We start from the raw sequence: 288,358 nt of genomic DNA, 5'->3' as shown, positions 1-288,358 counted from the left end.
GTGCTGAGTCAGGACCAACTAAACCTAAACCATCCCTGATGGGTATTTGTCCAATCTGCTTTTTAAAACTCCCAGTGACGGGGTTTCCACAGCCTCCATTAGAAGCCTGTTTCAGAGCATAACAACCTTTATAGTTCGAAAGTTTTTTCTATTACGTTTCTCTTGCTGCAGATTAAGCTAATTTTGAATTCTACTCCTGCCCTCCAGAATCGTAGCCTCTGCTCCCAGCTGAGCATCCTCTGCAAATTTCATAAGCACAATTTCCCTCCAGCTTGAGCACTGCAGAGACTCTGCAGAAAAGCCACGGGAATTTCAGCCCTGCAGTAGAATTGTCTGAATTATGATGGGGGCTGTTGCAGCTCTTGAAAATAAAAAGAATTGAAAGGACAGAAGGGTGTCTAAAAGCTTGGGGGGGGGGGGGGGGAGCTTATACCTAGCCCCTTGATGCACACTCTAGCCCAAATGTTGACTTCTGTCCTGAAAGAATAACATGAATGCTAAACAAGATGGGACATCCTTCCCCTTTCACTGTTTGTTAACTAGTAGAATTCACTTATTTGAGAATTCACTCATTTCAGATTTACATCAGTCAACAAAAAAGGACCTTGAATTCTTCAAGTCTCTCCTCTGGCTAAGGGTCTTGCCTCTTATTCTGGAATCCTTATTCCCCATATTAGCTTAGCTTTTAGCTTTACAAATCATTATCTTTATGAAGGAATCCATTGGCTTATCTGGACCATGTCATTTTCCCCGCCACGAGACAATAAACACTGCTACTACATTTATTTCAGGGCACATCTACATGACAAGTGCTACAGGGGCATAGATGTGTCACTGTAGCGCACCTGGTGAAGACATGCTATGCCAACAGAAGAGTATCTTTCCTCTGGCATAATTACTCCCCCTCAGCAAGAAAGGTCTCCTGCCAACATAGTGTGAGTGTGGCCAGCAGGAAACTTGTGTCGCTCAAGGAGCGGGCATTTTCACACCCCCAAGCAATGCAAACTCCATTGACGTAAGAGGTAGGATAGACCTGCCCTCAGTTTTTGAGGTTTGTTTAAAGTGTAGGCTTTCATCTGCACCCTGCATTATGTGGAGACTGTTTATGGTACCAGGAAACACAAATGATGAAGCTAAAGAATGTGATTAATGGCAGATGTGCCTCTATCCTTCTTATTCTTTTCCAATAGATGAAATTTATAATACTAAGTGTAGTGTTCTCATTCATATATCCCTATTTTTTAATCACGATTTGGCGGCATTTGGTGGAGGAGCTATGGACAGACAAAGATGTTGTCTAACCCCCCTTGACAACAGGGAGAGAAACAAGGTGACTGGGCATCCCAAAAGACCATTACAATTAACATAAAAAACAAATAATAAGTCCAGTCCCTGCAGACTAGTGCAAAGCAAGAAAGAGAGGAATGTATCTTCATGTGCAACCCTTAGTCTACACATCGGGTCAAAGAGTCAGTAAGGCCTCAGAGAGAAGTGTGCCATCTAAGGAGTCACCAGTACCACGTCCCATGGTGCCTCAGTTTCCTTTGGGGATGGTCTCATCTAAGCACTGACCAAACTGACTTTTGAAATCTTACCTCACCACAGACTGAGATAACGTAAGTATTGGCCAGCTGTGTGTGCTACATTCCAGAATGGGTCACAGATGTCACTAGGTTTTGAGCACTGAAACTTCAGAATGACACGGTGATTAGGAATCATCTTGAAAGATTCAAGTGAAAGCTTCTCAATTTAAAAACTCCCTTACAAAGTAAGATTTCTAATAGGAAGCCTTTATTAATAAAAGAGACTGACAGATTTTTGACAGACAAGCAGAAACTGCTGTCATGTTGTGATGTCTGAATTGTTTCATGACTACACGGTTTGCAATTTCAGGATCATTCAATAGTCAGAAAATGTATAAACTTATAAGTATAGTTTTTACACACCTGGTTTCCTAAACCAACAAATTTCCAATTTTCAGAAGGTTTATTAACCACAGCGCTTTTCTGGCTCACTGAATAATGTTTTGTTATGTACAATCAGACGTATTGCAGACCATGCAGAAAAATGCCCAAATATGCTTCATAATTTTTTGGAATCATCTTGCTATGTCTCTAATTATAATAAATATTTTAGTGAGTGTTGTGTCTCTGTCACACTGGTGCTGTGCTCTAGCATTCTTGAAAATGAAACAGACAGCAACAACGTACAGGATTACAACCTACTAAAGGAAGTAAAAATAATTTGGAACAGCAGCGACAGCTCTGGTGACAGCCATGTGTTTTCACAGCTAATCTAGTGGTCAGAGTAATGTTATTTAAGTCTTTTATGCAGCTTTTAATATAGATTCCCGTGGCGCAGTATGTGTCAGCTATAGTCCTGCACACTTCCTTGAAAACTTAGCCTTCTGTTTCACCCTGTGCTGGGCAGTTATCAAAAGAAAGGCAGGGAGTATCAGAATAGCTAGTTTCTTTGCTGTATGGTCATTAACAAGTTAGTTGCAAGCTACTCCAGCCAGGCACACCTCGTCACCCACACTGACCTCAGCTGAAATCAATGGGCTGTTTGCTTGCAGCAGCTTGGGGGGAATTATACTTGTTTAGACTGTAAATTCTTTGTGATGGGGAGAGCATCGCAAAAAGAAATGGATGTTCCTTATGTGGCAGAGCTCTGGCTGTGCCTGTGGGCCCTGTGCTTCTGGTGGATACTGTCAGCCTCAGAGGCTGGCTGTGTGCCACCACACGGCCTCTTTCTCTTTACTAGAGGCAGAGGTCACAGCCTATGGAGCCGTACTCGATACAGGATAGTCCATAATATGGGTGTAAAATCCCTCTATAGTCATAGTCTCCCTATCCAGGGACAGACTGTAGTGGCATGGAAGGGTTGGGAGGAACCCAGGCCCACCCACTACTCCAGGGATCTTAAGGCAGTGGCAACAGATGGGGTTCTACTCCCCGCCTGGCAACTACTTCCCTGGGCCACTTTCCAAAATGATCCCTCCCAGAACCTTTCCTCCACTACCTGAGCAAGTCCATCCTGCTCCTCCATGCAGCTCCCAGCTCTCAGACACCTCTCACCCGCAGCGCGTTAGCTCCTTTCTTCCTCCTTGCGCTCCTCTTAACTAACAGATGTGGTCGCCTCATCTCAAAAAAGATATCCTGGCATTGGAAAAGGTTCAGAAAAGGGCAACAAAAATGATGAGGGGTTTGGAATGGGTCCCACGTGAGGAGAGATTAAAAAGATTTGGACTTTTCAGCTTGGAAAAGAGGAGATTGAGGGGGGATATGATAGAGGTCTATAAAATCATGGCCGGTGTAGAAAAAGTGAATAAGGAAAAGTTATTTACTTATTCCCACAATATTAGAACTAGGAGTCACCAAATAAAATGAATAGGCAGCAGGTTTAAAACAAACAAAAGGAAGTTTTTCTTCACTCAGCGCTCAGTCAACCTGTGGAACTCCCTGCCACAGGATGTGGTGTAGGCTAGGACTTTAACAGGGTTCAAGAAAGAGCTAGATGGATTAATAGAGTTTAGGTCCATCAATGGCTATTAGCCAGGATGGATAGGAATGGTGTCCCTAGCCTCTGTTTCTCTGGAAGTGTGTGACAGAGGACAGATCACGTGAGGATTACCTGTTGTGTTCTCTCCCTCTGGGGCATCTGGTAATGGCCACTGTTGGCAGACAGGCCACTGGGCTGGCTGGACGGTTGGTCTGACCCAGTATGGCTGTTCTTATGTTAACAGAAGAGAAGCCCTTTTAAACCAGTCTCACCTGGTTCTTGATTGGCCCTAGGTGTTCTGGTTATCCTGGCTTCCTGGGCTCTAGAAGGATCCTAATTGGCCCCAAATGTTCTAATGGGCCTGATGGTCCACACTGATTCTGGAAAGTTCCTGCTGGTTCTAGGCCAACCCCTACCAGTTTATCTAGGGAACAGAGACCTACTTAATCTAGGGCTAATATACTTTCCTTCTAGCACTCTTCTCTAGGCCTACAGCCTGACCATGTTACACTTACTTAGTTATATCTGTTAGTATACAGGCCTATTGCCTTTTTCCTTGCATTGAGACTGAGTTTCTGCAGAAAACTGGTGTCCACCAGTTAGCATGGTCCTTTGGAATACGACTGGATCAGCGTGCTGAGGTATTGCAAGGCTGCAGGGCCCTTCAAGCCATATCTTCTTATCTGTCCTCTTTCTCTGACACTTGCAAGAAGCTTGCTCCAACATCCCACCTGGGCACTTTCTGAATGAAGGCAGCACCACCCCCTGATCTTGCTCTGAAAGTCTCAGACACAAAGCTGTCACCGCCGTGATGGGGAAGTCTTCAGGGGTTTTGTAATGGGAAATCAGGTCTCCCTAATCTAGCAGAATCCTTTGAGTGTACCAGATGGGGTGTTCATTGCACACTAACTTGGAAAGGGTTAAATGGCTGAGAAGAGGCCAATTAACCAGATAAGCCATATCGGAGGAGAATTAAGTGGCCTTAAGCCACTGGCTTTTCAAACTCGGGTCGGGACCCAGATGCCTAGTCTTGGTGCTGCAGGGGGATCAGGTGACCAGTACGGTTGCTATGGCAGCGACCTGCCGTCCCGGCACTGCAGACTGCACAGCAGGCCGGGCTCCTAGGTAGTGGGAGGGGACAGTGCACAGGGCTCCGCCCACTGCCCCTGTCCTGAGCACTCCCATTGGCTGGGGACTTGTGTGGATAAATCTCTGTAACATTTCCATATAACCATGTGTCATTCTCATATAACTTTGTATTAAGAGAAACTTTGTAAGTCCTTTTATTTATTTATTTAGATAGATCGATAGATAGATCGATCGATAGATAGATAGATAGATAGATCTTGTCCTTTTATATATATATATTTTTGTGTTAAGCCTTCTTATAGAATCCCCAGAGAAACCTTGCATCCATTCTTTTCAATAGAAACTTTGTCTTAAGCCCTTTATGTTATAGGCCAGTGGTCCCCAACCTTTAGAGGCTGCAGGGTGCCAGGGAGCGTGGCCGTTCGCCTGTCGGGCGCCAGAGGGTGGGGACACATGCACGCCCGGGGGCGGCCCCCCCATAGCCGCGTGCTCGGGGGCGGGGGACCCCCCGCAAGCGCCGCACTCCCGGGGCCAGCGCCCCCTCCAAATGCCGCACGCCCGGGGCCAGCGCCCTCCCCCAAGCGCCGCGCGCCCGGGCCCCCCTCTGCAAGCGCCGCGCTCCCAGGGCCGGCGCTCTTCCCAAGCGCCGCGCACCGGAGGCCGGTGCCCCCTCCAAATGTCGCGTGCCCGGGGCCGGCGCCCCCCCAAGTGCCGCGTGTACCCGGGGTGCGAGCGGCCAATTCGCGGCGCTCCCGGGCCGGCGCTTACCATGCGCCCGGGCCGGCTCCGGCACCATGCATGCACCACGTGCCCCGGGCCAGACCAGCCCCGAGCACTTGGCGGGCGCACACAAATGGCCCCGCGGGCGCCATAGCACCCGCAGGCGCCGTGTGCCGGACATGACGCAGGGGGCGGGGCTTGAGGGGCACGCAGGGGTGACGTCATGGGGAGGGCTGTTCTCAACCCATTTCCCGGGCCTATTTTGATTGCCAGTATGCTCCTGGGCACAGGTCTGGCCCTTGCACTGGATGACTCCCTGAGACGTTTCCATAGAGAGACTTCGGCACCAACGAGCGGGGACCCAGCAAGAATGGAGTTTGGGAGGGGAGCGCTGGAGCTGGAAGGAACTAAGTGCCAGAGCAGCAGGAGAAGGAGTACCAGTGGTGAGTGTTCTGCATTACAAGGTGCCAGCAAGCATGTGGACAGGCTATTAACAACACAGACAAGGACTTGGGTTTTCACAAAGCTTTTAGCAAGGTCCATCTCCAAAGGCTGATAAGCAAATTAAGCAGTCCTAAGGCAAGAGGGAACGTCCCCTCATGACTCGGTATCTAGATAAGAGACAAGGGACAAAGGCAGGACTAAATGGCCAGCCTTCACAATGGAAAGAGGCAAACAATAGGATGCTCTGAAGGATCTGTACTGGGACTGCTGCTGTTCACCAGACACAAATAATCAGGACAAAAATGTAAACAGGGAGGTGGCCAAATTTGCAGCTGTTACAAAATTACTCAGGATGGTTACATCTGAAGCAGACTGTGAAGAGTTACTAAGGGATCTCACAAAATTGGGAGACCGGGCAATAATATGGCAAATGAAATTCAGTGCTGATAAATGTAAAGTAATGTACATTAGAAAACTTAATCCCAACTGTACATATAAAATGATAGGGTCTAAATTAGCTGTTATCGCTGGAGAAAGAGATGTTGGAGTCCTTGTGTACAGTTCTTTGGAGACATGGTATCGCTATGCCTTTAATACCGTGTGCCATTCTGGTCACTCTGTCTTAAAAAAGAGACATTAAAATTGGACCAAGTACAGAGAAAGGCAAGAAAAGCGAGGAGGGGTATGGAACAGCTTCCACATGAGCAGAGAAAAAGAAAACAATGAATGCGATCACTAAGAGAGGATACAGTAGAGTTCTAGGAAATCATTTTTTCCTTGAAAAAAAAAGTTCTGCCAAACCTACTGATAGGTATTTTTTGAGGCAATTTTGTTTATTTACCAAGACCGTACAAAGTCCTGTCTCTCTGAATGCAGAAGGAAACAAAAAGCAAGAAAGGGCATTATTGCTTGCAGCATCAAAAATATCCTGGTCTCCTGACTCAAACATTTCTTCCCAAGTTTCTTCCACGTCAGCCACCATACTTTCAAGTTGTTCCTGCAGACCCTCTCTCTTTTTGAACTCTCTTCTCCTCCACGCCCACACCTTGCCCGTAACAATGCTTACCCCAAAGATCCTGGGCCACTTTACACACACCTTAAGGGTTACGTCTACACTGGCAGTTTCTTGCACAAGAACTGTTTTGGGGAAGAGTTCTTGCGCAAAAAGTCTTCCACAAGAGCACATCTACACTGGCATGTGCTTTTGCGCCACAGCGTCTATGGCAGTGCGGATGCTCTCTTGCGCAAGAAAGCTCTGATGGCCATTTTAGCCATAGGGCTTTCTTGCACAAGAAATTCATGTTGCCTGTCTACACTGCCCTCTTGCATAAGAGCTCTTGCGCAAGAGGGCTTCTTCCTCATGGGGAGAGGAATAACTCTTCCGGAAGAAGCCCTGTTTTCCGACGCTATACTGTAAATTGCACAAGAAGCCGCCAGTGTAGACATAGCTTGTGTTTTAGGTGGGGCTTATTCCTTGCAGTTCTGTGAATGGAAGGGTAAAAATCACTCCTATCGATTTCAACTTGATGCTGCAAGCAAATAAACACACCTATTTTCAAGTCTTCAATGCTGTCACACTGTTTTGTATTGTGCCATAGTTCAAAACATAATAGAGATTTGTAAATGCCCATCAATAATATTTGCATTACTCTTTTCATTACCAAATGTTCTTCAGACAATATCTCCTACTTTGTCCCTTCCCTAATCAAAACAGAAGTTATGTCTCTCTCCTTCTGAGATGTTAAAAGCCAATTTCTGTTTAATCAGGATACACAGCTGAAGCACACACAGAATTCTTCTCGATTATACTGTCCTAGCTTCATGGGAATTGGTGGTTCTATGCTGATTTACTCCAAGTGGGCATCTGGTCCTGCAAGTAACTCCTGTGGCAGCATTCTGGCTTTACAATGAAACATTTAGAAAGATTATTTTAAAAATAAATAAAGGCAAACAGAAGCTGGAAGTGCAATTTTTGTTCAGATGAGTAAAGAATCAACGGGACTGCTGTTAAATGAACTATGTTTGGCTGAGTGACAAGGGAACTGGGAATTTTACTCAAGTCAACAGTCAACAGTCAACAGTCACAACAAAGTCAGGTGATGGGAAGAAAAAAACATGGTTCCAATCTTCTATGGGATGTATCACCAAGATGTTTCTGCATGCTCCAGTTTTAAGCCAAAGCTTTCCCCAGAATGCCTCTTGCATCTAAAGTGGGACAGAGATGTCTTCATGCTGGGTACCGGCTTCACCTGTGCTGTCAGAGTTCCCCAGGAGGCTAATGTGTGTCCTGCACCTCTTTACAGCAGCCTAGACAGTGCAAACGGCCAAAAGAAACAGTTTGTAGTAAGAGACAGTCCCTTGAAGAGACCTCGACTTCTCTTCCACTCCATTACATCCCCTTCAACTCTTTCTCTTCTGATTCTTCTCTTTCTTTCCTGCCATTTTCTTCTGTGCTTTTTTTTTTTTTTTTTACTGCACCCATCTCTGTCTCTGCATCTCCCTCCTCATTGCCTTGTGGCTCCCATCAGACAGCTTGGAAGATTAACTAGCCTCTTGGCTCATTACAGAAATTTTGATCCAAAGATGCCTCTTGCTGAGTGAGCTCACACAAGCCTTGTCACAGAGCACTTGCCTCCAGGAGCGCACAGCCATCTGCTGCCAGATGGTTTCAAAGATGCTAGCAGGGGGAAAGGAAGAAGCAAGGCACCTTCACTATGTCATTTTTCACTGAGTCACATACTTAAAGAATACAGAGAGCGCTGGTGGCAAATGCTTTTCTGGATGGGCATTACCTTCGCTGACATTTTTAAGTTGAGTGATGCTGGGCTGTAGATAGGCATCCTTGAATGTGAGCAGGGGATAAAGTGTCCCAGAGGTGAACAGAAAAGTAGCCTGTGTCTACTGAGAACTGAGGGATAAGAAATTCCATCAAGCCAGTGGATGTCCTGGGGTGGACCATTCAATGAGGCCTTGTCTACACTACCAAGTTTTGTCACCAAAACCTGCCTTTTTGGCAACAAAACAGTGAGAGCATCCACACTGCAATGGGACTTTTGTAGGGAAAAACACCCAGTTTCAGCAACCAAAAACTTCCACCCTTCTGAGAGGTTTTTTTTTTCTCTCCCTTTATTGTCAAGAAAGAGCCAGTGCAGACACTGCTGTTTGTTTTGTTAACAGAACTGACTTCCACCTGTATCCCACAACACCTGCCCTGATCACTCTCCTCAGTGATTTGATCTCTGCTGCCCTGCCAGCATGCACCTCTCCCTTTTCAAAACTCCGAGAAGTGTCTGACAGCTAAGTGAGCTGCTCCCTTTGGGGAACAAGCAAAGACCCAATCATTGGAATGATCCTGTTCTGCTCAGCACTAGGAACACAGCAGTAGACAGACTGCTGCTGCAAGGGAGGGGGACAGGCCTGGAGAGCTCACAGAGCTACTCATGATGCTGCTTCTGGCAGCTGAAGAGGCTGTGGAGAACTCTGAGGGAATCCCAACATGCACAGGGATCAGCTCCACCTTCACACAACACAGCATTGTGGGAGAGTTACCCATAGTGCATTGGTCACACGGTCGGTGATGGTGCCCCACAGTGTGGTCATGATCTGTCAACAGAGGGAGCAAGAGTGAACAGCAATTTTTGTTTTGTTGACTTCTGGGTGTGGACATAAGTTTTATTGACAAAACTTGGTAGTATAGACAAAGCCTGATTATCTGTTCTGTTTATTCCCTCTGGCATTGGCCACTGTCAGAAAACAGCCAGATACGGGGCTAGATGGACCTTTGGTCTAACCCAGTATGACTGTTTTTATGCAGAAACTTATCCTCATCCAAGAAACCAGCTCCCAGATGGAAGAACCCTTGCAAAACCAGAGAAGTAGGTCAGAATCATGCTCCTCCGCACAGATCTGCATCCAGACGACCATGAGTCCAAAAAGGTGGGGTGATAAAGGGCCATAAGGCACTTATTGGAAGTTTGATTTTTTTTCCTCAGCAGAGAGAAGATTTTTCAGATGATATTTAGTCTTCAGGCCCCCACAAAGAACCAGTCAAAATAACTAGCTGAGAGTCACTTTGGAGATGTTCACAAGGTGCTATGAAAATGAAAGGAACTGACAATCTCCAGTATTAACTTGGGAGACCTGTCACTGACAACTTCTATTTTGTCAGCACTCTCAGGACCCTGGCGGAGTGTTACTTTGCAGAAGATGAACCGTTGAAGAATGGGATTTAATTATGAGCAATTATCTTACAAGGAAGAAAAGAGCTGTCTAAAAACCTAGCGAGAGAGTAGCATTGTATCTAGTGAGAGTATCAAACATCTGCAATAAAAGTATCGCTCAAAATAATGAGACATAATGACATCTTCATATAAGAGGGAAACGGTTACTGACACCTGTGAATATCTTTGTCTCGTCTATTCAGAGTTAATTGGACATTAAGAATGCATCAGTTAGAACTAGGCCTACACCTGTGGGCATTGGGAGGGGGAGTGTAAAGACAGGGAACATACTTCAGCATAGTGAGGCAACTTGTGCCCTCCTTTACAATGATTTAATAAATCCAGAGTAAGTGAAAGCAGAATTTTAACTTCCTCTTTAACACCACAGTAAAATATTTACATAGAAATGAGGCCTTCTTCGTTGATTAAGAAATAACATCTTTTGTAGCTCAGATATATCCAAGCTGCAAATCTCTGCACAGAAATAGGCTTCTGGAATGTTTACTGGTAACAGGCCATCCTCAGGCAGTATAAATTGCTGTGGCTCCATTGATTTTAATGAGGTTCTATTGATGTATTCTTGTAGAGGACCTGGCCTAAAAGATATTTAGTGGGATACTTGCAGAAAAGATACATGGGTTTGTGTCTCTGCTGCTCAGTTTGTATTTTAAATACCTGCTTCAGTCCATCCCTATTGCCTACAGTGGATACTTGAAATATGATTCAAGTATTCATGGCTAGTGTTCTTTTAGGGCTGGGCCTATTACCCTAAGGTCATGTCTTCATTGCAGGGAAGATCGACGCTGCCACGATCAATCTTTCAGAGTTCGATTTAGTGGTTCTAGGAAAAACCCATTAAATGGAACTCAGAAGGCGAGCCTGTGGGCAGCTGGTACTCCTGCTCTTCTGAGGAGTAAGGGAAGCTGACGGGAGTGTTTGCTCCCATTGATCTCCCGCTGTGGGGACAGCATGAAAACTCAAATCAAGATTAATCAAATCCAGCTATGTAATTAAGGTGCTGGAGTTGCATATTTTAATTCGACCTTCCCCTTTAATGTAGACTTGGCCTAAGATTCTACTAGACTATGTATCCAGATGGGGGCTACTGGTGTTTAGTGACTCACTGCCTCAATTTGTTCAGCTTTTGGAAATAGTTTCTTATTGTTTTCTGTGTCAACTGCCGAGAGCCATTCATGTGGCACTTGACAGAAGAGATCATAAGATAATAGCTATCAAGGCTTCGGACGAGGCAGCTGTAAAAGAATTTGCACTTCCACTGTGATGGGATGGTAGTGTTATGAAATGCAAGCCTCCATGTTATATGCTCTGGCAGAGGCTCTTTATTAATAAGCAAGAAATTCTGTGTGTGGTAAATTCTGCACTAAAATATGTGTAGACAACTGGACACATGTCCCCGCCTTCCCCCGCCAATGGAGTGTAGCTGGCTGGACACAAATGCCTGTTCCTCCCCTGTCTCTTGTATTTTTATCTCTCTCAGATCTCTCTCAGCCAGATGCTTGCTGAGATGGTCTAGACCACTTCAAATGCGATTTAAGCAGCTTCCTCATCTCCAAATCAGTAAGAACAGGTGCTTGCTTAGGAGCTATGTTGTTTAAATATCATTCTTATGGATATGTATGTAATCCATGAATGAGAGTGGAAGTGTGAATGAGAAACACCCGATGATAAAGCAGTCCAGCTTTCTGTGACCTTTTAAGACAAGGAAGAACCCTGCAAGTGTATACATTAATGTGACAAGTGGCCAGGTGGAAGTGTCTCTCTCAGACAAGATGTAACAAGACAGCAGAATCCTGGGACCGGCCCAGAGAAAGTAAAGCCTCCCACAGATCTGAAGGGATCTCTCAAGGAACCTCATGAATAATTAAAGGACTAGAGAACATGAGCTGTGAGGGAAGACTGAAAGAATTGGGCTGGGTCATGATAGCAGTTTTCAGGTATCTAAAAGGGTGTCACAAGGAGGAGGGAGAAAAATTGTTCTCCTTGGCCTCTGAGGATAGAACAAGAAGCAATGGGCTTAAACTGCAGCAAGGGAGGTTTAGATTGGATATTAGGAAAAACATCTTACCTGTCAGGGTAGTTAAACACTGGAATAAGTTACCTAGGAAGGTTGTGGAATCTCTATTTCTGGACATATTTAAGAGCAGGTTGGACAGGCACCTGTTAGGGATGGTCTAGATGGTGCTTGGTCCTGCTGTGAGGACAAGGAATTGGACTCGATGACCTCACAAGGTTCCTGTCAGTTCTCATGTTCTATAATTCACGTCATTAAATAATAAAGATGTTAAATAACACTGGGCCAAGAACAGATCCTTGTGGAACCTGACAGGAGACCTCCCTCCAAGCTGCCGTCAGTCCATTAACAGTTAGTCTTGGTTTGTGGTTGTTTAAATACTTACATAGCCATTTAAGGGTAGTTCATGGACTCACATTCCTCCAGCTTCTTCATCAGAATGTCACATGGGACTGCATCAAAAGCCTTGCTGAAATCCAGGTATATTATGTCCACTGCATTTTCCCCATCTGCCAAACCAGCTACCCTGCCAGAGAAGGAAATAAATCCGGTTTTGCATGATTTGTTCCTGGTGAAGACATGCTGGTTGCTAGGGATCATCCTTCATCCTGCAGGTATTCGCAAATGGAGGATTTTATACATTGATTTCTTACACACTCCCCTCGTTCTGTACTGCCGAAAGCAGGCACTGGAAAGTGCGTACCGTGCCCCCTCCATCCCAGCTCTGCCCTGCACTGCCTGCTTCTGTCTTGTGCATCTGTAAAGTCCCCTCCCACCACCCAGCAAATCCAGGCCCTCTCAACTTCCACTTTCCTTGGCAGTGGCTTTAAAAGCTATGTGAGTCCCCGTAAAGCACTACACAGCTTTTGTCAGCACGACCGGATTCCTTCCATGAGCGCATTAAAAGGCAGGACGCATCGTGAGTGGCGAGAGAGGCGAGCGCTTTCTTGCTGAACACAGCCCTTCCTCGCCCAGGCGTCCCTGGCACAATGCAAGCTTCCCGGGTGGACCACGTGCCAGTGAAAGCGGCTCTAAAAACAGCAACCCCCAGGCCATTATTCTTGAAGTGTTATTTAGAAAGGGACGAGGCTCCCCGGCAGTGGAGAGCAATGTGTGGGGCATCGCTCCCTTCTGCCCCCTTCACAGCTGGGGGGTGGGTGCGGATGGACAGGGAGAGGGCGGAGCCTGCTTGGGCAGAGGGGCAGTAATCTGTGTACGCATAGCAAGGTGGAGGAAGCAGAGATAGAATTCTCCTGGGGCGGTGGAGCATGCAGGGCAGATGGGGAAGTCACAAGCTAGTGGAAAAGGATGCAAATGGTACAGCAAGAACACTACCACAAAACACCGCAAGGCCCCTTTGGCTGTTAGGGCTAGAGACAATATTGATTAAGGCTCCAGGCTTTTAAAAGTAGTTTACAGCTTCCGCTGGTAGTTTCCACATCCCTGTGTGTGGTTCAGTGCATGAGTTCAAATGACTCTCTTCTGTCAGGCCCACGGACCGGGGTGGGAGGGCAAAGAAGGCAATTGCCTCAGGGCCTGGCAATTCACAAGAGCAGCGGCTGGAGCCCTGCACCCCTTTGAATTGCCGCCGGAGCTCCGCTCCACATGGCTCTGAGGGTTGGGGGGGGGGGCTCCCTGGTCTGAGTTGCACTGAGAGCTGGCCCCGCCCCTTCTGCGTGAAGCCCCGCCCCTTCCTGGGGTGCAGACCTGGCCCCTCCACACCTTGCCCTGGGGTCCGCACTGACGGTTGGCTCTGCTGCCGGATCTGGCTGGGAATGATGATGGTGAAGATGGAATGATTTATCTTGGCAGGAAGGAAGCGATATAGGCTGCCATCATTTCCAAGCCAAAGGCGGACATGAATCCTTCTCCAAGGTGCCTATGAGTGAAGAAGCCGAGTGTCTAGAGGGGAGGGAGGGAAGGGAGGCATGGCCATGTAGAAGACGTAGTGCAGAGTCATGTCTTCAAAAGGTGGAGTTCAGGGAAAAGATTGGCCATCCTGAAACTCTGCACTATATACATGTCCGGCACTTGGAGATAACTGATACACTACCCCCAACTAGCTAGGCAGGTGGGTGAATAGTTTCAATAGCCTGCCATTGATAGTACATTCCTTGTCTAATTAAGGACAAGCCAGGGAAACCATGTTAAGAGGAGCAAACTAAGTGGCGTTCCATGGGGGATCAGGGAATAGCCTCAGGGCAGGAACCGAAGCGTCATGATCTACAGGTTGTATAATGTTGCAAGCTGCAGCCCCTTCTCACGGTGCATTTCCAGCAGTAGGACAACGCTAGATTGCTTCAGATTGGGCAGAGTAGCCAAGTTCACGTGCATTGCCAATGAGAATTTTAACTGAAGCAATTCAACATAAGACACGCAAAGGCTCAAAGCAAGTGGGGGTATGTAAACACAAGCGAGCGAAGACTTTATTACTCTTAAGGATCCAACCGCTCAGTAAATGTTCCTGTAATTAAAACCTGTCGTTTCTTTTTAATCTCCCAAGAGTTGCTTGGATTTAGTGTACTGTGTACTAATTAAGTCTACAGAGCGAGCTAACGAAGTGCTTTGGTGTGGATTTACTATAGACTAGTATCTGGAGCAGTGAGCAAACTGCTTGGGAAGTAATTCCTTATGGGGGATTGTGACGGGGCATCTGCCCCGCACTGGCCTAAGAAATCCAGCCCGGGGAGAGGGCTGGGGCTATGGAGCCTTCAGCTGTGGCAGAGAGCAGTCCATTAGGACCCAGCTAAGGGATGTATAAATGAGGGCTCCTGGAGGGGAGGAGAGATTCACTCACTCTTGCTCCAGCTGTGGAGCAGGAGGGACCTGGTTGCCAGGGGAGCAAGAGGTTTCTTGACACACAGCAGGGCTGGGGAAAGGCAGGCAGGGCTGGGAAGCTCTGGCCAGGCAAACTCCCAGGCTGAGGCCTTGCTCTCATGGCCTGAGAGTCCCAGGGAGGCAGTCAGGGCAGGAGAAGGTGGCAGGTCCACCCCCGCTTGCCAATAACGAGTGGCCATTTCCAACTGCAGTTTGCCTCTGGGGCAGGGGCTAGATAAGGACCGGCGGTGGGTCATTGAGGCAAGGTGGGCACAGGGGGTTCCTTGGGACGGAGGACCCTGCAGCCAGGCAGTACCCAGAGAGCAGGATGTTGCAGTCTGGGAGGAGGGACCTAATGTAAAGTGGCAGAACCATTAACAGAGACACCAGCCAGAAGGGGGCGCTCCAGGGCTGAGCAGAGCTAAGTCTCAGGGACCAATAGGAGGTGCCGCAGCAGTGTGTCCCGCCTTGTCACAGCGATAACCTCCCACCCCCTGCGCGGAAACACAAAGACAAGATGCCACAAAGCAGAGCACAGCCAGCTACCACTAAGGAAAGGGCTGAAACTGAAGTGAAATGCCACCCGTTCATCGAAAGAGGCCGCAAAAAAAGAAGGAGGAGGAAGAGGGAGAAATGAGTAGCCGGCCACTATTTTAATACACATAAATAATAGTGTTTGGGTTCCATTCTGTAAACGCGTCTGCATGTAACTTTATGCATGCACTGCCCACTGAGCTCCATGACTATGCCCATACCCCAAAGTAGCCATGTTCAGAAGGCCTTGCAGGTTAGGCCCTGAGTACGTAGGCATTGCTGGGCTCACCATTGCAATGTTGTTCTTAGGAGCCTACGTGCCTTTTTCAAACATTGGGCCTTAGTCCTCTGCAGAGCAGTCCATGTTGTTTGCTCTTGTATGCCGGTAGCAGTGCATGCGTGTAGCCTTTGTCCAAGCCTTGTGCACACAAGGAAAAGGAAGTCCGTGTCCTTGATGTCGGTCTCCATTGTAATTCTTGGTGGGATTTTATGTAGCATGGTCCACATTGGCATCTATAGGGTCCACAACAGCACTGGAGAGCTCTACAGTTCGCACCCTCATACCCACAGGGCCACCCCTGGGGAAAATGGTGCCCTGGACAAACTTGTGTTTTGGTGCCTCTGACTCCTGGGGGCATAGCACAACCCATTTCCCCTGGCATCTGTGGGCTTCCCAACTCTTGCACCCCCATCTTTTGCCCCATTTACCCCTGCATTGTGCTTTTTGCCCCCAGCCTCTGCACAGTGCCCCCTGCAACCTAACCATTGCACTTTCCTGCCACCTGTGCCCCAAGCCCCAGACCTGCACTTTGTGGCTACGTCTACACTGTGGAACTATTTTGGGATACTGGAAGTATCCCAAAATAGCTATTCTGCATCTTTAAAGCAGCCAGTTATTTCAAAATAGATTTTGAAAGAACGGATACGCTATTCCAGCGTCCCTGTAAACCTCATTCCATGAGGAGTAAGGGACATTTTGGAACAGCGGGTTATTTCAAAATTTGGCACCGAGTAGACAGTGCCAAATTTCTAAAAAAGCTATTTTGAAATTAGCTTGAAATAAGCTATGCAATTTGTGTAGCTTATTTTGAGATAAGGGTGCAGAGTAGATGCGACTTGTATGTCCCGCCACACTTCCCCCAACCCAATACACTCCACCCAGCAATACCCATGCCCCTCACTTTCTGGCTACAGTGCCCTAGGCATGGGGCCAGTTTGCCAGCCCTAAGGGCATCCTTCTTGTGCACCGCCTCACCTAGCTTTTAAACAAGAGACAACATGTGGACAGCCCAAGCAGATGGTGGAGACAATTATGAATGCACAGTGCATTGATTACAGCACACCCACAGCCTAGCTCTTGCAGTGTTTTGTAGACATCATGACATAGCTCCTTAGGATCACCTATCTGAAGGAAATTAATGTAACTGTCTCTGGACTGTCAGTGCCTGTTTCATGGAAAAAGGAAGCAGGCAAGAAGGTGCTTCTTATTAGTCAGTTGACTTGTTTGCATACAATGTTGAAAATGTGAAGAGATAAATAAATGCTGGGGGAACTCTCTATATGCGTATTCTTTTCATTTTTGACTTGTGGAAGAGTTTAAATGCCCATTCTTTCTGGAGATGAAAAACAACTCCAGCTCCTCAGCTAGTTTGATTACAATGATGACTCTATTCAGAACACTGAGTGGAATAACAAAAAGACTCTTGACAGAAGCATCAGGTCAACTACATTAACCTCATTTATGTACTTATCTCTCTCAATTAACATGATCAGTTAACCTCTGCATGTTCTTCTTTATTAAGTGTGGCTACTAGCTGCAAATGGCAATATCATTCTTGTCAAAACAAAAACGAAACAAAAACACCCTGGAAGACTAATTGTAGACACTGACCATCAAGTTGGAAAGGTCACGTTAATTTCTTTATTACAATTAACTCTTTGTGCCTGCTATCTAAGTTTCACATCCATTCTGAGAGTGCTCTTAACATCAGTGTAATTTGACTTTCTCCTTAGTCATTGCTGGAAATAATGTTATGAATGGCACTCGAACAACCGCTAGTGCAACAAAATCCCAGCAGCACTAGGATAATGCCAACAGCAAATTAACCAGCCATCCACCTACAACGTACTCTTTTCTGCTCATTCAACAGTCTTGGAGGTTTTCCTTTAGCCCTTTCGCAAGCCTCTGTCAGACATGCTTGAAATGTTGCCAGTTTAGGGATCCTTCGGCCTGCAGGATGAACAAGTTCTAGGGCCTGAACCCTCTCTTCCCTCCGCTCTCCCTTCCTCCCCCAGAAAACCCACTTACAGCCAGATCTTCTCTTGTATAAGCAGGGAAACTGAATTTGGATGCGCCTTCTGACATTCCAAGGGGGGCGCGAGGCAACCCAGCCTTCCCCCTATCAAGTTTTGCTGCCCAGTTCAGTTCCTTTTTTTTTTTCTTTTGCTCAACAAATTTTGCTGCTATTTGGGGGGGCATGAGGGTTTTTTCAAAAATCAAAAAGGGAGGGCATGATGCTTTCAAATGGCAAGTTCGCAACCCCTAGATAGACTGCGATAATAAGAAACCAACTGGTTTACTGTTGTAATGTGAACTTCAGAGTAGCTGGCATCTACCCCTAAACTGCAAATGCCATTACAAATGTGTTTGAAGCCAATACTAAGTCTGCATGTCCATGTACTTGGGAGTTAGGAGATGTAAGAAATAAGGCTGCATGTGCAATGCTACAATGAGATGCCAAAAGTCTTTGAACCAAGCCTTTATGAGGAGAATTCTACCTGAGTAAAAGGACGGCCTCTGTTAGGTGGAAACTCCCCACTATCACATGTGTAACATGCTTGTTACATGTTTACCCACACCTATACCAACCCCTACCTCTGCCAATTTTCATCTTTTCATTCCAGCCATCTCAGGATTAAGACTTTTCCAGGGGAAAAAAAGGCAAGATTTTTTTTTTAAGTGGGAAAAGTATATTCCTCTCACCACCACTGCATTCTGATACTGAACAAGGGCCGACTCATTTTCAAACAAAACAGCCCCTCAGGCAAGAAACAAGCCTAGAAGATGTAGTTCTGACAGATAAATGTTTCAAGTGATGAGCAACTGAAACTGGGCTATAATGGAAATCCTCCTGCATCGCTGAGCTGTAGTGATAATTAGTGCCCCAGCTGTAACAGCCTACTTTTCACAGACAGCAGAAGAAGCAAGACTCTAAGATCTAACTTGAGCTATACCAAAAAAGACGGAAGTAAACATCCCACATGTCTTCATTGCAGTCAATAGATTTTGCAGGCTCACCAGGAAGAATAAGAACAACAAAACAGGTATGAAAGAGTAGTTTTTACTGCTTGCTGTTCTATAGATTTTCAGTCAGCATAAATGGGGCAGTTCTCTGCAGATAAAAAGCCATCTTTATATTTGGCATAAAATAATAGTAAAAAAAAAAATCTAGCAGCATTTTTTTTGTTATTCTTGGTTAAGTTTGTTGTTTGACAGTTAGGCTCTTGCTGTGGTTTTTTGTGATGGGGCATTTCATATTCTTTACAGGAATATGCTTATCAACATGAATATGTCATAACAGTTTTATGCAAGAAACATTGTAATCTCCTGAATATGAATGTCCCATTTGCATGCATGCATCATTCCTATATTCGAAGTTAGGAATATGAAGTATAAACTTTTGTGACTAATACAGTCATGATAAGTGAGGGCAAGTAGAAAAACTCAAGTAACTTAAAGGCACAACACTCAGGGCAAGGATCTGTCAATAGGCTTGATTTTCCTCTAAGCCTGAGAGGAAGAGTTGTGCTTGATCCTACCAAGACATGTGGCCATGTCGTGTGCTGCTGGGATCCATCTTGGATGTTGTATTTTTCCATAACAGAAAAGGAGAAGTTTATACTAAACAAAAAGGATTCCAGCCTTTTGCGAATCCTATTTATGGGTGAGGAGTGAAATTACCTTAGTCGTCAGTTCTCCCTGGCTACCCACTCAAGATGACTGCTGGAAACATCTAAGACTGAATGGGGGGGAAGGCTTTCCAGTGTGTGAAATCTTTATTAGAACAACCTTGAAGGTGAGATATTACATGTAACCAGTTTCTTAGTGTATTAAGCTTAGCTTGTGTGTTCTGTTTTATTTTACTTAGTAACCTACACTGTTCTCTTAAAGCCTACCTTTTACACTTAATAAAATCACTTTTGTGTAATAATAAACCCATTGTAAGTAATTGTTACCTAGGGGTGAGGCAAAGAGTCTGTGCCTCTCTCTTTCCGTTGAGAAGGAGGCTGAATTTTATAAAACGGATTAAGCTAGAGTTCAGCTTCCAGCGGGGCTGGGTATCCGAGTGCTGGAGAGAGGTATCTTGTGGTGCTGTTTTCAGTTAAAACCTGAGGATTTGGAGGCATGGCCCACATCCTGTGTCTGGGTTGCAGCAGGCTACTGTGTCTGACTCAAGGTGACAGGATACCGGGGAACCAAAGCTGGCAGGGAGAACAGGCTCAATGAGGTTGCTGCACACCAGGTAGCAGTTCCAAAAGGGTCCTGATCTGTCATACTCTTTTTTAAAATCAATTTAAGTTTCCTTTTCCTTGGTGTTGGCTCTCCTGGCAGCTAACAGAGAACAGGAAATGCCATGCAAACACAGCACCTCCATCCAGGGCCAGATTAAGGTCCTCGTGGGCCCTAAGCACTCTCCTAATTGTAGGCCTTTAGATATATTGATATAGATATAGGACATTTTCCCCATCTATATCTATCTCCTATATGCCCATTTCCATTTCATTCTTGAAAGCGGTGCATTGTGTGAGCAATTCATGGTCCTTCATGCTAACACAACAGACATTTTGATGTATATTATAATTATACTTAGGATGTACCTGATAGTTAATCAGCCGATAAGGGGAAGTAAGGCAATGTTACTGCTACAACTGTATAATTTGATTTAGCAGTTTTCTTTTCTTACTTTCGAGTCCATTATGGGTTTTTTTTTAGGCCCTAAACTTGTTCATAGGCCCCCAGCACTGTGCCTAATAGATAATCTGGCCCTGCCTCCATCTAGAACATGAAAATAATTCAAAAACATCTTAGATAATATGCTCAATATCCACATTTTAAACTCATCTTGCAGACAGAGTGGTTGTGTTTAAACAGAGTTTTAAGATGAGATGGGACCACCTGATCCTCTAGTGTTATCTCCTCTTCCAACTGGTAAATTTTTTATCACCTATGTGATAAAGCTCCTCCTCAACCCTGGTTGGTCCCATGCTTTCAGGAAGATTGCTTGCCCCAGAGGCTCATAGCAGCCCTCTTTTTAGGCACCCAGGCCTACCTGCCTGCCTCTCCACATTCCACCCTGTGAAAACAGCTACCTAAAATTTCTCCAATAAAAGCTGCATGGCAGCTATGATCCCCTGAGTCATTTCTCCTCAGCATCATCTTCCTCCTAATATTTGCTTGCACTTTTTCCTCCCAAACTCTCCACAACAACTTCTCTCCTCAGCTCCTTCCTCATGCTCTGAGCTAATAGAAGGGAAGCCTTTTTAAACCAGTCTCAGCTGGGTCTTAATTGGCCCCCAGGTGTTCTGATTGGTCTGACTCCCTTGAGTCTGGAAGCCTCCTAATTGGCCCCAGGTGTTTTAATTGCCCTGATTTCCCTGATTGATTCTAGCAGGTTCTTGCTAGTTCCGGATCAGTCTTTGTTGGTTTACCCTGGGAACAGGGACCTATTTATTCCTCTCCTGTAGGGCTGGATTACCTGATAGGCAGACTAAGCACGTGCTTAGGGCACCAGCAAAGCAGGGGCACCAAAAAAAAAAAAAGAGAGATTTTACGGTATAGTATTGTTTTTATTTTGAATTACGTATGGGGGGGGGCCGATAATGTTTTCAGTGCTTAGGGCCTCTAAAAGTCTTAATCTAGCCCTGCCTGTAGGCCTCTGGCCTGACTCTGTCACACCTGTTGTACTTACTATTTAACATTTCTGAGAGCAGCAGAGTCTCACAAACCTGAGTATGATCACTAAATTTCATGGAGATGAGGTTTACTCTATTCAATCCTTACAGAAATTATCATCAGAAAAAAAAAAAGAAGTTGCAATACAATAGGACGAAAACAACATTTTATGCAAAAACATTTCTATACAAACATCTCCATATTTTTCCAAAATTGGATGAACCTCCATTGATGCTCCAGGAAAGCTGCGCAGGTTTTTTCTACTGAGACATTTCCTGTGTCTTATGAACAATTACACATCTCCATTACATTGTTAAATACTAAGACTTGAGCTCCAAGAAGGCAGGAATTTCATTTATCTCTATTAAGACCTGAAGCAGTAGGAGCATGGAAAAAAAATCATTCTTAAAAGCTGTTTTTCAGAAGCTTTGAAAATAGAAAGCTTTATAGTGTAATTATTCCCCTCATAAATAATCCAAAGCTTTGTATGAATAAAATAGAGCCATTTGAGCACCTGTTTTTTATCAATAACTTTTTTAAAGACTTAAACTTCAGAGAGTGACTCCACAGGAGTTTTCCTAGAGTGATGATGATTATTCTCCTGTCATCTAATCATTAAGCTGAATTCCTGTGCACAGGGATGAGTGGGTTCAACACTATAGGCTGACTAAAGTGTGTGTCCCACTGGTTTAAGTATGTGTGACAAGACTGCCCTTAGCAACTGAGAGAGGCCATGCGCCCTAATATAGCTGCAGCTAAGAGAGAATCTCTTTCTCTTGGGGCTTGTTGCAGGGACTGTAAGGAAAGATGCTACATTTCTAGTATGGGAGTGACAATGCTAAGCAGCATGACCGGCATATCCCCAGAAACTTTAGCAGAACCCAAGTGAGCTGAGTCCTTCTGCTGTGAATAAAAATGGCCTTTTAGCAAATGTTACAGGTGCTGGTGTCTCTGTAGTTGAACACCCCAAATTCTGTCCTGACTGATGACACTACACCAGTGGCCCCCAACCTTTTGGGGCTGCCAGGCGCCCAGGGCCCAGGGTGCAAGACTGGCTCCGGCTGGCTCTGGTCACTAGGCGGGAGCACATAAATGCCCCGGCGGGCACCATGGCACCTGCAGGAACCACGTTGGGGACCACTACACTATAGCTAGGTTGTACCTCTGTTGGCAACGTGTGGTATATTTGATTACTTTGTTTGTTTCTATGAAACAGGCCCGCTGACAGAGAGTGGGAGAAACGGGGCAATTGCCCAGGGCCTAGCAATTCAAGGGAGTCTGGGGCCCCAGCCACACCACTGCTGCTACTACTGTCGCAGTGGCGATAGCCGGCGTCTTGGGCCCTTTCAGTTGTCACCAGAGCACTGCATGGCATGCTCTGGGTGACTCCGCGCTGCGGGGAGAGGACATGGTTTGGGGCAGTGCTGAGGGTCTGCTGCCCTTGGCTCCACCCCTTCTGCCCTCACTTTATAGGAGTGTGGAGCCGCCACCCCACCCCCCCACACATACACACATCTTGCCCTGAGGCCCAGTGTGGCTGTCAGCTCTCCTCTGAAATACTTACACTGAGTGTTAAGGGATTGTTTGCTTTTCTCCTCTCCATAGACAATGACTGGATGAGAGACGACGATGTTTGCTTTTGGCAATATAAACGCCAAGGGCAGGTCTACACTGGAAAATGCTTTTGAAATAGCTTCTTTTGAAATGGTAACTCCGAAAAGAACAATTTAGAAATAGCGTTATTCCTCGAGGAAAGCAGGAGGACGGCTTTCGAAATAACCAGCCCGTTATTTCAAAATAACAGGCGTCGTAGGGTGGACACACCGCATGCTATTTCGAAATAAGGGGAGTCATTTCAGAATAACTTCCTAGTGGAGACCAGGGCTGATATCCCTATTTTACAGAGGTCTGTGCTGAGGGACCATGTGCCATTCACATGGGCATGTATACAAAAGCAGAGCCTGGCTCCGTGTGACTTCTTTTCAGTGCTGAATAGAACAATAGAATCTGCACTTGTGGGAAGGGGGAGGGATAGCTCAGTGGTTTGAGCATTGGCTTGCTAAACCCAGGGTTGCGAGTTTAATCCTTGCAGAGGCCATTTGGGGCAAAAATTTGTCAGGGATGGTACTTGGACCTGCTGTGAAGGCAGGGGACTGGACTCAATGATCTTTCAAGGTCCCTTCCAGTTCTAGGAGATAGGCAATCTCCATTAATTTAATTTAACTTTTTCGCAAGAGCCTAAAAACACTTAAAATTACAGAAGATGTATTATCCTTGCTGTCTCAGAACACACTCAGCAGACTCCCCAACTTGGCCATCTCCTGTGCCAATCCAAACTCACATGGTAACATTTCACTACATTACTACGACTCAGTGCACTTTTTGGAGAGGAACATTGTGGCTTTCCTCCCTGCTAGGAACTAGTTCTGAGAGCTGAGATGTTTGTCATAAAACCAGCACACGCCTTTTTACAGCCGCACCTCCAGTTGTAAAGTGTGAGCTCTGCAGCTGGAGTTTGTAAAGGCAAAGTGGGGATCTCAAGTTTAATTCTGTCACCTGCTTGATTTGGTCACATAAAACAAACACACATTTACAATGTTCTGACACATCTAAAATAATCCGTCTAACTCTTTGCATAATCCGATTGTATTATTCATTAATTCAGTCTCATACGGTTTGGTTGCCGACACCAGCTGCTACAAAGCAATAAAGCATCCAGGCAGTTCCAGAGAGAAACCAACAATATGAAATAGAAAACATCTGTTCTGTTTAACTACTGCAGAGAAATACACAAAATGACAGGCTAAAAAGAGACCATGAAACAGTTATCAGGAAAGACCGCAAGACATCCACATTGCTACTTCTGTTTCCAGTGGACTTATTCACACACTGAGCTGCAATGTTGACTTTCGATATTAAGTTGCATACGATTACTAATGGGTTATATGCTACTAATGATGTGATGGAGGATGGCAGAATCCAGCTCTCTGGGTCGAGTAGTTCCTTATCCCCTACATAAATAATCTTATAGATCAATGTACCATGCTATTTAACGTGTGCAACAAGGGAGGCCCAAAGCTGTTTCAAAGGAAATGCTGTGAAGTACAGGTTGCACCTCTAAAATCCAGTATTCTCTGATCCGGCAACATCCGTGGTCCAGCATGACCATGGATGTTCCAGGATCAGTGCATCCTGGACTGCTGCAGGGGGGTTGGAGCTGGGAGCCGGCATGGCTCATCTGGGCTGTGGGGGAGAGGAGGGTGCCAGGAGCTGGCGTGTGGCTCAGTTGGGCTGGGGAGGGGCAGGAGCTGGTGTGCAGCCAGAAGCCCAGTGAGGGGACAACAGGGGAGGGAGCAGCAGCAGGGGGCCTGAAATGAATTCCCCTAGTCTAGCAAAATCCTGCATCTGGGACCAATCAGGTCCCAAAGGTGCCAGATCAGGGAGGTCCAACCTGTACTTGAAAGTTGTGCCACTTGTCTTCTGAATTTTACATTTTTTAAAAATCAGAACTAGTCCACAGCCAGCCCGTAATAAACACTGGAATACTATTCTGGAATTTCCACTACATGCATCTGACGAAGTGGGTCTTTGCCCACGAAAGCTTATGCTCCAACACTTCGGTTAGTCTATAAGGTGCCACAGGACTCCTCGCCGCTTTTGCAGATTCAGACTAACACGGCTACCCCTCTGACACTGGAATACTATTGTTATTGTGCTGTCTTTACAGGCATCCATTTCCTCTGATCTCTCCCACCGTGAACCAGGCCCAACTCTAGTATTCTGTAGGATTTCTTATTTGGGTTGCATCCCAGTGGCATATACACTAATGCACACAAGGTCCAGTACACAAAAGTCAATGTACACTGCCATATTCTACACAAGCCATGGATGTCTCTTATCTCTGGTCCATCCCAAAAGACACTGATTCCCCCACCTCTGCACTAATATCTGCTGTGGTCCTCTGTGTACACAGTGGGAAGTTAAGGTGGCCAGGCAGTAATAGCACACGCCTTGTCTACTTGCTTGTGAAGGAGAATTTTCTAATGAATCTGTCCTCCTTTTGGAAGGCCGTATCTTCAAATCTTGTTCCGAACAGACACATTCATGACAGAAGCATGGGGTGGATCTTCTACAATGTCTTGTCCCCCAGGACCATCAGAATAAGTGTATCTTACACCCTTTTCATCCATTGCCCACTGCAAGCCAGACAACAACCAGAACCCATGAGAATTCAAAAGCTCATCACCAAGCAATACAATACTGCTTTTTGCAGAGAGAAAGTTGTGTCAGCTTCTGTACTCGGTACCCCAGGAGTGCTTATGCCGGTCAGATTTTGGTCCGGAGTATGCTAATTCCTTTTCAGAGCAATCCTAATTAAAAGGAAGAAATAAATGACACCTTTTGGATACTGACAACTGCTTGAAAAATCTTTAGTTTAGACTGTAAGATCTTCTCAGCATCACTGTGTCTAAAATGTATTTGTTCAGTGCTTACACCAGGACTTGCTCCTGATTAAGGCTTCCTGGGGTGTCTTTAGTCTAAGTATATTATGCCACCTTCTTATTTTTTCCTTATTCAACCATTCAGAGTGGTAAGAAAGATTTTTTTTGCTGCTAGACTAGCATCATAAATCAAAGATTATGTTGCATATAATGTTGTTAAAACTGGAAATAATTAATAGCAGAGAAATGTATTATTTTCTTTCACTGCATCAAATATCTAATTTCTTTTGGAACAGAGTCTTACAAGGCAATTAAATGAAAAAGCTGCAGGGTATTGTCTTAACTGCTTTGTTCTCAACAACCATTTTTCAAGAGCATTATAGTACTTTAAACTGTGCCAACCTTGCTTGCTAGTTCATTTGTAAGTAGCCAGACTATTGATATGAGAGATAAATGATAGATGCTGCTATCTCTCCCATTGGTCAGGTGTTTACCACTTGATTTATGCTGAAAGATTTGCTTGTCAGATATTAAAATATACATCCTACTTCACCACCTTCTTTTTTACCTATAACCAAATCCCTACCAATCCCTCTCGAAGGGCCTAATCCCATTGCAGGCATGACCAATACTCCCTGATACAAGGTGGCTCTCACCCTTAATTCCAGAATGAGCCTCACCTGACAGAAATCAGCTGATTTCAGTATTAACGTACCGGTGGGCAAGAAGCTAGTACATTGTGGCTAATTGTTTCCATCTATGTGCAGAATAAATTTTCTTATGTGCACTAAGGCATGTGTGGATGCGCACCACCAGTAGAAACACCTGCTGCTGGCTGTGGGCACTCTGCTAATCATCTGGCTGGCATGTGAACCTTTCGTGGGAGACCGCCTCAATGGTCAGCTTACAGGGAGCACTGGTAAGAAGTGCTGGAATGCTGAAAAACTGACTCCCCAGGAGGAGAGACTGTTCTCCATGGAAGCCAGAACAAGGACTCTATGGCTGTGTCTAGACTGGCAAGTTTTTCTGCAAAATCATTTGATTTTGCGGAAAAACTTGCCAGCTGTCTACACTGGCTGCTTGAATTTCCACAAGAACACTGACGATCTTACATGAGATCGTCAGTGTTCTTGCGGAAATACTATGCTGCTCCCGTTCGGGCAAAAGTCTTTTTCCGAAAGACTTTTGCGCAAAAGGGCCAGTGTATACAGCACAGTACTGTTTTCCGCAAAAAAAGCCCCGATCGCAAAAATGGCGATTGGGGCTTTTTTGCGGAAAACCGCGTCTAGATTGGCCACGGATGCTTTTCCGCCAAAAGTGCTTTTGCGGAAAAGCATCCTGCCAATCTAGACGTGCTTTTCTGAAAATGCTTTTAACGGAAAACTTTTCTGTTAAAAGCATTTTCGGAAAATCATGCCAGTGTAGACGTAGCCTATGTGTTTGTGTTCTTATGGATTATTTGGCAGCAGACAGACATAGGAGGCCTGAAGGCCTACTGGACCAGAGGACTGAATGAACTGGACCCCAGGTGGGGAATGTTTAACTTCATTTGGACTGCTCTGAAGCTCTGATGAAGAGGAAAAGAGGGTACCTTAGAGTCACTCCTGCCCACAAAGGAGTGCTTTGGTACACTCGCCTTCTCTGCAATGGGGCAGGATCAGACCTTATTCAGTAACTTCTATATGGAAGTGTAACAAATATTTGTTCAACAAGTAAATGCTGTTCTGGATCACGCCAGCTACTTCTTGTCTATGCAGTCTCAAATCTCTTGGATTCCAACATGAAAATAGCACAGAGTTATTGCATTTGTTCAGTGCTTACATTAGGACCTGCATCTGATTAAGGCTTCCAGGGGTGACTGTAATGTAAATATACTATGCCACCTCTACTCTGCACTGACTAGGTGTCAACTAGAGTACCGTGCCCAATTCTGGTGCCACATTTCAGGAAAGATGTGGACAAATTGGAGAACGTCCAGAGAAGAACAACTAAAAGGTCTAGAAACATGACTTATGAGGGAAGATTGAAAAACTGGCTTTGTTTCTTCTGGAGAAGAGGTGACTGAGAGGAAATACGATAACAATTTTTAAGTACATAAAAGGTTGTTACAAGGAGGCAGAGGAAAAAATGTTCTCTTCAAACTGTGAGGTTAGCAAAAGAAGCAATAGGCTTAAAATGCAGAAAGGGCCAATTACCTTGGATATTAGGGAAAACATCTTGTTGGGATGGTTAAACACTAGAATGAATTGCTCAGGGAGGTTGTAGAACCTCTATCACTGAAAATGTTTTGTGGAACCTCCATCATTGAAGATGTTTAGATTACTCTTTAAAAAACACCTGACAAAGATGATCTAGACAATCTTAGTTCTGCCGCGAGTGCTGGGGACTGGATTAGATGACCTCTCATGGTCCCCTCCAGTCCTACAGTTCTATGATTCTATGTATATAAGCAACTAACATCCACATCAATAGCAGCACATGAGAAATCTCACTTTTTAAGGAACACAGGATGGGTGAGATAAGATATGTTATTGGATCAACTTCTGTCGGTGAGACATGAGACGTTTTCCAATAAAAGATCTTACCTCTCCCACCGGGTATTTCTAATATTTTGCGACCAAGATGTCTACAACAATAGAGCATACCTTTTTTTAAAAGGCATGACTATCTTGTTCTGCTAGTGGAATTGTGCAGAACACTAAAAGCAATGGCAGAACCCAGTGATGTGGAATGTATGTGCTGTTTATATCGCATATAACATATTTTGTGATGCTGTTAAAAAACATAAAACAGACATTCTTTCTTCTGCTTTTGTATATCTGTTTCCAGGAATAGTGCCCCGTGCTTTAGATTCTTTCTTTCTGCAATGAATACTGCCCAGTGTGCAAGGAAGGAAGGAAGGAAGGATGGATGGATGGATTATTCCTGGCTGCTAGAATGGGTTTATCAGAAAAGCCTCAGAGAATGCACCCAGATAATCAATAGTAGCATAGAAAGAACCACAGAGTTGAAAGGGGCAAAAATAAGTAATATTCCTAGTAAACAAAAAAGAAAGATTTTTTTCTAAGTCTGCTTTAAAGAGAAGCAGTAGAGAAATAAAATAAAATGTCTTCATTCAGACCCTGTCTTCATTCAGACAAAATCATAGCTCAACCAAAAAATGTTAGTTCTTTAGTAAAATCTAAGGCTTCTGTTATACCAAAACTGAACAAATTTAAAGCTCACTTACTTTTCATCATTTATGCCATTATTTTCTTTGTGTATTTCATTGAGCTAGTCTTTTATGCATAGTAGCCTGATATCATGTTGGGGATTCAAGCTCTGAAGGGGGAATTTTTAAAGAAATACCCCACTGTCTTCACAGACACAGAATATTGTGCACACTTCTAGTCACGCTAGTGAATCAGTGCAATCTAGTAATTAATGCAAATGACTCTGTGCTTCCACTTAACATCTATACAATAAATTAATCCTTACCTCTGAGGGTTATAAACACTAATTCAGAATAACACTCCTGGAGATTTGGGGATGGAAACTTCTCAGTAGTTGCAAACTACTTCCAAGATCCTCTTTTGTTTTTTTTTCTTTTCAACAAATGCTAATATTGGAACCTAAATTGCATGGTTTAAATGAAAGCATCTGTCATTTGGGCTTGGGGGATTTCTCCCACCCATTTTTCTGAGATTAAAAAACATTTTCCTCCTTTCCAAATTCTCCCGCTCTTGATCCTATGGAGCAGGTGCTCATCTGTGAGAGCCAGCCCACAAACAGGCATTATTGCAAATGTAAATTCACCCCCATGGCTGACAGCTCCCCTTTCTGCAGGGCTGAACACGTTTCCTTGGCTATAAGTACAGACCAGGTCCATTATGAAGAGCTGTTACTGTTGTTTGTCACAAAATGCGCACAATTACAGTGTGGATCAATGCTGCTTTTTTTCCTTGCCTTCCTGCTTTCAGGTTTTGTATTTCACGTTGAATCATCTAGTCTCAGGTGGATTTTACATGGGCATGAAGGGTTTTGTGGCTTCTCTAGGGGATGAGACACTGCTCATTCCAAACCTCCCGTGGTCTCTGTTCCTGGCACGACTGTCTGGCTCCTGATTGCTCCCTCTGGACCCAGCAGCAAAAAAGGCTGAGAGCAGGGAAAGGTCTGGCAAGAGCAGAACAGCCATGAGAACGGGATGGTTCCAGGCAGTTGTAGCTGAGAGGGGTGAGGAAGGAAGTCTCATGCTGTTTGCTGTCTGGGACTAGACAAAATTCAGAAAATATCAGACATGTGCAATGTCCGGTATTTTCTGGTTTTCTGGCGGGGCACCCGACGGAAGCCTGGCGGGGGCGGGGCGAGTGGCTGGGAAGGAGCGCGATCGGCGCTGGGAGACTCTGGTTGCGTCTGATGTAGGAGTGACGCCTTGGGGAGAAGGAGAAGCCTGGTCCGTACTCCTGAGTGCTGTTTAAGCGCGTTGTGGAGCCGTAGCAGGACTTGCTCGTGCTTTGCTGGGACCGTGCGCGGGACAGGCAATGCCCTCCGATCTACATGTCCTGCTCCCCGCCAGCCGATTCTCCCCCACCTGGTCCTCCTCCCCGGCCAGCCCTGCTCCTCCCAACCAAGCCCTCCCCGGCCAGCCCTGCTCCCCTCCTGGCTGGTCCCTTCCCTCCCCCCCCCCATCAAGTGTGTCCAGTGTTTTTTCTGAAGCTACCTGGTAACCCTAGCTACGCCTGCACTGGCTTGGGGATATGTGGGAGTCCTGGCTCTACCCCTTCCCTTCCTGCTCACTTAGGCAGGATGTAGCCAGTGCACCGCCAACAGCCTGTCTCTGGCTGTGCTCATGCACATGTGGGTCTCTTACTCCCCTATCTAGCTTCATTAGAGGTTGGACAGGCCCTCTCTTAGAGGGGAAGGGACAGGAAGAGGAGAAAGCAGAATTACTATTAGAGAGCTGAGGCACCGGGGAAGGGAGGAAGCATAATGGACAGTGTCTGATTTAAAGCCAGATTCTAGTGCCACTAAGCTGAAGTGGGAGTTCATTGGACTCCAAGCACTTCTTCCTGTCCAAAACCGGGGAGAATGCTGGTAATCACCTCAGGTGTGTCTTGACTGCAGAGTTTTTTTGAAAAAAGTGGCCTTTTTTCGAAAAAACTTCCCCTGCATCTAGCCTGCTGCCGCGTTCTTTCGAAAGTAAATCGAAAGACCACGGCAGCTTTTTCAACCGCGGAAAACCTCGTTTTACAAGGAAGAACGTCTTTTTTCAAAAGCGCTCTTTTGAAAAAAGGTGCTATGTAATGCAAACTGTGCTTTTTCGAAAGAGAGCATCCAGACTGCCTGGGTGCTCTCTTTCGAAAACGTGGTTTGCTTTTTCGAAAGTACTGGTTGTAGTCTAGACGCTCTTTTTCGAAAGAGGCTTGTAGTCTAGACGTAGCTGTCAAGTTAACCTGAGGATGACATATATTACATTGGTAGATATGCAGTAAGGATGACAGCTGCGATGGTAGCTGGCTAAGTAGAAAATGATGCACATTTGTTTTTGGATCTTTTGTTTTGGCAGATCCACATTTAAAAAATACATGGAGCATGTTCAATTACTGTGCTGCTCAGTGGTCACCTGTCATATTTTCCTCTGGGACTCAATCGTTCACTATCTTACATGTTTATAGAATCACAGAATCATAGAACTGGAAGAGACCTCAGAAGGTCATCAAGTCCAGCCCCCTGCTCTAGACAAGACCAATCCCAACTAAATCAACCCGGCCAGGGCTTTGTCAAGCCGACACTTAAACACCTCTAGGGATGGAGACTCCACTACTTCCCTAGGGAACCCATTCCAGTGCTTCACCACTCTCCTAGTGAAATAGTTTTTCCTAATATCCAACCTGGACCTCTTCCACCACAACTTGAGACCATTGCTCCTTGTTCTGCCATCTGTCACTACTGAGAACTGCCTCTCTCCATCCTCTTTGGAACCTCCCTTCAGGAAGTTGAAGGCTGCTCTCAAATCCCCCCTCGCTCTTTGCTTCTGCAGACTAAACAGACCCAAGTCCCTCAGCCTCTCCTCATAAGTCATATGCTCCAGCCCCCTAATCATTTTGGTTGCCCTCTGCTGGACCCTCTCCAATGCGTCCACATCCTTTTTGTAGTGGGGGAACTACATCATAGCCATATGGAAAGTTTTCCTTTGAAGCGAGTGGGAACAGCGCCAGCTAGGGATTGTGAGCCCCAGGTAAAACCTACAGTGAGGCCTTCATAATTGGTTTACAAATGTCCATTTCCTTGGCAAGTCAAACTCCTAGTAGAAGGCAAAGGAGCCATGGTATCACCCCCATCCCTGGTCAGAAGGTGAGGGATCACTACCGCCGTCTCCCCAGGAAAACGCGGGATGTCGTACAGAAGGAGCTAAACATGATGCCAGCCCTGGGCATAGGTGAAGAGACCCAAAATAAGTGGAGGAGCCCTATAGTACTAGTCCCCAAGCTTTGCACCTTTCTGTATTGACTTCAGGACTGTGAATGCCCTCTCACAGTTCGACACCTGGAGGGATGAACTACTCGAGCAGCTGAACCACACAAAGTTTATCTCTGCCCTAGACCTCACCAAAGGGTACTGGCAGATCCCTTTAACACAGGGGCCCTTGCCCCACAGAAAAATCAGTCAGGGGCTGCACACTAGGGAGAAGCCAAAAAGAAAAAAAAATCCCTCACGGATGTAACCCCTGACCAAGAAGGACACTCCCCGTATTCCTCTCCCACATCAGAGCCTAGGGGGCCCAGCCTAGGAGATGCTGTGTGCTCCAGCCCCATGGTAGAGCAGTGGAGGGGCTGGAATATTAGTGTGCGCTCCCCTATGCAGGAGAGAGGCTGTGAGCCTCGGGGGTTGGATCCAGACAACCAGCGGCCTGAGGTTCCCCACCCCTGCTTTAACGCCAGCCACTGAAGACAGCATTCCTTATGCCCTTCGGCCTCTACCAATTCTCCATGAAGCCTTGTGATTTGCATGGAGCCACGGCCACCTTTCAGCGGCTCATGAGCCAAATGCTGAGTCCCCACAATGTGTATTGTTATTTATAGCACAGGCTGGGCAGGACAACCCCAAGACGTCACCTCGGTGCTACGGGTCCTGGGGGATGTGGGTCTCACCACGAATCCTGCCAAGTGTTACTGAGACCAAGGAGATAACTTCCCAAGGCTATTCTATGGGGAAGGGGAAGCTGCAGGCCCCATAGAATTACTCCACCCCGCGACAATTCCTGCGACAGGCTGGATATTATCGCCAATTTGTACCTGACTTTGCCACACTTGCTGCCCCACTGAGAGGGAAGGAGTAGTCTTCTCTCCCTAGGGCAGTTGCATACTGACCCCTTCCTCCCCAGCCTCACCCCAGAGCAATGCTTTAAATGAAGAAAAACAAAAATGAATTGAATTAAGGACACGAGCAACACTGGGTAAATTTTTTAACAACAGCATAAAATAGATAAACACTGAACCATAATACCTGTTACCATGTGCTCCGATTACACCCCCTCATTAAGTAAACAAGATCCTTGGTATTTAGCGGAGGAAACTTTCCATTAAGCCATGCGTGTCTTGCTGCCCATTTGAACACAGGAGGCAGGGATAGCCACTGTATGCTGTATAATGGTATAGACCCTTATCTGCGAAAAGTGCATTATAAGGAGCCCAAGAAGCAGCAGATCGCAATGGAGAACTTCCTTTGTCTTTGTGGAAGGCTGTCCGCTTCGAATCCCAGTCCTCATACCTGCCCTGCAAACAGTGGAGGCTGATCCACGATTAAGGCCAACCAAATCCCTTTTCTATTGGCTATGCACACCTCTCCCAGCCCTTGGTAATGGTAGATGCAAGATCGAGTCTGACAGGGCTAGTTCAGATTTTTTTTTCCATAAAGGTGCAAAGCCCAGGTTAGAGAAGCACTCAGACTCACACCCTGCCCACAAGCCTTCTCCTCCCTCATCCCTGTGCTTGGAGAAGGCACATGGAAGCAGAGAAAGAAAAGGCTCCTCCATCAGTTGTGTAGCTGCAGCACCTAATGGGCCCATAATGGGTGGTGTTCCCTAATGGTTGGAGTCAGAGATCACACCAAGAGTCAAGCTGGAGTCAGCAACTAGAATCAGAGAAAGGAAGTAGGAAGCAGGCATGGAGATAGGGTGGCAGGAACCAGGGACTTGATTTCAGGGCAGCAGCAGAGCTAACAAACAGCATCGCAGACAGGTGTCCCCGTACCCAGTGGAGTCCAACCTGTCTGCCGCAGCCGCTCATCTGGCACTGCTGAGTCAGCAGGCGCAACCGCTGGCGGTGGGGCCGTAGCTGCAGTTCTCGCAGCTGACGTGGCGGGGTGCCGAGGGTGGGGCTCTCGCTTAGCAGACCTGAGTTTGAGATGCATGGCGCTGGACAGACCCACGCGGCAGGTGCATGCCCTCCGCTGTGAAGGTAAAGGCTGGTGGTTCCTACTTCTGCCTCTTCCTATCCCTCAGTGCACATCTTCCTGGCTCACACTGGGGTCCACCTGTCAATGGAATGAGCATTGGCTACTAATGTGCATGGGGGGGAGGTAGCTGTTTTCCCCTAGTATTAGAAGTGCATTCAATACGAGACACTATTAGGAACTCACCGCTTGATGCTCTGCTGTGGGTGTGGAACACACCGTGCCACTCATTCTAATGGTACATGAGGTGACTGAAGTTTCTAAGGGTATGTCTACAGTACAATGCTATTTTGGGATACCAGAGGTATCCCGAAATAGCTACCCTGAGGCTTTTGAACTCATCCGCTATTTCAAAATATAGCAGACCCACTATTTTGGCATCCCTGCTAACCTCGTTCCACGAGAAGTAAGGGATGTCTCAAAATAGCGCTTTATTTCCAAATTTGGCACCGTGTAGCTGCGCCAAATTTCAAAATAGCCTATTTCACAAAAGAATAGAAATAAGAGACGTAATCGGCGCTGAGCCCATTGCATATCTAATTTTGAGCTAAGGGTGCATTATAGATGCACCCTAAGTGCCCTGTATAAGAACAGTCCTTCGGAAAGGACGGTGAAATACAACAGTTTTGTGGTTGCTAAACAAACAAGCAAGCAAACAAACTGGGCAGTGTTAGCTGCACTTTACTAACTGTTCATGTATTTGCATAAAGACAAGAAGTGCTTGCCAGACACTGCTTGTTATTTTAATGAAGGAGTAAAGGTATTGGGAATGCAGAACGTAGTCACGCTTAACCTGCAGGGACTGGAGCACATATTTTACTGACAGACTTCAGCACTAATTCAGCTCTGCGGGGGATGCAAAACACGGTGGCATGGCTTTTTAAAGTCTTTGAACTGCACAGCCAAGCAGAACAGGAATTTACAAGCGCTGCACTTGCCATGTAGGAGGAAAGCAGTTGGCAGTGCAACAGCGGAGAAAAATGGAAGAGAGAAAACGAAAAACAAACAGTTCTCAAAAAGCATTCAGCAAATGAGTTTGAAGGTGATGGATAAGATCTGGAAAAGTAAAGTGATTAGCTTAGGAACAAAGCTAAGCATCTTGAAAACATGTGTATTTAGCAACATGTTGTACGGATGTGAGACATGGGTGATAAGGAAAGGTTCGAAAAAAACCAGCAAGCAAATGGTCTGGTAGTACTTTATAGACTAACAAAACATGTAGATGGTATCATGAGTTTTTGTGGGCACAGCCCACTTCTTCAGATGACCGGAGTTATGACTAAAGGATAAGAAAACTTGAAATAAATAGGAGAAGGGAGGGGGGAGGAGGAAGAAAGATGCTCTGTCTCTCACCCCTCTATCTCTATACATAAAGTATCAGGAGAAAGGGTGCTAAACCTGAGTAGATAAAGATCACAGTCAGGGGATGGAGAAGGATACTGGCGTTCGAGAGGAGTTGTTATAGAAAAATCCCGAGAATAGGCTGGATGCAGAAGGTCACCAATGAGGAATTATACAGGAAGATACAGCCGAAAGAGAACCCACTGCAGAAGGTTATACAATGGAAGTTACAGCTATTCGGGCATATCTGCAGAATGAATGACAAGCAAAAAGTTAAGACCCTGGTATTCGGCATAATGGATGGTCCGAATAGGAGAAGCAGACCCCACAGAGAATGGGTAGATGACATAGTAGATCGGTGTGGAGCTAGTCTACAGAAACACAGGTACGCCGCACTGGACAAGGAAACATGGAAGTTGATGTTGACGAATGGTCTAACAGCGCTGCCTGAGAAGTCACCGGTAACATGTCCCAGTGACGTCACTAGGAGCAGAGCTAGGCTCATGCTGAGGGGTTTGCTAAAATAGCAGGACTCAGGGTAAGAATCTGACCCAGCTCTTGCCAGGTCAATGGAAAAACTCCCCTGAGCTGAATGGGCACTGGAGCAGAGCTTGCCTGCTCTGTCGATTGACCTAGGCAGCTCAATCATTTTTATCTTTAAAATGGATTAGCAAGTGTCACTGACTTCTGATCACAGGGCTAAGCCATTCACAGGTGCCATGGGGGACTGGGCACCCAGTGGAGATACACCTCCCAGTCAAATTGCCCAAGATACTTGAGAATCTCACCCAATGCCAATACCCCACATCCAAAAGAGGAGGTGTGTGGTAAAGCACATGCTCACCCTCAGCTGTTTGGAAGGTTCTCTTTGATGGTGGCATGGCTGGCATACCATCATGACAAGCGGACATCTGTTCCTCTACAGGGCTGTGTCTCTCCGGGATCTGTAATGTTTTGCTTCCGAAAAGGGAATATTGGGTTGTTTTCCATCATTATAAATTCCTTTCTCTGAAGCCTCTGAGCTGAACAGAAGTGCTGTGGATTCAGTTCCCAGGGGATTTTTCTAACCCTCAGAGCTTCATCCAGCATAGGATGCAGCTGCTCAAACTCTTCTTTGTCAATAAGTCTTTGTGATACTGTTTTCTCTCTGTGGATCATTCAGGAACCAACCCTGAAATGTTTCCGTGCAGCATTTCAGAGACGGTCGATAACTAAGTTAACTCTTAGTAGAGCCCAAAACCTCAGAGCCTTGCAGGGTTTGGTTTTATTAACAAAGCAGCAAAATTCGGCTTCAGGCTTCCCCTCTCATGGCTGTGCCTACACTTCCAATCTCAAAAATGGTCACTTGACACTCTAGAGCCTCTCTTTCTAGAGAGCTGCCCCTTCCACCACATCCCTTATAGTCAGATGGGAAGATAAGTCACCTGGCTTAGGATGTGCCTGCTCTAGAGCCAGAAGGTGTAAATTCCAGCTTGAGGAGACATACCCAAACTAGTTGTATCAGCACGAGAAAACCGACATGTAGCTGAAGCACCCTGAGCAGCGGGAGGAGCTAGCTGCCCCAAATATGAGCCCATCGGAGACTACACGGATGTGCCTGGGGCACCTTGCCCATCCCACCACTTCCAAATTTCATTTCCTTTTTTAAAAACGTAAACATTTTTAAATGGCGGAAATAGAAGCAAAACTTTCTGACTAGGTCACAGTGGAAGTTTCCGCATGGCCCTGTAACGTTCTGCAGCTCCAGCCAGGGCGCCCCCTGTGGCAGCATTGGGGGGTCGCTATGCTTACGGGACAAAGCGGTCCAGCAGGCATGTGGGCGCTCATACCATTGTGCAAGTGGCAGTTCAAACCACCTGAGTGTGGGGTCAACAAGTAAAAACGGCAGCACCAATCACTTGGCGAAGGACTGTGCAGTCTAGCCATCTGTGCGCTGGCCTTCTAGGTGGGGGGCTGAGCGATTAAACGGTCTCTCTCTCTCTCAGGCCTACATAGTAAACAACTATGGCTCCAGCCTCCGGGTAGGGTGCTGCTCGGTTCAACAGTGCGGCTTAGGCCTCTCTAGGGAGGGAGCCCAGATTATGCAATGCTGAGGAGCACTGAAACAGTCTGTACCTCCGGCCTCCAGCTGGAACAACCAGCAAGTCTGTGTCTCAGAACTTCTAGCATGAAGCAGAGACGGAACAGTCAATGGCTTTGGTCACTTGGCTGAGGGCCAAGCAAATAAACAGTCAGTGTCTCTGGCCTAAATGTTTATGCATCCCCAGCCCTGCCTGTGGGGACCATGGCGAGGGGGAGCCAGGCCTACCTTGCTCCACTTGGTCCCAGAGCCCTTGAAGTGAGGGGCGGACCTGTCTGCAGGGGAATGATGGAGTCACAGTGTCATTTCCCTGGCCTGCTTCTTACTGGCTTTTGGGGGAGCTGCGTGGTCACCTCAGCCTGGCTTGAAGGCTGCTGTTGGGGGTCCTTCCTCCGCTCTCTCCACGATGTCATCCACCGCCTGGGGAGCGTCTTGCCTTTTCTCCCCACTGCTGATCGCAGTGCTGGTGGCTCAACTCCCCGAGAGGAATGTCGGCCTCCTTCCCTGGCCTGGCCCCAACTGAGCTGCAGGGCTCTGCTTTTATACTTACCGGCCCACCCCACTGCTTCCTGCGAAGGCGAGGACGAGAGATTGAGTTAACCCCTGGTGTACCGGAGTGAGGCCATGCTGCCTCTATAGAGATCCCAAATGAGTGTTTTGTTGACTTCTTGACTTGTCAAAAAAACTGTTTTCTATTTGACCATAAAAGCTGTTTTTGACAGAAAAAATTGTTATTTGCCAAGAAATAACCATGAGATTTTTAAAAGCTCTAAGGCTTTTAAAGTGTGGTCACTTCTCTACAACCGTTAGGGCTAGTAATGGTGATGCTTCCCAAGAGTTCTAAGGCTACATCTACATTGCGCTCTCTTGCTCAATAACATATGCAACTGAGGCACGGCGATGAATATTGGCGCATCTCATTTGCATCCCTAATAAGCCATTTTGTGCAAGGGGCTTTTGCACAAGAAGGAGCAGTCTACATGGCTCCTTTTTGCACAAAAAACCCCGTTCTTCCTGAAAATAAGCAGCAAAACGGCTCCTTCTTGTGCAAAACCCTCTTGTGCAAAAATGGCGGCTCATTCTGTATGCAAATGAGGGGCGGTGATATTCGTCACACGCCTCATTTGCATATCTTCTTGTGCAAGAATGCTCAGTGTAAACCTAGCCTAAGGGTTGTGAGGTATCTTAATACCCTCTGCTATTAGCTGAGGAAGCCTGTCACAAGTCAGCTCCCTAACTCCTCTGGCAACACAAGCATTCCCCTCTCAGAATATGCAGGCTTCACAGTCCCTCTGGAACTTAGAGAGAGGCATGTTCCCACCCCCAAACCCCTCAACATTTCCTTAGAGTGTCCAGCCCCAGAGTCACTGGATGCTCATTGTATTAACAGATTTACTACTCCCAAAGAAGCAATATATGCCAGCTTACCAGATTCACCTCCGATCACTGCTCTATTTATCACACAGCACTTAGATATATTTATAATAAAATCCAGTATATGTTGATTTAACAAAGACAATATACTCAAATAGTAGCAAGTAGACATGTTGGAAACAAATGGGTATGTGTAACATGAAATCATAACACTCATTCTGAAACCTAGACTTAACCACTTTCATTTCATATGTATAGGCCTTTGTCAGTTAAAGTTGGTAAATGGCAATATCACCATACACACACAAACTGATGAAAAAATATTGCATCACAATTTACAGATAGGCAAAGTAAGAAAAATGCTGCTTGAAAACTTAGTGTTTAAAGATATTTACTTTGAATATTTGGACATATGGGGTATAGCTAGACTACATACCTCTGTCGGCAGAGGCATGTAAAATAGGCTACCCGACATAATCAATGAAGCCGGGATTTAAATATCTCCAGCTTCATTAAAATAAAAATGGCAGCCACGCTGTGCTGGCTCAGCTGATTGTCGGCACAGTGCGGCAGTCAAAACGCAGATCGGTCGACAGGGGAAGCCTTTGTCGGCCGCTCCTGTAAACCTTGTTTCATGAGGCATAAGGGAGCGGTCAACAAAGGCTTCCCCTGTCGACCAATTTGTGTCTTGACTGCCGCACTGTGCCGACGATCAGCTGAGCCGGCACAGCTCGGTGGCCATTTTTATTTTAATGAAGCTGGGGATATTTAAATCCCCGCTTCATTGACTATGTTGGGTAGCCTATTTTACATGGCTCTGCCAACAGAGGCATGTAGTCTAGACATACCCATGGTGTTGACAGTGTGTGCTTTACTTGTTATGAAGAAACTTTAGCATCTCAGTATCTACTGTCATTCAAGAATTTATTATCTGACTCCCCCACCTCAGAATTTCCCACAACTTGACAAAAGATCCGATGAACATACAGCAAGAGGGTGTCCAGTTTATGGGTAAAGATGAAAGGGCTTCTATGAGGATGGAAAAAGACACAAAGTATTCTTCATCTAGTGTTCTTCATCATGCTGGCAGCATGTCTGGTCTTGTGCAAAAAGGATCACATCCAGGCTTGGCTGAAAAAATAAGGGAGGGACCCTAGGTGCACTTTGCTTTATATGTAGTCTTGGCAGAATTTGATTTAAAATTTTTTTGACATTTTAAGCATTGTTTTATCATTCTTATTGCTTTATATTTTAGTTGTGCAAATTTAAGGGTTTTAAACATTATATCTTTTTATTTGCATAGATTTCAATGTTCATATTTCATAGTCTTGATTAGATGGTTTTTCAGTATGAAAATACTGACACGGTGAGAAACACAATATGCAAAGACCAGACACAGAGGGGGGTGTCTAGACTACATGCCTCTGACGACAGAGGCATGTAGATTAGGCTACCTGGCATAGGAAAATGACAGCCGCGCTGTGCTGATCAGCTGTTTGTCGGCTCAGTGCAGTAGTCTGGACGCTCCGCGGTCGACATCAAAGGCATTTGCCGACCTCCCCGGTAAACCTCATCCCACGAGGCATAACGGGGAGGTTTACAAATGCCTTTGATATTGACCGCGGAGCGTCCAGACTACTGCGCTGAGCCGACAAACAGCTGATCGGCACAGCATGGCAGCCATTTTAATTTAAACGAAGCTGTGATTATTTAAATCTCCGCTTCATTTTCCTATGCTGGGTAGCCTAATCTACATGCCTCTGTCGCCCGAGGCATGTAGTCTAGACATACCCAGAGAGAAGCAGCTGCTACTTGCTGCCTGAACAAAACACAAGTCACCTCCTAGTGATCTGTCTTTAATTTCAGGGCTCGAAGAATATAAAGCACTGTGCCTCTCCTTCCCCCAACTCTGCATATTTCAGTTACCACCAAGATGTTCCTGGATCACAGAAATGCCCTTAAAAAAACCCTGAGCCTGGGATGACATGGTGTTTTTAGAAAAACACTAGAAATTCATAATATCAACAGTAAAAACTCAAGAGTTAGTAACACTTCAATAAGAAAAGAGAAGAGTGAGAGGGGGCATGATAATAGGTTTCAAATATCTAAAAGGGTGTTTCAAGGAGAAGGAAGAAAAATTGTTCTCCTTGGCCTCTAAGGATAGGACAAGAAGCAATGGGCTTAAGTTGCAACAAGGGAGGTTTAGGTTGGACATTAGGAAAAACTTCGTAACTGTCGGGGTGGTTAAACACTGGAATAAATTGCCTAGGGAGGTTGTGGAATCTCCATCACCGGAGATATTTAAGAGCAGGTTAGAGAAACATCTATCAGGGATGATCTAGATGGTGCTTGGTCCTGCCATGAGGGCAGGGGACTGGACTTGATGACCTCGCGAGGTTCCTTCCAGTTCTAGATGTTCTATGATTCCAAGAAAAGAGGCACAGGAAGATCAGGCAGCGTGTGCAGACAGCAGTAATGTCTACATCTATATTGCATTACAAATATAAAGCATGGAAATGACTGGTTAATATTTTTTAAATAAAACTTTATTCACCAATGAGTTCTGAAATTACTGCAAGTCTTAATAAATTGACTATGTAGAGACACTTCCTGGGATGTTTTGGAAGAATCGGAATGTTCAGTTTATTTAAAGAAATGTCTTAACTTGTGTTTCTCTGACTGCCAAGTTTTTCAAGATCTTCCCCCTTGACACAATAGCTATTACTGTCGCCACCCTATCCATACATGTTGTGATGAATACACATCTATAGCCTCAAGTCATCAAGTGTGTGTAAACTTAATGCAAGCACATTGGGAAGTGAGCTCCTTCTGAGCATTTTAACAGCTCCTTTGGAGAAATGAAAAACCCGGCATATATTTCCTCCTTTGAAGATAATAGCGTCCATTAGTTCAGCTAAATGTCTTTGAATTGCCTTCATCATCTCTATAAACCATGGTGAAAATGTCATAGGATTTTATCTAAGTGCTACAGTTTCAAGAACCAAGATTAAGTTACATTTGCTTATAGTTTAAAGAATATGCTTTCTCCTTAATATTCATTATATGCCAGGGCAATCTCTACCAGACATATCACATCTTTTCCGTACGGTCTTCATTTGCTTTGAATATAAAGTGAGACCAGACAATTTTTCATTCATTCATATTTTCCTTTCTTTATCTTTAAGGTAAATGGCTTGCTGTTTCTGTGTCGCTGTATTAACATGTCATTACAACAACCCCACCCTCACTTTGTCAAGTTCCCATCATTTATCCTCGCCAGTGAACTTTTCTACCAGACACCTTCATGCTTTCTTCCATGCCGCCCTCTGTGCATAGGCATCCACTCCGTGGCTGTGTCTACACTGGGCCACTTATTCTGGAAAATCAGCCGCTTTTCCGGAATAAGCTGCGAGCTGTCTACACTGGCCCTTGAATTTCCAGAAAAGCAACGACGCTCTACTGTACAAAATCAGCCGCTATTCTGGAAAAACTATTCTGCTCCCGCTCGGGCATAAGTCCTTATTCCGAAACACTGTTCCGGAAAAGGGCCAGTGTAGACAGCCCAGTAGCCTTTTCTGGAAAAAAAGCCCCGATCGCGAAAATGGCGATCGGGGCTCTTTTCTGGAAAACTGCGTCTACCTTGGCCACAGACACTTTTCCGGGAAAAGGGCTTTTCCGGAAAAGCAGCCTGCCAATGTAGACACTCCTTTTCCGGAAAAACTGAAAACGGAATAGTATTCCGTTTTAAGCAGTTCCGGAAATTCATGCCAGTGTAGACACAGCCCGTGGGTGCAGCCAAAGGGAGTATTAAAAAGTCAGCACTTCTGCCTCTGTGAATATGGAAAACTCATGGGAGCATGAGCAAATCAGTAAAGCCACTACTTTATCCTTTCTCAAATGTCTCCTAAGACTCCCCTCTAAGGCTTGGTTTTACATGACATAGGAAGGTCAATGTAAGATATGCAACTCCAACTACGTAAATTACATAGCTGGAGACAACTTATTTTAAATCCCCATCCACACAGTGGGAGGTCGATGGAAGAATTTGTTCCCATTGGCTTCCCTTACTCCTCAAGAGGAGTAGGAGTACCAGTGTCGACAGGGTGCCCTTTGAGTTCAATCTAACGGGTCTATACTATACCCACTAAATTGGTCCCTGGAAGATCGACTGCGGCAACATCGATCTTCCATGTAGTGTAGGCATGCCCAAAGATATCTACAAACCCTGCCAGCTGGCAGAAGGTGATATGAAAAATGTACTTTCACTGTTATCTTTCTTCTTTCCTCCTCTGTTTGTTTCATCCATCTGGTTAGAAACCAAGAGAGTAAGTGTCAAAGCATCTTTGTACTTGTACAGAATCATCTACTATAGGTCAGTGATCTCTGACAGGTGCCTTTACGGCCTACTGTAGTACAAAGAAACACAAATCAGTGGTTTGTTAATACATTTAATAAATATTTCATGAGTGGTGTAATGCCACCCGCTGTAAGGCTGCCCAAGAGGCTGGATTTTGAGAACTATTACAGTCTAAATATTTCCAGCAGGCACACCAAGAGCCGTAAAACATTATTTTTGTTAATACCAGCCTCACCCACCAATAAAATGACAAGGAGCAGCAAGATCTGAGAATTAGAATAGACGGTAGGTGTGAGAAAAGCTTATGTTTAATCGACCATGGTAAAGGAAACAACAAGTTCACTATTAGCAGCAATCTGAAATAAATGTAATAAACGTGTTTTCCAGAAAGACAGAGTCAAGCTAGTATAGAATTTATGTTCGATTCCCTGGAGCTTTTAAAAACTGAGGGAAACTGGGATATTTGTTGAATAAACCAGAGTCAATTCATGCTGTATTATTGTAGTAGCAGTGTTGCATGCTGGTGACAGTGCAATTATTGGGTTGCCAACCGTCCAGGATTGTCTCCAGCAGTTAAAAAATAACCTTTAATTAAAGATTATGTCATGAGATCAAATCTCCAGGAATACATCCAGCCAAAATTAGCAACCTTAGCTTGTCCATATGTGGAAGGGACCCTGCTATGTGGTCTGGAGGTGAATAGCAATCAACGTTGTTTGGAAATGAGTAGCTAGAAAATAGATGCTGAGAGACTTAACTAAACAAATGCCTTTTGTTCCAAAGGTATGCGCTGGGAATCCGAATGGAATTCACAGAGAATAACAGATTGTTGGAAGAATAAACACAGATGCTATTAAAGATGGTAAGCAGTTATATGAGGCACACACTTCGCTTATTCACACAAGTTCTGCATTGTTCCCTTTGGGTATGTCTAGACTACATCCCTCTGTCGCCAGAGGGATGTAAATTAGACATACCAAAATTGCTAATGAAGCGGGGATTTAAATATCCCGCGCTTCATTAGAATAAAAATGGCCGCCGCTTTTTGCTGATGCAGCACTTTGCCGGCAAAAAACAGCAGTCTAGACGGGGATTGGTTGACACAGAAAGCCTTTTCCGACTGATCCCTTATGCCTCACGCAATGACAAAAAAGCTCACTATACGTATATTTGTTAGTCTCTAAGGTGCCATAGTACTACTTGTATGTGTGTTTCCTGTTTTAACCTTGTAAATACATAATTTTCATAGGTAATGCATCTTACGTTTATTATAGGATTGGCTGCAGGCAGAATCTCTAGTTTGAGATCTGACTACAAATGGGCTAGGGGACTCGGAGTAGCCTAAATATTGTTGTGACTTTTGGTGTAAAGTGACCGTTTATCACCTAGTCCAGCTTGCCGCATGGCAAAAAAGATCGGAATTTCCAAGCGGACTCTGTCTGTGATTCCTTGGTAAGACTGCTATAGTGCTTTAGTGCACATGTTCCTGGGTTGGTGACATCTAATTGTACAACATACCTCCGAGTTAGGGTGTCTTCTCTGGTTTATTTGCAGTCTTCCCAGAGGTTGGCAATCATGATTATGAGCCACTCCAGACAGCATGACAATGACCCTGGAATATATCTCTTCATATTACTCTTGGGAAAACCAATGAGTTGCTAAAACCAAGATGGCCGTCACTGGTGTTTTTTGTATACTTTGTGGCACAATTATAAAGCCCTCCCTCTCATTTGTGAACACTTACCTCCTGTGTGTGGCAGTGGTGAGCGCTTGCTACTCACATGAGGGGGTACCCGTCAAAGAAAAGGAGGGTTCTACAGTCTGGCAGAGAAAGTTGGCTCTGGATGATTAATTGATGAATAAATAACAACTCCCTAAAAGGAGAAAAGCAAATGTTTTCTAATTACCTTGAGCAATTTTCTTTCAATGACCCTAAGAGAAGAGTTTTAATAAATATTCTACATTGGCTTTAAGGAGCAGTTGGGAGCCAAGAATTTTGTGTTTCCTAAATTGGAAGTGACTAAGCAAATATACAAAATTTTGCATCAGGCACAATTATGCATAAAAACAAAATCCAATCTTCTTAAAATCTCGGGTCATTTCTGTACATGTGGCTTCTCTATATTTCAATATGGCTGTACTCTATTAAAAAGAGAGCATCCAGAGAGCATAATCTGTGTGAAGTTTATCCATTGCATTTAATTAATGCCAAGACTGTGTCCCTTATCTGAATGCCGAGACTAGTTTTCATACATTCTGCCACAAATGCACTTTAAAATTCAACCACTGTACACAAATTCATTATCTCCAAAATGTCACTGCACAAAAGATTGCTGTGTTGCATCACTAATAGTACTAATAAGCCTTCAGCCATAATTCATGAGCACAACAAATATCTTAATATGATGCTGTGCCTGACCATTTCTTTTTAACCGTGTTTGTGGGGTCCAAGTGTTGGCAATACTCCTACTATGAATGGCCGTAGAATCATAGACTCATAGAATACTAGAGCTGGAAGGGCCCTCTAGAGATCATCAAGTCCAGTCTGCTGCCCTCACGGCAGGACCAAGGACAGTCTAGACCCTCACAGGAGGGCCAAACACCATCTAGATCCACTGAACTCCAAGGGACCTTTTCAACTCTACTCTGGCACTAACATCGAGGCTCACTTACATATGCCCATGGCGGAGGCTTCTTTTTGTCATTAAGTCGCTGTTTGTTAAACTCTGAAAGAGGGGCTGTCCCTTTAAGATATTGTATATTAAAAATAGTGAGCAAGGAGGAGACTGGGGAGCATGAGAGGAAGTGTAGCCAAAATAAGAGGCTGGCCCAGGCTCTGAGGTCACAATGAAAGGATGCACGCCCCCTGCTCTAGTCAAGGGACAGGCTCGCTACTGGAACTGGCCAAGTGTTGCCACTTTCCTATAGTTATTTCTCCCTCTCCTTGTTAGCCGAATCCTTCATACTACTTGACCCACTTTCATTGTCTCTGTCTCTGCTGTGTGTCATGGGGCCTGTTGTGCCCAGGCGATGTGGTTGGGGACCGTATTGTTTTATGTTTATAAAGGGCTTATGTGTCACTTGGGGCATGGGACTGTATGCTCAGGACCCAAAAACTGTGGGATGGGTAGAGGTGGGCATGATTAAGGCAAATAATATGAATTGTAAACACCTCCAGCGAGGTACCCCCCTTCCCCAGTGTTAACTGCGTTTTCCAGAGAGCAACTACGGGGCCTTCAATTGAGTCAGCAAATGGACAGGACATGCAGGCCTGGGACAGCTCCAACAATAGTGGCAGGATGCTTCCTAGGACCCCATACTAATGATAGGTGACCTCTAGTAAGTGCACCACATGCATCAGTAGGAATGTTAATAGGCTTTTTTCTTTCAGTAGCACTTTTTATCCTACCAATACATGTGTTTTGCTTTGCGGAGGCTGGCTGGTAACTGGTCTATACTGTTGTAGAAAGACTAACCACAGGTGCTGTCCCTCAGTCAGAACTGCCAGGAAAATTGCAATAAGGGACTGCCAGGCGCACCCTAGTCCTGAGTGGGACAGACAAAAGTCTCCACCTAAGGTCTCCCGGTTTTCTTCTCTCTTGTCAGAGCCCTGAAGGAAGAGAGGGGCGTCAAAGGTGCAGTTACCCCTAAATGGTGACAGGGACAAATCCCGAAGACTTCATACTGTTGTCACTTCAGAAGGACTTTCGGGAGGATGAATTTATGAAAGAGATGAGGACGGCACAAAATGTCCCCAAAACTTATTCTTTTCCAAGGGAAGGAATTATTTTCTGAGGACACATTTATCTTTTCCATTTCATGGCAATCTTTGTAAGAGCCAAAATCTTCTAAATCCCATCTATAGCCGGCCCTCCCCTTTATGTGAGCAATTTGCCTCAGGAAGCAAGAATCTTAGCGCTGGCACCAGACTTTACATCTGATTTTTCTCTCATGACAGCATGAACTCAAATCAATTTATTATGCTTTGGGGGGGAACAGCAATTTTCCATCTTCAGTAATATGCCCAGTTGCACAGACTGAGCACAACCTGTAACTGTGACTAAGGAAAGGAGATTAATAAAGAGCACTTTAAGAAACCATGGTCACTCTTCCACACCATTACTCTAAATGTAATGGAAGATGGGTGGCTAAGTTCTTTCAAGTCTTTCCAAAACTTCAGCCTGGCATCCAAAGTTAATTTTGTCATATTTAGAGGGGCTGTTTGTGTGATATGGATGAATTTTCCAGTTAGTGCTTTTGGGCAACATGTGAGTCAATAAAATGGAGCTTTCTATCATTAATATAATGGAGAGTGAGGCATAACCCGTCTTGGACTTAACCCACCTCTCTACTGCATTAGACAGCTCCTTAAATGTAAATATTTCTAATAATGCAAGTGATGAGCCTCACCAATAAAGCAATATGTATAATAAAACCACTTCATATGAGCGGCTACCCGTCTCCTTACCCAACACGGATCAGAGCGTTTATGTCAAGGGCAAGATCTCTAGCTTCCTTACAGAGGGTCCCTATTCCCAAAATGGAAACAACACCTTGGGAGGGGAACCAAAGAAACAATGAAAGATGAACTAAGGACACTTCACTGGAAATGACCGGATAGAAATCACTGACATTGCAAATGTACACAACACTGGACGGACATTATCGAGCAGTGGGAGGGACGAGACTGAAAAGGACACAGTTTGAAAAAAGCATCATTAAGAAGAGGTGGCTTCAATTCAATGATTTTTTCTTGCCTGTTCTGTGCTGCTGCTGCGTGGATATGTGGAGGCTACTACTGTAAATGAGGGCGGTTCCCGGCAGGCAGCAGCTTTCCCTCAGTAACTGGGTCCTCCAGCTAATCCATTAACAAAAGTCCACCCGTCCCAAGGTAGACAAGTCCAGAGGCAACCTCAGACACAGAGCCTTTGCCCCAATCTCAAACTGGGTCCAAGCCCCCCCTTCCCTCCTCTGATTCAAGTCCTCTTCTACACCCCTTCCCCCAGGCTTACCTCAAAATCTCTAGCATATTGCGCACCTACCTTTTAAATGTCAGAATCCCGGCATAAACTGAACTTTTATCTATAATGTGCACCCCCATTATACTCGCGATTTTACGGTGTATATATAGGAAGGAAGGGGCCGCTCCCACCTGCAGGCTCGCCCGGGAAACAGGCAGCGAGGCAGGGCGTTCCTCGTCTTGGTTGGGAGCCGGGCTGAGCTCGCGCCTGCCACGGGGGCCCCCGCCCAGCTGCCCACGCGCTGCACCTTGTCCAGGAGCCTGGCAGGGATGGTGAGTTAAAAACTTTACAGATGATCTCCTATGTATAATGTGCACCCCGGCTTTAATCCTTAAAAACCGGGGGGAAAAGTGCGCATTATATGCGCGATTTTAGTTTTTGTCTCTCCCAGACTCCTTTTTATTTCTCCCCTCAGTCCATCCTGAGCTCCTTTTGGTTGCTTGCCGTGCCTGCCTGGAGACTTTGACAGGCTTCTTCTCGTTTCGTGCTCTTCTCTGGCTCCTTACAGCGCTCCAGTCTCCTCTCCAATCAGTGGCTTCCCTCATCTGCAAACCAGCCCATACACAGGCCGTGGCTCACTGAACAGAGCTGACTGGACCAAGGCCTGTTGGTCCTTTAAAGGGCACTTCACCCTGCTGTGGGAGGTAATTGATATACCTGCCACTTCTCTGGATGCTAGTCAACACGTGAAGATGAACTTGTACTGTGTGATCAGTCACCTTGCCCCGCAGACCAGCAGCAATCCAGTAATCTCTTGAGAACTGCTGCTTATTTGGAAATACACACACACACACACACACACACACACACACACTTCCCCACCAATTAAAAAGACTTTCCCACTTTCTTCTAAGGCGTATAAAGCCATCTGTATATGCAAAGACAGACAAAGCAATGCAAAGGCATGTTATTTTAGGGCAAGTTTTGCAATGCATCAGCTCTAAAACACTATCAATCAAAAATACCTACTCAGCTTATACAAAATCCTAAAACTGAATGAAAAATGCTTGTCAAGGGCAAAGCTTGGGAGCTAAAAAGATTAATGCTACAAGGTAAAATGCACCTATGGGACAAAATACCAACGAAAGGTTTAGCATATAAGCCAAAACAACCTCAAAACCAGCACACATTTCTTTTCAACTGAAATACACTATGAATATAAAGAACTCATTCATTTTAAAACTTAGAATGCCTAAGATTAAGCACCCAAATAAATTAATGATTCTGAGCATTAACAGAAAAACTTAAAAAATAACGAATAGTCTAATAAAGACTAACAAAACATGTTGATGCTATCATGAACTTTCGTGTTGGGCACAACCCACTTCTTCGGATGACCGGAGTGTTAGAAGTCCAGATCCATTTATAAATAAGGGAAGGGGCGGGGGAAAGGAGGAAATCTACATGTTTTGTTAGTCTTTACTAGACTATTCATTGTTTTTTTAAGTTTTTCTAGTTACAGACTAACTCAGCTACTCCTCTGAAGCTTCTGAGCATTAACAGTTCACTGACTTTTATCGGAGTTGCAGATGTTCAGTGTCTCTGAAAAACATGCCACCTATTTAAATGTCTAAATATGGCGTTGAGTGCCTAACTTTAGGCCAGGGTTCTTATTTCTAGAGACGGGACCAGACTAAAACTCTTGATCTGAATATTCTGGAGTGCTAAGGAAGCCTGGATCTGAATCCAGACCTTGCAGCCCAAATCCATTCCTACATATCGCTAGAACGAGGACCGTATCCAGTGAGTGAATGTTACACAGCATTTTCCTGTGTCTATCACAGGAGTCCTCAAATCAGCATGGATGGGCCTGCCCGCTCCCTTTCGTTCCTCAAATATAGCTAAGAGGTATTGCATCCTGATTCAGAAGGCCGGCCTAAGGAATTGGGGGGCAGGCTAACAATGAATCTTTGAAAATTGTAATTCATTATGCAAATACCAGCCTCTTACTGTAGGCGTGGAGCTCAGTTGATTGTACTGATCATTTTGCACAGTTGCCTCCATGACAGCCCTGTCTGCATCCAGCATTTAAGATCATTCTAGCAAATGTTAGCATTAAGCTGTATACATGGCAATTAATTCATCACTACAACTCTATGTTATCCCCATAGCACTGAGAGGAAAATTAAATGAGAGGTTGTGACTTTACTAAGACCCAGCATTGCTTACTCTCATGATATTATCTCATGATGATTGTGTTTTCCTTAAAGACCCAGCTTCTGGATTCATGTGATTCTATGAAAATGAGAATTTTCTTTAAAAAAAGTTTATAATGCTGATGGTTGCAGCAAAAAAGGACCTAAGTGTGACCCTACAGACTCAAAACTCGCAGGGCATATAAAAAGCATCTATTATTTTTAAACACATGCCATGAGTTTTAAGCCATATTCATGATTTGTTGGGGTGTTATTTTTTTGTTGTTGGCTACTTGGGATTGGAGATACTCAAGACCACAGATGAAGTTGTTGTAGGAGGTGGGATTACCACACAAGAGTTGACAGAAGTGTTGGAGCATAAGCTTTCATGGGCAAAGACCTACCTCATCAGATGCATGACGAAGTGGGTCTTTGCCCACGAATGCTTATGCTCCAACACTTCTGCTAGTCTATAAGGTGCCACAGGACTCCTCGTCGCTTTTGCAGATTCAGACTAACACAGCTAAGAACATAAGAACATAAGAACGGCCGTACTGGGTCAGACCAAAGGTCCATCTAGCCCAGTAGCCTGTCTGCCGACAGTGGCCAGCGCCAGGTGCCTCAGAGAGCGTGGACCAAAGACAATGATCAAGCAATTTGTCTCGTGCCATTCATCTCCAGCCTCTAACAAACAGAGGCCAGGGACACCATTTCTATCCCCTGGCTAATAGCCTTTTATGGACCTAACCTCCATGAATTTATCTAGCTTCTCTTTAAACTCTGTTATAGTTCTAGCCTTCACAACCTCCTCTGGCAAGGAGTTCCAGCTACCCCTCTAATACTTCACACAAGAGGTACTTATTCTCTCTGTACAAATTTCGAGAGAGGAGAATTCCATGCTACCCAAAGTGAGCTTCCGTGGTGCACCTTGATGCTTGAAGAGGTGCTGTGCAGAATTCTCAGCCCAGGAAGAGGGAAATGAAGGTGTTTTTATACTAATTTTGTCCTCCCCTGATTCTGGGCTTCACCCAAGGCTAGAGACGCCTCCTAGCATAAGCTAGACAGCCCTGAAGGTGTCTACATTGATAGCACTGCAACTCCTCACGAAAGCAGCTATGTAGAATCTCTATTTTGCCTCCTCCCACTCACAACACATCACTCTTGCCCCCCAATCCTATGCTCCACAAGGCAACCTTGCAGCTATTTTTCACAGTGGCTGTGCTGGAGGAATCCTCCCCAGTTGGATATGGGGTTATTAGAGTCTCTGAGGTACTCTGGCCCCTTTCTCCAGTGCAAAGGGGCTGGAGTGTACATGAGGACCTACCCGGCTAGCCTGGATGCTTATCAGAGCCTGAGGAGGACCATGTTATGTCATGTGGCTCCCTGTCCTAACACACACATTCTCCACCCTCCCTGTTGCCTTGCTGAAGGGAGAAGAGGCAGCTGCTCTTCCCACGGCCATGGGTGGATGCAGGCCCTCCAACAGAAGGAGCAAAGGGGGCAATTGCCGTGGGGCCCAGCGATTCGAAAAGGCCCCGAGCCTGGGCCCTTTCAATTGCCACTGGAGCACCACACGGGTGGCTCTTCGAGGTGCCTGCAGAGGCAGAACGCCATGCTCCAGGCAGCGCTGAAGGCTGGGGGGGCACAGTCCTGGCCGTACCGAGGACTGGCTGCCCCACCCCCGCCCCTTCTGCCTGAGGCCCCGCCCTTTTCAGGAGCACAGAGGCAGCCCCCTTACCTTGCCCAGCTTTGCTTTGCTTTCTGATGTCCCCAGGGGGGGGGAAGAGGACAAGAGGATTGCTGGAGCTGCCCTCCTAGGCTTGGGAAAGGGGTGGGTAAGACCCCCTGGAACTGCCTGTCAGCGGGGTGCAAAGAGCCTCTGGAAATTCTCTCTGTTCCAGGGCTATGCATGGGGGGTGGGAAGCGCCTGGAAATGTCGCCCCCTTCAGTCTCCATGACAGGTAGTGAAAATCCTTGGAACTCTCTGTTCTGTGGGGGGCAAACACCTCTGGAACGCCCCTCCCCCCTTGGCCTGTGTTCGGGGGGGGGCGCTTGAAATTCCTTTCCCACAGGCCTGTGTGAGCAGAACTTCGACCTCTCTAGAACGGCCCCGAGTTGTGTGTGTGTGTGTGTATGTGTGAAATGACCCCCACCCCCAGGCCTGCAAGACTCTCCACAGCAAAGGTACATTGGCAGGCAAGGGCAGAATCCCTGTGTGGCTCAGGAGCACCAAATTAACTGATGTGAGGATGAGGGTGGCACGGGATTGACCTGGATCTGGCGGTGCTGAATTGGGCTGGTGGATGTGGGACTGCAGAGGCACAAAACCCATTAACCAGCATATTCTAGTTTGGGGAGAAGCCAGAAATTGTGTCATTTGATCCGAGTGAGATCCTCTAGCAGGGGCGAAAGCCTCTTTAATCTACACATGTGGAAAAACTGTTTCTGTCGCGCACACGCTGACCTGGGGTGGGGTGCCCCAAATCAGAAAACAGAACCAAATAACCCTTAAAAAAATCGGATGAGTTGTGGGTCTAGGTGTCTAACTCAGGACTTTTGCCTGCTGGCATTGACAGTACTGAATAGGCTCAGTACCTCGAGTTTTGGTGAGTTGTGACCACCAAGCTGGGAATTTAGTGCTGCCTGTTGAATTCAGGAAGAGAAAATATTGTGGAAAGTATTTGACCCCATCTTGCTAGGAGCACCACGTGGGCAGAGCATGGTGCCTGCAAAGAACTCCATTCACTTCGCTAGGGGCTCGGTGCAAATGGATTTTACTGCAGACTCCGGCACTTTGCCACAGACATTGCCACTAGTCCTTCACAACACGACACCTCTGACAACACAATATAAATGGGGACCATTTGAGGAGCTATAATTCAACTGTCCATACACACTGCCACATTATTGCTAAGCTATTGATTTAGGCTTTTTTTTTTTCTGAACCCGTGTGTGATGCTGTAATCCAGAGGCACTGAGACGATCAAGAAAGGGAGAGTGACATCTGCGTTACGGCCTCAGCTAAGAGCCGGTTGGCTTTTACCGCAGGCTGTAGAGGCACATGGCTTTAGCCCTAAGGTCCCAGGTTCAATCCCACCTTTCTTCACAATGGTGTCTGCTCCACACATTGACCCTGCAAAAGCTGAGCTGGCCCAGGTGGGCTCAATTCAGCTAATAGGCTGCAAGCAGCACAGCTGAGCAGAGAAGGGTCACTAGGAACCACTCAGGCCCTGGAAGGAGGATTTAGAGCTGTAACACTGAGAGGGGGAAGCAAGCAGTCTAGAGAAGGAGGCAGAACTGCTGAGTTGGGGAATCCCTGCACCGTAACCTGGAGTTAGGATGACCTGGTTTTCCCCTGCCAGATACTGAGGGAGCAGTGCTGTGGGGACTTTCTTTGCCTCCCTCCTCTTGGACTTGGGGGAGCCACTGAGTGACCCAGTTGGAAAGTAGGGTCACAAAGAGGACACTGCGGTTCCTGGGGCAAGAGAGGAGCTGCAGACCTGTGGAAGAGACAGAATGGCTGCATGCACACTGTGGAAAGGAGCACTGCCATGAAGAGCTATCCCTCCTCTCTCCCAGAGTGACCATGAGGTGGCACCAGGACAGAGGTGAGTGGTGCACCCATGACAGAGTAAAAATGCATCTTATTCTGAGTTTTATCTGATTTCTGTTCCTTTGGGATAGACTGCTGTAGTCTAAATTAGAAATTAAGATGCATGAATCTTTCATCTCTAATCCCACATTGGTTAGGGACACATACTTATTAAGAGATACAGGCAAAAAAAATCTTTATATTGGAAAACAGTCCTTCAGTAAATTACTCCAAGATATGAATTGATGCAGCAACTTTGATTAAGTCAATGCCAATATATACTAGCCATAAATGTGGCCCTGCTAACTTCTAATAGGAAGTGGAAAAAAGAAAACTAAAGAATGTGTTTTAATTCAGGCGTCTGTGTCATTTTACAACATATTGGAGGCTCTAAAAGGCATGAAGGGGGAGAATCAAAACCACCAGATTCTGAAATACTGATGGGGGGTGGGCAGGAAGGATTAGTACATCTTAGAATTCCAAGAGGCAAGAAAATAAGAATGATTAAAGGACCAAAAGACTGCAGTTCTTTTTCTGCATGCCTTAACCAACATACAGTTCCCACTCTGTGATAATGGAATAGTGATAGAAATGTAGCCGTGTTAGTCTGGGGTAGCTGAAGCAAAATGCAGGACAATGTAGCACTTTAAAGACTAACAAGATGGTTTATTAGATGATGAGCTTTCGTGGGCCAGACCCACTTCCTCAGATCAAAATCATGTGATAATGGAAAGTTTCCATAAACAAGAAATCTAGCATTCGGCTCTGTAGAATGGTAGTAAAAATACTGGTTTTTTATATTCTAATATGTCCAGAAATAATTGTTATAGGTCAAAGGAGGCGGCCTTGAAATGTAGCAAAGTACTTCAGCAAATGCACCAACTTTGCGGCTGCTCACCTTGCATGCTTAGTGGATATTGTTTCATAAAAGTATAGTGGCTCCTTATGGGATGGAAAGTTGTGACACTATAATACATTTCTACTGTTGATATTTTCAGAAGTCCTACCCAGAGCTTCAATGAACTTCATGGTCTTGGCTTACAAGGTTTTGCTTAGTGTTTGTTCATGTGAATTCACACTTCTTATCCTCAAGTGCCTTATTTTCTCTTGTGTGTTGGGTGCAAATGAAACACAAACTTCAAATTCCACTTACACTGGACAAAGCCCCTGGGTTTGGCATGATTTGCAGCTGAAGTCACCAGTCCAGGTTTGCTCAAAATTTGGCCCAGGTTTGCTTAAAGTTCATTGCAAACTCACTGAAATGTTCACAAAGCATGGCAAAGCAGACCCAAATTTCCAATTATTTCTCCAGTTTTAGACCCCATTTAAAAAAATGGCAAATCTCTGATCATCCATACCTTGGTTTAGAGTTCTCCACACCCATCAGCTCTCACATGTTGTTAATTGCATTTTGATGAGCTTGTCAATATTAATTCTTCCACACTCATGGAGCTTACTCATTTGATCTACTCTTGTATTTCCAAAGCTGCCTCTAAATCACATTGGGCTCTAAACTGCAAAAGACTCATCAGAAATCAAAAACAGGTTTTTCTGGTCCTATAACCAAACCAGAATAGAAATGGGAGGCAGTCAGCACTGCTTCCAGTCCCTGATACTGCTACTAACTTGCTGTTACTCTGGGTAAGTCATTTCACCTCCATGTGTTTTAATTTCTCCCTCTTACTGAAATGCAGATAATACTTATGAACATTTCTAACCAATTTGGAAAGTTTTTTTTTTTTTTTTAAATTGAACTTTGGAATCTTGTGGAGAGTGCTCCAAATTCAGTGACTATGATTAAAACATTGAGTGTGTGTGTGTGTGTGTGTGTGTGTGTGTGTGTGTGTGTGTGTGTATTTTATATATATATATATAAAATACACACACACACACACACACACTTAATGTTTTAATCTCTCACACACACATGCTTCATAGTACTATAAAATGCCAACATTTGCTGTACCTCAGGGTAAACAAACACCAGGGTTCATCACAACAGAAGTCAATATTTGCTCTGCACCTCTCCCATCTTGTAATGGAGGAAGAAAAAACAGGAGTTAATATTTTATTAGACCAAATTCTGATGGTGAGATGAACTTTTTTTTAGTTTACAAAGATCTGAAGAGTTCTGTGCAAACTCAAAAGTTGGTCTCTGTCCAACAGAAGCTGGTCCAATTAAAGTGATTACCTATCCCACCTTGTCTAATTCGAATATCCAGGAACCAACATGGTTACCACAACACTGCATACGGTATGGAGTGTCTGTTTTTTATAGAACAAATACATGTTTGTTAGCCTCATGCCAGTTTTATCAGAACTAAGTATTAATTAAAATGTTATACTTCTAGTTCTCCCTATGCTGTAATTTCAATTGGTTTTGATGCTTTTTGCTTTCCGAACCATTGTATTTGTTGCCGTGCATTGTTTAAAGGGTGCCAAGTTCCACCGTAAATGAGTTTATATTTCAGCAATGAAGTGATCTTTGTTTACAATATATAGCGTAGGTTGCACTCAGTTGATAAATTGAGAGAGACCGTGATGGAGGGGGTATGGTACAACACAAACTCAAGAGACATGAGCTGTGTTCTTAACTCTGCAAGTCTTTAACCTATCTCTGCTTCCATTTCCTGTACTGTAAAATGTAGGTAATACTTACCTTGCAGGATGCTGATATACTTTAAATCACTAATATTTGGCAGCTTTGCCAACTCCTGATTTTACTGAATTGTGCAATACTTAGTGATCTGTCTTAAAGCCTCAGCTCCTTGAATCATATTGTATCTTATTTATTCATATATATTTTTTATTTGCTTCCCCTGCATAATTGTAGAGAAGGTTTGAGGGTGGGAGCTCAGAGAACAGTTCTCAAACAGAATCACAGGTACAATTTTCAAGTCCACAATTTAAGTTAATCTAAAATGGTTGTGAGGTTGGGAAATGGAAAATGAGGCGGTGTGCTTTAGAGAGGTATTGCTGCCTCTCTTCAGCCCTAATAAGCAGGAGCATTTTCACATTGGGGTTCTGTCTACATTACAGTTTTGTTGGCTTTTGAACAATGTGGTTTCGCTTCATTAATTCAGAGACCTGCATTCTTTGAAATAATGAAACCTGTCGAAGAGTGGCTTAGAAGCTGGTGTGAGCTAAATGAAAGATCATGTTGTGGGAATTGTCTTATTAATGTTGAGTGGCAGCCGTGTGTGTGTGTGTGTGTGAGTATGAACAAAGGCTCTAGCTGTATATACACAAGCCAGTTATCTTCATTTTATTATTTATGGCTGGGTAAAAATGGCCTGGGTGACATTAGACAGACCGGACTGTGTTCTGAGCATCCCTGTTATGCATCCAATGATCACATTTACCCTTTATCCACAGTGTTGCACTGAGCGCTCGTGTTCAGCTGATCACTGCCTTCATCCACCCACTCAAATCTTTTTTCAGAGTCACTGCTTCCCAGGATAGAGTCCACTGGCATGGAAGTATGGTCTGCGGTCTTTGTTCCTACATATATTCGTCTGCATTTAGCTACCACTGAGGGGCTTTCGTTTTGGGGCTTTCGTTTGCAAGATCTTAAGTGTATTTTATTTTTAAAAGTTGCTTGCTTTTTTCGTGCCAGTGTGTATTGCTGTCAACATTAAAAAAAAACCTCAATTTGGATGCAAACACCTAAAAGCTAAACAACCATAGATGAACTTAAATATATGTATGCTGTATTGTACCAGAAGGTGCTTGGATCCTTTGGTGAGGAGAATCATGTAAGCAACAGGACACATATGTTTAGATAGAATTAGACAGAATTTGAATTATTTTAAAATCAAGATGAAGGTTTTATTCAAGCAAATATAAAATACAAGGCTGTGTGTGTGTGTGTGTGTGTGTGTGTTCACAGCAGCTCAAGCCAGGGTGATATAAAAGATCACAAGGCAACCATGGATCGGGGCGATACATGGGGCAAAAGTTGTCTAAAGTGAACTGTGACAGCATCTGTTGTTCATCAGATGCCTTTAAAATAACTCAGCCAGTGCTCAGTGCTGCCCGAACGGTTGCATGTGGCACCTCCACAGTTGCGATGGCGTGTGCTGCATAGCCATCTGGCGGTGATTTAAAGGGCCCAGGGCTCCAGCTGCCTCAGAAGCAGTAGCAGTGATTAGGAGCCCTGAGCCCCTTGGAATCGCTGGGTTCTGGGGCAATTGCCTTCCCCTCTTCCCCCCCCCCCCCCCCCATAGGTGGGCTGGGTTCTGGTATTTTCAGACTCGGATTATTCACCTCCTGCCGATTAATATTACACACAGCCAAAATTAACCGGTTACCTGACAGGCTGAGACGACAAATGTAAAGAACCAGGTACCAATAATTAATTAATCAATCATTAATTATTAATCATCTGAAATAACACTCGCATTTTTTTCCATCTCTGATGTGCCTAATTTGCTCCCTGAAGGAACTGGAGATAGACATGACATTCAGAAGAGACTGAGGGAAAGGGGAATTGTGTTTTGTTTTTGTTTTTGTTTTTTAATGGTGAATTAAAATAGGAAAGGAGAATGAGGGCGTGGGAGAGGGGCAACAATCTATAGGAACCTTGTCAATAAAACAAGCTTCAGACACGTAATATTGCCTCAGAGCTATTGCTCGTGACTGAGATCACATTGTTCCCCTCATGGGCAGGTAACTCCTTTAGAAGCAGCAGTAGACTCAGTAATATTGCCGCTACAGAAAGCAAAGTTCCTCTGGCAAAACTGGAAGGTCTCAGTGATATTTTGGCCAGACAAATACCCCCTCAACTCAGACCGTGTAATTGTGTCCTTGGCTGCATTAACAAATATCGCTTGTTACGTCCAGATTCACTAGTGCAGGTATCTACGTCCAACCAGAATATGGGGACCTGCAGAAGTGAATCACGTTGTAACATCAGGCCTGATTAAGGTATATAACCTCTCTCTGAACAAGTGAGGATTTTATTTTCCGTTTTATGCTACACGTGAGTTCTACTCTCCTATCGTAACTCTGTGCATGTGCCTCAGTTTCCCTGGGCACTGCACCAGTACTTAGATGGTGATGGGAATTTCAGTGTGACAGCCTCCCCAACGTCCCCAGTGGCTGATGCCCTTCATAACCTGAGCCTGGGAGGGTGTGAAACCAGGTGATACCTTTTGCCTGGGAAGCAGGACAAAGTCTGGAGGAGGGGCTTGGCTGCAGGGCTAAGACTGGGCTTCTGGTGTGTGAGTTAAGCCTCTGCTGGCTTGGAGTGCAAGGAGGGGATGAGAGGCCTGGCTCTAGCCCCTTCCCCCAAAATGAGTGGTACTGGCCGCTTCTGGTTCCTGTGCGGACACAATTCTGTGAATAATCTGAGTCTGGCTGTGGGTGGAGGGTGCAGGGCCTGGTGATTTCCCCCATACCTCGGTGACACTCACTCACTCAAGCTTTTTCTGTATTACCATGTTCGCTTGTGTTTTTGTACTCTAAGACCTCTCTCTGGAGGATCGGAATTGGGTCCTGGAGGGATGCAAAGAGGGGTAGACGCCATAGGAAAACAAGAGGAATTGGATTAATGTTTTCCTTCTGACTTGTGTCAGTGGTGAAAATGTGAAACTTGCGCTATAATCTGGCAGAGTGTCACGGCAGGGAGCCATGATTGAGGGTCGGAAAGTTGTGTGTTCGGTCTCCAGCGAGAAGCCGGACCTTGGGCAATGTGTATGGAGGAAGAAGCTGCAGAATTGAGAAGGAGCTAAGATGTCCAGGTCTAAAGAGAGGCTGGAGTGAAAGATGGCTCCCAGATCATACCTCACAAGTCAGAGGTCTCCGTTCTCTTCCCCCTCAGACCAGTTTCCACTGTATAACTCCACTGCCTTTAATGGGCTTACTCCTGATTCTCCCTGCTGTCAGTGAGAAGGGAATCTGGCCAAAAATATGTAGGAAAGGCCTTAAACTCTCCAATACTTTGAAGACTGAGTAATATAGGTACCCTCCAGCAGATTAAAAGTCGGTGGTGGTGCTGGTGGTGGTTGTGTCCAGTCCAGGTTTCTTGCAGAAACTCAGTGGTCAGCAGGATAGTGCCCGGTAGACTTAGATCTCTGCTTTCTGCAAAATGAGTTCTCGCCTAGATAAACACTCAGGGCTTGTCTATACTGTCTCTGATTTGCAGAAAAGGCAATGCAAATGAAGCTGAAGTGTGAGCTGCTCTATTTGGTCCTTATTTCTCTTCTTGTTCAAGCATCTAAGAGAGTAGTCTATTGTGGCGATCTACAGCGTTGTTTTCCAAAGTCAGAGGCGGGTGCATGAAAGACTAGCTTGGAAGTGAAAGGGACTGGATTCATGAGTACGTTTGGGGTGTAGGCCGTGCAGTTATCCTGAGGTAATATCAGGCCCATCAAAGGGAAGGTGGAGACGAAAGGGGGTATTTAGCTCCTGTGCATCGCTGGGACCTGGGGCCAGGACTCCTGGCGACCGCTGGAGTCCCAGGCCCTTTAAAAATCACATACATGCATTCCATGTGGCGCAGAGGCTTGGCTGTCCCATACCCAATAGGGAAAGTGAATCAAGTCTGTCCTGACACATTCTTGTTCTCTGAGGGTTTTTATTCTTTTCAGCTGAGAAAAGAGCGTTCTGCAGAGTTCTGATTTTTTTCCATGATGACTACTTAGATGCTTTTTTGAAATATCAAATGTCACATTTAAAAAAAAAATCCTTTTTTTGTGTGCCCCTGGTTTGCTGATGCCCTAAGCACATGCTTAGTCTGCTTATTGGGTAATCCAGCCTTGGTTCAACTTCTTTAAGCCCAGAGGGTTGTATGTACTTATTTCAGGTCTGATTTGTGGTACATAGGAGTGTCTTGGGGGTGAACATCCATGGTACACGAGAGATTTGTGAGCAGGCAGAAAATGGGATGGGAATGCAAACAGGAAAAACCGAAGCAATGGAAGAAGCAAAGCTGGCCACAAAAAGGAAGGCTAACATCCAAGCATGCCATTAGCAGCAGCTGTTACTAGTTATGTCAAATTAAAATTGGGTAACATTCCATATACTGCAGGTTGATACTTGATGCCAATGTTGCCTAAATCAAAAGTAGATTAATTGATACTGCTGCAGTCTTCACTGTGGCTATATCTACACTGAGTTTTCTCTGCAAAATATGCAGAGGGACTCATTTGCATGAGTCGCAATCTCATTTGCATATTTTCTACCAATCCATTTTTGCACTAGGGTTTCTGAACAAATTCCGGCGTGCGGGCCGGCAGGGACTGGAGCTTCAGGAGGAACTGGCTGAGATGGGGCTGAGGAGAACAGCAGTTTCGGGAGGGAGAGACTGGTAGGCAGAATTCAGGGCAACGGAGGCAAAGGCAGATCCTGGGGCAGCACTTGAGGGGTAGGGCCTCAAGGGGATCCACCATGTCCCCAGTGTGTCCCATTTGAGCCTCCATCCCCCCCCCCCCTAGTCTTTCATCCTCTGTTCCAGCAAAGCCCTCGGGCAGCTGCTCCGCCCCCCGCGTTCCTTGCAATTTCAAAGAAGGCAGGGCAGCCGCAGGGGGTGGGGTGAACCCTGACAGCAGACTGCCTCCTGCTCTCCGTGCCAGCCCCTCATGGCTGAGGGTATCTCTGCAATCCTGCTGAGTCCTTGGAGCTGGAACACGCACACGGGGAATCCACAGGAAACCCTGGCAACTACCCCACGCAGCCCAGGTGCTATAATCTGAGCGTGCTTGATGCGAGCCCTGTCCCTGATGATCTGCACAGGATGTGTCCTGATCTATGAGGGAGAATCCTCTGTAGTTGGACAACTACATAAGATGGACCGTGTGGTCCATCCAGCCCAGCATCCTGTCTTCCGACAGTGGTCAATGCCAGATGCCCCAAAGGGCGTGAACAGAAACAGGAAATCATGAAGCGATCCTTCCCCCGTCACCAATTTCCAGCCCCTGACAAACAGAGACTAGGGACACCATTCCTACCCACCCTGGCTAATAAGTGGCTAAATATCATGAATTTAATCTGTGGGGTTTTCTTGTTTTGGTTGGTTTAAGTCCTGGTCTTCACAACATCCTGTAGCAAGGAGTTCCACAGGTTGAATGTGTGCTACGTAAAGAAAAATTACCTTTTCTTTATTTTAAACCTGCTACCTATTAATTTTAATTTGGTGGCCCCTAGTTCTCGGGTTATGGGCCAACAGGCACTGCGGCCCCGGGGCAAGGTGTGGGGGGCCAGCTCTGTGCCCCAGGCAGAAGAGGTGGGGCTGGGCCAGCCAGCCCTCAGTGCCGGGGAGTGCAGAACTGTCCTCCCCCAAGCCCTTAGAGCTGGGATCTAGCAGTGACTTAAGGGCTTGGGGCTAGCAGCTGGGAGCTCTGGTCCCCTTTGAATTGCTCCTTTGCTCCCTGTCCCCCGTTGGCAAGCCTAACTACATCTGACCAGGTATAAGGATTAAGGTGCATTTTGTTGCATTATTTTTGCTTTTATTTAGTCTAATTACCAACAGTTTGGTAGCTTGTTGCTGTCCCAGTCAGTCTGAATATGCAGGATGACGCTGTGTGAGACATATCTCTTGTATCCAACATCATCACCCTGGAGTCTTTGTCCTCCAGTGGCTGCTCCACATAGAAAGTCAATGAACCAGCTGACTCCTCTGTTTTTTACTGGTGAAGTGTCTAGATTCACGTAGACCACACAGGGTCAGTTACGTTTGCTCTCTGCTTTTTTTCCCTCCCATGCTGATGCTTGTACTCCCTGTGATGAACTGACAGTAGCCTGTAATAGCCGGAATAAACATCATTAAATTACATCTTTGCAGATGAGGTGCTTCCTTTTGTTTTGTGTTAAACTGCCGTCTGCTAATTTCATTGGGAGAGCCTTAGCAGATTCTGTAACCTCTCTCTCCCCCAATCCTCTCTTTGCTAGGCTGAACAATCCCCCAGTCTCTTTAATCTTGCCTCCTATTGGAACTGTTCCATACCCTTAAGCATTTTGTTCCATGTTAGCACATCTTTTTAATATGGACTGAGCAGAACTGAACGCAGTATTAAAGGTGTGTGACTTTCTAGAGTGACTTTATGATATTTTCTGGGTTATCATCTAGCTCTTTCCTAATGGTTTCTACATTAGAATTTTTTGACTGCTGCAGCACATTGAGAAGATGTGTTCAGAGAATGGTCCGCAAGGATTCCAACATCTTTCGTGAGTGGTAACAGCTAATTTAGATCCTATGATTTTTATATGTACGGTTGGGATTATTTTTCCCAGTGTGCATTGTTTTTGCTATTAACATTGAATGTTACTGTCTTTTGTTGCTCAGTCACCCAGTTTAACAAATTCCCTGTGTAACACTTCACAGTCAGCTTTGGACTTAACTGTCTTGCATAGATTTGTAGTATCTGCAAATTTTTCTACCTCGTTCTTCGCCCCCACTTCCAAATCACTTGTGAAAATGTTGAATCATTCCACTCCCATTACTGATCCTTAGGGGACCTTGCTATTTATTTTCTCCATTGTGAAAACAATTTTATTCCTACCCTTTGTTTCCTAGCTGTTAGCCCATTACTTAGCCATGAGAAGACCTTCCCCATCCCCCCCATGACTGCTTACTTACAACTCTTTGCAAAGGGACCTTGTGAAAGTCTGTCTGAAAGTCTAAGTACACTGTGTTGCCTGGCTCACTCTTGTCCACATGCTTTCTGTTGCCCTCCAAGAATTCTATGATTGGTGATGCATGGTTTCCCTTGACAAAAGTTGTCTCAACTATTCCCCCAACGTATATTTGATCATTCTGTTCTTTACTATAATTCAACTAGCTTGCCTGGTTCTGAAGTTAGGTTTACTGACCTGGGGTTGCCTCTGAAACCTTTTTTAAAAGCAGCTACCCTCCAGTCACCTGGTCACTAGGCTGACTTGGTCAATAGGTACACACCATAGTTAATAGTAACGTAACTTTATATCAGAGTTCCCTTGGAGCTCTTGGATGAATACCATCTGGTCCCATTGATTTTGGAGTTTAATAAGGACAAATGTGAAGTACTCCACCGAGGAAGGAACAATCAGTATCACACATACAGAATGGGAAGTCATCGTCTAGGAAGGAGTACTGCAGAAAGCAATTGTGGCTCACAAGCTAAATATGAGTCAACAGTGTGACACTGTTGCAAAAAAAGTAAATGATTCTGGGATGCATTAACACAAGTGTAGTGAGCAAGACACGAGAAATCATTCTTCTGCTTTACTCTGTACTGATTAGGCTTCAATTAGAGTATTATGTCCAGTCTGGGCACCACATTTCAAGAAAGATGTGGAGAAACTGGAGAAGGTCCAGAGAAGAGCAACCAGAATGATTAAAGGTCTAGAGAACATGACCTATGAAGGAAGGCTGAAAGAATTGGGGTTGTTTAGTTTGGAAAGGAGAAGACTGAGGGGGGACATGATAGCAATTTTCAGGTGTCTAAAAGGGTGTGTCAAGGAGGAGGGAGAAAAATTGTTCTCCTTGGCCCCTGAGGATAGGACAAGAAGCAAGGGGCTTAAATTGAAGCACGGGAGGTTTAGGTTGGACATTAGGAAAAACTTCCTGTCGGGGTGGTTAAACACTGGAATAGGTTGCCTGGGGAGGTTGTGGAATCTCCATCTCTGGGGATATTTAAGAGCAGGTTAGATAGACACCGATCCGGGATGGTCTAGATGGTACTAGGTCCTGCTGTGAGTGCAGGGAACTGGACCTCTTGAGGCCCCTTCCAGTTCTAATGTTCTGTGATTCTATTACTGTTAAATGTAACAATTTTTTCCCAAAACATTCTCAACTGGTACCTGAGTCAGGCACAGTTCCTCACATTTGTCATCTGAAAAGAATGGCCCAGGAGTCAGAATTGTCCTCCCGTCCTCTGCAGTGAAGACCAATGCAAAGACTTCATTTAGCGTCTCCACAATGATCTTGTCTGCTTTTGAGTGCCCCATTAAAACCTTAATCATCCACTGCAGGGTGCCTGCTTGTGATACACTTAACATGAAAACTAACAGCAGACTTTTTTTATTTGCTTGGCAAATTCTTTCTTGGCTTGCCTTAATATACTCTTCCACTTGCATGAGTTTTCTGTGCCTTTCTATTTTTTTCAGAATGATTTGATTTCCATTTTTTTAAAAGAGGTCTTTGTCTCTACCCACCTCTTTTATCCTGAGCTGTGTCTACATTGGGCCACTTATTCCGGAAAATCAGCGGCTTTTCCGGAATAAGCTGAGAGCTGTCTACACTGGCCCTTGAATTTCCGGAAAAGCAACGACGCTCTACTGTACAAAATCAGCCGCTATTCTGGAAAAACTATTCTGCTCCCGCTTGGGCATAAGTCCTTATTCCAGAACACTGTTCCGGAAAAGGGCCAGTGTAGACAGCCCAGTAGTCTTTTCCGGAAAAAAGCCCAGATCGCGAAAATGGCGATCGGGGCTCTTTTCCGGAAAAGCGTGTCTACATTGGCCACAGACGCTTTTCCGGAAAAAGGGCTTTTCTGGAAAAGCAGCCTGCCAATGTAGACGCTCCTTTTCCGGAAAAACTGAAAACGGAATAGTATTCCGTTTTAAGCAGTTCCGGAAATTCATGCCAGTGTAGACACAGCCCTGCTGTTTAGCCCTGGTGGCATTTTTTGGGGTCCTCACAGGTTGGTTGGTTTGGTATATGCATTTAGTTTGAGCCTCTATTATGGCATGACTTGTGATAGGTATCCATATTTATTACTACGTTATTGGCTTGTAGAGGCTCCTTAGATGTGAGGGGATAATGAGGAAGATTAATGTTGAGAAAACAAAGATGTGGGAAACCAGGCCTATGATTTAACGTAAATACAAATGAAGTGTCGTCATTGTTTTGTCAGCTCTTTGGAGAGTGTCACTCAGCCAAATTATTCAATACATTCTCAAATTACAAATTAGAAACAGAATCCAGCCTTACTCTGGCTATTTGGTCTCTTGCTCCATTGATTTATTTTTAAACTAAAATAGCCTTCAGTAATTTCATTTTGTAGCTCCATTCTATTAAATCAGTGGGGGAGAATTGCCTCAAATGCTCAAGGTTCACTTACACCTGGCAGGTGTATTGACAAATTGAGAACCGTGATTAAAACTAGATATTAATTTCATCTGGCTCAGTAGTTACTGTCAACCTCGAGGCTGCTGCTATGTGGAAAACCAAAATAACATGTCTGAGGGAGCAAATGTTTCACTAAATTGAACATGACCCCCACACAAATCTGTGTGTTTTTTAATTAGAAAATCACCTAACTTTTCTTTCTTTTAAGAAGAGAACGCCCTACTCTTCCCTGGAGCTCTTTCTGCTTGTAGCTAGCATAACACATACCACTGGCACAATGCAAGGTGGGACGGGGTGTTGCTGGCACAGTCCAACTCCTTGGAGCAGATAGGGGCATATGTCTCAGCACAATACAGAGCGGCCTTGATTTTGAAATCAAACTGTATTAGTATTCCCAATGTAAAATACTTCCGAATTTACTAAATATCACAAATGCATACAGAATGCTAGAGTTTAGGATTGGTCGTGCTCATGGATTTGCAGCCCAGTCTGTAGGGGTACATCTACACAGCAGTGTTATTTCAGAATAACTGACCTTGTTCTGAAATAACAGTCCGCATCTACACTACGAGCAGTTATTTCAACATCATTTCATCGTAATGTCGAGCTGGAGGACTTCTTACTCTTTCTTCTCTAACCCTCACTGTACGAGGAGTAAGGGAAGTTGGAGGAAGAGTGCTCTACCTCAGACTTCCTGATGTGTAGACATACCCTAGCTGAGCAAGATCTAGAAGACATTTAATCGAGCTGACACACCTGATAGTAGCAGCCATGTGATAAAACAGGATTACACGTTGTGTGGATCAAGTCAAACTGATCCACTTCACTTCAGATGATGCAGTTATTGGTATGGTCTGTTCAAGTGGTGCACATGAGTGATCAGTATGTGGAGTATTTAGCAAAAGTTTTGGGTGCTTTTTTTAAGAAAGCCCCTTTCTTCCTCGGGTTAATGTTTTAGTTTCATATAAAGATGTGGAGGAAGTGGACAGAGTTAACATGGACTGAAGGAGGGCACCATGTGTGAGAGAGTTTAATCATCCTTAGGTATCTGGCAAGAAAAAGCAGTCGTCAAACACAGCCACGCAACCAATGTCTCCTGGAATGAACTGCTTCTTGTGGCACGGCTATATGACAACTTCCAGAGCTCAGGTGCTTCTTTCACTGCTGTGCAGTGATGGTTTTGGTGATTTCCAGCCCCTTTCTCCCCTGCACCCCCCCATACACTTACTGTTTTCTTTAGCACTGTCCCTAAGTCCCTTCCAAAATGAACCTGGGAGACCCATCAAACTTGACAAATTAGGGTCCTTTTAGGAGCTGAAATTATTCTGTTTAGCAATGATGCTCTCACGGCAGTGACAAATCTGCCACAATCCTCTTTCTTCTCTACCTTTGAAAAGTGTTATCTCCCCCTTGACACCAGCCATGATAGAGTTGTCATTAGGCTCTCGGATAAGTCAGACATTCAGAGCTCTTACTAACGTCCATAAGTTAACATTGGCTATCAAGATAGGGCTTGTTAAAAATGGTCGAAACATGTGAGCTCCAAACAGTCTCAGTAGATTCAAAGGACGGGCCTTGAAAAGAGAGGTGTCGGAGGTGCATTGAAGAGTCAACTCTCTCTTTAAAACTTGTATCCGCAATACAAAGGGTAGTAGATATTTCACCCATCCTCTTTGCCCATGAATTTATTTTTGAAAAGGGTGAATGAAAGTGGAGGCCTTGTCTTCCTGACATCCCGTGCCTTCTGTCTACATTGTATTCTTTCCTCTTCTGCCACATCTACTCTCTTGCTAAGAACAGTGAGTGACGCGGGCATAAGAGCTTCCCAACCCTTTACATGGCCTGCAGAAGCTCTACTTGATCTGTGGCAATTTTTCAGTATTCTGGACAGAAACGCTGCTCCATCTCAAGTGATTTCAGCTCCCAGGGATTTTAGCTCTCAGCAGGCAGAGCAGAAACAGCGCTACCATGACTGGTTTCAGCTCTGATTGAGCTTCAGTTAAAATAGCAAAGAGGCTCCTCGTGAAGTCTGTCTATTTTTTGGAAAGGAGGGGCAGCGAACGGGTCAAACCAGTCCAGGCAATACCCTCGGAGAGGGATTTGAAAGTTGAGCCCCTGCCTAACAAGGTCCTTTCTGCTAAATGTGGTCCCTGTTCCTTTGGAACAGAATAAACACAGCCCTGCTTTTCTGGGTACCCACAACATGGGTAACCAGATTTCACCACCCTCCGCATTCAGTACTAACCTAATTTGTGACCCAACACAAGATACGTTGATTACGATGAGCTAATTCAGGGGTGGGCAAAATCCGACTCAGCATTTCTCTCCGTCCCACCCAGCTGATGAGCAGCGTGTGCATACTTACAACCCGCAGCGTGTGTTCAGCTGCCCTTCCTCCCACCTTGCTCTGTCCTGAAGCCGAGCTGCTCCCAGGATTCTCCTGCTGCCTGTGCAGAGCGGTGGTGGAGGGGGGAGAGAAATGCTGAAGTCAGGGTGTCCCCTTCCCCCTTGTACCCCATCTCTGCAGAGCAGGGGTCGGGGAGAAGGAGGCACAAACTGCTCCAATCTGAAGTATGGATGGTGAGTGACTCAGAAGTGCCTGTCTTAACAGGCAGAGCCCTGTTACTAAGATTTCAATGCTCATGCTGGTGCACTCTCCCTCGCTCACACACATTTCCCCCTTATACTCCGTCTCTGCAGAGAAGGGAAGGGGGGAGAGAACCGAGCAGGACCGCTTTCCCTGTCTTAGACAGAGTGAGGCTTCTCTCAAGCAGTCAGAACAGACACTGTCACCCACACAGTCTGTGCTGCTGTCTCTGCCGTACACACAGTCACTGTCACACAAACTCTCCTCTGTCACACACTCAATCTGTGTCCACGTCTGTGTCTCAAGACAGGTTTACACAGCAGGGCTAAAGCTGAAGTGAGCAACGTAACTTGAGCTACGTCAATTGCGTCGCTGAAGTCAAAATAGCTTATTTTGGCTTTTGGCGCGATCTACACAGCAGGAAGTCAGAGAGAGCGCTGACTTCCCTTACTTCATTTCGTGAAATGAGGGTTACAGGCGTCAGAGTAAGAAGTCCTCCAGCTCGACATTGTCGAAATAACCGCTTGCTGTGTGGACACAGACTGTTATTCTGAAATAACGTTAGTGATGCTGAAATACCGCTGTTGGGTCTCTTTTGCACTCCCAACTCTCTTTCTCTCTCTCTCTCTCTCTGTAGCCCCTAGTCCTGTCCCTTCCAGGGGGCCTGGATCCAGCCCAGGACCATGTACCAAAATTATGAAGTGCCACCCCTGCAAAAATTATTGCCCATCTCTGACCTAAGTACTGCTCCATCTACTGAATATCTAGCAAGTCACCAGGGAAGCATTCCTTCAGACCCTACTTATTCGAACATAATCATTTTTTTTTAAAGGCAAAACTAACAAAGTACTGGTGCTTGACAGCCCCAATTTTCTTCTCACTTACACTAGTTTTATGCTGTGCGCTCTGATGACTTCACTGAAGTTGCTTATGATTTATACCAGAGTAGCCTGGGAAGGAGCTAGAGTAGAATGTAGGTGGGTAAGACTCGCCAATCTGATCAGACATTCTAAGTTTGCTCTCCCTATCCCAGTTTATCAAGAAAAAACAGGATAGGATAGGACAGAGAAAGCTTGGCAGGCTACACCAGTATAACCATGATCAAATTCAAGCCCATAGCTTTTGCATGTCCTGCCCCTTTCTCAGCAAAATCAATTGCTTTGAGTATTCTTTAGTGGCCAGTTTTATTGTGCTAGAGTCTCAGGTTTTATTTTTCTTGGGAAACAGCTTACTCATTAAGTCAGCGAAAGGACGATAGAAAATGTGCTAACGCAGAGAGACTTTTTAATGTAAAGATAAATGCTTTGAAAGCAGTGAATGATTGACTAAAGTTTTCTGAATAGCATTAAATAGTGCAACTCTTTCTAAAGTTTGAGCGGCAAATGGGTTACGAAGAGGAGTGGGGTTAAAAGCAATGTTATCTGATGGGTAAACACCTTCATCAGCTGCACAAATGTGACGTCGAGTGCCTTTAACGAGAACCGTCCATGAACATCCAAAAGCAATATGTAGGTAGCCCTTCTAGATGTTGCAGACCAATGTGGTACAACAGTGTATACTTTTTAAAGTAATTGTCTCCAAGAGCATGACCTTGCACAACTGGAATTGCTTGCAATTAGTACATCTGAGGGAAGTAGGGCAGACCAGACATTGAATTGTTAGCAATCAAGTTTTCCAAGGTGTTTGCTCAACATCCCGTCTTGGAAGAGCTGCCTCCGCTAGATGGGTTGCTTTCTCACATTTTTATTTTATGAAGTTTCTTGTCTCTCTTTGGCTATGTCTACACTATCAGGTTTTTGCGCAAAAACCCACGGAGCGTCCACATCTCAAGTGCGTTTTTATGCAAGAAAATTTACAGTAAAATGGCAGAACAGAGGGCTTTTTGTGGTGTAGGTATACCTCTTCCTATGAGGCATAACTCCTTTTTGCACAAGAGTTCTCGCACAAAAAGGCATGTGTGGATGCTCAACAGGGGTTTCTTGCAGAAAAAGAGCCTATCAGAAAAAGCACAGGTGCTCTGATGGCCATTCTGTGAACGGCCATCAGAGCTTTCTTGCACAAGAGCGTCCATGCAGTGTGGACGCTCTCTTGCACAAAAGCACATCACTTTTGTGATGTGCTTTGAGGTGTGGACGTGCTTTTGCTCAAGAAGTTTTTGCAGAAGATTTCTTCCGCAAAAAGCTTCTTGAGCAAAATCCCTGCAGTGTAGACAAAGCCTTTGTGTATTTCCTCACGCAAACAGGGCAACAGGACCCATTGCTGAGGACATACTTGCTCTGGTGGTTATAGATCAGTGTTTCTTAAACTTTTTAAAACAGAGGAACACCAAACAATTTTTTTTTTAAATGAAGAACACCAAGGATTTTTTGTTGAGCAAAAAAAGTCTGGGGAAAGTAATTGAGCAAAAAAAAGTGGCCATTTTGAACTGTTGTTTTCCACAGCACACCTCCGACTGCCTCACGGCACACTGGTGTTCCCGGGAAAGCAGTTGAAGAAACACTATTATAGATACAGACCTGCAAATCCACAAATTATTGTTGTGGCTCAAATGTGGGTGCAAATGTTGTGTCTGCACAGGACTAGCACAGAGAGACTTTTTAATGGCGAGAGAAAGTCCATGGTGGCAGGAGCTGCTGGGGAAGCAGAACACACTGGGGATTTGCCAGAGAGAGGATTGAGGAATGTATTTATCTGGCTTCTTATCTGCTACAAAAAATGCTTACTCATGAGCATCATCCAAAAAATGAACCTATCAAGGCTAAATCCCCAATCTGGCACGATGAATGCAGAAGTGGGGGCCTACAAAAGTACCCCAAAACCTTATCTTTCCAGGCTTTGGTATAAAGCTTCCCCCCCCCCAAAAAAAAGAATCTTAAAAACTTAGATTTTTGGGGATAAAAATCCGCTGCCACCACGCAAGTAATAGTAAGAAAACCAGGGAAGAGATCACTTGGAAAAATCTCAACCCCAAAGTAAAACCAGGACACACAAATTAACCAATACCAGGTTGTTAAAAAAGAAAGAACTTTTATCATCACCACAGTACTCCTGTTACAAGCATAGTTGGATTGGCTAGATAAGAGCCACCAATTAATGAACTCGTGTATTAGAGCTCGACCCAGGAGTGAATAAAGAAGATTGTGTGGGAGGAGCCCTGCACTTATATAGTTCGGAGAGTTGATCAAGTAGACAAGCAATGGTCTGACAGTCTGGTTCCTGGAGTATGCATGGAGAAGAAGGGATGAGCTCTGGGTGGTTTTGTTTCCTCATTGTCAAAGTGTGGGCAGTTGAAGTGAAGGAAGGTTTGCTTTCAGGTTGAAGGGGCTACAGCCAATGGCAGAGAGGCAAGTTGTGAATTTGTTTAAAACACTAGGGCTGTGTCTACACTGCACCCCTTTTCCGGAAAAGGGATGCAGATTAGACCAGTCGGAATTGCAAATCTGCGGGGGATTTAAATATCCCCCGCGGCATTTGCATTTACATGGCTGCCGCTTTTTTCCGGCTTGGGGATAAGCCGAAGTGTCTAATCTGCATCCCTTTTCCGGAAAAGGGGTGCAGTGTAGACACAGCCAAGAGGTGAGGATCTGTGGGCCATGGCTAGAGTCATGTGAACTGGAGTCTGGTTGGTATAAATGAAAGGGGGCTGGTGGCAGGGCCTTCCCTGTGAATGCCCATAACACTGAAATTTGCTCCTCTTGATCTGACCTAACCCAAATACGATGATCTTCAAGATCTGTACCCATCCTCATTTATCCTAAGGCAGTTACAAATCCAGGAGAAGGAATAATATGAGACAGCTGTTGAAGATGGAGAGAGATTGGGATTTCAGCTAGTAAGTTTTAAGAGACCCTAAAATATTTCTTAGAAACCTAACACTTTTTTTTCTTCCTAAGTGAAATAAATAGGGCCAGCACTGTAGCATAACAATATAGTCACTAGATGTCAAGAGATCACTATTAAAAATCATATCAAGAAACGGAAATGTTGAACTTTCAACAATGACTTTAATTTATCTGTGTCTGTACAAACGATTCCCCTTTAATGGCTCTATTTAGTTTGATGTATTAAGGTTTATTTCATAAGCTGCATACCATAAAACACAGAAGACAAACAAATGCCTAAAGTTTCTACTGTGTGTCTCAAATCTCAAGTGTGTCTGTGCAATTGTAATGTAAATACTCATCCTAGAAGGGAAAAGTGGACAGAATAGCTTGACACTCCAAATAGAAAACTGTCCGATTGCATTATCTTCCCCTGTACAGGCAGTCCCCGACTTACGCGGATCCGACTTATGTCGAACGGGGCTTTTCTTGCCCCGGAGGACACGGACTGCGGGACCTCGTGGCCCTGCCGCCCATTTACTCCGGGGCGAGAAAAGCTGCTCCGTGTCTCCCTGGTCTGCAGACCAGGAAGACGCGGAGCAAAGCCGCAGAGGGGCTCAGGCAGCCGGGCAGTCCAGGCGCGCCTGGGCTGTCCCACCGCCGGCTTCCCCCGAGGCTTTGCAAAGCCCCAGCCCCTCCGCGGCTTTGCAAAGCCGCAGGGGAAGCCAGCGGCAGGACAGCCCAGACGCGCCTGGGCTGTCCCGCTGCGGGCGTGCTCCAAGGCTTTGCTCCCTGTCTCCCTGGTCTGACCAGCAGACCAGGGAGATGGGGAGCAAAGCCTCGGCGCACGCCAGCAGTGGGACAGCGTGGCACGCCTGGACTGTGCCGCTGCCCACGTGCTCTGCGGCTTTGCTCCGCATCTCCCACGTCAGCAGACCAGGGAGACGGAGCAAAGCCGTCGAGGACTTGGGTGTCCCGCCACCCCCGTCTCCCTGGTCTGCTGGGGGGGGGGGGGTGCAGCTAGTGCCTCCTCCCCCAGCAGACCAGGCTTTTCTTGCCTACACCTGGGGTAGAGCAGCTGGGGGCTGCCGGGTTGGTCCCGCAGCGCCGCTCTGGACCAACCCGGCAGCACCCCAGCTGCTCTGCCCCAGGAGTCCCCAAGTCAGCCGCTGCTGAAACTGACCAGCGGCTGATTCCAGGAAGCCTGAGGCAGAGTTGCTCTGCCCCAGGCTTCCTGGAATCAGCCGCTGATCATTTTCAGCAGCAGCTGACTTGGGGACGCCTGGGTTTCTTAAGTTGAATCTGTATGTAAGTCAGAACTGGCGTCCAGATTCAGCCGCGGTTGAAACTGATCAGTTTCAGCATCGGCTGACGCCAGTTCCGACTTGCATACAGATTCAACTTTAAGAACAAACCTACAGTCCCTATCTTGTACGTAACCCGGGACTGCCTGTATTTCAACCACACATTCAAATACAACCTGCAATTGGACCGGGTATATGCAAGTATCAGTGTTAAGGCAATGTACCAGAAAAACCGGTTTTATTGCCTGCATTATTAACTTCTAGTGCACAAGCCCCATCCACCAGCGAGGCTGCATTGTATGAATAGTGCCTAGCCCCTGCTCCAAAGAGCTTACAGATAGACCAGACAGACATAGGAGGGGCGAAGAGATAGAACACGCAAGCAGCACGAACTATATGATGACAGCAAGCATCATGTTGGCCCAATACGTTTTTTGGTGGGGGGAGCTAGTTATAAGGGGATACGCTAAATAAATGGGGGAGATACTGATGGGAAAGGAGGGCAGGAGGTGTAGTGGATTAGAGGTTAAAACAGAGGCAGGTGTGCAGAAGCTGTGAAGAGGGAGAGGTTTGGAGCAATCCGAACATCAGAGGAAAAATTCTAGGAAGGCTAAAAATGAACGGCAGAGAGAAAAGGGCAATTACTTTCTCTGAAACCTGCCTCTTTTCAATAAGAGGCCCAGCACATTGTTTGCTTTGACTCTCCCAAAGGCATGAAATATTTTTAATCTCCGAGAACTCTGTTGCCATTCAGATTTGGCACAATAGAAATATGCAATATAAAAAGGAACAAAAAGACACTTAAGCTTTGAGAACAATTCATTTTTTCCTGTTAAGCATTTACTACCCCAGAGAGTGTAAAATTGCTCTTAGAAATGCAAAATAGCCGTTAATTCAGGCCGCTCCTCTTAGAATCCTGTATCCTCCAGTTCTAAAACTTTAACTGCAGAGAAAATAGTGTTCCGAAGGCCAAATTCATGCCTGGCAATAATGCTCCCGCCTTGGAGATCAAAGGATGAACTGAGTTGGCTTGAACCTCTGTTCATCCAAAGAAACATTTTGCTTTGGAAGAAACATCCGAGACTTTTCTATTCAAACTGAAGTGACTGATGTTAACTAGCAACACGCTGTTCATTTCTTTCAGGGCCATTACAGATTCACTCAGATACATGGCTACTTTTCTCATGGAGAGCACAAAGTTAGCCTGACCTTCAGAGTCTGTTACGTCACCAACTCCCTATGAAATCCTGAGCAATGTAGTCTACTGAATACTTCCAGATGCAAATGAATGCATATTAAAGTGTTGATTGCTGCCACTCGAATAGTACTTGGAAGTGAATTTAGTCTGAGCAGATTCAGTACAGCAGATCAGGACAGACAGACAGAGGAAAAACAGGACTTTGTCCCGGGGAAGAGAATATACAAACTCAGGACCTAAGCCAAAGCCCACTGCAGCCAACAGAATTGCACGTTGTCTTTGATGCACTTCGGATTGGGCCTGTAGCGGGCTCCCCGCTCCACCACAGCGCCCCTGCCGTCTGCTCGGGGAATTAGATCTGCCGGCAGGTGGCGCAGTCGTTCAGGACACTGCCCTCCGGCAATGCCCACTATAGCCTGAGCTTTTCCCCCCTTCCGGGGGCGGTTGTTAGTTGTAGGTCGGCAGGCCTTTCGGAGGCGGTTCCTCCGCCCTGGCCCAATGGGTGGATAGTGCTCCCTATGGCCCTACCGTGCCTTAAAACAGTCCGAGTCTGTGAGTCTATCTCCGGCCTTACTTCAGGTCGGGGTGAGAGACAATAGTTCAGGGGCCCGGCCTTGCTTCAGGCCCGGGCCATGGGGGAAGAAATTCAGCGTATACTCAAGTCCCTTAACTCAGTTAGGGCAGGGCAACAGTCCTAGTCCTGGCCTTTTAAAAAGGTCCGGTCCGGATCCTGGCCAGGTACCAAGACCACCATACGGAGGCCCAGGCCCTCGAGCAGGGCAACAAATGGCAGCAAACCACCGTAAGCTGAGCCGGCCCTAACCCAAGGCAGGGCCGCAGACAAACACCCAGGTTTGTAGACGCTCCTAGTTCAAGAGCTGGGCAGGTAGTGCACCTGCAGCAGTGGCAAAGGGGGGAGACTGCCACCCGGTTAGTGGGTGGCGGGGGGGGGCGCAGGCCCACCCACTCTCCTGCGCCCCGGCTCAGGGGCCCTGAATGCAGCAGTTCAGCTGCTACGGGCTCAGCAGAGGCTCCAGCCCGCAACTTGCTGGCCTAGGGCAGTTCTCAGCCCATGCTACCCCCTGGGCCGCTTCTTGTCTCCCCCTTCGCTGGTACCTGTGCCTCCAGCAGGTCTGAGCAGGGAGTCGAGGCGCTGTCGTCCCAGCAGGGTCCGGCTGGCCCAATCCAGGGGTCAAGGGGTTGGAACCCCGCAGCATCCCGCGGGCTCACCTGGCCCCAGCGTTCCAGTACCCATCGGGGTTCCAGCTGGCTGGCTTGGCCAGGCCTCAGTAGCCTTGGCAGGGAAGCCTTGGCTGGCTTCCGAGGAGGCCACTGAGGGCGGCCTAGCCCGGGTCTTAGTCTCCCCAGGCAGGAGCTCCAGACAGGCCACTGGCTCCTTCAGAGGCTAGGCCCTGACTGAGCTCCCTGGCAGCCTTCTTATAGTCCTAGCCCCGCCCTTTGACTTCCGGTCAGGTGAGGGGGCGGGGCTAGGCTGGGCCCAAAATGGCTCCCAGAGGGCTTCGCCCGCCCACCATCCCATATTTTCAAATAGACCCCACTACAGGGCCCCAGATCAGTTTGCACCAATAAACTTCTTCAAATTAAAAGTTTTATGCAAAAAATTTCCCTTTCAGGGGGGGGAAAAAAAGAGCTTTTCAATCATTGAAAACTCTTGTACTGCTATCGGATGAATTTGCAGCCCTCTCTGTCCCGTGACATTTGCCATAGGGAACATTTGTGCTAAGGCAGGCCTGCCAGGTGAGAGGAGAGGCAAAGGGGGTAATTGGTTTCCCGAGCACTGCTAAGAGATGGAGTGGGGGTACGCCACACTCCGAGGAGCACAGGGGGGTTGCTGACCCCCGAAGGTTGCTGACCCCCGGCATACAGTTAAATATAATACATATCTTAAATGAATCCAACTGTGCCACGAGTCTTTATGCATAGAAATTCAGTGCTCAAACAGTAAGAGTGCAGCTGTAGGAATTTACTGCCAGCTGCCTTTGTGATGGTGAGTGTGAAATGTTCAATTTGCTTAGAGAGGCTGCAAAAACAGAAAACAGTAATAATGGGGGAATGTCAGCTATCCTCATATGGACTGGGTACATGTTCCTCGGGAAGGGAGACAGATATACAATTTCTAGAACACCATTAATAGCCACTTCTCTGATCAGCTAGTTTTGGAATTCACAAGGAAGAGGCAATTCCTGATTTAGTCCTAAGTGGAACACAGATTCTGAGCCAAAAGGTGAATATAGTTGAACTGCTGGGTAGTAGCATCCATACTGCAATTAAATGTATCCTTCTTTAGTGTGTGTCTTTGGCATTTCCTCTCCTCCTCCCACCCCGTAGCATTTAACTTCAAAAGAGGAACTGCACAAAAACGAGGAAGCTAGTTAAACAGGAATTAAAAGGAACAATCAAAAAAATTATAAACACTGTAAGAGGCTCATACTAAACTTATATTCCATTTTTTTAAATGACCAAAAATGACATCATGGATGAACAAGAGAGTAAAGAGGCAGAAAAGGCATCCTTTAAATTGTGAAGTCAAATCCTATGGAGTAAAATAAAGAGGAGCAGGAACTGTGGAAAGTCAAGTATAAAAACTATAGCTATTCCATCCAAAAAATAATTTGGAGAGCGACTAGTAAAAACACACAACCTAAAAGTAAATTGTAAGGTACGGCTGGAACTGGAACCTTGGCAAATCCCAGACTACGGTAGAGAAGCTCAATGAATCTTTGTATCAGTCCTCATTGCTCAGGATGTGAGGGAGATTCCCAAACCTGAGCCATTATTTTTAAGTGGTAATCCCTTTTCACACTGGAGAGAGGTAAAGAGCAAGGTCCCCCAAGAATTTGTACAGTAGCAGTGGACACGGATCCTCTAGGTAAGCCGCTGGTGGGCTGTCAGGAATGTTATCTACCTTGTGTCCACAAGTATGGCTGCCCACAGCTCCCAATGGGCAAAGTTTGCTGGTTCCTGGCCAATGGGAAGTGGCAGCCAGCGAGTTCCTGTCTCATGAAATTAAAAATGAACTACCGTCAAAATGTTATCCGTAGTATTCTAAGGAATTGGTTCTTGGTTTCCTGATTTTTAAAAAAAAGCCAAAAAGATTGGTTCTGCAATTCAAAGGCCTTTGTAGTCCCAATGAATTATTGGTTTGAGTCACTGGAAGTTTTGGGGCTTTGGGGTAGGTAGAGCTAAAAAGCAATCTGCTCTGATTGCCCGTCTGGTTCTTGGCGGTGTGAAATGGCGGAAGCAGAGTCTCCCTGTTGGGGAGCAGAAAACCAAGTGTAACGAAGATGAAAGGAAGGCCGTAGAAATGAGAGGTCAGACCCTCAGCTGGTGATTTCGGTAGAGTTAGGCTGACTTACACCAGAGAAGAATCTGGCCCACTACAGCCCCCAGTATCCCCTTTCAAATGGACATGTTTATGTCCCAAGATGAAGAGGTAGCTGAGGAGCATTGTTCACTTCAGGTTAAATGTCTAGGTGTTGTCAATGGGCTCTTCCGTACTTGTTTAGGAATCACGGTCTAACATTTTCCCCGCATTCCTTGGCTTTCTGTTCTCCAGAGATGACAACAATATAACATTACTTTTTCTAAATGAGCCAAACAAGTTATTTTCTTTATCCCAGACCATCCATCAACCCAGCCTTATTCATTTAGTCCCTCTAATCCATCATACTGCTAATGCGCCTGTAACCTTGGCATTTAAAGTAGTGAGTGAGGTTTATATTTTATTCCAGGATCAAACACGCCATCCCTCATTAGAGCTGGCACAACCGATGTGCATTATGAACTTGAGCGTCCAAGTTAGAGAGAGACTTTGTGTCAAGGACAATTCTCCAAGTATGGAAGTTTTGTTCTGTAGTATGGGTTAAGCCCATGATCCAACACAGGAATTTAACAATAATCCTCTCTGCCCACGGTATGGTTCTCCCTAGCTCAGATATTTCCATTAAGTTAGAGCAGTTCTTGCTTGGAGTCTGGTCTTGCTTGAATGACACTGAGTGCTAGCATGGAAGAAAAATGACAGTGGTTAAATTGGCGATAAACGGTTGGAGATATATTGGCAGCAGTGTTGAAAAGTTTCTTTGTAAAACTTTAAACTTGGGAGGCAGTTTCTTAAACACGAATCACTAAAGCAACTAATGGGCCCTAAACAGTGCTATCAAAGAAATCGCTGCTTTGGAAATAGATTAACACTTTAGTCCTATAATGAAAGTAGAATACAATCTACTGAACATTAGCAGTATGATGGATTAGAGGGATTAGCTGAATAAGGCTGGGTTGATGGATGGACTGGGATAGAGAAAATAACTTGTTTGGATCATGTAGAAAAAGTAATGTTTTATTGTCAACTCTGGAGAACAGAAAGCCAAGGATTGTGGGGGAAAATGCTAAACTGCGATTCCTAAATGAGGTGCTGAAGACCATGATGAACACACAACCTCAAGTGAATGATATTCTCGATTAATGTAATTGATTTTATAATACTGTGTCAACACACAGCATGGGGGGGGGGGAGGAGAAATCTCCCGGTTAATATTCAAATGTAAAAGCAATGGCCCCCATTTGTAGTGATGAAATATTTGATCTCGCTTAACAAATCTGTTAGTTAATTTATTCTCTTTTGGGTCTTTTAATTATTGGAGGAGAACCTGTGAGCTTCTGCCAGTGGTCTGAAATTATTCTAAGTAAATATAAAATATGTTGGATAGTGCATTATTGTTCATTGTCTTTTATAGTGTAAGAACTCGTATACAAGAATATTGACATTGAACTGCAGCAAATTTAAAACCAAGGAAGTGCTTTTCAATGCCAAAATAATCAGCCCGTGAAACTCATTGCCACAAGATATTCTCGAAGCCAAATTGTTTAGCAGGGTTCTGAAACGAAACACATTTTATAGGTCGCGAGCTTCCAGATTTACACTAGCAAGGATTTTTTTTTAACTCCTTAAAGAACATTAAGGGGTGTTTGGCTCAAAATCTGGTTTTGTAACAACATTAAGTCTCATCTAAGGCCAATTCTGATTTATTTACTTACAGAATTTTCCACTGGAAAATTAATAAAATAAACCGAAGCAGTCCCTGCACCAATTATAATGCAAACGTTGTAGTATTTGTTGAGTATATAGAAACCCCAAAGTGACTGACTGGAAACTGACATGAAACTGCTGCAAAATACATTAGACTTCCTGGAAGGCAAGACAACTTTTAAAAATTAATGTGCACATAGAAGTTACTAGCTCTCTCAGGTGTTCTCTATAGAAGGTGTGTGTGTGTGTGGGAGGGGGGGTCCTCTTTTGTATTGGCAGTAAGGGAAAAGAAAACTGTATGGTGGGTACTGTTAAAATTTCTTTTGCTTTCTAACCAGTAGATAGGTTATAAGTAGTTCTCATGGATTTCTCCATTGTAAGAATAAGCAACAACTGACTGAACAAACATCTTTCTTACTGGTAAAAAGATAGAGGAAAACTTTTTCCACTGTACCCAGGTAGGCAAACCATATCTCTCACATCCTGCTAGCCCTTTTCCTTTTGCCTGCAGAAAACCCACTGGCTACGTCTACACTGGCATGATTTCCGGAAATGCTTTTAACAGAAAAGTTTTCTGTTAAAAGCATTTTCGGAAAAATCGCATCTAGATTGTCAGGACGCTTTTTCCGCGTAAGCACTATTTGCGGAAAAGCGTCCGTGGCCAATCTAGACGCGGTTTTGCGCAAAAAAGCCCTGATCGCCATTTTAGCCATCGGGGCTTTTTTGCACAAAACAGCACTGTGCTGTTTACACTGGACCTCTTGCGCAAATGATTTGTGCAAGAGGGCTTTTGCCCGAATGGGAGCAGCACAGTATTTCCGCAAGAACACTGACAATCTTACATGAGATCATCAGTGTTCTTGCGGAAATTCAAGCGGCTAGTGTAGACAGCTGGCAAGTTTTTCCGCAAAATCAGATGATTTTTGCAGGAAAAACTTGCCAGTCTAGACACAGCCGCTGTGTACACATTGCATGTTTGAGGGCTTTTTGAGATTGGGGGGACATGTCTATGAGGAAGCGCGTGGCAGGGACAGCTTCTCTATACACTATCCTCTCCTATCACGTTTGTGGAGAAATTCAGGTGGGATTAAGATATTGGCCATATCGGTTAGTATCACGAACTCCTGCAGATCCAGTTTTAAGTAATTTAGCCCACACTGAATGGGGCGGTAGGGAGGCAAGCAGTGATATCCTGGCACTGGAGGAAAAGGCTCTGGAAAAAGCGGTTTTCCTAAAACCATTACAATGTCCCCACCCCCAAATCTTGGCCCGTCTGCACAATGACGGGCTACACCCCACCCGACCACTGGCACATGCTGTTCTCCAGCTCACCCCTGTTCCAAGGAAATAAACATTTAATCAACTATCACTTCTATGTAATCTTTTCTCCGGAACGGCTGAGAAGGTTCCGGTGGGGCAGGTCTGGTTCTGCCTAGGTGTAATGGACAGGAGGAGTGCTGACGAGCACCCAGTGACTAAGGGGTTAAACTCAGGTAGCTAGCAAAGATATTGTCCAGGGGGCTGGAAGAACCAATCGAGAGAGAGTTTTGAAATGTGACTTGTGTGTAGATTCCTTGCCTACTTTCTGTGTGTGGGGGGGAGAAACCAGGAGTTGACACACAGAATGATTTAAACCCAGGCGGGACTACCATGTCTTCAAGGAAATTGGGGCATGGGAGTGGACTGAACAAAGAGGAGATTAGAAGTAAGTAAAAGGGAAAGAGAAGTGACTAATTGCGTTCAGAGTATTTTCTCTTTATTTTGTGGTTTAGTTTGAACTGCTCTGTGAACCTATGCCTCCCCTCCCCATTTACTATCTCTCATTGTGCCCAGAGACTTTTCTCTCTGTGTTAATTTGTTTTCCTTAGTTGCTCTGTAACCTCTAGCAACAAAGTAGGCTTTCTCCAGTTTCTCTCTTGTTTTGTAATAAAAACCCCCTTTTTAACATGATGATTTGATTCTGGTGTCCTGAAAGGTCTGTCAGTCTGTGTGTGTATCTGCAGGCCTCAGACTGAAGGGTCGGCTACTAAGGACTGCAGCTTGTTTCTCTCTTCTTTTTTCAAGCTCTTTTGTCTCAAAAGAGCTTGAGGTACCCCTGGGGGGGTCAAGTGTTCACCCCCGGTTTATAGGGATAAAATCACTTAATGTTGGAAGTGAACCCTCAAAATCTATGTGGTGTGATTCTGGAGGGAAGTTTTTTGTAACCAGTTCCTGTAGACTGTAGAGGCAAAGTTTTTAAGTGCTCTTGTAGGCCCTCCCCTTCTGTACTCAGAGTGGGGAACAGCCCTGACACTATGGGATCCAGGTTATCCTGATTCCTGCCAATGTGGTTGGAGAGGCAGCATTGTCTAGTGGGTAGGGGACTGCATCAGGACATTTGCCACTCACCTTATCTGTGATCTTGGACGAATCACTTCACTTCTTGGGACAGGGTGAACTTGTCTAGGCAGCACTCTAGGGTCCGGTAACACCCGTGATCCGGCATGATTTTAGTGAGCCGGATGCCCAATTCCCATGGGTGCGACCAAGTTTCCTGAAGTTCCATGAAGTTTGTTTACAGCCACCGGGCTTGGCTCTCAGTGTTCTGTGCTGTTTATTTAGCTCTAATTTACCCCTAAATGTCCTCTAACTGCCCAGCAAGCAGTGGAAGTGTTGGTAATGCTGCTGGACAATATTGACCTCCTATGGTTTGGCAAATTCTCTGGTTCAGCACCAGTCAGGCCCTGAGGGTGCTGGAATAGAGAGGTTCTACCTGTATCTATCTTTCTGCCTCTTATCTGTCTTGTCTATTTAAAGGTAGATGGTAAGTTCTTCCAGACAAGCATGGGTTCTTTCTATGTGTTTGTACAATCCCTGACACACAATGGGACCCTGATCTCAGCATGTGCTCCCACTGGAATAAAAATTAATGATCTTTATAATCACTAGCTTGCCCCTATGGAAAAAGAGGGGACAGTCTTTCATATTGTCTGGGCTAGAAATGGCAGCTTTCCACTGATGAATAAATCACCAGTGAATTTCTGAATAATCTAACGCATTGATTTGAATAGTTTATTTTTATTTGAAAAAATTATTCACCCAGCTCCAGTCCTGAGGCATTGGCCTGTTTGGACAGTGATCTTATTACAGACCTCTTTTAAGTCATGCTAATCTATTTTAAAGTCTTATTTATTGATCCCTTCCTTCATCATTTGGAGTAATCTGACCATTAAAACTCAGGCTAAAAATATTAGCCATGCCGTTATGTATCTTTATGCTACATTTTACACATCCACTACGTTAGATACGGACTTTAGTCATGGGGAATTTATAAGGCAATAAAAACTTAGTGAATATTGCAATTCAAATTGAAACTGAAACGAAATACGAGAGTATGAAGGGGGATGCTCCACTGTAGGTTGCCACCCTCACTGGGCAAGTGTCTTAAGCCTCCCGCCAAGTTGCACAATCAAAAATGTCCAACACTCTTCCAGGATGCAAGAGTTCAATATGCTGTCTGCCTTGCACTAGGGCTTCTAAACAAGTCTGGCCTCTTTATTGGAGCATAGGCCACTTCCCCATGGCTGGCAGGGGAACCCAGGCCCACCACTGCTTAAGGACCCCATAAACAATAACCATGTCCTACTGCCTCTGGTTCACTGCTGCTATTTTCTGGGCCTTTTCCCATGTAGCCCCGCTCTCCTCACCCTGACCTCAGGACTGAAGTTCTCCAGTGTTCTTCTTCCTTGCTGCTTGCCAATGCCACCAACACCCATTTTCTACTCGTCTCTTAGGCTCTTATGGCCTCCCTTCCTAGTTCCTCTGGTCCCAGCTGGGAACAGGCCTGCTCAAGGCCTGTAGCTCCTTTTATCCGAGCCTGCTGGGCCCTGGCTACCTCTGTGAATCTTTTCTAGGTAAGCTTGGAGGAGCCACCTTCACGGTTCCTTTCTGAGGAAGGTTGTCAGAACACTGTGGAGCCTTCACCAATGGGCCATGAAGGATCAGGTACATCCTGTCTCTCAAAGGGCTAGCCTATAAAACCAAAGCAAAACTTATTCCCTCCCCCGTTCCAAGATCACTAAGTCTGAATAAATATTTAATCTAAATGCCATTAAACTTTGTGAATGTTTTACTACTTTAATTAAAAAGCGAGAGGAAGGTTAAAACATAAAGGCTTCCAGTATTGTAGCTACTTTAGAAGGCTCTGATCCGCAAAGCGCTCACACATAACTTTCAGTATGTAAAGTGAGTATTAAAGTCAATGAGACTACTCAAGGACTTAAAAATATTCATGTGCTTTCTGGATGAGGGCCAAATTTCTTCATATGTAGATTAAGACGACCCATTTTACGAAGTGGGTTTTTTAGTGAAAAATTTAAGTTTGCAAAATTTGTAGAGAGGGGGGAAAAAAATCCAGATTGTTCCAAGTAAGCATGATTTGTGTTTATGCGCGTGCACACACACTATGTATGTATGTGTGTGTATAAAATTAGTGTGTGTCTCACACACACACGCGCTCTCGCTCTCTCTCTCTATTTGAGAGTGACTCTGTCTCCTTTCAATGAACCTGTCTGTTCAAGAACTCCTAACCAGTAAGAGCTTGGACCACCAAATTTGGTATACAGCTTCCACCTATCATAATGTAAAGCAAGGTGAAGGTTTGGTTAGGCCAGGAAAATGGGATGTGCCTGAAATGGGATTGCTTCTCATGAAATGGAAAGGGAAGACTTTGCTCTGTAATGGCCGCATGGGGGCAGCAGAGACTGAGATGCAAAACCGGGATAGTTGTACTGTGCAGTGACCACAGGGGGACAGCAAGGGGAAGCAAGTTAAGGGTTTGGTTGTGCCAGGAAAATGGGATGTGCCTGGAATGACATTGCTGCTCCATAAAGCCATGTGGAAAAGAGGGAGAATCATCAGGCAGGTGAAAGGGACTGGTGGAGGCACACCCCTTCCAGGACTGCCCCAGCCAAAAGCCTCCCGCCCTTTAGCGGGGACAGAAGGAGCTGAAGGTCGCCCCATTTGTATGGAAATATTTCTGGCTCTTCCCATTTTATTAGGGACTGAGGGCAAAGTGCACAGTTTGCTGCATTCCTCACTCTGGCTGGGGAATGTGTGTGGGGGGGGCAGATGAACTTGGATCTGCTCCACTCGGGGGGACATGCACCCCTCCCCCGGCTGTGCACCCTGGAGTTGCAGCAGCCGTGGAGAGGTGCTTATCACTAGGCTTCAAGTTTCTGCAGTCTGATGGGGTAGTCTTCTCTCCCCAGGGCACCTGCATCCCTCATCCCCCGCCCCACCTTAGAGTAATGATTGAAATGAAAAGAAAAATTGAATTAGGGAGCTTAGCAATGATGGGTAAATCTTCCAGTGTGTGACTATATAAAATACTAGAGGACTTACCCCGCATTGTGCAACCTGCAGTGGGAGGAGGGGATTGGCAGGCCACTCAGCAGCTGCTCAGGTAGGGGGCTCTTCTTAGGGGGCAGGGAGGTCATTGTGGCTGTGTCTAGACTGGCCACTTTTTCCGGAAAATCAGCCGCTTTTCCAGAAAAACTTGCCAGCTGTTTACACTGGCCACTTGAATTTCCGCAAAAGCACTGACTTCCTACTATAAGAAATCAGTGCTTCTTGCGGAAATACTATGCTGCTCCCGTTCAGGCAAAAGTCCCTTTTGCGAAAAGCTTTTGCGCAAAAGATCCAGAGTAGACAGCTCAGATTTGTTTTCTGCAAAAAAGCCCTGATCGCGAAAATGGCAATCGGGGCTTTTTTGAGGAAAAGTGCATCTAGATTGGCATGGATGCTTTTCCGCAAAAAGTGCTTTTGCGGAAAAGCGTCTGTGCCAATCTAGACACTCTGTTCCAAAAATGTTTTTAACTGAAATCTTTTCCGTTAAAAGCATTTCTGGAAAATCATGCCAATCGAGATGCAGCCTGTGAGTATAACTATTTCCTGCGCTTGCTGCCCCTCTGTGGTCATTCCTGAATTTAACTGTCCCTACTGTCTCACCCCTCCCTTTCCATTTGCTGTAAAACAATCCCATTCCAGGCACATCCTATTGTCTTAGCACAACTAAACCCTGACCTTGCTTTAAGTTAGAGGAAGCTGCCTACCCAATTTGGTGGCCTTAGCCATTTGAGGAGTTCTTGAACAGACGGACACACAGGCACACAAACTCTCTAAAATATGTATCCTGTAACATTGCATGAAAGATTTTAAAACTGGGTATGTCCGAGGGATTCATTCTCCAAATAAACCTAATACATCAATTGGTCCAAGATTGTGGATCAGTTGATGTATTAGGTTTATAAAGAAACCATTATTGTGGCCAGTGCTGCCGCCAAGTGTCTAATTGGATCCACAATGCATCTCCTTTCCGACTGCACGCAGATTGCAAGGGATAATAAATGGGCAGGACCCTGTAATATAACTCTGAGCAAAATGACCAAAGTAATTTAGAGCACAGTCCATTAACCATAAAACAGTTTATACCCAAGCGTGATGAAAAGATGAGAGAGGAGCTGAGAAGTGATACAGAGAGTGTCGTACATGCCACAGTTACATAGATTCAGCAGTTTCATGGTTTTTTTTCCCCTTCATAGACAGGGAGCGATTTGTCAGAAAATGTTACAAGTCCGAAAACAGTTATACTGAAAGATTTACCCCACATTGCTCAGGACCTTAACTCAAGTATGTTTTGGTTTTCTTCATTTAAATCATTGCTCTGCGGTGGTGGGGCTGAGGGTAAGAGGTGCAGGCTGCCATGGGGAGAAAGGATTACTCCAGTCCTTTCACCACAGCAGCTTGGAACCAGGTGAGAAGTGCCTCTCCATGGTCGCTGCAGTGAGCACAGCCAGGGGAGGGGTGCATGTCCCCCACCTGAAGGAGGGGGTAGCAGACACACAAACTCTCTGAAATATAGTAGATAGCTGTCCCTTTCTCTACCCTGTCCCCAATGTGATTATAGCTGTCTTGCTCCCTGCCACTGGTCCCTTGCTGCCTCCCTGTGGTCATTCTGCAGTGTAACTCCCTTCTACCAGATCCCTCCCTTTCTGTTTTGATGTGAAACAATCCACTTCCAGGCACATCCTGTTATTCTGGCACAACCAAACCAAGGCCTTGCTTTTTAGTTAGGAAATGTGTTGGGGAGGTGGCGAGTTTTTGGTGTGTCCTCCTGTCCTGCCTCTCACCTGGGCTGCAACTGCTCGTGCCTGCAACTCTGAGAGGCAGGATTCTACCCCAGTGGAAGCAGACTACATGGGGGTGGGGAAGTTCTGGGGCCTGTGCAGAGAAGTGGAGGTCAGTTTGGGGTGTCCTGACTCTCTCCCATCGGGGCTGCAGCAAGAGTCAGAGCCTCTCTGTTTGAGTACAGCAGTCCTACCTGGGCTGTGGACAGAGGGGACTCTCCTGGGCTGGGAGGGGAAGCAGGCTACACGAGGGATACCAAAGTTTCAGGAGGGTTATGCCAGGCTATGGGAGGCACATGGGTGGTGGGATGCTGCTATGGAAACTCCATTGTCTCACTAATGCCTCAGAGGGAGCTTAGTCCAAGTGTCTTCCCTTTTCTTGTTAAGGCTGGAATGAAGAAGAGTTGGTATTAATTACCAGCTGATAATTACAAGATCTGAAATATGTCAGGGAAGCTATGACTAAGGCAAAGAATAATGTAGCACTCTGCTGTTTTCCAGTTAGACTTGTAGAGCAAACACAAAACGGTGAGTCTTCTATAGTTCAGGACCAAAATATTTTCCACCTAGTATCAGGAGAGACAGATAAAGAGCTTGTTTTTAGCTCTGTTGTGTTTAACAGATGGCCATCTGCACAGAGATGTTGGAAAACCTGGGCTAAAATGTAATTTTTTGGAGGGAGACAGATCTAGATCAGAGACGTAAAAAGGGCTGAGAGTCTGCATTAGCAGATTTTAATGCAGGATCTGACTTCACTTGTATTGGTGTTTTTTCTATTGTGAAGCATGTAGGCTGCTTTTGTAGATAAGGATTCAGGCAGTGGACAGACCTAGGTCATGACATTTGCATGATTACATTTCAAACAAAAGTTTTATATAGGTGTTAATGGCTTAAGGTCTGAAATTCTTTTTAATAGAATTTTGGAGTGTTGTAAATATCTTTAAGATCCGAGTTAACACTTTGTGTTACTAATCAATACATAGTAAATTATTAAAACTGGAAGACCTTTATCATGGGTCCTGTTTGGCCTTCCATTTAGAGTTGGATTCTAGACAAGTGATTTCCATTAAGTTTTAGAATTTGTTTAGGAAGGGTTATTGGCATTAAGGCCAGATCTTGGTGCTCTGATATAGTTCTAGATCTTATGAGTCAATGGGAGTACTTACTAAGTGCGATGCGAGATGTTTTGTAGGACTTTATTTGCAAGGTCTTTGAAGAATGGATCTGTCTCCAAGCTCTGAAGCCACGTGTTAAAATGCTCTGGGGCTTCTACTATTTGCGATGGTGACGCATACAATGTGAAAGTTTTCAAACTAGAACTTTTTTCTGTTTTATAGGTCTCTGTTTCACTTGCATAGCATGAACCTAAACCTTCATTTAAAATACTCATAACCAACCACCTGATGTTTTATTCCCTTTACTATTTCAGTGGCTGTTTGTGACTGTTTGTTTGCTGTCTGTTACTTTATTACTTATTTTACTGTTCTGTTTGTGCACTATTAATGAAATGAAGAGTTGACACCCAAGAGAAACTATATAAGTCTGAGTGAATGCCTTTTACTCTTCATTCCAGCGTCAGTAAATATTGCATTAGTATTTGCAGAGAGAGCACAACTATCTCTAGCTTAGATTTGTTTGGCAGCTTACAGCTGAGCTATGTGTGGATAATTTTGTGTTCAAGAGGGATAGTTTGGAAAACACAAGAGTCGGTAGCACGCTAATGTTTTGGCATGTGCTTTGTTGTCTGAAAGCAGCTTTAGTAGAGATTCTGAAATTTAGTGGTCTATGGGAGTAGGCAGTTAAATTGGGGCTCTGGTGCATATTTTTTCTGCTTTTACTAAATGGCCATGTTTTGATTTATTTATATATCTGTTTTCAGTTGGGCCTCCTTTTGGTGTGTTTACTAGCTTGAATTATTAGGATGATAAAATACATGCAATCCAAGAGTGTTGTTAATTTTCTTTGTATTTGATATTAAACATCTTAAGCATTGCTTAGGTATCCCTTATTTTTTAATATTTTTTTTGTCTTCCATCCCAATGAACAGTTTAAAATACAGATTTATCTAGGTTTTTTGTTTGTACTGGTGGTGTACGTCCACACGTGGCCTCAATATCAACGAGAAGTCCTGTGGTACCTTATAGACTAACAGATTTATTGGATCATACGCTTTCATGGGCAAAGACCCACTTTGTCAGATGTATGTCATTTCGCCAGATGCATGTCTGACATGCATCTGATGAAGTGGGTCTTTGCCCACGAAAGCGTATGCTCCAATAAATCTGTTAGTCTATAAGGTGCCACAGGACTTCTTGTTGTTCTTGCAGATTCAGACTAACACGGCTACCCCTCTGATACTTGGCCTCAATATCGGTGCTGCACATAAAATTCAACCTACCCAAGGATGGAAAAGTAAAAATCAGTTGTTTTTAAACCCAGGAAGAGTCACTTGGGAACTTCTTCTGTGCAGTTCCCCAAGCTCTCTTACCACAAGAGCATTTGCAAAAAATAAAACTGCAATTTCTGATAGCTGACCTATCAGAGGAAGTGTAAGCCAAAAACCAAACCACAGTACTGAGTGGCATGTTATGTTAAAGTTTTTATTGCTACGTGCTCCCCAATACAACAAACAGTATCAGTAGTGTACACTTTAATGAAGGAGAAATTAGCTTGGTAGAAAAGAAAGCAAAAAGGTACAAGGAATATCTACATCCATATTGCATATATGTGAAAGATTGGGGGTGGAAGAGAGAGAATTTGAGTTGGGGGGCATTCCAAGGAAGCGAATACATATCCTATTGGTCTGTTTGAGGCTCAGGGATTGTCTGTACGCAATCTACATAACGATAATTTCTTTAGCCCTTCAAAAGCCTTGCATAGAAGTAGCAGCAATTCTTCAGAGGCATCGAATCAATACTTCCGTGGATTAGACTACAAACATCATAATGTAAGACAGACCTTCTTGTGAGGGTTAATTTGCTGATATTCTAGTTTTCATTAAGGTCTCCTGACTTGCATTCTATCATCATCATCTCAACAATCATGCCAAGTTACTATACACATTTCTTCATCCATTTCCAAAATGTGATCCATGGTGTCCTAATATATTTCATAGGGATTTTAGTGCTACAAATGCACTGTTTTATTAAACAGTTTGCTCAGACAGGACAAATCATTGTGTGTGTGCGCGTGTGCGTGCAGAAAAACAAAAATTGCACCTCAAACTTCAGTAAACTATTTAATAACCTAAAGATGCTTGGAATAGAAGAAAACATGGTCATAAGGCTTTTTTAGAAAAATTAAATCAATTCATCTACAGTAGTTTAGTTACTTTAAATTTCTGTTCTATGCATATAACCATAGCATGTACATGTGTCTAATTACATCTCCCAATTTTTTATCTTGGCAAAAATGTCACTGCTATTAGTGTAAATATTTAGTACATAAAATACGATTAAGAGTTCAACTTTAATAAATATCTTTAGTTCTCAATCCTATATACAAGTACTTTACAGCAACACACAGGAGAGAGCATTACTGGATGAACGGAGAGAGATGGTTATTGACATAAATTACTAGCAAATTATTGCAGTCAGATGCATTGTGGTTGTGGAGATTGAGGTGAAACATGCTGAAAAATAAATATCTCTCACCTTTAAAATCAATGATTTAAACAGGGAAAACATCCATTTTAAGTCTTGCTACAGCTACTTCTTGTTAGTGCCTAGTCTAGCTCTGTGATGCGCTTTCAGCTTCAGAAACCAACAGCTCCTCCAGAAAACACAACTCACATTTGTCTTGTGAACAATACAGTACTTATAACATATGCACAATTACTTTTCTCACGAGTCTGTTCCTCTTAGGCAAAAGGAGAATTCAGAGAAGGCACTGCTAGTTCTAGACCTAAGCAATGCCAGCTACGTATAGGCTAGGGGTGTTAAAAAGCCTGTTCAGCAGCATAACAATTTTAATCACAAATGGAAGAAACTGATCACGTGCGCTAGTAAAATCGATGTTAAGTGGTAGGTGACAAGCTGGGTTGGACCAGTAAGATAGCAGTCCCCCCGCACCCCAAAAAGACATCACATTGTTGATATTAAAAACAACCCTTCCTAAGGTCAGTAGCTGTAATGCATATTAAAATGGAGCTCCTCTTTTTTATTAAAATGCTGCTTTGAAAATCAATTCCTGGAATGTCAGGAAGGCAGTACTCAACGGCAGGCACCTATTACATGTCCAGAAATGTAACATAAGTAAACAATTGCTTGACAGCACAACACTCTTAAAAATAATACTGATTTTCTGCAATATACAGTATATATACACAACAGCTGAAATTTGCTCATACAATATTGGTTTATATAGATAAATTAGCAATACAAGTCTTATGGATTCTGTTGTTCCACTGCAAAAATGTTTTGTAGAAGTGTAAACTTTTGGTACCTGTGGTGGTGGTGGTGTCCCCCCCCCCCCACATGTGATTTTTAAAAAAATAAAAACAATTACCTGATGTGCAAAATAGACTCTGGCCACTTTTCTTATACTACAGAACGACCACCACACTTAGCAACTTTCTTTCATTGATGAGAATATTCTTTGGTGCTTTTTCTCCCATGCATTCAAGCTAACCAGATAATGAAGTGCAGGAGGATGGCAGCATCTAGAAAGTGAACCAGCACTTACTGTTTTTTATTTACAACTGTAATGAGCTGATGATCCATAGAGGGTCGTGCTTTTGGAGGGCAGCACGCACCAGGGTGTCCTGAACAAAAGATTTCGGTTACTATCCTCCTCTTCTCATTTGCTTTCATCTCTCTACTGGGGGACGTCTCAAAGCACGTCTCTTTTCAACATGCTTCTCATTTTTCCTTGAGGTTCTCACCGGAGACAGAGCACCTGCAGAAGTGTTGTTAACTGCTGCCAAGGGAACAATGGCTGCCAAAACGGATGCGTTACGGGGATTGAGAACACCAGTCTTAGCAGCTGACTGATAGGGCATCGTGACCAGCCTAGAAGTCTGACTTCCTGCTCGGTAAACTCTCTTCTGGGGTAACTCGGCACCTTTGGACTTGCTCGTTGATGTAGAAACAAGTACATCCACGTCCTCTTCTGTCAGAGGCCTCCTGCCTACAGAACTTCTGCTCTCCTCAGCGACCTCCGCGTGCTGAGGTACTAAAGATGTCGGCATCGGCCAGGCCACTTCCTCTTTGGTTTCAGCAGCTTCAGAAAGGTAAGGAGGCGGGAGAGTGCTGCTGCGCTTGCTACAAGATTCACAGCACAGCTTGTTGTAGCCGGGGATGGAGCAATAGCGAGCCAGCACCTCCATCTGACAGAAGATTGACTTGTCTCCTAGGCAGGGCTCATCTGCAAAACAAGCACAGCGGTGAGTGTAAACCGGGGAACGCACACTGGACGGCGTTTAAGACGTTCAGAGGCCAAAGCCTACATTTGGAGAAGGGATTGATGATGGGGTGCCCAGCCTGAGACGCTGGAATGGGACCTGTTGGACACTCACAAACTGAGGTGCACAAAATGACTGGACACCTTTGAAAGAGCTGGTGCCCTTGCACAGGAAACAGATCTTTCTGCCTGTAGGAAAGCATGAGCTGTGGAGGGGGAAGACCAGAGAGAGTTCATGAAGAATATGCTGGTGCATAATTTGGCAGCTTTTCCATGCTGTGGCAGATGCAGTCCTATGCATTGTCCCAATCAGACCCAAGATAATCCCTTCCAGTTTTGCCCTCAGTCAACAAGACCGAGGCCCAGAACGGACCTTCCCTTGAAGGGAAGGAAATTCGAGATAGTATCTCTGAAAAATTCTTCTCATGGGTGGTTTTTTTTTTTTTTTTTTTAAACATAAGACTCTTAACAATTATTTGAACAACCTTTTGGAGGTCTTGAGTGATACATAACTGATAATCCAAGTGTATGTTTTGTGACAGGCCGGCCTTACATTTCCTAGGATGGAATGTATGTTCTTTTGAGGATGATCTATTGGGAGGGCTCAGATCAGGTGCCAGTTGTCGCTGGAGCATGCATGAGAGCACTTAGCTACAGAACTGGATTATTTAGGCAAAAGTGCAGGAGCTGTAGCCATGCTGGACAAAATCAGCATGACTGATAGAAAGTACACTCACAAGCAGCCAAAACAACAATGAACTCCCATTTCAAACCGAAAATGTGCATGTGCTCTTTACTTTCAGAGTGTGAATCGTTCAACTCGATTCACAGAAAGGTAAAAGAGTGAGGAGCCCTGTGGCACCTTACAGACAAAGATTTACAAGGGCATAAGCTTTTGTGGGTAAAGCTGATGCCTAAATAAATGTTTCTCTAAGGGGTGCATCCACACTGCACTGTTATTTCAAAATAACAGTGCGAGCGTGTACACAGCCATTCCATTATTTTGAAATCACTGACGGCTCATTCTGAAATCTGTAAACCTCAGTCCACGAGGAATAACGCCTATTCTGAAATAGCTATTTCAAAACAAGACGCGTGTAGGCGTTCCACTGCTGCTATTTCAAAATTGGCCCTGGTCAAGGGGCTTTCTAAGTGATTCCTCCCCAGTGCCTCTTGGGGCTCTCAATCGAGATAGCACGTCTACGTAAGGGAAGCCTGCCTCCGACTAACTTTGAGGCTTCCCTGTAGTGCAGACATGCTATTTAGAAATAAGCTATTTCAGAAGAGCTATTCCGAAATAGCTTATTTCGAAATAGCAGTGCAGTGTAGAGGTGCCCTAAGGTGCCATAGGACTCCTCGCTGTTTTTGCAGATACAGACTAACCTCTCAAAGAAAGCTAAACATGTTCTTCAGTGTTTGCAGATCTGTGATTAATCCTGAGGGGCACTAAATGCTGCAGTCTGGCATAATCAACCATGGCATGCTACAAGCAGCTCAGTAATTGTGTTACACTGAGCTGAAATGTGAATATTGATTAACCGCTTAACATTTCTGTCCCATCTCAGGTCAGGAACACAATTTTTCCTTGGCTTATGCCTCTAGCAAGTCTGTGAACATAGGAGACAGAACGCAGGGCAGAATTTGGCCTAGAAATTGGAAATAAACAGTACGCCATATTCGATGAACATGTTGGTAAGTTCTACTGTATTGAATTTATATATATTAGTTCAGAATGTCCTATGTATTGATATGTGGCTTGCATATATAAGTGTGATGTGAAATTTCAGCCTTTCTACCAGGCTGACAACAGCTGGCTTGTAAATTAGCATTGGTTCCACCAACTCTGGAATAGGTCTGCATATTTTACAATAGCTCATTTATTTCCCCTGACTCCAGTACACCCTAATTTACAGCCGTTTGTTTTGTTCCACTGATTCTCCAGCACACCCACTTAAAACAAGAGAGGATTAAAACAGCCCATCATTTATTTTAAAAAAATATAAATTCATGTCATTGACAAATTGTGTCTATTAGCATTTTCATTATTCTGTAGGCCCAATCTGACATCCTTCCTTGACAAAAACTTGCTTGCTTCTAGGCAAACCTACTGCTAAATCTGCAACTCTAGCAGTGAACAGAACCCTGTCTATGAAGCATCATGCCTCTAAGTCTCTTGAGGAGGACTTCCACATAGGAAACTAAAGGACCTTTTTCAGAATTGAAACTAGAACACTAATGTCAAAACTCAAATCTTTGCATGAACACTAGTGTAGCGCACACACATCAATCATAACTTAACAGCCAGTGCTTCTGTGTTCTTTAAAAAGTATGTTTTGGAAAATGTAGCAACTTTTATGTGAAATACCTTAACTTGTGCATTTACTTGCATCTACTTCAGTGCAATTTCAAAGACACCACTGAAAGAAGTTACCAAATGTGTCAAAGTAATAAGCACTTAGTTTGGTTTTACCTGTAGATAACACACTTGATTTGTTCCAATTTTCTGACAGCTGATTTCACTGAAGTAGAGCTTTACAGGCTTGGATTTATCAAATCAATTGTATAGTGCAAAGATTTGATTTTGTACTTATCTACTTCCAGTAAAACAAATACAGTCTTTGAGCTGTGTACTCACGTAGTCCCTTTATTTTATTGTTTAGATTAATTCTGCACCAACTAGATAACCATTTCTTATTCAGTATATAGGTTGTTGTATCCTTCTGCTGGTTTTCACGGTAAAAATTCTCCTTTTCACATTTTATTTGTTTCATGGTCACTAGGGGAGGAATAAGTGAGAAAGCAACTGGCTCTTTAAATAAGGAAGCTTTATAGCTCCATGGAGATATTTTTAGCAGCACCTAACAATTACCAAAGACAACTTTAGGAAGTCTACAGATCAGTGAAAAGGCATCATCAGTGTCATAGTAAGTAATCTATAATATTCTAAGTTTTGTATAGTACTTGCAAACCATGTGCTCACAGGACACTAACTAAACGTAGAAATATACCACAGGGTATTTAAAGATCATGGAAGGAGAGAGTGGATGGCAGATTATGAAATATGGGAAGGGAGATGGCACTGAGATGTGGGAACAGAATGGTAAGTTTTCTATGGTGCATCCAAAATTCTTGTATCATCTGAAACTGCGTGGCAAGAGTTTAACGCTGGTAAAATGTTCCCATTTTAATCATGATGGATTGAGCTGATATTCTGTAAATATCAAACTGGCATAGCGTTTTAGGAAGCTCAAACTCTTGCAAACCATAATTAAATGAACAGCAATTGACTAGAAAATTGAAACAAATTAATTACACAGCAGACTGAGTAAAGAGTTTATATAGCCATCCTATAATAAAATAACCATAGTGCACAGAAACATAGCTATATAGTGATTTGCAAACCGTATTTAGAGCCATAGTGAAAAGCAGAGCTTTATTTGAATATTTGACCCAGAGACATGAGAACTATCTACTGTAACAGTTGAATGAAAATTAATGGAAACTGAGCACATAATCCCATTTTGACCCTTTGAAAGTTTTTGCTCTAGTAATCACGGCCCCACTCTCTGATCCTCATTCTTCTGCTATTGGTTACACTGCTGGTTGTATTTGAAACACAGGGCTAGGAAGTTCAAATTTTCCAGCCGCTGTTCTGCAGCGTAGCTAAAGCTCTGCCGTCCCCTAGTGGTTAAAGCAGGATTCGTTCTGCATTACTTGCAGGGCTAAAGATTCTGTAAACAGACCTTGGGTCATTTCAAACTCAGTATTTGGGCACCTGCAGAGAGAAGCCTGATTTTTCAGAGGTACTGAACCCCTGTACCTGCCTCTGAAGTTAACTGGAGATGAGTGGCCTCAGTTTCTACAAGGAGCAAACTTCGAGAAGCCTAAACATGGCCTTTAGACAGTGCTCAGTTTATGTACATTAGGTACATGATTGAAATGGGAGAAAATTCCAGTTTAAAGCACAGGATCTATTTTGTTGCATGCGACCGTTCAAAAGTTGTGTCCTTATAAAACTGTAGCATCGTCAAACTGTCTAAGCTCGATATGCACAAAATTATTAGCATCTACTTCTACTGCCTCATCGCTCAAAAGGCAACATGCACAAGAGCGCAGAAACAGAGTGGTTAAAGCTAAAATTGAAGCACTGTACCAGGGCCCCATGAACCCTTAAGCTAACAAAGCTGTAGCCTTAGGCCCTCCTCTTGTGTAAGCTCTCCTGGTTAGGCAGGCCTGGGGCTGGTGAGGGAGTGAGCTTGGTCATCCTAGCCCTGCTGGAGGCCAGAGTGCTCCTGCCAGCAGGAAAGACAAAGAAGCTCCTGGTGGTTTAGAAAGTCAGCTGTGCCACTGTCCCCCTCAGCTGATGCTGGCAGGATACTGCCTCCTGGTGCCTAGTGATGAAGGCAGGGCGAAGAGGCAGTATTACCAAAGCAGTAGGGCGTGAAGCTTTCACCGAACCTGCACACACTCTCCAGCCAAAACGACTGTTCCTCTACAAGGAACCAATTCCCACATATTAGGAAAAACCAGAATCCCAGCCTGGCCCCCAATACTTAACTTGTACAGTCCCTTCCAGCGAGGGTAACTTCTGCACTGAGATGCTCAGCCTAGTTCCACAGGCCACCACATCTTGCTTTGTACTTTTAAGTGGTTACAAGAGCACTAGAGTAAGTTTAGCAAAAACTTAAAGCTAAATAAACCTGAAGTTTGTCTTCGTTTTTCTGTCCTAACTCAACATAACATCTTTCCCAAGTCAAAATGTTGGGCAAGCCTGGAAAGAATATGATCCAAGAAGGAAATTAGAACAAACGCCAATTCCTGTTGATAGTTACACCTTTGTAGTCTTAGTGCCTTCAAGCCAGGGTCTGGGCAAACAGACTCCATCCCCTGCCCCGCTAAACACGGAGCCTTTTAAGGAAAAACAAGCGAGATCTGCAGTCTACTTGATCCTTCATTCTACACCAGCATAATAAACAGACAAGAGAGGTGTCACAACAGCAGCCTCAGTTGGGCTGTTCTTTTGAAAGGTCATTAAGGGCCCTTCTAAGATGCTGATTTTCAGTGAAGTCTTTGTTCAGGGAGGCAGAGAACACAACAGGGAATAGGCCTATGCTGTCAACTCTTCCTTGTTCAAAAGGTGAAAAGCTTCAAATTAAGTTTGTTTAATGTTTGTACACCGACTTTGAAGAGCTAATGTGGTACAAAAATGCTAAAAATAATGACCTGGCTAACCAGCTATAGCTGTTCCCTGTTTTCTTACCGAAAGTATAAAACAAAAGTATAAAACAATCGAAACCGTAGCTCGTGTACTGCACACAGAGTTCGTGTCAGGTCAGAGCTACTGAACACACAATCTAGAATATTCCTAGAGGGCAGGGGACCGGATTAGACAACCTCTCAAGGTCATTTCTAGTCCTAGGATTCTAAGTGTGGAAGAGTTTGGTGACAGAATGGCCGAAGGTTAATCACGGGAGATTAACTATACAAATTGGGCATCATCTCACTAATACTTGGGTTCAATATGAAAACAGTAATTCACTGTTCTCAATGAGTACAACAGTGGTAGTCCGCTTTCAGAGCAGGGCAGCCTAAAATACAATGCCACCCACTACCACTTCCTCTATTTCGATAGATTTTACATCCAGTTGGTTTTCTTTTACATAATAAAAGCTGGCATGTGTTGTAGAGTCCATAGCTTGGGAGAAAACACCTGCAGCCGAATGTGGCTTTGTGTGGTGGGCCACATGGAGAGCTGAGAGAAGCACAAAGTTGAAAGGGGAGTAGGATGGGGAATGTTTCAGCCTCACCAATGAGCACATTGCTACTGGGAGAAAGGAGGCCTAAGAGAGAGAGCAGAACATCCATTGCTCGTGACTTGGCCACAGCTAAACCTAGGGGAAATAAGTTATTTGCTTGAAGCACTGAGTGTGGTGGGAGTAGAATGAACTTGTTAATTTTACATAAATATGTAAATACACATATATAATGTCTGACTTCTTTTTTTTTTTTGGCGATATGTAATTTATACTTAGGCCCTCCCCTTTGTAGAATGTCAAAGATCATAATTTTCTTGTTTTTGTGTTAGCAGTAAATTCCAGGATCAAATCTCATACTCTTATTATGATTTCTGTCCCCCTGTCAACAGGAATTGGTCTTGATTTTCATTACCTTGTTGAATCTCAGTCATTCTAGGCTTACCCAACATTTTCTCTTGGGAAAGAAGTTAGGTTGCCTTGGGACAGAAAAATGAAGACTAACTTCAGATTTATTTGGCTTTGACGCTAGGCATCATACCCTGAAAGAGGAACTGTTGCTCCCATTTCCAGTGCCATCATTATTCAGGAAATTTACTTACCATTACAGGGAGCAAGCTTACACACTCTCACAGATTCAGGTTTTTCTCCATCACAGTGGTCACCAGCACGGCACGTGACCTGCCTGGACTCGGTTCCTTCCCCACAGGTCACAGAGCACTGCAGAACAGATACATGAATTTTACTATAGTAGCCATGCCTCCCGAAATGGGCGATATTGTACAAGTATGGTGTTACAGGCTGCATAGCCTGAGCGGGCTGACCTTAGCCGTATGCTGTAAATTCTCTCCTTTGATAGGAGGTTTTGTAGATTGCCTTGGGGGCATAAATTAGGAAGAGTGGGAGGGTTTCTCCTTTCCTGCAATGTTTAATTTTTTGTTGTCATATATTGTAGATTGGGCAAGTGTGACCTGAATATCTAAGCATTAAAGAATGGGACACTGAGTTACCCTAAGCCCAGCAGCGTATGGGGCACAGGCAAACTGCAAGTCAATTTGCTGTAAGGGGGAAACAAAAGACCAAAGAACCTGTACCAGACTTTAATTTCGCACATCTTTCTTCCCTGTGTGTGTCAGGAAGTGGGGGAGGAGACGCAATAGCCCTTGTTTCTCCAAAACATACAGTGCAGGGGGAGTAGCAGTCAGCTGGAGGTTGCTATATGTGTCTATGGTCCTTCTCTGAGCATCTCACAATCAGTAATGAATTTATCCATACAACACCCCTGTACGGTAGGACAGTGTTGGTAGCCCTATTATACAGAGGGGGAGCAGAGAGGCTAAGTGATTTGCCCAAGGTCATAAAGGAAATCTGTGCCAGAACAGGGACTTTAACCCAGAGCTCCTGCATTCCGTAGTGTTGTTCTTACTACTGGAACTCCTCCCCCTGTGTGAGTCTCAAAGCGACTAGCCCACAAACATCTAACTTCTGTCCTTAGAAAATATGGAGAGAACATTAGCACTGCGACACAAGTGCAGAAAGTCACAGATCGAGATTATTGCTTCATCCCTTAGCTAAGCAGCTCAGGTGTTCCTTTATAAAGCACCGAAACAAACCAAATACTCTGCAAAAACACCTCAAAGCTTTGCTACAGATAACACTTTAAAAAACAACACCACTTCTGCTAACTGAGAAGCAGCGCTAAGGAGCTGCTGAACTTTTTCCCATGAAACTTCATGTGTAACTTTTCAGAATTTGACACAGTAATTGTTTTCTTGTCGGTTAGCATGCTTTTTCCTTCCAGGGTTACAGAGACCTCAAGGCCCAGGGTTTCCAGGTCACTGTCTATCGGCGGTTAATTTAAGACCTAAATTGACTAAAGTTGCAGCAGGAGGCCCTTAATCCAAAGGCAGTGTTGAGGCTACGGGCAGGTGGCGCTGGCAAAGGTAAAGCTGTTACGGCTAAGAAAAGGTCTGCCAACTCCAAAGATACATGGTCCAGTGTAGAATACTGCTTGCCCACCTCAGCCCAGGGCCCGGCTTTCCACGGTGCAGGGCATGGTGTTCTGTTACACGGCCTGCGGCTCTCAGGGCGGTCCCCGCTACAGTACTTGATATGAGTCGAGCGGTTTGTGCCATCGTGAAGAGGTTGAATGCAGCGCACAGTACGGATCTGGTACCCAGAGCTCCCGCAGGTTTTTGTGCAGTATTCCCATTCATCGGCTATCCAACTGGGTGGATTAAAAATGAAAATGCCATCACACATTTAATCTATTTATCTACCACCCTCTAAACAACAGCTAGTTGGTTACTGTAAATTCTACTCTGCTTGACTTACACTTTGACTCCAGGGCATGCTTTGTAATACTAAGCATCCCTTACAGAAAAATCCAATTGAGTGTAATAGAGAATGAGACTCTTTATAGAGCATTGTTAAAACTAACCTTTACAATTCTATTGCAGGAGCACAATTCTCTTCCACATACAGCAGCTTTCTACTGGGCATTTCATTTTAGATTGGTTTCACTCCTGTTAAATTCGATGGGATTTTTCCATCGGGTTACACACTCCCATTATTGTACTTTGAGCTACAGAGAAATGAGTGCTGTGGAGATTAATTTCATTTTTTCCAAGTGCTCATGAAAGAAATAAAACTGGCAGCCATGGCGATTGCATGCGTCTGTCTGTACACAGAGGATGCAATCCATCCACTGAGGGTCACCCAGACCAAAACAATTTAAATCCCATTTTAGCCCCAGGCAGTCTTGACCCTCTTCACTGGCAGGGCAGGAGGGGAAAGCAGGAATTTCATCAAAAATAAAGAAGCTTCCCAAAGCTTTTCCATTAATATGTCTTAATCTTGACCCCCCCCAGGCAGCACCTCTCAGCGGAAGACATTTTCAATTCTGTTCCTATTCATCCTTTAGCCTCTGTCTTAACAGGCATGCCCCGTTAATGCCAGCTCTCCATTAAGAACTGAAATGACACAATCATCAAGTTCTTTTCAAACAGGCAGCAGAACTGCCATGAGATGGGAACACGCTGTACCATCAGCATTGAGCCAGGCTGGGTGTGGCTTTTAACTACCATTTTCTCCAACCCACAGAATCTCAACTGTAGGACTGGAAGGGACCTTGATGGGTCCAGTCCTCTGCACTAGGCAGAACAAGTATTATCTTCTAGCTCATCCCAAAAGATGTCTGTCCAACCTGTTCTAAAACCTCCATGATGAAAATTCCACAACCTCCCTAGGTAACGTGTCTCAGTGCTTACCTACCCTGACAGGAAATTTTCCTAATGGTTTACTTGCTGCAATTGAAGACCAATAACTTCTTGTTCTGACCTCAGGGGTTACAGAGAACCATTTATCACTCTTCTCTTTATAAGTCTAAGTCTCCCCTACCCTGCAATTCTTCTCTTCTCCAGACTAAAGCCATTTTTTAAATATCTTTCCTCATCAGTCTATTTTCTAGACCTTAATTTTTTTGGGGGGGAATCTCCTCTGGACTTTGTCCAATTTGTTTTCAACTTTCCCAAAGTGTAGTCCATAAAAATGGCCACACTACTCCAGCTGAGGCCTAATCAATGCTGAGTACCATGGAAGTAACATGTCTTGATTACAACAAATACGCCTGCTAATCATCCCCAAAAGGTGGGGGTGTGTGTGTCGGTCTGACATGGGTGACTCCATATATAGTTTATGATCCAGTTTAACTAGGGCCCTACCAAATTCATAACCATGAAAAACATGTCACAGACCATGAAATCTGGCCCTTTGCGTGCTTTTACTCTGTGCTATACAGATCTCACGGAGATCAGTGTTTCTCTAATTGGGGACCCTGACCCAAAAGGGAGTTGCAGGATCACAAGGTTATTTTAGGAGGGTCACGGTATTGCTGGCCTTACTTCTGTGCTGCCTTCAGAGCTGGGCAGCTGGAGAGCGGGGATTGGAACGTGGGCCTATTGCCCAGCTCTGAAGGCAGCACCCCACCAGCAGCAGGGCAGAATTAAGGGTGGCAACACCATACACGTGTTGCCCTGACTTCTGTGCTGCTGCTGGTGGTAGCTCTGTCTTCAGACTTGAATTCTTGGGCAGCAGCTGCTGCTCTCCAGTTGCCCAGCTCTGAAGGGAATGCTGTTGCCAACAGAAGTAAAGGTAGAAATACCCCCCCCCACACACACACACACTAGCCTTGCGACCCTCACACAACTCCTTTTTGGGTCCAGACCCCTACAATTACACCACCATACCATTTCTGATTTAAATAATGAAATTTACTATTTTAAAAATCTTATGACTATGACATTGAGCAAAATCGACCATGTATTTGTGAGGGACTTAAGTATAACCCCTCCCCCCAATATTTTTCTGTAGTATTTCTTCCTACACAGTCATTTCCCATTTTGTATTTGTTCATCTGATTACTCCTACCTAAGGGCGTGTCTAGACTACAGGGTTTTGTCGACAAAACTACACCTGCGTCTACACTGCCGCTGAAGTTCTGTCGACATAACGTCGACAGAACTCGGCAGTTTTGTTGACGGCTGTAAACCTCATTCTACAAGGAATAACCTCTTTTGTCGATAGAGTTCTGTCAACAGAAGGCGTTATTGCATGTACACTATCCTTTGCGTCTACACTTTCGGCTTGCTTTTTCGACAGAACTAGCTGTAGTCTAGATGCTCTTTGTCGACAGAAGCTTTGTCGACAGTATCTGTCGACAAAACTTCTGTCGACAAAAGCCTGTAGTCTAGAAGTACCCTTCGTGTAGTACTTTGCATTCACTCTTACTGGATTTCTTCCTATTTATTTCAGACCACTTCTCCCGCTGTCAAAATCATTTTACATTCTAATCCCATCCTCCAAAGCAAACTCTCCTAGCTTGGTATGATCTTCAAACTTTGTAAGTGTACTCCTAAAACATTATCTAAATCATTTGAGGATACTGAATAGAACTGGAGAGCTCTGTGTAACCTAACTCATTATGCTCTTCCAGCTTCACTGTGCACCACTGATAACCACTGTTTGAGTGTAGTTTCCCATTCGTTTGTTTACCCACAATTAAATGAGGTCTGCCTAGGCTAGATTGCTCATGAGAAGGTCATGAGAGAAAGTATCAAAAGGTTTTCTAAAGTCAAGATATATCACATCTACTCCCCCTCTCCAAGTAGGAGTTTTGATTAGTTTGACATTGCTCTTGACAAATCCATGTTGATGGTTACTTATCGCCTTATTTATTTTTTGCTTGCAAGTTGATTATCTTTCCAAATACTGAAGTTAAATAGACAGGCCTATAATTCCCTGGGTTGTCCTTATTCCCCTTTTAACAAATAGGTATTATATTTCCCTTTTATCTAGTCTGAGATCTCTTCCGTCCTACATGAGTTCTCAAAGATGATTGTTAGTGGCTCAGAGATCAGTTCCGTAAGTGTTCTAACATGTGTTTTGTCAGTCCCTGCTGAGCTGAAGCCATCAAAGTGATTTCTAATTTGTTCTTTCTCTGTTTTAGTCTGAGATTCTCAACACAATTGCCAACTCTCCTGAACCCTTTTCCCTTAAACTTGTGTCCCATGGGTTCTTACTGACCGATTTTCTGAGTTTGCTGAAATCTGCCTTCTTGAGGTCCATGAACTTTATTCTCTTCTTTTCCCTCCCACCATTCCTTACAAGCACGAACTCCATCATTTGAGACACACATCTCATTCGTCTGTACTTACAGTGGCTGTGTGCATTCCTGCAGATTGCACATCCTACGAATAGGCTTTGGTTTCTTGCTGGCTTCGCAGAAATTGCGGTGAACCATTTTGTTATCACTTTTCCTGCGGCACCCATATTTAGTATATTGGAAACCTTGAAAATATTTCAGAAAGTAACTTTGTGTGAAAATTAGTAAAAAAGTCCTGCCCCTTCTTAAACTCTTTTGTTGAAATGCAGCATTTGTGGACTATCTTATGATTATCCATCCAAAAGGCATTTATACTATATTTAAATATTGTGGTTCATTACGATGTCAAATACAAAATGCTCTCGGGATATAAAATTCAGAAGTATCTGCAGTAACTCTACGGTATATTATAAAATACTGTGATTTTAATAGCACTATTGTTGTTGTTAAATAGGTTTTAAGGCCCGAAGAACCGTAATAATAATCAAAACCTGACTTTCTGGATCACTCAGGCAATATTCTCCACAAGGGAAACAGGCACAGAAAGGAGAAGTGAGTCACCCAAGTTCACACAGTAAGTGAGTGGCTGAGCTGGGAACAGCATCTGGGTTTCTTGAGTCTCAGTTCAGGGATTTATCCATTAGGAAACACTGCCTACCCACAGTCTGTTTGTAGTAATTCAAGTTACTATAGCATTTGTGGTAATTTCCTTTGTAACTGTCAGGAACATGGCAAATGCTATAACGTTCATGCAGTGAAAAAGATCTACATTTCCAAAAGTGACAACTGCTGGTTTCCACAATCAGCTAAAGTGTCCAATTTAGACATCTTCACAGAATGGAAAGGCAACACTTTGCAAAAATCAGACAACTTGGACAACCAAAAAACCGAAGCACCGAAAATGCATAAACACTTCTGAAAATGTAGCCCCACGATTTCAAAGGCATTCACAGGACCCTGGTCTTTTACCCTTGTTCTTCCACCTAATTTACCATTAATCACTAGAAGCTGCTGCATCTCTCTTTACCTCCAGCACAAGGTTTGGAGCACTGGGACCAACTCTTCAAAGCCCACTCAAAGGTGTCTATTTCGTCCTGAAGAATGTTGTTACTGTTGATAGTGGGTACTGAGTCCTCATGAATGATGTATTTGTAAGTCAAGCTAGATCTTGTGTCGTTCTCCTGAGGAATGACCTATAAAAGATCCAATACAAATGGAATGCATATTTATTCTTTTCCCAGTTAACAAATCAATACCTGGACGGGTAAAGGGTCTTCGGGAAATGTGGGCAGTGCTTAAGAATTGAAAAACGAACTGAACTTTGCCTTCATATTTAGTACAAAAATTAGCAAGATCAATACAGAAAAATATGCCTCTGAGCAGGGCTGACCCAAGTGTTGTTGGCACCCCCGTCCTCCTCAGATTAAATAGAGAGAGAACTGAGGAGCTTAGAAAGAAATTTTACCTTTGTTCATTTTGAATGCCAAGTAAATAATGAAAAAAATAAGTATTTTTTTCTACTTGTTATTAACCTTAACACAATTAGATGGCATGGGATAAATCACCCAGTAGCTGATGCTTTAAAGTTTTAACCGTTTTGAATTGTACACAACGTTTCTGGTCAGCACTATAAACAGTTACATTTCAAGTCACAACTATCTTCCTTCCACAGGAACTGATTTGAGAAGCTGTGAAAATCTTTATTCCTGGATACTGAATGAGGTCTGTTTTTTGAGTTGTAGCCCGTTGATTTGTGTCACCATTTAGAACTTTGGTTTTCTTGCTTTCGCACATTGGGCAATGCATTGTTTGAGACAAAGTTTTGAAGCTATTTCATGTTCTATCAAGATGGTGGCCAGTCCAACAGGTCTCTCTTTCTGCATGGAAGAATGAAGATATGTCTCTATCAGCTGTAACTTGGAAAATCTATGCTCCTCACTAGCAACAAAAGCTGGAAGAGTCAAAACAGTTTGAAGAGCAATGACAATGTTGGGGAAAGCTGTCTGTCAGTCTGTGTTCAGAAATAAACTGCAGTACATCTTGAGGTATAAGATGTCTTGGAAGCTGTGAAACAGCCTGCAGTTCACTGCACAAATCTACTGCATCCATATCTTTTTGCATTTCTAGTCTGTCATGCTGACTAACTTCAAGCAGTGTTCTAATATCTGTTTTGAAGTCTTATTTTGCACCGCATCGAGGAAACCAAATATTGAATCAAGCCACAGGATCGGCTCAAATAGTTCTTTGACTGACTGGATTGCAGGATCTAGGACTGAAAAGTAGAAGTGGGCTTCAAATTTTTGATCTGGATCCTGAATCAATTAGTCTTTTGCCTCATATGTGAGGCCAAATCCTGACCCTTCCTAGCTCTTGGCTGCTGAACTACATGGAGCTGTGTAGACTGGCCATGATTCCTGCTCTGCGTGAGGGAGTGTCTAGTCACACACGTGGTTCTGACCAATCGGGTCCTGATCCAAGGGCTCTTAATATCAGCAGGTACTATACTAAGCCTTTAGTTAGCTTTTACTCTTGCATGAATAGATTGGTGCTTATGATGTAATAGTGTGGACACTGCATCCTGCCTCTGACAGTAAATGTTAGTAAAATTATCCTGAAAACTTCTCTCTCTTACTGCTAGAGTGGACTTCAGCTCATCAGCGCTCTCAAAAAAACCTTTATATGCGTGTTTTCCCACAGAGATTACAGATTTGTCCCGCTAATAAAAATAAGCTGTTTGGCCCCACAACCTGTTAAAAAAACCAACCTGTTAGCATAACTTACCAATACAACAACAGCATCATGCAAGGGCCCATCGGTATGAAGCGTTTCTATGTCATCTTCTATGTTGTACTCCCACTCGACACCAAGATCGATGAAGGACCGTGACTTGGCCTCCTCTCGTTTCCCATTCAGAATATAGTGTCCCGTAGCCTGATTCTTAATGGCTAAAAGGGAGCAAAACCAATGACAACTGTGCTTCTTGTCATGTAATCTACAGTCTTTGGGGTTCACCTGAAATTTGACAAGTAGCATTACCATTCAAAAATTCTCTTCTTGCTTACTATTTTAATGGTTGCATTTTGCAGAGTGTCCTCAGGAACTGAGGAGTTTTTGCTGTTCCTAATCGATGAAATACTCTAGTTCTCCCGTTTCTTCCATTCCGGATGCAATTTTCCCTTTAACACCCCTGAACCCATCCCTCTTTAGCATGCCTCCTCCTACAACCTAAAGACCTGGAGACATTGACAAAAACTCATAATTCTGTGCTTGGGGCATGGATGATAATCCATCTGAGGATCTAAAGCAGGCTGTCTTTGGCAAGTGCTGCATTTCCATCAGCTCAGAGACGGGTGGCTATTCCCAAAATTGCTTTTTCTACATGAAACCCATGCTGCCACCAAAATATAGTCTGAGGAAACATATTGATAACGTATATACTGCCAATATCTATTTCCACATGCATATGGCTCAGATGTAGATATACACATAGAAGTCATACATAGTTTTTTTTTGGCATAAGCTTAATTTAGATTCATAATCACCTCAAAGCCAAGAGAAACCTTTAAAATAGCCAATCCTGTTATTTAGGCAACCTGCAAAACGTTCTGTGACAACTGGGTATTGTAAGGCATGTTACCCTAGTGGAATGGTTACCACAATATTATACAGCTTTGTATTGCCAAAGGCATGAACCCCACAGGTTTTGCACCACAAAGTAATATTTACTTTTTGAAAAGGTTGCTTTCTTTTGTCTATCTACTGTACATGCTGACTTTACACTCTCCCTCTGATTGTGGGGCTCAAGGATTAGAAAACCAGTTCAACAAATGAACAACCATTACAATGTAAGAGAGAAGAGAAGACCCAATAACAAGCAGCTAAGATGTCCATGCACTTTGGGAGATGCATGTTGCTAGTTTATAGTAAGACATGAAAGAAAAAAAAACCACAATGTGGCTATTCCTGTTCTCCTGGAAGTGTATAATTTGCAAATAATTGTTTAGAGTTTAAAAAATGAGAGAGAGAGACCAATCATTTTTTCTAAATACACAATAAAAGTACAACAAAATGAGAGAGCAATCTTGTAAATTATCATGACTACAGTAAATAAAATGCAAAGGTGGTGCATCATGTATTTATTAGTGCTATGGAGCCTAGTTACTATGAAGGCAGAGTAGCTCTGTATTGAAAAGGTACACGGTCAGGTCACACTTGAGCCATTATTTAGGCTTTCTAGAAATAAGCTTTCTAAAAATAGGCTTTCTATAAATAAGCCCTAAAACCACCAGAAATCTTCCCCTATTTTTGCTTTATTCCAGTGTATTTGTTTTTATATACAAACTTCCCATACTAGGATCCAATCCAGAAACCACTGAAGTCAATGGTGAAACACTGGAATAAGTTGCCTAGGGAGGTTGTGGAATCTCCATCTCTGGAGATATTTAAGAGCGGGTTAGACAGACGCCTGTCAGGATGGTCTAGACAGTCCTGGGTCCTGCCATGAGGGCAGGGGACTAGACTCAATGACCTCGAAGTCCCTTCCTGTTCTAGTGTTCGATGATTCTATGAAAATTCTCCCATTGAAGTCACTGGGCCTTTGGAGCAGGTCCCTAGTGTAGGAGAAAAGGAGACGTGACTAGACAAACATGAAATGGGCATTGTCCAAGAGAAATGTAAATGTAACCAAACAGCAAAAATATTTACAAGTTAATAAGACTTTAACTTCTTTCCATGATAATGCTAAAAGGGGGTGTTGCTTAAGTGTAAGAAATGTAAGTATCTTAAATAATATTCATAGTGATATCCTATATACTTTTTGACCTGACAGTGTCCTTTTAAATTGACTAATAATCCACTTTCAGTGTGACCAGCAATAGCTCCTTGTTAGTAAAAGTGCTGATCAGAATCAGTTTGAGTTCCTAAAAAATTCAGATGAGAAACCAACATAGTTACTGAGTTTTTACAGTAGGGTTCGGCCTGTGAGTGCAATTGTACATATACAGTAAAACTCCAGTTGTCCGGCATCCAGTGGTCTGGCACTCCTGCTAGTCCGGCACCACCTGGAACCGTTCCAGGCAGCCGGACAATTGGAGCTGCTCTGCCCTGGGCTTCCCTGAGTCAGCTGCTAGTCAGTTTCAGCAGCAGCTGACTTGGGGACGCCTGGGGCAGAGCAGCTGGGGTGCTGCCGGGTTGGTCCCGCAGCGCTGCCTCTCCATCCCCCCCCACCCCAGACCCTCATAGCCCCCTCTTCCGATAGTCCAGCATATCTGATAATCCAGCACCCACTGGGTCCTAAAGGTGCCATATTATCGGAAGTTTAATCTACAAGGAAACCAGCAAAGCCTTTAGCTTGATGTTGTCTTACAGTGCAATAAAACACTATTTTGATGGTTCTCTCATTTTTCAGGTTCTCCGATGCATGTCTGATTTTTTGAGGTCAGCTTTCATGCATAAGGGCCAAGCCTGAGGCAAGAAACACTTACCAAGAATGTGAGGGGAAGCCTCGTCTTCTTGGATAAACACATGTCTAGCACCAGGGGGGATATCAAACATCTTAAGGTACCCTTTAGCATATGTAGTGGTCATAGGAGAAAGCAAAGAAGAAAACAAAAAGTAATAGCGATGGTTAGTAGAGCACTACATCATCCAGCTTATAGTTGCAGAAGAGGGCATCCATTAACGTGCACACAGTTTCAGATAGGCTTGTAACACATTTGATTAGACTGTTTTTCCCTTTTTCCCTCTTTTTTTGAGGGGGGAAAAAGAGACTGTTACAAACCTATTAACCACTTACTTTGTTATGTTCAGACCATAACAATTCAGGCAAAAAATTGTTTCCTATGTTTCTCAGAATTAAAACAGGTTTTTCTGATTGCTTTTCTTTATCAGTCACCTTTCAGCCTTACAATGTAATGGACTGTGAGGTGTTCACGCCTCATGTGTATTTGCTTAAATCTGTGAACTGTCAAAGGATTTGGCTACCTGGCACAGCAAAGTGCTCTACTGACACACTACAAAAGGTGTCAACTTCACATGAACGTAGCCTTGCTTCAAATGGGACTGCAGTTCAATGTGAGACTTTAAAATGCATAAGTTAAAGCACATTAATCTCAGTGTACCTGCCCCCCCCAAAACAGAAGCGGCCTTTATTCAGTTTAAGAATCACACCTTAAGTTATACTGGTCCAATTTCTCCCTTACTAGGATGATACCTGATACTTAAGAGTTAAAATTCTCCAGAATGATCATTCATGCTCTAAGGCCAGGTCTGCACTATGGGGAAGGTCGGCTTAACATATGCAATTCCAGCTATGTAAAAAACATAGCTGGAGTCAATGTACGTTAAGCCGAGCTCCAGTGGTGTCCTTACAGCGGGAGGTCGATGGGAGAAACACTCCCGTTGACTTCTCTTATTCCTCGTGCGGAGTAGGAGAACCAGCACTGAAGGGGGCGCTCTCAGAACTGGATTCAGTGGGTCTTTATTAGACCCGCTAAATTGACCGCTGGAAAAATTGACCATTGTGGCATCATTCTTCCCACAAGTGGAGATGTGGCTTAAGTTGTAACACCTAATTAACTCTATCCCCAAACAAATGGGGCAGAACAATGTTTCAGCTGAAAGAGTAATATTTTCAGCTTCCCACCAAGAGGAGAAAAAACAATAAGTTATGGAAAATTTTTCATTGGCCATGGCCAACAACTTATGTTGCATCAGGGATCAAATGAGAAAATGTTTATGAGAACTGAATGTAAACAAATTTTACCATGTGTAACAATGTTATCCTGGACATGTTTTAAGACAGAGTATTGTTATAATTTCTTTGCCTACAACTTAACTGAGGGCCTCGACAACTTTAAATTAGGCAGAATGGGTAGGAATGGTCCCTAGCCTCTGTTTCTCTAGAGGTGGGAGACAGGGGAGGGATAACGTGAGGATTATCTTTGTATTCCATCCCTCTGGGCATCTGATATTGGCCACTGTCAGCAGAGAGGATATTGGGCTGGATGGACCATTGGTCTGACCCAGTATGGCCGTTTATGTTCCTTAAATGTTCTTGATGTACGTAGTGGTCTTGATGTACGTACATTTAACCAAGAAAAATCTTAGCGTTAACAAAGCATATCCCTAAAACATGTCCATGTTTATAAAATATGCCATATAAATAAATATAATTTGCTCATTCTGAGATGCTTTGTTTCCCAATAAAGTATATAAGTTGCAGTCCTAATATAGAATCATTGTAAACAGATGGGGCAAGATTTGATTTTTTTTTTTGCACTGAGCAAATAAATGCTTAAACATTCAAATTTAACAATGGGGACTTTTGAACTGAAGTCCTGCCTGTGCTGTTGGTATCTGGATCTGCAGCATACCACTGCTTCCTGGAAAACTGCTGAAGAAAATGGAGAACTCTGAATAGATAAATGAATACTAAGGGCTGATGGGTGGCTGGTTTTATACTAATCTGCACGAGCAGGAAATACCAAGCCTTTTACTGCTCAGTGATCAAACATATGAAACAAACATTTTGCCTGTTCTTGCAATACCTGTAAGTGACCAGCTGGAAATTAGAAGTGTAGCAAGAACACTGCAGTTGTCATGGATGCCTGTCTTTCTGCAACCAGGTGAAACTTACCCAGAATATTTTTAGACTCCCTGGTTTCAGAGAGAGAAATATTACGAGCTCCTTTGGGCAAAGTGAATGCTCCTCTTGTCTTCCCTTAAATAGAATGTCTTTAATTAGTGTTCTGGGAACTGAGTCTTGCTGTTTCATTGACTATAATGTCAGCCAGGTGTATTTTACAAACGAAACATATAAATTATATGGTTACAGTATGCGCTGAAGTTCAAAATGCATTTAAAATACTGTTAGAAATATCCAGCAAATTTTAATAGTCAATGAAAGTGAGACTATGCATGAATGAAAAATCAGGTAGGTGATTTTAAGTCAGATACTTGCAGATTTCATTTTCCAGCAACTTGAATTCTCTTTGGCACCTCTTGCTTAAATGTTTTCCTGTTGGAAGAGTTTGGTTAGTCTTTTAATGACTATATTGCCACAGTTACTGTAAAGCAATAGATGTTATGCTAGCACCAAAACATCCCTTTGGAGCTGAATGATCAATTACTGTCTTTTACAAACAGCCTCGGAATGACCTTACTCACCCTCAAGACTTTTGAGTTTCAGACATTTGAAAGACAGTTATACAATCTTTCTTATACAATCATATCCACATCACAGACTGTTGTCTAATATCTATAGCATAGACAAATATACACCAACCTGAGTAGAGCCAGTCAAAAATGCTGTTTCTTTCACACACACACACAAATTTTTAAAATGAGAAAATTGGAAAATTCAGAACATTTTGATCATCTTTTGTTCTGATTACTAAGAACTTAACTGTCAGAAAGCATGAAGTCCTTCTGATTCAAGAAATATAGAGGGTTGTATATATGGCTCCAAAGTGTTGTCTTCCATCCAATTTCAATACATATGTGCATTCATTACATTCTGCACATAATTTGCCTTGGCTGGATTCATACCAACCAGCAAAATATGCAGCAAAAACAATCACATGTGTTCTGTAAGGACTTTATAAAGCGCCTCTTAAAAAAAAAAGTATCTTGTCTTTCCACTGGGCTGGAGAACAGCTAGCAGTGAGAATATTTTGCTGTGGAGTCCTTATCACATTTTACTGTAATAAATGCTACCTTATTTTAATCTAATTTTAATGGGGCTGTCTAGCTAGTGACTAAATTCTGCCATCATCGAGGTTGCAAATCTGGCATAGTTTCACCATCAACAGCAATGCAAGTTCAGACATAGATATACTCCTCCTCCTTCAGCTTCATCCCTGCTCCATCTCAGACCCCCTCAGAACAGACAGCCTTTGCATAGCTGTGCTCTATGGCATGTGTGGAAACCTTACAGGGATGGTGTTCCCTCTACAATCCCTGACAAGCGGGACCTGGGCAGGATTTGTCCTTAAAAGAAAGGTTTTACTTAATTTTTCTAAAATAAAAAGTTTGAAAAGTCTTTCAATGGCATAAGCCACAGGAATAAAACTGATATTCCCTTCATTTCCTTGTTACTTATATAATAGTTCCTCTTTTAACCGGTAATTTGATGGTTAGATCTTACAATTTCACTCCCAATTAGTTTAAAAAAAAAAAAAAAAAAAAAAAAAAAAAGCAGAACCCCCTAGAAACTGTCTTGATGTGCCTTTGTATAAGCTGAACACTTGATAATATGGTCTCAATTGTGTAGCTGTCCTTTCCATTTGCTATCATTGTGAGATCAAACATCTCAGTAAAGGGATGGTCTCATTTAAATGCACTGAGATACTTCTGCACTTACATAAGCACAGCTTTCACAAGCTTCAAGTAGCAGGCATGAATATCGGAGGACTGAATTTGGCACATCTTTATTAAGAGGAGTATATTAAGTATAATATTCCATTAGCTCAACAGTTAAACTGACATAGTTGAAATGTCCAAAGTAGGCCAGAGGATTTCAAGCTGTTATTAACACGAATGGAAAATGTGTGGCAAAATCCCCAAGCGTCTCTCAAAAAATATCTCAACTTTGACATTTTTTCCTTTCAGCCAACTGATCATTATCACGCACACCCTCCACTTCATCACAATCCACTGCCTTTAAGTAAAGTACAAAAAAGAAGATTCCACTGAAAAATACTTGCACATTCAATTCACAATTACGCTAAATACTCGACTTCATGCACAAAAATGTGTGTGGGAATTGTGGTTGTGTTCATTTTTTTCTTGGACATGGCCCTTGTACTTTGGGAGTTTATAGAAAGTCAACTTGACACCAAACACACTCGTATTAACAGACGCCTAGATTTCTATACATGTCTCTTTCCCATCAATTTAAATGTCAGTGGAGAAGCTTGTGAAAAAACACAATTCCTCCCAATTTTTAAATGGTTTTCGTTAGCAAGGCTAGAGGGAAAAGTGTGTAATACATAATGTTGCGAAAGAAAGAGAGAGGCAGGTGCAAAAGACACATTGAATAAAATAAATTAATCATTAAATGGTGTTTTTCATCCCTGAGTAAATGCTCAGATTTAGCAGGCTAAAAGGTAGGTCACATTAAGCTCCCAATCCGGTACTACTGAACTCAGGCCTGCCTCTCTCATACACAAACGAGGTGCTGGAATGATTTTATAGTTGGGGTGTTGCGAGCTACTGTACCAAACTGTAAAGCTTTTGTATGATGGAAACCACTTGAGGACTACCACTGGCCCTGTAGTTCCAGCATCTCTGACCCCTCAGAGGGTAAAGAGGTGCTAAAACATATACCCCCCCTTTAAGTCTCCTTTATGCAGCCAGAGCAGAGTAAATGGCTGCTACTGTAATTGAGAAACAGACCCAACTGGTGGCAATGATGCAGGATCTGGCCCTAAATCATCTCACCTGAAATGAAAAATAATAGGCCTGGAGATTTGATCTTGTTTCCATGTTTCACTATTAGCCTTACAGGTTATTTTTTTTGTTTAGCAAAGATCGTATTTTTACCACTGATCAGAGCCATCCCCTATTACTAACTGGAGAACTACATATGCTCTACACAGCGAGAGTCCAGTTTAGCCAACATGTCTTAACAGGTCCTTCAAAAACCAAAAAGAATCGCTAGTTAGTGTCTGGAAAATATATGCATTCTGCTAGCAAAGCAGTAAGTAGTTTGTATTCTGTCTTGCAACTTTGTGTAAGCAGGGGAGGACACCTTCTCCTGAGCAGTCCATTTTAATAAACATGACAACAGAGAATATAGCTGGGTGTATAAAAGTGCTCATCCTACCAGGCTTTTTGGGAGTCCGGGTAAAGGTCCCTTTGACAGTTCGGCAATGAGTGTTATCTCCACCGCAGACCCCACATTTATCTTCAACTTTGTTGGAACCAATTTCCTTGTCACAGCCCACTTTCTGCAGAGGAGAGCAAGAGGAGTGTTGGGTTTTCCCCGCCCCGATAAATAACACTGCGGAATGCAAAGTTCACCCGAGAACTGATGTAAAAATACTTGAAAGACTGTGACAGAACAGCATAATGAAAGCTACGAACTGATTCCTGTGATGAACCCATTACTAACTTTCCCTTAGGGAAAGAGTAGTTCTGTGGCACTTTGGAGATGAACAAGTTAGTTCCTAAGGCTATGTCTAGACTGCATCCCTCTGTCGGCAGAGGGATGCAGATTACGCAGGTCGCCATTGCAAATGAGGCAGGGATTTAAATATCCTGTGCCTAATTTGCATAAAAATGGCCGCCGCTTTTTGCCGGCTCAGCACTTTGTTGGCAAAAAGCAGCAGTCTAGAGGGGGATCCGTCGAGAAAGAAAGCCTTTTTCAAAAGATCCCTTATGGCTCCTGCAAGGAGGTTTACAGGATCTGTTGAAAAAGGCTTTCTTTCTCGACAGATCCCCCTCTAGACTGCTGCTTTTTGCCAACAAAGTGCTGAGTCGGCAAAATGCAGTGGTCATTTTTATGCAAATTAGGTGGATATTTAAATCCCTGACTCATTTGCAATGTCGACCTGATTAATCTGCATCCCTCTGCCGACAGAGGGATGCAGTCTAGACATACCCTAAGGTGCCACAGGGCTACTTGTTTTGAAAATTACAGACTAAAACGGCTTCACCTCTGAAACTTTTACCCTTAGGGACAGTAAATGAAGGAACAGGAAACCGAGAACTTCAAGTAGAATTTCTTTTCACTTAAATTCATAGAAACGCAGGTCTGGAAGGAACCTCAAGAGGTCATCGAGTCCAGCCCCCAGCACTATGGCAAGACACTTGACAGGTGTTTGTCCAACATGCTCTTAGAAACCTCCAGAGATGGGGATTCCACAACCTCCCTTAGAAGCCTGTTTCAGAGTTTAACTATCATCAGACTAAGAAAGGATTTCCTACTATCTAACCTAAACCTCCCTTGCTGCAGATAAAGCCCGTTACTTCTTGTCCTTCGGTCAGTGGACCTGGAGAACAATTAATTACCATCCTCCTCACAAGAGCCCTTAAGATATCTGAAGAGGATGATAATCAATTGAGCTGTTAATACATAGAAAAAAAAGGTTTAAAAGAAATCAGTAGAAGCAACTGGTTTAAAAAGAATTTAGACAATCACAGTATCTGTAAGAAATAAATCTGTAGTCTTGCTATGATTTGTATTAAAATTGGAGGAATTCTGGAAAATATTATCGGTGAACATTTCATATTCACAAATTCCATCTGATACTGTAGTACTCCACAAGCAGTGTATTTGACCAGCTCTCATTATGATTATCAAAAATGCTGCACGATCAGTAAAACAACCTTAAATACATTTCACTCACCACACACTCTCCCCGCACGCAAATGCTGTATGGATCTTTATAGGAACAGCGAGTCCCGTCATGTGCCAGTTGTTTCATATAAGCAACATTTCCAGTTTCTTTGGACTGGCAGTATAAGTGGCATCTTTTGTTGGCTGAATAACAGGAAGAGAGAGCTAACTGTATTTCAGCAACCCAAATATGCTTTAAAACACAAGCCACCACAAAGTTTTAATTCAGTAGCAAAAGGAATGCTGCAGGGTACTAATACAAATGTGTAATGTTTTAGTCCTGTAAGAGGCTACACATCTTCAGTTCTCATGGAATCAACTCCCTTTGAAAAGACTGCCCAGGACTGAGCCTTTAACCAAAAGCAGCTATCTACTTTGCTCCCCAATGAAAGCCAGGTTCAGTATGGGATACTGCAGAGTGGCGGAGTAATCTGGGATTTCCCAAAGAGCCTATAATAATTATGCACCCAAACCCACCAACATTAAGAACAAGGCACCTAAATCCCTTAGGCTCCCTTGAAAATCCCAGCCCTAACTATATTTCTAGATCATGCCATCTAATTTCACATTAAAAATACTGTAAAAAGTATATTCTATGAGATAAAGCCTACGAAACTCAGAACAAGAAAACCAGCAATGCCGGCAGCAACCCAGAGAGTTCAGTGCTGACAATCCAGCGCTTATATTTGCCTCACCCATATTTCAGTACAGTTAGCCTAAACAGAACGATTAACTGGAGTTAATAGTAGACAAGGCCTGCTAGCTGCCAGCTGGGGGCAAACGGGAGCATAGAAAAATGGAAAAAATACTAAGCAGGTCGTAAAGCAATGCCATCGGGACAGCACACTTGTTACTTTCCGCTGCAGTGGATGAGAGCGGCAACAATGATTAGATAACAGCGTGTCACTCTTGTGGATGTGGGGGAGGGAGGCATGCTGGCGCTCGGAGGAGCCTTTCTGCACCTGAGCGGAGTCTTGTCAAACACCCTAACTCAGCCAGAGTTACAATGTGCTGAGCGAAAGTGATACCCACAGCAGGAGCTCAGAACCTCTATTTTGTACCATTGCTTTTCCTGCTTTTTCTTCTCACCTACTTGCATGTTCACCCTTGTTATTTAGGGACATAGCAGCATCTCAACAATGCCTTCAAATCCCAATGTGCTGCAAGATTCCCGTAGGCAATGGGTTTGTTTGGTTTTGCGGAAACATAAAAGGGTAGCATACTTACAGTCAGGGTGCTCATATGGCAGCCAGTGGTGCTTGCTCTTCTGATACTCGAAATGGGAATTACGCTGCTGACATTGCTGCGCTCGGAAGTCCTCAAAGTGCTTTGGACATTCTTCTGTGTTGCAAAGCTGATACTCAAAATTCACACTGGCACAATCTTGACCACCATTGATAGGCCTAAGGAGGAAAGAAGTTTAGAAAGCTTTTGAAACCTTTGAACATCAGGAGTGGAGATTTTCTGATGGAATACACTAGGGAAAAATTCATTTGCAAATTCAACACTATCCATTTAGGATTGAATAAGGATCTCAACTGGTTAACACACTACAAAGGCAATTCCCCCTCTCTGGACTTTCAGATCTTCACATCAAATGCTGTGAGTGAGCCACTTTCACCGTGACTCGATTAGCCTCATTAACACGAGCAATTTATTTCTTTTATATATGTATACATACACACACACACACACACACGCGCGCGCGCGCCTCTGTTACTTTAAATCTTACTTATCTGATGAAGTGGGTTTTACCCACAAAAGCTTATACTCCAATAAATGTGTTTGTTTGTCTCGAAGATGCCACAGGACTCCTCATTGTTTCAGTGAAAAACAGTAAGAGGAAGAGCAAAGGGGTTTCCCACAACAAAGGGTTAAATATCACTTTTCAGGGCACGCTTCAAAAGCAGTGGTAGAACAAGTAAATTGCAAAGCGTCATGTGTGTGTGCTGGTCAGGTAATGAGACAGATAGATACTCCCTGAGCAGGCCTAGATGGGAGCAGTGGTGTGTGCACTGATAATGGTTGATATATAGTCAGATAATTACACTGAAACACAGATAAAGTTCTCGTGTTGTCATCTAACAGTCGGTTTTGCAGGCTGTAGTGTTCCTACCGCACCTTCTCTTCACCCCTTTAGTTCCCAGGATCTCGTAGGTGTTCTTCCAGAGAGACCTTTCTGGAAATTCTCCAGAGATGGGCCCATTCTCCCAGCTCCCTGCAAAGAGTCTGGCTGCAAGGAGGTTAGAGTGGACTAAAAAGTCCAGTTGTTGGGATGGAGTCCACTGCAGCTTTTTAGGTGCTCTATGGTGCCCACACAAACCACTGGAATAGCAGGAAAGCCTCTGTGCTATTTAAGTTTATGACTCTGGGTAATCTCAGACCCAGTAGCCACCATCTTGTCATTCTCTCTGCCTTCACCACAATGCTCAATCCACTGTCTTGTGTGAAGAAGTGGCAGAGAGCCCACCACCTCTGAGCTCGGCGTGCGGTGTCCCCGTGTCTCTAATCTGTAGGTGTGCACCACCCCACGTGCAGTAAAGCCATTGCCCTTGTGCTACACTGCCGGTGGGGGCAGTCCCTTTGCTCAGGTGTGAACGTCCTTCACGAACTCCAGACCCACGGGAACCGCCGGTTCGTTAGAACACGCCCAGACTTACATTGGATTGTTGCACTGGCGGGTTCTGAAGCGAACGCCAGTACCACAGGTCCGCGAACAGGAGCCAAACTTGGTCCAGGATCCCCAGTTGCCATCCTGTTTCAGCTGGTTAGCATTCTTCCACATGCAGTGACCTTTATAGCACCACTGAGGAGAACCAGGAGAGAAACAAAGACGTACAGTTACAATCACATGACACGCGATGCGGAGACGAGCCCAGGGCAGGATTTTACTGGAACCATCCCCCATAGTAAGGGACACTTGCAGATGCACTGCCCAAGGCGCACACTCACAACTCTCTAGCGGAGGAACAGCATCGAGGGGGAGGGGAGCAGCAGACCTGCGGAGGCTACTCGCTCTGTGCTGGGACCCACAATGCAATTAGGCAGTGCAGGGAAGTGAGAGTGACCTATACGCCTGCTTCCTCCCTGGCTCCGGCACATAAAGCTGGACACAAACCAGCCCCTAGTTAAATGGATAGGACTCTTTGTTTGTTCCTTTTGGGCTCTTTCCTGGTCTGACACCATTTAGCACCAGCATTTTTTTAAAAACTGTTGCACTATACAGTGCCCAGAAGCAGCACAGGGATTTTTGCTCTTACTGTACTCTTTCTAACGTCCATTTATACTGAGATAAAGGGTTAGTCATCCGGCAGCACCCTTTTTGCTGTTGGCTATGGCATAAGCAGCTTCTCTGTATCTCAAAGTACACAGAATTTGCTAAACAAACATTTAGAGAAGTGTAAGCTGCTAATTAAAAATGAGAGTTAAAAGCAGGGACCCACCGCTGGAGATATTAAAAGAGAAACAGTCAATCCCAGGCATATTAGTACTCTGGTAGCCACAGGATGTCTAGACCACAAGCACCAAGCGTAATGACTTTAATCCTAGAGTAAGAGCAAAGTCTGCTACTGTGGCTTCTCACCGCTGCTTTTTTGGCAGTTTTCAGATGAAACAAGAACCCAGAAATGACACTGAGGCTGAGCTTCAATCTTCCGGCTCCCAACACAATTTCATAAAGTACCTCGCACTCTAAGCAGATTGTACGATAAGCACTGAACAGGGCACATTGGGCAGCTTTTCCTTCTTTATGACCTTGGCTTTGTTCCTCCCACTGACATCAAGAACTTCTGGGATTAAGTCCCCAAGTGAGATCTGTCTTGATATTTTAAAATAAAAAATACGAAAAACATAATCAACTCACTTTCCCAGGGGCACACTCTGTGCCATCGAGCGGAGGTCCTTTCTTAGTCTTACAGAAGAATGGATTATCTGGATGGCTACACCACAGCTGCTTACATGGGTCAAAGGTTCGAAACTGAAATGTATTAAGAAATGCAATGCATGTATTAAATGAAATTAACACTCATGTTATTGATACTGTCCAAAGCAGCAAGTGCACATTTCGTTAAACCATTTCACTGGTTAAAACTAAGCTGGCTACGATAATTTAATTACACATTTAAACACATCACACAGACATCCATCCATGAGAATTACTGCCAATTTTGGTGAACCCATGCTTTGTAAGTTCCCACATTTTCATAAAACCTCTGGTGTGGTCAGAAAGGAGCCTGGAACCATATTTTACTGCACTTCACACCTTTGTGCTGTTTCAACAAGCTCTGCCTCTTGCATTGCTCAAAAAAAAATGATGGCTACTTTTCAGTACTTTTCAGGGTTAAAAGCAACTAGATGAAATGGTTTTAATCTTTAGAACAACCACTCTGGACATACCGCTGTGCACATTTTGTAGCCAACACCAAAATCAAAGCGGCATTGCTCATCCATAGAATAATTGATTCCTGGCAGTTCAGGAAGTTTGGGCCAATCGTGTTCGAAGGGGTCATCAAGGAGACAGTCATAGGAGCTGTGGGAAGAGAAAAATGGAAAGCCCATGACAACACTCAGTGATATTTTTCCATCAGTGTAATTATTTGTTTGTTCTCATCCCTTAGAATGTGTGTTCACCACAACATAGGACTCTAAGGCCTGGTCTACACTGGAGCAAAAGGTTGACCTAAGATATGCGGCTCTAGCTACATTAATTGTGAACGCTTCTGTCAGTTCCCTTACTCCTCACGAGGAGCAGGAGGATCAGCACTGATGGGGGCACCCTCGGAGTTCAATTTAGCATGTATTTACTAGACCCACTAAATCAAACCTTGGAAGATCGACCGCAGCAGCGTCGATCTTCCCCGTAGTGTAGGTGTGCCCTAACTGAGCAGGGGAAAATAATATGGTGGTGGTTCGTGGAGTATCCAGGACTGGGAGTTTTACTTGAGAATGACTTGCAGTTAGCTCCCTAATACTAGCAGCTTTTCAAGCCATCTCCTCTAAGCTGTAACAGCCCAGCCTTTGCATTGCAAGTTAACAAGAAGTACACCTAGTCCGCAAGTCCCTTTGCATTATTCCTCTGTGATATCCAGCCCCTGACACTTCTTACTAGGGTTGCCAGATGGTTGAAACAAAAATACCGAAACCCCCAACCACCCCCCAAAAAAACACAAAAAAATGGGGGGGGGGGGGGAGAGACCAAAGTTGTTAAGCAAAAAAAATAAAAACAAAAAAAATAAAACAGCATTAAAACAGCATGTCCCCTTTAAGAGTTAGTGCAGGGATTAGGAACAGTAGAGAAGTTGAGCACTAAGACCCAGGGGAAAGTGTTGCTTCCCCTAGGTCTTTTGGCTGGCAGCTATTTTGTGCCGGAAGCCTTGGGGAACCAGGTAAGCCATGGAGCTGGGGTTGGGGGCTGGGGGTGTTGGGATCTGGTGGGGGGGATTCGGGCGGGGGAGTGCGGGGAGGCCAGGTGCTGAGTGTTTGTAGGGTTGCCAGGTGCCCAGCATTTTTGTCTCCTAGCTGGGGAAAAAATTCAGAAAATACCGAGCATTTTAGGTGTCCAGTATTCTCTGAATTTTTTTTACTGGACAGGAGCCAAAAATACCAGACTGTCCGGGTGAATACCGGACACCTGGCAACCCTCCCTCTTACTCACAGAAATCCCAGATCTTTTGCCCCAAATGGAGCAGTGTATTCCAGTTTACCATAAAATTCTGCTCCTGTAAGCCACCCAGCACTGGTGAGCACTTACAAAAGCAGGTTTATTTAAGACGGGCTAAAGAAATCAGAGAAAAAGGTGGAAACCAATGGCTACAACATAAAACAAAATCGTAACATGAAAATCTGGGTCTGCACATTTCCTACCTCATAAAGAAAGCTTTTCCCCCCAAAGTTCAGTCTGTTGCAGAGTCAGCTGGCTTAAGAGTCAAACATTCATGAGAAACATCCCTGCTCCAGAATGGGTTTCCTCAGTGATAGCTTCATCTGCCTCTGTATTTACTAAAAGTCGCCTTTAGTATCTATTGATAGATAGTGCCAACCCCGGTCTTCCTAGTTCCTTTTTTATCACCAAATGATTCTGATTATTTGAAGTGGCCTCTGATGGTTTCTCATTGAAAGTCCTAATAAGGGTAAACAATTGAACCATGCACCGTATCCCTGGCTAAACAGGCTGGGAAGACAACTCTTTTCTGCCCAAATGGGCCATCAGCATGACACATTATCTCCTGGCGACTAATTTTTTACTCCAAGTCCGTATAAGCAGACACTCAGGGTGTGCTAGATTACAGGGTTTTTTAAGAAAAAAAGTGGCCTTTAAAAAAAAAAAAAAAAAAAAACCTTCCCCTGCGTCTAGACTGCTGCCACGTTCTTTCAAAAGTAAATTGAAAGAACGCGGGTTTTTTTCAACCGTGGAAAACCTCGTTTTACGAGGAAGAACGCCTATTTTCGAAAGTGCTCTTTCGAAAAAAGGCGCTATGTAATGCAAACTGTGCTTTTTCAAAAGAGAGCATCCAGACTGCCTAGGTGCTCTCTTTCAAAAAAGTGGCTTGCTGTTTTGAAAGTATTGGTTGTAGTCTAGATGCTCTTCTTCAAAAGCGGTTTTTCCGAAAGTATCTTTCAAAAAAGCCTCTTTCCAAAGAGACTTGCAGTCTAGACGTAGCCTGAGTATAAATACATTGTTCTGAAAATATTTCCCGTCCCTACAACTCATAATGATTATGACTCTTGACAAGTTATGAGCTTTGTGGAGATACTGTACATTAGGCGTCTCAAACTGTGGGCCGGGGTTGGGTTGTCTGTTACCCCATGTATGTGGTTTTGGGGATCACTGGCGGGGGGGGGGGGGTGTCCCTAGCATGGCATGGCAGCAGGATCCACAAGGAAGCGGAGTGCACTGGGTGAGTGTGCACTTGCTCCATTGCCCTCTGCCCTTACTCTCAGACCCCTCCCTTTCCGTCTTATGGAAAACAATCCTATTCCCGGCACAACCAAACCATGACCTTGCTTTAAGTTAGGATAAGAGGAAGCTGCCTACCAAATTTGGTGGTCCTAGCTCTTATCATTCAGGAAGAGTTCTTGAACAGACGGACTCAGACAGACACAGAAACTCTCTAATATATGTGTTCATGCATGCACGCATGCACACACAGACACACAAATGTAAAGATTTTCTTCTTTTTACAGACATTTTATAATTTCCCTTTAATACCTCAAGGGCTTCCTCTTGCCATCATTCCAAATATACAAACTCTCACTGAGTCAAAGGGAGTTTTTATTAAGAGTCTTCAAAGTCCTGATCCAAGCTCCGCTCAAGTGACAGGAAAGACTCCTAGGGTGTGTCTAAACTACATGGCTCCATCGATGGAGCCATGTAGATTAGGCTGATCAGCAAAGGGAAATGAAGCTGCGATTTAAATAATTGCGGCTTCATTTAAATTTAAATGGCTGCCGCGCTGAGCCGACAAACAGCTGATCAGCTGTTTGTTGGCTCAGTGTGCTAGTCTGGACACTCCCGCGCCGACCTGAAAGCACTTTATCGACCTCCCCGTTATGCCTCGCAGGATGAGGTTTACCGGGGAGGTCGATAAAGGGCTTTCATGTCGGCAGGGGAGCGTCCAGACTGCCCTGATCTGCCGACAAACAGCTGATCAGCAGAGCGGGGCAGCCATTTAAATTTAAATGAAGCCGTGATTATTTAAATCGCAGCTTCATTTCCCTTTGCCGAACAAACAAATCTACATGGCTCTGTCGATGGAGCCATGTAGTTTAGACGTACCCCTACTGATTTCAGTGGTTAGGTTAGGGATCGGACCCTGTGTGAAGAACCATTGCACTTGACTTAACACTTAAAAAAAAAAAAAAGTCAAGATGGATTTCCCCCTTTCTCTCCTCTGCCAAGTGCAGTGGAAGGAACCACATGAGTGGACACCACAAAGTGTTATTTCATGTGAAACTACACTTAGGCACTGACAGGTCCTTACTGGATGTATCTTTTGAGTTCTTGGCCACTGCACCGGGACCAATGGTAGCGATGAAATGCAGCCTGCACCAAAGGAGCCATAACACTCCCCATAGCAGTCTCATCCCCGCATCTGTTTCCTTGTCCATCATGCTCCATTCCCAACCTGAAACAAAGAGCGGCTGTTAGATGCAACAAAATCTGGGCTATTCTTACAAAAAAAGGGAGAAGGTAGACAATTCACATTTTGCATGCGGTTTTGTTAAAAAGGGATTTTGTGTTTACATCCTACAAATACCATTAAATGAGTCTATCAATGACAAAATACCCATGGATAGAAATTAAAGAGTTCCTGAAAGTTTGTTTCTTTAACGTGTCTCCTCATTGATTTTATTTTTTAATTAAATAAACAGAAACCCAAGTGTAGATACAATCCTGTTATCTACACTTGGAAGTTAATTCAGAAGGCTGTGAATTTAAAGCAAAATAAATATTCCTCAGTAACCCATGTGTGAACGCACTTATTCTGGAATAAGCGTATATTGTTCCAGTTTAGTTAATCTACAATGGAATAGCTAATCCTGAATAAATCTATGTGTTGACAAACCCTTCCTTTCGGATGATTATGGTTTATATTGTTATAAAAACAAAGAGGCAAAGAGATAACTCTTACTTTAACACAAATAGAGACCCCCCCCTCTTTTCACAAAGGAGTGTGTCCACTTTTGCACACTCATTTATCATGTAAGTGAGGAACACGGGCTACTAATTTAAAAAATCAGATCCTCAGTGGTATTAATTGATGAGATACTTTGCTGAATGAGATGTTCCAGACTTAGTTCTCCATTTTTTGAAAGATGCCACCTCTGATATATAGATAGATAGACACACACACACACACACACACACACACACACACACACACACACACACTTTAAGTGAAACAACAGGTAGAGGACCATGTAGCTTGACAAACTACTCTCACTGTTGAATGCAATGCATCAAATCAGCATGTCTTCCATTTCTGACTTAGCTATAAAAATCCACATGAATTTTGCAAGATCACATTTTCCCCCAGTAGCTACTTTTTCATTGATTCAAACTCCTGTGAATGCCAAAGGAGTAAGAAATATAAAGAGATTTGCAATACCGATAGCCTCTTGTGAAAATAAAAGTGTTCTGTGCAAGCAGTAGACTGAACCCTAAGCTTTCTGTTGCTCAGGTTGTAGTAGTAAGACTTACACATGACCAGTTTCATGGGCAACTACAAAAGCTGAAGAAAACCCATCCTCGTGGTTGAGTGTGCAGCTTCTTACAGGGTGACACATGCCAGTGACGGGAGCATATCCTGTTGACAGCAAAACAGTTTGGGTTTATTTCTTGTCAATTTTTTTATTAGGTATCCCATAAGATTTACTGGTTTTGACTATAAAAACCCATTGTGAAGGAGTAGTTAGCTATATGCTTCCCTGCTACAAGGAAAGTCTACAAATATCCGTCTCTCCCTGAGTGGGAAAGGAGGTTGACAAACTTTTTTTGGAATGCAATGGGTCTTGGATTCCTTCACAGTTATTGTTTTCATGCCCAATTTCTCTATTCACTTCAAAGAGGCTTTTTCCTCATTAAAATGGCTACTACGTAGATTAAAGGGTTGTGACAAACATAAAAGCTACTTCTGGTTTACTAGCGATCTACATTGTTTAGATCAAATTTTACCACCAAAATTAATGAAATGATGTTCTAGTCTCTCTTGGAGGAAAAGCGTTCAGCGATAGCTTTTTTTTTTTTTTTGTCATGCTGGTATTAGTTTTTCATTTTTAATCTAGATCCCTTTTTCTATTGTCTGAGTTTGTCAGCAACATCTGAAGACTTCTTCAAGGAAGAAAATCCCCACCTTCATCTATTAGGGCAGGTGTCCATACTTAGGCCAATTTTTTCAAAAGCACCTATTACAGTAGTTTGGAGTCTCCCAGTTTGTGGAGTCTGAGCTGAGATGCTTTTAGTCGCAGATGGGAGAACTGGTGGGCACCCAACCCCAACTAAGGAGAAGGGCAGATGTGCAACCCCTTTGAAAATAAAGCCCCAAGTGTCTCAAGTTGGGCATCCAAAACTTGGTGCATTTTTCCATGAGCAACTTTTGGTACTGGAAATGTATTTCAACTCTCTGGGGTTTGTGTTAGCCGATGATGTGACTTTTACAAAGGAATGTACAATTGACACCACAGCTGTCAGTCACTTAAATCACATGAAGTTGTCATGAAGACTTCTCGTTGTTTATGAAGTTGTCATCACTAGTTATCAAATGGAACTAAAACCTTGTCTATAAGAGAAACATGCACTGTTTAAAATCATTCCTCAGTTTAACAGATTTAGTTGAACTGATACAACCCTCCCTCCCCCCATGCATAATTGTATTTCTATTTAAGTGTAGTTCGTTATCATCACCCCCCTGAGACTTTACAGGGGTTTGCACTAGTTTAACTAAATGAGTTTAAAACCCAATTTAAGTTAAACCAATGCCAATTTCTCACATATAGAAGGCCTAAGAACATGGATCACATGTCCGATTGGGTATTTAACTGTAAAATTCCTGTTATTTACAATACAATACACCACTGAAAACTTGCTCAGTCAGTTATGTGAGTCAAATAACTGGGGAACAGAAACAGCCCCAGCAGCAGTCGCTCACTGAAGCACTGCAAACGGTGTTATCTGGTTGCAAAATGCACAATATTACCAGTCACACAGTCTGCGAAGCAAGAATCGTAGCTTGTTGGGGATTCTACAATGGAACATTCTTCTGTCAGACAACGCCAAACTGGCAAGAGGGAAACATTCTGTGGAGACAGCTCCGTGTCGATAAAATTGCGCCAAACCCAAGTATGGATCTGAGGCTGCCCTGCCTGAAAGTGCCTGATTTCTAGCCAGCTTGTCTGCCTGGCTCCTCTGCAGCCCCACCTAGGCTCCTGGTTCTTTGGGGAGACAGGAGCCCGGAAGCATCAGGGCAGCCCGACTCAGAGCCAAGTCTCCCTTCCCTTTTGTGGAGCATTTCAAAAAGTGAGAGTTTCATTCCAAATCTGCAGGAAGCCAAATCCTGAAACAGCAAAACCCTCCATGATATGGAATTGCCTGTCTTTATTCACTGAGAAAAAAATAACGAAATAGACCTAACAGGCAGCCTGCTTGAGAATTTCGAAATCTGTCAGCAGACAATTTTTTGAAAGGAAAAAGTTCGCTGTCAGCTACTTTGTGGCTTCTAAGCAACATGCCTGCACAGACTGTTGTGAGGAAATGCCCCATCCCACGAAAAGCACCAGAAAGACTGTACCCGTGGCATGCAGCTGATTGCTTTTCTCCTTTGCTGGTGTGCTACTCCACAAAAGCCAGTGTTACACACCGAATATGCCCCTGCCTTCTCCACACCCTTTTAAATTTTTTTTTAAAGCATTTGGCACCTGAGTGGAAATCAGGAACAAGCAGAACACGTGTGCCCCTGAGGAGGGGCGGATGAAAGTTTTGTGGGGCCCAGGGCGGAGGGCCTATTGAAGCGCAGGGTCCGGGGCAGCACAATTTCGCGCATGCGCCACGGCCACAGCCAACAGATAGTAGCGCGTGCACAGGGCCTATTGAAGCACGGGACCTGGGGCAGCCACCCCGCTCACCCTGCCCTATATCCGCCGCTGCTCCTGAGCACAGGAACGGCTACTGCGAATGGTCCTTGAGTAGCATGCATTGGGGACAAGGAACTTCTTGCTTGCCCCATGCAGCTTGCCCAGGGCCAGTCATATTCTGGCCCTGAAATCATTATCCTGCTACATATTCTTCACCCAGCTCTAGTGTTGACTACAAACACAACATTGCTTGGGCAGGATAGAAAGTTCTAGAAAACATACTGAGTTATAAATGCATGTGGACTGAGGGAAGGAGAGAGAAATGCATCACAATTATACAGAGTGGCACATTTTCAGGCCTTCTCATCAGGACTTGTAGTTGCTGGCAGTCCCGTGGATTAAATCCTATACTGCCATTTTACTGCCAATTATCCTGGCTGTTAGCTCCTAGACTAATAATGAAACCCAGCACAGGCATTAACTCATTGACGCGTAGTCTATAAAAAAGGCTTTCCCAGCAAATGATCTGACAACAAATATCAAAGCTAACCACAAAGTGAGTTAAGATTTACTCTCGTTTCACATCAAGCAAGTGGATTGATAGTTACTAGAAACTCATTGGAAAGTACTTTTACTGTGACCCAGTTTGGATAAAATGACAAGGGGCTATCGTTCCTCATTTGTCAGAAGACTAACAGATGAAGTCAGGAAATAAATTCCTACTAGGGCACAGTAGCGTACACCGGCAGTTTGAGGGGCTTACAGCTTCATCTGAAGAATCTGGCTTTGGCATTCTTGGAGACTAGGGGTACGTCTAGACTACAAAAACTTCTGTTGACAAAGAGCGTCTAGACAACATCCAGTTCTGTCGACAAAGCAAGCTGCTCTGTCGACATGACAGTGTAGATGCAATAACTCCTTCTGTCGACAGAATTCTGTCGACAAAAGGCGTTATTCCTTGTAAATTGAGGTTTACCACTGTTGACAAAACTGCTGAGTTCTGGCAATGTTATGTTGACAGAACTCAGCGACAGTGTAGGTATAGTTTTGTCGACAAAAGTCCACTTTTGTCGACAAAACCCTATAGTCTAGACACACCCTAGATGACTAACTGGCTGGCTCCACAACAGTGTATGCTCACACTTAGGAAAAACCTTTTCTGAGCAGGGATTGATTTAGGCACGTGCTAAAGTAGAACACTTGCTTAAGTGCTTTGCTGAATCATAAGCTATGATTTGTACAATTTTACCTTGATTCGTACAATTCTCCAATCTTTACCTTTTCTTTCAGGCATTATTAAAAACACAAATTATTCTGCTGCAGATTGGTTGCTGTACCTTGCATACCAGCAGGCCCAAAATCTTGCCTGGTTAAAAAAATGGCGTGATCGTGGTGCTCAGAATGGTTGGGATCCGACTTCTGTTGCTGGTACGCCCAGCGGCAAACATTCTCCAGGCTTCTTGACGGGTTTCCCCTTTCAATCAAGCTGATGGACTAGAAGAGAGCAATAAATTACTATCAAGAGCTTAGTTGTGTGTTCCCATGACTTGATCTCAGGGCATTTTAAGCAATTATTTTTACATAAGGTTTGTCTTCAAGGTGAGTTAGTGAACATCAAGTCAGGTTGTGACTCTACAGTGCATTAGCATGTTATGCACTAACTCACCATTTGCACCCTGCTATCGTGCACTAAAGGTTCTGTAGTGTATGGAACACACCTGGGTGCTTCTAGTGCACTGCAGCAGGGTCCAGCCACTGAACTAGTATGTGGCAAATGTGGGTACAGCAAATTCACAGCCTGGCTGTGCTTGGACAAGCACTCAGGAAGTTCCTCTCTCAGCGATGAGCAATCACCCTTTTCACTCCTCCACACTCATGCCAGCCTTTGACCTCATTAAGTTGTTCCCCAGCTCATGCCCAATATTCCCCATGGGTTTGATTCACCATTGTCTGCACTCATGTGCAGTCATTTACCCCAGAATAAAGGGGGTGCAGAAAGCCATCCCATCAGAACAATGCCACTTTACAAGGACTCAGCCCAAGTGTTAACAATTACACAAAAATGGCTAGGTCGTGGGGAACCAGGACAGCCAGAAAGAATCATTAACAAGGTGTTCCCTCCCAGCTGTTAGCATCCCTTGTTGGCTTGCAGGCAATCAGGCCTGTTTGTTGGCTTGCACATAAGGGGCTTTTCAGGAAACACCATAAGTGTTTATAGTCTCAATTACAATAATGGTCATTCCTATAAAACGTGCGATGGTGAGGGCAAACACATAACAAATGACACAGCTACTTAAGCAGGACAGTTTCAATGACACAGCTGGGAGCTGCTTACATTTTAAGCCGCGGGAAGAGAATGTGCCACTTGGTTAAGATAAATCAGAGGGCAGTGACACCCCCAGTCTAGGGTAATCTGCAAAGAAAGGCTGAAATGATAAAAACATACTGGACAGATGTTCAGCTGGGGGAAAACATTGGAGCACAAACCAGATGAGGATCTAGCGCCTCTGCATCCGGTCTGACTCCTGCTATGCTACATACACCAGCTCTGTATGTTCAGAGTTTTAATATTTAACCATCAAACACCAAAATGGCCTTTTCACCAACTTAACTTTAATGCCCCAATTCAATGGAAGGATGTGAGCTTTGGTGAACACGGAGGAAACCAGGATGCTTCCTTTCAACAATGGGAAAAGGATTGGTTGCAAAACCCTCTAATTGCTTTTTAAGACAAAATCAATGTAAAATATATTAAAATTACCCAGGGCAGAGCATGGGGGAGCCCAGCATGATCCTGGGGGGAGGGGCTAATATTGTTCATGTAGAAAGGAAATAACTTCCTAATTATCGGCATGGCAGGGATATGCCAGAATGCCAAAATTGACATTTTGTTTGCTTCCAAAAGCATTTGGCTTGGTTCCTCCAGGTCTTCTGCTGGCAGAAACTCAGGAGTGCCTCTTCTGGTGTAGTGGATGTCTGCAATCTTTAAACAATCCCAGCCTGGTATTTGGTCATCTCCCCAGGGCTTCCTCCTTGAAGGCAGCAGTTTTGCTCTCTTGAACGGTTCTGGCTGCAGGTCTGCAGCTGGGCCTCTTAGCAGTTCAGTTCTCTCTCTGGAGGTTTTATTGCTCTGATTATAGGCCACTTCCCCAGGGGACTCGGGCCTGCACACTACTCTAGAGTCCCAGCCAAGGGACCCTAAGAATAGTGGCCATGTGCCGCCACGTCCCTGTAAAGCAGGGCTACTCAACTTTGGAAGCCCTGGGGGCCACAGTGATACTCACAGCACATGCCGAGGGACACAACTTAAGTGTGGTTGCACGTACATACAAATATATATGCAAATAGTTTATTTCACACTGATGGGCATGAATACAAAGATGAAGGCAAGACTATACAACACACAGGCCCCATTTAAGTCAGGTCTGCTGATGTTAATAAAATGCAATATTTACACGATTTCCCACCCATATGACAGCACTTTTAATGAGCAGTGACAGTCCAGGAATTTAACTACTAAAACGCATATCAACAGAAGACCATTCTATTGACTCGCCATTATGGAGCATGTTCCCAGTGGAGGCCATATTCAAAGGATCCAACCAGTGGGCCGCGCACTGATCCCCATGTAAACCCGAACTGCACTGCGGGCCGCAAACAGGCCGCAGGCGGCCCATGGGCCGCGTGTTGAGTAGCCCTGCTGTAAAATGCTGCTGTTCCCTGTATTCAGTCGGGAACACTCCTCTGCACTCCTCTGGCTCCAGCAAGGAACTGCCTCTAGCTCTGCAGCTCCTTTAAATATGGCCCTCCTGGGTTTTAATTGGCTACTTCCTGAAACCTCTTTGATTGGCTAGCCCTTTATGCTTTCCCCTGTCTCTCTAGGTTGCCTGGAGGACTTCGCTCCCCTGCTCCTTTCCTGGGATGAGTGAGGCAGGTTTTGGCCTCCAGAAGGGGGCCTCTCTGGTCCTACTTCACAGAGGTCTCCAGTGGATGGGCTCTGGTCCTACTCCACCTCGTCACATTCAGGCCGTGGGCTCTGATGGAACAAAATCTGTCCAGAGAGGGGTTTGCAATGGCTTCTGTCAAGGGGGAATCTTGTGCCTTTCCCTAAAGTGGGTTGTACCAGCAAGGGAAGCGCATAGAACACATGGATTAGGAGAATCTCCCATGCTGCTGAGCTCCTGTGAAGACTGTTCTCTCCTGGGTGCGTATCCACTCAGTCACAACTGCCACCCACATCGTACGGAGAATACAGACTAACAGCCCCAGCACCATGTAGGCCTAATCAAGCCCCGCATATGGAGTATAAAGCAGAATGTAAAGAAAGCGAATTGTTGTAACATGGAAAGAGCCTTCATTGGCCTACGTTTTCCCAATTTGGCAGAGACCAAAATTTCAAACATCTTGTTGGAATTTGGTGAGAAATGAGTCAGGAAGGGGCAACAAGAAGAGCAGTGTCAGCATCACAAACAGGTGCTCTCGTATGCAGCCTCAGAGAAGATTCTTGGGGCGCAGGGAGGCTCTAGAAGGGCATTCACCAAATTTGTGCTAAGCCTGAGGTAAACGGGTGAAGCAGCTCTCAGCTATTGCCTTGCTATTGTGTGTGGGGCAGAACCTCAGTCCCCGCTGTAACCAGTCCAGCAGCACCCACCAGCACCAAATTAACTGACACTGAAATATAGCGGTTAAGAAGATTAAGATGCCGAACGCATTCAAATGCCTTTTTACCTTTGCATATCCCAGCATAATCATTCGCACCAGCACCACATTTATGTGGACCCCAAGGGATTCATCGTGGTAAATTTCGTTCACCTAAGAGTAACGGGAAAGTAAAAGATAGACTAGTAAAGTGCATACATAATTATATAACTTATTGCTTACATAGCCGTATTTTGTTCAGAAGGAAGCAGAACTGAAGTCTTAAAATGTTTCTGTGCACACTAGAATTCCAGTGGTAACAAACCTCCTCACAGAGGGCCTGATCACAGCCCAATGGAACGACAACGTTGATTTTAATGGACTTTGGATCAGACTCATAGTAGGGATGTAAGCAACGAGTTGGGTAGTCGAGTAGTCACTCGACTAGCTGTCCCCTTCTCTCTTCCGCCCTCCCCCTCCCCCCCCCCCCCCGCAGAGAGGCATGAAGAGGGAAAGCACCAGTGCTGGGGGGGAAGCAGGCAGACTTAAAATCCGGTTCCCCCCAGAACCATCTCTGTGGGAAGTAAGGGAGGCAGAGGCGTCCCTACTGCTGTGCTTCTCCCTCTGAAATGTATAAGAGCCTCCCGCAGCTCTTTTACATTTCAAAGAGAGAGGTGCAGCGAGAGCCCCCCCTTATCGACTAATCAAGTAGTTGATGGAAATTCTATCAACTACTCAGTTGATTAATCAAAATTTAACACCCCTAACCCGTTGTGAAATTGTTCTTTGAAAAAAATGGTGTCACTAAGCTCTGAAGTGTCAAACACTTCAGCACATACTTAACTTTACTCATGTGAGTAGTCCCATTGAAATAAATAAGAAGATTTATGTGAGAAAAGTTAGGTGTGTGCTTTAACGTTCGCAGGACCGGAGACTATCAGCGGGTATAATGGAGGGTATTTTTTTCTTTATTTTGATTTAAAACTGAGGAATTTCAAAAAGTAAAATTTGTTATAATATAAAAAAATTACAACCGACTGCCATAAAACCTGTTCATGTCACAACACCCGCCAGTCAAAAAAAAAATCCATCAGCTGTTTTTTATATCCCACAACCACTTTGTCCTCAAGCAGCTTGGGGAAGAGACTGTGTACAGTTTATATGGCACAAAACATCCCTACGTATATTGCCAGACTGGCTCTTCTGCTGCCTCAAGATTTCTTTCCCCTTCCAGTCCACATGGAGCTCTCAAGTGTGCCATCTGGACATGAATCATGCGGATGAGTTCCAGCGTATGTCCCCCACTGCTTTGTCTGGTGGCTGTCTAATATTAATTAGTTCAAATACTTAGGTTTATTACATGAATTGGGATAAAGCTTCCGCTTTTTTATTTTTTTTAAATGTGCATTATTAAAATCTAAGCCCAACAGACCAAACCTGCAAACTTCACTCAGCAAATGCTGTCGATAGCTGCATGGGTTTTTTTTCCCCTCCCTCAAGAAACACTTCTGGATTCAGCTTACTATCTACTTCTGTCTGGAGAAAGACATGAAAAACAAGGCAGCAATACTTGTGTGCATGTGCTTAGTTTCAAGGGCCTGAGTAGTCCCACTGACTTCAAACTAAGTTAACACTCAATGGGAAAAGGACTTCCAAATCCTCTACATGACTTTGAAATTGTCAGCTGGAAGTTTTAAAGTCAACAGCATTGTCATAAGAGAAAGGCATAAGTACTGCACACCAGCTGGCATGTCCCTGAAACTCTCAACTGTACTCCATTTCACCAAGTCAACTGTAATGAACAGGAGGAGTGCTGACCAGCACCCGGTGACTAAGGGGTTAAGCTGAGGTAGCTAGCAAACGTATTGGCCAGGGGGCCGGGAAAACCAATCAAGATGGAGTGTTGAAATTTGAATTGGCTATAGATTCCTTGCCTACTTCTTTGTGTGGGAGAGAGAAACCAGGCGTTGAAAGAAACAGAATGATTTAAACCCAGGCAGGACAGCCATGTTTCCAAGGAATTTGGGGCATGGGAGTGGACTGAACAAAGAGAAATCAGAAGTAAGTAAAAGGGAAAGAAGTGAATCTAGTCGCATTCAGGGTATTTTCTCTTTATTTTGTGGTTTGGTTTGAACTGCTCTGTGTGAATCTGTGCCTCCCCTCCCCATTTACCACCTAGCACTGTGCCCAGAGACTTTTCTGTGTTTTAATTTGTTTTCCTTGGTTGCTCTGTAACATCTGGAAACCACATAGGTTTTATCGAGTTTATCTTTTGTCTTGATGATTTGATCCTTATGTCCTGGAAGGTCTGTCAGTCTGTGTGTATCTGCATACCTCAAACTGAGGGGTCAGCTACCAGAGACTGCAGCTTGTTTTCCTGTTCTTTTTTCAACCTCTTTTGTGACAAAAGAGCTTGGGGTACCCTGGAGGTGGGTTCAAGTGTTCACCCCTAGTTTTAGGGATTAAATCACTTGATGGTGGCAGCTTGTCTGTTTGTTTATTTCTCAGAGCCAAGGAATCTGTGACTCTGGGAAGTTTTGGTAACCAGTTCCAGTATAGGCAAGATTTTGAAGCTCTCTTGCGAGCTCTCACCTTCTGCACTTGGAATGCCAGAGTAGGGAACAGCCATGACATCAACATGTACCATTTAAAAATCCTTTAACAGCGCAAAAACATACCACATCTAAACATTTGAGAAGAGGAGCTCTTATACAAAAAATAGCTTCTGTCAATTTACACAAACACCCACCCAAAAGTGAATCTCATGATACCACAAGACTCCAGTTACTCAGGGCAGTAGAAATCCAGTTAATCAGGGCAGGGAAGAAGTAGTTGCATTGTGTTTAAGTGCCCTTTGCAAAGCAATTTATGAATTGGCACAAAATGCCAATTTTTGCCCTTGGAGGACTCTAGTAGGAGTCAAAGGCAGAATTTTTCCTGAGATTTCTTTAGAAGAAACTGACACTCCTGTTCTGTGGTTAAACGTAAAAGAGGACAAAAATTTGGACACATGTCATGAAAGGGGTCGAGAATTATATAGATGGGTCAGAGTCTTTTTTTCTGAACCAATGGTATGTCTGGGATGATGATGGAAAGAAGTCAAAGTCTTCCCACACAGGTATAAAATTATGGGTTAGAACATCTGCAGATCATAAATAAAGTTACTCATCCTCCTTAAGTGAAATAAAAAAATGTTATGGACTAATTGATGCAAAATAAATAGTGCTCAGATAGAGATTGGCATACTTGTCCATAATTAAAGAGTTATTTTTTTTTTAGTCAGGCTAAAAAGAGACATTCCTTGCTTGGGGGGAAAAGAGTGCCATTCAGTGTTGTCTAGTCTGTAGGACCTGGCTAAAATATACAATATATGGTTCTAAAAAGCAAGACCTTTTAGCATCAGCTGAGCATGAATTGTTGGCAACGCGCACACATCTCAAAAAAGAGCTAGAGAGATTCATGGAGGTTAGGTCTCTCAATGGCTATTAGCCAGGATGGGTCAGAATGGTGTCCCTAGCCTCTGCTTGTCAGAGACTGGAAATGGGTGACAAGGGAGGGATCACGTGAGGATTCAGTGTTGTGTTCTCTCCCTCTGGGGCACCTGGTGCTGGCCACTGTCGGCAGACAGGACACTGGGCTAGATGGACCGTTGGTCTGACCCAGAATGGCCGTTCTTATGTTCTAACTCACACCGCCTGCCTTGAGAAGCGGTTACCGAGTTCAGTGATTTATTTCTCACGTTCTCTCTCCTGACAATGTGCATTCTCACCCCCCACAATGGATTTTTATAATGAAATGAAGAAAGTGCCCTAGCTTCACAATCACTGATAAATGCAGTAGCTGATGAATACTCAAGGAACTAACTAACAAAAAGCGACACGTGCCCTTATGGCAGGAAGTAGCAGGCCTCTCTTCAGTGGCTCTAATACCAACGAAAGGTTCTGGATTGATGGAGATGCAAGACCTGTGTCAATCTACAAAATAGATTTAGCACAGCCTGTGGCAGTGCAAGGTCTCCTCTTCATATCCCATCAATGTACATTAAATTTACCTGAAGACACATTTGAAAGGCTGAGAGATCAGTCTGAGTGCCTGATCTTTCTGCAGAGACCTCTGAAAAGCATAGTAATTAGTGCCAAGCATAGCTCTGATCTTGATCATGTAAAACCAGCTCCTTAGAAAATGTGTTTTTTCCACAGGCCATCCAACACCCACGAGACACTAATCTCTTTCTAACATCTCGGCCAGGGGTGAGAGAACCCAGAAATGCCGCTAGACCTCTAAAATGTATGCGGTGCTGTAGAGCAGTTGGCTGGTGGATGAGGTTGTACTTTTTTTGGGGGGGGGGGAGGGACCCAATTAGTGCTGGTGAGAAAGACAAGCCTTCAAGCTTGCCACAGAGCTCTTCAGGTCCGAGAAATGTACTGATTTTAAAATGTGGCACTCTACCCTGTGGGGAAGCCCGGCCAAAAATGCCATATCTAGGTCTCTTCACGCTGATTTTCCTGGTTTCCCCCCTCAGTTATTTTCTCTGAAAGTTCAGATTTTGCAGAAAGTTGTTGCTTTATTTTAATTCAAAACATCTTTCCTACCCTGTGCAGTAGGATAGAGTCTGTGCTTAATTTAGATTGGTCTCATTTGTATACTACTCCTTGAGGGCAAACTCTCTTACTCCTGTGGAGCAGTCTCTTAGTCCACCACCTGTCTCACTGAAATGACTGGGTGGATTACTACTCCACACAAGCCTGAATGACAGAATCTGGGTCTTAGAAGCACAATAATAAAGAGCCGGGCTGAACCTTCAAAAAGTATGCTCAGCAAGTGGCAGCGGTAGCGCTCTGCCCAGGGGCAGAGCAGGAAGGGAGCTGTGATTCGCTACACCAATTGCTGATTGCTTTTCCCTCAGTGTTTCTTCAGATATTTACACAGGTTATGGACTGTAGCAGCATTACAAAGGGTCCTGGGCCCTGTCCCAGGCTGAGGACCGCCAGTGGATGACCCATGCCCCTCCAAAGACAAAGAACAGTAGCATTTACTCTCTCTCACTTGTTGGATAATCCGGGCCCTGCTATGTTACTTCCCCAACAGATGTCTGGATAATTGAAGTCCCCCATCAGCACCCAGTCCTGTGCTTTGATAAATTTGTTAGTTCTTTAAAAAAAAGCCTCATCCACCTCTTTTTCCTGGTGAGATGGTCTTTAGTAGACTCCTATCATGACACCATCCTTTGTTTTTACCCCTTTTATCCTTATCCAGAGGTTCTCAGCAAGTCTGTTTCCTACATCCACCTCAACCTCAGTCCAAGTGCATTCATTTTTAATAAGTAAGGCAACACCTCCTCCCTTTTTTCCTGTCTGTTCTTCATGAGCAAGCTGTACTCTACCACATCAATCAACATTTCAATCGTGTATTATCCCACCAAATCTCTGTGATACAACCATGTCATAGTTGTGCTTATTTACCAGCATTTCAAGTCCTTCCTGCTAATTGCTCATATTTCTTGCATTAATATACATACCAGTAAGTTACTGATTTGATTTTGCCCCCCTCGGTCTTGTCTCTACTTTATTCCTGCTATTATAGCCCATGTTCCCCTCAATTTCTGACCAATCTTCCAGGTCTCCATGTCTATGACTTACTTGGGGGCTTTGGTCACCTGCTCCCATCAAACCCATTTTAAATCCCTCCTCACTTTAAACTAGGCAGGGCAGGTCCATTTCTGTTCCCTTACAATCAATTTCTTTCTGGTTAAACCTCTTGTTCCTTTTGACAGCTTTTGTCTGAGGATTGGGTCTATTGGGAAAAGCCACAGGAAATGACTTTCAGTTCGTGAACTATTGAAGTTATTGGCATTTCCTCCATATCCTTAAATTCCTTTAAGATAACAGATTGCTGTTCTTACCCAGAAAGGTAGTTAATTAATAGGATTAACTAAAGGATAGCTGGTGATTCATAAACTGATTGCTATCATCATTTATCTGCCTGCGTACTAGCTCATGGCATTACGAAATTCTTAAGAGGTTTTGACCTAATGTTCCACTTCCCACGATCCCTACTTGACAGCTTTTAATCACTGAATTAATACAAAAGGCCAAGGTTGACCGTCAGTTATACCCATACTGTGCCACTGGCTTCCAGGAGCGTGAGTGGATGAAACTGACAGCACAACCAGGCCCACAGATATTTAACCCAAGAGTTTCCACAGTAGTGATAGATCATGCAGCGTACATGGGTGAAAAACACAGTGTGAAATTACTTTTGAATTCACACTCCCTTTATCATGCTGATCTTTTACTTGGTGGGTTTTTTTTTTTTTTTTTAAATAAGAAAAAAGGTGCCGGTACTCCAGGGCAAAGTTGTTGATCAAAAAAAAAAAAAGCAAGCCATGCTGGGGGCTGAAATGTGGCTGCAGCCCCTTTAAGAACCACATCTCCACGCTGGGAGCCAGAAAAAAAAAACCACCATGTGTCCCGAGCAGGCTTCCATCTGCACCAGGTGCTGGTACACACGGAGGAAATGCCATATTGTGTGTGAGTGTGAGTGTGAGTGAGTGAGTGAGTGAGAGTGTGTGTAATAGGTGATGGTACGCCGTTCCGGGTCGTACCGTCACAAAAAAAATCACTTCTTGTACTTGACTAGGACAACACTGCTCATTTTCAGAAAGCCAGCCCTGAATCTGGGAGAGCTGAACAATATAACCAAGTCCATTATCCACCCCTGTGCATCTTCGCAGTGGTTTGAAGGTTTGATTATGATTATCAGAAAAATTCTACATCTATCAGACATTCTACTTTCTTGGAATGCCTCTGTGTAGGATACCCTACAGTACTGATCAAGATGTGAAACTGAGAAAACCAAGAGCAGAGTTTTTTTCCCCCCTGAAATATTCCATAATATATATCCATCTCTTGCTTACAAAAAGCCAGGCTGAAACAGTATTTCAAGGACTTTTAGTTACTGAATACAAGGGTCTTCCTTTTCAAATTGTTTCATATATATAGCATTAATCAAAGACCATTAAAGGCCATGAAAAGCTCCCACTGAAATTTTACTTCAGTGAGGTTTCAATGAGTGCTGATCTTGCAAACACTTACACATGTGTGTTCAACTTTAAGATATAAGTAGATCCCACTGAAATCAGTTATGCACCTGCATAAGTATTCGCAGAAGTGGGCTTTAGTTTGGTGAAAATTTTTGCAGCCATAGCTAAATTTTGAGGAAAAAAGTCAATATCTCCCATAATAGAAGAACTAGAGGACACCAAATGAAATTAATGGTTATCAGGTTTAAAACTAATAAAATAAAGTTCTTCTTCATACAGCGTGTAGTCAACCTGTGGAACTCCTTGCCATAGGAGGCTGTGAAGGCTAGGAATATAACAGAGTTTAAAGAGAAGCTAGATAATTTAATGTAGGTTAGTTCCATAAAAGGCCAGGGGATAGAAATGGTGTCCCTGGCCTTTGTTTGTCAGAGGCTGGAGAAGGATGGCAGGAGACAAATCGCTTGATCATGGTCTTCGGTCCACCCTTTCTGGGGCACCTGGTATTGGCCACTGTCGGTAGACAGGATACTGGGCTAGATAGACCTTTGGTCTGACCCAGTATGGCCGTTCTTATGTTCTTATTTTACCTGGGAAATTAAAAGCTACACTGATGTCCATGTATGCATTATTTTCAACATTAGAATCTATCATAAGTGAAGTTTTACTGCAATTTTTAGTTTAATCGGCAAGTTGATTAAAAGGTTTTTATAACGCTTCTTGTATCTTAACCTATCAAACTCTTGACTCCAAAGACACTACTACTTAAAAACTATGTACTGTATTTAATACAGGAAGTCTCAATCATTTCTGTAATTTACGTAAAACTTTAAGGTAATGATACATATTTTAGTTTAGTTTAGAATATTTTGTATTAAAAGTGCATTACCAGCAGATGGAGCAATCTACATTTTAGAAAACAGGGAACGTGACTCTGTTTTTAGGGATGTTAAAATCTATTTACAAAAAAATTAAATGTGCTTGTTTTAAAACTAAAAAGCCAATGTTCTAAAGGCATCTCAAAATTAAGATTTATTAATGGAAAACAACAGAACAGAGATTATTTTCTGGAGTTCATCTGTGCCAATAATGCACTGCTATGATTGTTGTGGTGAGCAAAGAAAGAATAACATGAAGAGATTCCTCAGAACATTTCATATTTAATCATTAACTTTACAACATCATCTTATTAGCAGCTGAAATTAAGATGCAGAAGAGAAGCCAAGGCCTACACATGCAACATAGCAACACTGCTTATTTCAAGGATCCACATTTGATAACATAACCAGAATAAAACTGAGCCAACCATCAGGCAATTTCACATTAAGGTTACCTACATCACCTGATGGCAAAAAAAAAATGAACCCAGACAAGCATTATAGGCTATGCTATTGTTACTCACTGGACAAATGCACTACTGTTATATCTCAGGAGACCCAAATCCTAGCTGTGTGTCACAATTCCTAGTTCTTGTGTCACATTTCTCTTAATCACAAACTACTCAAGTACAGATGTGACATGCGGGAGGGCGGCATGAGGGGGCATGTGTTCCCAAACGCCATGGGTGGGAGAGGCAAGGGGCCAGCCAGTAGAGTCCCTGGGCATCCTGGAGAAGGAGCGGAAGGACCAGGTGCCTGCAGCAAGTGCCTGACCTTCTTCCTGCTCTCACTGGCAGCAACGGGGGAAGTCGAGCAACATAGCCCCAGCTCACTCTGCTCTCCCAGCGCATCTCTTGGAGGAGGGGCGGGACTGTCTCTGCATTCACAGTCAGGAAGTGGAGCGTCACGGCTGGAGGAGCTGAAGTCACGTTGCTCCACTTCCTCCACTGCTTCCCATGGCTCCTCATGACTGGAAACGGCGCACCGCAGTCAATGGGAGCCACGAAGTTCCGTGGCTACAGAGCCTTTAGGTAAACCAAGTGGCATAGGCCTGCTAGCGGCTTTCCCAAAGCGGTTCCACAGCCCACTGAGAAACACTGGTGTAGCCAATTGGTTACACAGCTAGTTCCATTTTTACATCCCTAATCTCATGCTGACCCGAGTTACCTTAATGCAGTGAAACTTGTCATAAGTACAGTATCTACCCACAGGAGTAGCAAGTATCAATGTCTAACCGAGGAAGATTCTCACTGCAGAGCAAACAACTGTATTGAAAACCTTAACCTACTTCAACGCACTTACTTAGGACAACTGCATTTGCCTCTCGCTGGAAGTGATCATTAATAAGTGTGTCGCTGTTCTGTATTTCATTAACTGCAAAACAAACTCTTACTCAGTTCAGAATCTAAAATGTACCTGCTGCCCCAAATATCTTTTCCCCCATACAGGGTTTTCCACTGTGGTGTGGGGGGAGAGTTCAGCTATGTAAATCAGAGCTTCCCCCTTCCAACCATTCATGAGCCATACTAAAACATCAAAGAAGAATTAATTATGAAGCATCCAGAGTACTGACCAAATCACAAAGTACTATCATAAAGCATTACACATACTAGAGCAGTGTTTTTTGAGACCGTGGAACAGCAAACAATTTATTTTTATGCAGAACACCAAGGTTTTTCGTTGAGAGAAAAAAGAAGAGCCAAGGGAAATGCTGTGTATCCCGTCAGCCACCAGGAAAACAAAAATGGAAGAAGAGGTCGTGGTACATCTCCGAATGGAGCGGAACACAGTTTAAGAAACACTGCACTAGAGTGAGTGAAACAGCTTATACAGAACATGTTTTTAGTTTTTCCATGAAGTAACAACGAGCAGTCAAACAACTGACTCGGCCACTTTCTACAGTGTATAATGTCGATGAAGTTAAATCAGTTGCAGTGCCGCTATTAAAGGCTGTCAAAACAACTCATCCTTCAGCACAGCTCCTAGTCAGCTTGCTCTCCATGTTCATCTCCCGTTTATATCCAGCAATAACTATTCAGGTGCCGTGCAGTGTCTGGACCCGATGGCCTGGGATCAGCCTCTTACTGCATGAGGCTGTAATTTAGACCAATTCTCCACAGGACAGTAGGGGTGGCCACTTCAATCCTGGCTGGACAGCACACGATGGGCCCAGGACAATGTGGTCTAGAGGTTAAAAGATGTGACCTCCATCCCAAGCAAGCAAGTCTATAAACTGCTCTCTGCAGTGCCAGGGTGAAAAATGCTGTTTCAAAAGAGCAGGAACAAGCATTTCATCATGTCGCTGAGCTGCCCTAATGCTATACCACTCTGCTCTACTCACTAGTCACTACCACCCACTAATTATGGAACTGATCTGTGAGGAATGGGGTTTGGGGGATTTTGCCAGTCAGAAGTATCGAAGACAATTATCCCAGTGAGATGAAAGTATTTTGCAGGTGTGTCCATGTCACTTCTGAACACTTTGTGAGGACCACACACACACACACACACACACACACACACACACACACACACACACACACACACACACACACACACCCCACCTGACTCTCCTGTCACTCCGTTTAAATATGTGCAATCCCATTGGCGTCCATATATCTGTACTTGTGTAAGAGAGAAGTCAGCCTACATGCCTTCAAAACAAAAAACTGAGTACCAAAGGTTTTGATGAGCACACTATCAGAAAGTACTGTATAAGAATGTTAAGAACTGTTCTTATTCACTGAGAGAGAATATCAATGCATTCAATGGGAGATTTGTGTGTTCACTGCCTTTAAAAAAATGGGCTATAAATTGTGCGCCACAGCTAACACAGTGAGTCCACGGCAGAGCCTGGATTAGAATTTGGAGACAAAGTTCTCTCCATTGACTTTACACCAGCAGATGATTTGATTATACACTCTCGGCTCTGTGCCCAATACCCAGGACACTTATTAAAACACATCTGTTCCTGAGAGATTTGCAATCTAGTTCTAAACAAAGAGGTTTGCATAAACTTCAGATAAACATCCAACTTTCTTGGCTGAACTGAACCTTTAGATCCTTGGGCATTATTGGTCATGGGACCCAATAAATAAATAAATAAAATAAATAAATAAATAAATAATGTGAAGGCTAATATTACATTTCAGAGGAAACAAGGAGGGTGTGTTCTAAATACTCACTATGTTCATAAGGGTGAGGAGGTAGTTCTGCACATGTTCTTTGCCGTGAAATCGGACGACGGAGTCGTCAACTCCTAGAAGCACTTCAATGTTGTAGTCATTGTCACCTGCATGTCTGCGTCGTCTCAGCGTTTCATTTACCTGCTGCTCTATGTTGCTGTACATGGAATCCAGACTATCCAGGCTGCTGAGAAGAGACCCTGCAGAGAAACAAACCATTGCTTTATAAGCTTCAGAGGGGTAGCCGTGTTAGTCTGTAAAACGGATGTACACAAATGCCATTTCCTTGGTTAGAATAAGTCCTGAGGAAGGTGAAATTTCCATGTCTGGTAGAGGTGTGCTATTTTTACTGCAGTAGCTTGATCTACCCTAGCATGGGTATGTCTGCATGCTGGAAATTACACCTCCAATTCCAGTGTCTTCTAACTCCCTGGGGAAATGGAGAAGTGTGCAGTGAATCAGTCAAGTGGTGAAAGGTACATGATACATTTCATCTGTCACCTGGTTCTGCAGTTTATCAAACAGATCTTACCTCCTCCCACCACCGTGGTATCTGAGTGTGGTGCAACTAACAGGAGATTTAGACCAAATGCATTTAAAAACTCTATAACTGGTAATATTTTTTCTGAAACAGGAAAGCAACCGATAGCACAGATGACGGGGGTGGGGTGACACAAGGGTTTGGCTGGCATTAGTCCAGGGCCTCTCTCAATTTACTTGTGGCTTCCTCAAAAATCAATCACTCCGTTGTGTATTTCCCTTCCACACGTACAGCCCAACATGCGAGACAGAACTTTCATCCCGCCACAGGAGCAGCATCGAACATCACCTGCCCTGAATTTCAGAGCTGTAAAACAAGAGGATGGGGGAAATAAGGAAGCATTTCTCTGACAAGCTTGTTGTTTCTCTTTGAAACTGCCCAAAAGCACAGAGCACCGAACGTGTTTTTGGAAGAGATGGACTAGTGGGCAGAGTTCAGGCAAAGACGACAAACTCATGAGTCTACCATATGGGCAGAACCGCCACATGTGCCGCTACACACATGGAGACAGATTATCAAAAGTGCTCAGCACCCATTAGCACTCCCTGGGAGAACTGTTTCCAGAACACTGAGCTCTTTAGAAAATCCAATCCAGCAAGAGTCCGAAGAAACACACAGAATATGAAGACTGTAAGAGCGCAAGACTTCTATAAATGCTGGGCACACAATACAGTATAAACCAATAGATGACTGGGACATTTCTGATGTTAAAAACATTAATCCTCCTATTTTTGCAGAGAGGTGATATTTGCCAAAGTTGAATGTTTTTAACTCTATTGTTTAAGCCACATACTTGTCTGACAGTTTTCTCAAAGAGAACAAAAGTGTCTACTGGATTTCTGAAGGAAGCCTCAGTCTGAGCCAAGGTTTACAGAATCCTACTGACTGAGGTTTTATAGAGGACATATTTTACAGTGTCTCAGGCTTGGAGGTGCGTCTGCTAATGTCTGCAATCACCACAAAGGTATTTCTGCCCCCTCTTTAGAGTAAAAAGAAACAAAATGGATTTTAGAAAGTTAAGGGAAGAACGTGTTGTGGCTGACAACATAAAAACATCAAGTTTTAGCCATATGGCTCCAACAAAATTAGCCTGAGCAAATCCCTAAATAAGAAACAGAATTATAGCAACTTATTGGCTCTCTCAGTGAGAATCACAAGCCAAATCTTGCAGCTCTTACTCCAGATGAGATGGTTTGTGGGTCTGGCAGGGTCTCTCTCCTGCCCCCATCCCTGCAAATATGCACTCCCAGCAGTCAGGGTCCCCATGCTCCGGAGATTGCTTCTTCTGTGAGTCCCCAGGAGTGCGACCACTCTAGAGTGAGTAGAGAGAAGGGAGGGATCATGTCCCCGCAACTCCGGCCTGAATGTGCCAGGGGAGGCAGAAGAGAACAAGCTGCACTCTCCAGCAAAAGCGGACAGCTAGCAAGACCTATCTGCGTGCAAAGGATCAATTGTGCTTCCCTCTTCCATTAGGCAAACAAGCTGGCCTTTCACATACTATGCAAGCAAGGCTTCCAATGAAGTCGATGGGAGTTTTGCCTGAGTAAGGATTGTGGGATTCAGGCCGTTATTGCTAATCGTGCTGGACAACTATACTGCCATTCATCTTGAGCAGAATCAGCCACTGGCTCTTTAGCTGGGAATTCTCTCCCTCCTAAGCATCCCCGTGGTCCAGACGACACGTATATATAACTTTCCCCACACCAAACAGCAAGGTCTCCCCTGGGCTGTTTTCAGAAGCCATAAACCAACTCTGTGGGTGAGAGACCAGACCCGCAAACAGCTTTACAATCCAACCTCGGGTCCTCTCCCCCTGAAGAATGCGAACACTGTGCTAGCACACAAGTGGGAAATTCATACGCCAGCTCCAGTTCTAAAAGTGGCCTCTGCTGGCAACGCTGCCAGTGAAACATCCAATGGAAATACACTTCTGGTGTCATCCCAGCACCATGCCGGCTGCATGAATGGAATAGTCTGAATAATCATTTCAGAAAGAAAGAACTTTCTGCTCTGTGCAGCACCTTTGGTTTGGCCGCCACTTCCCTCCTTAAATAGGTGGTTTTGTGGTTAAGAGAAGGAAGAGAATCCCGTTTTTGTGCGTCTGTGAGGAAAAGGGCTGTTTTCCCCTCCTCCCCCAATATGCAGCTACTGTCTGTACAGTGGACACACACTATCTACCATTATTCTCCCCATGGAGAATTTTCTCCCAACTTCCTACAAAGCACGAACAAACATCTCCCAGTCTAGAGAGATACACGGACATCGTCTTTGACAAGAAGAGCAAAAGTGACTCATGATTTTGGGTTCCCAACAGGGGCACTTGAACGAGCCTGATTTTCACAAAATGCTGAGCCTTCCCCTATGTCTAGGCTACATCCCGCTTTTGAAAGAGGGATGTAAATTAGGCAGATTGAAATTTGCAAATGAAGCCGGGATTTGAATTTCCCATGCTTCATTTGCATAATGGCAGCCACATGTTCTTTCGAAAAAGGGTATTTTGAAAGCAAAACCGCTGTCTAGACAAAGATCCTGTGCTCCTCAAAAAATTAGGGTTTTTTCCCCCCCGAAAGAACCATATCTAGATAGCGGTTTCACTTTTGAAATACCCCTTTTCAAAAGAACGTGCGTCCGCCATTATGCATTCAAGGGTAGGAAATTCAAATCCCAGCTTCATTTGCAATTTTGATCTGCCTAATTTACATCCCTCTTTCGAAAAAGGGATGTAGTCTAGACATGCCATTCGAAACAAAGCAGGGTACAATGTCTTTGTGCTTCTCTGTGCTTCTTTAGTTTTCTCTTGTGAATATAGTTTAATTGACCCATCTGCTTCATTCCTGTCTCCTGATCCTGTCTCAGGAGGAGACAGTGTTTTTCAGTCATAGCCCCCAGTTACTGCACTGCTGCTCACCGCAGGAAAACCCCCAAAGGAAAAACAGTAGTCGATATAAAGGCTGAATTCAGCCTCTCATCAGTCAGTAATGATGGAGCATGGCTAAAAAACTACTAAAAAACTTCACCCTCCAGCTCCGTGAAGCTTAAGACCTGCATCCCCAGCGATGTCCTTAAACGCAGCTCTGTCATTTGCTATATTAAGGACTGTTGATGAAGCATACATTGTTTACAGATTTTACTCATTTGTTTTCCATGACCCAGAGCATAACAACATTGCAGACAAGAAATGAAAGCAAACTCAGAGCTCCATGCATTAAGGGAAAACCCGTGTTTACTAGTCTGTGCACTGCATTCATTGCCAACCTTACAAAAGACCGTTAGAGCAAGTGTCACAGGAGTGTGATGTCTGAGCAGGGGGTCAGAGAGAAGGTGTCTAACTGGATATTCCATTCAATAATTCTGTTTCTTCATGCCACAGACGAGGATTCAGCAAAGCACTTGATCCTGTGCTTACTCCGGCGCATGTTCGGAGAGCCACTGAAATCAGCACATCAAGCTAAGCACATGCTTACACTCAGACATGTGCTTAGAGCAGCCAGGATCAAGGAAGACAATGAAAACTTCACCATCTTACTTCAGACTAATGTTTTCTCAATATTTTACTTCTGATCTTATCAACAGCAAATTCCGTTAAAAAAAAAAAACCCAAACTTTTGCTAATATATAAAAGCCCAAGAGCTCATTAGGCAAATCATGCCACAAGTACTGAATACTAGGCAACCATGATAAAAATGTGGAAGCCTAATTTACATAAAAACTTTTTTGCACAGCTGGGCAGAGCTAAGAAGCCTGAAAATGAGCATAAATGTTAAAGCAGCAAAGAGAGACAGGTTTGAAAATGGCTGTAAATGAGAATCAGCCAAAGATTATTTTAAGTATCCAATTATCTTAAAATATGATTTGTTTTATGCTGCTTTAAAGTAACACCAAACTTTACTATCAAAACTGTTAGAGACTTCCCCACCATCCTTTTAAACTGTGCAGTCCTGCAGATGTGGATATTCCTAGCTCAATTTTGTCGATATGGATGTGGATACAATTTTTTTTTATCTGGAACCCTGTAAATCCGCAGATATCTGCTTTGCATCCATAGATGTGGCTATCCATGGATTAATTTTGCAGATGTAGATGTGGATACTAATTTTGTATCTATGCAGGGCTCTACAGATAACACCAACCACTACAATGAAGTCCAGATGAAGCATACTAGAAGGATAAAATTTGGAGCTTTATGTCACCACATGATATAGACAGAAGAGAAAACATATTATAAACACATTTTTCCCAGTCCTCCTTCATTTTTACGTTAGAGCAAATCCATAGTTATAAAGTGAATGTCTAGCCTGATCAATTGCTCGTCTCTTAAAATGCGCATCACAGAGCATCCAGAATGTGCAATGCAGCCAAGCGAACACTGCTGATGGGCCTGTAATGGAAAGGTAGGCATTGGGATTTCAGCTGTGCACAAATGCAGGGTTTCATATTGAATAGGCTTTAGAGAAAGAGCAGGTGGTCACAGATAGGCCTGGCAGCCCCTGTACCGAAGGTCCCAAAAGCAGCGGAAACACTTGCTCTCCATAGTGCAGACAGCAGGAAGGCTGCTTGGAAGAAGCATGTATCTAAACACAGAGGAACATTTAGGGGGGAGACAAGGGAGCTGGCTGTGCATGTGCGGCTGGGTGGGTTTACTGCCTACGTCTTCCCACTGAAATGTTCTACTGGTGCTCAGAGCCTACGGGAGTCTCTGGAGCAGCCCTGCTCATGGCTCTCCCTCTGGTAACAGTGGGGTGAGCAGCGAATTTAATTTCCCTCCAGAACGGCAGCCAACCTCTCCAGAGCACAGTCCACATGCTTTAGACTCTGGCTGGAGGCAGGACTTGCCCCTTACATCACAACAGTCATCGCAATTTAGCTGAGAGGTGAAGTTTCTAAGTAGAGAAAACAAGGGAATCCCAGAGCAGCTTAATGAACAGTAAGTGCAATGTCATCGAATCATACAGTCATAGACACGAGAACTGGAAGGGGCCTCACGAGGCTGAGTCCAGTCCCCTGCCCTCACGGCAGGACCAAGCACCGTCTAGACCAGGGGTGGCCAATCCGTTCCAGATGAAGAGCCACAATAGCAGTGGAGACAGTGTGAAGAGCCAGGGCAAAGTTGTTGAGGGGGGGGGGGGGGAGGGGAAGGGCAGGGTGGCGAAGACCCAGGGAAAAGTTGTTGAGCAAAAAAACCCCACCGCACTAGGGGAAAACAGGGGCTGGTATACCGTGCCACGACTTCTTTTTTTGTTAACAACTTTACCCCGGGTCTTCACAGCCCTGCTCCCCCCCCCCTTTTTTTTTGGCTCAACAACTTTGCCCCGGCTCTTCACGCTGTCTCCGCTGCTATTGTGGCTCACAAAAGCAGCACGGGAAGGGGTGAGAGGTGCAAGCTCTGGGCGGGAATTTGGGTGCAGGAGGAGTAGAGAAGAGGATGCTGGCTCAGGGAGGGGGCTCCAGGCTGGAGAGTGTTGGGGTCAAGTGGAGGGTTGGGATGCTGAGCAAGCCACAGGCTTGTGGCTGTGAGGGTGCAGGAGTTTGGGCTGGGGTGCATGAGGGGCTCAGGGCAGGGAGCTGTGAGTATGATGGGCTCAGGATACAGGTTTGCAGTGTGTGGATGGTGCAGGAGTGTTGTGGCAGAAGACTGGGGATGTGGGGGGGCAGGAATTTGGGGATGTGAGGCTGAAGACAGGGGGTTCCAGTGTATGATAGGTTCAGGTTTGGGCCCTGGGGGGTACAGGAGTGTTATGATGCTGCAGCCAGATGGGGGCTTGTTGGCCAGGCTTCATTTTTATGTCAAACACAAAATGTTTCAGCATTGTCTTTATTTATGAGAGGGGCAGGGAACCTGTTTTGAGTCAGGGGTCACTGACCCACAGAAAAGTCAGTCAGGGCCACACAAGTGAGATGCATAAAAACAACCCCTCCAAAAAACCCCAAGCCTCACTAATGTGGCCCCAACTGTGCCGGTGGGGGCAGCAGACAGGGTGCTGGGGCAGGGTGCTGGTGGGTGGGGGGCTTGCCAGGGGGAGGGGATAGACACAGCTGGGGCCAGTACCTGGGGATCCCAGGTCTCAGGAAGTGTGCAGGCTGCTCTTCCCCTCCCCTAAACAGCTGTTGCACTTCTTGAAATGCCCAGTCTTTCGCTTCGCCAGGAACTTCCTTCCCCCCTGCTGCCTGCCTGCGCAGGTTGTGTGTGTATAGGAGTCCCAGGACTGCATGCCAGCTCCAACTTCTCAGGAAGCGCGCACTCTTCCTCTGCTCCCCACGACAGCCGCGTGCTTCCTGAGAAGTTGGAGCTGGCATGCAGTCACAGGATTCCTATCCCTCCCCCCTGAGCAGATAGGCAGCAGCGGGAAAAGTCCCAGATGGAGCGGCATTTCAGGAAGCGTGCCAGCTGTTTAGGGGAGGGGAAGAGCAGCCTGCTCTGACCCAGTCCCCCACCCCTTCCCCAGAGCCAGGCACACCCCCCAACCCAATCCTCTTTCCTCTGTTCTGTTCTAATTCTTGGGTCCTGGAGCCGCCGCCGCCGCTACAGCCATGCGTTTCCCTCCAGGGAACAAAGCAATCCCCCTTCCTTTCCCTTCCCCTCCCCTTAACCAGACACCTCCCCTCCTACTGTAACCCAATTCCCCTCTTTCCCAACCTATGCTCAGAGCCGCTGTGCCGCATCCGGGATGCCATGCGCACCCCTCTCTCCAATTCCCCTCCTCTCTCCTTCTCCAGAGCCAGGCATCCCCCCCCCCAACTTTATGCCCGAGTCCCGAAGCCACTGACTGTGCTCAGCAGCCGGCTGCTAGCATGTGCAGGTTGGGATGCTGTGTGTGACCCGGCCTGCATGTGCATATGACATGACACAGTGCGCTGGGGGCTGCGAGTGGAATGGCGCGGGCCGTGAGCGGCTCACAGCAGCCCGGCCCTGAGAGCGGCTGACCTGAGCGATTCCAGGCTCCGTCCCTGACAGGTGTCTGTCTAACCTGCTCTTGACTATCTCCAGTGATGGAGATTTCACAACCCCCCAAGGCAATGATGTGATACGGTTGTTGCCTGAGGGTCTTTTCTCACTTACCTGGAGAGAAGGCTGGTGTTTGTATGTGGATTTGCAGTAGACAGACTAATCCCATATAATAGCCGAGGGGAACCTAAGGCCTGGGGGGTCAGATGCAGCCCTCGGCTTGCCTGGATTCAGCCCCCAAGACTCAGAGCTCCTATCCCAGCACTGAGGAGCCCGCGCGGGCACTCCAGCCCCCGGCCTTATCCCCACAGGGCTGGAGCACACAAAATCTACTGGGCTGCCCCTCCTCGCTGCAGGCTCTGGTGGAGGAGGGGAATGGGAGGGAGTGTCTCTCTGCTTCTCAGTCAGGGTGCGTTTGTTTTTCGCTTCTTACTTGTGTGTGGCCCCCGATGGATTTTTCTGTGGGCCAGGGACCCCCGCTCCAAAAGAGGCTCCCCTCCCCTGCCACATAACCTCATTCATTATCCTTTGCTTTTTAGATTCATCTGTCAATCAGGTGCACCTGGGCTTCCCGGAACAACTGTCATCCTTAAACAAACTGGGCAGACTCACAGGGCCCCCTGCGCATAGACCAGCCTTACACATTCCAGCTCCCAGCCTTATTTACATAAAGAGTTCCCCGTTAGGGAAAGCTAGTTCCTGCTTTTTCATGTCTTCCAGCCTCTGAAACCGTTACAGAAGCATTTTGATAAAAAGGCAATATACGTGATGTGTGCATACAAATCCACCCATCAATAGGTACAGAGTAAAATACACGACATTCCATCTCCTTTGTACCATGCAACCATTTGGGGAGCATTTTATATGGGGGAAGGGAGATAATAGGAGGAGAAACCTTGCTCCTCAGCCCAAGAATTGTCAGAAGCAGTAGAGCCAGAAATCCCATCCCCCTCCAACTCAACTGAACCTTCTCTGGTGGAAAAAGGCAGTAGGGTGACTCCGAGTTTAGGAAGTGAGGGATGAAGGACAAACACTCTGTCCTATATAACATCATCCTGTCAAATGCTGTTGATCGTATTCAGAACCACACCAAAGGACCTGGAGCTAAGCAGCTGCAAAGTGATAGGCAAGCAAGCTTTCACAGGGATTTCAGGATTTCTGCAGCATTTCCCTGTGGATCTAGAAGCGTGACTTTAGAGAGCCATGATATCCATGTCTCCTCCAAAAGTCAATAAACTCTGCCTCTTCTTCATGAGATTTGTTGAAAACTCTGTCAGTTCCAGCCTACCCATCAAGTTTTGCTGCATAAATTCATCCCTCCTGTGGCTTTTTCTGTAGGAAGGCAGGCTTGGCGCTAAGCCTGCATCTATCCTATTTTCTCTAGAATGTTAATTAACATTTGACAAACTCTATTTCATTTTTTTCAACTATATAAAAAACATGGTTCTGATTGAACACTGCGTGACACTGTCAAGTTCTATAGGCGTAAAAGCCACCAAAACTTTCTGATGCCATTAATCTCAGGTTAACAAAAATGGAAAATTTTAAACGTCCAAATTTACATTTCCCAAGATATGGACACAAATCTGCAACCCTTATATCAAACCATCATTGATTTCAATAACGTTACAGATTGGACCTCCCTGGTCCAGCACCCTCAGGACGTAACTGGCCCTTAACCAGGGAATTTGCTGGACCACAGGAGGTCCCCTGCTACTGACCCTCCAGCCTGCTGCCCCTCCCTGCCACAGGCTCCACTTCTGGCCTGGCCGGCCCCCCTTTCTCTGACCCAGTGGGGCTGCTGGCCTTGGCCAGGTTGTCACCAGTTTCAGTCCCGGCCGGGCTGTGGCTACCAGTCCCCTTGCCACTAGATTCCCGGCCCTAGGGCTCTCTGGTCCAAGAGCATCCATGGTCCGGGAAGACTACAGATGTTGCCGGATCAGAGATCCCAATTTAGGAAACCTGTACATATGAGTATGGAATATTGAAAGGATTGTAAAATGTATTTTAATGTTGGGTTTTTGCTTTGGACATTTAATTCAGTAAAATTAAGCTGGTTAGTGTTGCTTTCTTTTTGCAGCCAGTTTCAATTTTTGGTTCTCCAAGCATTTCCATATTGCTATACATTTAAATCATCTGTGAATACTTACTAGAAGATTTACCTCAATTAATTTTTGTCTTTTTGGAAAATAAAATGAAAAAGTCCATGCTTCAGTTAAACCATTGCTCTGGGGTGGAGCTGGGGATGAGGGGCTCAGGATGCAGGCTGACCCGGGGAAAGAGGACAACCCTAACCCTCTTTCACTGCAGCAAGTTGGGGCCAGGCGAGAAGCACCTCTCCATGGCTACTGCAGCACCAGCTGACACAGACAAAGAAGGGCACATGTCCCCTTGCCGGGACAGGTCCAGGTTCATTTGCTCCCTGCACTCCCCAGCCAGCCTGAGGAATCCAGCAAACTGTGCACTTTCCCCTTGCTCCTTGACAAAGGGGAACAGCCAGCAATGGGCATTTGGGGAGTGGGAGGCTCGGGGCTGAGGCATTTCTGGATGGATGTGCACACCCCCAGACAGCTCCATTCACTGAGCTGATTCTGCCTGATTTTTGTATGGTTTTGAGACACAATCCCCTTCCAGGCACATCCCATTTTCCTGGCAGAACCAACCCTGACTTTGCTTTAAGTTATGATAAGAGGAAGCTACCTACCGAATTTGGTGGTCCAAGCTCTTCAACAAACAGTCTCACAGATAGACAAACTCTCTCAAACATATAGTAGCTAAAGGCATGCTCCTTGTCCAAAGACATTACAGTTCCTATCATGCTTGCTTCCTAACCTACAGTAAGAGTTCTGCTTCTCTTTTCCACTCTGTTGTATATTTTGAGCTATTCTCTCCTCAGCTATGTGCAGCTCAGAAGTTGGAATCCAACCATTAAACAGCCGGATAAGAATTTAACCAACTCCAGTGCCAACCATCTACCCTCTTCCTAGTATCACGGCATCTGGAGGCAGGAGCACTTCTGTTGGGGTAGGGCAGAGCCCACCTGAAATTCATTTATTTTGAACGGACATATGGTTTGTTGGAGGCCATAGCTATCTGGCACAGGGAAAGGCAGCCCCATGCGTGTTCAAACTTATGAGAAACTCTGGCAGTTTCAGAATCTGTCACAGTAGGCGCCCACTGAAAACCTCCCTGCTCTCTCTGTGACAACTGGATGATGGCACAGAAGAAAATCTTCTGTGCAGGGTCTGATTTATATTGTAAAAAGATAAGCAATGGACTAGTAAATTATGTGGCATCACTGCAGAAACACCAACTATTAATGTACCCATTCATTCGTGTTTGCACAGATGTAAAAGCCCATGTACTGAGTGAATTACAGATACACAAGCAGACATACTAAGAAGTCTTATGTTCCCTACAATGGCTACTAGGGAACCTGAGTCCCAGTGATTTCTCTGCATCTCGTATAGTGGCAGTTTTCTCTGCACTTACTTCTCTCATCCCAGCTAATGACGGAGGTGGGGTTCTATGGCAGAGGACGAGAGGGGAAAATGGTCCAAAAAGAATTACCCTGCAGTGGCAGAGAAAGGCCAGTGTGTTAGTTTGATTAAGGCTCAATTCCCATAAGGCTGATCACCTGCAGGAAAGAAACCTGTCCCCTTCTCCTTCCAACTCACCCCGCCCCCCGGCCCTTGCAAAGTTAGATTCTATCGGCAGTTTTAGCACCCAATGCTGAAAATTCAAAGGCTGTGTCTACACTGCACCCCATTTCCGGAAAAGGGATGCAGATGAGACAACTCGGAATTGCAAATGAAGCGGGGGATTTAAATATCCCCTGCTTCAGTTGTATAAACATGGCTGCCGCTTTTTTCCGGCTTGGGGCTTTGCCAGAGAAAAGCGCCAGTCTAGATGGGATCTTTCAGAAAATAAAGCCGAAAGGTCCCTTATTCCTCTTAAAATTCCTTCAAATTCATATTTCAGGCATGGGCATGAACAACTGAAAACCATGGAGGGCCAGTGTGTATGAACCTAGGGATGAGGGAAGGAGAGAGCGGAGGTGAATTTTCTGGTTGTAGCAGTGAGTGAGGCTGGAGCGCTGTGTTATGGAAAGTGTGAAGGAAGATGTGGCTGAACTGCAAATGGAGTGCAGACAGATATACGATGGAACTTATCCTGATCAGGGAATGTGACTGCTGAGCTGAGCGCTCGCTTGGACTCCAGCACTTGAACTGCAATTACAAACACATCTCATGTGTCGCACATTTGGCATCTTTCCTGCCCAGGAATGACTGCTGAACAGTAGACTGCCACAAATTTCAGACTTCCTAGCAGTGGGCTGAAGTCATAAGGTCAGCTGTAAACTCAGGATTCCTCCCGGGCAGCAGATTGTATTCCATTCCCAAATTTAAGAGAATGGAGTATCCTCTTGTTACATTACCCCTCTCCCCAATTCATCGTCTCTCTGAAAAAACAGCTAACTTTTTTGTCATCTGAATCTAAGAATGCTCCACAGTCTCACTATTTCATAAGAAAAGCAAGGATAATGCTATGTCAGTTTGGAACAGAGATAAATAAGTTATTAGCTAGTACTTTAGTACATAAAATGTTTCTGCGGATGGCATTATTCTGTACAAACTGAGAAACTCCATAACAACAGTTCAAAGGAAAGATCCTGGCCAATTCATGATGTCACTTCTAAATCTGCACTAAGTAACTGTTGTACTTCACTGTTACCGTTAAATGACTATGAGTTTCCATGATCACTTTCTGCCTGTTATGGTTCCGCGATGCTTTGGATTTTTTTTGAATTTCAATAGCCATGTTACTGGGGCGTTACATGGCATTTCCATTAAAGTTATCCTCTGCTTTCTTTGCAGTCTGAAGGCTAGAATGTTTAAAGCTGGCTGAGCACCTATTCAAGTAAATTCTTTTTTGTCAGCAGTTGAAGCGCCTGAGTCTGTTCTTTGGGAAAGGTGAAAGAGAGTACTTATTGCAGGCAGAAAATTGAGTTGCAAGCTGGTCCTGCAATCAAATGCTAGGAGAAAGGCAGTGGTGGGGAGATGACTCACTCAGGAAAGGTAGATATCAGTGCCAGTGGTTCTATTATATCCCGTAGATAATACGTTAACCGTCCTTGCAAACACACCAGACACTGGCATGCTTTGGGGATTCTGCAAAGTTCAAAGTCACTGGCCAAGTGTGTTGAACAGTGAAGGTCCTGGAGTAACTGTACTTTATTTTTTTTAATGTCATTGGCATATACTAGATACCCACACAATGGGAGCCATCATGGAAAGAGACACTTAAAATATCTATACAAGGCAATTCTGTAAGGCAAGACATTGGACTGGAGCAGCGACGGGCAACCTAGGCTAATGAGTGGGCTGCATGAATGGCCCTCCATTTCAGGGGGCTGAAAGTGTCATGACCAAGACGATCTCCTGGGATAGGGTAGTTTTGCTGTGTTTTCATACCTAGAATGTGCAGGATGTGTCAGCTGAACCTTAGCAACACTTTGATTGGATGCAGCGGAGTGCACAGCTCTTACAGAGATTGGCCCACTGGGTAGGGCGTGGTTGAAGCTTCAATTACCAAAAGGAAGTGTAACAATATGTTTTTTCTGTAACCATATTGGAAGGCCAAAAATCTGCTGCTGCAGCCAGATTGAAAACCAGCAGCCATTAGCTGTAAAGCTTGGAGTCACATACGCACTTTCCATCTAAAGTGCATTTCAATAGTGTCATACCAGGAATGTTAAGAAGGAGATTATATCCTAATGGCAACCAATGTCAACAGGTAAAGAAACAGATCTGAAGATGAGTAAAGAAAACTTAGTCTGACAGCATTTCATCTGGCAAGAAACTGTTTATCAATGGTTGAGGTTGTGGAATCCCCGTTCTGTGATTATGGTTCTCACTTTCCTATTGTTTATCTGGAGGATCTCTGTCTGGTTTTTAATTGTTTCGATCCGCTGTATAATTAATTTTGCTAAGTCTACATCAATCAAGGTGGAGAGGTATGATTGGTTACATATATTATGTTCCAGCACGTTACAACTCGTTAGTAAAATTTTAGTAAAATAATTGGTTATGGTAGAGCTAAACAGGACTTAGGTTTCACTACATAAATTGGGGCCCAAAAGGAAGTTCCTTGGGAACCAATTCTAGAACACAGCTCCAAGATCAGGGCTGCCAGACCTCAACCCTATGCCAATGACACCGAGCTAAAACTGCAGTCCCCCAGATGGACCTGATCCTGTCTGGAAAACAAGACAAGTGATGAGCACTGTGTGCTTACCCATGTGCATTCTGGTTTTGATGGTCATTAATAAATAGAAATTAAGTAGGATATTACTGCGTAAGGCTCTTTCGCTGGTGGAAGACCCTTGCAGAGTGTAATGTTACAGCAGAGCCTGCAGAAGGGTTAGGATGAGTGACTACAATGAAAAGCTTACACATGAGCCCTAGAAATAGGTGAGGGTGGGTGCCTATTTTGAGAGGCTTATGCCTGAGTCCTAGGAATGGGTATGGGTGGGCACCCCTAGAATGCATGAGAATTTTGTGCAGGTAACAGAAGAGATGTTAAAAGAATAAGGTGTGAATACACCATGAGATCTTACTACAAGCAAAAGGCATGAAAATGCAGGCTAAGAACCAAAGAGGCAACTGCAGGGGACTCTACATGATATGATTACCATACGTCAATCCTATCTATAAAACAGAGCTTGTTTAATATGTAAACAATAAGGAAAAATATATTGCTGTTACATCCAGTTCTTTCCTCTCTCAGAAGAGGGAGCAATTTACCTGACTACAGGTGGCTGACTCTCTCTACTCCCTAACAATGCCATGGACAGGTTCTGGGAGGACCACTGTAGGCATGGGAACAAAACAAGCTGTAGAGAGGTGTTGGGCAGGACTGCATTGTCTGGGCTTTTTATAAACCTGGTCCAAAGCCCCGTGAAGTCAATGGAAACACTGCTACTGGTTTCAATGGACTTTGGAGTCTGCTTGTGAAAATCCCATCTTTCTGGGATTTTCAGAAGTGCCTACACACTTGTTTTAGGAGTTGGGCACCTGACCCACCAAGGTGCTTTTGAAAACCCAGCCCCAAATACAAACATATTTCTTTCCTTTACGCAAAATGTTAAAAATTAATAGGAAGTCCTAGCATCCCACCAGTGCCAGAGACACCAAGGAGGAGGTTTCCAGAGTTTCCTAGTTTCCAGTTTTTTGTGGTATCTACTATAGCACTCTCAGCACTTCATAAATTGTGGGGGTTGTCTGTCATTTTTAAAAGGCTTTTAAAAAGAACAATTTTTCCCCCACCAGACACAGATTCAGTACTTCAGAGGCACAAAGAGGACAAACCACAAGCTAACACGAACTCAAAATGCTGTGGGGCCACATTTAAAAAACAAAACAAGCTCAACTGTTGTAGACACTTTTTCTCAGCCAAGTTTCTGCATTCAGAAGAACTTCACGTGTGTGCGCAAACTGCATTTTTCCTCAGAAACTGTGCTGTTAAGACAAATGAACTGCAGATTTTGCATAGGAATATGCAGAAAGTCCATAAAAACCTATGTTACTTTACAGGCACAACCGCCTCAAACCAACCAATGTACCAAACTATTACTTGCTATTAAAAGGCCTGGTAGAAGGCCCTTTGGAAATTTAGCTCTGGATGTTTAGCTTTCGACAGGTTTGAGCTCCCTGGTCTTACACCCTCATGACCTGATTGCTCCCATGTGAGGGATTTTGCCAGACCAGGGGAAGTAGTTTCTGGGGCCTCGCTATCAGCCCCAACCACTGCCCTGCTTCCTGCCCCACCGCATTTCCCGGCTCCAGGGCAGCCCAGTTGGGCCGCATGCCGGCTTTCTCAGCTCCCCCACCGCCCAGCTGAGCCGCATGCCAGCTCCTGCCCCTCCCCTCCCACTCCACAGCTGAGCTGCATGCCGGGCTGGCTTCACATCTCCTGTTCGCCCCCTTCCCCGGCAGCTTCACAACTCCTGCCTCCCCGGATAGTTCCCCACCACCCGATATCATGCCGACCTCGCCTCCCCTCCGCCTCTGTATCGTGTTGGGCTCCCAAGCACTCTACTCCCTGCAGCACACCAGGACACTCAGACCCTGGAACATTCATGGTCCTGCCAGACCACAGATGATGCCAGACCAGAGAGTCCCAGTTTATAGACATGCAACCTGTAATACTCCAGTTCTTTTAATTCATTTTCATTTAAATTACATTAAATTAATAGTAAAATCAAACCGCGGGAATCATGATGCAGGTCTTGCACAGAAGACTATCAGGAACCTTGCCTGAGTAAGGAATGTAGAATTTGGCACAGTACTTTTTTAAACAACAGTGAACAATAGTTTTGATTGAGGCACCTTAATTTGTCTGACAATGCAGACCAAAAACTTTTAAAAGCTAAACAGACTGCTACCTTTTCTCCGCGGCTTTTATTAAAAGAATGACATAGCTAAATGCTGTGCCTCTCAACACTGATAGAAGTACATTTTGTTTATTTAAGGAGAAGTATTAAAATTGTTTGTCTGCGTCCTTTAAGTACACAGTGCAACATGTGGCAGAGAGGAATTCAAGGTTAAATGATATTTGTTTACACATCAACATAAAATATATTTACATCTTTCTCATAAAAAAAATGTGAACTTATTGGAATGCCAAAGTTAACTGAGCCAAAAAGTAATGCAAATGTATTTACAGAAAGGAACCTTCACTCAAGAGCAGCCAAAAAAAGGAGGCATCTTGTCACATAGCACATACCTGGAAATAGTTCAAAAATATTTAAAACCTAGGCAAACATAGGTATCACTTTACTGTCTAAATAACACAGTGTTTAAACTATTAAATGAAACCATTTTGCAATTAAAATAAATTTAAAAACATAAAAAATTGAAATCAATAAAGTTCCTAAAAAGATACCCAAATAGGGGACAAAACAAGAACCACCAACGAAAAAGTTTCCATACTGAAGAATGATATTCATTTTGACATACATTGTAAAATAGCAAAACCCAACAATGCTTTTCATGTATTAGGAAGTTTTACTGAAGACATTTAGGATGAATTAAGGGAGATGTAGCAACTGTGGCTCTGAAATGCTTATTGAAGTTGATTTGAAGGATATTGCTTTAACAAAATGTTGTGATTGTTTTTCCTTTAAAACAAACAGGAAAAAAAACCCACCACATACCTTTCTGTGTGGGACTGGAACTGGATGAATCAGTCTCTCTCTCTGTGTCTCACTTCCTCATCTCTAAACTTCTGATAATAATCCTTCTTTTCTCGTAGTCTTTGACTGCCGAGACTGATAGTTACTCAGGGAAGGAAGGGTCTCGTCACTTACTGCGCACCTAGTGGTATTCTGAAACTCAGAGTCTAGTGATACCACACGTCTGGTACTTCCATTCTGATTCCAGAGGTAATGACAACAAACAATATTGGAGACATTATGGTTTGTGCACGCACAGACACACACACTGAAGAAATCAAAAGAAGGATGGATGGGACATGGAGTCACTTGGTTCTTGTGGGTGTTCGGTCTATGTGGTACAGAGCACACAGCTCCCTACTTAATCCTCTCTAGAAAAGGTGTAAGGAGTAAGATGGTGGAGAAGGGAGAAATGCAAACCGGTAAGGTTCGAGCTCACATTTGTACATCTAATCTTTCCAAATTTAGAGATTAGAGAAAAGGAACAGACAAAACCAGAGACTCTACAGTGCAATTTAGCTTCCTTTATAATGTACATACTGGAATGCTCATATATTAGACCAAAGTTGATAGGTCTGATGCAGGGGCAGTTATAAAACTTGGGACAACACAAAAGGTCAGATGACAGTGAGGAAAACACGTTGATCGAATTCTAGACTAAAGAAAAAATAGAGCAGTAGGAGTGAGCAAGCTCCTCGCAATGTACAGCAGCATACTTGAGTTTGCTATGTAGAATTTGCTAAGGGGGGGGGTTGTCTGACGGTATCTAGTAGTGTGAGAAATAAAAAAAAATGATGTTGACAGGATGGGATGCACAACTCCACTTTGGCAGTATAATAAGCACGGATTAGGAATTTAGGGGAAAGAGGAATTTTCCTGAAGGTAACTCCAGACACAATCTGATCTTAAATTTGTCTCTTTCACCTTCTCTGGAGGATTAGTTAATTACTGCTTAGCAACTTTTCTCTGTTGTAAGCCCTTCTCCTGTAGACCTGCTGCAATTGTCAGAATTCACTTATACATATGATAAAGAGGGTCTGAAGTGCTCTTTGTAGAAGAAAAAAGGCCAGTGAACTATCTAAAGAGAAGTATTATGTTACTTTACAACGGTGAGAATTAACTTGGAAAAGTAACAACAGCATGTGACTAGGGTTGTCAGGTATTTGCGGCCTCTGTCTAGTAAAAAACAAACAAAAAAAAAAACCAAACCAAAACAAAAAATATCAGACATGTAAAATGTCCAGTATTTTCTGTTTTTCTTAGCCAAAAGGCTGCTTGGGACATTTCTCCCCTGCTGCATCTGTCGGGGGCGAGGGGAGCAGTGCCTGGTTTTTTTTTTTTTTTTGTTCAACAACTTTGGTCCCCTGTTTGGGGGAGGAGGGGATTGGCTCAACCAATTTTTTTCCCCACCATGTTCAGTAATTTTTGCGAAAGCATCTGGCAGCCCTACATGTGACAATGGATCCTTCCTCCTCACTAGATAAGCTCCCAGTCTATGTTCAGAATCATCACCACAGTCTTTAGTGACAAGTAAGAGTTTACGATTTTATATTCTTAAATACGCCTGGAGAGTCAGTGCAGAACAAAAAAAATCAAGAAGGATGCTATTTTTCTGTGCCATCAGCAGAACTGTTTGCTAGATTTCATTACATAGCTAGTAGGTTAAACTGTGCAAATCCAATGAACACAATGTTGCCACAGGTATATAACTGAAGGCATAATATGGCCTAAACCTTTAATTACTAGTAATGATGGAAAGACAGCAGCTTGACTTTCAGGTCTCATGGTGCACTTGTAAGCCTGGCAGTTAGAAAAAAATAACTTGTGAACTTAATATATTTTATCATTAAATCAATGAAAAACAAGTGACATGGAACCTCCCAAAGCCACTTTCACAGAGTAGCTCTTCAGAAGAGAATGGTACTTTCAATTCTTAAACAGAAGCAATTTGATCATTTTGATAATCTGGGATGAATCTCTTTGGAATCACATGTAACTTTCTATCAAGAAAACGGAGGAATTATTCAAGAAATGAACGTTCTTAAGTTTGAGTCTAAGAAATGGTAGGAGGGGAAACAGCAAAATTAAGGACAATGGATTGCAGGAAGATAGACTTTAGCAAACTCAGGTAGTTGACAGGTAATATCCCATGGGAAGCAAGTCTAACAGAAAAAATAATTGAAGACAGCTGGCATTTTTTCATAGAAACATTAATAAAGATACTGCATAGGAAAGAGAGGCAGTATGGCAAGAGACCACCATGGCGTAAACAGGAGACCTTGAATGATCTAAAAATTTTAAAAAGGCCCTTACAAAAAGTGGAAGCTAGGTCAAATTACAAAGGATGAATTTAAACAAACACCACAAGTATGTAGGGGCAAAATTACTTAGGCGAAGGCACAAAACAAGCTCAATCTAGCTACAGATATAAAAGGTAACAAGAAAACATTCTATAAGTATGTTAGATGCAGGAGGAAGACCAAGGACAAAATAGGCCCATTACTCAATGAAGAGGGAGAAACAACAACAGATAATATGGAAATGTGCATACCGGAGATGTGCATGATGACTTGATTGTTTTGGTTTTCAGCAAGAAGGTGGGTGGTGATTGGATGCCTAACATAGCAAATACCAGTGAAAATGGGGTAGGTTCAGATGTCAAAATAGGGAAAGAACAAGTTAAAATTACTTAGATAAGTTAGATGTCTTCATGTCATCAGTGCCTGTTGAAATCCGTCCAAGAATACTCAAGTAACTGATTGCGGAGATATGCGAGCCATTAGCTGTCATCTTTGAAAAGTCATGGAAGACAGGAGAGATTCCAGAAGACTGGAAAAGGGCAAATCTAGTGCCCATCTATTAAAAGGAAAATAAGCACAACACAGGAAACTATAGACCAGTCAGCTTAACTTCAGTGCCAGTAAAGATAATGGAGCAAATAATTAAGTAATCTGTTTGCAAACATCTGGAAGATCATAAAGGGAGCATGGATTTTGTCAAGAACAGATCTGCTCAAACTAAGCTGATAAGCTTTTTTGTTGTTGTTGTTGACAGGGTAACAACACTTGTGGACGGGGGAAGCAGTAGATGTGGTTTACATAGACTTTAGTAAAGCTGTTGATACAGTCTTACATAACCTTCTCATTAAACTAGGGATTTGAAGGTGAACATTCAAAATGATTTGGACAAGCTGGATAAATAATAGGAGGTAAATGTGGATGAAATTCAATAAAGGACAAATACAAAGTACTCCACTTAGGAAGAAACCATCCATTACACACATACAAAATGGCAGGAGTGTTGTAAAGAAAACATGTGAAGTAATTCTTTCACTCTACTCTGCGCTGATTAGGCCTCAACTAGAGTACTGTGTCCAATTTTGAGCACCACATTTCAGGAAAGATGTGGACAAGCTGGAGAAGGTCCAGAAAGGAGCAACAAAAATGATGATGGCTTATGAGGGAAGATTGAAAGAACTGGATTTGATTAGTCTGGAAAAGAGAAGACTGAAAGGAGACAATATAACAGCTTTCAAGTTTTGAAAAGTTTGTTACAAGGAAGGTTAAAAATTATTCTCCTTAACCTTTAAGGATGGGACAAGAAGCAACGGGTTTAAACTGCAGCAAGGGAGGTTTAGATTGGACATTAGAAAATCTTCCCTACTCTCAGGGTCGTTGAACACTGGAAATAATTGCCTAGGGAATATTGGAGATTTTTAAGAGCAGGTTTGACAAACACCTGTCAGGGATGGTCTATATGATGCTTGATCCTTCCAGGAGTGCAGGAAACTGGATTTGACCTCTAGAGGTCCCTTCTAGTTCTATGATTATCCAAAGTGGATGGTTAACGTTATACCCCATAGCCTATATGTATGCACCTAAACACTGTTTCTTCCTAAGGCACAGATCACCCACAGCTCCCACTGGTGAATTAAACACCTCTGGGGGACAAAAAAACATTGCAGTATTATGGTGCTTAAATATGGACTGGGTGATTTAACTTTAACCAACCATAATTGGTCAGTTCACCTGTAAAGTTTGTGATTACATTCTGAATATTCCTTTATCCTTCCAATAGGTACACTTGGCAATGCAGGAAGCCAAAGAAAAACTTCACCACACCCAGAATTCTGACGGTTACAGACAGGAGATGCATGAGCATGCATGTGTTGGAGAGGCAGCATTTACACTTCATGTGCAAAGGTCTTGTTATTTCCTCCTATGGTGATGCTAGAGTGAGACAATTCATAGCAAAAGCAATTCACTTCTAACGTAGCAATGTCCATGTCCTAAATAGAGTGACAGATTGTTTGAAGTGTGAATGCCTTAGGGAACTGAAGTTGATAAAAATGAATGCTAAAATAGGAAGCTTCATGCAAGATTTGTGGGTGGGAGTAGTATGAGGCACAATGCCACTGTAAATCAGTGGATATAAATGTCACTAAATAAACCTGCAGCCTTTACCTTCTAAATGTAGCTCGGGTCTGGTTAATGTAGACCTAGCAGCAGGAGTATGTGTGGGACATGCCAATGTTAAAGAGAGGAGGTTGTTTTAGAAGAGAATGAAGCACAGAGTTCGTGCCGGATCTGTGCCAAAGAATGCCTATGAGATCATTTCTCAAAAGACCTTCCTTCCATACTCTTGACGTGATATAAACCGGTTTGTTATTTATGGCTGCTGGAAACTCCTTCGGTACATTTTATAGATGTAAGTAAAAACAGCTGTCACCATTGTCAACCTGCAACCAGAAATACAATAAAGATTCATATAAGGCGCTTTTCAGGTTCACTCTCCTTCTCTTACACACACACAGTGCTCTGACATGGGCAGAATTAAAATGCCAGTAAGTCTCAGATACATGAGGTTTAGTTAATGGCAGTCAGAAGCATGACGAATGAGCAGTGGGATTTAACACTCTTACTTGCTTGTAAGTCATTTTCCTTTATTCAAAGGGTATAAACCTCTCCAGGCAGGTGGAGGCTCCAAAATCACAAGCACATAGTAAGCAAACTCTTCTGAGCCAAGACTGCAGGAAAAAAAAGGGGATATAATGGACAGTAAAAGTGAAGCTGTCCAGTCTCAGGGCGTATCTGTGTTAGTCTATAGCTGTAAAAACAACAAGGAGTCCTGTTGCGCCTCAGGATACATCTACACTGTAGAGGAAGATCAAAGCTGCCGCTGTCCATCTTCCAGGGTTCAAAGTAGTGGGTCTAGTGAAGACAGCTCATTCGAACTGAGAGGGGCACTCCGGTTGATGCCGGTAGTCTTGTTTTTACAAGGAGTGTGGGAAGTCGAAGGGAGAGTGTTCTCCCTTCAACTTCCTGCAGTGTAGACAGTGCCAAAAACCAAGTTAAGGTACTTCAACTTCAACTACACATTTAACGTAGATGAAGTTGTGTATCTTAATTGGACTTTGTCTGTAGACGTACCCTAACAGATTTATTAGGTTATGAGCTTTTGTGGGTAAAATCCACTTCATCGGATGAGTTGGAGTGGAAATTACAGAAGCCGGGGTAGAAAAGTGTGCATGATATATATGAAGTGTCTGTGCCGCCAAGTTCAAACTCCTACTTAAGAGATTGTGTCTGCTGCTAGTGAATGAATCTCCCTACATATACCAAGATCTTTGCAGTCCCCCATAAAAGAGTAACTTCCTAATCACACAGATGCAGGAACTGTTCTACAAAGAACAGTTTTCCTCCTTTTAGATATCACACTCTCCTACCAAAGGGCAGCTTTGCCGTCAGAGATCCCTCACAACTGTGCTCTTTCGCTTACTGGCAAGTTCCTCTTAGGCCACTGTAGTAAGATGAAGGCCTGAAACAAAAGTCCATGTAGCTCAGGCCCCCAAGAACCAGATGACATGACCTTTTCGACTTGCAGTGGTAACATTAACATAGTGGACACAGAATGTAAGCAGGACAGAGCAGAATACAAGACCCTGTCTTTGATCAGTGCCATGAATTACTGTTCTAAGCTTTGTATAATCAATAGATTAGCAGTTATCCTAATTTATTAGATTTTTAATGGCCCTGAACCATAAATGTAATGGCGTTATCCGCTTAATGCAATGAACTGGATTTATTGCCTTTAGTAACGAGTACACTGGAGCAGTCAATTTATGCACAGAGGACATTAATGGCTGGCCAGGGCCAGACTGCTATACGTTATGTGCCCAAAATGAAAGAGATTACTTACACTTTGTTTGTACTTTTCAGTGATGAAACTACAAAATATTCACAACATTGTGTTGTAGAATCTCATCGGAGGAATCCACACAAATCCAAGCATTGGGTTTGTTAGTCATCGACATCAAGAACTGAATTTACTAAAGTTTTGTCTGCAATGTCTTTGTTCTACACATTTCAGAGTGCTCTACATGCCTAGTAAAGGTCAGAGTGGCAGTTAGGAGTATTTACTGTAGAGGCTTGCAGGCTGCGTATTAGATAGATATCTAAAGAAAACTTTTTGTATTTTATGCAACACTAACATTATAAAGTAAAAGTTAATGAAGGACAGTGATGTTATACTTTAGTGCAACTTCCAGTAATAAACAATATAGTTGCCCACACTCACTTCACATGCAAAATAAGCTATCGATGGCACAGTTGCTCTCTGTATTTGTATAATTCCTATCCCTTAGCTTGGCTGGTAACCCCAGATGGAACTATAATGCAAGTGGAAAAATTAATAATAAAACTCCATAGGATACAAACAAATCAGGTGAGTGCGTGGCTACAAGTACATTTACGTGCAGAACTGTCTGATGTATATGATGCACAAGCAAGCACAAAAGCACAAGTCAGTGACTTTTTGGGTGCCTTGATCCACATTTTAACTTGTAACAACAAGCTCTGTGTTGGAATGTGCGTGGGATGCGCTAATACATTTTCACAGTACAAAGTGGTCAACTCCCATTACAAAAGTGTTTGAGTAGTCAAAGCATATTGTGGAATGCATAACTTCAGAAGTGGGACCCTCGGACAGAAATTCTGAGGAGCATTAACAGTGATAGTGAATACAGCAATCCTGGTTCATGCATCACTGAAGCCATTTAAACATTTAATTTTTTTGTTTTAAAAGATAATATTTGAACAAACACACTGGACTGCTTGGATTTACATTTTAAATAATACAGGTGGTTTCAGAAAAGGACAGTGCATCTAAATGTTGGCTTCCGTTAAGACTGTCACATTCTTAAGATGAAAGTGCTCTAGAAATATAATTCACAAAATCTAGCATATTCAGAAGTTATTTCGGGTGTTTTAAGTATTGTTAAATGTCTTTAGACTACAAAAATTGTTTGCAATTCCTCAAAAAAGGACACTTCCTTCATTAGATATAGACTACAGAGAATCGTCCAAAAAGATTACGTGGAACATCTTTGAAGCAGTGACAGTTGCTATTTCCCATTCTGTTATTAAACCTATTTCCAAAAAGTTAATATGTCCTTTCACGATGATGTTTTAGTAGTGTCACATGAGATCTAAAGTTCATTGTCTCTACATCCGCCATCTACATAGCTGCACATTTTGAACACCTCGAAACACACTACTCATTTACTGGATATATCCTGCACAAAGTGGTATGTAGCCATAATATTGGAAGGATGCAATGTGTCCTCTTTTAGGAACATCTTTTGATGTTCATAAGGTAGCTGAGCTTTTTGGTATCAAATGGCTATATTCTCAGATATGGCAGTAGTAGGGAAGAGAGCCTGCACAACAAGAAACCTCCCTGTCAGATAATAATTGAAATGCTAAGCAGCACTAACAAGTGGATACTCTAGGTGACAAGAGAAAGGGGAAAGCTAAATTCAGGAAAATAAGACTTTGTTAATCTTAAACTACCAAAGGCGGGGGGAGGGGGAGAAACTCAGCATGTATGTATTTTTTACTTGCATCATTTTCTCCAGCTGGAATGTTCCTTCTAGACCCCTCTGTTTTCCTGAACTCTTTTTAATCCTCAGTCATTCACTTTGATCAAATGAGGAGACTGACAGGTTTACGTACATTTGCTTAAAGTGCTGTGAAAGGAGTTTGTTTCTTAACATGCGGAACCTGTTACTACAATATTAAATGTGTAACAGTAGTATGGAATGGAAAGACTGTTTTTATCTGTGCTATTAAACACAGTCATTATCTTTACGGAGGCTCACTGTCTACCATCAAAGACAATTACTTCCTAATCATCTCTTTATCTGCCCTAAGTCTCTAAGAGGCTGCAAAGACAACTAAATTGTCCAGACATAACAGAAAGACATCAAGATAAATGCAAGTAGACTGGCCTTTTAAATGTGGAACAGGGAGTCCGACTTGGCCAAAAGCAGAGTAACAAATAACATGACAAAAAGCTGTCCAGTTCTTGTTCTGAACAGAACTTGTGGTTTAGTACGCAGTTTTCAAAACTTCTGTTGTAGTCTATAATTTGGATATTTAGCTTTCCCTCTAGAAATAAACATCTTAAAAATCTCTGCTTTGGGCTGGATCCACAAGGGTGCACACATTTGTTGCAAAGGGATTTCACCGATTTAAACGAGCTCAGAATCTGGCTTTTGATAGGCAAAATCTAGCACCATCAGTGCAGGAAAGGTTGGGTCCTTTTACAGCACAATTTTTTATGATGTCCTTCCCTATTTGAAGAAACAGAAGCAATAGTTTCCTCCTAATGTACTTGTGGTGCAGCAGCATCAGGACTATACATTTCTGTCATAGACTGACCCGAAATCCTGCCGTTTGCTATCTAGCTGGAAAGGAGTTACAGAAAACTGAAGATGACATGAGTAGGTTTTTCCATTAATGTAATTGTGAATCGTGAAAACACCTAAACAGAATCTTAAGAGGTGGAGAAAAAAGTCAAATGGTGAAAAAGTGAGGTAAGGTGACAAAAGAAAATCTACATTTCTAAGAATTCCAAAATGCAAGGACATTTAACGAGACAACACATGTGAAACCCAGAAAAGTACTTGTGTTGTGTGAGGAAATAAATATACCTGAACATATTTGGTCATTGATCCTGTTGCAAAATCAACTGCAAATACAACCTATTACCAGAGAACCTCTGAAAATACAGTTAAAGCAATTCAGAAAATGCTGAGCTTTAAACATGCTTATACAGTTAATGTTGTTTGTTCTATATTTCTTTATATCTTACAAGGCTTCCTCTGTTGACTGTTGTCAAGTATTGTGGCGGAACAAAGAAAGGGCCAGATCCTTCAACAGTAAAATCAATGGGAACACTGCTACTTCTCAGGATGGGTTCAGACTCACATTTTGTCCCAAATCCTCAAAGGTATTTAGGATCCTAACTGCCATTTAAATCAGTGAAGCCTAAACACCTTTTTTAAGAGCTGGGCCTCTCATCTTAATCCTATCCTAAAACAGAGATGTGTTTTAGGCCTTGTCTACACTACCAAGTTGTATTACTAAAAACTGCCTTTTGGCAACAAAATAGTGAAAACATGCACACTGCAATGAGACTTTTGTAGGGAATAAATGCCTAATTTTTGGTGACAAACAATTTCCACCCCACATGAGACTTTTCTTCTCCCCTTCCCTTTATTGCTGACGAAGACCAAGTGTAGACAGTGCTGTGTCCACAGAAGTGGCTTCAGCCAGTCAACCAGAATACCTGCTCAGTGTTTTGACCTCTGCTGCCCTGCAGGCATGCAGCTCCCTCCCCTTCAAAGCACAGAGAAGTATCTGACAGATGAGTATCTTGCTTCGTTTGGGGTACGCAGCAAAGAGAAAACCATCAGAATGCTCCAGTGTTGCTCCGTATTAGGCAGTCTGATGTTAAGGGGTGGGGAAAGGCTACTGCTGTGCAGCTTTAACATTTCTCAGCACCGAGAGCTCACAGAGCTACTCATGATGCCTCGCCCAGCAGCTGTGGGAGAACTCCAAGGGAATCCCAAGATGCACAGCGATCAGCTACAATACTGCATTGCGGGATACATATACACAGTGCATTGCTCACGCTGTCAATAATAGCGCTCCTAATGTGTACATGATCTATTGATAGAGGGAGCAACTGTGGAACAGCCTTTGGTGATTTTTGTTTTGTCAACTTTTCGGTGTCAACATAAGTTGTGGCGACAAATGTTGGTACAGTAAAACTCCATTGGTCCGGCATCTGACGGTCCGGCACCATCAGGAACCCGGAAGTGCTCCGCTGCCGGACCATTGGAGCTGCTCTGCCCCCAGCTTCCCCTATTCAGCCACTGCTAAAACTGACCAGCAGCTGAATCGGGGAAGCCAGAGGCAGAGCAGCTGGGGTGCTGCTGGGTAGGTCCCCTAGCGCTACCCCTGGGGGCTGCGGGACCAACCCGGCAGCACCCCAGGTGTCCTGATTCAGCCGCTGCTGAAACTGACCAGTGGCTGATTCCAGGAAGCCCAAGGCAGAGCTGCTCTGCCCCGGGCTTCCCTGAGTCAGCCGCTAGTCAGTTTCAGCAGCGGCTGACTTGGGGACACCTGGGGCAGAGCAGCTGGGGTGCTGCCAGGTTGATCCAGTAGTGCCAAGGAGCGGCACTGCGGGACCAACCCAGCAGCACCCCAGCTTCTCTGCCCCTGGCGTCCCCAAGAGCAGCTGGGGTGCTGCGTTGGTCTCGCTGCGCCAAGGGTCAGCGTTACCCCAACCAACCCAGCAGCACTCCAGCTGCTCTGCCCCAGGCGTCTCCGATTCAGCCGCTGCTGGTCAGTTTCAGCAGCGGCTGAATCAGGGACACCTGGGGCAGAGCCGGACTATCGGAAGGGGGGCTATGAGAGGTCTGGGGTGGCACCCCCCCACCTCTCATAGCCCCCCCTTCCGATAGTCCAGCATATCTGATAATCCGGCACCCCCCTGGGTCCCAAAGGTGCCGGATTATCGGAAGTTTACTGTAGTATAGATAAGGGCAGAGTCAGCCTCACAAGGAGTCTGAGGATAAAATAGCACATTCCACCCCGAGCCCATTTCACGCAATAGTGAGGTTCACGGCTGGAAACTGCATTGAAAAAACTCAGATGCCTCTCTTGCAAGAAGAGCACTACACACAGGAAATATTCTAAGAGACCAATGACTGATACAGCTACCTGGATGGACAAGCCACGTGCAGGGGTTAAAAAATAAGGGACTTAAAGAACAAGAGGCTGAGAAACTAACACACAGAGCTAGTGAGCCATAACTACTGCCAGGCACTAAGAACAAAAAGAAATATTCTATAGCCCCATATTTAACAAAAACTTAGCAAGCAACATGTCTTGCTGCATAGACACTCTGTAGCTATTAAATTTTCCCTCTACATGGAAACAAGCTGCTGGGAAGCCAGAAAAATTACAGTGATTAAAAATGCAAGAATGTATCAAGTTATAGCAGGCAATCTGCCATAAACATAGCAAAAATATGCCCTAGATTTTCATTACTACTATCCATGATTTTGCCTGAAATTTCTACTGCCATGCTAACAGAAAGGGGGGGGGGGGTGGAGGGAAATCTTGGTCAAGGAGCGCTAAAAGCTTTGCATGTATGGAAGAAAAGAATCTACATTCATCATTCTCCCAATCAATTTTGTGCATTAATCTAGCAAACAAGTACATTATGGGCAGTGGCTGGGTGCACTTCCCCATAACACTATTAATTTGCCTCAGTCCTGTGCTGAGACCCTACCCCCTCTTAACTCCCTTTAGGGGGTAAGAGAGGAACTTAGTATCCGTGAGCCATCCTTGGCCTCCTTTCTGAACTTGCTGTAACAGGTTACAATCATAACGGGGTTTCTAGCCAGAAACTGCCCAGCATCCAGCCACACACAGCTGCAGTTACATGTCATTCCAACAATATTATTCAATAAAGTATTTCTGGCTTCCCAAGCAAGGCCTATATGGGTGCTGAAGATAACTGCAAAGCATCAAGACCGAGGTGCACACCACGTCTACATTTTATTTCTTACATTACCTTCCAAAGCCAGGTCTGTATTATCTTGCCACAACCAAGTATTTGCAGCAGTGAGGCAGCTTCAAGAATTAGTGTTTTTACTGCTAATACATCTAGTAGTGAAAACGATTATTCATAATGGCAGACCCTTCTGACACCTAGCAAGCTAGGTATACTACTAGTTCCAACAGTGCTAATGCCAACGAGTAGTGAATTTTGTGCTTAGCTAATATTTTTCCACCAGGTGCATGTAGATTTAACAATCTAAACTGAACCACCATCCCCTTTAGTATGGGATTTAATGTAAACAGTGAAGTCCTGATTTTTAATAAAATTTGTTTACAAAACCACTAAAAACAACTGCCCCTACAAAACAACCTTTACTAATAAGAAAAATAAAAAGGGAAACATTCAAGTGACCTGTGTGACTGATAGAAAAGAGTGGGTTTTGCTCATATTTCTATATATTTTGGTCAGTCTCTAAACTTATGTCTACACTACCAGTTATTTTGAAAATGTATTTTGAAATAATAACTCCCAAAATAACTATTTCAAAATAAGCTTATTCCTCTTCACAAGCAGGAGTTATATGAAATAATAGGCTTGGTAGTGTGGATGCTCGCCCTGCTATTTTGTAGACGTGCCCTAAAGTGCCACAGGATCACTTGTTGATAGAGAAGAAAACATTTAACTTTGGGGGAAAAGAAAGTTTATCAGAAATCATTCTACAGTTCTAGTATATTGTAGCTTAATAAATGTTTTTAAACAAGTAACCTTGAGCCTTTTTTCAATGGGACCTTAACCCAAACATTAATACATAATATTTGGAGATTTTCGCTTCTTTTTCTTTTTTTTTTTTAAATTGCCGCTGCTTCATTCCAGCCATCATGAGGGAAGCCTCAGAGGAATATAAGTATCTAAATTAAGAAAGTTTCTTCTCTGAAACAGTTAAAACAAAGATCCATTTGATCATTCTACTTGAAATATTTAATAGCAAGTTAGTCATAAAAAAAGAAGACAAAGAAAAAAGAAACCTCGTAAGACCCACCCAAAGTAAGTAATGGAATTATAACATGGAAAGTGCATTAAAGGGTTTTATTAAAAATCCATCATGTCCAATATTTTTCACTTTCTCCTTGTATTTCACTTAATGACAAATTATTTTTGAGAAAAAGTTGAGTGTAAAGTAACTTTGCTGGAAAAGTCCAGGTCATATATCTGGATGTCATACTTTGGTGGACTTTACCTCACTATGTGTGATTTGCTACTTCGTTACCAATCACAACTCCATTCCAAAAATACATTTCTAGAGTAGACTTCAGTAAAACGGTATTTTTGTTTCATTACTCCAAGCATATTTTTCTAGCATGGCCATGTAGGTGGCTAAACCCACAGTAAGTGAATGTAATGGGCAGATTCAGCTATCAGGTAGCTTAGGCAAAGATAAACATTTAGGCTATGTCTACACTGAGTTTTCTCGACAAAAAATATGCTAACGAGAGACCATTTGCATGAGTTGTGATCTCATTAGCATATTTTCTACCCTATCTTTTTGTAATGGGGGTTTTGTAAAAACAAGCAGTGCGGACGTTTTCTTTTTGTGCAAAAACCCCTTTTCCCGCAAGATCGGAATACCTCCTTTTTTGGGGCATAAGGATCTTGTGGAAAAAACCCTAGCACAAAAACAGATCAGCAGAAAATATGCAAATGAGATTGCGACTCATGCAACTGAGTCCCTCATTAGCATATTTTTTGCAGAGAACTTGTAATATAGACATAGCCTGAAAGGGGACAGGAGTAAGGAATTCACAGTATTCAGTCACATAAAGGGAATAACCAAGTGTGTAAAACTGGAAGAAAAAAAAAACAGGGGAGAAATATTTATGTAGCCCATATTACCAAAGCAAAGAACTTCAAACCCCATTCCACTGATGCCATGCCCCACAGATTACTCTAGTGCTCAGCAATGGCTCATTTCCTTCCAGTGTCCCACTACTGAGTTCATCGTGATGAATGTACCTGAAAGCATAATTATCTTTAATTGCTCAGTTGTCACTAAGTGGATTCCACCCTTCTGACATTCCAAAGCTCAACAGATGTACTGTGGAAACTGGCTGTTCCATGAGTCTAGGCACCTGCAGACACACTGACCTAGCTCAAGATGCAGGTTCCTCCCTTTCTAACAACCAACTGCCAGACAGAATCAGCAGCCAGTGCTTAGATAAAAGTCTGCCTGCATAAAAGGCCGCCAAAGGTTACAAAGCTGCTCATTCGGAACAAGTACCCCAACAGATGGCAACTCAGAGAATATTTTCGGCAACGACAAAGCAAAACGTTTACTGAACAGCTTGAAAATCAGTTTTCTGGATGTTTTATGAAGGGGGTGGGGTGATTTCTGCTTAACCGTCCCCAGGAAAGGAAGGGCTGGATGAACGTTTAGGTTGTGACCTTACTCCAAAATCTACTGAGGTCAGCATAAAGACACCCGTTGACCTTCAGCTTGTCTTAACGTACAACAATAAAGCGGTGCAGCTACACCAGTGTAGCACTTTAGTGAAGGTGCTGCTACACTGACAGGAGAGCGGAGCATCTCTGGTCAGCATAGTTCATCCACCTCTCCACAGGAGGGAACTGTGTTGATGGGAGAAGCCTTCCTGTTGACATAGAACTGTCTATACGGTGATTCATGCTGGTATGACTACCTTGGAAAGGGATGTGGGTTTTTCAAAGCCCTAAGCGACACAGTTATACCAATATAGGTCTGTAATGTAGACCTGGCTTTTGCAGCAGGCTGTATATGGATGTATGTTGTAAGGCAGCAGCGACCCGCCAGTTAGATACTAAGAGCCAAAATAGCTGTGGATAGTAATGCAAAGAACTACACACTCCTCCCCCTGAGCCAGGCCCTCCTACGTCTCCCACTCCAGTCCAGTGCACCCACCCAGGGGCGCTGGGCTCCCAGGCAGGCCTTTGAAGTGCTCGCTCCTGCCGCCTGGCCCTTCCTTGGCAGCTTGTCTGCAGGGAGCAAGTGGCCCGCCAGCGCTGGGCTTGCCACGTGGGGCTGTGGGCCCCCCCACCCAGCCCGGCATTGCCCTAACGTGGCGCCTGGGGGCAACTGCCTCTGCCACACCCTTTCGTTGCTACACCACTGCCGCAGAGCCAGGCACCCCCAGCCCTGTCTCACTCTAACTCAAAGCCTGGGTCTCACCGGAGCCACCACCACGGCCACATGCGTCTCCCTCCAGGAGCCGGGGTGAGTGCGCAGAGCCGCCATGAGCAGTCCGGGCGCGCGACTCCGAACAAGCCATAACCTAAGAGCCACATTTCTTTGAGCAAAGAGCCGCATGTGGCTCAAGAGCCATGGGTTGGCCATTCCTGGAGTATAAGTGCTGTGTTTCTAGACCCAACCCAAGAAAGCTCTCATTCTCTTCTAAATCCTGCCTGTTATCACTATTACTCCATTTCAAAGAAAGGAGAAACAGCAAGAGAAAGATTGTGAGTATATATGAAAAAAAATCCAGTCTACACCCCACCAATGGAGAGTTTTGGTAAACTATATACACAAAGATGATTTCTATTTGTCCTTGGATGCATCACACTACACATGGGACATCTGAATATATCATTGGATCCATATTACCTGGCATTTATTATGAAATACTAAACTTACTTTTATCCTTTAAAAGGCAGTAGCACCAACCAGAAAGAACATACCCAGCCTAACTCCTGTCTACATTACTGGACATGGGAATATTCAGCTGACCTTTTATATATATATATATATACACACACACACACACACACACACACACACACACACACACACACACACACACACACACACTCTAAAGCTGTGTCTGGAAAACCTATATGGAACCATTTTTCACTGGAGAAAGAAGTTCTGCTAAACTTGAAACACTGAAAAACAATGTTAATTTTGCTGAAATTTTGTTCCAGAGGAAAACAAAGGGGGAAGTCCTATTTTACCCTTGTTGGAACACAATGTTTCAATTTTGTTAAGAAAAAGTTTTCATCTATCCAAAAAAACCACAAAATGTTCTAAACATTCTGTTATGGAGAATTTTGAATTTTTTACATTTTATTCTAAATTGAACTGAAAACTAATCCCAGCTTCTGCATGGCTCAAATCTACATAAAATGAGAGACTAAAATAATTATGAAAAAATAAAGTCAAATAATGTACAAACTCAGAGGCATGTTAATAAAGAAAAATAATGTATTGGGAAACAGAACAAATGTGCATAGTAATCTGTGTTAAAACAAAGCACAGGTGTACATTTTATCACACAAAAACCAGCTCTGTAGATTGCAGATTCATGGAACTGGTTGAAACTATAGTAAAGAACAGAATTATCAGACACACAGATGAACATAATTAGTCCACATGGTTTTTCTGAAAGGAAATAATGCCTTACCCATCTAACAGAGTTCTTTGAGGAGGTCTACAAATATGTAGACTAACCAAAATATGTGGAATCATAAGCTTATAGCTTTGATGTGGCAATACAGATGTTAAAGGCAGGAGAAACTGGCTTTGTAATGTGCCATCCAGTTAATGTCTTTATTCAAGCCCAGGGTAATAGTGTCAAATCTACAGATGAATTCCAGTTCTACAGACTATTGATTAGTGAAATTCCTTTGTAGGAGAATAACGACTTTTAAATCCATAACTGATTGACCAGGAGTTTAAAATATTCCCCTACAGGTTTATATGTGTTATCATTTCTGATAAAGGATGAATGGACACAAATCAGACATCAGAAATGGTAATACACATAAACCTGTAGGGGAACATTTTAACTCCCTAGGAAGCAGATTTCATAGAATCAAAGAACTGGATGGGACCTTGAGAGTTCATCAAGCCCAGTCCCCTGCCCTCACGGCAGGACAAGCACGGTCTAGATCATCCCTGATAGATGTCTATCTAACCTGCTCTTGAATACCTTCAGTGTTGGATATTCCATAACCTTCCCTGGCGATTTATTCCAGTGTTTAACCACCCTAACAGTTAGGAATTTTTTCCTAATGTCCAACCTAAACCTCCTTTGCTGCAGTTTAAGCCCATTGCTTTTTGTCCTATCATCAGAGGCTAAGGAGAACAATTTTCCCCCCTTTTCCCTGACACACCCTTTTATATACCTGAAAACCGCTATCATGTCCCCTCTCAGTCTTCTCTTTTCCAAACTATACAATCCCAGTTAAGCCTTGCCTCATAGCTATTGTCTTCTAGACCTCTAAACATTTTTGTTGCTCTTCTCTAGACCTTATCCAATTTCTCCACATCTTTCTAGAAAAGTGGTACCTAGAACTGGACACAATACTCCAACTGAGGCCTAATCAAAGCATAGTAGAGCGGAAGAACGATTTCTTATGTGTTGCTCACAACACACTCCTGTTAATGCACCCAGAATCATGTTTGCTTTTTTTGCAATAGTGTTACACTGTTAATTCGTGTTGACTTGTGGTCCACTATGACCCCTAAGATCTCTTTCTGCACTACTCCTTCCTAGACAGCTACTTCTCATTCTTTGTGTGTGAAACTGATTGTTCCTTCCTAAGCGGAGCACTTTGCATTTGTCCTTATTAAATTTCATCCTATTTGCCTCAGACTGTTTCTCAGGTTTGTCCAGATCATTTTGAATTATGACCCTGTCCTCCAAAGCATTTGCAACTCCTTCCAGCTTGGTATTATCTGCAAACTTAATAAGCGTACTCTCTATGCCATCATCAAAATAATTGATGAAGATATTGAACTGGTCCCAAAACAAACCCCTGCGGAACCCCACTTGTTATGCCCTTCCAGCATGACTCTGAGCCATTAATAACTACTCTCTGAGAATGGTTATCCAGCCAGCTATGCACCCACCTTATCGTAGCCCCGTCTAAATTGTATTTGCTTAATTTATTGATAAGAAGGTCATGCAATACTGTATCAAAAGCCATACTAAAGTCTAGGTATACCACATCCACCACTTCTCTCTTATCCACAAGACTTGATATCCTATCAAAGAAAGCAATCAGATTGGTTTGACATGATTTGTTCTGTGCAAATTCCATGCTGGCTGTTTGTAAACAAATTAATTCTCTACAAGTCTTAGTACTTTCTGGGGAAGCATTAGGGATGGGGATAACCCACTAAATGCTCAAAACCCCTTGACTCAGTGGATACAGAAGGAATAATTTAAAATACGGGTTCATTCATTGCAAATTGGTATGTTTTCTCCTCCATGATAGACTTTTACACAAGAAAAACAGTATTCTGCCAACTCACCAAATTACTACAAGTGAGTCAAACTTGACTGAGCCCTGCACAGATGTGTTATGAATATAAATCACAATGTTTCATGCAGGAGATTTTGATTAAACCAATCCCCCATCCCTATCCCAAATGTATAGTATACATTAATAAATTCTCCAATTTTAACTTCCACATTTTCCTGGACTGAAAGATTTAGACTTGCTTGGGAAAACAACACATAATCAGAGAGCATGTATTATTGTCCAGGGGTGGCCATATTTACAGACTCTCCAAGCTGCATATGACAACCATAAGAAGTTCAAGAGCTGGGACGTGCCTGCCAGGGCTTGGGGTTTCAACTTGACAAGAGATGCCTGCCAGGTCTCAGGGCTTCAGCCTCGTTTCTGCTGAAACCCCAGACCCTGGAAGGTGGACCTTGTGGGCCTGAAGCCCTTACCCCACCACCCAATTGCAAGGCAGAAGCCTTGAACAATCCCTTCCCCCTCAGATGGAAAGTGGGGAGGATCTGGTGGCTCTGTGAGCCGCACGAAGTTTAAAAGAGTCACAAATCACAGTCTGGCCACCACCATTACTGTCTGCATGTTGTCCCTCTAGGAGGCATAGAACAGAGTTTGTCAACTGCAAAGAAATATCTTAAGAACAATTATTTTAATACTGCATACAAGGATACATCCTTTATCCCCAGTATAAATTATCTTCTCTTTCACTATTGCCAATTACTTTCCAATAAGTTACTTTTAAACTCTCAAAACTGCACATGTCTAACTAACTGCTATAGCCAACCGAATAGCTGGAAATCACACCATAGCACATGAGTATCTGCTGTCACATTGCAATTTGGTTTAATTGTGGCACAACATTTTTAAAACTTAGCTTCAAGTTGCCCTTGAACTTCAATAATGCATGCTCTCTATGAAGCTGTTCCTCGAAGCTAAGGAATTTCCCTATTTGAGGAGAGCTGCTAACTTTCCCTATTTGGCCAGGAAGGTCCCATTCTTGAGTCTCCCTCTTGATTTCCTGTGCAATATGTTTTAATGAGACCTCTAAGCTGGTGGAAAGCTGACAGACTGAAAAAAGAATACTCTGGGAAGGGAGGAGACTTGGGAGGAACTTTCCATGGAACAAACAGTGGGCACATTTATAAACACAACAGACATATACCTCTCTCCCCAACGAAAAGGAATATTAAATGCCAGAGGGAAACCACCCCTAAAACATACACTGGGGGGGAGGGAAACATCAGCAAGCATATTAGAGGAACATGGGTTTTATATTTTTTTTAAATGTTCGTTAAAAAGCTGACCTGGAGGCTCTTAGAACTGCCAGTTTAAACATCTCAAGTGACCATTTTTATTTTTCACTTTCTTCATGAAAATACTTTAAAAACAAAATAGAATATTGATTTTGTTTTGAGGCAATATTTACTCTCTAGGTTTATTTAATAAATAGCAGATGAGAAATAATTCCACTGTAATTACTCCAATCATCTCTTCTCTATAACTGCTGTAAACACAGTTAATGAAATCGAATTTTAGAACACACTGCTACAGTTTAATCATAGTGAATGTCAATAATGGTCAATAATGAATAAGCTTTTATTCTTTCAAGAGGCAATAACATGTGGGGACACTAATAATATTTGTCTCCAAGTGCCTAGAAATACCAAAGAATAAGAATATAGCCATTTAAATTTCTATTGATGTTTTTATACAGGATATGGTACAAATTGTGATTGACACAATGTTATTTGATGAAGGTTCGTGATCTCATATATTTGTTAGTCTCTAAGGTGTCACAGGACTTCTCATTGTTTTTAAAGTTATATACTAACATGGCTACTCCTTTGAGACTTTATAACATCATTCTGTAATTTCTCCCTCTTCCTCTTTGTTAAAAGGAGAAAATATGCCTACATTAGTTTTACAGTGATATCTATTTTATTTACTCTCCAGCTAATCATAAGTAATCCATTAACTATTAGGTGTCTTATAACATGATTCAATTAGCAAGCATATCAGCAGATTCAAGAATATGAAAAACTGATAGTTCTCCTGTATAGGGTCTATACTACTTCTAAAGTGGCCATAGGAACAGCAAACTTTAGAAATTTACTTCTCTCAGCTGTACTTTGCTGCCTTTGTCAGCAGCATACAAGACCTCTTACTTCTTGTTTTGCCTTAAAGAGAACTGTGTGAAGGCAACATTCAATATTTAGATATCAACAAAACTTAAATCAGTGCTGTAATTGCGCATGCCTGCAGGGCTGTGCCAAATCTGTTAAGATCAGGCTGAAGTGTTGTCCCCGCACACACAATGTTTCCCAAATGGTGTGTCCCAATGCACAAGTGGGGCACAGGAAGATTCTAGATCAATCGCCACATTCAGGACCAAATTAACCCCTCACTGGGCCCTGACATAGGTAAACAAATACTTCTACCACCCGGACCCAGAGGAGAAGCCCTGACAGGAGAGCGTGTTGGAGACCACGCCCACCCTCCTCATCCTGCAGCAACAGCGCCTGTCGGGAGAGGCTGAATTAAAACCTAAGCCTAATTTTAATTCCATCTGGATTTGAAAATGGGTCCAATTTAGCCAAAGCAAGCTGAAAAAAGTTGGTTCTGATGCCTGGATCTAAAGTCTACATCAGTTCCATGGGGACTTCATCTTCTCCTCGCTGATCGTGCTGAGGGCTCTGTTCTGCCTGTCTCCAACACTCTGGACCCCCAGCTACCCTCATCATCTGGGATTCCCAATCCGTTCAAGCTTCATGGAGTGGAAATTCAGATGTAATAAGTATGCATAAGCACTGTATAATTCCATGAGTCCAACCAGAAAAGACAAGCAAAGAAAACTAGCTGCTTAGCTGCATGGGGAAACAGCTGATGAAGTGGGTTTTGACCATGAAAGCTCATGATTCTCTCTCTTTAGTCTCTAAGGTGCAAGAACTACATGTTGTTTGGAAAAAAAAAGTTGACTAGCATAACAGTGACCACTGCCCCATTACAGCAGCTGGCCTCTTTGTCCGCCCCCTTGCAGGTAGCCAGTTTCTAAAGAAAAAAATAATAATTTTTGAAAAAACTAGAAGTCCGGCAACACACAGCAGGGCTCTATGGCCCCACCACTGCTCCTCATTCCCAGCAAATGGGAGCTGCAGGGGTGGTGCTTGCAGGCACGGGACGAACACAGGGACCTTCTGTTCCCCTTCTCCCTGCTGGGGCGCACATAGCTGTGCCAGCAGCCAACTGCTTCTGGGAACAGCATGGGGCCATGACAGGCAGGGAGCCTGCCTGAGCACAGTTGCGCAGTTGGTTAAGAGTCTCTTGTGGTAAGCACCTCCTGTCCAGAAGCCTGCACCTTGCACTCCCTTCCTGCACCTCAGCCCCCAAGCCCTAGGTCAGAACTCCCTGCTGCGTCCAAACTCCATCCCAGAGCCCACATCCTTCATGCCCTCCTGCATCCCAATACCCTGCACCATCCTGGAGCGTCGCATGTGATACAGCTCTCAAAATGTTTTGGTCAAAGAAAAACAAAAAGATGGCTTTTCTTCTTGGAAAGGTTGCCAGACTCTGTGCTTAAAAAAAAAAAAAAAAAAAAAAAAAAAAAAAAAACACCCCTATTTTGTTTGACCAAATAATGGAAGTAATCAAAGGAGGAAGAAGTGAAAAAAATTTACACCAGAGAATACTTGGTGGGGGCCAGGAAAGCCCGCATATTTAAAGCGCTAGTCATGATATATAATAAGCCTCCCTCCCACTCTCTCTGTCCCACTCCCCCCCCCCTCCACAATTTAAGCCAATTTTTGTTTTTAAAAATTCCACTGGCATAAATGTAAAGGAAACGCTCCAAATATGAACTATTACTGAAGGCTGCTGCATTCTGATCCCTGCTTTTTTCCACAACTGAACTGTAAGTTAGCATTCCAAGACCAACAAATGTCTCCAAAGCCCAGCAATTTCCAAATCATGTATTTACCATGTTATCATCCAAGATAATGGCAAAAATATGTAAAAAGCCATTTTTCTCCAGCACTGGAGAAGAAGAAAAACTCAGTGCTTCAACAAAACATGCTGTTCTATTCCACTATGGTCTTGGTTTGAACAAATAAGGAAACAATAGACTCAGTACAATGACTAAGCAATAAGTTAATTATAGGTTTGAACTGAAAAATAAACAGTCACACTAGTCTCAAGTCAAACAGTGTTCACATAGAGTAACTCTATTAACTCCAATTAATCACACAACAAAGTGCAGGCAATTATTTATCAAGTCTTACAAGATGCCCTCTTCTTCATTTTCTCAACAATGTGATGAGATTTTCATCAGTTTCCACATTTAATTGCATTTCATGGAATGAAAAAATAGCTGGAATTGTCTGCCTATTCAATGGGATTGTGACTTTTTTTTTCCAGAGATCAGCACTAATTTATTGTAGAGTATCCGAGGGGTAGCCGTGTTAGTCTGAATCTGCAAAAGCGATGAGGAGTCCTGTGGCACCTTATAGACTAACTGAAGTGTAGGAGCATAAGCTTTTGTGGGCAAAGACCCACTTCGTCAGATGCATGTGAATAATCGTCAGATTATTGTAGAGTGAAACCCTTCATGGTACAATACTTTTAAACAAGTAACTAATGTCAATGTATTATATGCCAGCGCTGAAAATATAAACAAGTAAAAATCAAAACTAACCACACTTTGCACATGCAGATCCAATATGAAACTACTACCTCCCTTGTCTAGCACCCTTGGGACATGACTGGTACCAAACAAAGGGATTTGCCGAACGAGGGAAGACCCCGCCCAGCGTGGCCTGTGCAGCCCCAGGCTAGGACTCCAGCCAAGCCCCACTGCCACCTGCCCTGCTCTGGCTCCCCAGGCTGGAGCTCTGTGGCTGCCGTGGCTTTGGGCCTGCCGGGGCTCTGTGGCTGCTGCGGCTCCACGGCTGATGCTTCATAGCTGCGACTCTGTGGCCACTACTGGCCCCCCGCTACCACTGAGCAGCAGAGGCCAGAACTCCCTGCTATGTCCCCCTCCCTCAACATGAGGCTCCTAGCTAAGTCACGCCCTCCTCCCCCACTCCTGCCCTGCAGCCCAACCTCCTTATACATCCTGCCGGACCATGGATGTTGCCGGACCAGAGAGTCCTAGGACAACATGTATTATGATTAATGATTTTGGAGTGCACAGTGCAGGAGATGTACAGTGGCATCTCAAATTACAATTATGTCAATAGGAACCAGTAACTGGCTTTTATATTTTTTTCCCCAAAGGACAACATATTTTTATTACATGAATTACAGCAGCATATAGTGACTGCAATCTGGGTCAGGGTGGCACTGTACCAAGTAAAAGATGAGGCTGGGCATGAACAGATGATCAGTCATAGCTGGACAATTTTAGCCCTGCTGTAACTCTACAGGCACAAAACTAGTAAGCTCTCAAAGTTTAAGATACTATTTGAAAAAATTCAGCAGAGGAAAACAATACAAATGGATAAATACAGAACAATAAAAAAAAAACCAATGAAATCAAATCCCATCCTTTAGAAAGTCTTGAAATTGACTGTAGATTTGTTATTAGTGTCCACCACAGAGACTCCAAACATATCAGCAAAATACAGTAAAACTCCAATTGTCCGGCATCCAGTGGTCCGGCACTCCCAATAGTCAGGCACCAACTGGAACCTGGAACTGCTCCAGCCAACCGGACAATTGGAGCTGCTCCGTGCCGCTTCCTCAAGTCCGCTGCTGCCACTGCTGAAACTGACCAGCTGCGGACCTGGGGAAGTGGTGCAGAGCAGAGCAGCTGGGGTGCTGCCAGGTTAGGTGAGCGGCGGCGCTGCGGGACCAAGCAGCACTGCGGGACCAACCCAGCTGCTCTGCCCTAGAGCTTCCCCAAGTCCGCCTCCCCCAGACCCGTCACAGCCCCCCTGCCGGAGTACCTGCTGATACTCCGGCATATCCGATAATCCGGCAGATTATCGGAAGTCTGCTGTATCATTAGCCTAGAGCAGGCATGTCCAAAGTCTGGCCCGCGGGCCAACTGCGGCCCTTGTTCCGGTTTAATACGGCCCCCCAGGTAATTTGGCAATATCTATCTTTTATGGCCCCCAACGAATCCATATGTATTGAGATGAATACATTGTAAAGTCTCAGTTAATGTCAGTTGATCTAAATCAGTTATAAATATATTTGGACACAACATGTATACTTGGTGTTATGTTCCTGTTCATATTTTTTGAACTTAAAAGTTGACAGACAACCTTTATTACCAATAATATGTAATGTACTTTACAATGTTCCTGACATATATTTCAGCTTCCTGGATTTTTTTTTTTCATCTGGCCTTCAGATATGAAAGGCACAGTGATTTAACACCTGTTTAGATTTGTCATCCATGTGACGAAATGAAAAGTATGCTGTTTGCAATAAACTTTGCATAAAATAGTTAATTTGCATTTAATTTTAATGGTTCAAAGAATGTCAGGCAAAATGGTCGGCCCTCACGCATGTTCACTTCATCAAATCTGGCCCTCTTTGAAAAAAGTTTGGACACCCCTGGCCTAGAGCAACAAAGGGGAAATCAAACCTGCAGACTAGCCACTTTAGAGCGTGATATGGATGCCTACGAGCATGTCTCAGATTTTATGAGCAAGGTGGCAAAGAATCTTCAGAAAGTCGGAGAGGTTATGGGAAATCCTATGGGATATTAGGAAGCAGCACCCGTGACATACAAGGGTACAGTCCAGACTAGTGACAGGCTGTCACCCCCTCCCTTGCAATTCCTTATCATGCCTTGCAGAAGACTCTCCCACCTGGGCCACTCACAGTCTTCCCGGATACAAGCCACATCTTGATGGTTTATCTGTAACTGCATCCTGCCAGCCACAGTTGAGCTACATTCCATCTTCTCACCAGCCTTGGTTATATTGCAAGAGGATCCCGACACATCCCCATCCTCAGATTTCCCCGCAGACATATATGTCCCATACTGCTCAACCCTCTCCTAGACAGTACAAATATTCTGTCTGTTGTTCCTGTAAAGGAATAACATGCTAGGTTATTATTTGGGTTGGTTTTATTGCAACCCAAAACACAAGTTCAGATGAATCTCAACGTTTCCCCACACAAGTTCCTTGGTGATTATAGAGTTTTTGCATAGGCCCTTCTTGTCCAACACTGCTGTTCCAAGGAAAAGTGAAGAACTGAGTTTCCGTTCCTAGAGAAAGGAAAAAAAGATGTGGAATAGCAAAAGTTGTTCAGAGGAAAATGATTAATTTTCCTTGAGAGAGTTTTCTCCCGATCAGCAAAGAAATTGGCTCTTTGTGTAGGAACTTAGCTTTTCTCCCCAAAAAAAGCCATCTGCTGCCTCAGTGTCCCCTACATTTGGTCCAGTGGAAAAAACCCACATCATCTCCTACCCATGCAAAATAGCTTAAAATAGGTCAAAGAGAAAAGCAACTCAGCTGGTGATAGACAAAGCTGATCAGGTTTGTATAATGTCACATCGTACTTTATACAAATGTTGAATGGGCTAATTTGCATAGTTCCAGCAGAGACTTCATTCAACTTCTCAGTTATTTTAATTGTAAATGGGAGAAGAATAGTAGGTAACTATCTCTGGAGGTAGGGATAACAGGCACTGGTCAAGAATGTGTTGAGAACTATGATTAAAATTTTATTACAGAAGGGGCAAGACAAGTCTACATGGTTTCCTCCTAATTGAGGAGGTGGCTCTCTTTTTCCTCTCTCTCACTTTACCAGGACATGTGCAAAGCTTTCAAATGTACTTCAGTTTCAGTGAAATCACTCATTAAAGTCCCAAAGTCACCTACATGCCACAAAAAAATTAGTGTCTCTGTTTTTATTGTTGAAAAATGACCTCAGGAATGGAGAATCACGAAATTAGTGATTATAAAGATGTTTACATTCACAGAATGAATCTCGGAGTATTTTGAATTTGCTGTATAGCCTCTTCTTTGGGTCCTTGTCAGATGTCAGATGCAGCTTCTGAGACTTGGATCTTGCGACATGTGGGCAGGTGCGATAGGGCTGCCAAATGCAGATATGTCACAACGCAGCAATGCTGGTCAGGTGTAGAGATAAACGAAGATATGTAGAGATGCCACAATTATCCTCTGTTAAAGTGTTGTCTACATGTAGTCACAGTTTTTAATGTTTCTCATGGTGAATCAGACAAAAAAGTTATTATCCTCAAGCAACCAGAGAATCTCATATTTCAAAGAGTCTACACTAGGGAGTTATTTCGAAACCCCCCCACTTATTTTGAAATAACAAGTGGAGCGTCCACACTACCAAGCCCGTTATTTCGAAATAAGGGACTGATTATTTCAAAATAACTCCTGCTTCCCACACGGAATAACGTTTATTTTGAAACAGTTATTTCAAAATAGCAGTAGTGTGGACGCTCCATTGCTGCTATTTCAAAATAACTACTCCCCAGAATCATTCAAAGTAATTATTCTCCAATTATTCTCCTGGGGCTCAAAGTTGAGGTAGCATGTCCACATTAATGGAGTCTGCCTTGGACTAATTTCAAGGCTTCCCTGCAGTGTGGGCATGCTATTTTGAAACAGTTATTTTGGGAGTTATTTCAAAATATGTTGAAATAACTTCCTAGTGTGGACATGCCCTTAGAAGCCAGAATCAGTGCCATATAATGTAGTCAAAGCATTGCAAATATGGACAATTTCATTTTTTGGAGCTGAAGAAAAAACCGTAGGCAACTATTCAGTTTATAATATGGAGAAACTATTAATGATAAACAGGGAAAAAACCTAGTAACTTGTGTAGGGTGGCTGCCCTTTCCAGGAAAAATGGGGCCAGCACTGCCTGTGCCATGATTAACTACATCCCAGCATGATGGGACTGGACGAAAGGGATCAGATGCTGATACCAGAGTCTCATGATAAAAAGGTTTATGGGAGCATACCCAGGGGAAGCCATAATAGGGGCTACAGGGAGCTGCTTAAGATCCTGTGGGAATCTCTTAAATAAAGCCTTTAAGAAACCAGAGGACTCCTGGGAGAAACTGCTGGAGTTCCTGGAGAGGGAAGCTACAGGAAACGTACTGGGAGGAAACAAAAGCCTCTCTAGGAAGAAGACTGAGCAATACTCACTTGCAGAAGCAAAGAAGAACGCGGTAGGACTACAGGAGCAGGGGCAAAGAGCAAGGAACTTTGATAAACCATAGGATACGATAAGGTCTCCAGGGAAGGCAGTTTGAGAGTCAGTTCTCTGTAACGGAGCCAGATGAATGTAAAATGCAGCCCAGAAGAGGCAAGAGCTGATTCCAGGAGTAGGCTGAAAGACTGTCCAAAAAGGACAGAAACTTGGTTTGTTGGGACGTTTTGTTTGACACTTAGCCACTTAAAGTTCATTCATTTCAGAGATAACAAAAGTCCAACTATGTCTACGCAGTCCATGGCAGCAAGCCTCCGAGGCTGGGTGGACAGACTCTTGAGAGCAGGGCTTGCATCCGCACTCAAAAAACAGCTGCATAGACAATGCTTTGAATTTGCAGCAGAGGATTTGCAGCTGAGGCTGGAGCTTCAGCTCTGAAGTCTTAGATATGCAGTATGACCAGCATGCCCTGGCCAGAGGGCCACTACACAGCCACAAATGTTCACAGGTCTTGGTTTTGTTCAGGCCTTCCACAGGAACCACCTTGAGAAATCTGGGCCCATGATACCCAGAGGGTCTTTTGATGGGAGTGAGCATTGTCCTGACTGACCCACGTGCCTGGAACCTGGGTCCAAAGGGGGAGCCATACTGCAACTGTCTCTTTGGTTGCCTTCTGAAGCTCCAGGAGGCCCCGCTCTCATTTGAGGCTCTACCCTGACATTCCATTGGAAGATTTCCTGAAGACCCAATTGGACCACTGGCCCTATTTAAGCCAGCAACAGAAACAGAAGGGTTGAACTCCTCCATCTTGATTTCTATGGCATCTTGACCTAGCTTGATTTTGGACCTCGGTCCTCCTGGTATCCTGACCTGGCCTGATACTCAATTGACTTGTAGTTCTGATCTCCAGGCCATCTCCAGAATCTGACCTTCTGATATCCTGACCCACTTGACTCCTGACTGTGGATTCCAACTCCAACCACTAGGTTTGACTGCCCATGATTCAGCCCTGACACCTGGAGTCTTCAAACCCAGTTATCTTTTTACTTTTAGTGTTTTTTTTCAGCTGACAGAGAAGAAAGACTATGGAATCAATTCTGATCTCAATTTTGCACTGTTGTAACTGATGCTGATCTCAGAGGAATGACTCCCAATTTACAATGCTGAAAAATAAGTATCAGACCTATCTTGTTTTAAAGTGCAGTTCTGCACTGAAAAATAAAAATGGCTTTTATGAAGTTCTCTCTCAATCACTTCCAGACATAGCCTGCATCTTTTTCACTTGTAAAACGGAGTTTATTCTGACTGCCAGCCCTGCAAACTCATCCTGAATTCTTTCTGGTTCAAGCAGCATTAGCAATAAAGATTCTGAAATCTGAACTGGTCTAACAATTCTGTTGATGATGTGGAAACCAGAATAGAATCCAGATCACTCTCCCATTGTGTGCTGGCTTATGTGCTAATAGGAACAACAAGTACTGAAAATATATTTTAGCTAGTAGAATACGTAGCTAAGATTTTAAATACATGCAATGAACGGGGATTCACTTTAACAAATTTTCATTTGTAGATAATTACTTTTGAAATTAAAAATCACACTTTAAGCTTGCAATGGAAAAGTAAATTAGCGCCTAAAAAGGGAACCGAATTTTGGTTCTGAAAGGTCAATCTAGTTAACTCAGGAGAGAAGTCAAACCCTTCCATAAAGGAAAATTACTGATAAGGCTGTTTTGTAGTCTGTAAAATTGGAGAATTACTTGAAGTCTTGTGTAAATATGTGAGTGTGTGTGCGTGTGTGCACGCACAAGTGTAGTGATGAAACAGTAATTAAAATATTAGAATAAATAAGAACAGGTAAATGTCTGGAAGAGGGAGTCAGCGAAGACTTGGGAAGTTATCTCGATGTCATATAACTAATAGAACAAACAATACTCAAAACATTTTCTCTTGATTTATACAGGGCATTCAGACTTGTAGCCTAAGATTATTTAGCTTAATTTAGGGTGAGATCACCTGCAAATCACTGCCCATAGGAGCAGTCCCACATGGGGAGCTGCTCTGATGAAAAAGAACCATTTCCCAGTAATACCGGTACTGGGGATCTGCCACTAGGGTTTATAGGAGTGTGGATGCTCAGTTCAATGGGAAGAATATCAGCCTCTTTGTTTGCAAAGTGCCATGTAAATACAGGCAGGTGCTAACTAAGAAATTAATCATAAATAAATCAATACTATTTATTTTCTGAAGTTAAACTAACATTTATCAAGTGTCTTCTTGTTGGTTTCCATGATCAATTCAGAAGCTTCAACCTGATCCATATTTTAATATGAAAAAGGATCAGATTCAATATAGAGTACTTTCGAGATCAAGATGATTTAACTAGTAAGTACTAGTCTCCTGCTTCAGCAGAGAAGGAGCTACAGCAGGAGACAGAGCACTAATAATTAGGTTTAGACAGGGCTCCTCCTTTGAAGAACAATTTTGAACCAAACTGAGTGGCAAAGAATCAAGAATGCAAGTAGAGGCTGAACCTTTAAAATCCAGGACTCTCTAGTCCAGCAGGGCTACAGATATTGCTGGACTAAGAGTCCTGGTTGGCCAGGTTCAGAATCAGCCCATTCTGCGCTGGCGGTGGGGACACACAGGGGAGAGCAAAGAGCGCAGCCCCAGTTAGGGCTGGAAGTAGCAGGGCTGGTGGCCAGGAGCAAACCCCAGGATTGGCCCCGTGAGAAGCACAGCCTCAGCTGGGGCTGGCATAGTGGGAAGCACGGTAGGAAGCACAGTCTCAGTCATGGCTAGCATGGTGCAGGAGCATAGTCCCGGCTTGGGCTAGCAGCAGGGAGCTTAGCCCCAGCGAGGGCTGGAATCAGCCGGGTATGCAGCCGAGTCCAACACTCTGTGTGTGTGTGGGGGGGGGGGGGGAGGGGGGGGGGGACGACAACACTGCTGGGCTTGGAGGCAGTGGGGCTAGCCCCTGCCTGGGGCTGGCGGGGCGGGAGGACGTAGCCTTGGCCAGTCCTGGCCCGGTCGGGGGCTGGAGGCAGAGGCAGGTGACAGGGAACGCAGCCCCAGCTGGGAGCAGAGCCTACAGCCAGATAGGGAATCTTGACCTCCCTTCATCCGGCAAGCTCCATTGTTCAGGACCACTCAGGTCCTGAGGGTGCCTGACAAGGGAGGTCCAACCTATGCAACAAAGAGTCCAGTGGCATTTTACAGACTAACATTTATTAGGCTCATTGTGCTCCTGCTCTAATACCCTAATAAATCTGTTAGTCTTTGAAGTGCACCGGACTTCCTGTTGTTTTTGCTGAAACAGACTAACACGGCTCCCCTTTGAAACCTACCAAGAATGCAAGTGGTTTGCTTTGTAAGTAGAACATGCTTGCTTGGTGAAGTAATAAAAACTCTGGGAAGCTAATTCAGACTAATGAAGATAAAGATGACTAATAACCTGAGGAGGAATGATGGCTTCATTCTACTTTTTATTTTTTTTTTAAATGAAAAAAATCCTAGAAAAGGTATTCTCTCTCAAGAGGAGAAACTGTAAGAATATTATAGATTTGTGTCATCCAAAAGCTAAAGAATACAGACAAAAACAGATATTTGACTTACAACGTATCTAGAATTTCCTTTACCACCAGCGATTAAAATTTAACTCCCCCTCCTCCTGGAAAAGAGTTAGAGGAAAGAGCGTGCCTGTACATTTCAGCACTCGTAAGTGGTTCCTAAAAATGATGTAGATGTTTCCAAACAAAAAATTGATTAGAAGCCCAGATGTGTTTCACTGTCATATTTTTCCAAGAAGCTTGATACATTTCAGGATTTAAAAAAGAATATAAATAATGATTCTGCTGTGCCAACAGAAATAAGATGCATGTTTGACAAAATGGCAAACAGCATATCTGCAGAGATAAGAGCGTCTCAAGTCTTTGTCTAATTAAGATAGCACATATGCAATTGACCGCGTACATGTAATGACACTATAAGGAATTTCTGGGAATTTAGCTGTCATTCCATTAAATATTAGTCTCCTTAAACTGATTTATTCCATCCCCTGCTCTCTATTAAAAAGCAATTATCAACTAAAAATAAACAAAATTAGTTCCAATAATTAATGTGTTGGGTACTATCAACTTGGAATCACTGGAAGTAATGAAAGTTTATGTTACCATCTTGTGTTGTCTTGCCAGGGAAAACTTTGCAATATGATTAGGACATGGACAGAGGCTCTTGAATCAAGATCCATCTGAGTGGGAGCAACTGAGGACTAAAGTAAAAAAACAGAGCAAATAGAAATATAGACACTTTAGTGGCTCTGTGTGTGAGTGAGAGAGATGGAACAAGGGCTGAGTTATGTAGGATACCACATCTAAGGTCTTTTGAGGACAAATTATCCATCACTGTAATTACAAATGAATTCTCAAGTCTGAGTATTTTTTAATGCTCACAGACTTTGGCTCAGTAAGCTGGGTTTCAGTTAATATCATCATCTTTTACTAAGAAAACTAGACCTTACAATGAAAACTAGCAGAACCTCCTCTGTAGTGCCATTATATTATCTACATGTTGCACCTCATAAAACGGAACCCTCTGGCCAAGCAACATCCACAGCCACTCTGGCACCTTTTGCTACTAGGAGTCCTTAAAGCACAAGATCTCAAAAAAAACAAACCAGAAGACACTTCTTTTCAGGTTGAACTGAGAGTCAGAAATCAAACAGACAAACAAATAATATAAAGGAAGACCCTTCCCCCCTCCAAAAAAAAACCCCCACCAACCATCATCCACATTGTTAGAAAGGTAAAATTTTGAAAAAGTTTGGAAGAGGGATCCATATATCACAAAATGCTTCTAGGAGTCATGAGATTAATAAGTCAAGCAAAGTAATCAAAACAACCACAAAGGCATGATAGCTTGTAAGAATTAATAAAAGGCAATGAAGTGTTACTTTCACAACTTTCCTCTACAAACTAAAAGCACATGGTCAAAAAGCAGCTTTGAGCAACTAAAATACCAGACTTAAACTGACAACTCTTTCATTTACTCTTATTTTGATATACATAAATGTAGTTTCACTATTTTACAACACACGGGCACATATACAGAGAATAGTGATTATCTCATTTAAAATAAAAAATATACTTAACTGAATGTGCTCTAATAAATCTACTGACAAAACATATATGCTCTGGTGACTTGCTACTTCCTGTAAATAAAGATAAACATTTTCTGTCTGAGGAATAATAATTCCACTTGTATTATTACTTTGCTAATCAGATTCTTAAAATATAACCCATTGAATATTTTATACATATTTTGCTTCTGGTCTGCAGGGATTACATTTCTCAATAACCTTTCATTATAAATGGCATTCTGAGTTGAGATTTAATCATCCCTTCAGCTCACGTCGATCAGCTGTCCTCATCTGAGAAACAAACTAGAAATTCTAGATTTATAAGATGTTGCAGGATATTTACACGAAAGAAATGAATCCCACAAAAATGCCAAGATCTCCGTGTTATTATCGTTCTCATGTCCTTGTTCTCAGGTCTTTGACCCATACTTGAGAAGCTGAGACACATGGGACTAAGGATATAAGCGACTAATCAACTATCCAATAAGCATAAGCGTATCCAATAGTTGAGTAGTAACACGACCAGTTTCTTCCCCCCTGCTTGCTGCCTCTATGAGAGAGGGGCAGCTGGGGGGGGGGAGGAGCAGGAGGTGGTGCTGCGGGGAGGCATGAGCACAGCAGGAAACGGCACGAGCGGGTACTCTTGGACATTTCAAAAGCAGAAGCGCTGCAAGGAGCACTCAAGCAGTCCCCTGCTCCCCCATGTTCCCACTGCAGCCTATCAGAGGCAGCAAGGAGGGGGGTTAGGGGAGGATACTGCGAAGCAGCCCTTGTTCGCGGGGGTCCCAGCAGGGAGCTGGACCCCCCCCCCCCCACCAAGAGGGGCTGCTACTACCAAACAATCCCTGTTTGCGGCAGCCAGGGCTGGAACATGGGCAGGGGCTGGTGCCAGAGCAGCGTCTGTTCGCAGTGGCCAGTGAACAGAGGCTGCTGGACTCCACACGAACTGGGATCGGCTTGTGCTGATCACTGCGCCTGTGCATTTTAAATGGAGAGCCGCAGTGTGTGTAGCTCCCCCGGCCAGCATGAGCCGGTACTGCTCAGAACTGTCCTATCAACTATACGATTAGCCTGATAAACGCATTTTAATACCCTTACACGGGACTGATGTCTACTGTGCTGGGATAGCTGCGTCATGTGACAAGCTTACACCTCTCACCCTTCTCTTTACATTTCCTGGAGTGGAATTCCATCATTCTCCAAATCTCAAAGCAGGACTCTGGGCTACAGTACCCTGTGAATTAACTCTGCTTACCAAGAAGATAAGCCTAGGGACCTGGTTTTCTTCCCTTTGGGAGTCTGTAGCTAGTGGTAAACCATGACCAGAGAGCCTTCTTAAACCAAAGTATGGATTATTTTGCAGTAAGAACAATGCATTAGAGACAAAAGCATTTTTGAAACAACAGTCGACACACCCATCAGCTTTATCAAATGGCTGCCACACCTAGCGGTAATCTGGCCAGGCCTAACATCTTCAGACACAGTGAGTGCGTGTCTGTGTCTTAGTCTCACTCCCCAGAACTTCCTTCTCACACTGAATTTGAACTTGTCACAGTTCTTTGGAATTGTGTGTGTGTGTGTAATCCATGTGCCTAATAGGGAGCGATCCCTTTCAGAGACCCAGTGGGGGGAAGAGACACAAGAGAGTGGTGTCTGGGTCATTGCTGCTAGACATGTTTATCACTCCCCAACCAGAAGCTTCTGCAATTGGATGTGATAGTTTTGAATCTGCTACTATAGGTTCCCTGCTGCTGGGGACGGACTCCAGGAGGGCGATCGTTAAGGGCGGCTGCTTAGGGGGCCACACGTCCTGCGTGAGTTGGGAGAATCTGAGCTAGGAGCGGAAAGCAGGCCGTTTTCTCCAACCAGGAAGCATTTTGCAGAAGGGCTTAAATGATGTATAATTAAAATCTATACATTTAATTGAGTGACTGGTTAATCAGATAGCTAACTGCCTAGCAGATTTTGGCAGAAGAAGATTCCTTAACAAGCAGGTGGAGGGTAGATGTTCTTTCAGACAAACTATAGATTTGGTGATCAAACCCTGACAGACTTAGGAGACCTCAGCCTAAGCTTTTGGGAACTCACCGTTTCTTCACAGCATTTGTGTGGGAGCTGAACTGCTCAGATTTTGTTTTTCCTTATTTGTATTTATGTATACTGTGGTGAATTATCATAGAATCATAGGTTTGGAAGAGACCTCGGGAGGTCATCGAGTCCAACCCCCAGCCTAAAGCAGAACCAACCCCAACTCAATCATCCCAGCCAGGGCTTTGTCAAGCCGGGACTTAAAAACCCCTAGGGCTGGAGATTCCATCACCTCCCTAGGGAACCCAGCCCTGGGCTTCCCCACCCTGCTAGGGAAACAGTTTTTCCTAATGTCCAACCTAGACCTCCCCCACTGCAACTTGAGACCATTGCTCCTTGTTCTGCATCTGTCACTACTGAGAACAGCCTCTCTCCATCCTCTTTGGAACCCCCCTTCAGGTAGATGAAGGCTGCTATCGAATCCCCCCTCACTTGTTTCTTCTGCAGACTAAATAAGCCCAAATCCCTCAGCTTCTCTTCAGAAGTCATGTGCTCCAGCCCCCTCATCATTTTCGTTGCTCTTCCATGGACCCTCTCCAATGTGTCCACACCCTTTCTATAGTGGGGGGCTCAGAACTGGTCGCAATACTCCAGATGTGGCTTCACCAGTGTGGAATAAAGGGAAATAATCACTTCCCTAGATCTTCTGGCAATGCTCCTACTAATGCACCCCAACATGACATTAGCCTTCTTGGCTACAAGGACACCCTGTTGATTCATATCCAGCTTCTCATCCACTGTAATCCCCAGGTCCTTTTCTGCTGAACTGCCTGTAGCAGTGGTTGGGATTCTTCCATCCCAAGCACAGGACTCTGCACTTGTCCTTTTGGCCCAATCATCCAATTTGTCTAGGTCACTGTGGACCCTATCCCTACCCTCTTGCATATCTACCTCTCCCCCTACCATAGTGCCATTTGTGAATTTGCTGAGGGTGCAATCCATCCCCTCATCCAAATCATTAATAAAGAGGTTGAACAAAACGGGCCCCAGAACTGACCCTTGGGGCACTCCAAACTGACCGCCAACAAGATATCGAGCTGTTGATCACTCCTCGTTGAGCATGATCTAGCTAACTCTCTAGCCACCTTACAGTCCATTTATCCAATCCATACTTCCTTAACTTGCTGGCAAGAATACTGTCTGTGGGTAAAAACCCACCGCCTTATGCTATAAAATGAGATTAAAATCTTATGGCAAAGAAACAAAGTTGTTTAAATTACATTCATTTCACTAGTTTCTTTTTGGGACTTCACTCTGGGGAGGCTGACCCTATGCAATCCTCACTGAAAATCCTAAGAGACCGAACTCTGGTTCTCCAGCTACTTTTCTATGGGAGCTGGGGTTTCACTTTTTAAGCACTGGAAACGGGCAATTAAGTGAAGTGTAGCCCACCCAAACCTTCCAGGCGCACAAGCCTTTTCCGGTCCTGAAACTGCCCCCTTTAAAATCCTCAAGTGCTTGCAGAGAAGTGGTTTATTTAGAGCCATCCCTCTTCCTGTTTGCCCGGTTTTCCTCACAGCTTCCTATGAAACTAACCAATATATTCACACAGAAAATACCCCAATACCCAGGTCGGTCAAACAGTATTTATAAATTACAAAGCATCTCCCATGCAATCACAGAAAATGCATAGGCATGATCCTGCATTGAAAAGAATGGGCTCGCTTTGGTCTCTATCAGCATGAGCAAAAAATGCAGGGAGGGGGTGCTAAAAAAAAAGTTATCTAAAGGAGTGTGAGAACAGCAATGTTTTCCCCAACCAAAGACACTCTAAAGTCACAGAATTCTCCAGATAGTGGTCAGAGGAAAAACATTGTTATTACAAGCTCTCTGCCTTCCAGAGGCCGTTGACACTGCCAATCATGAGATGCTACTGGGATGATGGTTAATTGCCAGAGGAAGGTTAGGACAGGCTTAGAGTGGTTTTCTCATGCTGCTGTTATAGTTCCCAGAGTGGGATAGGTATCAGCTACCCCTATGCTCCAAAGCCTTCTCCACTACAGGCTCCTGTTATCTCTTTTGTCTCTGTCTCTCTCTCTCTAGATGCTAAGAGAGAGACAGAGATGGCTGTAGTGCCATCAGCAGCAAGCTTTCCAACCGTCAGTAAATTCACAGTTCCCAAAAAAGAGCTAAAATTAGACCTAAAATCTGTAAAAATATTTAGATCTCAATAAAAAACTCCCAGGTTTGCAGAGGAGCCCTTCTCCCTGGAGTGAGCTCCACGCTTTGAGGGGAATATACAATTTCTGGAGAAGAGAGGGGAGCTCTTCTGGTAAGGGCTCCCCCCAATCTATTGCTGGCCAGCAGGGGTGGCTCTTCTTTGCTTCCAGCTCTGAACTCTTCTTTGCTGTCACTAGCATCAGCACAGCAGTACCTGTAGCTCACCCCTCTGCCGGGCTCCCCGCAGACTCTGAACGCTGTTCACCGTTGTCCTTGGGTGCCATCTTTATATGACATAAGAATGTGTCTATAAAAAGTTTGACTGTCTAATTTTTTCTGTACTGTCCATAAACCCCAATCATTTTCAGCAGGTGGCAACCCTGATCAGCATGCTGTTGACCATAGGTGCCCACTGTCCGCCAAACTCCCTCGCCCCTGACCTGCTCTCTTTTCCCCAGTGCCTCTTGCATGTCAGTGGCTACACTGACCAATATCTGCCCTCCTCCCCCAGCGCTTCCAGAACAGGGATGTCGATGATTAATTGGTTAACCGGTGAAGCAGCGCCTGTCCACAGCGGGCTGGAACGGCCCCTGCCCACTCCCATTTAAGCAGTTAACCAATTAAGCATAACATTTAACCAGTTAAATAGGATTTCACACTATTCCAGAGTGCCACGAACAGCTGTTTCACGGCATTCAGGACACTCCAGGAGGGTAAGGGAGGAGCAAGGATCGGGCACGGGAAGAGGCAGAGTGGGGGCGGAGCAGGGTCGGGGCATTGGGAAAGGGGTGGAACGGAGGCAGGTCCTGTGGCAGAATGGGGATGCAGCACCCCCCCAGCTAGAAGGGAAGTCAGCGCCTATGCTGATGACCCTCAGTTCTACCTCTCTGTTATCTGACCCACACGCTACCTTTGCCAGGATCTCCTGGCAAAGACTGGGATCTAGCTTAGAGATGTAAGCAAGTAGTAGCTTAGGGATGTAAGTGACTAGCTTAGGCTTATCGGGTAATCGAGTCACTACTTGACTAGTCACTCCCCCCCTTGCTGTCTCTGATACAGCAAGTGGGGGGGGGAGCAGAAGCTGGTGCTGGGGGGAGCAGACTTAAAAGCCAGTCCCCCCCAGCACCATCTCTGTGAGGAACAGAGGAGGCAGAGGTGCAGCATCTGAGAGCCAGTGCGAGCAGGGACTTAGCTGTCCCAGCTTGCACTGGGTCCCAGACCGCTGCAGCTCTGTTTTTTGAGAGCCATCAGGAAATGCGAGAAAGAACCCTCCTCGTACAATGAGGGTTACAGGAGTCGGAGGAAGAAGTCCTCCAGCTCAACATTATTTTGACATTATGTCAAAATAACTGCTTGTAGTGTAGACACAGGCTTTGTTATTTGGGAATAATGTCAGTTATTCCAAAATAATGCTGCTATTTAGACACAGCCCAAGGGAAAGAAGCAATGTAGTCACCCATCTTTCCAAAGCCCTGGATCTTTTAAAACAGGCTCAGTGTTTTGGCACAGCAGGATATGATAATGCCACATGAACTTAGATAATGGACCCAAACAAGATCTGCATTGTTAAACAACATCTTAAATTAGCTTCTATACACTTGTATCTGCATTTAGTAGCATGCTGCTCAATTTTACAAGACACATGGACCTCTTCATTTCTTAGTCCTGAGGTTTTTCACAAACTATTAGCTCATCCCTACTAGATCAATTGCAACAATAAAAGCAGTGAACTATGAAACTCAAGGGGAAGGGACTACACAATAAACTGGTAAATTACTGCTACATGAACTTTCATCTGGGAGTGGGAGGGAGAACAAAAGCTCAACATAAAGCCCAAAGGATTAATGAGTGCTGCAGGTAGGAAACAACCTTAAATCTGTCTCTGCCTATCACACTGCTGTTACAATTTCATAAATAATTAACAGAGTTCCCACCGTTGCCTTAAAATCAGTTTACAGATTCATTGAAAACCATTTTCTTCCTGAAGTTACAACCTTTCCTTTTGATGGCATTCTTATCCTGTCCCAAGACAGCTGATAGCAACAGCCTTGAACGGACGGATACACGTTTATTGCAGAGATCACACTGGTTATCTGACCACTATACTTAACATTGTAAAACATGTTTATTATGCGATCAGGCCTTTCCTAAAACACCTTTTTGAGCTTGTTGTCTGAGTTGCAGCTATTAAAAAAAACTGATCAAAATTGCTTTAGTTATTTATATAAAGGTAAAAAAAAATATTCCCATTGTAAATCATGATGCTGCCTCCTATTCATACAATGAGCAAAATGCGATTTAAAGAGCCAGAGTCTGATACCCTGACATGGATTTAATAGTAGGGATATAAAAGTTTAACCAATTAAAAACGTACTGTGTAACCGGTCAACCAGTCTTTGTCCAAACCCCAGAAGATGTCCAGCCATGCCAGGCTGGAGCAGCCCCAGCTGTGTCAGACTGGCCAGTAGACCTCATCAGGCTGGTCATGTAGCAGGCATTGACTCTGGATACCGCCATGTTGGCAGGCAAGACTTCAGTCACGCTAGGGTGGAGTAGCCCAGGTGGACAGGTGGGACCCTGGCAACGGCCCCATTCAAGATGGGCAGGCTGGCCTGGAGCAGCCCCCACCTGCGCAGGCCTACCCATGGTTAACTGGTATCATTTTAACTGTTTAAACTCTTAACTGTTTTAACGGATAGTTACATCCCTATTTAACAGGGCATTTTACTTCACAACTAGGCCCAGTGATGCGGGGACTGTTCATGACTTAAGGTTCTATTCACTGTGAGTAAGGGTCTAAAAAGCTGGCCCAACATTTGACATTTCAAAGCAAGGGACACACGCTGACAGTACCTTGCAACAGGTGTTGCTCCATCGAATTCAGGGAGGTCAGTCAGCGTGAGGGGACATGCACCAAAATCTGGCTCCTGGCTGATAAAAAGATTTTAGGAGCAGCACGTTTCCTTCTGTGGTTGTTGTGGGGTTTTTTTTTGTTTTTGTTTTTTTAGTTTTAAAAGGAAACTCTGAGAAGGGCTAGTAGCTTATGACATTTACACAGTCCGGAGCAAGGATTTGTATGAAAGCAGCAGCCCCGAGACACTGCATCACAAGGGCATGTCCTGAGTCACCGTTTCTCTCCTTGTGCCCACTCTGTTCCTGGGGATGGTGGGATAATGCATTGCTATTGTGAAACAGCAGCAAATTATTCTGCTTGCTCCAGCTCAGTTGGGAGCACACCTAAGGGAAGGTACATGAACACACAAACCTGCTTTGCTCCTATGTGCCTGGACCAAAACGTAGGTAGCACACCCAGGAGCATAGAGGAATCTTGCTCTCCCTTTTGCAAGCATGCAGTTCAAACCACAACCTAGTGACTGCAGAAAACCTTGTTCTACTCTTACCCTACATACTTCAGCCTTTATCCTACGTAGGGTTGCCAGATGGTTTCAACAAAAATACCGGACACACTTGCCATTACATCACGATCGACATTACATCTTATTTAGAAAATACCGGACAGTTCTATTTTCTAATTCTATTTTCTCAATTTGTTTCCCAAACAAAAAGCTCAAATACTGGACTGTCCGGTTCAAAACCGGACACCTGGCAACCCTAATCCCTCAGGCCCTTGGAGAGTGTACAAAGTTGTTGCACCCCAGCACAAGGGATATCCCAGCTGGCTATTTAATTCAGCTTTGGCAATGCAAAGGGGATAGAGAAAAAGCAAAGATCTGTCCTAAGGACCATCCTTTATTTTCCCACAGGAAACAGCATATTCAAGGAAGGATTTTTTTTTTTCAGTCATAAAGGCCTCCAGACTGGACTGCAGTTTACACAGGAAATATTCACATAAATAAAAGTGTAAAACCATGAAAGAACAAGAAAGATAAACAGAACCAGACACCCCAATCAGAGCCTCTATCACAGCTCTCCAAAAAGACTCTTAGGGATGTTTTTAATGCAATGTTTATCATATTACAGAAAGGAAAACAAGCAAAAAAAGCCACCTCTTTGGTTAATTTCTCAATGGGGGAGGGGAAGAAAAATGAAGTGGCTAAACTTTTGCCAGTCTATTTGAAAAAGTCAGGGAAAGGAGCACAAACCTGCCCATAACTCAACAGGGAGCAGCTAGCTTCTTCCAGACCGTGTCAAATTTCACAAAAAAGGACATAAAGTTACCACATTTCGGTTTTCCTTTTGAAGTAAGCAAAATGGCAGAGACCTCGCGTCATTGCAGAACCCTGCTTCCTGAGATAATGAATCTCTCTCTTCCCACCAAGGCCAATATTCACTCTAATTTTTTCAACTGTTGTGCAGAATAAATTGTGTTATGTGCACCAAGGCATGTGCAGATGTGCACCACCAATATAAACACATGCTGCTGGCTGTGGGCGCTCTGCTAATCAGCTGGATGGCCACCCAACTGCACAGCTTACAGGGAACACTGACCAAGACTGTAGGCTCCAACGCCTTCTATTTATCCTCAGAATATTAACGGTCTTGATATAATTACCCTACGTTATTGGAATTATGCAGTAAGGCACTTTGGCAAAAATCACTGTTTTCACAGCAAACAACAGCTGTGTCAGGCTGTTACGCTGTGGCGTCTTACCACTGCGTTTCAGAAAGATTTATGCACTTCTGTAACCTACAACACAGAGCTAGAGAAAAAGCCCACTGGGAGCAAAATAAACTGCAGAGATGATGGTCTCTTATTAAGTCATTTCCATATGGATTCCTATCAGTTTGCATTGTCTAGTACTATGATATTCCCATCAGACAAACAAGATACATTTGCTCTTTACTTGCTATCAACGTACAGCTTACAAAAACAAATTGGAATGTCGCAAGAATTCCAGGAGATATCTCAGGCCATGTCTCCACTTGCAGTGCAGGAAATCAATCTTCTGGTGTTTGATTCAGTGGGTCTAGTAAGGACCCATTAAATCGAATGCTGAGGATGCCCCTGTTCCGTGCTGGTACTCCTACTCATTGTGAGGAGTAAGGGAAGCCAATGGGAGCATTTGCTCTAGTCGAAGCTTCCTTTAAAGGTATGTCAACTCTAGGACCATTATTTGCATAGCTGGAGTAGTGTACCTTAAGCCAACCTTCTGGGTCTAGTATTGACCTGGTCTTAATGAAAATATACTGATTGCAGGTAGGGTTGCCAGGTGTCTGGTTTTCTACTGGACAGTCTGGTATTTGCACACTCTGCCTGGTAAAAAAAATTCAGAAAATACCAGACATGTGCAATGTCCGGTATTTTCTGAATTTCCGGCTGGGTGCCGGACGGAAGCCTGGTGGGGGTGGGGAAGCAACTGGGAAGCAGGGCCTCAATTGGCGCTGGGAGCCTCTGGTTGTGTGCAGAAGCCGGGTGGGGGGGAATGGCTAGATATCCCAGCCACTCCCCCTGCTCCCGCCTGGCTTCTGCTAGCAACTAGAGGGAGTGCCTGCCGGGGGCTTGGCCCATTGGACTCCGGCTGCGGCCAGTGGCTGCCCCTGCCCCGCGATGTCACTGGGCCCCACCTCCGGTGCGAGACACGGACCTGCCACTTGGGTCCCTGCAGCAGGGGCGCTCTGGTTTGGCCGGGCTTGGGACCCACCCCGCGCACAGACCCGGCAGCTGCGCCCAGAACACCATGCGAGATCAGAGACATGCGGCACGTGCAGGCGCTGGGTCCTTGTCCTGGGCAGGCAGGTCCTGCGAGCCCCCTCCCCCACAGCTCCCCCCCTCGGAGATTCCACAACTGCCCCTACGAGTCCCCAACCCCCCCCCCCCATGTGCTTCCTCACAACCTCCCCCTGTGAGCCTCCCTCTATCCCCCTCTTCATCCCAGGGTGCTTTGACAGACACCCCAACATCCTGCAAAGTCAAGCAGTGAAGTGTCCCTGGTATCTGTTTGCCAGATGCTGGGAATGGACAAGAGGGGGTGGATCATTTGCGGTTTTTGCGCCCTCTGTCCGATAAAAAATTTCAGAAAATACCGGACATGTGTAATGCTTTTTTTTTCCATCTAGGCACTGGACAGAAGCCTGGTGGTGCCTTCTGTGGTTGTGTGCTGAAGTCAGGCAGTACAGGGGGGTTTTTTTTTGTATGCCCGACACATGTGTTTCTTTTTTTTGCTCGACAAATTTTTAGCCCGCCTGTTCGGTATTTTTTGGGAGACCATCTGGCAACCCTAATTGCAGGATTGTACAATTCTGTGTGACTAAAAATTGGATTACAGACTAAGGGCCAGTCTCTTAAAACACCTACATTTCTGATCTGCCCAGTATCTATAATAAATCTTAAAAAGTAAACTACAAAACAGCAAGAGACTATGGGGAAAACAACAGAAATGATAAGGGCACATTTTCAAAAGGACAGATGGAAGTAAAGTGTCTTTATGAATCTGGGTGACTTTATGAATCTCTCACTTTAATCTATATTGTCTGTTGCATTTTGAAGTTATGTAGACAATAGCTGTGAAGTGTGAAAATATATAAAGATTGCCACAGAATCACAACCATAAGAGTAAAACTCCATGCTACTGTCATCCTTTCTAACAGGATGTAGTGCAACTACATAAACAGCTACGCCTTGTAGATACTTCCCATAAAATCATTGCTCAGATTAAAATATTTGAGCTATAAAATAAAGAGTTTGACAACATTGTTTTCTCTGCGTGGTATACATATATACAGGGCATGTATAGTATTACTGCATTTTAATATTAATGCATATAATGTCCTGTAAAGATATGAACAGTCATCATCCAAAATCTGTTGGCTTATTTTCATGTGTTTTGGACCACTGGTTCAGATATCCTCTTTATAAAAGAAAGGCGTTTTTTCCCCTCTTCTAATTTTTGTTTTCCCAGGGAGGCTCTGCACTAATGCAAAGCCCTGCTTTTTGTCTTGAGGTGACTGAGGCAGATGGAAGGTCAAGTGACTGGCCTGAGATTAAGGAATGACTCATTCCTTTAGCATGACCGGAAGTCAGGATCTGCTTGACCCCCGGTCCTTTTACTCTCACAGTTACTGCTCTATCACCCAGAAAATTTCAAAGCATTTTCTACTTACAAAGCTCAGAGAGCAGAGGAGATTTTTCTGGCTTGCAAAGAGGAGCAGTGAGTTTTGCCCACAACTTTTTAATCTGACGGTTCAGCTGTGTTATTACCATCCCTCTCCATACAAGGCATAGTGTGTGGGGGTGTGATTACCATTTCTTCATATAAAGGCATAGTTAAACACAATTAGGCCGGGTCCACACTCTCATCAACTTCCCTTTCTCCTTGCAAGGTGTAGGAGTTCCGGCATTGAAGGGGTGTACCCTTAGCTTTCCATTTAGTGGGTCTTTATTAGATCCACTAAATCAAACTCTGGAAGATCAACTACCGCAGTGTTGATCTTCCAAGAAGTGAAGACATGCCCTTAGAGTTGCACACTATTGCCAACCAGAATTGTTCAAAAAGCATATCTCTTTACAATCACAAGGATCGCAGAGAGCTTTGTTTCCTGTAAACACCGGTTAAAAGCCAGTTTCAGGCATAGGATCTGCTTCCTCAGTGCAACTTGGGTGCACAATGCCCCAAAAGCAGCAGGAATGACTTGAAACATGGACCTATACTCCCCTGTACAGAGCAGAGGGACACTTGGAAAGCGAGTCAGGTTCTCCTTAGCAATTCACATACTAGGTCTTAAAAATAATCACATGCGTATCAAATTGGGAATTCTGCATTAATTTCTGTTCAGTATTAGCTATAGAGAATCCTGGCACAGGTCAGCTGTATGGTATATTGTGTGGTTGGGGGGAAAGCATGAAATCACAATTAAGGTTTTGGGGCACACAGGAAAAATCACCTAGTCTGTGTCCTGCTTCCATATCACTCGGAGGAAAAAGGAAGCTGCTTATGACCATGAAGAGTTGGTCATAGTCAGTGTAGGCGTGCTGTGGAAACACCAGGAACAGCTAAGAGGTATCCCATAACTTGGTGTTCCTTGCTCATTAGGGTTTGTGCTGGTGAGATATTGCTTTTAAATCAAGTTCACACTCTTTTAAAAGCCCCCAAAAAGCCATTTTTGTTCATGGAATATTTTAACCACCCCCAATTGTTCAAATATTTTCTCCTTCTTTCCTATCTTCTCTGGGAGTTTCGGGGATTTTATCAGAAACAATATTAACCCTGGAATTGCTGTAGCTGTACCTACTGATTTTTGTGACTTTTTGCCTTATACAGACTTCTCCTTTAAACTTTTCTACTCTGGCTGCGGATACCTGGGGCGGGGATCATGTCTTTTATCCTTGGTCTTATTTAAGAATGATTTTCCTTTGTTATTGCCAAGAATTAAAGATGACTTAAACAGATGGAATTCCCTATTGGGATCCTGGGGAGGTAGGATTAACCTATTGGAGATGGAGATGGCACCACAATCTCTTTCCAACACCTCGAGTCATATCCATGCAGCAGATTTTTCGGGCTTTTTTTTTTTAAACACTGTTTTCTTCTGCTGTGAAGTCTGGCTTTTCTGAGATTCCCATTGTCTTGCGTGGGAGCAGGACCAGGCTGACACAGGAAAGAGCAGAGATCTTACACTTATTTAGAGTTTTATTACTGAGTAGCCAGTAATAAATAATACAGGAAACTATTCTTAAGTAAGACACAGGATAAAGACAGTGATGCCAGCAGCCCCATAAGTGCCGAAGAGGGGTAAGCTGTAAAGCCTGCACAAAACCCTTACAAAGCAGGAATGGGAGCCAGGAGAGAGAGTACCTGATTCAAGGACTATAGTACTCGGCCTTCAAGCTTTTTATCTCTCACACAAACTCAGACTTACAAATGTGGGGTTTGGATTTCTTAAAACTTAATTTAAGGAAGGTTTTACGCCATTTTTGGTGCGTGTCTAAAATGATGCCAGCACTTCTCATTTAAAATAAAGCTTCACTGAACTACGGCAAGTGAAGTCAGCACTAAGCTGTGTTGGTTCCTGGCATAGTATTGAGGATATAATAAGCCTGTCCCACTAGTGGCTCCAGGCCCGCCCATGGGGAGACGGCAAAAGGGACAGTTGCCAGAGTGCCTGGTGATTCAAAGAGGTCTAGGGGTCCTGGCTGCCACCACCGCTACTGTGGCAGTGGCCTTTAAAATTGCCACCAGAGTGTACGCCACGCACTCTGGGAGCACGGAGCTGCCCACACCCAGGAGCCCATGGAGGCTGTCAGCTACCCTGAGTGGCTCTAATATAGGATGGCAGGGAGAGAGCCACATTACAGGTTGAAACTCTCTGGTTGGGTAACATCCATGGTCCAGCATGATTTTAGTCAGCCAGATGTGCACTTATCATGGGTGTGGCCTAGTTTCCCTTGGTCCTCAAAGTTTGTTTACAGCCACCAGCCCTGGCCCTGTTCTGTGCTGTTATTTAGCTCCAGCTTACCCCTAAATGTCTTCTAAGAGCCCAGCAAGCAGTGGGAGTGTGGGCAATACCGCTAGACAATAATGACCTCCCGTGGGTCAGCAAATTCTCTGTTTTAGCACCAGTCAGATCCCGAGGGTGCCAGACTAGAGAGGTTCAACCTCTACCATTCTTCCATGGTCTAGTATCACAGTCCACCAACCTAGATGTACAGTAGCGTTTTCTTTATTTCAAGTTTACTCTTTTGTTGTTTTCTTTCCTAAGTGCCAAAGCGTCCTAAAAACTATATGCCAACTTCCACTCGAAAGCAAATGTGTAGTACCGAACAATTAATTCTTCGTGAGAAATGACAAGTCCATAATTGCAACACAGTAGGGAAGGATGTTTTATTTTTGACTTAAGTCCCACTTAAGGACATGCATAATACTTAACAACGAAAGCAATTCTCCACAGTAGTCAGCAATATTTCTACCATGCTTAAAAGTATCAGAGGAGTAGGCAGGTTAGTCTATATCCACAAAAACGAGTCCCATGGCACCTCAAAGGCTAACAGATTTATTTGGGCCTAAACTCTCATGAGCAAAAACCTACTTCATCAGATGCATGAAGTGGAAATTACAGAGATAAGCAAAAATACCATGCTTAAAGTGACAAGTCCTTATGTGCTTTGCTAGAAATGAGCTTTGCTGTATTTTCTTTTACCCCTCTTGATCTTGTCTTCCCTTCCCTTCACCCCACACTCTGAATGTATTTGTCAATATACATTTTCTCTCGCTGACTTAAGCTGTGCCTATTTGGAAAACACCTCTGTTGCCAGTCTTTCCTCTGATTAAATAAATTCTAAAAAACCAAAACATTCAACTAAACCTCCTTGTATCTTGTCATAAATGTTCAACAAGAATGTTTACCTGTAAGTACTCGTGGCAGAATTAGATTTTTTTTGTTAATGTTGATTTCACCATTCAGAAACCAACAAAATATAATTTCCATCAATAATAATCTAAATTTACAAATAGGTTAAGTCAGAAAAATTCTGGTTGAGAACTTGCTAGCGCTTTAACTTCCTGAATCACAATATCTAATGTCATTAATTACTTGTTGGCACTCCCCATAATGTTGCACAGATACGAAAATGTAAAATCAATTAAAAAATTAAACATGTTTAACAATAAACATAGCTATTATCTGTGTGTGGATGGAATTCTGTGGAAAAGGAAGTGGAATTCTGTGTAGTATTTATAAACCAAATTCTAGCAATTCTGGATAATGGGAAAACTAAATAAATTGAATCAATGGTCTTTTCAAATAAAATTGTTTAGAGTGTCACAACTACAATCATAGAGAACACGTAAAAAACATTTTGTTGCACGCTATGCTGTGAATCCCTATTAGAATCAGTTATATCTTTCCAATTGCTATTATTCACTAATAAGTGGTCTGATGTACTGTAACCAATATAAGTGCGTTCTCAAAACACAGGCAATGAAAAATTCTGCATAGGAAGAGTTAAGCAACCTACTGGCCTGCCTAGTCCTTTAAGGAACACTGGTATGCCTGAGAAGACTGGAGGCTCTCAGAAGTAGGCAACAGTCTTCCCATTCTTCCTACTTCTGTTCCATAGTTTCATTCCCCAGCAACCAGGAGCAACTCCCAAATCATTTCTTGCTCATACATGTTTCCCACCTGGGACAAAGACACTCAACCCTACTACCATGGCAACCACAACCACCACACAAGCACTTTTGGTTCTTTAGGGAAAATGAAAATCCTGAAAGGAAGCTGGGAGATAAAAGCTCCCTATTCCTTATACCTCACTGTTAGGAAGTAATTACAACGTTTACTTTACTGCAAAGCACTTTGTGGATGAATAGGTTGTGCTTTAACAAAAGAGGGAAAAAATGATGGTAAAATACGGAAATAACTTTTACAGTGTTAACATGAGTTTCAAACAAAGGGTCAGAACCACCACCATTATTAAAAAGATTCAGCACCCAACAATAAATGAATAGAAGGAGATATAAATCAAACCCTCTATGAGCAGCTCAAGGAAACAATGACCCAAAGTTTATCTTCATAAGAGTCTGATTCAAAGCTTGCTGAAATAAATTTGAATCTTACCTCCTGATTTCAACAAGCAATGGATCATGGCCTTAATTCCTAAAACATATTATTTGGATTTTATTTTGTGAGACTACTGGTTTAGGTTCAGAAGAACTTAAAAAAGGTCCATACAGCTAAGTATCATGGATAGTCATCCTTCCTGAATTGGTATGAGACATTCTAAACTTTTGATTCTTTGGCTTCCCTCTATTGTTTTTGATGTAGAAAATAAATGTTACCCAATGAGGCCAAAAAAACCCCCACCAAATCTGCATATGACAAAATAGGCTATAAACTTTTACTTAAACCTGAAATATGTATCTGGGAGAGCCAGAAGCCATAGTTAAAGGCTTCCAAAAGGAAAAGGTGAACAAGTTCATATATCGTGGTCATGTTTATTTGTTTTCCAGTGAAGAAGAGGCTATTCCTTTCACTAGATTTTGGCAGAGTGATAGTATCATTATTCTTTCAAACCTGCCAAACCTGCCAGACTGTAAACATTATTTTCTGTTCTCAACTGGAAAGCTATTTAGTTGTCAAAATAGTAAAGATTAATAAGTTACGATTTAAAAAAAAAAAATCCTGCAGCCTTATACATTTTTGTCAGCTACTTTCTTAATTTTTTGTGCACAGACTATGCAGACAGCTGATATCCTCTCTCTCTTCTAAGTTTTAGATATTTTATAAATTTAGGATTTTTAAAAAGGTATTATTTGGGAATATGTTTGCTGACATAAAAACATGGGTCTGATCTTGGAAGGGGAGGGGGGGTGGAGAGGGGAGGTGATGAGCATTCACAAACACTGAACCCAAACAAGGAGTTGCAAATAGTCAAGCATCTCTTAGGATAAAACTCTAAGTTACTAAGAAAGTCGAGCATGTCTATGTCATATACATCCTTGGACCCCTGCTATTGAAATGCCTACAGAAAATCCTTCTGGAAACTCTTCTCATGGAGTTTCCCCCACGTACCACCAAATAGAGAGCAGGTGGCCTGTGTGAAGACCCACACAAACAGGACCTAATGCCACAGACTCCCAGTCAGGCACTCTGCGCTGAATGCAGGGCCCCTTTCCCCATCAGCATGTGCTCAGTGCCTCCTAGCCCACTCACTAACCCATCCCAGTGGAGGAAAAGTTAGTGTTGTGTCTAGCACCATGGTGTCCAACATGCGAGCCACATGTGGCTATTTGGCTGATTGAGTGTGGCTTGTTCACTACAGTAGTAGCCACTGCAGTGGCTACTGCTTCAGAACTGGTTGGACACCACGGCGCTTGTAGCACTCATTCTGACAGATTCCCCAGCATAAATCTGCCAGGAGTTCCTGCCCATTTACCCAATACTTCCCTTATGTCTTGAAACCCTAATCTCAGAGAATAGTTTCTGATTAATAGTCCATAATCCCTTACCAACATAGCACATGAGGTAAATATATATTATCCCCTGTTTTACATATGGGGGAAACTGAGACACAGAGATTAAAGCCAACATCCTCAAATGTACAATGGTATTAGGTGCCTCCATTTTTGGCCACTATGAAGTAAGGATTGACTGTCATAAAGCACTGTGAATTCACAGCTCTCGCTGATTTTGTGAGGCTTTGATCATAAAGATTTATAAATCACATTCAACTCCTCAAATGAAAGATCCTGTAGAAATGAGACCTACAAACAGACTAGGATAATAAACACAATAAACTGTGTTTGTAGTTATTAATTCAGTAGATTTTGCTTCAATATAGACATCTTCAAAAGCAGTCTAGAACCTTGTTAAACCTCCCCCGTGAATATCATCCTGTATATATGAATTAACCTCTAATGTCAATATTATTCTCTAAACAACTTCAACATACCAATACCTGATTGTTGGGTTAGATGTGGCAACCCAACATTGCTTGGATTTGTAATTCTAGCAATTAGTTCCATAGAAAGTGGAAATTGTGCTTCCAGGAGTAGAAATAATTGAAAAAGCAGAGAGACTGTCTCTTGCCTTTTCACACTGCCATAGAACATTCTGCCTTACTATATTCAGAAGTTTTATGTTTTACATATCAAAGTTATTTACTGGAATGCATAAAAATTAAGTTTTAAGGAAGCTGCCTGAAAATGTACAGCAAGGAAGACATATCTATTGAATAAAAATTTGTGGTTTTTATTACACTTAGAAGCGGGAATAAATAGCTTAAAAACATGTGTAAGGATTCAACAGCATTTTGATAGCTCTTTCAGACATGATCTCCATAAATAAGGAGATGTAGAACAATATATAACTATTAGTCTCCTATCCCTAGCCCTGCGGCTATCTGCCTAGTATAATCAACTTTCAGATGAGAAAGCAGCTTTACAAAACGCTCTGTACAAAACTCCCACTCATTCCTCCTCAGGTGACTTGACCTCCTTAATTACAATGTCTATTACCGTAACCCAAAGCTGGACCAATCGTTTGGCATGCTAAGTAATAAATAAAAATCAGCTTATAATGGATTTACTCTGGGGATACTTCAAATGACTTAGGTAAATGCCAGTGCCGAGGAAGCCTATTTAATATATTCTTACCTTCTCACAGACCTTGCTAGGTTTCAATTGTTTCGGTAAGAATTCTAATGCATTTAAAATGAACTGAAACATTCTCAGAAGTAGCATGAACTACTGTAGAGTCCAAAACTTTTTTTTCCCAACTAGTTCAAGGAAAAAAAGATGGGAATTTTCTTTAGGGTTGAAATGATCGTTCTGTAAAGCACCGGACTTGAATTTGAATTTAGTGGGAGTTCAAGCTTTAAAAGTGAAAGCAAAACATGCAATAACCCTAGAATAGGATGAGTTTGAATGATAAACTGAATAATGTAAGGCTAAATGGCACCAAATGCCAGAGCTGCACTGCTGGGAGGACAGGAAGTGTTATGCACCAGAGCGGCACTCCCAGAGCTACCTAGTCGTGCCAAGAAGAAACATTTCTTACACCTCCCTGAAGAGTGCAGTGTAATTCCTTGCACAAACAATCAGCTCTGCTCGCTGGTATGAAAGGGATGACAGAGCCCGGACTCCAACTATAGCCCCCACCTTCTGTTCAGCCAGGTGGTCCCAATGAGGCGAGTAGAATTCCCGAGCACAGAAGTTGCAATTTTGGTTGGCCCTGACAAAGGCCACTCCTTATGCCTTCTTCTCTCTCTTCGTGAGCTTTAGCCATGACCCATGTAAAACGTGCATCACGCTGCCAAAGTCACACTGGTGTGAGCTTGCATTGACATACATTGTCCCTGAGTTGTGGGGGAGATGGCTGTGACAAGACAGTCAAGCATGACACTTCTTCTAGGGCAAGTGAAGGAGCAAAGGATTTAGCAAAGATTTTCAAAAGCAGTCATGATTGGGGCACCAGGCAGAGGCCTGAGCTTCCAAATATGGGTGCTCCAACTCAAGCTGGACCCTAAAAACGGAGGCACCAAAATAACCGGTCACTGTTTGTGTCTTGGCCTTTGTTTATTCTCCTATCCGCTCCCATGCCCCCGCCCCACTCAATTTCACTCGAGAGAAGACTGGCTGGACACATTGAGCACAGTCCATTCTAACCAATTGCCATGTCTCATCCCTGCAGTCTCTAGCTCAGTGATGCAATAGAGGCGCATCTGAACCCTTAGAATTAAATAGGTTTGTAACTAACGTGTTCAGCCAATGGTTGCAGCAGCAGTATCTTGGGTATTTGATACAATTCAAAGGAAAGGGATTTACACACAGAAAATAAGTGATCAAAAATACTGTAGTATACGAGTGTTTCTCAACCTTTTTTTAATGAAGTACCCTTTTAAAAAAAATTATAAGTACCCCCAGTACCTACAGTTTTCAGACTTTTTTTTTCCTACGATTGCAACACATTTGTTTAAACAACTTAACCATAGCTAGGAGGGCGATGAAATTTTGGGGTGTAAATCAAAATAATAAAGTGCTGTAAAACTTAGACGAAAATTCAGTTTTCTCCAAATTTCAGTTGTGTTGACATACCCTCCAGACTTCTCTTGAGTACCCCTAAGGGTATTTGTACCACTGGTTGAAAAACACTGATATACGCCAAATCATGGCCCCACTGCAAAAGAGGCTACAAATAGCCAGGGATAGCTCATTTTGAGGTGTATAGCAGGCTATATATTAAGCACCTGACCATTTGCCTTGTATTTACACTTCATTACCAGAATAAAAAATAAAAATGTAAAATTCTGTATAAATAATCAGAATGCTGCTTGCACTGTGCCAGGTCTGGCAATTCATTTAAAAAACATTTATGCTTGAATCATGCCCCGCCCTGTCCTCTGAAAACAAATGAGAGTTTTGCTATGGACTTCAGCGGGGTCAGTGTTTTACCTTCGCTCTACTGATAGGCTCTAGAGACATACTATTCTAAATGAAAAGTTAAAGATATTATCATAACAGCTGTTGTATGTTTAATTATCGACATGTAAGACCTCATCTACACTATGAGATAAGGTCAAATTTATTAAGGTCAATGTTTTAGAACCCAATTTTGTGAAGTAGAAGGTGCAAGTCACCACTGCAGACAAGATTTCGACACCGTTCGAAGTAGCGTGTCCCCAGAAGGGTGGCTATCATCAACTTTGAGAGTGATGAACTATGGGGTAGCTATCCCACAATTCCTGCCATCCCTTTGCATTCTGGAGTCTTCTTCTGGATTAGGCTTCCAGTGCATGCTGGAAGCAAAACTGTGTAGTGGGTGGCTTTGGCTACAGGTTGTCATCATCCCATAATGCACTCATCTGGTCCCTTCCCCTCCTGCTTGAAAGCAACAGCAAACAGCCTTTTTCTGCCTTTTTTCCCCCCCTGGTTATCTGTGCGGATGCCATAGCAGAGTAAGCATGGAACCTATTCAGAAGCAAAGTATTATGGTAATCACATTAGCCATGGGGCACCGAATGCTCGAGTACATCTGCTGAAACAAGGAAGAATCTCAGGAGGCCATGAGCATACTGTTCTGTGAAGCACTTGAGCTGAGCTACTAGCAAATGCTGCCGGCATTTGATCCTCTTGATGAAACAACTCTGGGAAACGTGCAGAACATAGTGCAGGGCTTTGCCACAATAGGGCTCCCTAACTGTGATGGGGCAGGGCAATAAATGGAATGCACATCTCCAATCTTAGCACCCAATCTCGCCAAAGAGTTCATAAACCGCAAGGCGTACTTCTCAATGGTGCTGGAGGCACTGGTGGATCAAAAGGGCTATTTGACCGACAACAACATGGGATGGTCAGGAAAGGCGCGTGATGCACACATCTTGAGAAATTCTTGCCTCTTCAGAAAGCTGCAAGATGGAATTTTCTTCCCAGACCAAGATCATCTCATCTGAAGAAGAGGGTTTTACCCATGAAAGCTCATGAAACTATATTATTTTTTGTTAGTTTCTAAGGTGCCTAAATTTGTGGCTTTTGAAGTTACAGACTAACACGGCTACCCTGCCAAGACATTTATATTGCATGTTTGTTTAGCATCTTTTATTTTGCATTTTTATATGCTTAGGTAAGTTGTATCATCTGCTTTTAAATGTTATGGCAATGGTGCTGTTACACTCCATATTCCTTGTGCAAATATGCTTATGATATGGAGAGGAGATAACTGAGATGTGTTTTATGAAAGTTGGCTCACGTAAGATATAACTGGAAAGGTTATGATTTACTAAATGCAATTATCCAATTTTAAAATAATGAGGAGTCCTGTGGCACTTTAAAGACTAACACATTTGTCAAAGTGGGCTTCCGCCCACAAAAGCTAGGCTCAAATAAATATGTTAGTCTTTAAGGTCCCACAGAACTCCTTGTTCCTTTTGCTGAAACAGACCAATGCGGCTACCCCCTTGAAATTTCTTACCCAATTTGTGTGCCTTAATCATCTCTGTATCTGAAGTTAGAAATATTGACCATGTACCTATATTTCAAATATGTTACTCTGGGTGTCGCCCACAACTAGTCCTTCAGGTACAGCCATGAAAAAGCTAGACAGAGCTAATGACCCATTAGCCAAGACAATGGACTGTGAAAGATCTTAGTCTTCCTGTGGACACTCCAGCCTTATTTCATTAAGGGATCTTCTAAATGAAAGGGAATAAAAGACAAACCATGCACAGCATACACCAAAGGACCAAGAAAGAAAAATTAGCAAATCTCCAGCTAACTTGTTCAAAAATTTACAAGAGGGATCCCAATGAGAGGAAAGTGACTTGCATCACAATTGTGGAAAAAGTGGGGCTTTGAGACATCTGGACATTACAGGCCACCTGAAGGTCAGCTGGGGAGAAGTCTTTGTAAATATTTTAAGAGTGCTAGGTAAACACCAGGAATGTCAAATCAATTAAAACAATCAACATGTCTACGACAGACTCACAATCTTGCAAGCAGTACTGTTTTGAGATATAACTGCAAGGCTCAGCAAGTGGATTGATATTTTCTTCTTATGCTTGGATTGTTCAAGAGCAGAAGGCCAACTTCACACTGAAAATGAACAGATACCTTACAAAACTGTAGGGCAGGAAGCACCCCTTATAAATATAAACTGCTTAATGGAGATAATTAAGGGCACTTATAAATACAATGTCAAATTAAGAGGATGCTGTTGAAGGGACACTGTCAAGGTTGTCAGACCTGCAATTAGATTTACTTGCATGTAGGCAAGTCTGTATCAGACAGTTCTTTTTTTTGTAGACAGCACCAAGAGACTTAGTTGGCAGAGCCAAGTTGAAAAGGTATGACATGTACATATAACAGGCCAAAATAAACCCTGCATTTCATATCTCCGGGTAGTAGCTCCTCTTGAAGATTAGTTGAGATTTTATGCATATTGCAAATTTCACTTTGGAAGGGATGATAGTCTTTTCATTATCAAGGAAACTTTATTTTAATAATTAGGATAGGGAACTGTATTTCCTGGATAAATTATATATTTTTAAAACATACTTGTTATGGGAGGCACAGAACTACCTTGGACCCCTACAACAAAAAGTTTACATACTAAAATAAAATATTAAAGGCATATATTAGAAAGTGATATACCAGGGAGAGAAAACAAGATCTTCTAAACTGGAAGGTTCTGCATCCCATAGGAAATTAAGACAAAGCATATGGTACACCAAGAAGCAATGTCTGAGTGACCAGTAAGTACAGATTCTGAATACTACCATGAAAGGGGTTTTGGTTTGGTTTGTTGGTTTTTTATAGGACAGGACCAGAACATGGGATCCAGAACCTCCATAGGACACTGATAGTGAGAACTTCATGATCCAGCAAGGCTGCATGGCCTTTTCGTTTCTAGAGAGAGGACATCTCATTGCACTCAGTTGTCTATCACCGAGATTAGAGACAGCTAGAGTTAGTCTCGAACTGTTGCGGTGGGTGAGAGAGGCTCAGAACAATGAGTGGAGAGTAACGGATACAGTGATATTTGACTGTTTGCAGAATCTTAAACAACTGTTGACAAGTGTGACCTGCTCCCTTCATCTCCATGAGCACTAAACTCAAGACAACTTAGGACACACACTTTGTCTTTTAAAGTATTATCTGTTTCTCTGGATGATCAAGACTTGAAGGAAAAGGAATGGGAACCATCATTTTATGAAGGGAGGATCATAAGCTGGTGCGCACAGAGAGCTTGTTTTTAAGCCAGCTCCCCATGCATATCAGCTCCCACCTGCTCCCCATGCTGCTGCCTCTGAACACCGGGCATATTGTCAGCCTGTGTGTAACCATGAAGGTTAACCGATGAGCCAAGCTCATCAGTTAACCATGTACAGGGTTATACTTTCACAGGGATAGCTCAGTGGTTTAAGCATTGGCCTGCTAAACCCAGGGTTGTGAATTCAATCCTTGTGGACGCCATTTAGGGATTTGGGGCAAAAATTTGTCAGGGATGGTACTTGGTCCCGTTGTGAAGGCAGGGGACTGGACTCGATGACTTTTCAAGGTCCCTTCCAGTTCTAGGAGATAGGCAATGTCCATTAAATCTAAATCCCTACTTGAGATCACCACCATCCTCCCTTTCTATGAACATACATGCCAATGAACGGAAACCACTGCTATACATTTCAATGACCGGGGATCAGAGCAGTGGATTTTATCCTTCCCATACTATACCACCCAACTTACCACAGGAAAATGTTTGCTCTCCCTCCCCCCTCCACCCCTTTCTCTCAACATTAGGAGAAAGCATAGGATCATACCCCCTTGAAACCTATTCTCTACTCCTCATTGAGAACCCCTGGACAAGATAGCTCAGTAATATCTACAGCTGTTTCTCCGATGCATTTCAAAAACAAAAACTTTAAAAAAAATCTCCTAGCCTCTTTGCCATCTCAATGTTTCCAGCCTTATTTGAAAAGAAGCTTTGCGGTTTGCTTCTCAAAGGCTCGGGTGCTCAAGCATTTGTAAAAAGTTAAAGAGAAAAAAGTCTAGTGGTCCAGAGTGCAGAATAATTATTTTCAGATGGACCAACCACATTGGCTTTAAAACTGAAGGTACCTCTTGGTTACAGCAAAACATAGCCTATTAAACTAATTATTTTAAAATTGCATTAATTACTTTCAGTAGATGGTTTAAAAAAATCACAGCCATTTGTACAATTTAACTATTACTAGGAACCCAAAAAGTTTAAACAAAAATGTGTAAATTGTGTATGATATTAAATTCTATTTACATGAAATATCCCATATCTTCCCAAATCACATAGAACTCAAACTGCTTCTACTGAAATTAATGGGAATTTTGCCATTGACTTCAATGAGAGCAGGATCGGGCTTATTTTGCAACATTTATTTAAAAAAATGCATGGCCAAGTTCTGCTCTGAAATATGCATGAACAACTGTTACTGTCATCAGGGCATGCTGTGTATATGCACTCGAGGAAAGATTTCAGTGACATTTTATTTTTCATCTATCTCGGTCAAAACACTTTTTTCAAAGGCTAATGGAAGCCATAGCTATCTGGAATAGATATCTAAGTAACCATGGACATCTGCTGTACCTTCCGTATGGAAGTCTAGGAGCATGTCGGCAGGATCTTGTGTTACAGCTGATCTCCTGTAGACCACGTGAATTCTTCCTCTCTCTTCTTCCATTTGTTTGCCTCTTTCCAAAGGTTCAATGAAATATTCATCCTTATCAGTTCTTATCATTCCAGCCTGGTGAGGAGGGAGGAGAGGAAGAGCACAAAGTACGTCAAAAATCCATTTTCCTGACTCGATACATTGATCAGCTCCTACTGACATTTTAAAGACGTGTGAAGGGTGCAACGGCCAGCAAGTGAATCTGACAGATAGACTACTGCCCAGTGAAATAGAATAATTGCTGGGTTTGTTCTTGTTTTTATTTGGGCTTTACACTGGATGCAGAGTATTTCTAGCTATTGAACATTTTGACTTGTGCTTAGACTATTTCTTAGGCCATAAATCTGTAATCATACACACTCACACAACAAAACACAGCTTAGACCTCCCAGGTCTGGCACACTTGAGGTCTGACCAGGATTTTGCCGGACCAGGGGAGGTCATATATGTAGCCTTCCTGCTACTGGTCCCCCCCAGCCCTGTCCAAGCTGGATCCCTCTCCCCAGCCACCAACCCCTCTGTTCTGCTTCCCACTTCTCAGCTGTGTCGGGCTCCCCGACTTGCCAGGCAGCTCGTTGCTAACTACCGGGCTCCCAGCCGCCAGCTCTCCACCGGAACTCTGGTGCTGAAACATCCGTGGTCCTGCTGGACCATGGATGTTGTCGGACCAGAGAGTCCCAGTTAACAGAGGTTCAACCTGTACATGCCTAAGGCACAAATCTGACAGGAATTCTAGCTCTTGTATCTAAGGAGTAAGACTCATATTTCAATTCAGATGTTAATAACTATTAATACAGATGTTTATAACTTGAAGAATGCAGTCCTGGGTGTCTTCAATTAATCTGCACTCAGCACTCCCCACAGAAAAGGCGCAATACTTTACAGGATTGGGCCTTAATTTTCCTGGACTCTCTGAGCTGTACACTTTTCCTACACAATCTAATGATTGATCACTATGGACGAACAGTTCATTGAAACCCTTCCTCTCTGTGCCTTTCTCTTGTGAGGACTCTGAACTGGATTTACAGATATAAGGCTTAACTCTACTTTCACGGACACTGGTATTAACTGGGACTAACCTAAGTGGAATAAGTTACATCAGCATAAAATGGGTGGGAGGGAGTCAAAGCAGAATCAGGTTCAAGGTCATTGTGGTAAAGTCATCTTCTGATAAAGTGAATGCAATCACAGCAACCAATAGTGAGAATTAGGCAGCATAATCAAGGGGAAGATATAGTCTTAAAAAATCCTTTTAGCAAACAAGAAAAAAAAAGTCTTGAGTTTTCCTTTAGCTGAGACAGCAGCAGCCTATATTCTGTTTGGCAGAGCGAGTGGGCACAGTGAACATGTGGAAAAAACACATATGCAGACTATTTGGAGATAGCAGTGAAAAACAAAGGGCTATTTTGAGCCACCTACCTTCAAAGGTATAATGTAAACTATGAACACTTATATAAAATCATTTGGATAAAGCAAGAAAAAGTGACTAGAAACGATCATTAGGTTACCAATCTTCCTGAAATAGTGTTGCTCAGTATTCTCTCTCCTCCATTTCTGTTTCATTTAGTCACTTTGCATCCAAGTGTTTGAGTTACCCAGAGACACCCAAATGTGGGATTACTGGGCAGGCTGTGCATCCTCCTTCCAAGTGCAGAGGAAGTTCAGTGCTTCCTCGGGTTGTGACAGGCAGAAAGACAAACCAGCTGCCTCCCCAACACCATCTCCCCTGTCAGCTAAACTCAGCACAGCCTTTTCCCTGTGTGGGTTGCATCTGTTGGGGGGGGGGGGGGGATGGGCTCTAGCCTAGACAGGGGTCAGATAGTAGGATCAGGTGGTTATGAGAAGTACACAAGGAATACAGCCCCAAGTACAACCTCTTCTGCATGGCCTGTCCAACATCCCTGGGAACTGGTATGTTTGCAACAGACAAGAACTTTCTGGGTATCTGGCTGGTGAGTCTTGCCAACATGCTCAGGGTTTAGCTGATCGCCATATTTGGGGTCGGGAAGGAATTTTCCTCCAAGGTAGATTGGAAGAGGCCCTGGAGGTTTTTCGCCTTCCTCTGTAGCGTGGGGTACAGATCACAGCTGGAGGATTCTCTGCATCTTGGGGTCTTCAAACTATTTGAAGGCTTCAATATCTGAGATATAGGTGAGAGGACTATTCTAGGAGGGGGTAGGTGACATTCTGTGGCCTGCATTGTGCAGAAGGTTTGACTAGATGATCATAATGGTCCCTTCTGACCTTAAAGTCTATGAGTCTATTTGTTCCTACTAGCCTCACTGCCTTTCTGAGGGCTCCCCGCATAGGTTGCGCCTCTATAAACCGGAACTGTCTGGTCCGGCAACATCTGTGGTCCGGAAGAACCTTGGATGTTCCAGGATCAGAGAGTCCTGGCATGCTGCAGAGGATAGGGTGGTGATGGGGGAAGACACTCAGCCAAGTAGGGCTGGGGTGAGAGCCAGGAAGCTGAGCGCACAACTCAACTGGGCTGTGGAGACGTGGAGAGGGCGGGAGCACGGTTCAGCAGGGCTGTGGAGCGGGAGGGGCAGGAAGCCCGGGGCAGGGAGATACAACCTCTACAAGTAATGCATAATGCTAGGCTTGCACAGAAATGTACAGAAGCAAACAAACACCGGAGCAGAATCCATGTATTAGTTCCCAATCAGTCAACATGGTGCAGTCTTCTGTATCTACTCCAGATACCAGACTGGGATGAAAAGTAACCCCATATACAATGTGCAACATTGCTGTGATCCAGCCATAAAGTCAAAGAAATAAGCTTTGATTGCAGCTAACACCTGAGTATGGCTCCCCCCTAGAAAGCAAAATACAGTCTGACTAACATGCATTTATTTCAATGTGTTCTCCTGAGCGTTGCATATATTTTTCCTCTCTTCTCAGAAACCAAAGAAATTCAATACAAAAGAGCTTTTCAATGTAGCATTCTGGCAGAGGATTTCAATGTATGTAAGCCATGAATTTCGAAGCTATGGCCCTGCCTGTAACCACACTGCACATATACAGAATGGAATAAGATGAGATCGAGGGCCAGACTTTCAGAAATGCTCAACACCCACAATTGGGTCCAGATGTTCAAAAGATCCTGGTGCACTGAATGGGAGCTGATGGGAGATGAACTCATAAGTTGGACTGACAGGCTACCCCTGCACCAAGCTGGGGGAAAGGGCCAGAGCTGCATCAAGAGGCTACAAAAGCCCCGGTTCTCATCAGTGATCTGTTTACAAGGCCTCATATAAGGGGTGTTGTCAGGGCACTGGAGATTCTGGATTCCAGGAAGCTTTAAATTAGACAAGGCTCTAGGGAACTACAGCAGGTGCCTTTTCAGGTGCTAGAGCAGCACAGGATCAGGAAGGCTCAGAGTCAGTCTTCCCTCCACCCCATGTGAGTAAATTTGCAGACATGCATGGGGAAGGAGTTCCAACGCACACGAAAGCTTTGCATTTCAACTCTGAATCAGAACACCACCAGGTGCTTGTTGTACAAAACAGAAAAATCATTTTAGTTCAATCCCAATATGACAAATGTAAATGAATTGTAAAGGTGTTTAAAATGCAAAAACACAAAGTTTCAAATTTGAGAACATAAATAATTTTAGAAGTTCTCTAAGCGTCATGAACATTATCATCCGACGACTGCTTTTTCCCTTAGAATTTGAACAATGGGAGCATTCTTATATCCATAAGAACGTACAGCATGCTGGATCTCCTGCTTGGTTATCGCTGCTGTGTCTTGAAATCAGTGGGTTTTTGCTTTTAAAAAAGTAGGCAAAATACTGCACACATGCTAAACTAACTATTTTTGAAGTTTCATAATCTTGACTAGAACAAAAAGAAGCTGTTGTAAATGATCAATCTCCAATGAGACCACTTACAGCAATAAGTAGTGTCCGCTAAGGTTGCCATGGCTTCAGGAACTAAAAACTAATCTTCAGTTAAATATTGTGTCGTGCTGAAACTTCCAAGAATACGTCCACAATTAAAATCGGTAACTCTCATGTCTAATGGTATCAGGGTTGGACCCTACGCTAAAAATGCCTGAGGAAAATGAAGGTTGACATGAAGTGCCATCAACAATAAAACTGGCCTGAAATATCTCTGATTTCAATAGCATTCATACTGAGCACCAAACTCATTACTTCTTATATATAGCTTTGGTTTCCAAAATGCTTTACAGCACTAAGAATATTAATTTCAGCATATAAGGATCAGGAGCCAAACCACATATTTTGCCTACATCACTCTTTCAGGTTTTGTGTGGGGGGGGGGGGGGGGGGGGGGAGGGGGGTATTAAATGAAAAAGTCTAACAGTTTGACTGAATTCTCTTAAATAACAAACAGTCATCTGTTCCCATCGTTTGTTCATTTTTATGGCTAATAAATTTCTTTAAAATTATGTAATTTTACTAACTATGAACACTACTGTTTCATTTTTTCTTTCTTTTTATTAAACAAGTGGCAGTAATCTTTGTGATTTTTAGGTTGGAATAGGTCAAGTAACATCACACAGTTGTGTTTTTCCCCTTTCATGTGAATAACTAGCATTATTAGATTGGGGAATGAACAAGTCCCTTTGCATGTTAATCATTTATTCTCTTGCCATTTTTCTGGCCAAAAGTGAGTTTGTGCCTACAGTTGCTATGTTACTGGCGTAAGATCTTATCTTGGCACATAGATTTTGTTTAAATAACCTATTTTCTACAAAGCTGTTTGCCTACAGCTTGAAAGTAGCTGTGTCCAAGGCAGTGTGAAGTCCAGAAGCTAACTCTGGCTTCCCTATCCAGGTTTAATGTGTGTTTTTTTTTCTTTTCTGTGTTAAGTCTGCAAAAGAAGAAAGGAACCCGTAATTCTACTATTCATAATAGTGTGCCCTTTTGTGCAAGGAATACCAGAGGATCTTGCAAGAATTAAGGATAGTTTCAACATTTTTTAAAAATGTATAAACTATAAAACATGTGTGACGGGGCAGCAGAGCCCCTCACTTGCAGCCCTTCCTTCCTTGCAGGGGACAAGTGGCAAAGCAAAGTGGGGCATAAGCCGTTGCCCCGCACGGCTAAGCCGAAGAGGCAGGACGGTGCATGCACCAATGGCGCCACACAAAGGGCTGGCTCACCTGGGGTTGCTGGGCAACCATACGCTGCCCCAGCTGAAGGGGCCGGCGCGCTTAGGGCCGATTGGGGAGATGTGGGCGTCGGCAGCGCCACACAAGGGGCCGTCTCGCCCAGTGCTGCCAGGCAACCACCCGCCACCCCAGCTGAGAGAGCCGGTGCATTTGGGGCTGCGCAGGGAGGCGTGGCTCAATGGCGCAAGATGTTCGGGTGACGTCAGCAGGGACGCCACAGTGCGGCCCAGGGCAAAGGTCAGGAGAATAAAAGGGAGAATAGAGGAGCCATAAGGGGAGGACAAAGACTCAGGAGGAGAAGAGGAGAATAGGTGGAGGAAGGAAGAAGGACTTAAAAAGGGAGTGGGACAGGAAGAGTCTGGGGAGAGAGACCAGGCAAAAAAATGCATGGCGAATCTAGGACGTTGGGGGGAGAACGCCCAGCAGAGCTGGCGGCGGGTGAGCCAAGAGGGGGGAGGAAGCGGCCCAGGGCAAGGCTAGGAAGGTAAGCCCGCAGACTGGTGAGTTAAGGGGTAACACCCCACCAGTCAGGTCATAGGAGGGAGGCACGACTCTCCCTCGACCTTATGGCCCAGGGTTGGGACTCGGAGAGAGGGTGGGCCCGAGTCCCCCTTCCCTTCCTCCACTGCTCACTGTCCTGGGCAATGGGAGCAGTATTCGTAGCGGCGGACAGGGAGTAGCCCTGTAAGGCCCGACGGGGCCAGTGACTAGAGGCTCAGACTGATGAGACCTTTTATACCATGTTTTTAAGACCTACCAAAAAAGAGCCCTCAACTCATTTATTATACCTAATGGCTCCATGTCACTTAACCTTTGCCACCCCAGTGACACTGCTATTTAAAAGGAGAAAATGTACATTTAAAAAAATTAATTTCTCTAAAGCAAACAGTACACAAAGCATGAGTCCAATTTCATTTAACCATTCAAAAATCAGAGTTGATATTACAAAATGCAAATGTAAACAATATGAACCCAAAGAAGAAAATGGTGTAAGTTCAGGATGACTTGCCATGCAAACATACCCAGGAAAACAGAACCACAGCTAAATTTACTAAACATATTCTACTCAGCTGCATTATCATCAGGCACGAACACTGCAGCACACAACAAACTTTCCCTAGAAGATGCACAACAGCATTCTAGCCTTGGCATACTTTTGAACTGAACACAAATAGTTAACGCAGTGTCCTTGATTTAGAGTTATTAATGCAATCTTCAACATGTTACATATTTTATTATTAACATTCCCTGGCATTTAATGGCAGTCTAGGACATGTTCCTGGTTAAATAGGCAATATTGAATGACAAAGTAACTGAACAACTGGAATGGGTAGCAATAAACACAGAAGCTGGCAATCCTTCTACACCTTCCTACCTGGGCAGGTTTTGTAGCCTGTTTTCATAACTTGACACTGTATCAGTCTGTGATGATGATGTCACAATATTAGTATTGGAATACAGAGCCTTTCAGCACTGCAACATAATTTCACGTCCTGGGTCAGTAGTGGCCGAAAGCCATAACCATCTAATTACCTATGAGAAATGAGGTCACAAACTCAATCCAGTTCCACATCAAAAAAATATCTCTGCAACAAACACCCTTGCAGGAGACCTCAGCAGAGAAGCCAAGAACTGAATAGCCAGTCACTGACCAAGTAGGAGTGATCCTTGAAGATAAGGTTTGAAGCACATTAATGGTTCTGGTTACGAAGCTTATACAGCTGCAGCAGCAGCATTTATTCTGTGGATGAACAAAAGACTTTATTCTCCAGCATTTTCAAGTGTTTTAAATTCCATTTTTACATTTTTTTTTTTTAAGTGGAGGCAGACCCCTCCCATGCCACAGCACTTCAGTCATCACTACACATCACTGGAAACCTCTGCCCTGCTTGTTGGAACACACTTGTGCATACTCACAAAAGGGCTTGTATCTGTGCACAAGCGTTCTGCATCATGCTAAATCCATGATAATGGCACTTCCGAAAGGTAAAATCCTTACAAAATCTGGACAGTGAAGGACCAATGGGATATCTGATCACCATTTACAAAAACAAATGCAGACCAGGGAAAACACATTAGGCTCCATTCTGTGGTAATGTAAGAAGCTCATTATAAGAGGGGGTCAAGTGTACACTATTTGCACGACTAACATATCTAGTGGAGATTCCACTGTGGTACAAAAGTTCAGCTACATCCTGAAAGTATGCAAGGAACAGTGGAAAGCCAGAAGGGCACATGGTCAAGCCAAAAGGAGGCAAGTTTCAGGTAATATGAGTGTATGCTTACATATCAGCCATCTATCCCAGGAAAAAATTCAGATGGGTATAGTAAAGAAACATCCTAAGCACGGATCACAACACATTCCAATGCATGGCTTCTTTTTCTATATGCTATGCTTTCAAGCCCCCTATGCCTATCTTCTGCATTTCCCTATTGATTTGCCTTCCTAGGCTGATCTTTTGGTCTCTATTGAAATGCAAACTGCTTTTTTGCTATGCCTACTGGCACACTTGTATGCTCTGCAGCTGGCCCCGCATGGAAAGTATTACACACAGAAACATGGGACTGATCCATTTGTCTACTTCTTACCCACAAGTCATTCCCCAGCTATCCTTCATTACACATCCCCAATAGATTACCAGTATCTTACAAACTATATCAAAAAACAGGGCTATGTAGCACTTTAAAGACTAACAAGATGGTTTTTTGTTTCAGCTACACCAGACTAACACGGCTACATTTCTATCACTATTTTACAAACTGTATGTTCATGTAAACTGTATTGCAGTATAGACAAAGAATCAAAAATCCAAAGCTCCATTTTCCCCCATTAATAATAATTAAATTATTAAAATATTCATCTAAGTTCCATGAGGAATTTCAACCTTTGCAATTGCAATGCAAAAGAGAAGGACTAAGAGTCTTATTATTCTGATGCACCAACAGATTACTGTCTGCACTAATTCTTGATCTTTTTCCCTCTTCAAACAACTCCCTTTTCTTACTAAGGGATGCCATGAGTGGTCAGCTTATTGGCAGAATAAACTCCAATCATAAAAGTGGTAAACTCCACAAAAAACAAATCCCTTCCATGCCAAAATTCCTTCAAGTAGTATGTGGTCCCCAGGCTGAGGAAAACAGGGGGTGATGGGACTTAAAGCACCATGTGCTTGTCATTTGTTTTGGCTATTCAATTATGTGTGAACCCAATTACAACCTTCAGGACTCATATTCATGCAGATATGCAACCTAAGTCTCCTCTGACTTTAACCAGATTTATACTAGCGGAAACTCCATTGGACATTAGTAGCGTTAACTCTGATCTATGCTGTGAGAAGAGAATCAAGTCCTTAATCTTGAGTGAATGCTTCTAGCTGTTGCAAACAAAACTTTAAGTGATATTCAGTAATGCTAGTACATTAAAATAGATGTTAAATTACCATAGAGAGAGACTGTCTTCTCTCACTGACACTGCTGTAATTCCACAGAAGTCAGTGGTGCTACAACATTGCTACAGCTATTAGCCTGATTATTTTTTAAGATGAGAGCTAAATTTCCAAGTTTTACCTTCTGCATTTAGCCAGATTTTCAAAAAAAGATGAATGTCTAGTAAGGCACCTAAAAATAGAGGCTTCTCAGCATCCCCCGTGACACACTGATGTTTAGATTTTCAAAACAGCTCAGATCTTCCCTCCATCTTCACACGCTGCAAGCAGAACTATGGCACCGCTAAGGAGCTAGTCCTGTAGCTCTATTACCTGCCAAGTATTCAGCATGGGTGCTTGGAACTTTTAACACTCATAAAGCTGAGCCACTTCCAGCACGTTATTGTCCATGTGGCATAGAAATAAAGGGACAGTTTAATAGTGCGCTTCAGCCCCACTCCCAAGGCGCCCCCTGCCACTCTGCACTGCTGCCTCTGTATCAGAGGCAGCAACATGGGGTACCAGGTGGGAGCTGGTTTGTGAGGGGAGCCAGTTTAAAAACCAGCTCCCCTTGCAGACCGGCTGCCTGTTCCTCTGTGCTGCTGCTTCTATATCAAAGGCAGCAGCGTGAGGTGACAGCAGCCCCTTTCTGGTGGGGGGGGGGTCTGAGTTCCTGGACCCAGCGCAAGCTGGAACTGAGCCGTGCTGCCCGCCCCCTAATACACTTTAAATGCAGAGCTGCAGTGGAGGTTAGGTCCCGGACCTGGCACAAACCGGGACTGAGTCAGGCTGCTGGCCAGCCTGCTGAAAAATTTACTTGGAAGGTGGCGTGGGGGAAATGCGCGTAGTCTATAGCATTAACCGATAAGCTTTTCCTTAGGGTTATACTAATTACATCTCTACTCTCAAATAAATAGTAGATTTGAAGATCCTCTTTAGCCAGTACTCACACTCTCTTCTCTTAATCCTTTTGTAACAGGAATTTTACTTGGATGGGAATTGATCATCCCCCACATCTTCAAAAATACCTACATTTTCCTGAATTGTTTCACTTCTCTCTAATCCAAATCATATGGTTCAGTCAGTTTTACATAGACTAGCAGGATATATATGAAGCTCAACTATTAAGGTTTTCAGTCAACAACAGGGTGTTAGGTTTAAATGGTGCGTACATCTTAAGAATTCCTATAGGTGAATTTGTAAATGTGCAGCGTCTCTCCCTTCTAGTGGAAATCAAGTGTAGACCATCAACACTGGTGTTTTAGCTACGTTTTTTCCAGTCTACTCCCCATGCAAATGCAGAATCCAACTTTTGTTCTCAAGGAACCTTTTTGAAAAGAGGATCAATAAAAGGAATTTGCAGTTTTCCAAGCAAATGGAAGGAGGGAGCTGGGTTTATAGAGTCCACCCTCATAGAGCCGTTACACATTCATCTGATCACCCCTGAAATCTCGGCATTCCAACACAGAACATTTCACAAATCCCCAGCCAGTGGAGAAAAGCAAGAAGGTGCTGACAACACCTTTTGTAAAAGGCTCATTTGAAGAAAGAAGCGTGTAGGGGAAAAAGTTCTCTCCACAAAAACGTATTTATGAGGAATGACAGGAAAGTAAAGTCTAAAGCCCTGAAACACTATTACTTTTACTGCTTTGTTGAAATGAAATATCTTAATGGGTATAATAGTTCCACCAAAATTAATTTCAATATGTAATTTAAAGTTTATGGTTCTGCTTATTACTACTACTATCATCTAAAAGAGGCAAACAAAACCACAACAGGACCAGCAGAGCTAAATGAAAAACCGTCATAACCCTTACCAACTCAGAGAGTAGAAATTGGGGGAAAAAAAAATACCATTGTCTTACCAGCAGTGCTTCACACTGAACTAAGTCTGGCAACCTGGGTTCAATTCTCCACTTTCCTAGATGCTTCCTGTATAACCATGTCTAAGCCAAGTTATCCCTGTAATGCCTCAGTTCCTCATCTATAAACTATGCTCTATCATACGGGCTGCTACACACAAAAATCTCATTAATGATTGTGAGGAACTCACAACACCCATCACGGTGGTACCTATAACCTAGGAAGATAATACAAAATAGAGCTATGCACAAACACTTTCCCATGCAGCTCTTCCATCATACCTCAACCCAAACTAGATTGTGCACATGTCGTCTTGAGAAAAGACGACTGAGGGGGGTGCTCTTAGCAGCCATCAAGTACATTGAGGGCTGTTGGAAAGAGGATAGTGATCAATGATTCTCCATGTCTGCTGAAGGCAAAACAAGATGTAATGGACTTAATTAGCAGCAAGGGAGATTTAGAAAGTTTTTCCAATATCTATCCTAACTCTAAGGGTATTTAAACTCTGGAAAAGGCTTCCAAAGGAGTCTCTGTAATCCCTATCCTTAAAGGTTTTTAAGAACAGGTCGGACATATACCCGTCAACGATGATCTAGATTTATTTGGTCCTGCCACAGCACAGGGGACTGGTTTAGATGATGTATCAAGGTCCCCTCCAGCCCTGTATTTCTATAAACTGGGAGGTAATGATGAAATATCAATGGAAAGCATAACGCCCTATTGACTTAAATAGGAGCAGAACCAGATCCTGAATTAAAAATAAAAGGTCACAGGGAAGATGGTTAGTTTTACTAGGTTATGTACAGCACACAAGCCAGGAACAGGTGTCAAACTCAGAACCTCGTGCACTTTTTAATCTCAAGATGACACAGGAAAAAAAAACTACAGAAACTACAAAAAGATACAAAGATGTGAGAAAATAATCTAATAAGGGAAGATATCCTAAGGAATTACATTTATTTAGCCAAGGGGAAACATGATTCTATATGAATATGCAAATAAAGAAAGGAAAAGGACCACTGATTTGCAACAGTAAAACAAGGAGCTGATATGCTTAATTTGAATACTAGGGAGACTTTCTGGAGAGAACTTCCAAAAGCATAGAATCATAGAATCATAGGACTGGAAGGGACCTCGAGAGGTCATCGAGTCCAGCCCCCCGCCCTCAAGGCAGGACCATGTGAGTGTCTGATGTGAGTGTCTGATGTTCAACTCCCCTTGATTTCAAAGACAGCTCTTGGAGCTTTTAGAAAACCATGTCCACCAGCATCCGACAATCAGGACAACCAGGCAGGCTGACAGGTCATGTAGCTGACTAGTACAGTTACAGTTGTTGCCATTATAAAGCCTGTATTTGCCAATGGCACATATGATACTTGGTTTCCCCGGTGTTAGAACAGGAAAAGCCAGGGAAAATGGAGTTTGCTGTAAAGTGTGCACAATTTGTTGCTTCCATGAAATACATTTAAATCATTTATTTCAGCTGATAATTGTGTGCCATCAGCACACACCTCACTTCACGTGCCCTTACGTGCGTGTTATTTTCCTATCACCATTACTAAAGTAACTACCTGGATGGAAACCAGCAGAATCTGGCAACCCTGCGTGTGGTCAATAGTAAACAAAATGCGTCATGGGCCACATATGGAACCCCAATGGGCTGCAAGCAGCCCAGAGCCTGCCCACCACTGTTACAGAAGATACACCTAGGGGCCTTCCTGTCTGGATCAGTGAGCTGGTCCAGCCAGCCCCATCACTGCCTGTGTAATAAATAAGCTACATCCAGAGAAGATTCATGGAGTCCAAATGTGCAGTCATTAACTGCACAGTGGAGGAGTGTTGCATGCGGAGTGGGTCTGACAAAAGAAAGTCAGGATTCAGGAGAAACCAAGTTTGGTGTGATATTGGGGAGCTCAGAGATGCCAACTGGAGGCCAGGCTGCTAAGAGACAAACACAGGCCTCCCAGCATGTAACAATGGCCTCCACGCATGCTCATTAAAGGATCAATTTCCCACAAGGCTGCCTGTCTGCCACGTCATCTATTTCCAATGAAGCAGTGAGCAGTCCCATGAGCTGGGTGGCCATGGAGAAGAGGACTGCTCATGTGAGTAAGGGCTCCTCAAAGTCAGAGCTGCACAACACAGGCTTTTTCTGAGAGCGCATTCATCCTCCCCCTCCTTCAACCAAACCTGCTGCCCAGGAAGGTTAGATCAAGAGATGCTGCGTACAGGAGTGTTACTGAGCAATACTGAGGAAGGCAGCTTATTCCTAAGAGGTGCCAGATGTAAGCCATCAAAACCTGGGACGCAAAGCAGAATCACAAGTGGATTTTTGCTTTCTCCTCACCCAGGACATTTGAAGCAAGCTTGTCTGATAAGTAGTTAACGAAAACCGTGCTTTGTTTTTAACCTCTGTTTTTTGAGGGACATTCTTGGTTTGTTTGTTTCTTTTTTGTTTATTAAGGGCAAGAAAAGCCATGTCTCTCTCAATTTGGCTTTCAAGTTACAGGGTCATTTTCTATAACATTATTTGTGAATTAAACTGCATGTCAAAGCTGCTCTATTCAATGCTTGCGGAGTTCACTGCCTTAGCAAACACTGCATCAAAAAAGGCTGCAGGAAGGATCAAATCTGACCATTACCGCAATTTGTGGTGCAGATGTACCACTGTATTCTGCACTGCCATTTCCCATGCACATCATTGCCACTGCACTGCGACAGCATATTACCCAGACAACTGGAGTGCTCCAGACTTGCATTTAAATCCATCAAGTAATAAGAAAACTCCTTTCTGCAACTTTTCTCCTCCGATAGGAAAATAAAATACCTCACAGTGAGCACATGATGGCGAAAAGTATCTTCGGTGAAAACAGCTACACAAGTACAGCCAGTCCCCGAGTTGCGAATGGCTGACTTACGACCGTTTGCAGTTACGGCCAAAGCTGTTGTAAATGGCGGGCTCCGAGTTATGAACGCAATCTGCGCTTATGAACAGCGCGGTTGCGTGTAACTCTATAGGGTCCAACTTATGAATGAACCAAGTTACGACCAACTGCTTGGTCCGTAACTGGTTCGTAAGTCGGGAAGAGGCTGTACCTACAGTAAAAATACTAGAAACAGGAAAAGTAATCCAGATAATAGCTATTAGATCCCTAATAATTCCAGTCTTCAACTGTTTGGGAGTTTGATTTGTAAAAAATGATTGAACATTTTCCTGGAATCTTTGCATCATCTGCACTCTTGTGGGTTTTAATGAACCTTTCATGAAGCTAGTGGTGAAGCCCAAGGAAGCTGCATGTTGATTGTGTTCTTCAACTGATTCTGTTCTGATATTACTGTATAAAAGCAACAAGTAATCCTGTGGCACCTTAGAGACTAACAAATATAAAGGATCATGCGCTTTCGTGGGTAAAACCCAGCATACGTTGAAATGTAAAAATCTGCAGTATCAAGCTCTGTGGAATTGAGATGTTATTAATTAATGTCCTTCCGTTACCATTCTCCAAAGCTGGCTGGGAAGTAAAGGGGCTGTTTGTATACAAACTGGAAATAAATATTTATACATTGGGACATGGGAGGTCCCCAACATATATGGCATGCCATGCCTTGAGGCTAGTTGCAAAGACATAAGGATTAAGGTTCTCTGTGCTGCCAAGATGATGTTACCTCCAGCTCAGATAAGGTCTTTTTCCTATATCCCTTCATTGCTTTTCATTTTTAAAAAGCAAAAATACAATTTCTTGCCATCAAAGTATTACGCACTAGACTATTTCTGCTCTCATCACTGCCTACCGACACTCCTGATCCTGGGCCCCAAAGGATTGATCAGAAAGAAGCTTGGATAATCTCCTTCCCATAGAGTTCAGTCTTTGGACTTCTTGCATACTGCCTCGTAGGCCCGGAATGAAGGGGCAGTCCACGGATGAATGCCAAACCCTCACACTCTCTTGGGAAAGTGTGTGTGGAGACTGCATTACGCTTCATGCTTATTATTTTTGAGTTGTACCATGCATCTGGCTCTCTGCACATACCAGCTTCCCCCTCCCCCCACACACACCCCAGGGCACTGCTGTCTTGGACACAGAGGCAGCAGCGCGGGGAAGAGGAGCCTGCATATAACCCACAAATTAATGCCCACAAAACAGATATCAGACAAGATCACAAAGAAAAAACAGTTTCTTGCCATTTTAACCAGAAAGGACACTCTCTCAATGACTTAACCACCTGCATTCTGCTACAAAGACCTTTTACATCTGCACTTGAAAGGGAATCCTCTGAACTGTCATTCATGTTAAAATTCGACACTTTCCAAAAAGGACTCAACAAACACTTGAACTATCTCACCCATTACCAAGATAGTTTCCCCAATTATCACCTCTAATACCATTAACTCACAAACATCCCACTCTCCCTACCTCTAATATCAATTCACAGACACTTACCTTCCTTCCTTCCCCCCCCCCCCCGCATCCCCCTCCTGTTCTGCAATGTGATTTGTCCTTTTCATATGTGTTCATTTTTTTAATTGTATCCTTTGGTATATATGGTTGTGACTACTTTCTTTCACTATTTGATCTGAGGAAGTGGGTCTGGCCCATGAAAGCTCATCATCTAATAAACCATCTTGTTAGTCTTTAAAGTGCTACATTGTCCTGCATTTTGCTTCAGCTACCCCAGACTAACACGGCTACATTTCTATCACTATTCTGCATATAACCGTGTGTGCTCACCAATGACCCCAGGCTCACTGGTGAACTGTGTAAACACTTTCACAACCTCAGTATTTAAGTTTTTAATAACAGTAGTATATGCTTTTCAGAGATTTTTTTTCCCTCCAGAGAATCTATCAAATCCCTTCTATTTCAGTACACACACACACACACACACACACACACACACACACACACACTTACTTACTCGGTCTCTTCCTTAGAAGTTCTTGCATTTTTGGCCAAGGGGCTGAATTTGGTTCTGTATGGAGAGCATCCATAGAACAGATTTAATCATAAAGTGGCATTAGATGGCAAAGGAAGGCACTTCTAAAGCCTGAAACAGCACAGTCTCTGCCAAGAGAGAAGTGGGGAACCAAACCCGATGCCCAACGTTGTAATTTCCCTATATGGCAATAAATGTGGATACTCTCAGGTCATGGCACCTACCTTACAAGTGAAAAAGAAATGAAGGTGATCACACATTCTGCATGTATTTTACAACATAAGCCTGAGAACTGGGAAATCTAGTAGCTAGTCTCACCTCAACAAAACACTTAATTACTCCGCACCCCACCCTGAATTCTTGTCACACAGGCATGGTAATGAAATCTCATACTAAAGTATGCCAAGTGCTTTGAGACCTTTGGAGGGATGGCAGTAGGTAGCCTCAAAGCTTGTTTCATATAAGCATTCTGAATTCAGTTTGATTTTGTGTACATTTTGGAACAGCATATTTTACACACCCTCAGGGATGTAAAATCCCAGTTAATCGGTTAAATATTACATCAACCTAACATTTAACTGGTTAATTGACTAAGCAGAATCCATGTGGGGATCCTGCTCCCAGCCCTTGCTGGAGCAGCCCGTGTCTGCATCAGGCCGGGTCTCCGGGGACAAAGGCTGCTCCGGACAAAAACTGTGTTTGCCCACAGAGGACAGGAAGCTATTCCAGCCTCCACTGGTTATGGGTTAACTTTCACATCCCTAGTATCTTCACTCCCAATATACGACAAGATAGAACTATGAAACGGGGTTGTTTGAACTGAAGTAGTTATGCCCACTGTAATAATTTATTTCACCTTCTGTAGATGTTGGGTAGAGTCAGAACACAGGCAAACAGATACCACAATCATGTAGATGGTCCAACTTTTTAAACAAAAAAGTTATTTCCCAGAGAGCGCTTCCCTCGACTATCATTTATGAAACTGGAAACACTCTCAAGAGGGAAACGTCCTACTTCTCCTGTTTCTCTCCATTGGACAATTGCAGGTGGCTGACAGAATTCTATCCTGCCTCTAACTGAATAGAAGCCCCAATGAAAAGCATCAAGAGCTCTGTGTTCCATCAATTTAATATCCCAGCGCCAGCCAAGCAGACACTGCAGTCCTGCCAAGACAAACATATGGGACTTGGCAGAAGGGGGGGAAGTTTTTGGAGACAGCCCTCCAGTCTAAACTTCTTAAGGAGTCGGTATAAACGTGCTTTTATAGAAAAGGTGCTGCCTCGTCTAAAAACACAGATTCAGCTCTGAACACTACCACCTTTCACCCTATGTTAGTTTAAGGTGTGTTCAGTTCAGCGACTGTGCAGAACCTGCGTCACAGCTACCTGCTGCTCGCTTTTTTAATCCAAAGACGAAAACTTTTTGGAGCCACACTGAACAGTGGCTGATTTATTGAAAGAAAAATAAAAGCAAAGAAGGATGCTTTGTCTGTCCCACATTTTCCTCTGCTTGCCCCCATCAAAATAGAGCTCCAGTAAGTGAAAAATTGATTACCAGTTTCCTAAATTTGTACCTCGAGGAACATACCTTAAATTTTCTGTGTTGATATTTTTCACCCCACATGAATACATTTTGTGTAGAGTCATCTGCTTCTGCTAATTCCTTCTTTGAAATCATGGAATTGACCACCACATTTTAAGCTGCGTAGTTTGCATCAATTAACCCATTGGTTATTAACAAAAAGGTTATATTTAAAGAGGCACTTTAACTGGACTTTTGTCGACAAAACTATACCTGCCACTGAGTTCTGTCGACATAACGTCAACGGAACTCAGCAGTTTTGTCGATGGCTGTAAACCTCATTCTACGAGGAATAACGCCTTATGTCGACAGAGTTCTGTCGATAAAAGGCGTTATTGCATCTACACTGTCCTTTGCGTCTACACTGTCATGTCGACAAAGCGGCTTGCTTTGTCGACAGAACTGGATGTAGGCTAGATGCTGTTTGTCGACAGAATCTTTGTCGACAATATCTGTCGACAAAAGCCTGTAGTCTAGACGCACCCTTACAGTCCCCCCAGCAGCTCTTGCTGTAATTGTTAACCACTCTACTCAAAGGTCACAGAAAATGGTCAGAGCCTCCCGCTCTCCTGGGGGAGAATGCCTTTTCCTGGGCTGCCCAGCTTGTGGAGCACCTCTCTAGCAGTAGCAGCTCTTTGTTGTGGTGCACAACTGCCCCTCTGGACATGCTAGCTCCATGCTCCACACTCTGGCCTGGAGCAGGCAAGAGATACCAGATCTCCTGGGCCTGTGGGGAAATAAGGCTGTGCAAGCAGTTACAGACCAGTCACAGACAGCCACATGAATACGAAGCTTGCCTGGGTGGGGGAGGAGAGGGGAAGGAGAGGAGAGAATCAGACGAAAGGTACAACAGGTGGCAGCAGCAGTGAGTGAAAGTGAAGGAACTGTAGCTTCAGCCAGCGTATCGGGTCAGGGAGGCCACAGCCAATCGGGTGCCAAGACACAGACCTGCGGTTTTTAAAAAGAGATGCCTGTCCTATTCGGCAGAGACCCCGCACCCTATTTTCCCACTCCGTACATTACTGTGGATACCTCTAAAGATCCCATCCCTTGTTATGAAGAGCAAGGATGAAAAGGAGATAGAGGAAGAGGGGCGTGCGACTGCAGAATGCAGATATGCCCTGAGCCAGGGCCTGTTTAAGATTTCAGTCAGTCCTGGCAGTAAAGCATGGGCACCCAAATGCAGAGGAGGGAACCTCAAAATGTACAGCAAGAAGAGGCAGAGCTGTTATCTGTTTTTCATTCCTCACTACAGATAGGCAGGGAATGCCACAGGGACCAGTTTGTTTATGTACAGATGGATGTCTCTTGAATCCTCCAGAAAGAGCTCAATGAAACTCTCTGCCAGCTTCTCCTGAAGGTTTCTAGGGATGGCAGCCTTAGTTCTTCCTCTGTGATAGGACACTTTCCCACACCAGTCAGCAATAACTCGGTCAGGCACCACAGCACTGCATGGACTAGAAGCAGTTGTCTTCTCTGTGCCTTTGTTACCATAAATTCACCACCGCCTGAGGCAAACGGTGCTAGTATCCAATGTCATTGATCTACGCTTCCATAGAGTTTCGTGCAACTGAGCAATTCCCTTTTAATTTCCTTCACTTGTGGCTGGCTATACTTACCATGGATGGAGTTGTGAGCTGTGCTCTGAACAAATCATCGTGAAGCAGAAGAGTTAATAAGGAAGTCTTGTTGAAAACTTCGGTGGAGCAGTGGAAGGGAATTATGAATTTTAACTTACATTGTAACTATGCTGACAATACCACCTCTGCTTTATCTGTAACTGCAGTTGTTGCAACTCTGAAGCGTTCCTCCTCCACCCCCACACATCACCAAGGCGAGAGGAGGAGGAGGAGAAAAAAAAAAGATGACTTGGGTTGCCCTCTACAATAAGATCTTGCTGCATTAGACAGTGAATGGCGAGTCTAGAAGATGAATACTGTAGACTGTACGGAAAGAGAAAAAGTGGACCAGAGGCAGGTCCAGGAATCTCATCATGGAAAGGTGAGGGAAGTGCACCAGGACATAAAGGGGCTTTCACAGCAGCAAATTCAGATTTTTCAGACACTTGGAGGACCTGCAGGTTCAACAATCACAGGCTCACCTCCCTTTGCAGTCCATGGAAAACTGCAGCTCCCTACATCCCCCCAACTCTCCACATGGTATCAGGGGTCACATCTCTAAGCCACTGTACCTAAGGGATAGCTTCACATACATAGACCTGAGAGCACCACGGTTGATGTATGTATCATTAAAATAGACATGAGTGTTCCTTCCTCTTCTTTACAATCTATCATAAATGTATTAAGGTTTTAATATATTTACTATTAATTTGTTCTGATTTTTTCTGGGGTGTTTTCATCACTCAATATAGCTTTTATTTGAAAAATAATTAATCTGTATTCATTCCCAATAAATGCTGCATCCTGCCCAGTGGCAGTGGAAGTAATTGTGTCATGATACACCCGTAAGATCAAAGACAAACACAAGGAAAAAATTAAAAATGTACAGCAACCACCACCATAGTAATAGGTGCACTGTCACTGTTATAATCACAGATGTGTAGTGAGCACCACCCAATCCCTAACAGGCCCAAACTGCAGGCCCAGAAACTGCATAGAACACCACTGTGCATGACTGTGGCTCACTGCTGAAGTGGTTTTCAAAGACTCCCTGAGCTATATTACTGTTCATTGAGATCTTCTAATAGCACTTGTGTCTGCTGAGTTTAAACAGCCAAAGAGCTGCTCCATCTCTGCCCGCCGTTCTGGCTTCCATTTTCCTCCCCTTGGATTCACACAGGCAGCTATAACCATTGAAATGTTTTTCTCGCTTAGGTCCTATCTGATGAGTAAACAACGTCAACGTCCCTTCAGTCAACCAAAAGCACATTCAACTCTGCAATTGCTGTGCTGGAAGTTGACTCTCTCCTGAGTGCTGTCTGTGAATGGTTTCATGAGCCAGCATAGCCAGCAGTAGGTTGGGTCCCCCAGGACATCTACTGGAATTTCAACAACCACTGGTAATCCACTGGTTGGAAAAAAAGTTCCCTGCTTGTAGCTTTCTGAACGGTCCCGTGTTCTTAAAGATGTGAGCATCATGCGCCTTCCCTCACTAGTCCACATTCATGTTGGTGAAGTGTTACAGGTGATCCACGTGCATTTGCATAACCACAAAAAGACAGTCCATTCTGCTGATATATTCTGTGACAAGGTGGTCTGGTACCAAAGCAGGGATATCTGGGCCATCTGTTACTCCACCACAGTTCAGGAAACCCATTATTGCAAATCTATCCATGATGTCCTGCACTTTGCAGAATCATTGTCCTGCATAGCAGGAGACGATTACTGACCCTACACACTTGCATCTCCAAACTTCCAACTCCAAAGTAATTTCTCATTGACCAGCAGCAATCCAGCATTACAAGTTTCCACCATGCAATCTCTGTACAATTCCGCACTGCCACTGCAGTTCTTGTTTTTGTGTTGCTGCACTGGAGGACAGCTGGGGTGAGCTCAGTGCACAGGTCTGGGAATGTGGTCTGAGAGTCCAAAAGTTCTACAGCTACTGTTTCTCATGCTAAGCCTGTATTATGCTACAGTCTCACACATCAGGGCTTGTTTCTTGGACACAGAAGAGGCTCTCCACCACCCAATCATCTTAAATTGGGTGTCTCTGTGTTCCCCAGCAACTTGCCCCCCAGGAAATCAAGTTCCCCATGACTCTTCTTGCAGGTCTGTGCTTGCAACACTCATGACAACAGTGCAGGCTCCGTGATTCTGTCAGAGATGGTGGACAAGGACAAGTCCGGCACAGGGCTGTTGTCTTCTCAAAATAGGTGTGAAAATTATGAGATAGGGATGATATTATGGAGTAGAGAAAACTGAATAATGGGAACTGAATTTCACAGTCCCAGTCATCTCTGTGCTTCTCATTTCTGTCCACAATGCATTGTCAAACCCTTCCAAAACATAGTGTACTGGCAAGTGTGGAGTTGCACACTGGGATACCTATCCCTAGTGCACTGTAGTCAACAAAACAAGCACTTGTTCTGCATATGCATGCACACAAGAAATATATTAACCATAGTGGCTTTTGCCAACATAACTTCATCAGGAAAAGATTCTAATGTAGACATGCCTTTAGATACTTAAGGAAACCTTTCACTGTGCACTGAGCATGCGCAGTTTACAGTAACTCATGGTTCTTCCTGTTCCCCAAAGTCCAGGCACACATACTAATCACAAATTTAAACTTTGAAATTTCATTCATTTTCGTTTTAGCCCTCTTTAAAAAAAAAAATCTCATTAGAGTCTTTACAGCGGGCCCAGAGTACATTCACCCACCTCTTCTATAACCCCCAAAATAGCTGAAAGGGTTTTGCTTAAATGTTGCCCATTTAAAATCATCACATCAGGGCTGAGATCAAACATGGAAAATTTCACCTCAAGTAAGAACTCTTTTCAAGACCATTTTGAGGTATATTGCAGCATCAACCATTTCCACGTGCCCAATTTCCAAACAAATGCAAGATCAGTGGTTGTACAGAAGTCAACACTGAATGCACATTACAAATTTAGAGTGTGTTGGTCTTGATAGTTTCCTTTCCAGTTCTCTCCTTGCTTTCATTCCGGGTAGCTTTCATGCCACAAAATCCTCTCCTTCCAAGGTCACCATTAACATCTTTCTGGACAAATCCTAAGGACATCTTTCCTCAACCTATCCATTGCCTTTGACACTGTTGATCACAACTTCCTCTTCAGTTCCATCTCCTCCCTGGTTGCTGTGACATATTCAGGTTCTTCTCTTGCTTCTCCAATACCAGCTTCATTGCCACCTCCTCCACAGTAATCCTCAAAAGATTCAATCTCTTCTCCCTAAGCAACATCTCCTCTTGTAACTGACCCTACTTGGGCCATGAACAGTATTTAAATCTAGGATCTGAGGCTACGTCTAGACTGCATCCCTATGTCGGAGGGATGCAAATCAAGCATGTTGAAATTGCTAATGAAGCAGGGATTTAAATATCTCATGCTTCATTAGCATAAACATGGACGCCGCTTTTTTTTCCCCCCCCAAAATGGAGCTTTTTCAGGAAAAAACAGCAGTCTAGACACGGATCTGTCAAAAAAAAAAAAACCACCCTTTTTCAACAGATCTTGTATTCCTCAAAAAATGAGATCTAGCAGCGATGTTTATGCTAACAAAATACAAGATATTTAAATCCCTGCTTCATTAGCAATTTCGACATGCCTAATCTACATCTCTCTGTTGACAGAGAGGTGGAGTCTAGCACAGCCTAACAGACTACAAAGGAATGAGGTTTTGATATAAGAGTAACTCCTCAGCACACAGTCAACCTTTGGAACTCCTTGCCAGAGGATGTGGTGAAGGCTAGGACATTAACAGGGTTCAAAAAAGATAGCTTCATGGAGGTTAGGTCCATCAATGGCTATTAGCCAGGATGGGTAGGAATGGTGTCCCTAGCCTCTGTTTGTCTGGAAATGGGTGACAGGAGAGGAATCATGTGAGGATTACCTGTTGTTTTCCCTTCCTCTGGGGCATCAGGTATTGGCCACTATTGGCAGACAGGAAACTGGGCTAGATGGACCATTGGTCTGACCAATATGTTATGTTATGTTCTTAATCTAACCTCTTATCTGGACTAAACCTTAGAGACACAGAAAGTCCAACACTCTCCTAGTGTGGGTCACACTCACGGCTATCAGCTGTGCTGTGTTCAATACTCTTACCTTCACCCTTCCACATATAACTCTCTCTCTGACATCCCTTTCTGGATGCCTGCCAACTCAAACAGGACACTGCATAAAATAAATCTGTCTACATAGGGCACATGCATCCAAATTTCCAGTCACCTACTTGGGCTTTTCATCAACGAATATACACAGATGGCACTGATACTTACTTTATTCAAAACAAATACACTTTGTGAAAGGGAACGTTACAAATTGGTGTAGGGAGCAGTGCAGTAAATGCTGCTCCTTTAGAGCACCCCAAGGGTAGACATGCCAAGTCTGTTTAGAAAAAAAGTCCCTCCATTAATTATTATTAATTATTATTATTATTATTAAATGGATCAGGAATAAAAGGGGCAGATAGATTGACTTTTCAGAGCAGAAGTGCAATTTAATGCTTCTCACAAAAATTAAAGAAAGAGAGTTTCATTCCCCACCCCAAATCAAACCCCTGTCCATTCAATTTTGCAAAGTAGTGAACACAGCCTGGTCCTAATCCAGCCAGGAACCTAAGTGCTAAATGTTAAGAATGCTCTTCAAATGTTTTGTTGGGTCAGGGAGAGAGGGCTCAGCCCCTTTCACAATCAAGCTTTCAAAAGGATTACAGTTCAGGAACAACATACAAGCAGAAGTACAGCACTCACATAAACAACTCACTAGAATGAGATGGAAAAGGAACTCACTTTTAGCAAACAAAAACACCATCCTCTCCTCAACGTGATAAACTTTAGAAAACCACCACTATTAAAATAGGAAAGAACAGAGAAGAATGCATACTTTCTGTCCCAAATGTCAGAGGTTGTTGGTCTCTTGGATCTATTAACATGTTTTGAAGGCCATATATGCATAGGTCTATAAAAAAAAAACATATTTTGTGTTACTGGATGATCTCACAGATTAAAACGCTGTGATAGAACATCCAGAAATAAATACATGTAGGATTTGATCGCCCAGCGGTGTATTCATTCTTTTTGGATAAAGCACTTTTCTACATCCCTTCACTGGAAAGAATTACATTGCAGAAGCTGGTAATTCTTGAAAAGACACCATTCAGTTCTGGACAAAAATGAAGACTCCTGTCATTCTCCCAGGATCAGAGGATGGGAGAGACCCTCTATACAAAGACCTCTCCGTTCCTGCATAGAAGAAGGGGTCAGACTCCTTTACATCATATGTCCTCACCTTATACCTCATAATGCAATATCCACAGGTCCAGACAGTGGGCCATACCATTCTCCCAGCAGGGAATACTTAGGAAGTTTAGTACAGCCAGAAGCTTTAATTTGTCTGCACAGCCTCTCTCATGCTACAGACTCCCTTTCCATCATGGGTCCTGAGACAACTGTTAATATGGAGCAGGAAGAACCAGGGAATAGGACTTTACCAACACATGACTGTGACTCACTGGAGCATGCTCACTGACCTCTGAAATTTCTGAGGACAGATTACTCCTCCCGAAGCTGCTCACTCTCCCGTGTTGTCTCTGGCTTAGTAGCTGCTGTGTGTGTGTGTGGAGGGGGGGGGGGGTGCCTTTTTCTCTCCTCCTCTCCCCACCCCAAATAGGGGAGGCTTTAAAAAGGTCTCAGGCAGTCCTGAAATGGAATCAGCTGATTCTAGTTGGTCCAAGGTAGCCCTGTCTCAGATGATCCCAATCTGCTTGAGAACCCCTTTTTAGCTGATCCTGACTGAACAAGCAGTAAACTACTAGTTAATCGGGGAGTGGGCCTTTTATCCTGCTAGGGCTGCCTTTTCCTATTCTACTGGAGCAATATCTGGCCTGTCACAGGTGATAATTACGGTGAACATGGACACGACTTCTGTTCTGCAACACGGACGATCACTACTGTAAAACAAAGTATTCGGTTTGTGCCTGATCAAAGTAAATGGAGTTGTGGAAATCTGAACTGTGACTACCGTTGAAAACCCCTATTCAGCACAGCAGTAAAGCACAAGTTCAAGACCCATTGAATCAGGGTCATAGAATCAAGTATGTAGATACACGAGTCTACTCCTCGCCCTTCATGACGGATGCATTCCGGGCACCACCGCGAATGTGAAATCCATGAATACTGGGCACAGTGGCTCCCAGTCACCACAAAGAGCTCCTCACCATGAGGGCCCTGACTGATGCTGCCATCTGACAACACCCCCGTCCCCCGCCCTTCCACTGAGACCACCTCTCTCTCCCCCAGGCCAAGGGATGGGACACAATGGGGGGAGGGGAGGAAAATGGGAGAAATCCGTGAATACACAAAATTGCAAATAGCAATTTAATGAATTGCAAGGGTCTCCTTTAGTTCCAAAATAATTGCTTGCAAACCAGGGAATGCTGCCTTCCTCTGAGTCTTAATGAGAGATTTACCTGTAATGCTCATCTAGTTAACTTTATTAAACCCAGAATGTATTCTTTTCCTTTTCCTCATTGCTTAATTTGTTCTAGTTTTGCCTAGTTCTCATTACCCAATTTATAATTGGTCCATATTTATTAGTTAAAACAAGCTGAAAGCAGTTACACAGCCAAATTCTGTGATGACATCCCATACAGGAAAAAATATTTTTGGACCACTTACAGCTAGCATTACAATTGTATAGGTGTAGGTATGTTTGTCCATTTGCCGTTAACTAAAACTGTGCCCACACCTACCAGCACAAACAATAAAACCTTCTGTCTTTTGTAATGCAGACCAAGAGCACAGTGCTCAGCTAGGTCAGCTCTGTATTAATTTCACCTATGTGTAGACAAATGTAATAAAGATATTTTAAAAATGGGAAATATGGAGCAGACTGTTAAATTATAAAATTTGAAATTAATGTCATTTACAGTAACATGAATTAAAATCACTTCCATAAATATTTGAAAGTGCAAGCTACTAGACATGCAAAACGCTAAAATTTAGAAAATGGATGTAAAACCTGAATTTCATATAAAAAAAAAAACAGCAACAGGTGGTGCAAATCCCTTCTCTATTGGAAAGATGCCACAAATCTAAAGAAGGGCAAACATCCAATTTAATAGAGATAATTAATTTTTTTATCGTCAGAATTCCAGTTCAGACAGTATACTTTATCATTTATACCTATCTGGGGGTAGAGATTAGAGACCTGCAACTGCTCCTTGTGATCACTTACATTACCAGCATCAGGTTTGCACTGTATTTAAAAGGTCAAAGAGATCAAGAGCTCTCTCTGAAAACAATCCCAGGAGGAATCCTACACTGTACGTGAGTTTCAGTAACCAAAATTCACTAACTAAATCAAGGTATCAGCAAATCAAAGGAAAGACCATCTCAATGAAAACAGAGGGGGCAAAGTAACTGAAAGGAGAATTGCAAGTATGAAGCACATACTAGGAGCTAAGTTACATGACTTACAGACACACAGATACGGACATGAGTGACCCTTGCTCCACAGGAGACCTTCCTCTTCCCACAGACATTGGTTTGTTCAGCTAAAAATAACGTGTGTCAAGTTTTCCATGATGCTGATGGAACTGGGTTCCCAGTGCATTTTTAATGGCCCAAGGTGCACACTGAATAAAGCAAGTTCCAAAGACACTCTTCCCTCACAGTGTAAGCTGAGCACTCAAGCTCAAATCCACAGCAACAGTGCAGAGCCCAAATATGTGCTGCTCTGAGGCACTGAGGAAAGGTAAAGGTGGTTTCCTCTGATTTGTAAAGATCTACAGTCATGAGGTTAGTGGTGTCATCCGCTTTTGTGTGGCAGCGGGGACTTGCTGCCGGGTCCCCCAAGCTCTCATCTCAGGGTCCTGTGATTTTTGGTGAGGCTTTTTTTTTTTTAAATCAACATTTCCACTGTCTCACTCTCGTTTACCATTGTCTCTGAAGCAGATGTACCTTAATATCAGCCCTGATGAACAATTGGGTTGGGGGAGCTTTGATTTTTTTTTTTAAATACTCCTTCCTCTCTGCTTTGGATCCTTTACTAAGTGTTCACAATAGAATAGGAACTGAAGAGGCAGTTGGGCTGAAATTCCCTTTATGGTCACAGTTCAGAGCACAATACATTTTTGGTGAGGCTTTTTTATCAACATTTCCACCAATGTATTGTGCTCTGAACTGTGACCATAAAGGGAATTTCAGCCCAACTGCCTCTTCAGTTCCTATTCTATTGTGAACACTTAGTAAAGGATCCAAAGCAGAGAGGAAGGAGTATTTAAAAGAAAAAAATCAAAGCTCCCCCAACCCAATTGTTCATCAGGGCTGATATTAAGGTACATCTGCTTCATAGACAATGGTAAACGAGAGAGTGAGACAGTCAGCGTCACATTTGCCCACCTTTGACCGCTGTAGTGAAATGCATTAGGCACCGGTTTTGCAGCTGGGAGAACTGGAGATTAAATTTAGTCTGTGACAGAGTGAAACTCAAACCTACAACCGTCAGGATTGTAGTTAAACACAAACTTTACTGCACTAAGCCGAAGAGCAAGTCTACACTAGAAAATTAGATTATGCCCTGTGAAACATAATTAAGCCACCCTAATCAACACTGATAGCCCAGATCTAGGGAAGAGCTACCGTGTGTCAGAGAAGTAGATTTATTATAAAGGTGCTGGACTAAGCAGCTGTGCCATGTCTAGTACAGACATATTCTCGCTCATATATATATTTGAGAGACAGAGAGAGAGAGAGAGGTACATTTCCAAAAAAAAAAAAAATGCAAATGTTTGTGTTATTGTATATCTTCTTTAAGGGAGTGACAGAACTAAAGTAAACCCTGAAAATGGTTAGGGCAGTCAAAGGATTCTCTAAAACAATGGGGCAGACAAGACTGAACTTTTAGTTGAGTGGGTTTCCTAGGAAACAGAGGAGGAAGATGCAAATGACCCATCTTTGGACTCATCCTTTTGAAGCTATGCCCTGAGGAGAAATCCACTGCTGATCATCTGTTATATCAGGACAAGACCACAGGTCCAAACTGGATAAAGGAGTGACTCTCAGGGCTTGTCTTCAGTTACCCTGAGATTGATGATCTAGAGATCAATCCTTCCAGGGTTTGATTTAACAGGTCTAGTAAGGATCTACTAAAATCAACTGCTGATCCACTGGGTGATGAGGAATAAGGGAAGCTGATGGGAGAATTTCTCCCATTGACCTTCCACAGTGGGGATGCCGCAGAAATTCATCCTAAGGAACATCGACTCCAGCTACGCTATTCTCATTGCTAGAGTAGTGTCTCTTAGGTCGACTTTCTCCAGTAGTGTAGACCTACCTCAGATTCATGGATGTGCTTGTTCTACGCTAACAGCTGTGATGAACTTGTGACCACAAAAATATCTCTTTGTTGGTGTCTGAAGCACAGTTCACCAGCCAGAGCCTTGCAGTGATTTCTGACTAGCATGTTTAAGTTCTTTTAGAGATTTTTAAATAGGTAATCTCTGTAATGCTTTTATCTTAAAATAAAATGTTTCTGCTTAGAAAGAGATGCATGCTAATTTATAACAGTGGCAATTACACCATTGCTTTGGCTGTCTAACTTTGCTGGGGAATTTACAGTATAAGCAGGGAACTGTGCAGCCTAAAGTATCCCATAGTCAGGAGAGAATTGTGTACCTATCCAAGAGCGGTGATAGATGGAGAGCCACAAGACTGAGAATGGTCATCCTGGCCTTACCATGGAGGAAGAATAGAGGTGTAGTTACCTTCATGCACTATGTTACTAGATATTTACAGGTATACACATTTAATGGCAAATATCACCCCATGCAGAAGGCCACTACAAGGTCTATAACACCATTTCCCACTTGAACATGACCCTTTACATCGGCTGTCCTTACTCATAGGGTTGCCAACTCATTATTTTATCAAGAGTCTCCCCGAGTTTGTCATTTTCACTAGGGATGTTAAGAGGTAACCTAGGGTACGTCTACACTACAGCGCTAGTTCGAACTAACTTAGTTCGAATTAGTTAATTCGAACTAAGCTAGTTCGAACTAACGCATCTAGAACTAAAAACTAGTTCGAACTAGCGTTTTGCTAGTTCGAACTAGGAAGTCCACATTGAGTGGACTCTGAACAGGGCTTAATGATGGCCGGAAGCAGTGCCGGCAGGGCATAAAAGGAGGACTTAGAGCATGGAGATGCTGTCTCAGGCTAGCCGAGGGCTGCGCTTAAAGGGTCCCGACCCCCACCCCGGACACACAGTTCTAAGGGGTGCCCCGCTTGCAAAGAAGTTCTGGCTTGGAGTGCCCTGAGTGCCCACACTGGGCACATCACACCACTCGGCCATCAGCCCGGCTGCACTTGCCGCAGGCTGCCATCTGGGGAGAGGGAGTAATTGGGGGGCTGCAGGAGAGCTTCCACCCCCAGAAGCCCGCAGAGCCAGCCCAGTCCTCCCCATCGGGGGCTCGTACCCCATTCCTCCCTCACCTCTTTCCACTTACCCTTCCCTAGCCCCCCTTCTTATTGATGTACAAAATAAAGATAACGTTTCTTCCAACATTGACTCTGTCTTTATTGAAAAAAACTGGGGGAGACTGGGAAAAGGAGGTGGGAGAGGGGAAGAGAGAGGCTGGGAGAGGGGAGGGCAACTAACATGATCAGGGGTTGGGAACAGGTCACAGATGAAGAAAGGCTACAGAGACTGGGACTGTTCAGCTTAGAAAAGAGGAGACGGAGAGGGGACAGGATAGAGGTCTCTAAAAGCAGGGGTTGGGTGGAGAGGGTGCATTCAGAAAAGTTCTTCCTGAGTTCCCATAAAGAAGGACTAGAGGACACCAAAGGAAAGGAATGGGTAGCAGGCTTCAAACTAGTAAGAGAAAGTTGTTCTTCTTGACAAAGCAAATAGTTAACCTGTGGAACTCCTTGCTGCAGGAGGCTGTGAAGGCTAGAACTAGAACAGAGTTTAAAGGGAAGTGAGATAAAGTCATGGAGGTTGGGTCCATGGAGTCCTATTAGCCAGAGGGTAGGAGTGGTGTCCCTGCCCAAAGTTTGTGGAAGGCTGGAGAGGGATGGCACGAGACAAATGGCTTGGTCACTGTCTTCGGTCCATCCCCTCCAGGGTCCCTAGGGTTGGCCGCTGTCGGCAGACAGGCTACTGGGCTAGATGGACCTTTGGTCTGACCCAGGACGGCCATTGTAAGCTCAGGGCTCAGTGTCGGGGGTCTCAGTGGACCCCCTTGATTTTCATGCACACCTGGTCCTGGGTGGCCAGGCTGGCAGCTCTCCTGCCCTAGACGGCCACTTTCCTGTGCCTAGTGCAGAGATCGTGGACGAGGTCCACGATGTCTGCACTAGCCCAGGAAGGTGCCCGCCTCTTGCGGTCCAGGGCAAGCTCCCGGGAGCCGCCAGCCTGGTCCCGGCAAGAGGGGGTGGGCTGGGGGGCATCGGGTGGGTGGCTCTGTGCCGTGCCAGGTGCAGGGTCTGCTAGCTGGGTGCTGGCAGGCTTGCACCTGGCACGGGCACCGTAGCCAGCCCGTGCCCCTTTAAGGGGTCCGGGGCCGGGAGGGGGGCATAGAGTTTCCCTGGTGTTGGCCAGAGTGGCCACCAGGGAAACCTGGGGAGGGCTAGCCTCCCACTAGTTCGAACTAAAGGGCTACACAGCCCTTAGTTCGAACTAGCTAGTTCGAACTAGGCGTTAGTCCTCGTAAAATGAGGTTTACCTAGTTCGAACTAAGCGCTCCGCTAGTTCGATTCAAATTCGAACTAGCGGAGCGCTAGTGTAGCACCTATTAAAGTTAGTTCGAACTAACGTCCGTTAGTTCGAACTAACTTTGTAGTGTAGACATACCCCTATTAACTTGTTACCCGGTAAGTATGCTCTTTATCAACAGGCTCACAGCCCCCTGCCCATGCTGTGGGCTTTCTGGCCCAGCTGGACCAACTGCACTGCACCTATGGTGCAGTGCAGCAGGCCCCACTGATCTGAAGAAACCACCACCCACATTGCGGTGGGCTAGTCCAGGCCTGGCCGGAGCAGCCATCCCATGGGACGTTCCAGCCCGGCATAGTTAACCAGTTAAATATGTCATTTAACCAGTTAACTTTTTAACCAGGATTTTACATCTCTAATTTTCACAGCACCTGACTCAAGGGGTTGAGAGAGATTCATAAGCTTGGTCCTGGTAGCGGCAGGGGACATGGAGTGCCAGGTAACCGCCCCACCCCCATTTCTCTCCCTTTCTCCCTGGACCAGCAACATCTTGAATCCAGGAAACACTGTTTCCCAGGGTTGCCAAATTAAAGAGGTTCAAGTGTTTTATAATTAGTTTTTGTATTACCATAATACATAGCAGACCCAGGCATGGGCCCAGAATTCATTATGTTACGTGCTATACAAACCCAGAACTAAAGGATAATAGTTCATGCCCCAAAGAGATAGTCTTATGATTCTAGAAAACAGGGACAGTGGCTAATTTTGCTCAATTGTTTTAACAGATCGTGTCACTTGTGGCAGTGTATAGCATTTGTAACCTCTTGCTCTATAAGAGTTGCCTCTGTAAATTATGTAGCCTTCTGAGAATATAGGAAATGAAATCCAGGGGAGTCTTCAAAAATTTGTCTCCTTTGCCACATGGTATTAAATGTTATCAGCTAGCTACTGATTTAGCTAACAGACTCACTCTTTAAATATTAGACTTCCAAAGATATGAGTTCAATCAAAAGTAGAGGTGAAAAAAAAGTGATCCCATAAGACAGATTTTCTTACCAGACAGAAGACACAGGGAAACTGAAAAGTATTTTATACTGAAGGGAGGAATCTCAGCATTCATGCATCCAGAATGCCAAGAGTTGGCAATATTTATGCACCCACTAGTATTGTGTACTTTTCCATCTGCTCTATCGCTGGGGGGAGGTTTTTGTTGTTTGTTTGTTTCCCCTCGCCCTCAAAGGGGCCAAGAGCAACACACCCATATAGGTTTTTCCTTTCTCCTCCCTGCAAAAGATACAGTTTGCACATTATTTTATTAAATCTGATATAAACCTGTAAATTAGATTAACCAAGACTGAAAGAAGAAATAGGGAGCGACGAAGGCAAATGATTTAATCCAACATTTAGTCTACGAGTTTGTTTTAAATTCACAAATTCTTTGGAACTTGTGATGTTGAATGCAAAATTCCAATGACACCTACCAAAAATAAGTGTTAGATTAAAATTTATCATTGAAATTAAATTCTCTCACCCTATCAACAGGAACTTAATGCTTTCTTGCTTCCTCCCCAAATTAACCCAGCATTACATTTCCTGACCATATCAGTCTTGTTGCTCCTTTTACATACCTCAAAATCAAGCAGCTCTGAGGTCAAATTCCAGATAAAAGCAAGTACAGCACTAAACAAACAAGGAACATCAAAAAAAGCTATTACTGAATATGGCTTCTGTATCTCTACTCTGCAAAATGCAGTTTCAAATTCAGTACAAACACTACAGTCAATAAGAACTTTGAGAGAGGTTACAAGGATTAAGTTGTGAGAACATTGACTATTTCAGTATCTATTTACTTTCTTTTACTGAGAACCATACTTCACCATGTGTGATATGTTAAGGAAGAATATGAATGAGTGCCCAACTCATGTGTAGTGTATGTATATGCTATCAAAGACCCATAGAAGTTACACAAGCTGCCACAAACTATTTAAAAAGTTGTACTTACTAATTTTATTAAGCCTGGGCCATTTTACATACTGCTAGTTTGGAGTTTGGAAAAGGTGAATTTAAGAAGAAGATTCCATTTTTTGTAACAAAAGCGAAAATCCAGAAGGGAAATTTCAAACTGCCCTAAAACCAGTTTTCTGAAAATACACAAATCACCTGCACTGAAACCCATTCTCCTTCATGGGCATTAGATACATAATTACTCTGCCCACCACTCCAAAAATAGGCTATTTTGTTATATTTCACTTGGAATAGGGTGTACACCAAACGCTGTAAAAGATACTGCACTACATTTTTCTCCTTTTGAGTTTCATATAGATATTGTACTTTGATTCACACATTTTAAAAAAAAATGTAGCACTGCTCCACCATGCTTGTGGCCATGGGTGACTGTGGGATTAGCCTAATCAGGTAAATTTTTAATCCGTATATGGGAAATACTGGATGAAATTCACAGAAGGATTTGGACTATACCTAATCTTAACACTTTTAACATTCAGAACCTGCACATGCTACTTTGTGATGGAGGTGGTTATTTTTCTCATGCACCAGATAGTTCACTTGGCTCCAATTTCAAAAAGCACATCATATAATGCTGGTGATGTTGACCTGAGTAGGATAACTCCACCTTGTGGATGATCACGACTATGGCAGCCAAAGTTCACCTTTCTATGCTCCTTGTCCCAATCTACCCTGTAGCATACTGCTAGCTAAGCATCTTCATTAAGATGCAATTCCTTCTGTCCAATACTAAATCCAAAGAAATGCATCAAGGAGATGCTGTAACATTATTACTTGAGCCTTTCTGCATGAAAGAATCAAGTGTTTCTCTTAAACTAACCCCCATTCACCAAAACCACTCTTCTAAATATCAGACTTTAGATTATAAATAGCACCTAGTTTCCCCCATCCAGATTCCAGCCTCCGTGTGCTAAACTAACACTTCTCATCTTGTAGTCCAATCGGCACACAACTGCGGCCCAAGTGACCCTGTCACAGCCCTATAGGTAGTATTGGATGTGGCCTACATAACAGTGCAGGCCACATAGGCAGCCCACAACGGTAAACAGGTTGAAAACAACTGTGCTAGACACTGACTGCATGCACTTAATGAAAATGCAATCCCTCCCCCAGTGGTTTCCTTACTTTAGAGTAAGTCCAGAGGAAAGTCTAAATTGCTGCCATTTTCACCTTCTTCCTAGCCCTCAGTGTTGTGAGTTACACTGACTTAGATTAATGTAGATGCAAAACCACTGACTGGCCTAACCCATATATATTAGTCCCACTAAGAGTAAAGGAGGGGAATCCAGCTAACTGACCTGTTCCGTAAAGAGAGGAGCACAGCAGCAACTAACAAGAGGCTGCGAGTAGGTGATCAGCTTCCTTCTTTAAGCTGCGTAGGCTTCAGTCTCCTCAGCATGCAGGTTAGAATAATTGAGGCTGCCTTAGAGCCACCTGCAAAATGTGACGTAGTACCGCACCTTACGCAGCAACTCTGAATTCAGCTCTGTGCCCCGGTGGACTCTTATTCACTTGGACAGAAGATATGCCAGTTATGTTAAGCACATGTTATGCACAGTTACTCAGTCTGGAATTTAACTTTTTACCATGGGATGAATTATTGTGCAAAGCTCGTTTATGGCCCAGCAATACTCCTTTGTGAATTCCATAACTATTTTGCAACTTCCCAACAACATGCCTTTATTGGGTTTTTTTAGGGTGAAAAAAGTATTATTTTTATTATTTCTTCAAAACAGCCCTGCTAAGACAACACACAATGTTTACAGTTACTGCTGCAGTTAAGAAATCCTGGGGGAGGGGAAAGGAAATCAATACAAGTGAACTGCTGCCGGGAAGCCAGTCATCTTATCTCCTCTTAATCAAGGGATCGGGTCTCATACAGAAGGGCTGTCAAAGGGGAGAGAGCAGCATTACTTTCATCCTTATTTTTAATTATTTAATATGCTGCTGCCACAGTCCTGAAAGGAGAATAAATACAGACCCTGTTTCAAAATAAACCTCATGGACAACAGCAAACATTTCTTTGGCTTTCCGACCAATGTCTTATAACCATTGCTAATGGAGTCTACACTGAAACATTAGATTACCTTAGCCTTTTACAAGCAAATACAGAATTGGCTGTGAAGGTGGCATATTGAGATACCTGGACACTGAATTATTCTGTTTACATATAAAACAGGTACAAGATAGGCAGCAACATGGCAAGCTTCCTCAGAATTCATCACCAAATCATTTCAATCCTGATCTGAAAGGATCACCTGTACAGGCGAGAAACCGGGTTTCCCCCCTCTTTCCACTTAATCCTTAAGACTCATAACAGCACAAATTTAGCACCAACACCGGGCACGGGCCTAAATTAGGCCCCCTAACTTCACCTGTTTTTCTCCACTCAGGCAAAGCAGGAGGAGAGCTAGATTAATAGTCTAGGAGAGGATTCCTTGGGCAACAAGAAACCCTCAGGACCAGATTCAATCCTCATCAGGTCAAACAACTTTTGTGGAGTCATTACCAGTCAATGCAATGGTGCATCTTCAGGACTGGTGCGCCAATCCAAACCTGCATTTTCTTCCCCAGACTGAAGGGCAAAAGCTTGCCCTCTGATGAAAGGATTCCCAGAAAACTCAATAAGGGAAATCTCAGAATTTCCTTTCCCAACAGAGAAGCCAAAAAGATACAATCTGTCCCCCAGTTCTTAGACACTGCATAGAGGTACAGTCTGCACTTGAGTTCTCAGACACTGGAGGGCTGGCTTTAAGAATGGCCCATTTATCCAGAAAAACAATTTTCCATTTAGTGAAAAAGAAGGCTGGCTCACCCTACTGGAGACTCTCAATGCTAACCTGACAAGCAAGGTGAGAGAGTAATTTTTAAAAATCACATTCATACTTTGGAAAAAACACCTTCTCATCACAAAAATGCATCTTATTTCCAACCTTAATGATGAAAGCACTACTGTACCAAAAAACCCACATCCTTTAAAGATGTGAAAGATATTCACCATGGGTATGTCTAGACTGCATCCCTCTGTCAGCAGAGGGATGCAGATTAGGCAGGTACACATTGCAAATGAGGCAGGGATTTAAATATCCCGTGCCTAATTTGCATAAAGATGGCCATCGCGTTTTGCTGACAGCATTTTGTTGGCAAAAAGCGGCAGTCTAGAGGGAGATCTGTCGAGAGAGAAAGCCTTTTTCCACAGATCCTATAAACCTCCTTGCAAGAAGCATAAGGGATCTGTCGAAAAAGGCTCTCTCTCTCGGCAGATCCCACTCTAGATTGCCGCTTTTTGCCGACAAAATGCTGAGTTGGCAAAACATGGTAGCCATTTTTACGCAAATTAGGCACAGGATATTTAAATCCCTGCCTCATTTGCAATGTCGACTTGCCTAATCTGCATCCCTCTGCCAACGGAGGGAAGCAGTCTAGACATACCCCACGATACACACTGTTTGCTAAGTGGGTACATATTTGAGAAACTAAGATAAAGCACACGCTCGCAGGTGCTGAGTACCATCATCTTCTATTAAAGTCTGCAAAGATGCTCAAAAACCGACTAAGCTCAGACATTAGCACGTTAACTAAAAGTATTGCACCACATAAGCATTTTGTAATAATGTGACTTTACAGCATCCTAGCAATATAAGAGGGCTTTATATAGGTGTAAAGCAATCTACACCCACTTTTAAGGGCCCCTTTCACTACCAGAGGCCCTAATGTAAGTGAGAATCAATGCCCCATTGTATTTAAGATCTTTTTGCATTCTGCCACAATTTCAAAATGCCTGTTACAAAAGCAATGTCTACATGTCAAAAGAAATTAGACCATTGACATCTTAAATATATTTCCTGCAATAGTTTTGAAAACTAGCTGTAAGGAGGCCTATAGAAAGAACTTGCGATTTAATGTTGACAATCACAATCATGCTTGTAAATAGAGGGTGAGAGGAGTTTTATGTATTTTATAAACTTTTTTCTGGCTGCTTTCCTTTAAAAAAATTTTTTTTTCCAGTCCATCCAGCATCTATGTTTCTTAAAACTATTAAAATAATCTTATTATCTAATCTTTTAATTACTTCTACTTTCCCACCTCCTATCTAGAGTGCTGCTGGGTAGAGTAACTTTCTATGCAGCACAAGAGGAGACGTAATCCTATTTGAAATTGAATCCATAGGTACCACTTCATGAAGGCTTTTTAAAGTACAAAAAGGTCTTTCTCCAGGAAAAGCTGAACTGAAGACATTTGTTTAAAGGATGAAACAATGCACTCTTGCCAGAGGCCTATACAAAACAGGCAGGGTTTACATGCTGCAAAACTGTATCTCAATCTTCACAAGTGTTTGCAGTTGTAGACATCTGCGAGAAAGTGCTGGAAACTGGAAAGCCATGAAGAATCCTGATGAGACAGCAGAACTTACCGAATGGTCTTTCCTGATTTGCTCTTATTGCCTATGGTGAAATGGGCCCTGCCCATGCTCAGCAGAGAGAGACTTGCTCCTCAAGTGGAGCAGGTCCTGCCTTCCTAGAAGAACCGTGAGGTCCCAAATGGCAAATTAGTTCCTCACTCTCGTTATGAGCTGAAGTTTGGAATGGTGGCTCCGGAATTATCCCCTGAGCTAAACTACTCACATTTTGTTTAGGAACGTACAATCCTGTTTAATTGATTAACTGGTTAACTGATTAAAAGAAGGTAGGTGGGGGGTGGAGAGCGCTGCAGACCAGGGGTGCTCCAGGCCGCTGGAGCAGTCCCTGCCTGTGACGAGGGACGGGGAGGGGAGGTGGCCAGGCCCACCACGGACAGGGGCTGCTCCAGTGGGCCCCGCAGGGATGGAGCAGCCCCTGCTCATGGTGGACAGGGAGCTGCTTCAGCCCCTACTGGTTAACCATTCACATCCCTAATTTAGTTAAGGAGGCCTACCTCTCAGAGGAAATCCAAGACCTTTCAATCCTTCCTTGCCTAGGTACACTTGCTTCCAAATCTGTGTCTTAGCCCTGGTGCCTCTCCACATGGACAGATCACCCACCTGGTATCTGCCCAGAGAGGGACAATGTGTCTGCTGGGGTCCCCTCTCCATCTTAGTGGCTGAAATATCTAGCCTATTCCACAGTCACTGCAGAATCTTGAGATTTCATGGCTGCTGCTATTGCAAGACACTCTCACACTGGAGTTGTAGGTGATAAAGGGCCAGGTGCTGCTGGTAAGATGCTTTCCACTGAGCACTGAAAACCTGGGGGGTGTAGCCACCTGAAACAATATAACTAACAGAAACCTCCTTCCAGAAAAACGCTTTTATAGCCATTTGCTACACACAAGACAAACTTCCTCAGTAATTAGCCGTTATTTACTACATAGTAATGGAGGAATAACCATTTCCTTATTAATCTATAGTACTGAACTTGGTTTTGCTGTTACTGAAAAAAGTAACACCAATGTTATAAGGGGAAAAATGGGGGATGGGAAGGAAAGAAGAGGAAACCGGGCCATTTAAAGGAAAGGTTCCATAGGAAAAGCAGGTACCAGTGTGAAGAAAACCAAAACTAGAGAGAATTTTGGATCAGCAGACACTGGCATCAGCAGCTCCGAAGATGGAGTTATTAACGCAAGTTCCATCCTTGCAACCCACTTACACCAGAGTACCTGAACGGTTCATTATCTCGGTGTTCCCCTGGCCTCTGAGCACTCAGGGAAGGTGTGAACTCCAGAATGGAGTGATTTCCATGTTGGGAGGGAAATGAGGGGCACAGATAGGCTATTTGCTCTTCTGATAGACAGGGAAAAATCCTGCCCCTTCCACCACAGAGCATCAAGGCCACAGCAACAGCATCCGTAGACTGACCATGTTTCATGCACCACTCAGGACACCTCTACACTAAAATATACAAAATTGGGAATAATACTTGTACACTGAGATACCAAGTGAAACAAGGAGTAAGATTAAAAGAGTGAGAGATGAACGTTCCATACAATCTGAAACGGATAACTATTAAACAGACATTTACTTGCTATACACTACTTGAAAATATAGCACACTAGACTGGATTAAAAAGGTCTCCAGTGTGCTGGAGTGTGAAACTTGAAATGAGTCAAGTCCAGAAAAAAATATACCTCGTGGTCTGGCCCCAAACTGAATATCAGAATAAAACAGAGGATGAGACCAGGTTAAAAATGATAAATCCAATATAATTAATTGGAACTGAGATTATATAAATATATGACATTCTGGCCTGGGTGGGAAATTACTCAAAATGTTTGTACTCCAAGCACAAGCCGCCCCAATAATGAAATGGAGAAACAACTCTCTCCCACCAAAGAAATCTAGTGGGCATATGTATGAAGATGTAAAATTAGTTTTAAAATCCACTATATATTTGAGTTTGTCTGTCTGTCCGCCATTCGTTCAGGAACAACTCCTAAACTGTAAGAACTAGGACCTCCGAATTCAGTATACAGCTTTCTCTTATCATAAGGTAAAGGCAAGGTAAGGGTTTGATTGTGCCAGGAAAATGGGCAGTACCAGGAATGGGACTTCTTCTCATCAATCCATACAGAAAAGAGAGACAATCCAGGCAGGTGAAAGGGGCTGGCTAGGGGTTCATTCCACCCCACCCCTGTCCAGGACTGCCCCAGCCCCGAGCCTCCCACCCTTCAGGTGCCCTTTAGGAACATTCGTACAGGAACATTGGAGGGCGTTCCCCTTCGTCAGGGAGTGAGTGAAAAGTGAACAGTTTGCTGAATTCCTCATTCTAGCTAGGGAGTGCAGGGACAGACAAACCTGGACCTGCCCCAGCTGAGGGACATGCTCCCCACCTCTGGCTGTGCTGGCTGGAGAGGAGTTGTGGTAGCTATGGAGAAGAGCGTCTCACGTGGTCCCAAACTGCAGTGGTGAGACACAGCTGGGGTAGTCTTCTCTCCCTGGGCAACCTGCATATTGAACCTCTCTTCTCCAGCCCTACCCCAGGCCAATGATTTAAATGAAGAAAAAAAACATTTTTTGAGTTAAGAACCTGAGCAACTCTGGGTAAATCTTATCTATTGTAATATAATCAAAAACCTACACTCTTCACAGCAGGCACAATGATTTTTATAACACCTGTCCGGGACAGTTCTCCAAGTTCAAGAAACACTGTTGTAGAACCTAGTCCCGTATGTTGCCTCTGATGAAGCCTATGCTACCCACTGGTTGGATCTCTTTCCAAAGAAGGAACTCTGTTTGTGCTGCCAGATATATTATCCTAGGTGTACCCCTCAAGTATTAATGTAGATATGCTAACAACAGTTTTTTTTTCTTTTAATGAGATATTAAAAGCTGCATTAGTCAAAACTATAATACAAAAAACCTCAGCTCATTAGCTCAAACTACTGGGAGCATTCCAAAAAAGTCCCTTGTAGATAGGAGGTTAAAAAAATTAGAAGAGAAATATTTTCTGCATATACAGCACTTTTGCCACTGACATAAACCAAGAAGGAACCTGAAATATCCATTAGAACAACTCACCCAGGGAGGTAGTAGGTTCTCCATCATCCTGAAGTATCTTTCTCAAAGAACCTCTGTGTGAGCCATAGCATATATTGGCTTAATAGAGGAATTGCTCAGTGAGGTTTTATGGCCTGTGTTGTGTGGGCAGTCAGAATATATAATCATAATAGTTAAAACCTATGAATAATGTCTCAATGCTTAATTCTATTCTTATTCAAGACAGCAGTTAAGCACAGGCTTAAGTGCCATTCTGATTAAAATTGCTTTCCTAAACCAGGGGCCCAAGCTCTCCACCCTGCAGAGACTTACTCACACTCTTAACTTCACGCACAACAACAGCCCCATTGAAGTCTGTGGGGCGGTGTGTGTGATCCAAGTTAAGCAAGTGCGTAAGTGTCAGCAAAATCCGGGCTTGAACTTTTTCAAATTTAGAAATTACAACAAGTAATAAAAGTTCTTCACACAGGAATCACAACAATATTCTTCCATATTTACAATGTTTTTTAAAAATAATAAAGCTTGCTTGTTTTCAAGGTTAAAAGTGAGGTTTCTCCAAATAAGAGGCAGAGAGGGTACTTCAAAACTATTGTAGGAAGACCTATGTTGACATGAGCTGATACTTGCAGGTACAATGTATGGACCGAAGCAGAAAATTTGCTGAATCAAAGAAGATCAGTGTTGTTCTAGCAGCATTACCAGCACTTCCACTGCTTACTGGGCTATTAGAAGATATTCAGGGGTAAATTTGAGCTAAACAGCAGCACTGAGAGCCAGGACTGTTGGCTGTAAACAAACGTGATGAGACCGTGGGAAACTTGGCCACACTCATGCCAGTGGAAATCTGGCTAACTAAAATCATGCTGGACCATAGGTATTGCCAGACTAGAGAGGTTCAACCTGTATAACCACAACACTACAAAAAAAGAAATCATTAGCAGATGGGGACAATTTAATTCCAACTTTATGGTATCAACAAGTATTTGTACAGCCACATTTTTAAAAACACCAAACAGACATGCATATTTTTCCTGCTCTGTGGATTAGTTTTTTACTTTCAGATCAGTGACAGAAATGTCTCTGTGGTTTATGAGGTTTGTGTCAGCCTTTTAAGAAACCATTAAGTAGTAAGAGGCCAAAGTAATTGTGATTCTATAACTTTTACATGCATTTAGGGGAAAAAAACAAAAATAATAAACTTTCAGTGAACCCAATTATTTACCTCCAAATATTAAGAGCAGCTACATACCCTGAGGTGATTTTGTATAACCGATGTGGAAAACCAGATAAACTGTCAGATTAAGCAAATAATCCAGTAACTGCTTATTCTGCATTCAACAGTAGATCAGAAGTGAACCCGTAATCTTTATTCAAGCAAGGGTAGCCTGTCCTCTCGGGGTTCCTAAATGCATTTCTCTGCCACCTTATCCACGTTCAAACTGTAATTCAAATGCAGGCAAAACTAAAAAGAAAGTTGTATCCTACTTTCATGTGTTATTGATTGGCTCAACCAAAAACGGTTTGTTTGGGGTATCTTCGAATTTATACTAGTGGTAGGGTGGCCAAATCTCCTAACCAGACAGATCGGATACCCATGGCTATAAATGGCATCTGGTTCATCAAGTCAGGAGAACTGTCAGCTACACTAGTTAGAAATCTGTGCACAGATTTCTTTTTCAAAGCAGATTATAATTTTCACAAAAAGAGCAGCAAATCTAGTGGCCATGACAGTTTGGGGAAGAGAAAGTGTATACTCGATAGAGAGCAAAGAAAGGAAATCACCAAAACAAGCTGTTATTCAGACTGAGTAACTCAGGCTCACTTGCCCTAAATATGGGATTTGAAAGATAAACCTATAAGGCACACATTAATGTAACTTTTAAATACATGGGATGGTGCTAAGGAGGTAGAGGAAAAAAAACAAAAAACAAACAAACACCCAGAAACAAGCAAGGCACCAGACAAGTCACCCTAGCCTTCACTCAGTCATACATAGCCAGAGACACATCTGGAAACATATTGCGGGTACAATCCTCAGATGGGGTAAATCAGTATGGCACTAACCATTGAGACTGATGCCCAATTCCCAGTCATCTTCATGAGGAGTCCCTTAGGCTCTTACAGGTTCCAAAATCCCTTAAGAAGCTTTGAAAATGGCAGCCTTCAATACCTCAAATAGAGTTTTCTGGCTCTAGAATCATAAATAAGATCATGTCCATTTCAAAGTCATGACAGCTTTTTATTTCATAAGATTCAATTAATTCCATGTGACTTTTATAAGGATATTTTTCCATTATAGTGTATATATTTTGATTGATACTATTAACATCATTAACAACATTAAAATACCATGATGGATCCATGCTCCCCAAGACGGCATTTTTAAAACAGTACTACTAATAAAAAAGTTGTATTACTTGGGTCAAATCTTGGCTTGCATAGTAGTTTTTCTTCCTTGTTAATCTTCTCCTCATCCTGTTTTGAAGTCCTGCTCAAGGCAGATACTTAATGGCCTCCCCTCTAGTCTAGCAAAACAAACTTTTCAACATAAAGATTCATCTCAAAACACTATTAATTATTGAACACTCATTAATAATTAGATATAGTGTACGGAGAGGGCCTGCTCCTGTACCACTGAATTAAACTTTTTTGCCATCCACTTCAATGAAAGCAGGATTGTGTCCAAAACTGTAACTCTGACTAGAACCAAAATAGCAAGAACAAACAACTAGAGTCCTGGAAGCTTTATATGGTACTCAAGGAAAAGTTACAGTAAGTGATCTCAGGATGTAGACCCTGAAAAGGGAGGGAACTGGTCTCAAGGCGAGAGAGAGAGCTGGAATGGTGGAGGGTCAGACTCTAGAATTAGGAAATAAGACATTGTAACAGCGAGTTCTATTTTAGAAGGCAAACCTCTTTATGGTCCTTTACAAAAAAAGGTGTCTAGATCATGGGTTCCCAAACTGGGGGGTGTGAAGAAATTCCGGGGGGGGGGGGGGGAAGCGCGAGGTGACCCAGCCACACACATCCCCATCAATCCCACCCCAAGTTTCGCTGCTATTTTGGGGGAGGGCAGAAAGTTTCTCAAATCAAAAGGGGGGGGCGTGATGCCAAAAAGTTTGGGAACCACTGGTCTAGATAAATATAATGAATGAAGGCAACATATCCATAGTGCATTTTACATCACTGCTGCCTCTTGCACGGGGCTGGGGGCAAAGAATGCATAAAGAATGAAGGGGGCTCACATCCTGTTTTCTTGATCTCTATTACCCTGGTTAAAGACAAAGGTACAGCATAAATATGGATGGTTAGAATTTACGCTCAAACCTGGCAGAGTCAGGTGAAAAGTAATCCCTATGACCACTGTTAATTCCAGGCCATTTAAGTGCATGTACATAGCCAGCCCACACGTCCTCACATGCCTATGTATTTCTGATACCAGAGGAGAGGGATATACTGTACAGAGTGTTTGTTGTGAGTTGAACAGGCAATGGTGGTGTATGCATAAACACATTTTTAAAAGCCAGAATGGGGTCACCTGTTTATGAATCTAACACTAATGTTATTGTATCTAAGTACCCCATTATCTTGAGGAAGAACGTAGAAACTAAAGCCAACCTGAGTAGGACTGTAAGCTCCTCCATGCAAAAATCCTGTCTCTGTATGCATTTTGCCAAGCACTGTGCAGTCTGGGACTCTATACTGTGTATTTGTATTTGGATTAAGACAAATCAAACATACTCATCATATTGCCTCTGCCCTGGTACATAAATTAATCAAAATCTACCTCTGTTAGGATTTTAAAATATCAATTTTAGTTAGTGCCAGCACCCTCCCCCCAAATCAACCTATGCTCACTTGTAAACAAAAAACACATCCAATCTTCACCCTTACAAACAGGATCCTAGATAAACAGCAAGTGGGAGTTTCAATGGTAAATTCCCATGGATTTCAATGGGAGCAGTTAGACAAGTGCTGAATGCTTTTGAAAACCTCACCCAGGGGTTCTACAATGTGTGGTGATGGTTATAAACCCAGATTCTTTCGGTCTGATGGTGGAAAGGGCTAATCCTGCCCCGGTACAGGACATTCATTCAAATCTAGATACTAGGGGAGCAAATACATGGCCTGACCAAGTGGCTGGAGCTCTGTGAGGAGAGGAAAGGGCTGTTTAAAGAGCAAGAACTACCATCGTGTGATCAGGGTTTGAAGGGGGGAAATCCACTCTCCTGGCCAGCCGTTTTGACCTTGAACAACAATACGACAATGACAGCAATCAACAACTGATCATCCGTGCTTTAATGTGAAACAATAATATTCCCTGCCCACAAGAGAAGCATCTTTGTCTTAACCATGTGAGTCAAGAATCACTTCTGTTGTTTGCTCCTGAAGATGTTTATACACTAAACAAATATTCTGAAGTGTGAAAAGAAAAGCATTTTAAAAAAATGAATCGCCCTAATCATGGCTCACCCATTATCTTTACCCTGTTACAAAGGGTATAAAGCTGAAGCAGGAACTGCAAATACCGCCTCGGAGTCTGTCTGTGCCCCTCTCTATCCCAGAAAAGCACACAGGAGAGGACTAAAGGAGAGGAAATTGCCTCTCAGATTTGTCCTCAAATCACTTTGTCTGCCTTCCTTATCACCCTCCTCTTTAAAACAACCTTTTACATACTTGATGACTTATGTCACATACCTCTGTCTTCTCTTCTCCAGACTAAATAATTCCCCTTTTTTCCCCAAATTTTCCTCACAGGTCATGTTTTCTAGACCTTTAATCATCTTGGTTGCTCTCCTTTAGAATTTCTCTATTTTGTCCACATCAGTCCCAAAAAGTGTGGTGCCCAGAACCAGACACATAGTCCAATTGAGGCCTTATCAGTGCTGAGGAGAGCAGAAGTACTTCTTGTACCTTGCTTACAACACTCCTGCTAATACATCCCCGAATGACGTTTGCCCAATACACAGAGTGAAAGGAGGACCCAGAAGGCCAATAATCCAAATCCCATCAAAGTCAATGACAGATCTCCAACTGGCTTCAATGAGACCAGGATCTGCCCCCCCCCCAAAATAACGAGGAAGCAGCAAATATCCTCAAGAAGAGGGAGGCTGGAGAAAACACACCTACATACATTTGTGGCTGCTCTACTCACTGGCAGAGTTGGCTGCAGCTGGCTTTGAATGACTACTGTAGGAAGAAACAACAATAAATGTAGGAGCATCCAGTATTTGTCTCTTGTCCATCACCTGTCACCCCACACACTCCCTCAAAAGCGTGCTCAGGGTTATCCATCACCAACATGGCTGGACAACAGATTTTTCCAAATACAGATTGCACCTCCCTGATGCAGCACCCTTGAAACCCATCAGCCCCAAACTAGGAAATCTGCCAAACAGGAGAGATCAATGCCAGCCCCTCTGTTGTCACCAGCTGTGAGGCTCCACTCAGGCAGCAGCAGTGGGGCTGGCACTGACAAAACTGGAACTGGGTGAAGGTGCTTGCGAAGAGAGGCAGGTTGGCTGCAGAGCCCTGCGGCCGGGGCTCAGCCCTGCGGCCGGGGCTCAGCCCTGCGGGCTTGGCAGCCATCCTGCCTCTTGCCCTGAGCATCTCCCATCTCTACTCCTCCCACTCCTTCCCTGAGCTTGAGTGGTGCAAATGAGCAATTTGTGGGGCTCCAAAAGCTCTGAGAGGGTGGGAGAAGAGTTGCTGAGCATGAGGTCCAGCTTTTCCCAGTGAGTGTTCCGGCCTGGGAGCACCACGAGGATACTGGACCACAGATGTTGCTGACCAACAGAAGTCCGGAGTCTGAACGTACAATCCATGTAATAGTTTGTATAAATCCTGGATGGAAGCTGCTAAATATGGAGACTACTTCACAGTGCAAGACATTAATACCTACTGGTAAGACCACAGAGGTGAGAGTAAAAAGCTCCAAACAAACCAGGCTAATGGTTACTGTAGGGTTAGGGTTAGGTGATTGTAGGTATTCGCTTTAGCCAGAGTATATTATGAAACAATTAGAAACTGGCAATTCAAAATCCATTTTAACTGATTTAAGTCACAGTTATTTAAATCAACATACCTTGATATTTCCACAATTAGCATCTAGTGTATTCCTTTACTTAGAAGCTTAAAGTCTTAGAAAGCTGTATTTAAAAAGCACAGGGGTTATTTATAATTTTTTCACCATGCAGATTAAAACACTTATTACATCAGGCACAAGTAAATACAAGAAACTATTTCTGCAAATCTGCTTTGAACTGATTAAATGGAACCTTTTTGAAACTCTTGCAATTATTTTCCAATTCTGTTGCATCATGTTTCTCCATCAGAGAAGGATACCCTCTTACCAAAAGATCTACAAGGTCAAGTAAGATTCCATCATTTTAGCATGGTTGGATCATTACATCTCCTTCCCAATTTCTGAGAGACAGACCTGTCAAAACTATAAAATGACCAATACGACCTCGGGGGGATATTCCTCTTGTTTTAAAGGAAGTGAACTTGTTACTTCTATATGTATTAAAATATGTTACAGTCAATACTTCATTTAGCCCAGAGGCACACTTAATACATGCCCACAGGGATAAGCCAGAGACAAAGATGTAATTAATACAGTTTGACAGATCAAATCAGGTATGTCCAAATTAAGAATCTCCTGAACACTTACTAGACCTGTTCTCTCTCTTCACAGACCAGAAAAAAGACAGAATAAATAGACACAGAGGGAGACAGGAGTTGTGGTATTAATGCTGACCTGCAAAGAGAGGCAGAAAAAAGAGGAAAAATAGAAAGTAAGGAACACTACAAGAATAAGGGAGTATGAATGTATAGTAGAAAAGTACACGTTTTTCTTGTCATACAAAATGTAGCTCTGGTAAACATGTCTCCTGGCCTTGTTAACCCTAACCTTGTTTTAATCCTGTTTAGATAAATTTCAATTGGCTTTAAATCTTTAGTAAAAAGGTCAACAAAGAAATAGTGAGGCACCATTTCTTCTACAAATGGAGTTAGCCTACACTACAATCAGAGCAACTGTGACTTATCTATTGATCAAGGCTAGGTAGTGCTTTTCTGGCTTTGTCCTTCTCCAATGACAGAGTTCACAGGCTTTGATTTCTCAGATCCACACAGCTGAAGGATGTTGTTATATTCAGCTGATTAATGTCAGCCTGGCAGAAGGATAAACCTCTAGAAAGCATATCAAGTTTTCCCTTAATAGTCTTCCAAGTTTATCCCTCCCCCCACTGTTCCTTCAAAATTTCTGCTTTTAGGTCACAGAATTTTAAGACATTGCCTTTCCACGTATTTTCCTATTATTAAAGTTTGTCCCTTCAAAGGCTGAGAGTTAGAGATACTGATAATCTGCAAAGGGCCAAATTCTGTCTGGATTTATACCTGCAGGCAGCCCCGTTAAATTGAATAGGGCAGCATGAGGTATAAATCAAGGCAGAATGTGGTTCCATGCTACTGTGCAAAATCTGTCAAGATTTACTTTGCACTGTGAAATCCTGTGGTGAATAAAACTGTTATAAGCTTTCTTTTAACTCTGACAATAATATTTGACAAATTATGAATACCAAAGTCTGCCAGAGTGATTGAAGCAACGTAGGGAATATACTGTCAAAACATAAGGAAATGATGTTTCCAAAAACAAGGCTTCAGCTCTGCATCATGTAGCAAAACTAGTGGATACATTTTTCCTAAACGCATGTCATTTCTTTAAAAATATATATATATCACTCAAAAAGCCATTTACATATCAACAGGCTTTACCTAAGTTACAGATTTATCATTAAATGCTCATGTTTCATAGTACTAACCAGCCAGTCACAAAACTTGAATTATAAAATCAATCTCTCTCTCTCTCTCTCTCTCTCTCTCTCATATATATATATATAAAAAAATAAAAAAAAAACATGGTCATAGGAAAAAAATGTGACAGTTTCTACTTTATTGCTCAGATGCTTTTTTTCCCCCTAAGATTACTGACTATGCATGCATGTTGGGGAACAAAGACCCCTTAACAGATAGTACATAGATTTGTACATAAGAAGTTCCTTGTAATGTTTGAAACAAGCTATTGATATCATAACTATTTTATGCAACAATAGCCAAATAAGCAATTTTGTACTGAGACCCAAGGCAAAGTTCTACTTTCAGTTCACCAGTGTAAATCCAGAGTTCTCTATGTATGTGTGTCAATGTAACAGAGCACAATTTAGCCACATAATTTTCTCTACTGCAATATAACCTCACTGCCAAGTGTGAAATCTGGTAATAAGCCAATAAAAATTCTAGTAATGTATACACAAATACAATTTAATGAAATAGAGAATGTGCCCAACTATCAGCAGGTATCTTACAATTTATATTGAAGTTTTTATTAAAAACCTCCTTATGTCAGATTACTTGCTCACAATACAAAAATTTTGCAGGACTTTCCTTGACTGGTAGTAAGCCAAGTATTCCATTCTAGTTACTCAAGATATCAAACTTACCTTAGAACACTGCACAGTCAGTGAATTGTTACTGTAAAATAGCTATATTTTTTTTAAAAAATGATAAGAACTTACATGACTCAACTGGAAAGTTTCAAAATGCATCTAAAGCTTAAAAGGAACTTTGCCAATAGCCACATAGTCCTAGTATTTCCTACTCCTGTTCCAGTTTCTGTCTGCAGGCTCTGGAGCTGGTAAGGGAGCAGACTCATCATCACCATACACCTGGTTGCACATGGTCTTACCAGGCTAATTCCCCAGCTAGGGAAATCTGTAGTGCAGACATGCTCCTCCAGTCATGCTTCTTTTTCCCTGCCCCCCACATAACTTCTTTCTGGGAGTGGCAAAGCAGCTACAGGGATTTCACTTATGCAGAGGGAGTCCCTTGATAGCTGGTGAAGCCTGCTTTGTGGAGCGGAGGCCAGGATCGGGTCCATGGGAGTTTTACTAGACAGCACAAGTGAATGAGGCAAACCAAGAGGAACAGGAGCCATTATTGACAATATGTTATCAAAATGGAGTGTCAAAAAGAGTAACAACAAGAAAGGAGAGTAGAAATTGTTACTTTCACATGTTCTGTGCAGCACATACCTCATCTCAGGGATAATATCCCCCTATTCACTACAGAATTGGCGCTGCCCTACATTTTTATATTATAATTAGATTTTGTATTATTAGTTATTAGTAATAAAAATCCAAACACACATATGTTTAATCAATTATCACCTCACTGCCTGCTTTACATGAGTGTTTCACAGTAGGTTTTTAGAGCTTTGTATTTCATTTCTCCATTAGAAAGCTAAAAACTTCTTATAGCTTGTAGGGTCAAATTTTAATCCCATTCAATTCTATCGCAAAATTCCATTTATTGCAATGGGAAAATGATTTGGCCCTACATTCATAATGTGGGCCAAACTGTTCCATCCCATAGACATACACATAGGGAGGGTTTTTGAGTGGGCACAGAAAAGAAATTTTGCAGAGGTCACTTGAATGTCCCCACTCCTATGGTCTGATTTTGGGAAGGAGGGGTACAGAAGAATCATAACATGTGGACTCCCAAGTACATAGATTTCCAGAATGCCAAACATAGATGATGAGGGCTGCTGACACTCACCCCTGTACAGGATCCCAGGTGTGTGGGGGAGGGGAAGTGGGGGGAGGGACGAAAGGAAAGAGGTAGGTGTGTGGCCTGAGTTACTATTGCTCAAAGTGGTAGAAATTTGGGTGCAGTTATCTATACCCCTCCCTAGGGTATCTAGTCTGAATACCATGTCCCCTCCCTTCAACACAAAAACACATAGGAAGAGGTTCCCTGGGATCTGTGGGAAAGGGTGGTGGGATCATGCCTCAAAACCATCAGCCTCCTATCCTTTCATTAAGGACCCCATGTTACCTGCTTTGCTAACCCGCATTTGCATGAGCAGAGGAAAGGCACCACCACCTACTCCTTTCTAATTAACTCAACACTTGACACAGGCATCTTGTCAGCAACATGTCTGCCTTTGCATATACACCTAAGCATAACTGTCTCGTCCATTTCTGTTCTTGAAGCATCATCTCTCGTAACACAAACACCTCATTCGGAATTACTGACAACACACAGCGCCAGCCTCTGCAGTTCATTTATACTGAAACCACTACAGCAGACACACACTTGGCTCAAAAGTCTACATGCATCTTTGTCAATTACGCATACTGTTACCAAAATGGGTTAACCCCCCCCCCCCATCAACTGATCATATCAGAGACAACTAATCTCAACTATTATTACTGCCTTCCTCTGATTAAGGAAAGTTAGAGTTTTGACAGAGCATGGCTCCAAGGGCTATGTGTTTCAGAAACATGAGTCAACAACCCATGTAGTGAGTGGTTTATGTGGAATAAACTATGCACAATTTCACATTACATTCCAGAAACAGACAAGCACAGTTGTCTAGTGTCCATGGCAGAATAAGGTCAAATAATTTGTGTGTCAGTCATCCAAGATGGAAAGCTCTTTAAAAAAAAGGGGGGGGGGGAAGAGGGGGAGGAGGAGAACGTCCGTTGCAGGCCAGCTCATACTATTTCTCTCTTTAAGAACAGTACATGAAAGTACTAAATTAATCTTCCAGGAAGCTACAGTTCTAGTTATGTAAATAAACTGCATATGCAGTGACTATATATCAAAACTTCCTTTATCTTGCACCAACCCAATCTATCTTTACAGAGAATGCTGCTGAATCTACATTGGCCTAACCAATGAAGAATCTACACTTTGGTCTATGATCATAAACAGGACAAAAGAACCTTCAGGACACAATAGCCGTAAGTACTGTGATCCAATTGATGCCTGAAAAGAGTTAGCATAATATAGAAAAATAAGGGCGTATTTTTTCTAAATAAACATGCCTGATTATTTTTAAACTCTTCAGAGGGGTAGCCGAGTTAGTCTGTAACAGGAAAAACTTAAACAAAAAGCAAAAAGTAGTCTAGTAGCACCTTGAAGACTAACAAAACATGTGGATGGTATCATGAGCTTTCGTGGGCAAAACCCACTTCTTCATATGACCCATTTTTATTTATAAACTGTCATTGTTATTTTTGGGGATCAGTATGTGAACTTGTTGTACCTCAAAATTATGCATATTATTGGACAAGGACTTTTATTTACTTACAGTTTTTGTAACTTTGCTATGCAATTCCTGAGGATAACTTTGTTATGCTTATTTTCCCTGTTTACAAAATATCACATTAAACAAAAGATAACGCAAACAGGTTTGATTTTTTTTTTCGCTCCTACAGTGTTGTGATAAGGGAAAATCCAGCAACGGAGTTATTCTACCAGGAGACCCAGTGACTCCACATAAAAAAAAAAAAAAATGTGCAATTTCTAATGTGTTTGGGAAATGAAGTTAACCAAATGATACCATAACTATTAAATACTTAACAGTAACTAAATCTTTGTGGAAAAGGGATAACGATCCAAACATATATGCTATGGGATAAATCTTACCAGACCATCGCAGTTGCTAATAGCAACAGATGCTCCTGGGATATCAGTGATATCTCCAACATATGTACAATTGGTCCACAGAGGCTCTTTTTTCCATATCCGCTCTGTTGCACTGCTAGCCTGACTTTTGTTACCAGCATCGATTCCATTTCCAGTTTCCACAAAATCTTCATACCACTCCACTACAGCCTCAGGAGCCACCAGATGGGTGTTAGGTCTTAGCCGGAGATGGAATTCTCTTCCAAAAGCTGTGATGTTAAAATATAGTTTTTTGGAGCTTTGGGATACATCCCTTGTTAATCTTCTTTGATGGCTTGCAGAGATAATATTGGAAATGAAGCTTCCATCCGCACTAGTGCTGATTGGAGTCACCAGCCCATACTGCCCCGGTCTGATTTTTGGTAAATCTGTCCAAGAAACAAATACACACACCAAAAAATAAAATTGGAATGAGAGTAGAAGAATAGGTTTGAAAAATGAGAAACAGATACATAGCAACAGAATAGGAAGCCACCAAAATAACAACAACGACCAAAAAAATTCACTACAGATGTGTCATTGACTCATCCATTGTATTCAATAATTGCATATCCTCCCAACTATGATTAGCAATATGCAGTGGACATCAGAAAACAACGGCGAAAGAAGGCGAATAATGCTCTTGAAGCCTTACTTCAGAGGTAATGCAAGTTCAAATCTTACACACTAATTTAAGATCCCTTCTTATGTTCACTCTACTGATACATAAAAGTCTACCGGAAGAGCTAGAAGATTTATATTTAATTTATATTGGGAGAACTTTAAACATCTAGAATGGGTTGGGATCCCCGCCCATTGCCTGAGGGAGAGGAATTAGGCCAGCTGGGCCGAATTAAGCTGCAAAGAGAGTGAACTGTAGGCTAGGTGGAAGGTGCTAATTAGATGGAGGCTAACCTGCCAGGTAACAGCACAGCTTCTATAAAGCCAGGAGGCTGGTAACACAACCAGGGGAGGCAGCAAGAGAGAAGCCTATACTAGCACCCTCCTTAAGCGATGGGAGGCTAGGAAGGCTAATGAAGGAGAAGCTTAAAGCAATATGGTATGAAGTAATTCAAGAAACAGAGCAGTAGGTTTCGTGAAGTCCCAGACCTTAACCGCTCTCTGCAGGGCTGTGGACAAGAACTGAAGGAAAGGTACTGCTTGGGGAAGTGAAGGATACTTCCCTGCTTCCCCACCCCCAGACCATGATTGGTCTGGGGGTGGGAAAGTGCCTTTGCCCCACCGCCAGAGGTTCCTTCTGGGCCTCCATACGCCTGGTTGTGGGAAGAGGCTTTGGACGCTCCCCTTTCTGTCCCCAGGCCAATCAGAGCTTGGGGGCGGGGAAGCTCGTGAAGTCTCCTCCCGCCCTGCCAGGAGCGCGTGGTGCTTAGAAATGCCATGCACTGCTGGTAGGGAGGAGGAAACTTTGTGCACTTCCCCCCACCCCCAGGCCTTATTTGCCCTGGGAGCTGCAGGGCCTCCATGGGCCAGATCAACCTGCTTGGCAGGCCGGATCTGGCCCGCGTGCTCCGCCGCTTTGCTTCCTCTCCCTGGTCTGCTGGAGACCAGGGAGACGGGCCCCGTTCGCAACTGCGGATCCGACATAAGTCGGATCCGCGTAACTCGGGGACTGCCTGTAGATGTGTTAGTGCCTTCTTCATAGCACAGCAATAGCTTGTTAGCAGCTGTGAAATGCTTGGCAAATCCTAACTTTTTTGCCCATTCCTTTAAATTGAAATATGCAGACTTTGTAACTGCAAACCCCATATTCTACTCATTTATCAAATCTGACATCCAAGAAAACATGTGTGTAAGCGTTTGTCACAAAATTAAAATACTTTCAGAGGCAAGGTCCTTTGCATACATTCATATAATCCAGGAGAACAAAGCAATCAACATTGTGAAAGTGGTATGACAGCAATAGCTATAGTCTTCCTAAAGGTCTTTTTTAATTAAATAAATCTTTCAGTGGAGAAGAGAAGTTACGAAATACTCTGTACTATCCTGTAACGTTAGATTACATGCTATATAAAAAAATATTTTAAAATAACGCAATACAAAAATAAATATTTATTACTTCTTTAAATTAAACTACATTATGGAGATGTATGGAAATGGAAATTCTTCAAGCATGTTATGGAGATACTGCGGTTAAGGTGGTTAGTGAAGATGCCCTCATCATTCACACCTTTCACTGTTCTGAAAACTATTATGCCTACCACGATTAAAATTAGCAAATCACAATGGGATCTTCCCTGAAGGAGGCATTCACTCTTGCCCATAATCAATAGTCACAGCACCATTAAAAATGTTTTTAACCAGTATGTGTACCTTTTTAGGGCCTGATCCTGTAATCCTTACTCATGCAGAACTCCTATATAAAAATCATATAAAAAAATGTGGATCCTGACAGATGGAACCAAATCAGAACTCCAGATTCCACTTTTCTCCGAGTGTATTTGTCTCTCTTTTTGGAGTAGGTAGGGAATAGAAAGCAAGGAAGTTGAAAACTAAATACTTCCTAGTTGTGTCACTAGGTCCAATCAAAACTCTGGACCATAACATTCCTCACAGTTCAATGGGTAAAAATCCAAATGGAACTTTCACACCTTAGGGCCGTTTCTACTTAAAATCCATTTATAGAGCAATAGAACAGGTGAATTATTATTTTTATCCACTACAGAATTTGTGTATTTTGCATATCACAAGCAGATATCCAAAAAGCACAGGTTGCAGCCTGATGATCAAGGCCTGAATTTGCAGCACATCTGAGAAGTTACTTTGTAATTTTTATGGTAATGTTCCCAGATTTCAGTTTGTGGGGGTAAACAAGTTGTTGTCATTAATAATGAGAATAGGCAGCTGATCATAAGAAGGAGGGACAAGACATACAGTATTAAAGTTTTTGCTATCAGCAAAGGACTTTCCAATGTCAGTAAATGTTGAAGTGGAAGAGGAAGTCTTTTGTTCAAAGGGAATTAAAATTAAATGTGACATTTAAATACTGAAGAAATCCAAACTCCTCTGCTGACTTCAGGTCATAACTTTATGGTAAACTGCAGTTTATGGAAATGCTGTTGCATCTGTAGGTGTTTTCTTTTTCCAATTCTCCATTTTCAAAGCTGTAGTGTTTTGCTAATTCCAAATTTTATTAATAATCAGTATGAAATGAAAGGGATGCATTTTAATTTCACTTTTTTATTTTTCAACTGACCTCAACATTTCTGCTATAGTTGCATAATATTTAACACAAAAGGAATTGTTTATAAAAATAGCACATTCTTTTATTAAAATGTTCCAAAATACATAACTGGGAAAAGAGTATTATGGATTTAAAAAAAAAATCTAAACAATATTAAGGCATTATCAATGCTGAACCATTACCCATGATGCTCCCATTTCCTGCTCTGTGAACTTGACATGGTGCTACTAGCAACTGACGTACTCTTTTCCTAAATAGCCATACAGGATTCTTTCTGATATTTTCACAGTTCCTGCAGAACTACAGACCCTTTTCATCACCCCTGTCAAACTATTTTATCCAGAAGAGAAGACAATTTGTGCAGTCTCTCCAAAGGCCTCCTACTAACGCCATTTCAGAGTCGGAAACCAAAGCATCCTTCAAGTGGCAGGGTTAACAACAGTGTCATCTCCGAGCACGTACACACTGTGGAGCTCTGGAGCACACAGAAAGGAGCTGTTGCACCAATCAGAGTTTCAAAACCATCTCAAGAATGCTTTTCTAATTTGAACCTCTAGATTAGTCTTATCCCCAATAAGATATCTGCTTGACAATTACTGTGCACCTACTCATTGCATTAGAGTTACAAATTAATGTAATACATTAATTTAGTGAAGCTCACTGTTTATACATTCTATGTGGGTATATACATTTTTTTTACAAAAAAAATATCAATTAAACTCATCAAAAATGACCACTCAAGGTATAAGCAAAGATCAGCTGCTGAACAGAGCAGCCGTACACTAAAGGTCAAAGAAAAGCATATAAGAATCTGCAAGATGATACTTGAAAGTGGTTGGTATCTACTCAGAGAGGGTTCTAAGGCAGGTTTAGCTGTATGAATTCATCAGCAGAAACCCCTAAACTCTGTGAACCACACATGTTCTCACAGAGGGACATGCAATCAGACTTCATAGAACCTGACTGCATTTAAAAATAATGCACATCAAAATAATGGTTTAAAAATGCCTTTCCAGTACAAATTAGGGCAAAAAAAACCCCAGTCTTTATAAAGCTACCAGATATGTTTTTAAAATGCAACTATGTTTCTTCACCAAGATGCCATCTATTCAGGAAAATGCAGTAGGTAAAAGCTAGTCACTTACAATCAAAAGTAGGGAATCAGAAATGTGTAAGGACCAAATCCAGCTGCCTAAGAAATAGTCACTGAAGAGCTTGAAGGCAGTGAAATCAATGTAATTCTACAGGAGGGAGCAACTTGCAGTGAGCTCTCACAAGGTATCAAGCTCAGCTGTGTTCAATTGGCGTTCCAGCCGCACCACTGTGAAAGTAGCTTTGGGTGCAGGAGCAGACAGAGTACAGATTTACTGGTCCTAAGAGTTTACTAAGGGAGCCACATGGCTCCTCTTACCACCTCAGGATTAAAAGGAGAAATCTGTCCTGCCCTATCCTCTATGGAGAACATAGCCCAGTCATGCCTAGGGATCCAGCTTTGCCCCATGAAGGCAAGATCGTAGCCCTAGTCTTTGTGGGTGTTTCAAGAACATTCCCAGACTATGACAACTGAGACATGAAAAAGATAAAATTAAAAGAGAGAGAGAAGAGATGTATTTTCCAGGATAAGAATTTTTCCCCTGAAGTATGATATAATTTCTAAGAGCAACATTTCTGTATAGCTTATGGTTACTGAAATTCAAAAACAATCCAAAAGGCATGGAAAAAACAGAACACAAAACACAAGGTCAGCACACAGTAGGGAAAAAATAGGGTTTTCCAATTAAATGTAAACCCACATAAGTGCCTTATTTCCCATTACTCATAGGTAGGAGTGGAAATTGACCGCAACACACTAGAATGCAGTGCCAGAACTGAAATTAAGAGAAAGACCTCCACAATTCAGGAAAGTGCTTGAACTTGCTTTCGAAACACCTGGCACATGCTGGAGGGTTAGAACGTCAATTTGGGAAAGTTTAGTAGGGTGGGAGCATGGCCCTCCTATACAGCATCTTTTCATTGGAGAGTTTGAAAGCATTGTACACAAACACAAAGTAAACCTGATAACTTCCTGGACTGGTGAAGTACTACAACAGCCTTTTCACAGAGGGGTAAACTGAGAAATGAATAAGATTCCACTCCCTAGGTCAAATACTAATCCAAGAAGAGAATCCATAAGACCACACACCTATTCCTATATTGTGCTAGCTAGAACACATTCCCTTTCATAAAGATAGAGGACCAAATTCTTTGCTGATGTAAATGGGCACAGATGTATTAAAATTCTTGAAGTTGCACCAGATTATTTGTTCCAGAATTTCCAGGTTCTTATTTTAATCACAGTTCCTTAAAAATTTAGTAGTTCAAAATCAAAAAGTGGATTTAAATGTATAATGGAAATAGTAAGGTTTTAAAAGTACCAATGAATATTAAGGGAGAAACCCTTCCTTCAGTTCCCTTATTTATCCCATATTCCACATGGTCATTATAACAAAATATTTGCAGGTAAAAAATATTAAATACTTACACACAACATCAAGACTCTGTCCAAAAACATGTAAGTATTCCTTCCTTCATTCAAGAGGTACTCAAGAATCCCATATATCTCATTTACCGTGAGATCTAATTGGTTGGATAAGCATGCTTCAATTTTTAACTTTTGTTGGTTTTGTTCTTTTAAAAGGGAAAGTGTAAAATTTTGTTGAAGTGTGAGGGTGCTAATAAGAGGGCCTAAAGCTTAATTACATTACTGCAGATCTACACAATTCTGCTGTGAGGAAGACTCTATAGTTAAAGTATAAAAATGTTAGTTAGAATAGTGTCTTCTTCAAGAAAAGACGTTTATTTAAACTGACTTACAAAGCTTATTTATTTTACTTTACTTTCCAGAAAAAATAATAAATGATACTTACCTATTTGGATCATTCCTTCTTTACCAGCCTGCAGAGGGGAGGGGGGGGGGGGAACAGAAACACACACAAAACTGTTATTTAATTATTATGTGATGTGTTACTGCAAAACATATGCTACTGGAAGGTGGAAAATCCCTTAGTTTGTATTGCACTTTTCCACAGTTCTGCTTTTGGTATTCCTAATTGAATAACCAGCTGTTCCCACCAATATACTAATAGACTCCATAATAAGTTTAAAAAATAGAGCAGCTAAGAAGTCTTAATTCTGAATGAACCATTCTATAAATATGACTCTGTGCCAAAAAATAATTCCAGTGGCCAAAGAAAGGCCTTAACATTAATCAGAGCTATGATTCCTGAAGAGTAGGAGTATGAATGAATAATCAGGTATGTATGCTGATGGTTTTGATACTAGGAAAACCAAGGAAAGCAAACTACCCTTCTCTACCTACAGGCAGTTAGGCATCTGACTGAATAGCTCAAGCAAAGAAGTGGGAGAGCTATACACACAGGAGTCAGACACAGCAGCCTGCTGAATCAATGAAAAAACTCCCACTGATTTCAGCTGGCTGCAGGATGGGACTCAAGGTAGCTGCTGCCAAACTAAGGACACAGTCAAGTTTGGGGTTTACTATTCCGGGAACAGAAGGGAGGACAGTGAACTCTGCAAACAGAAGGCGGAGGACAGAGAAAAAACAGCCCAGCAGCAGAAAAGAGAGAAGCCAGAAAATGCTCCCACCACTTCCCCCGAGCTGTCAAACTTTGTAACAAAAGGATGGTGCAAGCAATTCTCTTTTGAGGTGTGCACAATAGATGGCTCTCCCTTAAAGCCAAAGTATTTCCTCTGCAGACCACATCTCCTCACTGGCAAGAAAGAGACCAGAAGACAATTACAAGCCCCTTGAAAAGAAACCCCCTCCTTGAACGGATTTCTTAAGGGATCATAATGAAAGGGGGGGGGGAGGGAAGGAGGAGAACCAAAATCCAGATTCATTCATGATTCCAGATGCCCTAAGAGAGAGGGACGGTGACATAACAAAAAGAACAGAGCAGCTCAACTGGTGATGGCAATATGTTTCTCCCTGCCGGTATTATTAATCATTGTTGAGACTAATAACTCTTTAAATTATACGGTAAGACCCTGACTTGGGCAGCAATCATTCCTGTGAGGTCAAGCAACTTAACGTGCACTCGCAGTCAGTCCATTAAAATAATAATAGAAATGTAGCCGTGTTAGTCTGGTGTAGCTGAAGCAAAATGCAGGACAATGTAGCACTTTAAAGACATCTTGTTAGTCTTTCAAGTGTTACATAGTCCTGCATTTTGCTTCGGTGCATTAAAAGACGATTTAAAACCAACCAAATATTGCAGAGGGTGGTGGGTGTAGGTGGAAATAGAAGAAGTTATTGCTATTGCTCTGGCCGAGACTTAACTGGAGGGAGAGCTTTGGCAGCACCCCGACCAAGCGATTTCACAGTCAGTATCTGCAAGGCAATGCCTAAAACTAGCAACCGAGTTTGTTCCCCCCTCCTGCTCCAAATGCAAAGGGGGAGGGGGGGTAGCTGCATCAGCTCTGGGTGCAGCAAGCCATGTGCGTCCCGGAGCCACTTACTTGTTCCGCAGCGGCAGTCCGACCCCCTAGGAGAGAGGCTGCTACTACCAGCAGTGACAGGAGAACCATCCCGAGCCGAGCTCCCTCCCGAAAACAAGCTGCAGCCTCCGCCACCCGAGAGCCGCGCGCGCAGAGACCCGGGAAAGCTCTGCGAGCTCGCTGGGCTGGTGGCGGCGGGCTGCACCCAGCGCGGGCCGGGAGCGGGTCTTCCGCGCCGCCTCCCTGCAGGGGACCAGGGGAGGTGCGCGCCGCAGGGGCGGCTGCTCGCCAGCCCACGTGTCCGGGGGAGCGGGGCAGGGGGAGCCGCTGCGCTGCCGCCTGCTGCTCGCCGAGCCCTGCCTGCGCCGCGCGCCCTGCGGGGCTAATAAAGCTACCGGCTCCAGCCCCCGGCCGGGCTCCTCCCCCGCGCCACCGACGTCAGGGGCCCCCCCCGGCCGCCTCCCTGGGCTGCCGCTCTCTGGAGGGAGATGCTGAAGGGATTGATCCTGGCAGCACTTCTGGGCGCGCGCCGGGAAGGGGAAGGGGGGGGGGGGGGGCTAGAGTGTGTGTGTGTAAGCAGCTCTGTGTGTGTCTGTGTAGCTGTGTGTGTAAGCAGCTCTGTGTGTGTGTGTGTGTGTGTGTGTGTATCTGTGTGTAAGCAGCTCTGTGTGTGTCTGTAAGCAGCTCTGTGTGTGTGTGTATCTGTGTGTAAGCAGCTCTGTGTGTCTGTGTAGCTGTGTGTGTAAGCAGCTCTGTGTGTGTGTGTATCTGTGTGTAAGCAGCTCTGTGTGTCTGTATCTGTGTGTAAGCAGCTGTGCATGTGTGTGTGTAGCTGTGTGTGTAGCTGTGTGTAAGCAGCTCTATGTGTAAGTAAGCAGCTGTGTGTGTCTGTGTGTAAGCAGCTCTATGTGTGTATGTGTAAGTAAGCAGCTGTGTGTGTATCTGTATCTGTATGTAAGCAGCTGTGGGTGTAAGCAGCTGTGGGTGTGTCTGTGTGTGTAAGCAGCTGTGGGTGTATATAAGCAGCTGTGTGTGTAAGCAAGCAGCTGTGTGTATCTGTGTGTGTGTGTGTGTGTAAGCAGCTGTGTATGTGTGAGCAGCAGTCACAAACCAATGCTCAGAAGGGACAGAGGGTTTTCTAGAAGCAACAGAGCTACCCATAAACTGCGTGCACCGCTAAACAGAGCATCTCCCTTACGCTACGGTTAATTACACGTGCACACAAACAGGTACAAGCATCATTGTAAGTGGCCTCTCGCTTTTTACATTCTTTCCTTACTTTAATCAATCCAGAAGCAAACAGTGTTCAGCCATATAATCCCCCTTTCCATGCACTTCAGACCTACCAAGATATATACACCTGATCACCTTTATGCATGGTAGGCAGTCCAGTTGAATTAGATGGACTTCTACTGTATTAAAATCAATGAGCGATCCTGTGGTACCTTGGAGACTAACAAATATATTATGCGCTTTCATGGGTAAAATATATGTTAGTCTAAGGTGCCACAGGACTGCTCATTTTTAAAAAGTTACAGACTAACAAGGCTACCCTTCTGAAATCTTCTACTGTATTGTGAGTCCACGGATACGTCTACACTGCACACTTATTTCAAAATACACTGTTCCGGAAGAAATACTCTGAAATAGCGTGTCTACACTACAGGGAAGCCTCAAAATTAGTCCAAGGCAGGCTTTCCTAATGTGGATGCACTACCTCGATTTAGAGGCCCAGGAGGCACTGGGGAGTAATTCATTTGAATGGCCTTGGGGAGGAGCTATTTCGAAATAGCAGCAGTTGGGCATCCCTACTACTGCTATTCCAAAATAGTTATTTCAGAATAAGCATTATTCCTCATGGAATGAGGTTTACAGAAGTCAGAATAAGGCGTCCATTATTTCAAATTTATTTTTAAATAACAGAACTGCTGTGTAGACATTTGCATTGTTATTTTGGAATAACAGTTATTCCAAAATAATGCTGCTCTGTAGACGCACCCTACGGGAATGTGAATTCTGTGAACTGTCTACAAACTTAGGCATGTACATACATCTTCGCAGGATCAGCAGCTGGCTCCCACTGTTAGGTACAAGGGTCCACCTATACAGGCCTGGGATCTTAGGCTACATCTACACTACAAAGAAAAGTCAGAAAAAGATATGCAAATTGCACGCCGTAATTTGTGTATCTTTTTCTGCTTTTCTTTCGAAAGAAGCTTTTCCAAAATTTGGCACGTCTACACGGTGCCAAATTTCAGAAAAATCTGCTCTCGAGCCATCCCTTCCTTCCTCATACAACGAGGGCTGGCGTTTACAGGGCTGGGAAAGAACACGTCCGCTTTTCCAAAAAAATTTCCTTGGACACAGCATTGCTTTTCTGGGATAACCCTAACCCTCTTGGTATCCCAGAAAAGAGCTGCAGTGTAGACATAGCCTTAGATTGGTAGACTCTCTAACAATTCCTATTGTGCTCAATATACTTGTCCTTTATAGCTGCCTGGAAAATGCCACACACTTGCACCTATATAACATCACTTCATTGATTTGGTAATATATGCAGATCCACGTGCATCTCAAAAGCAAAAATAATTACTCCATAGATGTAGCTTTTAACAAGACAGGGATAGAAGCATAAATGGCTCAGCAATACACAGAGAAAAGGATGAATTCTATAAGTCAAGATTAATCAAACTGCTCACCCACCTGCTGCATTTTATCAACAATTCTTGGTCCTTCATCAAAAGGGAAAACTTGAAATTTCTATAATAGAGCTAGTCAAAAAATATTTTTCTATTAAAAGTTTTGATGCAAATTAATTTTCTTTCCATCAAAATTGTTTGGGTTTTTCCAGCCCTAAAAGTGGTGATTTTTTTTTGGTAGGGGGAGGAATTACTGGAAAAAAAATTGTCTGAGAAACATTTTTGGATAAAAAAAATTCCAGTTTTCCCATATTTGGAAGTTTTGGTGAAAACCAGAAAAAATGTAATTGAAAATAAAAAAATTTCCATTTTGACATGACATTTTTGTTGAACTATTTTGAATAAAATAATTCAGCCAGAACTAGTCTTTTATTATCCTCATGCCTGTTTGAAGACCCAATGAAGTCGGTGAATGGAGCTCGTGGCTACATTCGAAGCGTGTGAAGTTAAACAAGTATCATGCAGGTGAACCCCTGCGAGATAGGGGCCTTCGTCTTTTAATCCCTCAAATTTGCTTTGAAAGTGAAATATTGGTTGCAAAAATGGTTCTACTCAACCAGCAACCCTTTAACACCAGCAGTTAAGATATTCTAGTGAGAGCTGCTGTAGTAGCTCTCTTACTGAAGATCACACCTCTCAATATTCCAGATCCTTTATTTTGATACTTATCTTTGCTTTCTGCTACGCTGAGCTGCAGAACCAACCTGGCAGATTTCTGCTTTTTCAGGGAATTATAGCTGTATGGTTTTCAGTCAGTAAGTGAATGAAGCACACCTGCCCCATCATAAATTCAGATGGTAGCTTCCCACAAACTATATTAAATTATTTTAAAAGAAAAAAAAACATAGTAACCAATGTGATACATTTGAGAGTCAGTGAATAATTTAGGATACACAAACTTTCTACTGCTGCAATATGATATACTGCTGCATGCTGTCATTTGTACAAAACAAAATACAACAGCAGCCAAGTACTGTCTATATGTTCTGATTCAACAGAATTACAGGCAGTCCCCAGGTTACGTACAAGATAGGGACTATAGGTTTGTTCTTAAGTTGAATTTGTAAGTCGGAACTGGCTCCAGATTCAGCTGCTGCCACTGAAACTGACCAGCGGCTGACTACAGGAAGCCGGAAGCAGAGTTGCTCTGCCCCCAGCTTCCTGGAATCAGCCTGATTAGTTTCAACAGCTGCTGAATCTGGAGCCTGGGACAGAACAGCTGGGGCGCTGCCCAGTAGGTTCCCACAGGACCAACCCAGCAGCACCCCAGCTGCTCTACCCGAGGCATCCTGCAACAAAAGCCTGGTCTGCTGGAGGGGGGCGCACTAGCTGCGCCCCCTGCCCCCCCAGCAGACCAGGGAGACCCGAGCAAAGCCGCACAGGCGGAGGGACCCCGCTGCCCGTGCGGCTTTGCTCCTGTCTCCCTGGGGTGCTGGGAGGAGTCCCCCCCAGCACACCAGGGAGACCCGAGCAAAGCTGCACAGGCGGAGGGACCCCGCCGCCCGTGTGGCTTTGCTCCTTTGCCCCCGAGCAAAGCCGCACAGGCAGCAGGATGCCGCCTGGGCGGCTTTGCTCCTGTCCCCCTGGTCTGCTGGGGGGGGGTCCAGCAAAGCCGCTGGACCCCCCCAGCAGACCAGGGACACCCGAGCAAAGCCGCCTTTGCTCCTGGACCCCCCAGCAGACCAGGGAGACCGGGAGAAGCTTTTCTCGCCCCAGAGGACACGGGTGGCGACCCGCCGCCCATGAGCTCCGGGGCGAGAAAAGCCCCGTTCGTAAGTGCGGATCCGACATAAGTTGGATCCGCGTAAGTCGGGGACTGCCTGTATACATTATACAATTAATATCTGTTGGAGTGGTAGGGCAGAGGTAGTGGCAAGTAGTGTGGCCAAATTTTCTGTATATTTTCTCTAAATATGAGTATACCCGTGCAACTGTAATTCAGTCTTCTTGTATGCATTATCAATATTTAATTACATCATTGTATACTATTTTTTCCACAGAATCTCTATCTTATTCAGTGCACTGAATGGATGGTACTCAGTTAATGAAAAGTCATTCAATATTTTTCCCATTGTTCTTCAGTTGGTGGCCCCAGATTTTATTTATTGCAGGCAACTCAAACCCCACTCAGAAAAAAAAATATTAATTTTCCCGTAAACTTTTGTCTAGCATTCACCACTTTGGTATCCAAGAGCTTCAGAAACATCCAATTTTCACAACATCCCTTGAGATGGGGAAGGGTGTTATTACCCCCATTTTAAGATGGGGAACGACCCCACAAAGAGATTATGGTCAAAAGTATCCACTAATTTTGGGTACCCAAAAGGAGGCCCCTAGGACCTGATTTTTCAGAGTACTTATTTAACACTTAATATTTTGAAAACACAGCTCCCATTGAGTTCAATAGCAGCGATCAGTGCTCAGCACCTCTTCAAATCAAACCCCAGAGTCTCAAATCAAGCACCCAGAAAGAGAGGCGCACACAAATGACCACTCGTGAAGAGTTTGGTGTAAGTGACTTGCACAGCATCACGTAAGATTTCTGTGGCACAGCCAGGATTCCATCCTGCTGCTCAGGGTAGCATTCAGTTACCTTAGCCATGAACATCTCTTTCCTTTTCCTGCATTGTGCTGCCTCATTCACTACACACATTCCAACACTGAACTGTGCCCCGAACATCTATCCATACTGGTACCACATCTATTCTATACCTCAGTCTCACGTCCTGCCTCAACACCATGTGGGGGACCTGTTGCCATCAAAACTGGGCAAGCAGCCCAGGTGGGCCAGTCTATAGCTGACTCTGGCTCCATAGTCTACCAGGGATATTAGCTGGGGGACATGCACCTGGCACAATTCACGAACTACCAACATCTGTTGCTTTTGCAGTGAGAGGGAGTCCTGGTACACATCTACAAAGGGCCAGGGCCTCAAACTCACACCCCACAGGCCATCCACAGCCGGAGCATATTTGCCAGGCTCCTCCAGTAATTCCCAAGGCCGTGACCGTCAGGGAATGGGGTGCATAGCGGGGGGAGGTAGAGTGGGGCATTGGCTGGTAGGAAGAGGTGAGGCTTAAGGGAATGGGGTGGAGCATGCACCCCTAGATGCTGGATCTTCTGCACACAATTGCATATATGCTCTGGCCCATAGCTGGCCCACGGGATGTGAGTTTGAGACTCCTAATATAGGGTGTGTTAGGTTGCAGTCCCCTTCTTCTGGCTTCTCCAGAACCTCTCACTGAGGTTCTGGATGCACTTCTTCCCACAACTCTGGCTCTATTCACTCCACAAAATTGCAGGAGCTATTCCTCATCAGCTTCTTCTTAGTGCTGATGGCTGTGTCCCACAAACAATTTGGAGCCTGGACTTAGTGATTCCTCCCCTTTGTTAAGGGGAAGATCCTTTAATTTTGAGTGGACATTTACCAGTACTTCGAGAAGTGCACAATTCCCAGTGCCAGACTGTGCCCTGTGACCATCTGTGCACACTAATGCTCCAGACTGTCCACTTCCTCACCCTCATGTCCTACTCCAACACCAAGTCTTCATTAGTTAGAGTTTGATTTGTGCTGTGAAGCAAGTGGGTTTATATCCCTTCCAAAACTGTGGCTTTTTGTTGTTGCTGGTGAATCAGGGCGTTAATGTCCAAAACCCTTCAATAATTAATAAATTAGGGTTTTATGCTCCCCTATGAAGCAGAGAGGACCAAAAGGAAATTCAATGTCAAATTCTTATAATTTACCTAAATCCATCACAAAATGCCATGATCCCTAATTCTGCACCGAACACAGAGACAAGCTCCTCGACAACATTCACTAGAACCTCAGACTTACTAACACCAGATTTAAGAACTGAACAGTCAACCTCACACCTCGTTTGGAACCGGAAGTATGCAAAATCCAGCAGCAGACACACACACATACACACAAAGCCAGTACAGAACAGTACTGTTTTAAATGTAAACTACTGAAAATAAAGAGGAAGCTTTAAAAAAAAAAAGTTTGACACTGTTTTTGTGCTTGTTTCATTTAAATTAAGATGGTTAAAAGCATAATTTTTCTTCTGCACAGCAAAGTTCCAAAGCAGTATTAAGTCAGTGTTCAGCTGCAAACTTTTGAAAGAAGAACAACATTTTGTTCAGTTACAAACATTTTAGAGTTACACGCAACCTCCATTCCTGAGGTGTTCATAACTCTGATGTTCTATTGGACCGCCTAATTCCCAGGTACTCACAGACATCCTCTGAGGGATCTCCACAGAACTGAGGCTCATCTGGGACCTATGTTGTCAGATCAGGATTGGGAGAGCCCACAGAGGAGTAGCCTCTAAGGATATAGCTACACAGGAAAAAAACAGACCCATGGCATGGGAGACGTGTCTTGGAGCATGACCACCAGACCCAGGCTGAATGTCCATGCTGCTGGGTTTAGCCCCACAGTGCAAGCTCCATGAGCCCCAGACAGTTGACCCAGGCTCTGACAAGGTCTGTTTGGTAGGGTTTTTTTTTAAATACTGCGTAGACATACCTTCAAATATTTGGATGCTACAATTCCAAGGTTGATCTCTACAGCCCTCTTGCGCCCTCTGTCCCCCACCATATAGGCTTTACTGTAAGAGGGTACTATAGATCCAGGTCTTATATGAATATATGAATGCAATTATTGTCTAAGCTCACTAAACATACTTGGTTTTGAGTCTGCTGGAAGCTTGTTTAAATACGATAGAGAGAGAGACCAGAATTGTTCTAAAATAAATGCTGGCCCTTACTATGTTTTTGTACAGCATTTGGCATATTGGGGCCTCAATCTTAGCTGAGGCCTCTACACCAAAATTAAGAAACATAACAGGCCTATTCTTTTTAAAACAACAGCACAAGATTTATGGGGCCAAGGTTTAATCACAAGATGTGAAATTTCACTTCAAGACTGGAGGGACATTAAAATTCAAGTTTTTACAAGAAATAAAAATAAGGGGGAAGTTAAGATAAAGGGGCAGTGCATGTGATCACTTTGCATAATAGTCACATTTGAAAAAAAACTGTGCAATTAATGAAAACATTAAAATAAATGAATACAGCACATAAAAGCTTATTCTAAGAATAAAATGGAAAGGAGACCAAGCAAATCTGTGCCAGAGATGCAGATATATCAAAGCAACTATTATGTGGCATAGGAATAAGAGAGGACAACAACATTTACTATCCCCCTCTCAAAAATAGAATATATTACAAAATGGTACTGTAATTATCACTGAGCCAAATTCAAGAAACAGATTATATATTGGCATAAACGCTATCCTCTAGCCATAAATTGTAATTGTCCCCACTGAAGTCAGCAAAAACAGGTACCCTATTATTTACAACTCTCCAGGTGCCTAAGGAGGACATGGAATTTCACATGCCTCTGTGGGATTAGACTAGATTACCCTTCAGGTCCCTTCTAACCCTGTGATTCTATCATTGTTTGTATATTATGTATGCAGCACCCTGCATGTCAAACAGCACAAGATGCAAGCATGCGACTAAGTTACTGAAGAAGAGGCTTTGTATGGGCCCTCTTTAGAGCAGGAATGAGCTGTGCCTGCAATCACCTTCTGTTTCCCACATTAAGTGCCTGATTTTAACTAGTGATAGAAATGTAGCCGTGTTAGTCTGGGGTAGCTGAAGCAAAATGCAGGACAATGTAGCACTTTAAAGACTAACAAGATGGTTTATTAGATGATGAGCTTTCGTGGGCCAGACCCACTTCCTCAGATCAACTAGTTTTAACTAGTGCATAAAAGCCCTGTCTCGTTATCTATACAGCAGAGCCAGTGCATGGGGTGTGTTCAACTGAGTGAGTATTTCCCTATGATTATTATTACAAATCACAGCTGTAACAACAGGTTTGTGCCCCTCCTTTAGCACAGTATTTCTGGTCATCGGTCTTCATGTCTAAACCTCTTTCTTTACAGGCTCCTCATTCAAGATAATTGAAGAGCAACTATGTGGCAAGTTGTGTAGCCTCTGGGCAGGCCCTCTCAGACAATGACAAGAGGCCACAACCCAAGCCCCAGGATGTATCTAACTTCTCATCCACGGGATCAAACTAAAACCAAAAGAATATATGAAAATGAACACTTGAGACATTTATTTATTAAGTAATTATACCAATAGCATGTATATTAAAAATGTAACTTTAATTGTGAGTTTCCACTGCAAGCAACTAAATTTTAAGAATGCTTTTCTGGCTTTGTTGTGTACAAATTCGTTTATAATTGAAGAAAAATCTAATTTACATGCAACATCACTGTTAATGTTAAGCATTGCAAGCCCATTCAAACACTCTTGTCCCATTGTAGAACGATGACAGTTCTTTACTTGTTTTAACACATTGAATGTGCATTCATCTGAAGCCACTGAAGGAGGGAGACTGACAAAAATACGTAATGAAACTGCAATATTAGGTGATACAGTCGACAGGCCGAGATCAAATATTTCTTGAAGCAGTTCTTTTGGCTTGCAGTCTGATTTAAAGTTGGTGAAATGTATACGTGTCAGGAAGAGGATCTCATCCCTTTTGAAATTTCATTGTTGTACCTTTGTTGACACTGTTCAGCCTCTGAATACAGAACTTCATCACTTAGTTCTCTGAACTCCCAAAGGAATCCAAAAAGGATACAAATTTGTTGCAGAGGCTCAAATCAATGTGTAAGACCAGAATTGATGGCGTCAACAACAACAAAAAAACATTGACTCAATAGTGCCTTTCTGCATCAGATTGAGATGCTAGGCTGTGATTAATGGCAAACTCAGATGAAATGTCAATACCCTGTGCTACTGATTTGGACTCAGGAAACACCTTGAATCCAAATCACCCCGAGGGACGCCCTCGCTGCCAGAAAATCCAAACATATTTCTGAAGGTTTAGCAAGAAACCCAACCAGCTGAGCATGGTCACGGTGAGCTCTACATTCTTAGGAGTGGGTGGCTTTTCCATATCTTCCATGTGGCTCTCCCAAGATAGGGATTCCAGATACACAGGACTTGGCAGGACTGGCAGAGGGACCGGAGTCAACAGCGCTATACGGACGGGTTGCTTCAAAGGACGCTCCGATGCAGGAGGCGACCCTTTAAGCTTTTTAGCGCTCGAAATAGGGGACTGGACCCTTTCCTGCCTCTGTTTCTTTTTCTGCATCAGTGGTCGGTGCCAAGAACTGGCCTTTAGGAAACAACGGTGCCGGGGGGTCTTGTCTGACGCCTTCTGTGGAGCTGGCACGCTCTGCACTGACAAAGGCACACTGCACACCGAGGTCACCGATTCTGGTCCCGTGGCCTGCAGTGGCAGCTGGGAATCCAAGGATGCCTCCATTAACAGATTTTGCAGGTGAAACTCTCTGCCCCTTCTAGTTCTTGTTGTAAAGGCCCTACAGATCTTATACTTGTCTGTGAAGAGGGCCACTCCAATACACTAAAGGCAGGAGTCATGCGGCTCACCCGTAGGCATTAACTTTGTGCACAGTCTACACTGCTTGAAGTCAGGGAGCCGAGGCATGCCCCAGCCCCCAAATGGGGAAAAAAACCCCACAGAAATCCCTCCGCAACCTCTCCGGGTGAACTTAACACTTAACTAACTGCTTAACACTTGAAAGAACTATCTACAAAGACCAACTAGGGAAGGAGGCAAGAGATGCTAGCTGAGGGAAGGGGCAGTCGGCAGGGTGCTATATACCTAGCCATACTGGCACCACTCTCGGGGTTTCCCCTGCTGACTTAGAGTATCCAGCTAGGGAAAATTTTCCCGGAAAAACACCTAAATTGGAATGCACACACCTAAATTGGAATGCACATGAGCAATCACTCAAAGAAGAACTGAAAGTGAAATCCTAGTAAGGAAAATAGAAAGGAGCATAATGTTTGGCAAATTAAGTGTGAAAATATAATTAGAAAGACCAAAAAAGAATTTGAACAACTGCTAACCAAAGACTCAAAAAGCAATAGCAAATTTTTAAGTACATCAGAAGCAGGAAACATGCTAAACAACCAGTGGGACCACTGGACAATCAAGATGCTTAAGAAGCACTCAAAGACGATAAAGCCATTGTAAAGAAATAACGTCAATTCTCATGGATTGAGAACTGGTTAAAAGATAGGTAGTGAAAGCATAGATGTAAATGGTCAGAAGTAAACAATGGCATCCCCCAGAAATATGTATCCTCCTATTCAACATATTCATAACCATAAATGATCTGGAAAAAGGGAAAAACAGTGAGCTGACAAACTTTGCAGATGATACTAAACCACAAACTCCAAAGCAGACTGCAAAGAACTATGACTGGTGTAGAGAAAGTGAATAAAGAAGTGTCATTTACTCCTTCTCATAACACAAGAACTAGAGGTTACCAAATGAAATGCATAGGCAGCAGGTTAAACAAAACAAGCCAAACAAAATTAAGTTATTCTTTTCACAGCATACAGTCAACCTGTGGAACTCACTGCCAAGGGATGTTGTGAAGGCTAAAATGATAAAGGGTTTGAAAAATAATTTGGCAAGTTCATAGAAGATTTGAGCAAGATGCTCAGGGATGAAACCCCATGTTCTGTATGTCCCTAGCCTCTAACTGCCAGAAACTGGAAGTGGATAGATCACTTGATGTGGTACTGTGGAACTGGTAGATCACTTGATGATTGCCTGTTCTTTACATTCCTTCTGAAGCACATGACCACTATCAGAAGACAGGATACTGGGCTAGATGCATCTTTGATCAGATTCAGTATGGCTGTTCTTATGGGAACACGTCAAAGTGCTCACGTGCTATGGTATACCTAATGTTAATCTGCAAGATAAAGTAAAAGCTTGCAGAGCACAGAGGAGCGTGTGGGCCAAGGAACTGACACTACTTGAAACCAGTTTCTCTCTTGCCAGAGA

The 288,358-nt window shown here is 43.6% G+C and overlaps 1 protein-coding gene and 2 long non-coding RNA genes across 7 annotated transcripts; 2 read left to right on the top strand and 1 right to left on the bottom strand.

The window, feature by feature from the left end:
* Positions 1-89,843: 89,843 nt before the first annotated feature.
* On the bottom strand, positions 89,844-277,119 carry ADAMTS3 (ADAM metallopeptidase with thrombospondin type 1 motif 3). 5 transcript variants are annotated; one of them, XM_075929390.1, is made up of 24 exons: positions 276,773-277,119; positions 275,161-275,188; positions 269,035-269,441; positions 217,651-217,807; positions 143,721-143,920; positions 132,709-132,792; positions 129,318-129,474; positions 125,612-125,717; positions 124,392-124,535; positions 120,808-120,940; positions 120,275-120,388; positions 119,073-119,218; positions 117,640-117,815; positions 116,423-116,556; positions 114,898-115,021; positions 112,033-112,089; positions 111,709-111,792; positions 106,854-107,017; positions 105,100-105,265; positions 104,125-104,257; positions 100,430-100,637; positions 99,013-99,130; positions 95,293-95,433; positions 91,731-92,621 (listed from the first exon to the last, which is right to left on the bottom strand). In XM_075929390.1, the coding sequence occupies exons 1-24, from the start codon at positions 276,839-276,841 to the stop codon at positions 92,065-92,067; spliced, it is 3,807 nt and encodes a 1,268-aa protein (XP_075785505.1). In that variant the 5' UTR covers positions 276,842-277,119; the 3' UTR covers positions 91,731-92,064. The 5 variants fall into 5 exon arrangements, with proteins under 5 accessions (XP_075785509.1, XP_075785508.1, XP_075785505.1 ...); XM_075929394.1 differs by lacking the exons at positions 95,293-95,433; positions 111,709-111,792; positions 112,033-112,089 and adding an exon at positions 109,556-109,636 and having other exon boundaries at positions 89,844-91,744; positions 92,336-92,621; positions 276,773-277,117; XM_075929392.1 differs by lacking the exons at positions 269,035-269,441; positions 275,161-275,188; positions 276,773-277,119 and adding an exon at positions 224,250-226,903.
* LOC142829518 (uncharacterized) lies at positions 94,221-100,349 on the top strand. The gene is made up of 3 exons (XR_012903955.1): positions 94,221-94,349; positions 95,438-95,581; positions 100,212-100,349. It is a non-coding gene; the product is annotated as an uncharacterized LOC142829518 (long non-coding RNA).
* Positions 222,986-272,683, top strand: LOC142829517 (uncharacterized). Its single transcript, XR_012903954.1, has 5 exons — positions 222,986-223,111; positions 248,468-248,538; positions 264,233-264,332; positions 268,249-268,346; positions 272,544-272,683. It is a non-coding gene; the product is annotated as an uncharacterized LOC142829517 (long non-coding RNA).
* Positions 277,120-288,358: the final 11,239 nt, after the last annotated feature.

The sequence above is a fragment of the Pelodiscus sinensis genome, chromosome 5 (assembly GCF_049634645.1).
Source record: "Pelodiscus sinensis isolate JC-2024 chromosome 5, ASM4963464v1, whole genome shotgun sequence".
Classification (NCBI taxonomy): Eukaryota; Metazoa; Chordata; order Testudines; family Trionychidae; genus Pelodiscus; species Pelodiscus sinensis.
This window is presented reverse-complemented; position numbering and strand designations above follow the sequence as displayed.

Coding starts and splice junctions, on each gene's coding strand:
- ADAMTS3 (XM_075929390.1), bottom strand. CDS start 276,841: ATGGTTCTCCTGTCACTGCTGGTAGTAGCAGCCTCTCTCCTAGGGGGT. Junction 132,793..143,720: donor TCCTCACCCTTATGAACATA/GTGAGTATTTAG, acceptor CGTTACTCTTAG/GTGAACGAAATTTACCACGA. Junction 129,475..132,708: donor TTATGCTGGGATATGCAAAG/GTAAAAAGGCAT, acceptor GCTCTCTTCTAG/TCCATCAGCTTGATTGAAAG.